At 53.7% G+C, this 283,775-nt stretch overlaps 2 long non-coding RNA genes across 3 annotated transcripts; both read left to right on the top strand.

Moving 5' to 3' along the window:
* Window positions 1–68,412: 68,412 nt before the first annotated feature.
* LOC116668624 lies at window positions 68,413–264,180 on the top strand. Its single transcript, XR_004325850.1, has 3 exons — window positions 68,413–68,568; window positions 200,251–200,371; window positions 263,939–264,180. It is a non-coding gene; the product is annotated as an uncharacterized LOC116668624 (long non-coding RNA).
* On the top strand, window positions 191,387–194,650 carry LOC116668623. 2 transcript variants are annotated; one of them, XR_004325849.1, is made up of 4 exons: window positions 191,387–191,845; window positions 191,954–192,109; window positions 192,457–192,652; window positions 193,435–194,650. It is a non-coding gene; the product is annotated as an uncharacterized LOC116668623 (long non-coding RNA). The 2 variants fall into 2 exon arrangements; XR_004325848.1 differs by having other exon boundaries at window positions 191,951–192,109.
* Window positions 264,181–283,775: the final 19,595 nt, after the last annotated feature.

The raw sequence follows: 283,775 nt of genomic DNA, 5'->3' as shown, positions 1-283,775 counted from the left end.
TGGCTGACACGCGGACTTTTGGGGCGTCTTTCCAGGGGCGGGTGGTCTGGCCCCTCCTGAGGCCCCGCGTGAGCAGGCACAGCCCGGGCCCCCTACACCGCAGACCCGATGCGTGTGGGTTCGCTGAGCGCAGGTTCCCTGGGCACTCCCGCCAGCTTGGCCATTATTGCTCAGATTTTAGTGAAAGGAGAGGCACTGTGCACGTGGAGAAAGATGGTTCAGCACCAACACCTGTGTCACTTAAACACAGACCCCAGACCTCTCTCGTGAGTGACTGAACCCTGGCAGACGTCACGCTTCCTCGGGGGACGGAAACTAACAAGAGGACAGACACACGCCCACGGGTGGCCCCGGGACGGACGTCCCCGCCAGGGGCGGGGGGGGCAGCTGTGGTCCGGCCTCGGGGACGCCAGGCCTGCTTGCAGCCGCGGGATTCTCCCACGTTACAGCGTGAAGATGGAAACATGTTCCAGGTGGGGAGCTTCCCCTCCACGGAGCCCGAGTCATGGCTCCCCACGCCAAGGGCACGCGTAGCCCCTTCACGGTCACGGGCGCCCAACCACCCTCAGCTCCGGCCCACGCGGCGACAACGCCCCGTGAACTTTGTCCCTGGATGTGTGTATTTGGAACGTGCTGGGGTGACATTCAGCCTCTGCATCCGTTTTTATGATAATTCCGAGTAAATTGTGGGGCAATAAACTCTTCAAGCCTGTCTCTCTTGTGAAAGCCGTGAATCAATCAGCTGTGGGCCTCTCCGGGGCTCTTCAGTGTCTGGTGATCACTCAGATTTGACGTGCATTGTGAGGCCTCGGCTCGCCTCCTCTCCCCGGTCTGTCATTAATTCCAGCCTTTGCTGCTCTGAAGTACAGTGAAGGATGACTGAGAAATCATTGCCCTCTGCAGCTCTGTTATTGCACAAAATAGCAGCGCAATAATTTTTTGTCAATGTTTTACTCTAAAAGCTTTCTACGTCAGTTTTGAAAAGGAAGCAATAAAGCCCATTCAATGGTATGAATAAAAATCCTTTGCGGGTTCGGAGCAGAGCCCTTTTTTCTTCAGCTGGTAATCAAATTGGAGCTAAAATGAAATTGAGTTTTCTTATGAAAATAGCCTTTGTTGCTGGGAAGGCTGGTAATTCATAAACAATAACCTGCTCCTTTGTGTGGATAATAATATATTCATGCTATTTCAATGGGGTAAAAGCCAGACCTAGTGCATTATGGTACAGTAGAAACGGCAGAAAGCGCTGGCTGGCGCGATCTCGGGGAAGAAATGGAACAGTCAGTGACTTCAGCTCTCAGCCTCCCCCAGCAACGGCGCTCGGCTTGCTCTGCGCGCTGCTTTCCTTGCTGGCCTGTCGCTGCCATATAATACCTGGCTAATTGTGGACGGTCTCAAGCTGTGCTCATCGCTGCTACGGAGCCCGCGGATGCCCAGCCTGCTGCCACAGGACGTGCATGGTCTCAGGAGCAGCCTCTCGGTGCCACGAGGACCGGGAGTCCCGGAGCCCCGGACGGGAGGTAGGCTGCTGGGTCCCCCTGCAGGAGGGGGTGTCCTGGGGCTGCTCGGGGAGATGGGGCACTGTGGGGGCATAACTTGCCGTGTCTTTTCTGCTGAGTGGGGGGTGCGGGGGGGGAGGGTCTGGGTGTCTGAACTGCAATGACTTCCTCTGCATCACAGGTGGGGCCACGGCAGCTCTGCTGTGGATGTGCCTGGCACCGTTTTGAGGGAGACTGGGGGTGTGTGCGCTGGCCGCTGGGGCAGCGCTCGGAGTCCTCCAGGTCGCTGTGTGACCCGAGGCAGAAGGACGGTTTCTTCCTGTGAATCTGTGTTTGCTGAACTCAGCTTGGAAGCCGCCTGGGCCGGAGTGACCTGCCGTGGGGTCAGGCGGGGCCGGGTGCCACCTACGGACTCATCGCCGTGTGGCTGCCGGGGCACCGGAGACGTGTTCTCACTCACGCTGGTGAAGTTACGTTCTGGGGATTGCCAAACTGTGTGGCAGCCCCACCTTTAAGTTTTTGCTGCGTTTGTGGAAGCAGCCACAGTATTTCTAGACCCAGACTGTGGGCCAGGGGAGTCCCGTAGAGGGACAGTCCCCGAGGTCACCTTCTGTTACTGGTTCCCAGCAACACATGAGCAATGTGTCCCTTTGGTGGGGCTCCTAAAGACGCCCTCACTGCGCTCTGGGGAATCAGCTTTGTTGCTCTTTAAGTTCTGATTTCTCGGCTCTGCATAGAGTTCAAAGGACAAACAGAAAAAGGAAGGAGGAAAGAAAAGCCCTTCTGAGGGCTGAGAAAGTACCGGGTGGCGTGGGCAGCGTCTGCGCCGGTCGGAACAGGGTCGCTCTCGCCAGGCTTTGACGGTTTGCAGGGCAGAGCCAGCTTCACTCTGGGTTGCCTTTTTTGTGAGGATCCTGCAAAGTAATGGGTCTTTTTTTTTTTGGCTTAGCCCAGGGCTCTGTGAACCCCATCCTAGGTTTGGAGAAATTGAAATGAAGACCGTGGGGTGTCACTTTGAACTACTGAACTTTGACAGTTTCAGGGAAGCTGAATCAATAAACGAACAGAAACGAACAGAAACCAGAAGATGAGGGGAGGGCGGAGTGTGCATTTGCGCTGAGCTCGGCAGGCAGGGTGTGTGCTAGGCTCAGTGCTGGCTAACAGGTATTTCTGTGTTGTTTTGGTATTTTAACAATGAAACTGTGTGCTTAACAAAGGGAACTTTCAGAGGCGCGGTGCAAGCTGACAGTTGTGATAATACGTGTCATTACCCAATTAGTTTACAGGAGCGTGTGTTTTTATTGCTTAACATACCTCCGCGTGTTTCCAGCTATAACAAATACAACATTCACTGGAGTCTTTCCGAATGAGGATTCTGATGGTGCGTATTTTACTCTGCAGAAATTACTCTTCTGTGCCTTTCAATATCATGAGCACCTTAATAAATTCTGATTTTTAAATCTCTTTCATGTTCATTTTGGGGACAAAAAAAGAGCCAGGATTCTTTTGGCTTTCATTGTATACTGTGTCAGGAAAACCCTGAGAGCGCCTTCTCACTCTCCCACTGAGAGAGCTGCCCTGACATTGCCAGGGGCTGTATTCTTATGCTAAAGGTAAATCGATGGGAAAGAAAAGATCGCTAATTGTCAAAGAATTGGCTTTCAACTTCCTGTAGAGGAAATGGTCAAGAAAAGTTCACAGAGTATTTTTACTGTGGAAGAAAGGATGAAAAGAGACTTTGTTCATGATGGAAACCACTGATCAGGTGTCACAGCACATTTTCAACCCAAACGTGATGATTTCCTGTGTTTTAAGTCTTTGGTGGCCTTGGGGAAAGTTCTCCCGCGTGGTTTCTGTCTGGACATGCGTGGTAAAGAGCGGGGAGGGCCGGGGGTTGCCGTGGGTGGTGCTGGGGGCCCGCCGTCCAGCCGGTGGGCACGTGTGTGGAAGGACTCTGGTCCTGGGACTGGTTTCTCTCTCCAGTTACTTGAAGAAGAGAAAAGCAAGTGGGCCGTCTTGTCCCCGACTTGGGCGCCAGGTGCATCCTCCTGTCCTGCTCCCAGCAGGGCTGCCCTGGCTCAGGGCATCACAGGCAACTTCCCGGCCTCTGCCGTCACAGCACAACCTGACCCTTGGCCCTGAGCACCAGACAGGTGTTTAGGAGCCCGGGGGGCATTGCACCCAAGTGGCCTTCAGATGGGAACAGAAGACTGGGTGTCGCAGGGAGCAATTCTCCCACCAGACAGGGTGGATGAGGTGTCCTCTGTGGAGTCACCAAGACAGAGCGGATGTGAAGACACCCTCCCCTCCCCTCCCCTCCTCTTCCCTCCCCTCCCCTCCCCTCCCCTCCCCTCCCCTCCGCTGGCACCTAGATCAGGAGGTCAGCCTGCTCCTGCCCCACTGCACCCACACCCCTGATCTTACTCTGGCCTCGACCTGACCTCGGGCAGAGAGGACAGACTCTCCTCCCCTCCTTAGCCCCTGGCCGCCTCGCACCCCAGGGACAAGCCTCCCTCTTTACATCCTGGGGACGTGAGTCTCTGGGGCAACTGGGAGTGGGGGCTCAGCGGTGCAGGAGGGCCAGAGGGCGGACATGCGGGCCAGGCAGGGTCTTCATCCAGAGCTCTCTCAGGTGAGGTGCCCAGCCCTGTCTCCGCAAGTCCTCCCGCGCTGGTTGGGTCCAGGCCCTGGTCCCTCCTGCTCCTTCGGAATCCCCGCTCCCCTCCCCACCACCAGCTCACGAACCATGACTGTGTCACCTTCATCCCACCTTGGGTGGCGACCCCATCTTCGGTCTCCAGCCTGGAGAACCACCAGGGCCGAGTGTCCACTCTGCCTCAGGGCTCCCGTCTCGTGCGCTGGGCTCCCCGGCTGCTGACCAGTGTGGGTGGCCGCAGCTCCCTCGGTTTCCATGGAGAGAGGGAGGCAGACCACCACCCCCTCCCCATGAGGAGCTTACCTGGAACACAGGTAGCAGCTCACCTTGGACTGTCCTGCATCACGCTGGGCAGTGACCTGGATCCTGGGGTGTGAGACCGCACCGTCCGGGTCTGGCTGGGGCAGGGGTCCCGACAGGTGTGAGACTGACTGACTTCGTTTCCTCTGATGACTGTTTTAAAACTGTAAGTTGACTCTCAAGGTAGAGGAGGGAGGAATAAAGAAAGAGGGTGACTATCCAAGGAGGAAAAAGCCTCACAGGTGACCGGCCCTTTAAGTTAGGAAGCAAATAACGTGCATTTGCGCCAAGATGCTGTCAGTGAAGGCGAAAGGCTTTTCATTACTTATTTTCACAGAAACTCCCTCCTGCCGTTAACGTCACTTAAGCCTTTTGATCCTTGGTTATCAAGTCATTTGTGGTCACCGTGGCCCGGCTGGGTTTTCTCCAAGGCAAGGATGTATCTACTCCGCATGTACAGGGACTTTGGATGTGCGTTTTTCACTTTTCAGAGAATCAAAATGTAGATTAAAACTAATGACTTTTGATCATTAGAAAAAGATAACATAAAAGTTTGAAAAAATAGGCAGATTTTTGGGTGCTGACAGCCAGTGTCAACATTTCAGAGGGAGTTATGCGGATAATGATCTGCCTAGAATTGCATCTCGCGTTTTTTGTTTTGCCTGTTTTAAGCCGTGCTGCTTGACCTCCCTCCGTCTGAAACTCTGGTGACTTGGGTTAAATGCGCTTCTACTGCTCTGTGCGAATCACATCCCCACAGTTCAATGATCTGGTACAGCGCCTGTCACGACTGACTTTATAAAGATCTCCTTTTTGTCTTGCTGTTGAAAACTAAGAGCTGGTTTGCAGAAGGTCGCGCCTCGTCCGTGGCCGACACGTGAGGTTCTCAGACCCTGCTTTATGCGGTGCTCTCCCCCAAGCGCACATTTCACAAACCCGACGGCTGAGTCTTCCTCCAGCTCTTTCTGGAAATTTCACGTCACTGAAAGACGAACCTGAAAACACGCAGCTTTGTGTTTTACCCTGGTTCTAGGTTTTCATGAGTGTGCACTGCTCAGAATGCCACCCAGCAGGCGTCTGGGACGTTTTACCTCGAAAGTGAGGAAGGGTCCTGGCATTCTTTGGAAAGTATTGGATAAAGTCTCAAAATACTTCTTTTTGAAAAGTTAAAAGACTGTTTTAGGATGTGATTGTTCCACCCAAACTCCTGGCCCTGGGAGAAAGCAGTCAGTTGGCAGGATTTTTATCTTTCTAGAAATACCCAGAGTGTGTTTCCAACACGGGGAACATTTATTTCCTGCCTCGTGTCTTTGATGTCCTTTGGAGCTGACATTTAAGGGCGAGTGTGCTTATTTCTGGAGACAATGGTTGGAGTTATTATTGGAGTTAATTTTCATTCTTTTCTCCATATTACTTTATAGTGCAGGAATCTTTCATTTTAAAGAAAGTCTATAGTAAAGGTGCATTTTATAACATGGATTACCTACCCAGCTGGTTTTACTTGTGGAGTTCTGCTAGAAAACATTTTTGCAGTGACCCTGGTTCACATTCATTCTTTAAAATGGTTGATCACCTTTGCGTGTAAATGTCTGATTTTTCCTTCTCTTGGGTTTATCGATTATTTGAACCCACCCGTGTTCTCCATTCCTGACACCGGCTGCTTCGCTGGGCTTCGTCCTTCAGCTGAGAATAAAGGAGTAACTTGTCCCTGAGGTCATTTAAATCCTTACAATCTTGTTTCCCACAAGCAAACGGCCAAGCCCCAGAGCAGGCGGAGTTGGAGTCCTGCCCCTGATATTTGTGGGGCCCAGAGCAGGACCACAGAGGGGGCCCACGTGCCACATGCCTTGGTATTTTGGTCACAAAGCAAGCTGGCAGACGCAGGCCCTGCCTCTGCTGGGCGAAGTGTCTTCACCGTAACCTGCAGGCCTGTTTGCATGTGGACTTCTCTCCCGTTCGGGAGCTTGGCCCAGGAACCCGGCAGGTTCAGGTAAACTGGCTGCGGAGCCACGGCCAGCTGCCCTGCTCCAGCCCCACGGGCCCACTGCATCTGCACCCACCAGCAGCTGTCACTTCCGTCCTTGGGGAGACGACTCAGGAAACGGCCCGCGGAGGCCCGGGAAGGGGGCTTACCTCCGTCCGCACTGGGGGTTCTGAGGCCCCGGCTCCCGGTGCGGTAAGTGGGTCCAGTCTGGGTGGGCACATCCCTTGGTCGCCGTCCACCAGGGTGGCTAGAGCAGGAGCCCGTGAGGGGTGAGGGCTCAGGCAGGCACCCTCCAGCCCTGGTCCAAGGACGGAGGAATCAGGGCCCCGGCCCGCTCTGCAGTTCTCCAGATTATGGGGCCAGGCTGTGGAACCCGAGGGCTGCGTCTCTGTGGGCCGTGGGGTCTTCACCTCAGGACGTGTCTGCTCAGTTCCGGGCAAGTCTGGCTCTCTTTAAAGGCTGTTTGTCTTGAAATGGTATTTCTTCAAGTTGGCCAACAGTTGGACTTTGTCGAACCTTAACTGGAACTGGAATTAGGCACGACCTGCGAGTAGAGAGTGGACGTCCCTTCAGCTGGAGGCAGGGCATCAGAGGTGAGACCCAGGGCCCCTGCCCTGGCACCGCCTGCGTCTCCCCCAGGCACCTCCCCTAGCCTGGCTTTCCCCACCCGGGAAATTGGGACAATAATAAGCCCTAATGCGCAGAGCGGAGCTGAGGATGCGGCCGGCGGTACAGCCGGGGTCCGGGCCACCTGAGCGCACGACCAGCCCTCGGGACGCACGCTGCCAGGGCTGCGGTTCAGTCTCCCGGGGACGCTCGCTTTTTAAAACAATTTACTTTATTTTACTTTTGTTTTGCAGGGGAGGTCATTGGGTCTATTTATTTATTTGCTATTAGGTTTTTTTTTCTAATGGAAGCGCTGGGGGCTGAGCCCAGGACCTCGTGCACGCTAAGCATGCGCCTACCGCCGAGCTATCTCCTTGCTCCTCTTTCACAGTTTAATTTCTTCGACATCAGAATGTCTGCACTGTCGCAGCTTGGACTTGGTGGGATGCGGTAGTTGATCTGGCGGCCCTCCCACGATTCACGACTTACCTGAGAATGCTGAGTTTCTGAGAGCAGAAGGGTATCCGGATTGGTTACTGACGGGAGTCTGTCTTCCAGAATCCACTTCCCTGAAACGCTCAGGGAAAGAGGAACCGTGACATCAGTGTTTGGACGTATGTTGGTCAAATCTTTGGCCCGAGATGTGGAGCAAACAGCATCTGGAAGCAACAAGCCCCGCAATCACCACCAGAACGTTTGATGTTCAGAAAGGCCCAAATTGCTCTACTTGGAAAGGGACAAGACATTCTGTCTCACATTCTGGGCACAGACAGACTTCTCAAGAGGAGGCAATTGACTTGAAACCTTTCACCTTCCCTTGGAGGCGGAGCAACTACACTCAGGGTCTAGCGTCAAATCTGCACCAAACGCTCTCACGGAACCAGCATCTTTCCTGTGACCTTTGTAAAAGGCCTGGCGTCTAACTTGCTCCCAGATGCGCTGACACCCCTGGCCAGGCCTCGGGCAGCCCCGCTTGTGCCCCCCCAGCTTCCCTCAGGATGCTATGTCTGCCCGGGCCTGGGCTTCCAAGCAGGGCTCTCGGACCTGCGGGGCCTTCATCTCCCTCTGGAAATGCAGCAAGGCTCGCCAGGTTTCTGCTCCCGCTGCCCTGGCACCATCAGGGAGCCTGGTTCCTTCCCTCCAGCGAGCCAGGTTCTGTTACCAGGAGGCCGCAAGGGAGGGTTTTCCCAGAAAACGAGGAAATAAGTGCATCTGAGAACCAGGATGGTGTCGCCTTGTTACTTTGGGGCAAGGGAGGCTGGCCGGCCTGCAGGGCTTGACCTCTCTGGGGCGGCGTTCGAGGAGGAGGCTGGAGGCTGGGGAGGCCCAGGCCTCGCCTGGCGGGTGGCCGTGGAGGCCGGCCCTCCTCCTGCAGCTCCTGCCTGCCGGGTAGGGGTAGTCGGCGGGGCCCCAGCGTGCATTCTTACCTTCCCTCCGGGTCACCTGGCCCGGAGAGGAGCCCTGGGAGGGGCCCTGATGTCCACCCTGACTGAGAAGGGGTGGTCGAGAGCCCTTGTGGAAGGAGACTCGGTGCCCGCCGGATTGACCCGTGTTTGTTCCTACAAGTAGCTCAGGTGTTGCTGTTCAACACACCGTGACACTCGCCGGCGGGGTTGTGGCTTGGAACTCATGGCACATTCAGAAAGGGCGGGTGAGGGGCTTCAGGTAAATAACCAATTCTCTATAAAGAGGTGGGCAGGGCTGAGGGCTGGGGGTGATGGGGCAGCCCGCCCCGCTCCCAGGGCTGACGCCCCCGGGGGCCTCTGCCCTGGAGGGACCACCGAGGACCGTGGACCCGAGGGAGGAGAGCGGCCGTGCCGCGGCCTGGACTAGTAAACGAACAGCCCCAACTCCTCTTTTCTGGAATTCTCCAGCTTCCTCAAATGTCTCTTGTTGGCAAGAATCGACCAGGAGCCGGAGAACCAGGTGATGGAGTTTACAGATGACACTTCCGAGGCCCAGAGGGAGGGAAGGGGATGGGGTGCCAGGGGGTAGGCTGAGAATACCCGGCTTGGGGGCCCATAAGAAGCGATACCTTCAGGACAAATAGTTTTTAAAAAGTGGAATAAAGTGACTCCCAATAGCACAGATCCGGGCCTGACAGCCGTGTCCGACGTCAGCCAGCGGCAGAGGGAGGGCCGGGCCCCGGGTTCCCTCGGCCCCCCGGGGCCCTGGGTGGGGGCTGTACCGGGGAGAGAGTCAGGGTGCCTGGGAAGGTTCCAGAAGCCTGCCCCCTCCCCAGGACCTGGCAGTTCTATCCAAGACCAAATGCAGAAATTCCCGGTCACCTGCTGGTCCCATCAGTTCTCAAATATGCCACCGATTGACTTGTGGCTGCAGTTCAGGGTCTCTGTCTCCAAGGACAATTCGTTCAAATAGGATTAGCAACATGACATGAGAGAACAGGGCGGGCTGGAACCTGAGTGACGGAAGTAAGATCAGCGCAGTTCTGTCGTCTGTCGCCTACGGTTCCTACAGGCTACATGCAGCTTCAAAACTGCAGTTAAAACTTCTCGTTAAAAATCTGCCCTCAAAAATCTACCCTGTTTGTAAAATCTACCCTGTAATCATGAAATCTCAAACGTTTGTTTGCCCTTATAAAAGTAATATAAGCTCATTATAGAAAATTTAAAAATACTCAAAAATAATCAAAATCACCCAAGGGCAACTGGACTGAATCTCTGCTGTGATTCTTGCAGTCTTTTTTCCCTCTGCCTATAGTCCACTCATATCAAGAGGAAATTTTTGACCTGAAATCCCTTTGCTTTCGTGCAAAAAAAATAAGAAAAATTCCGAACCCATCAGAAGTCAGTAAGCAGATACCGTTTGAATTGTCTTTGGCCTGGGGTTTGAACTGCTGGTCTGTGAGTCACAGCTCTGTCCTGCGTCTGCTGACTGTCCCTGGTGTGTCCTTTGAGCCAGAGAACACTTACCTGCGCGGCCAGGTTTAAGACTGGGAGAAGCCCTCCTGACCACAGCCGGAAGGAAAATGCCCCTCTCCCCTTTCGCTGAGGACAGAAATTCCACCCTTAGAGCTTTCTTCCTTTGACACAACACTAAGACGTGCATATCTGTGCAGTGAGCGCATCACACCTTTGCCAGAGGAGCTGCCTGTGCACTGGGGGATGCATCAACCACGCCCAGCCTCACCCCCAACCTCCCTGCCGCACGTCCAGCCCTCTCACTGGCTCTCTTCTGGCCCCAGTCTCAACCCTCCCGAGCCCTGGGGACCCAGAGAGCCTTGCACTGGGTCGGCGCTCCCCGCAGAGCACCTGTGCCCTTGGGGGGTGGTTCAGCCCCTCTGTTGTAGGTTCCTTATGTGACAAGTGCCCCCATAGATGCCCCAGGAGGCAGGTTTTGATTTCCTTAGGGTGCAGACGAAGAGGCTGGGGATGGGGGTGCTCACAAGCTCACTATGGTGATGCCACTGCAGGATGGGTGGACTAGACGTGGTCAGCCTGGACCGCTCACCCCAAACCGCACATCTCAAAGAGGTTTTTCCTCAGCCAGGTTTGCAACAACGACCTCTTGTTGAATGAAAATTATCAGAAGTCATAAGTAGTAATAAATTCTTAAAATGCCACTGTGAACAGCGGTCTCGAGCGAACATTTGGAAATCCCCTCAGATGCAGAAACCAGCACTTGGATGATGCCAGGCGCTGGGAACTGAGCCCCTGCTCCGAACACAGCACCCTCCTCACAGTCGGCGCTTGATGAATATTTCCTGGTTTGCATTCTTGCTTGTTGCAAGGAAAAACATAAACATTCAGGACACGTGGGACTAGCGATTTTCTACAGAAGAGATGAGCCAAGGGAGAGAAATGTGCTGCAGCTGTCGTAACTGGATGTTCGTTCTAGAAACAGCCATTTCGTGCTAGCAGGTGAGTGACTACAACTTTGAGGAGAATGTCATCTGTCAAAGACTATGTGCAGTCACAGAGTTTTCAAGAGTGTTCATACAACATTTCCGTCTGCAATGTATGCTTTTTGACAACGCCAGCAAGAGAATGTACAATTAAGGCACTGAGGAAGGTTCTAGATTCTCTGTGGATGAAGTAGCAATGAAGTTCTTGAGCAATGGAAACCAGCTGAAGGCAAGGTGAGTGAAGCGTCCCACAGAATCTCCGATTTTCTCCTAAAGAAATAGTATTTGGTTAAACGTACACGTGACTGAAAACCATGTCCCATGTGACGTGGCAATAAAAATTAACCAGTTACCATTCTGTCTTAAGAAAGAGCAGATGAGAGTGTTTGGGCTCAGGAGAGGGAAACGGGCAGTTCACACGCTCGAGCACCTCCGTCCCCTGCCTGCGCATCCAGCCCCGGCTGCGGAGCACGCTCTGCTGCAGGCTGGTTTGCCTGCGGAGGTCATCGGAAGGCTTGAGGAGGTAAGACAGAGAGAAACTGAGAGTTGTTACGAATCGGAGGACAAGGACAGCGCTCTGAGGACTTGCCACCACCCCACTTTCCCTGGCCGTGGGCGCAGTGTCAGTCGGACCCTGCCCCAAGGAGAATAGTTGTCAAGTGGGGGGGGGGGTGGCAGGGTTTGGGTGGCAGGTGCTCAGGTGGTGGAAGAGATTTTTGCATTCTGAGACACAGGGAAGTTATTCTGGCTTATGCACGGGTTCACTTGAATTTCATGTGCGCTAAAATAGCCGATTTGTGGCCTATCAAACATACATTGGACATCTCCTTTCATTATTAAAGAAAAGAGCACACTGACCAGAAGTAAAGAATGTCCGTCTGTGTGTTAGGTCAGCTTCAGTCAGGACCAGGGTACAGCCTGATGGCCCATGAGTTCCCTGTTAATGAAGTGTCCGAAGTGGTCAGGGGTCTCCCGAGAAACAAAACCAACAGGACAGAGACAGATAAATGATGATAGCAGATAGATAGACAGATAAATAGACAGCGATGTGGAGATATGGGTAGAGAGATACATTATAAGGAATTGGCTCACGTGGTTACAGAGGCTGCAAAGCCCTGAGACCTGCAGTTGGCAGGTTGGGACCAGGAGAGCGGGTTTTTAAGGTCCTGCTTGAAAACGGGAACAGACCAACGTCCAGGCTCAGCAGTCAGGGTTTCCCTCTCACTCTTTCTGCTCTGTTCATGCCTTCACCTGATGAGACACAGCCCACCCACGTGGGGGAGTGGGGTATCTGCTTTGTTTAGTTCACCCACTCAAATGCTCATCTCACCCAGAAACATCCGCCCAGAATAGCATTTGGCTAAATAGCTGGGCACCTGTGCCCCAGTCAGGTCAACACATAAAATTAACCATCGCAGTGTCCTCAAACAGAAACATGCATAAAACACGGTTGTGTATTGACCAATTGATGAAAACAATGTGATCAGAGGCTCACAGGAACCCAACCTGTGTTTCCCTAGAGGTAACGGCGTACGATTCACTAATTCCGTGTTCAAGGCAACTTTATGGAGCACAAGTCCCACAGGCAATGAGAATCGCCATTCATGAAAGCACCCGGCCACGCCAGGCCCTCAGAAGGTTCCTTTATATTCCATTATCTTTCTGGACCTACAGCAATAAACTGCGTAAAATCTAATTATGTTCTGAGTGGGAAGAATTGGGAGAGGAAGAAGGAAGAAGAGAAAAATCTAAACCAACTGTACAGCCGGCCATGTCTTCTTATTCCACCTGTCCCCCTGCCCGACACCCCCGCGGGGCCCCATCTCACGCGTTGTTTGTGTAATTTTATGGATCCATGATAGTGCTCTGCAATGACTTTCCGTGATGGTGGGGATGTTCTGACCCAAGCTGCCCATGACAGTGGCCTCAGCTACACGTGGTTACTGAGCATTCAAAACCTGGCTGGTAAATCTCCTGGAGTAATGGAAACAAAAACAAAAATACCCAAATGGGACCTGATTAAATTTGAAAGCTTTTGCACAGCAAAGGAAGCCATAGACAAAACGAAAAGATAGCCTACGAAATGGGAGAAAATATTTGCAAATGATGAGACCCACAAGGGAAAACAGTTCATACAGCTTAACATAAAAAGCCCAAAGAACCCAATCAAAAAATGGACAGGAGACTTAAATAGACATTTCTCCAGTGAAGGCATCCAGATGGTCAACAGGCACAGGAAAAGATGCTCAACATTACTAATCATTATAGAAACACAGATCAAAACCACAATGAGGTACCACCTCACACCAGTCAGCATGGCCATCATCAAAAAGTTCACAAACAATAAATTCTGGAGAGGGTGTGGAGGAAAAGGAACCCACTTACACTGTTGGTGGGAATGTAAATCCGTGAAGTCACTATAGAAACAGTATGGCGGTTCCTTAAAAAACTAAAAATAGACTTACCACATGATCCAGCAATCCCACTCCTGGGCATGTATCCAGAGGAAATTCTAATTTGAAAAGATACATGCACCCCAATGTTCACAGCAGCACTATTTACAATAACCCAGACATGGAAACAACCTAAATGTCCACTGACAGATGACTGGATGAAGAAGATATGTGTGTGTGTGTGTGTGTGTGTGTGTGTGTGTGTGTGTGTGTGTGTGTGTGTAATGGAATATTACTCAGCCATAAAAAAGAATAAAAATTGCCATTTGCAGCAAAATGGATAGACTTAGAGATGATCATACTAAGTGAAGTAAGACAGAGAAAGACAAATATCATATGATATCACTTATATGTGGAATCTAAAAAAACAATACAACTGAATTTATTTACAAACCAGAAATAGACTCACAAGCAGAAAACAAACTTACAGTTACCAAAGGGGAAAGGGGTGGGGGCAAGGGATAAATTAGGAGTTTGGGATTAGCAGACACACACCACTATATATAAAATAGACAAACAACAAGGTCCTGCTGCACAGCACAGGGAACCATATTCAACATCTTGTCATAACCTGTAACGGAAAAGGTTCTGGGGGGAATGTATATGTATATGTTTAGGTATAATCGAGTCACTTTGCTGTGCCTGACGAACCTGTGACCTGAAAACTAACAGCACTGTGGAGCAACTGCACTTCAATGAACAAAACAAAACAAAACCCCACAAAAACAAACAAACAAACAAAAAGCATGGTTGGTGGGACCGAGGAATTATAAGTTTTAAATTACAATTCATTCAGATGGAATTTGCCATGTGTGGCTGGTGACTGCTGCACAGGAGAGTGCAGATTTGCAGGTCTGGTCCTTGGCAAATGTCCTGGGGTGCGCATGTCGTAGAACCTGCTAACTCACCCCAAACCTCCCAAGGTGGAGCGAGTTAGGTGAGGAGCGGGTCACAGGCTGGGAACAAGCTGGGAACAGGAGGGGCTGTCCGTCCAGGAGGGGCTGCCCGTCCAGGAGGCTGCCCACCCTCCTCTCTCCCCTCCCCTCAGACCCCCAGCCACTCCTCCCGGACGTCCCAGGGACCCCAGGCAGTGCTGCGGCCCCAGGGCCAGCACCAGGGGCATTTTCAGGGTGCCCTCCCGCAGCCCGGCAGGGCCTACTCTCTGGCTCCCCCTCCTGGCGCTCCATGCGGCCCCGCTCTCCGCCGGCCCCACCTCGCCTGGAGCTGCCGCCCTCAGCGGGCTGTCAGGGCATTTGTGTCCATCAGGGGTTACGGCCTCAGAGTTTTCGACCAAGGGAAGCAGAGCCTCGTCAGAGGTGCTTGTTCTGGGGCAGAGGGGCCCTCTGGTTGCCTGGGTGCTTCGCTTGCTGCAGAGAGAGATGTGGCTGAAGTCAGCGAGGACCGGAAAGACACGCGGTCAGTGTCGCCAGCTAAACGATAGGTGGCTGACGCTTCCTGAGTGTTCACTGTGCACCAGGCATCCGGCTGAATGCTGTCCTTTCATCCCACAGCCAGTGGTGAGGCAGGTGCTCTGTCGCCTGCATTTCACGGATGAGGGGGTGGAGACCCTGAACTTGCCCGCAGTCACATCTGTGAGTGCCAGGACCAGGCGTCACACCAGGTCCTAGGATCCCACAGGGTTTTCCAGTGGAAGTGACTGGGCGGTGTCTCAGCCAACCGCCCCCTTCCACGCCCTGAAATCACGTTCTCCTAAAACCAATACCCACAGCCATTACAGGACAGAGGAGTTTTGGGGGAAAAAAGGTTTATTTAGCCTCAGACTTTATCAATCTAACAATGTGGAGGTAAGTGTCGGTGAGGCAAAACATGTAACCTGTGGTGGCGACCGTGAACAGGGCTGACCAGCACTTGAAAGGTATTTTTAAATTGTCAAAGTGCAGAGTTGCTGGTGATTTGAGGCCTTGAAACAGCCCTCACGCTTCCCCAAGTACAACAGGAAGCTGCCTGGAGCCCCGACTCGCCCCTCCTGGAAGGTGAGCGGCCCCGGGAGGGGACCATGTGCGTCTTCCAGGCGGGGCTTCGCCGCAGCCTTTCACGTCCGCCCAGCATTCACACGGGACTTGACGGCCGCTGCGCCTGCTGCAAACCTCCCCGCGTTTCACAGTGTAGCTGCGCGGCCCGCCCGGCGCCTCCGTGATGTCAGCAGCAGGGAGGAGGTGCGGGAGTTTCCCCGCCGCAGGGGGTGGGGGCCAGGAAGTTTGTTCACACAGAAGTCGCAGGAGTCGTCTGCTTTGTTGCCGGCAAAACAACAGGGCCGGTAATTAACAGCATTAGGTGATGATCTGGGGACGGTGTCGAGTGGAAACTGACTCCAGGCTAAGAACTCGCACCCCCACCGTCCACTCCGTGGTTGGAAAGCCGCGGCTCTCCGGGCACAAAGCGGCCTCTCAACACAGAGACGGAGCCCCTCGGAGCCCCCTCTGTGCAGGCCCCGCTGACCCTTCAGGAGAGCAGCCACTGTGTGTGCGATTCTTTAGAAGGTTATAGACGTGCTTTGTGTTGGCGAGGGCTTTGTAACACTACGTCGGGTGCGGAAGGAAATGTCGCTACTGGGGACGCGGAAGCGGAGCCTCTTAGGGGCCGAATTCCCTCTTTCCCAAAGGATGACGGGCCAGCCCCGTCTGCGAATCCGCCTGGAGACAGGTGAGTGCGGGCACGCAGGTGGCAGTCCCTTCTCTGATCATTCTAGGAATGACCGGGATAACCTGGGAGGACACTGGACAGTGTCACCATTTGGACCCTGTGACCTGTGAACTCCACTCGGTCAGTGGACTTCCCGCCCTGGGTGTCCTGTGCTTGTAACTCACTGCAACATTCTCAGCTGTCTGGACTTTTGTGCACAGAAAGTCTTTGCTTTTGCCCTTGCCGTCAGCTGTGCCCGACCTGCTGGGGTGATGTTCTAAACATTTAGCACCAGCAGGACCTGGGCACCCACAGCCAGAAAGGGTGATCTTGGAGAACACGGCCACACCACCAGTCACTGCCAGTCCTTCCGCCCAGGTCTCAGTGGATCGAGGTAGCAGCACAAGGGAAGATTGCTTTTACTAAGATTCCACAGTATTTTTCTGTAGTGCAGTAATTCTCCCACACTTCTCTCCAGTCATTCAGCAAAAGGTGTGCACACAGCCAATTCTGCTGACAGATTGAGGGGTTCAGAGACTCACTGACGTTCTCATGCACCACGGAGCGTTTTCTCTGCAGGGGCGAAAGGTGCAAAAATCCTGCTGCTTCCCTTGCAGGCGCTGCGATCCGTGTTAGCGGAGCCAGAGAGCAGCCAGCTTCCCCCGCTGGTAGAAACTGCAGAAGGGATGACATTCCATTTTAAAATATTCTGGGCAAATTTTTATTTTGATATAAGTTCAATCTTAAAAGCTGCAAGAATAGTCCAGTAAACTTCTACAAACCCTCTAGCTAGTTTTGTCAATTATTTACTGTTTGCACGTTTGTTTATAGTTTTCTCTCTCCCCCTACACACACACACACACACACACACACACATTTTCAAACCATTTAAGTCAAGCCCCTTCACCCCAGTGTGTATTTACTAAGAACAAGACATCCTTTCACAGACATACGGTTTAATTATCAAAACTGGGGAATTTAGCGCTGATCCCGGTGTCGTATTAACCTGGGGTTTCTCTCAGCGCCGTCCCGGGACGGCAGCGGCAGTGTCTCCTGGGAGCTTGTGGAAGCGCCCCTTCTCAGCCCCACCCCAGACCCTCTGCCAGGCAGCCTGAGGAAGCGCAGAAGCTCCGTCAAGCCCCCGGGGCGGGGTGCGGTCGGACACAGCGGGGGCCCTAAAGCTGCTGGTCTGATTCTCAGGCAAACTTCAGATGGTACCGGTTGGCTCGGTAAGTCGCGTTGGGTGTTCCTTTCCTGTCGGTCTGGCCCACGAACATCAGGTCCTCTTCGTCGTCCTCTGTCTGGAACAGCTCCCCTGCCCTTCCAGGTCAGCCTTGGCGCTTTTGAAGAGGACGGGCCTTTTTCGGACCGACCCGGCGCTTCCGCGTGCATGGTTGGACTCAAGCCCTGCACGGGGGCAGGGCTGTCACCAAGCCTGCTGTGTCCACGGAGGAGGCACTGGTGCCAGTGCTCTGATCTTGGTGACGCCGGCTCTGTCACTGCGAGTGTGGTTAGGGTGGTGTCTGTCAGGCTTCTCCACTGGAAAGTGACATTTTACCCTAATTAATTAGTAATTTGTGGGGACATACACTGAGTCTGCAGAAATTCTGTGTTCCTCATTCAACTCTGTCTGCTAATTTTAGCATCAATTTTAGCTTTTCTAACCCCATCATTTCTTCTATGTCTGTTACGTAGATATCACATATTATTGATAAAGTCGGATAGAACACAGCAGAACAAAATATAATGCAATGGAGCACCGTATCATGTAGAGACAGACAAGGGCGTTCTGCCATAAGGAGCAGCTTTCTTCTTTCCAGCCCCGTCTCTGAGCTCTTCCACTGGGAAGCGCGTCTGCCTTGCGGTGCCTGTGACTCCCCAGGGTAACAGCACACCCTTCCTCTGCCTTCTTCCTCTTCTCAAGGTGCTGTCCATGGCCACCGCTCCGGTCTGCCTGCAAATACCTAGTGACCAACATGGCCACTTCTGGGCCAAGCCAAACATTTCCGTGAACCAGTTGCTGGTTGCCTCATGCCTCTGCCCTCCCCGTAAGGATTTGATCACTTTTTCCCCCCCCACATAATGCATTGAGCAGAATCGAACCCAGGCCCACCGCTTGGAAGTCAGCTATGCTCACCACTGCACCACCCACGACCCCTGACGCTTGCAGACGCCAGCCTCTGTGAGGTCAGGCACCTCGCCAGACTGTCCTCCCTGCCCCGTGGGGTCTTCCCAAGTAGACTGTTAGCAACTCCAGAGACTGAGTTTCTTTTTTCCAACTGAAGTATTGGCAGTCGCAATGTGTCCATTTCTGGTGTCCAGCGCAGCGTCCCAGTCATGCATGTACATACCATATTCGCTTTCAGAGAGATTGATTTTTAATCATGTTTCACTCTGTCCCACCTGCATTGGTGCCTGGTACACAGCAGATGCTCAACAAAGCCTTGCCGGATGAACACTTAATGGCCCCCTGGCATGACTGAAAAAAGTTAGGTAACAGGACTGAGTGCAGGAAGTGTCAGCGGAATGACAGCTGTTACTAGAAACTCAACCACATCAAACAGACCCTCCTGCCTTTGCGGAGAAGCCCGTAGCAGCGCCGCCTTCCGAGGCTGTGGCCAGGGCCCCGCAGGCTGGAGCTCTCCCTTCTCGTCAGTCAGTGCTCTGGTGGCGTGCCATCTCATTCCCCGCACTCGGGCTCTTGCCCGCTCCCAGTGCGTCAACCACTGTGCCCCCGGGACGGGGACGGGGACGGGGACAACGCGGGCTGGTGTCGCTCGCGCTGGGGGTCGGGGCCGGGGACAGGGCAGGCCGGGCTGGCGGCCTCTCTCTGCGCCTCTCCCCCTGTTGGCCTGGAAGGTCTTTGTTTTGTCTCTTGGGGCCTTGAGGTGGGTATTATAACCATTACAGTCCATTACTACGATCCCAGGTTTTAGGTTATAATAATCCTTGGTCCTGTTACTCTTCTTTCCAAAATCTGGGATTTGAGCAGGAGAAAGATCACTTATATATTATTGCCAATGCGAGGATCCACAGTATTAACGAGGCACAAGGCAGAGGGTGGGTGGGTTACGTGAGTCAGTTGAGTCGGGTGAGCCAGTTGATTTAGGTGAGCCAGTTGAGTCGGGTGAGCTAGTTGAGTCGGGTGAGCCAGTTGAGTCAGATGAGCCAGTTGAGTCGGGTGAGTTAGTTGCCCGCTAAGGTTGGTTCATGGCAAACCATCTCCTCTCTCAGGTTTCCTTATTTTGCTTTGTTTTCCTGAGCTTCAACTACAGTCTGCTCCTAAGTTCAGCCCAATTCCTTGGCCACAGATTCACCTTTTTGCTGAGCTCAAAGCTCAACCCCACTGCCCCCTGGACGTGTTCAGGGGACGATTCTGAGACTGGGGGTCCAGACAACACCCAGTTCATCCCAAGCCTGTTCTCGGGACATGGACAGGAGGTGCCACAGTGTTCCTGCCGGAGCCCGTTGGCCATCTCCATCCCTCCCTCCCTCCCGCATCCCCATTCCCCAAGCCTGTGCCTCCTGTTTTCCACAGAGGGAAGATCTGTCACCACTGCTGTGTCACCGAGTCTCTGGGACAGGATGCTCTGTGGCACATGAAGCCCCACACCCCTCCAGTCCCCCGACTTAGGGGGCAGCTCCTGGTCGACAGGACTGTAGACAGGTGGCAGGTGCACGGTTGTGCTCTCTGGCAGGGAGGCTTAGGGCCAAGGGGCACCGACCTGCCCTGAGACGCTGGCTGGGCCTCCGCTTTTGTGGTAATAACTGTCGCCCAGGTTCCACGGGGCCGGGTGGGGGGTGGCGAGGTGGGCACGCAAGGGGAGTAGAGTGTTGACAACACGCTTGGATGGGCCTGAGTGAGTCCCTATATTGGGGCATCCTGGAGGACCTGCAGGTCTCAGTCAACTGAACCAATGACGTTGATGAGTTGATGAACAGCTCACCCACGGGCCAGGTGCCTCTGGGCTTATGACCTGGCGGGGGGTCCTGGGGGGCCCTGTTCATGCATGGTGTCACGGTGTCATGGCATGGGGCTCCGGGGGGAGTCTCACCCTTTACCTGAGGTGAGTGTCCGCTCCAGGAGGACCCGGTCCTCAGCCCTGGCTGGAGTCACAGATGGCGCTCCCGCCCCGCTCCGTCCTCCAGCCATGATGCGGACCCCACGGTGGGATCTGTGCAGCGTGTGTGTGCCCCCAGCGTGTGCCCGGTCCTGTGGGGGAGGACCTGGCGGCCTCAGATGAACACCGCTGGAGTCATTAAGGGCGACCTTGCCCCCCGACTCAGTATTAGCACAATGGTCTATTCATCACCAACTGTAAACAGACTCTCCATTTGTTCCCACTTCTCCAAACTGCACTCCCCCTGCTCATGGTAAACTGCCCTTGAGAAGAGTGTTCTCTGCACAGAAGTTTGTCTTCCTCTTTCTTCAGTCTTCAGTCTACTTCTTACCTGGGGACGGGCACTTTGCTGGATTCTGGTTCTTTCCCTGTGCTTAGAGGTCATGCAGTTCTGTTGCTGAATTTTGACATTTAGCAAAAGGTCACTGGAGAGACTCGGCCTCAGCTCAGCCGGCGGTGAAAAGGCCCTGGGGCTCCCTGCGTGTCGGGGCTGGATTTGTGCGGAAGGGGCTTCTGAGACCCGTCCCCTCCCACGTCTGCCCTGTTTCCCTGGGGCAGAGGCCAGGCCGCGCCCCCTCCCCGTGGCTTAGCGCCCATGCGGTGAGCACCTTGGAAGGAAGTGCTTATGAATGTGTTCCATCCACTGAACAACCTGCTTGTGTTGGTCCCTGTAGGAGGGACCCTTAGGTGTGCAAAGCCGGGTCCCCAGGGAATGGCCTCCGGGGCGGCACCTTTTGTTGGGGAGGGGCCGCGGACTGGGGGCTGTTTGTGCCTCCTCTCCTCCCCGGGACCACGGCGCCAGGCTGCCGGGCCCCACCCTGCACCTGCCCAAAGCCCCTGTCCCCTCTTTGCCGAGTAACCAGCCTGCTCGCTGGCTGCACTGCTGTCCTCCTTTCCTCCTCCTCCTCGAGTCTCTTCTTTCCCCCAAGGCCAGAGATTTTAAAATGTCCCTCCGACATTGGCCCGTCTCTGCTTAAAACTCACTGATGCCTCCCCACCGTTTCACCCAGAGCAGAAACCAAAGCCCTTAAGTCATGACTCAGCCACTTGGGCTGCTGTCCACACAGTGCTCACGTCTCACAGGCTGGAGGCTGGAGTCGGAGATCAAGGTGCCGGCCGGTTGGTCCCTTCTGAGGCTGCAAGGGAGACTCTGTCCTGTCGCCTCCCTGAACCTTCCGGTGTGGCTGATAATCTCGGGTTTGTAAAAGCAGCGCCCATCCCTGTCTCTACCTTCACACAGGGTTCTCGGTGTCAATCTGGGTCTCACAGGTCGTGGTTCCGGTGCAGTCGTCAGAATCAGCACAGTCACCTTTGATCAGATGCCACCCGTCCCACGGCACATGTCCGCGTTCTGTCATTCGTCTCCATCATGGCCTCTGTCGATGCTTTTTCCTCGTCTGGGGTCACCTCTGCAGATCTGTAACAGTGCTCACACTTTGTCTTTCTCGATATTTGTGAAGAGGGCAGGCGAGTTGTTTTGTAGACTGTCCCTGAGTTTGGGTCTGTCTGCTGTGATTGGATCCCAGTCACGCACTCTGGCGGGAAAACCACAGCAAGATGCAGTGTCCTTCTCGGTTCACGCAGCAGGAGGCCCAGGAGGAGGAGACAAGGGAGGAGCCGCAGCGGCGAGAGAGCCCTGCAGACTCACTGGGCGAGGTCCTGCCTTCCCTCGTCTTGGCCTCATCCCTTCTCTTCACTGAATTTAGAAAAAAGCGAAGCCATGTCTTCTGCGTAGTGGACCGAGCGCTGCCCACTGGACTTCCCGCCCCACCTTCTCCCCGAGCTGGGGAGGACGCGGCCCCGGCCGCTGCCAGGACAGTCCTGTAGTCAGCACTAATGGCAGATACGAAAGCCAGTCTTAAACCAAACCCGGTGAGGATGGCAGGGAGCACCTTCTAAAAGGAGCAAAGGATAGCATGTCTCCAGCTGGCTAAAAGGGGCATAAGACTTAGAGAAAACAATACATACGTGAAAGGAACTAAATAAAAATGAGTGAAAACAGACTGTCAGATGGGTGAGGACGAAAATAAAGGGCTGGAGGAACATTACTGCTGATCAGCGTCACAAAGACACCGAACTAGAGCTCACTGAGGCAGCCACGCGCGTGTTAGTCCGAGAATGCAGAACAGGTGCGGGCAGAGCTGATTCTGGGAGGGGGGACGTTGCCCCTGCCTGCAGCCAGCGCGACAGCCCGCGAGCCCAGATGCAGAGTCGCAGGGCTGGTGTGGGTCGCTAGGACTTAGCGACCTGTGCAGGTGCGTCAGTTTGTAAGGTGCCCCTTCCCACAAACACACTTTCTGCCAGTAATTACTGATGAGGGTGAGAAGCCTGGGCTGAAGGCCCAGCTCACCACAAAGACAGACATGTACTTGTATACATACCTGGGGGAGGAACACACCTGGGGAGGAACACACCTGGGGGAGGAACACACCTGGGGAGAGGGACACACCTGGGACAGGAACACACCTGGGACAGGAACACACCTGGGGAGGAACACACCTGGAGGAGGAACACACCTGGGAAGAGGGATACACCTGGGACAGGAACACACCTGGGACAGGTACACACCTGGGGAGGAATACACCTGGGGAGAGGGACACACCTGGGACAGGAATACATCTGGGGGAGGAACACACCTGGGGGAGGAACACACCTGGGGAGAGGGACACACCTGGGACAGGAACACACCTGGGGGAGGAACGTGTGGTGAGGGCACAGACTTTGTATCCAGAGGAACATGGGCTGAAAATCCAGGTTTTCCATTCACTGTAAATACAACTTGGTGTGAAACATTTAGCTTTGCTGAGTTTCAGTACTCGAATCCGCAAGCCGAAGACAAGGCTCCATGGAATGTTATTGGGATCACGTGTGATAAATAATGCATTGGATTTATCACATGTGCTCCTGGGGCACAGCGGGCACTTCAGAACTGGCGGTGGTGGTGGTGCTGGTGGTGCCGGTGCTGGTGGTGGTTGTCACGATCGTAATACTGTGCAGCTGATCGAGAACTGAAAAGAGGTAGGAAGTTGAAAGAGTTACCTGGGATTATTTTTACCTTTCACTTTTCTAAAATGTAAACCTGTGCTTTCTCTGACTAAAAGAATACAACGGTGTGTCTTGGGTTCACCTCTGTCAGACGCCCCCTCCCTCGCGGTGACTCGGGGTGCATCGTCTGTGATTTGGGGCTGAAGTGACTGTTGTCAGTCCGCAGCCCTGTGAGGACAGGGCCCTGCGGCCCAGCCCCGGGCCCGCGGGCACAGGGAGGCGCCCCGCCAGCAGGAGAGCGCGCTGCTCCCGCTTGCCCTCAGCTACCGAGCCGCGGGTACCTGGGTCTCCAAATCCCCCTTTCCTCACCCATCTGCTCGCCTCTCTCCAGCAGCTTCTCCAGTATCTTTGTAAAGTTATTTTAAATTTTATTTTTTTTTATTCCTAACCTTTTGTCCTTATATTTCTCCTTTTGATTTGGTTTTACAAATACCAACCACCCACCAAAACCAAAGCCGGGCTGACAACGCAGGACCACTTTGGGAGGGAGCGGGGGGAAAACCAGAACTAAAGGGCGCGACGAGGCTTTGTACCTTGGTTCGTGCCCTTGTGTTTTCTGGGGCGTATTCCTAGTTCGCTTGCCTCTTGACGAGAGTGCCACCTTCCAGCCTGCCACCTGGTTGTCGCCAAGCCGGACATCCAAGCCTGGCCTGGAAGTACACTGCAGCCGATGACGCTGGCCCCGCTGGCCTCCGGAATCCAGTGGTTATAAAGTGACTGGCGCAGGAAGGAGCAGTGGGGAGCAGTGGGGGGTTGTTTACTTTGCTTTTTTCTGGAAGTTTTAGACGGTTCCCTTTGTCTCCGATACTCCTGACATCTCTCTCTCATTCTCTCACTGGAGGAGGAGTTTCTTTCCAAAACATTCTGAGACGCTTTCTTGCATTATGGCTCGGATGCTTTCCTTCAGTCTCTCTTTCTAGACCTGCTTGTCTGGTGCGAGTCACTCCTAGTCTTCCCCTTAGCTTTCTGCTCACATGTCTTTCTTCTGTGTCCTATTGTTCTCCTTTCTAGAAAATTCCAAAACTTCATCTCCTTCACTTTCCATTTTAGGCTTTCGCCTTTGTTTTTAGTTTTAAAGTCTGTCTCCTACTATTCAGTACTCCCCTTATAACATCCATTGTTCCCCCTGTGGGTCCAGCAGGTCAAACCAGAAGGAGGGAACTCGGACGCCCCCTCCTCACTGCTAGCAGAGCAGGGTGCTGAGCGCATGGGGAGGAGTGATGGTTTCCCGGGACAGCACTGGGCTCCGTGTCCTGAGAGTGATGACCTCAGGGGCTTGACCCTGGAAAGCATCTTCTGAGAGTCCTCCGCTTTGATTTTCCCTTTTTTGTCTATAAAGCACCTTCATGGAAATCTCTTTTCTCCATGTGTTGGGTGCTCCAGAGGGGTCACAGGATCCCCTCCCATGAAGCTTGGAGGACATCACCCCCTGCTCTCCTCTGACTTTTGGACAACCACTGGGGAAGGGTGGGGACAACAAGGTGCCCAGCTTCCCTCCTCCCTCCTGTCCGGGAGTGTGGGATTCTTTTCCTCAGCCTGGTTTTCTCTTCCTTATCTCCTCCCACCCATCACAGCGGTAGCTCTAGAGCAGTGATCCTTAAGGGGGGTGACTCTGCCCCAGGGGACACTTAGCACTAGCTAGGGCATTTTTGATTGTCCTACCAGGTGCTACTGGCATTCAGCAGACAGAGGCCAGGGATGCTTCTGAACACCTACGATGCACAGGACAGCCCCAACCAAGGATCATCTGGTCCCAGATGTCCATAGCGCAGACCCCAGGAAACCCTGGTCTGGAGGCCCAGGGTGTGTCTGCGTTGGCGCAGGGGCGTCTGCATTGCAGAGCTCCGCTCACTGCCTTCTGCTGTGTTAATCTGGAAACTGAGGCTGAAAGAGGGGAGTCGGCTCGCTACGGCCCAGAAGAACTAATTTAATTTCTCTCCACAGCTACTTAGCGGGCGCGAGTAATACCCGAGTCATTTGTCTCGAGGTGACAGAGGACTTCTTTTGTGCCTTTTGCTTCCAGCCCAGACATCACTAACCCACGTGCAAACAGAAAGGACTCTCCCTGTTGTTGTGTCAGAAACAACAAAGGTTTCTGCCAGCAGACACCCAGCAATAGACGCAGAGGCTGCCTGGATTCTGCATTTTCTCGCGTAAAACCCAACAGCACACGCTCAGGCTTTGCTCTCTCTGGGTGCCGGTTCCAGAATGTTCACGTCTCAGCAGTGGTCATGCACTCAACAGCCGGGGAGCCACTTGCCAATCTCTCACTCCCTGTCTGAGTTTTAAAACATGCAGTAGTCTCTCCAAAGGCCAGCACCTGTCACCGGCTGCCTCGTGCGGTAGCCGTGAGCTGCAGGACTCTGACCGCGAAGGGCCGGGAGGGGAAGTTCCCAGGGACGCGCTCTAGGCCGGGCCCTGAGGAAGCGCGCCTCCCTTCCGGCCGTGGTCCTCCCCCAGACAGCGCTGCCTGCCGGGCTCCACCGAGCGAATCTTCCTTGAGATGCCGTGCGCGGGGAGCGACACCGGGCTTGGGAGCTAAGAGCCTGCAGGACACCGGTGGGCAAGACCTGTGGTTTGGAGCGAGCGCTGTCCTGCCTCACAGCTGCCCCCCTCTTCTCCTCTCTTTCGGGGGCGATGCTCTTGGTCCCGAGGTCTAACCGGCTTCTGCACAGCTGTCAGGGTGTCTTTCTCAGCATGAAGACGGTGGTAAGATTTGACAAGCTGCCTCTTCCTGGTCCGCTGCTGACCCCTGGAGGTGTTTTAGCAGAGGCCGGACAGTCAGCTCCTTCAGGAAGTCTTCCCAGGTCTGGCACGGACACTGTGCTGTGTCCTCCGGCCCACTGGGACGGAGAAGCAGGCTGCCGTCGGGAAGCGCCCGGCAACGCGCCCGGGGCCGCAGCCGCGCTCAGCACAGCGGCCCGCCTTCACCCCAGTTACGTCACAAAATGCTCCAGAGATCTCTTGCGAACATTCACGCCCTCTGTCTTCCCTTCTGTTGTCACAGAGGCCTTTCTCTGATTCTCAGCCTCCAGGTTATAAATCCGAGAGGAAAGGGACCTGGTCTTACCTGTGTCCCCCGCAGCGCGCTGGGCAACGCTGGGACTCAGTTCCTGATGGGACGACACTCTTGCACACACACCTGACGCAGTTTCTGAAGAACTGCTTTGTGCCACACACTGTCTCAGGCCCCTGAATCCAGAGGAAAATCAGAACATTATCACACTAAGTGAAGTAAGTCAGACAGAGAAAGACAAATTCCACGTGACATCATTTATGAGTGGAATCTAAAAAAATGATACAAGTGAACTTATTTGCAAAACAGAAATAGATTCACAGATGTAGAAGGTAAACTTATGGTTATGAGGAGGGGAAAGGGGAGGGGGAGAGGGATAAATTAGGAGTTTGGGATTAACAGATATACACCACTATATTTAAAACAGATAAATAACAAGGACCTACTGTACAGCACAGGGAACTATATTCAATATCCTGTAATAAACCATAATGGAAAATAATATAAAAAAGAATCACTGTGCTGTGCACCAGAAACTAACACAACATTGTAAATCAACTGTACTTCAATAAAAAATTAAAATTAAAAAATGGTGCCAGAAAAATGAAATATCCACACGTAAAAAGGGAACTCAGTTCATACCTCATATCACAAAGATAAATGCAAAATACACATCTACATGTAAAATATAAACTTACAAAACTTCAAGAAAAAGACATGGGATAAAACTTCATGACCTTGAATGAGGCAAGGATTTCTTTACATACATCATCAAAAGCACAAATGCAAAGAAAAGAGTCGATAAAAAATTAAGAATTTCTGTTGTTCAAAAATGCCTTTCAGGAAATGAAAAGCCAAGCCACAGCCTTGAAGAACACAAATCTGATCAAGACCTTGTCTCCAGAACACAGAAAGGACTCCAGAGACATGCAGATGGAATCTGGTATTTTTTCAAAGGGTTAAATGTCCCCCTACCATGCGGTCGAGCCAGCCCCCTTGTAGTATTTACTCCAAATTAAAAAAAATCATATATCCAAAGACTTGGTCATGAACATTCAGAGCATGCATAACCCCCAAGTGGAAGCAACACGAACGTCCCTCAGCAGGCGATTGGCTGATCATGTCGTGTCCCGGGCAGGCGAGGGAAGCCCCTTGGGAATGGACGGGAAGAAGCTGCCACACGCACGACGGGGGTGAATCCCCAGGCTGCGGGGGGAGAGCCAGGCGGAAGGGCGCCTCCTGTGTGATTTCATTCAGATCCGGTTCTGACAAGTGTGAGCTTGTCCACAGTGATGGCAGAGGTGGAACCGTGCTGTCTCCGGCCAGGGACGGGGGCGGGCGGGAGGATCGCCAAGGAGCACGGGGAACTTCAGGGTGATGGGTGCGTGTGTTCTCTGTGTGCACTGCGGTGATGGCTTCATGGCGTGCATTTACGATAGAACTCATCATATTGTCACGTCACACAGGCCCAGTTCATCGAATGTCAGATACACTTCAGTAAAAAACCCCACCGTTCTCCTCCCCAAGCCCTCCAGCCACCTGCGGAGAAACGCCTTCAGGCAGAGCCTCAGGGAGGCTGTATGTTTCGCGGCCGGCCTGACGGAACCCACACTCCATAATGTGACTTTCCCCTCACTCCTCTTCTCCACCGTCAGAAAGACTCAGATTCCGGACAACTAGCTACGAGAGGCTGACGGTGGAGCAGATACGTGGAGAAAGACGCTTGGGTCTGTATTGGGCATGAGGCATGGTTAGCAGAGAGACAGGCAGTCAAACACTGAAGTTCCTGTCTTCTTGGAACGCACCCAGGGCTTGAGAGGCGTCGCTGGTTACGTTCGTGGGACGCCGACTGCAACCATGAGGTGTTATGGACACGTACCTCGGGCTGCCCGTGATGCGCGGAGTGAAAATCCACTACGGCCGGGCCGCTCTGCCTCTGTTGTCGGCGGTGACCCTGCTCCGTGTCTGCCTTCCCAGAGACCCCGGACTCACTGCCGTGCGAGGCGCACTCGTTTATGTCCACTCTTTCACTCCCGTCGCTGGCACCTTGCCTGCCATCTCCAGCCCGGTCACCTTTGAAGGATAGGCTCATTTTCCTCCATTTCCACAGTCCCTTCTTCTGCAGTCAGTGCTAGGACGCACTGAGAGCCTGCCTCGTGAGCTGTACTGAGGGGGGTTCTGGAAGAAAAGGTACCGTCCTTGAACCCATGAGCAAGAAGAACTTACAAGCAAGAAACAGTGCAGCCGTTTAACTTCCTCTTAACAGGGGGAGACAGGGCGCGAATGTGCAGGAGTTCACGGCCTGTCTGGAGAGACTTGTGCTTGGAGGTCTCCCGGTTGTGACCATGATTCGGGCAAGGCCACCTGTGGACATCGCCAGCGTTTGCAGGAGCCGCCGCGGGGTGGGGGGTCCCGGGCTGTTCTCCACTGGAAGCCCGTGGCACCAGGGGCAGCAACCGAAGGCGAGGGCCACTTTGGGTGTGTCCCCGAGTCTGCTCGCCTGTGCCGTCATCTTCTCTTGGCCCGTCAGCACAGGCTGAGGGGCAGTGGGACGGCTGCGTGGGACTCACGTTGTAACCGAAATTGCCCCCAGCCCGGGAATGAGCCTTCAGTGAATTAAACCTCAGCTGACGCCCCGTTTGCTGTCGACCCCCACGAACCTGGTTTCACCCTAATATTAGTGGAGTCTGAGGTTAACTGCGCTCTTATCTCCTGGGTTAACGACTCCTAAACAGCGCCTCATCACCAGGCCTCCTTGACCACATGGAAGTCCAGTAACTGCTAGCTGGATGGAGCTCTTCTAGGGCATTCCTTGGGCTCTCTAGTGACTGCCATTTAACAAACTGAAGAACAGCTGATTTGCAGTGTTTTAAGCGTACAGCAGAGTGATTCAGTTATACATATGTATATAAACATGTGTTCTTTTCCAGGTTCATTTCCATGGCAGGTTTGACAAGGTATTGAATGCAGGTGGCTGTGCTCTGCATACACCATGGGTCCTTGTTTTACGTTCAATAGTGTGTATCTCTTAATCCCAAATTCCAAATTTATCCCTCCCCTCCTCTTTCCCCTTTGGTAACCACAAGTTTTTTTTCTATGTCTGTGAGTCTATTTCTGTTTTGTAAATAAGTTCATTTATATCAGTGTCAGCACGCTCGGTTGGACACAGGATGGGACGTTTGGTCTCAGTGGATGCAGGGGACAGACCAGCCTTGACAGTAAACTCCAGCCCCTTTCATAGTCTCCCACGTAAAGCCCCCAGCAGTCAGCAAATAGCAGGAGGGTTCTGGGGGGTGGAGGGTGCGACTGGGGAAGATGCGACCACCTACGGCCTCTGAAGACGACCCCCTGCCCACACACGGTCAACAGGCCAGACCACGCGGACTCCCGAAGGCGCTAACCGAGGCGACACATGCAGTGTTTTCTAGGGTGGGCATGATTCACAGAACATCCTAAATTACCAGCTGAAAAATTCGCCTGCACTCCGTAGTCCAGATTACTAGTCACGTCCACAGACGTGGCACAAACAACTAAGGTTTTCAAATGTTGAGAATTCTATTGGGAAAAAGTGCTGACATTCAAATAAGAAGCAGTGGGCAAAAAGCAACAGGGAATAATGAAAATAAAAGCACCCCGTGTTCTCTGTTTCCTCCTCATGTTCCTTGGTGAAGTAACTCACAAATGCTTTAGAGAAAACGGAGGAGACAGGCTGTGTGCGTGAGAGAGAGAGAGAGAGAGAGAGCGCAGAAATATTGACGCCTGATGGGGGTTAACCTCTGAAGCTGGTCTGCACCACATGAAAACTGTTCCCTGCGTCTTGGCGGCTCCGTTGTCAGATCAGTCTCCGGATGCCCGGCCCAAGCTGCGCGGGGTGAGGCTGGAGGTGGGTGGTCTCTGCAATAGCAGGCTTGGTGCTCGGCTGGAAGAGGGTTTGCACTAACCCACTTCCTCTGGGCGGCAGACGGCGCAGGCCTCTCTAGTCTGGGGGCAGACTGACACCTGCTCTGCTCTGCTGCCTCGTGAAGGTGCTCACACAGCCAGACAGGGGTCTAGCACCCCTGGGTCCCTTCTCCCTGAGAAAACTGCTGGAAACTGGGCCGCTGGGCGGGCAGGGCGCCGGCCGACGGGGAGGGATTCGTGAGGGTGGCCGCCCTCTAGCGGCGGGACGCAGGGAGACGCCTGAGCCTGGTGCAGACACCGCGGCCGAAACGAACAGGATTTTCGCTCAGTGTGTGTGCTTCTGAGTCACACAGGTACGTTCAAAGAATTTTTTCTTGCTTTTTCGGAAAAGAATGTGCGAACCCCTTTGCACGCAAAGAAGATAAGTGTATGGACGCATCTGAGGATTGATGAGCACGGGGTTATCAGAGTCACTGCCATGCCGCAGGCGTCCCATCGTGGCATCCCGCCCTGGAGCACTGATTTTGTCCCCTTTGCGTGGCTTCCTTGTGTGTCTGTGGATGCCTGATGTGTGGTGCTTTCCATCTTTTGTTACCAAAACTAAAATGAAGTTGATGAATATTTAAAGCCAGGGGAGGCAGATGTATACACGGGCACGGAGACACATGTGTATCCTCTCATACTGGCTGCATTTTGTGCATACCCTCCACGCCTAAGAGCTTCGCAGAAGTTACCGGAAACGGGATTTCTTCGTGGTCTGCTCCTACTTGTTCTCTCCTGCAGGGGAGAAAACGGGGAGGCTTTTTTCCTTGCTGCCCTCAGATTTCTGGAATATTCCCTCCTGCGGTTTCACTTCTGTCTGCCTGTCATTGGCTTTCTCCTTATATTTCTATTCTGTGTCTAGATGTGCCACCAAATATTTATTCATTTGCTAACTTAGAGTACTATGGTTTAAATTACTTATGATGCTACATTTATTTATGGATGTACTTATAAATATAGTTGTATAAATTTATAAGTTATCCTGTAGGAGTTTCTAGGGACAGAGCAAGGCTCATCAGGGTACTCACCTCCTCTCAAAGCTGCCCCGTTTCTGGGGCAGGGAGGGACCCCAGGGAAGCGATGTCAGCGTGGTGCGGGATCACGCAGCATCTTCCCTCTGGCCTGCGCGGCCCGGGGTCTCTTTAGGGAGAAAGGTGGAAACGGGTCCTAAGAAGAGTCCGTGTTCAGATGTCACGTTTAATAAAATGGTCTTACTTGTGTCATATTTGAAATCATAGTCACGGCATTTCAGGAGTTATAGTCCTTATTTTTAATTCTCACAGTTTTTGGTCTATTACAACTATAACTTTGTAGAGGTTTTACCAGTAAAGTGTCATGAAAGATTAGATTTTGAATAGATTCCAGGAAGGAGGGAACCGGAAAGTGGTTCTCAGTGGGTTCTCCTTTTCTGGGACATTTCAGCGTCTTTCTCTGCAGCGCCGGTGCAGAAGCACTCGGCAGCTCACGTGTGGGAGGCCACGTGTTAAACTGCTCATTCAACTTGGAAACACGGGTTTAATTATGTTTAGTGAACTCATTGACTATCTTGTCTCTGCCACGTCCAGGCCTCTTCTGTTGATTAAGGCCCAATAATGACATGTGTGTGCATGTGTGCTTTATGACCACCTGGGCTTTATTAAGAATATGTAGGCTTAAATGAGATTTTTTAATCTAGTTTTTCTGTTCCTTTAAAAATCACGTTTTAAAAAATCAAATCAAATCAAATCATATCTTAAAAACACAGAATAGTTGCATGTGATCAAACATGAGAACTCAGTCTCCCCCCCAGTTCAGCCCCTCAGACGTGCTCGCCTCCCTGGAGCTAATGGCTTCTTTTACATCCTCCCAAACTTCTGGATGAAAATGTGAGCGCAGCACAGAGGTGAGGATGCAGGTACCTGACACACAGACGCGTGCGTGGCTTTCTTGTTTTGCACAACTAGAGCTGTGCTGCAGAGCATGTGTGTGTGGTGTGTGCACACGGGACGCGCGTGTGGGTGTGTGCACGTGTGTTGTGCACACGCGTGTCATGTGCGCACACGCGCTTGTATGCAGAAGTCAAGAATGCTTCCAGTCTCTGGAGGCGGGGCGTGGGCTCAGCTGAGGCTCACTGGGCAGCATCCCTGACCCGAGGGGGACCGCGGTGGGAAGAGCGCGAGGGGAGCGCGGGATCCGGATTCCGGCTCCTTCCCTCCGGGGCCGGTCCGGGCTGAGCCGCGGGTCCCCGCGCAGGAGCAGCCTCTGGCGCCACCTGCTGGCCAGGGTCCCCCCCCCCCCCCCCCCCCCCGCTCCCAGAGCCGGCGAGGGGGCGGGTGGGCTCAGCGCCCGGACCGCACCGCCTCGGCCCTGTGTGCTGTCCCCGTCTGGCGTGTTCCCGGCCTGGCTCCGGTGGCGTCTCTGCTCCGCAGATGCGCCGCGTCGTTTAAGCAAGCAGCGCGACGCGGCGGTGGGCGCCCGCCCTGCGCCGGCGGAGCCGCCCCGCCGCCCGGACGCGCGTCCCGCCCAGCGGGCCCTCTGCAGCGCCTCCTACCGTCCCACTCGCGCATTTCCCAACGAGGGAATTCTCCGTTTCCTCTTCTGGAAATTAAACTGCGTTCCTGTGCTCTTGGAGCTCACGTCTTTCGGGAGGAGCTTCTAACGGGGAGAGGAGAGAGGTGAAGTCTTCACCCTCCCCTAATTTAGTCCGAGCTCACCCCCTCCCCTTTGCTGGGACCCCGGGAAAAAGGCAGCAAGCCTCCTGATCACGGTTCGGGTGGTCGGAGGGCAGGCGACACCAGCCGGGCGGCTGCGCGCTGGGGGCCCCAGGGCTTTGTCAAAGCGGGGCTCCCGACATTTTGAGTTTATTTCGTGTTGCCAGACACCTCATCTTCCCTGAGACCAGTCTGCGTTCAAAAGCCATCCCTTCCACCTTTTGCTGGTGTGACCCTCCTGCTTTAATGTCTGAAGGAAATATGGAATGTTTATGGTTAGTTTAGAGGCAGGAGAATAGGAAAGAGCCAGAGTTTTGGTCCTAAAGGACCCTGACACCACCTGCTCCAAAGCTGATATTTTATAGTTAAGGAAACGGAAGTTCAGAGAGGGAAAGCTACTCTCCCAGAGTCACACAGCTCATCGGAGGCAGAACTGGGTTTCTGACTCGATTCTTGAAGGGACGTGTCCTTCCATGTCCTGATGCCACACCTGGTGGGACACGTGTGCCCGACCTGACCTGGCTTCTCATCCTCACCCCAGTCTTGCCCTTTTGATCAGGTGCCTTAGCCTCTGAGCCACAGCTTCCCTCTCACAGCAGAGGCCTTGGCTGGAAGTAGCAAGAGTGGCAGCAGGAGAGGGGCTGGAGCGGCCCGAGGCCCTGACGCCCCTGCGGCTCTGCGTGGAGAAGGTTAGGCCAGAGCTTAGGTGTGGGGGGTCTAGGAGCCCCCGGGGGGTGGGAGTGAGGGCTAGTGTGAGCTGAGCTGCAGGCTGTGTGGGCTGGTGTCCAGGGAAGGAAGTGGGAGGAGGCCAACCTCCCGAGCGGACACTGGCTCAGCCCCGAGGAGGCTGCGAAGGGGTGGCGGCGGGAGGACCGAGGGCATCTGCCGACCTGGCCTTGATCCTGGATCCCTGCAGGGCTCGTGCCTCGCAGGCCGCGGACCCAGAGGATCCTAAGCCAGGCTGGGAAGGACAAGGAACCTTTCACTGACTGTGGGCAGGGAGGGCACCATGGCTGGGGAGCCACCGGGGACGAGGTGAAGTTTGCCTGGAAGAGGCCAGTAGGGACCCGGGCCAGCCCAGGACCGGCTTCGGACGCCATGGAAGGAGCAGGTGACCTCCTGGAGAAGTGACTGCCAATCTGGGGAGGGCCTCAGGATCTTTAATTGGCAGAATGAAGTTTTCTGCTCTTGGAGCAAGTGTGGCCAGTGTGACGCTGCCCTTCAGCCTGGGCTGGGGGGGTGGGGGCGCGGGGGGGCGGCGCTTGTCTGCGCTCCCCTGAGGCCATGGTGTGATATTTATTCTACCTGCTATGATTGCAAGGAGTGTGAGCGACTGGCTGTTCCATCCATCCCGTGCCTGCCTCCTTTTCGGAAACGGAAGGGGCCCATCACAGGGGGGTCAGGCGTGTGGGTTCCCGCTTTCACACTCACACGTGGTCCAAGTGGACCTAAGATGCAGAGCCCCGGTCCGCAGGGTCCCCAGGGGTCCTGGGGCCACAGATTTACTTTTCCCACAGAGAGCGCCCCCCTCAAAGTCAGCCCAGGGCCTCCTGGTGGAGACAGTGGTGTGGGGCGGGCAGGGGGATGGAGGAAGGCCCAGGGTGAGGGGCGAGGCCCAGTCAGTAGGGGCAGGACACCTGGCTGGCCCGGGCCTCGTGTGAGGGTGAACCGGGGGCAGGAGGATGGGGGCAGTGGAAGGGGAGAGAGGCGCAGTCCCCGAGGGGCCGTTGGGCCTGCAGACCCTTCACACCCCTAAAGTCACGGATTCCCCCTTGGCCGGCGCCTGGTGTCTGCTGTGCTCGTCCGTGGATGCTGTTGTTCAAAAGCACTTTCCCAGCATCTGCTCTGGTGTGGTGATCGGGGCAGTGCTGGTGGCACTGAGCGCGAGCAGGGCAGACGCGGACAGCCAGCAGCCTGCCAGGGCCGCGCTGGGGCCGAGGACCTGGGCTCTGCCTGGAGCAGGGGCTTTCAAGTTACTTTATCTATTTGGGCGAACAAAGGAAAGTCCTCGGGTGGAGTCTTCTCCATTCAGGCAGGAAGGGATGTGATAAGGCGTGCCTTTCACTCAGCTTGTTGCGAGAACAGGGCGCCGGTTGCAGGAGTGGGGCCCCGGGGGTGGGGGCTGTCCTCCAGGGGTGGGGCCTGTCCCGCGACCCGAGGACGTGTGGGAACCTGCTGTCTACACAGGCTTTATTTTCTGTTTTTGTTCTGATGAAAAATTATGTTTCACCATTGCAGACAACTTGGAAAAAGTATGAATGTAGAAAGGTGAGGGTTACCGCCTCTGACGACACCTGAGAATAGGAAGCAACTGGCGCGCCCTCCTTGTGGGTCTGGGGCGGAGAAGGGGATGGGGAGAGGCGCCTGTCTCGGGGTCTCCGGGGGCCCCGTTCACGTGGTTCTGGCTCACCCCTGCGTTGTGGGGTCCCCTGTGCTTATCCCCGTGATTTTGTGCTGTAGGTGGGGGAGACATAGCCTGTGCGGGACGCCAGCCACCCCAGAACAGCTGGGAGAACTTCTTGGCTGGAGGAGGAGTGAGAAGGCCCAGTGGGCTCAGGAAAACCGCTCTGGGGTCTCTGGCCCAAGTCGGGGGTCTTGCAAAGGCCTTTGCTGTAATGCTGCAAACAGTCCCATTTTTGGATTGTTGGTCCTTCCTGAGTGTGTTCAAATCCATGCCCCGGCTCCGGATTTGTCATCTTGACCCTGGAACGCGGTGCCCAGAGAGTCAGGATGGGTTTTGTCTCCCTCCCAGGTCCTCAGCTCCCTTTGGGAACACGGAGCCTGGCTGCTCCTGGAACTCAAAGTCCGGACAGGAGCGGCAGGGCTGAGGAGGCGGCACCTTGTCCCTCTACATCCCTTTCTTCTTTTATTGTAAACACCTTCGTTGTGGTGTGGTTCCCAGACAGTGAACCACTCGTATTTCAGGGGCACAGTTCAGAGAATTTTGATAGGTGCACACACTCATGAAATCAGCACCACAATTACTTCCCTTTATTCTAGGGTCACAGTCCCTAATGGAGGGATTCAATCTCTGTACTCGATTTTTCTAAAAGTGAGTTTTCTCAAATTGCCACCAGATGTCAGTAAAATCCCTCTTAAAGTAAATGTGCGGCTGGGCAGGTGGATTCCTGAGAAGGCAGGGGCCTCGGGGTGTTGGTACCCGGGTGAGGCACGGGGTGGGTGGGAGGGGGGGGGCTGGTTCTGCGCTCACATGTTGCAGAGCTGATCCCGCCCTGGGCAGCTTCCCTGACAGGTGGCCGTGAGGCCTGGGCTGGTGGCCTGTTTGTGCAGAAGCCATGCAGTAGGGGGTCAAGGGGAAGGGTCCTGGGAGGGAGCCCTGGTGACGGCCCTTCTACCTGCGTCCAGACTCTTCGTTTCTGGGGGGACTGGGTCCTTTAACCTGGGGCTTAGCCCTGGCAGGTGACAGGCAGTGGCTCTGCCTTAGTGTGGTGACACTTATTCATGTGACTGTGGAAACCCCGTGGGGACCCTCCCGGACCAGGACCGCTCTGCATGCGGTGGAGATGACACCCTGGCGGGAGGTGGAGGAGGGACTGAGGAAGGGATGATGCTGGGGGAGGAGGCACAAGGACCCATACTCAGCGTCCGTTTTCTCTTTGCCTTTGAAGCGGTGAGCGACTCCGCCTGTTCTCCAGGGCTTTCCAGGCATTTCCACACGCCACCTCCACGTGCCCCACCAGCAGCGTGGGGCAGCCCTGATGCACTGACGTTTGGTTGTGACCTTACTTATGGGGTTGACGCTGATTCTAGAATCTCCAAACCAGCAGGGGGGTCGGCCGGGCCGGGTGGGCCTGGGGTGGGGGCAGGGTGGTGACCCTGGGCTTCGGAGGGTCACAGAGCTGGATTCAGATCCCAGCTGCTCAAGTTTACTTGGTCACCCAGGGGAGTTTCTTAATTATCCACCCAGCTTCCGCCTTCTGCAGCGACCACAGGGACACCTCTGTCACAGTTTGAGGAAACATCTGTGGTGAGTGCACGCAGAAGGGCCTGGGGAGGACGAGACCCCAGCCGGGGGAGCCCGAGGAGGGCGGCCCAGGTGGACAGAGAGAGCACTTTGCAGTTGAATTTTCTCGTCCTGTCTTACGTGGTGAATTTTATCTCATCGATGGCAAGACCCCGTGAAAACAGGGAGCTTTGAAGAAGAACCAAGCTGAACTCCTAGACACGAGGAGCCAGTCTTTAAAATGAAAACGTAAATGAATGGTTTCAAGAGTTCATTGAATCCAGCCAGGAGGGAGGATCTGCTAACGTTCGGAGCAACCACTGGCAGTGAGGTGAGATGGTGGCAGAGGCGAGACCGGTTCACAGCTGGAGACGAGGATGAGCCGTTCTGGTGCGACTTCCCTGACCTGCAGGTGAGGCAGGGAGGCTCGGGGACACGCGGGGTGAGCTCGAGCGTCACACCACCTGCCTGGTTCCGCGTCCCCGAGGTGCGCGGTGTGGACGCCAGGGCACCTGACACCACAGAGGGCGACGTCAGGGGCACGGTGGGGGCACCCCTAAAAGGGCCCCGGGAGCGGAGGGGTCGACATTGTGAAGGGGCTCAGAAACCTCCAAAGGCCCCTCGCGGGGTGACTCGTCCCCACCACCGCACACCCGCCGCCACCCACGCCGCCCACACTGAGAGGCGGGAGCGGAGTGTGCCTCTACCGAGACGCTCCACTCCCCGGGAGGGGACGCCGTCAGCAAACGAGGGCTTACTTACGTTTTGGAAAAGATGGATTTTTTTGGACCATCACTCTCCAGTATTTGAGCAAAACAATACCGTAACGTGTGAGCAGAGGCGATCTGTGCTTCATATCAAAGTGAAGCACGTCCCAGGGGCACGTTTCCTTCCATCCGTCTGCCGCCTCCCGGCCTCCCCACAGCCCATTCCCCTAGTCCTGTGGGTGCGTTACTGGTGCTCAACGTGCACTTTCTCCGGCTCACCACTCCCTGTCCTGCGCTTTCACAGCTTTATTCTGGGGAGTCAGCCGTGAGGGAGGAGCCGTCTCTGAAAACCTTTGGATCAGAGTGGGACAGACCAGGGGATAAGCCAGCAGAACGGTGACCGTGGGGACGGCTCCGGGGACCGCGCCTGGGGGGGGGGGGGGTATGTGACTCCACACTGGGAGCAAGGGGCCGACATCACATGGGGCCACCACGCGTCACAGCGAGGAGCTGCGGGGGCCCAGGTGACGGGCACCTGTGAACACAGCCACAGAGAAGACTGGCCGCGCCCAGTGGAACAGATCGGGGCCCTTGGCAGCTGAGCAGATACACCCTGGGGACATCGCTGTCACTGAAAGCCCCAGAGGAGCCAGGTAAGTACAGTGGGCGGCCAGCTGCGGAGACGCCGAGTCGCGGCTCATCTAGGAGCCCTGGGGGCACCTGGGAGTAGACGAGGTGGCTGCCGCTGGCAGTGCTCTCCGGTGGCTTTCACACCTGTGTCAGGTAGGGTTTCTGGCACAGACCCGGGACCTGGTTGGGATGCTAGTAGGGGGAACAGGAAGCAGTGAATTCTATGTTATCAACACTGTCCGTCTGGGCAGCCGATTTACTTCAGCAGAGGCTTCCTCAGCCGGGGAGGTCTGCTTCCTTGTGTCACAGTGATGTCTCTCCCTGCTTCAAACCTCGGCTTCCTGTGCCCACACTGTTCTGATCTGAATGCTCACATGCAGAAGAATTCCACATCTTTGCGGGTGGGAGTCCAGCCCATGCAAGGGGTGGCTGCAGAGGGAGCGGGTGGCAGCCCGGGCGGGGCTCCTGGAGCAGCAGTCAAGGTGGTGGGACTGCAGGAGCCCTGGGTGATGACGTGGGGGTACCATCAGCTTTGCCATCATCGGACTGGCCGACGTGTCAGCACGCGGGCCTTTCTCTGCGGCAGGGGGGAAGTGCTGGCCACAACCTGGGGGGGGCCATGCCCGCCCACCGTCGGGGGCTCAGGGAGGGGCGGATGTGCAGGCCTTGTGGAGGGGAGCTGGCCCAGCGAGCGTGAGCACGCGGCTCCTGAAGGGCCCGGCTCAGCCCGTGCACACCCGCACGCAGCCCTGGCTGGAGATTGGGCGGGTGCGCACCTGCTTAGGGACTGGGCAGATGGCCCCTCCTTCAGAGGAAGGGCCAGGAGGAAACCCAGATGGGAGGGAAAGGCGTCAAAGAGGGGGGCTGCCAGGTGGCTGAGAGGACGCTGGGCTTTGTTGTTGGGGGTGTCAGGGGTTGAGTGGTATCCCTCAAAGCCCCAGTCCCTGGAACTTGTGAGCGTGACCTGACTTGGAGGTAGGGTCACATGAGGGCATCGGGGTGTCCCTGATCCAGCGTGACCATGTCCTCACGGGGGGGGCAGTGTGGACACAGACACACACAGAGGACAAGGGACACTGAGGCCACCAGCGCTGAGGGAGGCGGACCCAGTCGTCCCTCAGGCCCCAGAGGGACCAGCCCCCCTTGACCGCAGCCTGGAGGACACACGGGCCACGGTGGCACCAGTTACAGCCAGTCACTTTACTATCGTACCGTTTCAGAGTCTCTTGACGTGTTTTTGAGGACCTGCCGTGTGCTGGGGTATTACCTGCCACGCGGTTGTGTTAAACTTTACTTCCTCTTGCGAATCACGTTGTAATTTAAATTAATTTCAAGAATTTATCATTTACAAAAGGAACCCTTCGTAATTGTTCTGTGTAAGGAATACTCAGCTCCTAATAATCCGATTTCAAAGTTTAACATTTTCAGCAGGTGGGGCGTTCATTTCATACCCACGCCTCCCCAGGCCCCCTGGACGTTCTACAAAAGGCGTGATTTTCAGACCCTAAACACAAATACCTAATGAGGTGGCGACTTGACGCCTCAGTGAACAATGGAGGCAGAGAGACAAGGGCTCCTTCTCACGGCTCGCGGTGTTTCTTATTACAAGTTAAACTATTTAAAATGATGGCTTAATAGGCGCTGCCGGGAATGTGGGGGAGATAATGAGCATGAAATGCGTAACTTCTGCATTTCCTGGCTTCTTTGTGTTGAAATTAGCAAGTGCACTATCACAGGAAAATGGCTTTTTGGATTTAATTTTCATTCTTTCTACGCCCTCTTCCCGAGAGAGAAACGAGAGAGAGAAACGGGGAGGAGCTGGGTTTGAAAGCAGACCCAGTGGGCTTTCAGAGGCCCTGCTGCCCTGAGCGGGGGGCTGGGGCCAGAGGACGGATGGGTGTGGAGACAGAAATCAGGCTCGAGATGAAGGCTCACCTGTCTGTCCGCACACCCCTGGGGGGAGGGTGACACGGACTGGGGCGTATTTCCTCTTCCTTCCTGGAGTTTATAATCCACCAGAGAGTGGACACTGGGGGCAGGAGGTCCAGATCACTGTGGTCACGTGGGGGTCCCAGGAAGGGCGGGAAGGGGGCATCACCCCATCTCCTCTGGGGCGGCCTCTCCAAGGCCAGGCCACGTGGACACTCGAGGCTGTGTTAGGATGATCGGTGTTCCCAGGACGGCAGGGTTCCGTCAGCACAGGCGAGCACAGGCGCTGAGCTGCCCACTGATTCTGTTTGCTCTGCCACCAAGTTTTCTTGATTCGAAGAACAGGTGTCGCAGGTTTGACATTCCTCGTCCAGGACTTGACGGCTCACGTGACTTTCCGGGTCTGCCGGCTTCTGTGCGGGCACGGGGAGTGTTGCCCCTCTGGTGCCTCCTCGCTCGGGCCCCAGCCGGCCATGGGTCTCTTCTCCGGGGACCTGTCCAAACCCGTGGCCAGCAGAGTGGCCGGTGGGCAGCGCCAGTTCCCGAAGGGGCCTCTCTGCCCCCGGGCCATGTGCGCATTCAGGTCGTGGCCTGGTTTCCTCACTGGCCACCTTCTCCGCTTCCCTCCACCCCCCAGCCGGGCTCCACCCGTCAAAAGCTCAAGGCCCAGCTCTGCTCGGAAGCCTCCCAGTTTCCCCCAACGACGGCGCGGGGCCAGAGCTGGGGTGCGGGCCGTCTCAGTGGTTCCCTGTGGCAGGCCCTCGGACCCTCCGCTTGGACGCCCTGCCCTCCCCCAGGAGACAGGGCGCGGTGGCGGCAGGGACTCTCGCGAGAGTCAGAGACATAACTTGTGCAGCCGTTCAAACCTGCGGAGCAGCTCGCAGCGCCCGGCGCACTCCTGGTGAGCAGAGGACGCAGCCGTGGGATGGAGACGGGGCTCCCCCGGGAAGACCGGGGGTGTGGCCTTCTCCTCAGTGGTAACCTGGCTGCTTCCCAGCCCACTGGGCCTGCCCGGGGCTCAGAAGGGCGGCCGGACCGGCTGGGGACATAGAGAGCGCTTGCATTTACGGATGGCGGTTTCATAGCGAGGGCAGCACCCTGAGGAGGTCCCACAGCTGGTCCTGCTCTGACGGCCTGGGTCTAACTGGAGGCGTTCATCCCAGAGCAGGGCCGCGGGAGGGTGACGGCAGAGAGTCGTTCAGCGACCCCAAGACCCAGGCATCAGCTGACCCAGCTCTTGGATGTGGTGTGGTGCCTCGTAAAAGGGTCGTTCTGGGTGTGATCGTATCGGTGGGGCCGGGGTGTGGTGGCAGACACAGCGTTCTCACGTGGACAGGGTGAAAATGACACAGGACGTCAGGGACAGCACGTTCCTACTGCATATTTGCCTATTTAAATGCTGTAGCATCGCTTGGGTTTATGTTTTTTGTATAATAATAAATTTAACAGAAATGTCATATATATATAATTTCCTTCCTTCCTTCCTTCCATCTTTCCTTCCTTCCTTCTGTCTTTCTTTCATCTTGCTATGGGAGAAAATATAACTTCGGGGGAATTTCTTGGATTCCATGTGCTTAACTCTTCAAACTTTGCATTAATATACATTTTTCTTTATGTTTAATTTCTGTGACAGCCAAATTGCATGCCTTTAATTGAATTAACACAAATCAGACCTGAAAGGAATTGAGGAAAGAGAATCTGGGCTGTTTCTTGAAAGCTTTCTCATTGCTTGAGGCACTCTGAAAAAATCTCTCTTCCTGAGGAACGACACCAATTAAAGGCATAGGAGGGTGATACCGGCAGTGTCTTTCCACAGCGGGCATGATTCATCACTGCTTCTGATCTTATTATTTCAGGACTCAAATGTCAAGCACTCAAAAGCAGGACTGGTGTCAGGGAGGAGCCTGGGTCTGGGAGGACCGCGCACACTCGGGAAGGGCGGATCCTGGGGAGCTGAGAGTTGACCTGGCTGGAGGGTGACCCAGAGATTCGCCAGTCAGCGTGCACCGGGAGAGGGTGTGGGAACTGTAACCTCAGGGACTCTCTTCCAGGACGTCGGGCTCAGTCGTCCCCTTCCCCTCCCAGCCCCCGCTCGAACCCCTCACCTCTTTGCAGGTGACCGCTGGACACCCTCAGCGGGCTGTGCTTACCCGCCGAGAGCCCAGGCCGCCTGCCGGCCGCTGAGTCTCTGAGTAAGTGACCGCTTGGGTGAAGCGGGGCTCAGTCGCCCGTGTCCCTGGCCCTCGGTCCTGGCCGCACTGGGAAGGCATCGCCACGTTTCCACGCTTGCAGGAGTGGCCCTCTCCGTCTCATCAGCTGCCACCCTGTGCCACGGATTTCTGTTCCTTCACCGGCCCGTCCCTTCTTTCCAACCACGAGGCTCAGATGGCTTCTTGAAGGTGTTGGTCTCCAAGTGGGGTCCGCAGGCCAGCAGCGCCAGCAGAACCTGGGAGCTTCTTAGAAATGCAAACTGTCCAGGCCCCTCAGACCCGCTGAGTCAGAAACGAGGGCGAGGGCTGGGCTGAAGGCTCTGCGTTTTAGCAAGCTTTCCAGATGGTTCCTGCGCTTCTGGAAGCTAAGGATCACTGATCCGGTTTCCTAACTGGTCTGATGCCAATGCGTCACAAGGGTTCAGGAGTCCTGCTCCCTCGGGGTGCAGGGTGGGGCTCAGGAGGGCCCCGGGGAGACCCTGGGCGTCCTCGGTGTGGCGGAGGGGGAGGGCATTTCTAATATTAATCTCAGGAAAAATGCTTTGGGAGACTTGCTTCCCACTACAGAGGACCCCCCAGGCAGCCATGGTGCCTTCCTTTGGGAGGTTGGAAAACTTGACTTTCCATTCCTTTGGAGGGGCAAAGACTGGATGGACCCCGTGGCTGGGCGGCCTAAGCCAGACTTCTGCGTTGTCTGGGTCCCGGGGACGAAGGCTTGGAAGTCTGGGGCTTGGGGGAGGAGGTGGAGACCTATTTTGTCCCGAGCAGAGCGGGCCAGATACTGGTGTGCAGCTCTTAACCGGCGCGACCAGCAAGCTGCACCTGAGGCAGATCAGAGCCGTGTGTCTCCTTGCAGGTGTGACGGGGTGGGGGCACCCCGGAGTCCCCACGTGGAAGTGTGACAGGTAATTCCCATAAAATGACAGACCTGTAACAAAGGAGAAAGGACAGCCTCCCTTTCTTCCTGTTGTTCTCTAGGGAGTGCATCGGGCAAATGGCCTCTACACACCGGAAGGGCCTTAAGCAGGCAGATGGGCTTTCCCTCTTAGCTGCCTCCCAGGCACCTGTCCGTCGGCTGGATAATCTAACCCATGTGCTCAGTAAGAAAACTGTAACCGCTGACTTTCTGGACTTGTAGACACACTGCCAGAACGTCGTCTTGAAGATGTTTAGTGCATTCTAATCTGCAGAAGCACATTGGCTACACCGTGAGGACAGCCCACCCGCGGAGCTGGTCTCGGTGGTGTTGGGATGTGGTCCTCGGGATCTGGGACCTGACCTCCCACCTGCCCCACTGGGCAGTGCTTCAAGGCCACTGGGCCTTTCCCTCACTTTCTGCCTGGGGAAGCCGACCACGTCTCAGGTGTGTCCCTGGTTCTCTGAGGAAGGCTCCTTTCTGTTTGCTCCCTTCCCTCCCTGCCAGGCTGCATGCATCTGCCTTCTCACTGTCCCTTGGGAATTTCCTGGAAGGTGGTCACACAGGCGATGCTACCCGCTCTATCTCCCCGGGCACCATCAGTGCCTCGAAGGGTGGGCAGCCGGAGACCCGGGCTACACCCAGCGCCTGGCGTGTAGCCAACGCCCCTGGAAGGCGTGGAACAAGGCTGCGTGGGCCTCACTTCAGCCCTGCCGGGAGAGCCAGGCCTGGGGACATCTGACTCTGTTGCTCGTTTGTTCCTTTTCCACTTGGCAACGGAAGGACGCCTTTTGCCAGAGTCTCTGTGCTGCATAAAATACAGCGTGGCGTGACTATGGCTCCCTCCCTCTGCGCTTTCCCCAGCGGAGGGCTGTGGTCACTCTGGGCTGCAGCTCCGAGTGCTGGAACAGAAGCACCGAGAATAAACCGGAGCCTCCGCCGGCCGGCTGTGCTGGGTGATTTTTCATTCGTCGAGGGGACTGTCAAAACTCACCATGCTGGGAAGTGTCTTTCTCCCTGTCACGAGTGAGATAAACTCCCCCAGACGCTACCCTGGCCGAGCGCCCAAGTCCACATTTGCATTTAGTGGTTTAGTTACAAATTAAATGTGTTGCCAGAACACTTTTGTTTGGTTTGGGAAGGTAAATTGTAGTAATTATATTGGGACACAGAAATGCGTACTCAATTTGAAGAAAAACATATTGCCAAGACTTGAATCTGTCATTCAGAGATGATTTTGCCCATTGCACGGCGGGAAGTGTATGTGCAAACTGTGGTCCAGTCTTTCCTAAGACGAACTTGCCAAAATTAACCAGCCGACTGTTGGTGGGAGCCTCTGAAGGACGGTGGGGAGGCTAACACGCCGGAAAGTGCTGGAAGCCGCAGGAGGCCCTCCGGGTCTCGCTGGGAACGCTGCCTACCAGCGAGGTCAAGCCTGCCCCAGAGGAAGCACGGTCTGCGTGAGGGCCCCGCGTCCACCCTGACGGTCGATACCCGGACAAAGAGGCCTCAAGCTGGGCTTTGTCTAGTTCTGTTCAATAAAAGTGCTTTGCTCGGAGAAGAAAGTGCAGCTCCCAGTTTTGAGGGCTTGATATATATGGATATTAAACTCCTCATCAGAACAGAGTGCCCACTGCGTCTGTTTCCTTTAAGAGGCGGGCGAGGTAATTGGAAAGCCCTGGCCGGGGCCGTTGTGCTGAAGCGGCATAAATCTCCGGGGTGACGGGCGGACAATGGCCGCCCCCCTCCGCGAGCCGGGTGGCCTGGGCCTGAACTATTTATTAGCTGGGATGTGAATGGGACGGCGAAGGGCCCATTTATATGCTGCACAGGGAGATGTACTGCGGCCGCCTTAAACATCGATTTCCTTCCTCGTTTGCGCTTGGTTGGGATACAGACGCAGAGTTCTGCAATAATGTGGGGGTGTCCTTATCAGATCTTGCATATTTCTCCAGACTGTCTGCAGCCATTAACCTTGCGTATTATCTGACTTTAGTGATTAGTACAAGGCACATAAACTCGCATTGATGGCCAGTCTGGGTGGAGAATGGTGAGCTGAGTTATTGGGGGCTGGATTCTGCTGACTCTGTGATACAAATGATAGTATTATGCTGGTGCCGCGAAACGGCTAATTTGTCATTTCTTTCATGGTGTCGTCCTCGGTGCGGTACCTAAGTGTGGGGTGTGGCCGTGCTGGGGCTGTGTCAAGTGAAGCGTGTCACGATGCACTGTTACCAACTCACAGCCCTTTCCAGAGCTGTGCTGGGACGGTCTCGGGAGCACCATGCTACCACGTTCTAAGTTTCTACTCCTAACTCCGTTCACCCTGCGTTATTGTCCATCCCCACGGGCAGGCACGTGTGGTTACACCTTGATCACCTGTACTCAGATTCAGAGACCTCCTGCCCTGGGAAAGACACTCTGAGGGGCGGCTTCCTGTGTGACCTCTCTTAGCCTCCAGCAACACAGGTCTCCGGACCCCGTGAATGGGGGCACCCTAAGCTTGCTCTTGAAAGGGAGCCCCAAACAATGGTTCATCGACTGAGAGAAACAGTCCCACCCTCCTCGTAGTGTGGGGTGGATGCCGACCTGATCACGATGGTCAGGACCAAACTCCCAACCTGCACACGGCATCAGTAAAGCCTGGGGCAAACTTAGAGTTCTAGCTCCTTAAAGGCTGGAAAAGGCTGGAATGACTACCTTGCCCAGAAAAGCCTGAAGTCAGCCGGTGGCTAGTGGACCAACCAGTCTGTTCCAGGTCTCCACCTTCCAGCCCAGAGCCTTCCCCAACCCTGGGTCATCGCAGATGCCCAAGGCAGCAGGTTGACTGCCTACGAGCTTTGTTCAAAGACTGGGTTTGCTCAGACATTGCTGGAGGTGGCCAGCTCCTCCTTGTTACGTGTCTGTGAGTGGGTGAGTGCCACCAGTGGACGGTGGGGCGTGGAATTGTGGCCGGTGGACGGCTAACCTCCACAGGCAGTGAGGGAGAGAAAGCCTCCAACAGGGGATTTTCCTCTAAAAAATTTTCAGTTAGACTAGGTGTTACCTGTGCTTTGCAAGGCATTAACAAACTCCGAAGTATGAATGACAGCAACACGTAAATTGGATACAACCATCTAGGTGCAGTGCAAGGCTTCTGGAAGAATACACATTAACAATAGTTTAATACTTTAAGTCTGGGCTTGGGCACCTATGTTGGGTCTTTTCTTGAAGTCAGAAGCCTCCTAAGGACCTGTGTGCAGCCTCTGGGCTTTCCCTACACCGCTTGCTTCCCCCAGCCTCTTGTGCAGGAGATTCTGAGCGTGACCTCACGCATTCATTCATTCATCAGTGCTCACCGAGCACCTACCTTGGACCAAGTCCTGAAGGTGGAGTGGGAAGCAGAGTGGACAGGGGTCTCCCACCTTCAGGAGCTTCCTTCCAGCTCCGAGCTGCAGGTAGACAGCGGGCACTCACCGGAAGGCAGGCATGTGTGACCTGAGCTGGGGTCATGAAGAACCTCCAGGTTGTTCCCCTCAGGACGCCTGGCCTGAGCGTCTCCTGGCCTCCCCTTCCGAGTCTTTCCCCGGGCTGTCTTGTACAGAAGCGAAAGAACACAATATCGGGTCCCCACTTTAATTCCGCTTGGCCACGACCTGAAGGGTGTGGGCCCCGTCTGCTGGTGCACGTAGCTGCCTCTCTCCTGGGAAGTCCCGCAGCGGGTTGTAGAAATCCTTCCTGAGTGGCTGACGGAGGCGTCAGTAAGCCAAGCATTCCCGTCTGCCCAGCACCCACTCTCAGCAAGGCGTACACCACGCTGGGCACCAAGGCGTGGCGGCTTTCAGAGAGGATTTTCCAGGACAGTTCTTACTGTTAAAAGCTCTCCTAACTAAAAAAAATAGTCTTACAGAAAATTTCAAATACATAGAAAAGATCACAATATAGTGAAGCCGTGCATGTGACTCACCCAGACGCGGTCATGGCCGCTTATGGCTGCCCTTTGTTTTCTCCGTGCCACTTCCCACTTATCCCAGCTCATATTTTTTAAACTAATCCAAGATGGTATCTTATTTGTAAGCTTTTCAGTGTATATTTCTAAAATAGAGGACAAACTTTAATATAATAACATCATCACGCCTGAAAGGCTACCGAGGTTCCCTTAGTGTCACAGATAACCAGTGCTCAGATTTTCAGTAGTTTCGGACTGTCTTTTTTTGTCTTGTTTTTATTATTTGATTCTTTTTTTTTATTGAAGGGTAGTCGATTTGCAATGTTAGCTTCAGGTTTACAACAAAGCGATTCGGCCGTACATACACACACATACATACGTGCATGTATGTGTCTCTTCAGACTCTTTCCCATTACAGCTCATTGCAAGAAATTGACTGCAGTTCCCTGTGCTGTGCAGTCGGGCCTCGTTGATGATCTGTTTTATGTACAGTTGTGTGTATCTGCTAATCCCGAACTCCTCATCTCTCCCTCCCTAGTAACCAGTTTACTTTCTATGTCCATGAGTCTAGTTCTGGTTTGAATCAAAATCCAAGTAAGATCAATACATTGAAATTAAGCCTCTTTTAATTCATAGGTTTCCTCCACCATCATGTTTTCTTCCCTTGAAATTCACCTGTTGAGGAAATCGAGTTGTTTTGTTTGTTCTATAGAGTTTCCCACAGTTTGGGGTTTGTTGATTGCACCTCCACGGTGTGTTTAGCCTGTTCTTCTGTCCCCTGCATTTCTTCCACACTGGTGGTGGGCTGTGGAGGTTCTCAGTGGGGAATGTCACTGCTGCACGGGGCCACATGGCCATGGCTGGAGACATTTTGGTTGTCACGGCTGTGGGAGGGGGGCGTGCTACTGACATCCAGTGGAAGAGGCAAGGATGCTGTTTAACATCCTAAAATGCACAGGACGCCCCCGCCACCCACAACATCAGTGGTGCTGAGGTTGAGAAACCCTGAAAGCTTGAACAGCTAGGTTGAAACTCTTGGCAAGACCACTTCACAAGCTGTGATGAATTCTCCCACTGGTGGGAGGTACCATCTGGCTGTCTCCGTGGTTGTGAGTTGCAGTCATTCTTCCCAAGGACGTTAGGGGTCACAGCGTGGTGATGTTCCAAGTCTGTCAGTCTTGTCTCATTTACTGGCTGGAATACTTCCCAAAGAGAAACCTCCTGAACTTTTGAAATGTTCTCTTAGCTACAGATTTTACCATTCAGGCTGTGTCTCCCGGGCTGGCTCTGATGCCCAGAGGTGGGCTAAGAGTCCTTTGCTGGCGTATCTGTTCCCAATATTGGTCTAGAACTAGAGCAATCGCAACTGCGGGAACACGGGGTGCTCTCTTTCCCTGCCTCCAAGGTAATTTCTGACAAAAATAAGGCGATGAGGTCTCCGTGGTCAGTTAGGCAGCACAAAGTGTGGAACAACGTAAGACGGTAAGACAGACCTCAGCAATGGCTCAGTTAAATTGCAGTGTGGTTGTGCCATCACGGATGCGGGTGTTTAAAAGAGAAGCGTCACTCTGGTCTGGGGAGATGAAGCTGGGGGTGGGGTGTCCGGCCTGGGGAGATGAAGCTGGGGGCGGGGTGTCTGGCTGGTGACAGGAAACAGCACAGATTCGGGAATGGATTCTCTGGGTTAGACTCTTGTCTCTTTGAGGCCCTGGACGTGTGGCCTTCGCTGAGTCACCTTCCTTAACCTCTCTGAGCCTTATTTCCTCATTGGTAAGTGGGGGTGACACTAGGACATGGATCTCTAGGGGTTTTGTTGGTTCCACGAGGTATCCTCTGCAAAGCACGTTGCACAGCACCCGCGCGTAGTGCACAATTCAGCTTGCATGACTCGTGACATGGGAGAGGTGAGTGGATCTGATCTCCTTCCTCGCTCCAGCATTCTGTGACTGCGACCAGAGAAAGCTCCCTGGGAGACGTGGGATCTGAGCTGGGCCCCCAGGGTGGGTTCGGGAAGCTGGCAGGTATAGGAAGGTCCCCAGTGGCTGGACGGCCAGGTGGGGCAGGACCGCTCCAGGTGTCGCCCAAGACGGCGGCCTTCGGACGGAAGAGACGCAGGTGGTGGTGGGAAAACACAAAGAGGCTCCCCCAGTGGTTCCTGCAAAAGGTGGAGGTGGCACCAGACAGACCCCAGGGTCTGGGGGCTTCAGTTTGGGCTCTAAGGGGCCATCTTCTCTCCCTGCCTGGCCCAGGCCTCTCCTTCTAGCCCCAGAGGACAGCTCAGACTCGACTTCTGATCACCAGTGACAGAGGAGGGAATGTCCTGTTTGCTGGCCATCCCTGGACACCAGGCGTGGGCTGGAGAGCTTCCCAGGGGTCATGGGCCAGCCCAGCCAGGGACGCAGGCACAGGCAGGACCTGTCTCACCACCAGGGTCTGAGCGTGTCATTCAGGGGCGAACAGTGCTGAGGTTCTGTTTTAGCGAAGACTTGATTTGAATGACTGCCTGACTCTCCATGAGCCAGGAGCCAGCCTCACTCAGCTGGGGAGCACGAGGCCCGAGGGGACCCTGCGCTGCCTTGGCTGAGAAGCTGGTCAGTGTCAGGGCCCTTACTTTTGTCCTGCAATTCTGAGATGGCAACATCACAGTCAGTCCAGAAAACTCTATTTTTCCAGCTTACTTCCTTTCCGGCCACTCTTTGTGGCCAAGGAAGTACCTGTGTGTCCCTTTCCTAAGAAGGTCCCTCTGTCTTGCAGGCACGTGGTCTCCGGCTGCCGCTCCGGCTGCACGGGTGGGGCACTTAGCAACGGGCTCCTATTTTAGTCAGAGCCGGCACAGAGGCAAATGAGTCGTTTCCAAGCTCCCCCCCTCCCCGCATTTGTCACTTGCCTCCCTGCGCCTGCTCAGCCCACACCCCCACTTGCCCAAAGTCATTCAGAGTCACATGCGCTTTCTTTTATTTTCACTTCCATCAGTCCCCAGAGTTCAGGGTTTTGGAAGTGCTGGAGGTGTAGCGCGCTTTCCAGAAAATGCTGGAAGTTGAAAATACTCATCATTCATTAATTTGCTGTTTAACAGTGCGGTACCTGCACCAGAATGCTCAGCGCGGCGTGTGGTGCAGGGAGGGCGAAGCAGGACACAGCGTCTGCCCCAGTGCTCGGGGCATGGGCCCTTGAGCCGCGGGCCTCTCACCTCCTGTCCTGAACCGCGCGCCTGCGGAGAGCCCGGTTTACCCGGGGAGCCCCAGGTGCAGCGTGAGGCTGGGTGAGCCCGCGCAGGCCGGTTCACACCTCTGAAAACTGCTCCTGGTTTATTTTCTGGAATTATCTTCAGTTTGGATTTACAAGCTCCAGAGAACTTAACTTCTTCATTGTGTAAGACCCCAGACGGCAGGGTTGGGCTTCCTTCCCTCCCTCATCCTGTCTTGACTCTGAATGAAAATGCTTCAAAATGCCTGTTTTATGTTGGAACTTAAGAGGGTTTAAAACTATTTGGTGGGAAGGGCCGAATTTAAATGATAGCGTTACGTTCAGTTAATTTACTAGGACACATTAGGCACAGGTATGAGGTTGAGGAGGTGGCGATACTTGACCACCTTTGACCTAGAAAAACAGCAACTTGATCAGTCTGACCCCTGTGACTGCGCGGTCCCTGTGGACTTCCTCTCTCCAGTTCGCGTGGAGTTCTGTTTCCCATGACCCTGCTCCCCTCACCAGGACACGGGGAAAGCACGAGCTGGGACTAGCTGGTGATGTCTGTCCGGGATGGACCAGCTCCTGTCTCTTTCCTGGGCCCCTGATGGGGTCCTGGTTTCTTCGCTGGTCCACGTCTCAGGCTGCGCCCTCTTCCCCCACCACCCAGTCACGCCCTTGTTTCACGGCTGATGTACTGACCGGGAAGAGCCCCCAGGCAGCCAACCTGGCTAACGCTGGCCCCACCTCCTACCAGCCGAGGGGTGGTGGGCCAGTCCTAATGTCCCTATGGCTCCGTGTCCTCCCAGATTAAAGGGTTGTCGAGTGCTTCCTGCCTCCGGGACGGCTGCGGGAGCAGAAAGCGAGCTTAACGTGAGTGTGTCTTCGGTGCCCGCCACCTGGTAGGGACCCGGCCCACGTAGGCTGAGGGCATTTTTACTGTCAGTGTGGCCAGTACTTAAAAGTGAAAGCAGGCAGGTTTTACTACCCTCGAGCGGAGGAGAAGAGAGCTTCCATCACGACCGCCTACTGTGTGTCCGCCTCCTGCCAGGTGTTTCCAGGCTCGTGAGTTCATCTGGATGCTCTACTGAAGATACCGGGGCTCAGAGAGGTCGACCGTAAATGCCAGGAGTGCTAAAGCAGCCGAGCCGTGTGTCACTCTCCCTGGGGCCGGGCGCCGACCTAAACTCATTCCTCCCACAATCCTGAGTGGCCACCGCCATTTCCCCGACTCATCAGGCTTGGAAAGTGGAGCACAGAGAGATGACAGGGGTTGTCCAAGGTCACCCCAAAGCTAGACGGAGGTCCGCACCCAGAGTGGCCTGACTCCAAGCCAGCGCCGTGGCTCACTTGCCCACAGCCACACGCTCTCCTCTCAGGCGGCGCTCGCTCCGCTCGGCAGCCCTCACGTCTGGGACACGTCAGTGGTGAGCACTTTCTCCTTTGATGGCGCACCTGGCGAGGTCCCCGTAGAAGCGTCCTGACACCTCTGGGCTTGGGGCGGCCACTGGGGCTGTGGCCACGGCTCCCCTCCGCTTTTGCCGAGGAAACGGTGATTGGAGGCTGTGCTGGCCCTGACAGCCGCGCCCTCCTACCCACGACGCGGAACTTCTCCCTGGGTGTGTTCCCTCCCTGTGGACTGTCAGGGTTTAAACACTCAGACGTCTCCCTGTCCTGGGTGCTTGCTTTACATGAACGCCTGCCGGGATGGCTGAAGAAAAGGCTCCCTGTAGAAGCGGTGCCAGCCTAGAGTCATTCAATTGCAAAGGTGTGCAAGGTATTGCAGAGGTCAGGCAAATCAAGTCATGCCAACAACAAAGGCTGCCTCTGTGGCCTCCGATCTCAGGGCAGGCACAGAGACGTGGGCTGGAAGGCTGCTCCTCTCCTGCCTGTGTGTTGCGGGCTGGAAATCTGCACAGTGTCCATTTCCTGGAGGTGGACAGAGCCGCTGGCCCCGCCCCTTGGAGCATGCGCAGCCGTGAGTGCAACGGTCCTCCCTGGTCTCTGTGTCCGTGGGGGTGACCATGTCCCACACTGTCTGCGGGGGCACCCAGAGCCTGGCACGCAGGACGCCCTTGGCACGTATGTCATATTTGTGTTGGGACCTGCACTGACTCCCTCCACCCCTGCTGCTCCTTGAGGACCCGCTGGGGTGGCTCAAGTTCAGGGGTCACCCCTCCACTGCCCAGAGCCGCCCAGCCCCCTTCAATCTGTCCTCCGTCCTTAGAAGTCAGAACGTTCTCAGCTCAGGCTCCACTCAGCCTCCTGCACCCGAGACCCGCAGGTTCTTTTGTCTTAATTATGGTAAAAAACACATAACAAACTTAACCATCTTAACCGTTTTTAAGCATACACTGCAGTGCGTGAACTACGTTCACACTGTTGTGCCGCCGTGGCCAGGACTTTCCCCAGCCTCCCAAACTGAAGCTCTGCCTCTGTTAGACCCCAGCCCCTGTGGCCACCGACTACGCTCTGTCTCTGTGGACTTGACGACGCCAGGTCCCTCATCTGAGTGGAGTCACACAGGGCCAGTCCTTCTGTGACTGGCTTCTTTCACTCAACATGTTGCCTTCAAGGTCCATTGTGGTGTAGACGGGTCAGAAGTCCTTCCTTCTTAAGGCTGAATAACACCCCTCGTATGGATGGACCACACTGTTTATCCACCCTGTGTTGGGGGACACTTGGGGTGTCCCCACTTTGGGCTGGTGTGGATGATGTCACCATGAGCCTGGGTGCATAAGTGTCTGTTTGAGTCCCTGCCTGTGGGCTCTCGAAGCCCCTGCCCCACCCCTCTCTCCTCCAGGCTTTCTCAGGTGCTGTCCCACATGGGCGCTGCTCCACCCCCAGGCTAACTGCCACTTGCCCTTTCAAGGCTCTGTCTACAGGGACCTCCTGGACAGCCCAGTGGGTGCACCCTCCTCTGGGTTACTGTCACACCCTTTCACCCCCGCCCCCGTCCCACCACCCGACCCTTCTTGCCTGCTTAGTCCCGCAGCTCAACTGCAAGTCACTGGAAGACTTGATTAGGTGTGAACCTTTTGTGACCCCAACAGACAGACACGCATGGACTGGATTAACGAGGAGAGAACCACATGTGGACCACTCAGTGATGGCTGATCTTCCAGTTCACTTTGAACTTCACTTTCACCCCATCCCTCCTCAGTGTCTGCCCCTCTTTCGTCTTCCGCCCCAACACCCACTGCACCTTCGTTCACGAGGCGCTGTTGGGGCGCTCCGTCTCCCCGACCTCGCACCCGCACCCTGCAGACGCTGAAAGCATCACTCGGTGTCCCACGGTTGGGTGGGCGAGCCGAGGGTGCGGGGCATATAGAATGTGAACCCCATTCACGTGGGGAGACATTATGGCAAAATAAATAACGGAAAGCACTTTCCATTGACTTCTCAGGTCATCTGACCTGACCCCGCGTCCCGGTGGCCAGCCCTTTGGCTGACTGCTGATGCTGCGCTGAGATTAGTTTCGCAGTTTCGCGCTGATATCCTTGTTTGTCAATTTCTCAGTTTTATGTTCTCGAGTTTGACCCACAACAAAAGCCAGTCCACCAGGGCGACAGCACCTATTTGTCACTGGCCAAGCCGCATACCGGGAGGGGAGTGGTCACAGATCAGCGTCTTCTGAGACAACAGCCCCCATCCGGCAGTCCTGCCCAGAAGCAGTGTCCGTGGCACCAGAGTTGGAAGGATTTGCCCAAGGTCACGGGAAGCCCTACTCTGGTGGTTAACAACCGTCACGCCCGTTGCCACCTCCGTCCTCCCACCGCCAACTCTCTGGCCCTATTTTTATACCGATTTTTAAAGCAAGCGGAGTGAAGCTGCCTCTCCCGCAGTGCGTCTGTGGGTGCTGCCGAGGTTACGTGTTAAATGGCCTCCCCCAGAGCAGGTTTGCGATGAACCTCTCAGCAACCAGCAAGTCTGTGTGTTTGTCCTGGGTAGTTATTTGTTTCGCAGAGATTAAGGAACTCTGAACTTTCAGCGTGTGCTTTTTATTGTATCGAGCTGTGTTTAAAGGAGAGCTACTGCTTTTCCACTGACGGGGGCCTCCAGCTCCCAGCACTTTGAAGACGTGGAAAATGCTCGGTTATCACCCAACGTGAGGGGATCGATGGTAGTTTAGTGGCGCCTGGTAATTGGAGGGGCTGTTAGACACAAGAGCTTCTGCCTTCTTGAGTGACTCTCATCAGTCTGTGGTCCGTCATCATCTGATAATCAGACTGAAAATATGGTGGGGAATTTTCCTTTTTTTAAATCAAGCTGGTGAAAAACATTTGAAATAATGATGGAAAAAAAAACCTCCCCTCATTGTTCAACTCAGCAGGGAGGAAAATCCAGGAGCGGGTGGCTTTCTGCTAGACAGATGGAAACCAGTAGGTGTGTGCCCCATCCAGAGGTGCAGTAGGCATCTGAGAAATTCGGGGGTCAGAGCCTGGAGTGGCCCCCGGTCTCCGCCTTCCTGCCCCGTTCCCTCCTCTGCAACCCCGGGCAGGCGTCACGGCATGAGGAGCTGCAGTCAGAGGCCTGGCAGGCATCACTCCGGTGTTCTGACCGTGCCCTGGGGTTCCCATGAACCCTCTGCCTGGGTCTAGGAAGGCCTTCAAGAGGGGAGTTCTATGACCTCGCCAGGAGGCATTCCAGTTCCACCCAAAAGCACGCCCCAGCCTACTCTGCGGTTGATAGAAGTCTCTGCAAACTTCCAAGGTCTGCTTTTGGTTAATCCTCCACCCAGTCAAGAGCTCCTCAAGCCCTGCCTGCCCTCGGGAGACTGCTTCGTGGGGAGGTCGCAGCTGTGACCTGCCACCGTCTGGGGCCCTCATACCTGGCCACGCACACCTTTCACTCTAGAAAAGTAAGGAGGAAGCAGTAAACGGTGCAGGGCTGCTCTCCAGGCCTCCGGAACCGAAGCCACGTCTGTGCTCTCGAGACCTGGGGTCCTGTGGGGGCTCTAGGGGCCTGTCCGTCCTGGTCGATGGACCTTGTCCGGTTCCCACCTGCCCGGCCATGTGACTCGCTGCATCTCCCGGGATACCAGGCCGAGGGTGCTGGACCCAGATGGCTTTGGCCAATGGGAGGTCTACAGCTTGATGTGTATGGATGACTTAAACGTGCTTGTGTGGACGGCCTTGACCGCGGCAGCCCTCACCCCCTCCGCCTGGAGGAGAGCACGCCTGGGCGGCTGCCTGGCCAACATCTCCTGCGCTTCCCGAAACTGCCCGCCGGCAAGATGGTGGGGGTCTGTGCTGCCCCTAGGGAGGACCCCACCCCTGCCCCATCATACAGGTTGTCCCCACCTGGACCTGGGGAAGGTCGGCCACTTCTGCAGGTGGTCACAGGACCACCATCTGGCTGGAATGAGACAATGGCGTGTGCTCGCGCGCACTTCGGCAGGGCTGACCTCTGTGCTTGCACGGGCTCCTCTCCCGAGTCCTGCCCCTCAGCCTCGCCTCATGTGCCCTCGTCTCAGCCTGACCTGGTGGGAGGAGTGGGCCGGTCCCTCCATGCACCCTGTCCCCAGGCGTGTGTGTGCAAACTCACCCAGAGCCCACACTCACCATGTACATACACACTCACTCATGTGCGCACATACTCACCCAGAGCACACACCCACGTGCACACGACTCACTCATATGCATACCACTCACCATGTATACACACTCATGTACACACACACTCACCATGTGCACCCACACTCAGCTATGTCAACAGGGGAGGGGGTGCAAGTACGGGACCCCCTTGATGATACTCATGGCAGAGCCTAACTCTCCTGTGACCCTCGCTGCTCACCCACCTCTGACTCAGGCTCCCCTGGACACCCACATGTGGCCTCGTGCCCTCTCAGCATGGCCAGACGGCTGATGTACCTGAACCATGGTCACCAGGCCCCGTGGGCCACGGGCACCACTCTGTCCCCTTCTGTGGAATCATCTCAGACTTTGGCCTCCAGCCATGAGCGGGCACATTTCCAGCACCAGTTTGTGACAGTTTGTTACAGCAGCCCCAAGAAGCTAACACAGGGGCTCTCCTTCCATTTCTCAGACCTCCCTTTCCCCTCTTACCCCTTCCCCCCGACCTCCGATCTTCCAGCCCATCCCAGCCCCAACCCACCACTGGGCGTGACCAGGCCATCACTTTGTGCCTTTACTGTGCCCAGTTCCTCCCCTTCAGCTCACGTCACAGCTGTGATTCTGCATTTGTCCGTGTGAATATGGTTATTTTCTGGTCCTCCCACTGGATAGGAATCTCCATGAAGACATGGGTTCTGCCTACCTGGTTGGTTTATATTCCAGCACCGAGCACAGAGCCTGCCACTAGGGAGCTACCCAGTAAATGTTGGATGGATGGGTGGCTGAGTGGATGGATGGATAGAGGGGTGGATGGATGGATGATGAGTGGGTGCGTAGATGGATGGATGGATGTTAAGGGTGGATGGGCAGATGACATGGGGGTGGTGACATGGGTGGATGGATGGACAGATGGACAGATAGATGATGGATGGATGATGAGTGGGTGGGTAGATGGATGGATGGATGTTAAGGGTGGATGGGCAGATGACATGGGGGTGGTGACATGGGTGGATGGATGGACAGATGGACAGATAGATGATGGATGGATGATGAGTGGGTGGGTAGATGGATGGATGGATGGATGTTAAGGGTGGATGTGCAGATGACATGGGGGTGGTGACATGGGTGGATGGATGGACAGATGGACAGATAGATGATGGATGGATGATGAGTGGGTGGGTAGATGGATGGATGGATGGATGTTAAGGATGGATGGGCAGATGACATGGGGGTGGTGAGTGGATGGATGGGTGGGTGGATTGATGAATGAATGGGTAGATGGATGGCTGAAAATGAATGAAAAACAGACAGTATTCTATGACAGTCTTCTGAGTGTATCACTAAACGTAGTCCTCTCTTCCTCCGTGCTGTGCAAGCGTACCAGGTTCTCATAGGCTTTCTTGGAAACCTTGAACAAGATTCTATCCAATGTTTGCAGACAGTTCCTTGAAGAACCCTGTAAACTTTGTACTCTCTGTATTTTACAAATGAGGACACCTAGACTGAGCAGGACCTGCCCACAGTCATGTCGGGGCTTCTGTCTACACCCATCACACACACAGCCACACCTGCTCCCCAGCGCCCGCCGTGGGGATGTGTCAGTGCTGAGACAGAAGTTGTGGGCTGGTCTGGGCAGTGTCTGGAGTCCTGAGTGCCTGTGTGCTGCCTGGTGCTGAGGGCCTGTGGGAGGGCTTGGCTGTCTCACTGGGATGTCCTCCCGGCCTCTCTGCAGCAGGTCCACAGAGAATGAGCTTAGAGAGACCGCCTCCCTGACTATCCTAGAATCCTCCCCGGGGTCTAGCTGAGAAGCTATGTGCCTGACTTCATCCGTCGGTAGCTAGTAATAAACAGTGACTTTATTTCTGGGGCCTGTCATGACCCACTTACGGTTTGCAAAACGCTTTGGGAACTGATCTTGATCCCCAGACCCCTGTACGTACTTCTGCATCCTCTGGTGGCATTTTCCCAGGAGTGAGCAGAAATTTATGACAGTGTCTGCATAAAACAGAGCTTCTAGAGGACGGGAGCCAAATTAAGCAGCCACAGTGTACACGCACGGTCTTGGCAGTGGGGTTATGGACAGAAACCAACCGAAACTGATGTAATTGTGGGTTCACGGGCAGGGCTGCCACCTTCCTCCCAGAGAGTGTCCTGGCTGCACGGCCCCGAGGAAGGCAGGCATTTCCTGGGCCCCGAGATAATAATACACCTCCTCTTTGTTTGAAATGAACAAGGCACAAGAAGTGAGATTAATGATATGTCCAGTCCCAGGGTAATCACTAAAATTAGCAGAAGCAAGTTGCGTAATGCAAGTGGTAGAAGCCTTTCTGCTGGTGCTTCTGAGCTGAACTGAATGGTCGGGTAATGAATAATGCTAGGCCTGTTAATGAGAACAAGGATGCTTAAATGGGGAGGCTGCAAGCTTCTCTGCTGATTATTATCCACCGCTTATGGATGAATGGTGTTTGGGGTGAAATCTAAGAAACTGCTCTCTGCCTCCCTGTTTCTCCATCTCCCTCCTCTCTCTGCTTCTTCACTGGTCATTTTATTAAGAGTGGTCGGGGTCAGGGAGGCTTAAAAAGACACCCTCAACAGAAAATGAGAATTGGCAATGTCCCCTGGAAGAACGCCTCTGTGGCCATGCCTGGAAGGGGCGGTGACCTTGGCCTTCTCCCCCGCGGCCGTGGACACCTGGCCCAGGCACAGAATCCACCCGGCAGGCCTGCGCTGGCTGGGCAGTGCAGTCCCCTGGGCTTGGCGCCCCGGTCGGCTGCATGTTGGATCATCAGCATCAGTTCCTTGTTGCAGCGGCCAAGCAGGTCGGCCAGCGAACGAGAGAGCCCCAGGCGCGGCAAGGCAGTCGTTGCCGAACAGGTACAATTTTGCAGGAATTTAACCACCACAAAAATAACAAACTGAACTCCTAACCAAGAACCCAGTTTTCCTGTAGCCTTGGCGAACACTCCTGACTCATCAGCCTCCTGGTGCTTCATAACACAGCCCAGGGTCGCCTTCAGGGGAGATGACTGTCGTCCCAAAGCAGCGTCTGAGACCACACTGGCAGGGCAGGTGCCTTCCCTGGGGTTTCACGGAAGGTTCCCCGTCCCCCCTTGTTGTCCTTCCCCCTGAACAGCCATGCCAGAGTCGCACCTGTGGAGTGGCCTCGTCCACCTTTCCTCCCCGTATCCCTGCTCTCCCGCCACAGGTGACGTAAGCAGGGCAGGTGGTGGGGGCCCAGTGTCCGCAGTCCGTGGCCTACCTGTCCTCTCACAGCTGTGACCCTGGTGCCCGCTGTCCTCCTGGCCTGTGTCTAGGGCCAGTGTGACCAGAGGTGCAAAGCTGAGGATGCACTTTGAAGTTTGCTTTATGGGACGGGAGATTTTCAAAAACTAAATTTTATTTTTGGTAATTATCTTCCAAATCTAAAGTCAATCGACAGGTTTAAATTTTCCTTTGAATGCTCTCCAGTCTTAATAACCTCCCTGACTGGGGCCGTGCCTTCTCTCTCCTGCTTCATTTATTCCAGCGTAGTTGTTCTTCACACGGAACGGTTCAAACTTCAGATGCGTCCCCCCGTCCTTGGCACCTTCTAATTACAACCAGCTGCACATTTCTTCCTAGCGGTGCACAAGATTTCTGTGCATCTTATAACTGATGGAATCCTGCCTTTAATTTAAAATGTTGTTGCGTGTGTCCTGTCCCTGGAAACGAAGCTGGTGCCTGCTGCCCTGCCCTGCCCTGCCCTGGGGCGTTGGCGTCACCTTCCCCGGCGGCCCGGCCGGGGACAGAGCAGCAGCGCAGAGCGGCAGCGCTGTGACCGCTGACGCCTACCGTCAGGACAGGTAAAGCACCGCCCTTCCTGATATGGCAGGATTCAGTATTCTGCAGTGTGTGTGTGTTGTTTTGGGGTCGCTGGTGAGTGAGTAGGGTGCTTTACAGATTCCAAATCCTTTTTGGAAGATGAACAGGTTTCTTTTTTTATTTTATACTCGGTTTGCTACTTTGAACGGAGCCCGGCAGTCTCTGGCTTTGCTGTACTAGACGCCCACCGCCTTCCTTCCTTCATCTCTTTCCTTCCCTCCCTCCTCTCTCCTCCCGGCTCCTCGCCTGCACTGACTGCGCTGAGGCTTCTCCAGCTCCTTGCCCATGGCAGCTCTCTCCTGCCCCTGTTTGGCCAAAATGAAACATTCCTTTTCCTGAGGTTTAATTTGGAAATCTGTTGGAGCCTGCGCTGCTTCTGCTCGAAGCCAGCACTGCCTCCACTGATGGCCTGTTGTCTGAGGCGGTCTGGCCGGCGTCCTGACCTCTCGTCTCAGCCAATTGCCACACAAGGTTCCTGTGCTCCTGGGGCACAGGGCTCTTCCTTACAGAAGTAACTTCAGTCCCAGTTCTTCTGGGAGGTCCCTGGGAGGCCATCGTTGCCAGTATTTCTCTCAGGGAAAAATGACCACGACCCAGACCACCGGAAGGCCCCCACTCCCCGCTTTGTCCTGTCGCTAAATCGCCTTCCTTACCGGGGAGAAGTGGAGGCAGGAGGAGCTAAAGCAGGAGGGTCAGCCAGACCACTGAAAGGCTTCCCGTGAGTTTGCAGCCAAGACAGCGCTCCTGATTGAGCTGCGGATGGACCACACGCCCTCTTGAGGCCCGTTTTGGCCCTGTGGACGTCAGGATGGCACAGACCACCCTCACCCAGGGACTGGCATCGTTGCTTTTGGTCTGTCTTCAGGTTGCCTGGCTTCTCTCACAAGAGAAAAGGCACCCCCCCCCCGCCCCCGACATCGTTGAGGAAGGCACTCCATTGAAGGAGGGGCAGGGCTCCTGGGACTGCGGTGTGGGTGTGGGAGGGTGGGGCGGGGGTTGGCAGGAGTCCCTCGGGTCCTTTGGTTTTCTGAAGCCATAGGTGAGTTTCCCCAGAGGGACGGCTGACAGGCGGGCGCGCTGGTGTGGTCACCCCGCAGGCCCCCAGGGGTGCCGGCTGGCAGGGATGCTCGCACAGGCCTGCAGGGGAAGTCGGAAATCTTCCGGATTCCCGCTCAGAACCACCCCCAGCGATTACAGGTCAGCCTGAAGTTGGGGCCTGCTTTCACCCGCCGGGTCGGAGGCAGTAGGGTCGGCCGCTGTGCAGCCCCATTTCACTGGGCAGCTTTCGGGTGTGAGCCCGCGGGGAGAGCCGCTGGCCTTGCCTCTCGCGTGCCTTCCAGTGGAAATTGCCTGTGCTTGATCCCGACGGGGAAAACCACTTTTAGGGACGCTGGGGCCACCCTGCCTCTGGGCTTAATTTCATGCAGGTGGAATATTAGAGCTTGGGATTCACCGGCGGGAGGGATGCTGTATTTTGAGACAGGAGGAAAAGTGTTCAGTTAGACAACAAGGAGACCTGGAAGAATTCCGGCTCCTTGCAGGGCCCTCTGCTTTTCACCCCAGGAGCAAGAGGCTCCCTTTCTCGTCAGAATATTCAAAATCAGAAAGCAGCAGAGTGTTGCACTTCTGAACACCACTTCCCTTGCCGGCGTTTTCCCCTCCAGAAACGGGTTAAGGATTTCTACTGTTAGCGTTTTGTTATAGGTTTAATTTCTACTGTGTCACTCAAAAAACTACTAAATATATATATTAAAAAATCTAAAGGTAGAATACATTCATTCTTAGGCAATGTTTTGTATGGCACAATTTTTTTTGGAACTGGATACTGCTGTTTTTGCTGAAAAATGCACTGTAACAGTTTTAAATAGAGCTGGCGCTAGACTTAGTAAAATATCGTACAGCGTGAACATGACAGGAATCTGTTTTCATTTATGTGTTTTAGTGCTGGAGTTTCTCCTCCCCTGCTGGGCTCACCGACTCCTGGGTCTATTGCTGGCCACGTTAGGAGCTCCAGGGCTGGAACTGGGGGCGGAGGGAGTTTCCACTCTGAGTTCAGCTGCATTTCTAGCTTTTGCAAATAGATGGCACTTGTGACTCACCCAAGAACAGCCCATGAGCGCTCAGCACAGGAAACACAATGGTCTCTGTGTAAGTCAGAAATGGCATTTGTTACTATTCACATGGAGGTTGGAGAAGTTAAAATTCAGCCTCTCCGAAGACAGCAGTATTGCATCTCTCTAAACTGCTAAAACCTTTAACACACAACTGCCCCAGGTATGGAAATAAGCGCATTTTATGATCTGTTTCTATGATTTTTATTATGCATTGGTGTGTGGCGATCTTTGATCAGGAAAAGCCAAGAAAAGCGGTGTAATGAAAGTTTGATTGGAAGCAGCATTGTGTGGGGGCGGAGGATGTTTTTCGTGACTGATTTGTTGCTAGAAGCCCTTGTGAATATCTGGGTTCCCCCTTTCGCTCCCATCTGCACACACGTGTGTGCAGGCGCGCGCACACGCATACACAGGAGGCTTACAGCCCCTCACGCACACAGAGGGGAAAAAAACCCGGCTGTTGTCTTGCAAGTGTTACTTATCATATTAATTAAAATCTGGTGACATGATAACACCGCCAGCTGTGTGGGAAAGCGAGGGAAATTAACAAACGTTTGATTTGTTGTCTTGCTAATGTGACACTTATTATACAGGTCAGAGTAAAACAATACCTCAGCCAAAATATGCTAATGTGTGGGGAACTGTTGCAGTTGTAAAAACATTGGTGTTTATTATAATGAGGCAAAACAGCACGTTACCTTTAAGAGAACGGAGTGATCTTTGAATCTATGGGCATAACTACATTTTAAAAAATTAAGTTGTTGGAAATGAAAAAATGCATTAAAAACTTTCCCTATGTAAGTTTTGAAGAAACAATATGAGAACTTGTTTAAAGTGATTTTGGTTCAAATAAAACACGTTTTAGTGCTTAGTGTTTAAAGTGGCTTTACTAGGATGAGAACTAGTGAGTCCCACAGAACACGGGCGAACAGCCACTGTCATTATCATGAGTCAAACGTATAAAGACGGGGGTGGCTTAACATCAGGTGTAAATTCACTTGTTCATCTTGGAGGCTATACACGCTTCTACTAAGAGTAATCGTTGAAATTCTTTTAAAAAATAGGCTAAAACAAAAGCGTGTTAATTTAAAAGGAATCTGTTACTACAAGCCCTCTTCCTCCTTGCCTGGCTCCCCGCTCCCCCTCCTGCAGTTAAGAAACAAAAGCAGGAGGCAAACTGCCCCCCTTTTCCGCTGAGTCAGCAGTGAGGACGCTGGTGTGGGGTGTGTCTGTGTCCGGGGGAGGGCGGGCTGCAGAGCACTTGAGTCCAACATGACTCGTACCATCCACTTCTTGGAGACCTATTCAGCACTGTGCAAGTCCCTCCTTACCAGGGCGCCCGATTTCCACCCTGCCAAGGGTGCTCCACATCAGCGCTCTCATCCCAGCACAGCCTTCTCCTTCCTCCCTGCTGGTGCTTCAACATGGAAGTGTGAAGTCAAACATCTGTCTGACAGTCTTGGGCAGCAGAGTATGTAGGTTTTCCCCTAGAGAACACCAGTCGTTCAGAATTGAGTTTTGAGTGAGCCATTGAGATCAAAGATCAGATGGCGGGCTCAGAGGGGGCTGGGACCCAGTTCCCAGGTGGGAGCACGAGGCTGGGAGCCTGGGAAAGGGGAGACGCCTTCACAGCCACCTGAACAGCCGAGCCACGTGCAGGTTCAGCAGCTCCTGCTTCCCCGGGTCCTGTTCTACAAAGTGTGAATACTCTGTAAACCGGGTATAGAAGCCACGTGGTGTGTGGGTGCGCACATCTGCCTGCTGGATCCACCACTCTGGATCCCCGCCGCGACGAAGGCAGTTTCTAACCCGCGTCACTGTAGGTTCCTCTGGCAGAGGAAAAATTGTTTTGTATCTGTTTATCACAATATCCTGGATAATTTCATTCCAGAAGCAGAGGCTAGATAATTAAGTCAAAATGGTAATTTCCGAGCGCCGAGGGATTTGGTAGTTTGGGCTTCGAGCTGTAACTTGAGAAATGCTGCAATAACAGTTGGCTTTTCAAGCCATGTATGTGAGCTCTATTGAGAGGGACCCTTGTCACTGATCAAATCTATATAAATAAACACGGCTGCTTCTGTGTGAGAGCAATGTGATTAGGTTCAAAATATGATACTGTGTACACACATTCCCAGCCATTAGGAGGTAATTTTCGGCTCTGTTCAAATTGACAGAGCATGGAGAGGTTAGCTCGCCAACAAAACTTCCTTTTCTCTAAATCCAGTAGCTTTAATTAAGCCTGCATGACAGAACTGGCATTTCAAAATACAAAGACATTTAACTCAGACAAAAAAAATAGTTTATTTAGCTTTGAATGGATTTTTTTGTGCTTTGAAGAGCTTTTGTTTTTTCTAAACATTAAATTATTAATGAAAGAGCAAAAGCAATAAATCGGGGACAATAATAACTGTTAGCATCGTGGCTGCCAGATACACACTGGAGGCAGAAGAGAGTTCCAGCGCTCTTAGGGGTTCCCCTCGCGCCCTGGGAGGTACGGGGATTCAGTGAGCAAGCTTTTGTGTAGGCTTCCCACCGCAGGAAGACCTGGAGCAGACCCAGCCTGTGTTCAGTGCCATGAGGGAGGACCAAATCAATAGCAGAGATACCCGGAGTACGAAGTGAATCTATTAAATAAATGTCATCCAAACACCATTATATATATTAAAAAAAACACTTAACATTGATGAAAAATCAAGGTATGTTATTCTATTAGGGTAAGATGATTGGACTGGAAAACACACCATTCAGGCAGCCGTATTAAATAGTTTCCGAGTCTGATCCCTCAGCAGGCCCCTCTCAAGCCGAAGAAAAGAAAATCCTATTTGCAGTGGCCATTAGTGTAAGGTGAGTCCTCATCGCGCCCTGAGACAGGCCGATTTGCCCAGGCTGTTAAAATTCATTACTGTGTAGAGAAGCCAATGGCTGGTTCATACAGTCTGCTTAAAAAATAAATTACAAATCACGCGAAGGCAGGCAGTGAGGCCGTGGAGGGCCGTCTGCTGTCCTCACACGGGTGCTGTCCTCAGAGGCCCAGCCCTGCCCCGCCAGGCAGGAGGCGAGAGTCGCCTTAGAAAGAGGAGCCGGCAGGCTTGGACTGAGTCCCGTGACAGGAACACCGTGGTGGCTGAGCGCGCGGGGCCGTCCCCAGCGCGTCTGTGCCGTTCGCTTCCTGCTGTCCCTCCGTGTCAGGGAGGGAGACGGCCCGCCTCGGCCGAGGTATGCTCAGGTCTGAAAGAAGCCTGTCAGCCCGGGAGCCCTTGCTGTTGTGTCTCTCCCGTTCGGCTCCCCACCCTCCCCCGGCTCCCCGAGCCCCCTCCTCTCCGGCTCTCCGACTCAGACTCAGCTCAACTGACTGCCGGGGAGCCCACGGCCTCCCGGAGGGTGTTGCCCTCCACGCCGCCCTGCTTCCCAGGAGGTGGTCAGGGCCGTCTCTGCTCTCCGGCTGCTGCCCCTCCTTCCGGCGACATAATCTGTGTAACGTGCTCATGTTAGCTTTCACTGCTCTTCGCGTGACAACTAGGGCAGTGCATTCTCGCAACGCGGCAGACTGTTGTGGTTTCCAATTTGCCTAAAGAATTCGGAAGACCATGGTGTGAAAAGAGACAGCATCACACGTGTCCCTGCGTGGTGGTCCTTCACATGAGCTGTTACAGGCTGCGCTTCTTGAAGTTATGGTTTGCAGTTTTGTCCCGATCCCCTTCAAAACTATATTTCACATAAGACCAGGTGACACAAACCTGTTTTTGCATACAGAAAATGTAACTCTTGCATAACTAATGGAGAAAGGTGTTATTCAGTTGTTCCCTTACCCAAAAGCGAGGTAAGGAAACATCTGACTTTCTGAACGTTAAATGTTGTTACCCCATCTGCCGCCATAACTCCCCAGCCCTCAACTCACCTTCTTGCGTTTCAGCGGTAGTTAAAATGAGCATTATCCTGGTCTCCCTGCTCCTGGGCTGTGGCAATGTGGCATTAATATACTATTTATTTCTTCTAATTCTCCACAAATACTGGGGAGGGTGCGGGTTAGAAAAAAAGAAATTCAGAATATACCATTTGGATTTTAAAGAGTTTTTTGAAAAAGAGCAATTTCTATATATGCACGCTTTTTGGTGTGATCCAGGAAACATTTTGATATGGTTTAGCAAAGATAGCTTTTGCATCAGGAACATTATAGTTACCTCATCTGCATATGCAAAGAATGCAAAATGGAATCACATTAGGTATAAATTCAATGCAAAAAAATAGACGGCTGTCATTAATGCAACATTATAGTAGAAAATTCAAATGCCCCAAAGTCATAAAAGCCAGCTTTCCGGTTCTCACAGCAATCACAGCTGAGTCGCTTTGCATGGCTGGCACTGTGTGTGCAGTGAGGTTTCCACCTGAAGTGGGGGCTTGGGCTGTGCTTAGCTCAGCAATCCTAAGAGGGGAGGACCAGGATGATGAATAAATTGCAAAATGTGATTTTTTTTTCCCGTTGAATGACAGTTTGTATGTCCAAATGGAAACTGAGGATAGATGGGTCTTTTCTTCTCAGAACACTGCGTGGAATATAAGCCACAGGAGACGCAGCTGAGGCCCTCCGTGTCCGTGAGAACACGAACAATGTGGCCAGGGTGTGATGACCAGCCTTGATACTCCTTGCAACCAAGTGAATGTTGTGATTCTCTGGTGAGATCCCTGGGGAAGGCTGCTGCTTCGTTAATAAATGGTTTGGAAGCAGGTTCAGGAGGCCCACAGCTCAGTCCCGTTGGGTGCTGGCCTCCGCCTAGAACTGAACGTGCTCAGGTGGGCACTGCAGAGGACTGCTGCAGCAGCACTGCCATCTCGTGCGGTCTTATTCCTACTCGCGTGTTTCCTCTTCAAGTCCGAGGAAACAGACTTGGGGGCTGTGCGACTTTTCAGGGACAGTATCCAACTGGCCAGGATTTGAACTCAGGGTTCTCACTGCTCCTTTGTGCTGCAAGATTCTCCCTCCTTTTCCTCCCTGCCAGCTGCTGCTGCTGCTGCTGCTCCGCCCCCATCAGTGCTTCCCCCTCCCCCATCATCCTCATCCTCATCTTTCCAGATGGTGTTTTTTGAAAACATCACTGGATCTCTGCTCCAACTCTGTGGTTACTAGAAGGTGTTCTTACTGTGACTTTTGCATATATCCAAGGTCAAGGCTGAACCAGCCTTGAATCTCAGAGTTCTGACTCTAAATTCCTCTTGCTTTTACTTGCAGCCTTCAGCCTCCTGCCTGCAGGTGACAGGTAGTAGGTGTACCTTTGTTCTGCAGAGCTGGAATCTGGAAGGCTCACAGTGGATTTGGGTAGGGGGTAGTCCATGTGTCACATGTGGACTTGCGCCCAGCTGCTCAGGAGGGACCACTTGACCGCTTTGAAGATTTCCATCTTCCTTTAACTTCTCTGAGATGCTGAGAGGATGCATCTCCCAGGCCTGCACCCCCACACCAGGGTCATGGCCTCTACAGTTACACCAGTGGCAACCAACCCTCCCGGTTTTCCCGGGAGTTGGGACTGTCAGCGCTAAACCGAGAAAGTCCCAGGAAAACCAAGACAGGGGTCACCTGACCACATCGCCCCCGACCCTGGAAACCACTGGTCTCCTTTCCATCACTGGTAGGTTTTGGAGGTGAAGCTGGCTGGTCCAGTAACCCCTGGGGCTGCATCTTACAGTGTGGAGCCTCTGAGCTGTCCTGTCCCTTGGCGCGTGGCTCTCTGACTGGGAACAGTTATTCCCTGGTGTGGATGCACCTACTCACCTGCTGAAGGACATCCGTGTCATCTCCAGCGTTTGGTTTCACAGATACAGCTGCTGGGAACACAGGTGCAGGTTTTCGAGTGGACCTGAGCTTTCATGCTCGGGAGTCCTGTGGGAAGTGTGTCAGTTTCCTGAGATGGGCTGGGTTTGCCGGAGTGTCCGGTGGCCCCAGGGCCGGCTCAGCGCCCCTTCTTCGGAGGCGCTCGGCATGCGGCCCCAGCCGGGCGGCCTCTCCACGAGGACACAGGAAGCCCCGCTGGGCCGCCCCGGGGGAGGCACTCCTCCACCTGCGGGCGCCGCAGCCCACCGACGGCCGCTGGAAAACATGGGAGAGAGAAACTCCAGAACATCCCGAAAACGAAACCCTGGGTTTGCCACACGCCGTGTTACGGCCCTTCCGAGGGGTCCCCAACAAGGGTCCTCCTGCCAGGGGCGCTGGAGCCGGCGGAACGCGACCGAGTCGGGCTCAGAAGCAAAGGCAGGCTTCCTGGTTCCGAGGGGGAGGCGGCGATGGCGCTCCAGAGCACAGCCGTCCCCCGGGCCGGCGGGGCTGCTTCGTAGGGTCCAGTGGCGGGGCAGGGGCGGCTTCTCTCCCAGGCTCAGTACTGGGCCTCCGCACACGCCTGCGGCCCCCGCCTTAAATCTCAGGGTCGCGCTCCGGCACTCTGCACACGCCCACAGCCATGCGGGACTGAGGGTCGGGGGCGGGGCTTCTGCACACGCCCCCAGTCACCTTGTTGGACTGAGGTTTCTGGGCGGGGCTTCTGCACACGCCACCTCCCCCCCAACTGCCATGTTGGGTGGGGCGGGCAGTCCGCTTGGCGTCTCCACACGCTCCGAGCTGAGGTATTGGCAGCGCCATTCTGCACCGGGAGCCGCGTCTGAAGTGCCGGTGGGAGGCCTCTGCCCGCCGTCCCCTGTGAGCCAGTGAAGCTGGACTAAGCACAGAGGAGGAAAAGAGGTGAGGCCTTATCCTGTTACCCAGACTCTGTTTTTATTTCCCTGGGAACTGTTGACGGGCTTCGCCGTGAGGACTGGACGAGCACTTCTGCAGGGTTTAGCCTGTCACGGCTGTCACGGCGCGCTGCCGCTGCGCTGGTCTCGTGAGCAGCGTGGGGATGGCCCGAGGCCTGTGGGGACGAGGGCGGGTTGTATGCAGACACCGCGCTTTACGCGAGGCACTGAGTGCCCGCGGTCCCGGAGCAGCGAGCGCCCAGGATGCCGCGCCGGCTGTGCGCGCGGTGCTGCTCTGAGGGCTGCGGGAGACGGGGAGACGTGTGCACAAAGGGAGATGCGTGCCCTGGGAGACGCGTGCATGGGGAGACGTGGGTGTGGGGAGACGCGTGCACGGGGAGATGTGTGCACAAAGGGAGACTCGTGCACAGGGAGATGTGGGTGTGGGGAGACGCGTGCACAAAGGGGGACGCGTGCACGGGGAGACGTGGGCACAGGCCCGGTGGAAGCGGCCTCCCCGTCCCTGCCGACGCTGCACCGAGGCTCCTGGGCGCTCTCCCGCAGGCCGCTTGGCCCACCTGGGGTCCCAACGCCGAGGGCCGTCTTTGCTGTCTCGTGGTCCCTGAGGCGCCCACATGCTGCCAGCTTCCTGCAGTTCCCGCGCCCGAGTCGCTCAGACCTCGTGTTAGGTCCCACCCCCCCCCCCCCCGCCCTCCACCCCACCTCCGGCTGGGGGGAGCCTCGGCGCAGCTCCTGAAGTCGTCTTCCTCGCCAGGCCCCCAGGCCGGTGCCCAGCGCTGGGAAAGCCCCTTCCCTCCCGGTAGCCCCGAGCCGCGCTCTCCCAGCCCTGCACCGGGACACCGGCCCGCCCAGGGCAGCCTCAGTGTCAGGAAGCAGCGCTCTTTGTCAGGTGACAGCGCAGTGACTGTCCTCGTTTTATCTATTCACCACTTGTAATCTTTAAAATAAATCCTGACAGGAGCGGAGAGGGGTGGATGTGAGGCTGGGAGTCAGATTTCGCCTCTGAAGGACTGTGAGCTGGGTGGGGAGGGGCTTCGTGGGGGAAGGGGGGGCCCAGGGGTGGGGATGCGGGGGAGGGGCGAGCCCTAGGCCTGAATCCTTTTCTTGGTAGTTATTGAAAAAGAAGAAAATACGGTAATAAAGTAATAGAAGCAGACACTTGCCTAGACTGAGCAGCGCCGTGGAGCCTGTAGGCATAATTTAAATTTGTTTACACAGCGGAAAAAAAAGTGACAATGAATATATATATGTTCATGTATAACTGAAAAATTGTGCTCTACACTGGAATTTGACACAACATTGTTAAAAAAAAAGAAACAAATGTAGAAATCTAGATTATGTGGAAGAGCAATTTGGAGAGGAAACATTAAATTGTTCTAAAATCTTTTAAAAATTTGTTTAATTATAATTTTTAAACAAAAATTAATTTAAATTTTAATCTAATTAAAGTGGAAGAGATTGTACGAGACAGATATTTTGGCTGATCAGTCCCTGCATAGGCCCAGGCTGGTTGGTGGTCCCAGGAGATGATTGAGGATGGGGGTGGGTGTGTTTGTATTAATATGTGGAATCTGCTGAGTTTCTCAGACCCTCTTCACTCTCCAGAATGTAGATCCCACTGATGTGGAAAATGGCCCAGTGCCTTCTTAATTGTTGTGGAAAACGTAATTCTCTCACTAGTCAAGAATTAACAAAGGTAGCATGAAAAAAGATGGGCTATCTTGATGTTCTTCCCTGCAGTGAAATTGTTTCCCTGTGTTTCTAGGCGGTGGAAAGAAACGCAAGTCTGTTTATCTTTTAGAGCCTGAGCAGTGGTAAAGTAATTCGCTTAAGGATTATTAAACCCAAGGAGTGCACAAAAGCTACAGGTATTTAATAAACACAGGCAAGAGCTGACTCCATCGGAAAGGAAGAAGAAATATTCAGAGGAGATAAACGGGTCAGAAAGTCCCTCAAAGCCCCCTCTGGTTCTGCTGAAATATGTTCACCTGAATGTCTGGTAGCATTAGTTCTGGCGTGTCAGTTTCTGGAACAGATGACCCCCGCCTCCTGAACAACACACGTGTTTTTGTAAGCAGTTAACTGGGAAAACATAATCACCTTTCCGTACCTGAGGCTTTAGGTACCGAATCCCATCATTTTTCTTCCCCTTGAAAGATGTTAATTTTTAAATAACAGCATATTTATTCATTTGACTCTAGGTTTCTAATGATAACCAGAGCGACATCCAATTTAGAAGACCGTATTAAGTGATCCAAATACCTAAGTGCCCTTGTAATTAAGTTTACTTTTATCAAGCGCGGCTTAATTGACCACTGACTCTAAGCTGTCCCCAGGCGCGGGCAGCTTCCTGCTGGCTGTGGAGTCCCTTAGCAAAGATGGCAGCAGAGTCTCCCCTTGCCTGCTGTGCACGGGCCACCTGCTGTGGTCGGGGCATTTTTGGTGTCACAGTGGGTGGGGTGCCCTGTGCCCGGCAGTGGTGGGCTGGGTGTGTGGCCCGTCCCCATGGTCCTGATGAGGCTGCTCTTGGGGCAGGGGTGGAGCTGGGTGGTGGCATGTGGAGCAGGATAGGAGGAGGCCCTGAGCCTTGGTGAGAAAGTTTATTTTGTCTGAGAGCAGCACTGGCCACTGACACATCGGGGGTTGGGAGAGCCGTGGGAGGGGGTGGGGCACACTTCCCTTCTCTTTTCTTGAGGGATCACTTTGACCATGTTTGTGGAAGTTGAATTGGAGGATGCCAAATGTGGAGGCTTTTTCTGGCTCCTTCTTTGGATTCCTCAGGCCATCCCACTGTCCACTGGCTGAGCAGCATGCTGTCCTCTGGCCATGATCTTTGACATGTGGCTCAAAGAAAACTCAAAATCCCTGCATGAGCTGAAGGAGTCCTTCGAACAGCAGGTCTGCAGCTCAGATTCAGTGCCCGTCAGGCACCTTGGGTGCAGGTGGGCCTGGGACAAGCGCTGGGGGTCTGTACGGCCAGTGGGTGGCCCTTGCTGTGGGGGCCTAGGCCAGGGTCTTGTCCTCCTTCTCAGCAGGGTGCCCTGGAGCCTCACCTTAGACTGGATGGGGAACCTAGGGAAACAAGTCACCAGAAACCAAACCACTGTGAGGCCCCCTTGTGCAACCTCAGACGATAGTCCCCACACGCTGGAAAGACCTGTGGTGAGCCTGTGGTGTGCTGCTGGGAAGCCCTCAGGAGGTCAGGCCTCTTCCCCAGCTCTTGGCTGGCTAAGGGTTCTTGGATCAACAGAAATCATTAACCCCGGAATCCGCACAGGATTAAATGAAATGTCAGACACAGTCGGGAGAAGCAAGTATTCAGTGTTCAATACAAACTAATCTTATTATGTTCCCAATCCCCGAATAATCACTTGAGATAAAGATTTGGTTTCAGAGGGGAATGTGTGGGTCTGTACATGCTTGTGTGTAAACGTGTGCATGTGCACAAATATGCACGCATGTGTGCATACATTTGTGTGCACATGTGTACACGTGTGTACGCATGTGAGTGTTTATACATGTAAACAGGTATATGCACACACGTGTATATGTGCTGTGTAGCGTATATGTACACATGATTCGTTCATGTGTACACATGTGGGTGTGAGCACGTGCATTGTATACACACGTGAGACTGTAGAAGAAATCACAGGAGGGACCCATGCCAGGGCTGTGGTTTTGGTTGTGATAGTTACTTTCAAGGAACCCCGGTGCTTTGTCAACGTTTCAGACCCGAGCGTAGCTGCCAATGGATAGTTTACTGTCAAGTGTCCTCGTGGTCATCTTGGCAGTTGGTGAAGTCAGGAGCTGGGCAGGTTAAGTGGCCTGACAAGGGTGAGACTGTGTCAGCCCGGGATGCCCCCTGCTCCGGCCCTCTGCAGAGTCCCCGGGCCACCAGCATGTGACCGCTGCTCCAGACCTTGCTGTCTGGAAGGGCGGCGTTTACATACTTGCTCGTCAAAACGCCCAGGGCTAGTGGCCACCCACTCAGCAGTTAGCCTCCTGCGACCCGATTTCTGCCAGGACCACGCTCTCAGTCAGGGAGATAGACAGGTCAGAGCGGGCAGCGGCAGCAGAACCTCTGGACGTGGGGAAGGTCTCTCAAAGTGATGTTAGGTGGGCGAGGGCTTCAGTCAGAAAAGCAAGCTGAGCTTGTGAAGTGGAAAGTGGTAGATTCATGACAAATAATTGCTCTTTAATCTCTGGAATGTGAATTAGAATTAGGTCTTCTCTTGTAAATGACACAGCATTGTAGGATGAAATCTTTGGGGCAGACACACAAAAAGAAGACAAGTGTCGTGTGCCCGTCACCGACCGCAACAAGTAAGCCATGGTGGACGTAAGTCTCCACTCTCCTTCCCCAGAGGTGACCACTATCCTGAATTGGATATTTTTAAGACCAAAATGCAACGTTAATGTGCAGTTGGAAGTGTTACATGAGCAGCTGCCTGGTGGAAGTCATTTGCGTGCTGCTTGCTGCTGCTCAACGTTGCGCTTTAGAGACTTGCTTCTGGGAGCCGACAGGTTTAGCTCACCCATCTCACTGTTGACTACGTCTCCATTGTATGAGTGGCCCTGGTTTCTCAGTCATCTAATTGACAGGTGTATAGGCAGTTCCAGCGTTTTGTGGTATCAGTGCAGTGGTGAGCAGCTGTGTGTGCACAAGTGTGTTTTACTGGGTGTAACACCATGGAGGGATTGCTGGGTTGTAGGGACGCGCGTCTGCACCCTTTCTAAGTATTGCCTTCGTTTTCGACACCCTTGGGTGAGCTTCAGTGCTGTCCGTCTTACCCTGTCAGATGACTAATAATCTCTCACCAGCTGCGGGCAACAAGCACCCTGTTCCCAGTCAATGCTGAAGGCTGGTGCCTCGTGAACCCCCAGCTCATCAACAAACAGAACACAAGACTCAGCTTTCACAGCAGTGAAGGCTCCTGGGCCACGTCACTGCTCTCTCTTCCAAAATGGCTCATGTGGGCAGGAGAGAATTTCAGTAAGAAATGGAAATTAGGACTAAAACCCCCTCAGAATTCAGTCATCTATTAGAAACATCCTAGTAAAAAGCCGTCTCCGTTGTGAATATTCTTAATCACAGTCATATTTTCTATGGGGGTGTTAGCAGTTAACTAGGTGGAAGGGGGCTCCGTAGATGCATCAGCCCCTCGGTAACAACAACGTTGTTCTATGAATAAAAAAAAATACCGCTCCTGGGCGTATATCCAGAAAAGACAAAAACTAATTCAAAAAGACACCTGCACCCCAATATGCACAGCAGAACTGTTTACAATAGCGAAGACTTGGAGACAACCTAAATGTCTACTGACAGATGACTGGATGAAGAAGATGTGGTCTATATGTACAATGGAATACTACTCGGCCATAAAAAATGAAATAAGACCATTTGCAGCAACATGGGTGGACCTGGAGATTGTCATACTAAGTGTAGTAAGTGAGAAAGAAGGAAAAATACCATATATCACTTATATGTGGAATCTAAAAAAAAATACAAATTTTATTTACAAACAAATAGATTCAGATATTGAAAACAAACTGTGGTTGTGGGGCAGGGATGAGCGATAAATTAGGAGTTTGGGATTAGCAGATACACACTACTATATGTAAAATAGGTAAACAAGGACCTACTGTACAGCTCAGGGAACTATATTCAATATCTTATAATAAATGGAAAAGAATCTGAAGATGTACATATATATATGTATATTTATAACTGAGTCATTTTGATGTGCACCAGAAATTAGTATAACATTGTAAATCAACTATACTTCAATTTACAAAACCAAAAAGCGAAACCCCTGGTGGTCTGATGAAGTGTGGTAAGAGCGGCATCCTAGTCACGTGGAAGTACCTCCCCAGTAAGGTCGCTCCAGGATGCAACCTTGGGAACAGCTTCACCGGCCGCGTGGCCTGGAGGCCATGCAAACAGGCAAGTTTAGGAAGAGCCTGTGGAAGGAGGGCGGCTGGTCCGCGAGCTCTGATGTCCACTTTGCTCCTTCAGCCCTGCGGTCGCCAGCCCTTCTCATTTCCTGTCCCCCAAATTAACAAAATCCTTTCCTACACGGCTTTCCTGTGTGGAACCCAAGTGAATCCACTTGGCAATGAGTGGGCCCTTCCTGTACCGCTGGCTTCAGAGTGTGCAGAGCTGCAGTGAATGTTGGGCACTGGCTCTGACCGGGGAAAGGGGACACCTGGAGGATGCTGGCCTGTGGCGTCCACGCGCGGGTGCTGTGGGGCCAGGAAGTGGGGAGCAGGCTGCTGGCTGAGCTGGCTTGTGGACGGGAAGGGGAGGGGCAGAGACAGCCATGACGGTGGGGTGAACAAGAAAGGGAGGGGGCGCGGCTGGGGGCCAGCTTGCCTGGAGCGGAGGGCCTGCTCTGGAGGCCACACGCACAAGGGCGGGCGGCTTTGGACGAGGAGGGGCGGTGCCTTTGGCCTCTGGGTTCCACGTGTACATCTTGGATGAAGAAGCTAAGGTTTACTTTCTTGGACGCCACTCTCAGATCCAGAGTGGGATGGTCTGTGTCCCTTCCTCTTGCGACTGTCAGTCAGCAGAATAGGGCGCAGTGATGCCCTGGACTTCCAGGAGCGCATCACAGGGATGACGAGCACCTCTGCGTCCTCTTTGGGGATGCTGCTTCTGACACCTGGTCACCGTGCTGTGAGGAAGCCCATGCGGAGTGTGGGCAGGGCTGCGTGGGGAGGACAGAAGTCCTGCCCATGGCCCAGCTGAGCCCCTGGCCTGCAGCGGAACCACCTGCCGGTCATGCAGCCGCATCACTACCAGAGTGAACCATCCAGTCGTGGTTGGGCTCTCCAGCTGAGGCCATACCAGGCAAGTCATCCCTCCCCAAGCGCTACCAAATGACAGGTTAATCAGCAAGTAAGTTACTGCTGTCTTACTGAATTTGGGGGTGCGTTATTACACAGCAATAGATAACTGATAAAACACCCTTAAAAAGTTCACATTGCCACTTCATCCACCTCTGCTGACCTGTCCAGAGGTGGGGAGGGAGTGTGGCCCTGGAGCTTTGTCGTGGTGGCTGCTGTCCTGTCTGCGTGTCTATAGGAACCTCTTGGAACCTCTAAGGGTGGGGGCCCAACTACTGGCCAGGTGGTAGTGACCCAGGGACACAGCTCAGCACAGGTGTCACTCTCTTCTAAGTCCTGGAACCCAGGGTTCACCAGCAGCAGTTTTTCTAAACCCCAACATATTTCAGAGCAAAATTTGTGCTTGTGTCAGTAACAAATGGCCAGAACTAGAATCTCGGGGCTCTGATGGTCCCTTCTGGGCAGGAACACAAGGGGGATTCTTCCCCTGTCACTGCCTCTGTGATAGCAGAGCCACCCCCTCCCCAGGAGCCAGGAGTGTCCTTAGACCCAGGGCAAGGCCACAAGGTGCTTTCCTGGGTGCAGGGTGGAGAGGCGACTGGCACGCAGACCTGGGCTCGCTCCGTCCTGAGCAGAAGTCCAGGCTCATTGTGCTGAGGCAGTTTGTGGAGCTGGGGGCTTCGTGTCCCAGTGGCTGAGGACACTGCGCTGTAGAGCCTGTCCTCACATGAATCTGGCAGCAGCAGCCACCTGGGAGCCGCCTGAGATGCAGAACGTCAGGGTCCTGCCCTGCCGAAGTCCTGGTCAGTTGTGGAGTCGGGAAGCCCGGAGGACCCCAGCCTGGGGCGGTGACTCCCCAGTGTCCATGTGCAGTGGGGCCACCTGAGCTACTGAGCTGGAAGGTGTGCGTTTCTGACAGGATCTTGACTGATGCTGATGCAGCCGGTCACACCCGGAGAGCCTCTGTGTTGTAGAGAGAGGCTTTTCAGTCTCAGCTCACCTGCTGACCCCCTGGTCACCTGCTAACCACCAGGGGCTTATATGGCACCAGCTGGGTCCCACCCCGAGATATTCAGAGCTAGTTGGCTGGGCTGCGGCCTGGGTGAGTCGAAGGCCCAGCCCACGCTGAGAACATCTTCACTGTGATGGTTCTGTGTGTGGCCCCAGGCCCGTCGTTTCTAATGCTGCCGATCACCACGAACACAGCACTTACCTAAAGCGTGTTCCGTGTCTCCCAGGTTCTGTGGGTCAGAAGTCCAGGCAGCTGGACCCCCCTGCTTGCCTGGGAGTCTTTCTCACGGGGCTAAAATCCCAATGTGGGCCGAGTGTATCCCACCTGGAGCTCTCTCCCCAATTGTCTGGTTGTTGAGACAGTTCAGCTCCTTGAGGCCATGGGCTGAGGCTCCTTTTCCGGCTAGTCATCTGCCCTTTGCGGGCAGCAGTGAAACCCCTCTTGCTCTGAATCCCCCTCCTCACCCAAGGCCTAGAACCTTAAGGGGCTCATCTGACAAGGTCAGGCCCACCCAGGATAAACTCCTTGATCAGTCAGAGCCAGTTGATTAGGGGCCTTGATTCCATCTGCACAATGCCTCACCTTTCCCCAACAAGGTGACCTGCTCATGGGCTAGAAATCCCGTGTCTGTGAGCCCCGCCTACACTCCCCATTATAGGCTCCTTCACCAGGGGTAGGGGGTCCTGGGGGCTATTCAGCCAACTGCACCAGAACTGCAGCCTGCGCGTCACCTGGGAACCTCGTTGCAGATGCCAGCTCTTGGTCCCACCCCAGACCTGCAGCATCAGAAGCCCTGGGGAGGTGTTCTGTGATTTGTTTCCACGACCGTCCAGGTGGTTCTCGTGGTATCCCAGCACCATCAGGCAGAGTCTACACAGATGCTGGCAAGCGGGGCTGAGAGCCAAGGGTCTGTGCCAACATCCCTACACCTGTCGTCTGGGAGCAGGCTTTGGAGGAGGGTAACTTTATTATCAACATTTCATAACTGATGAGACAGGCGAAGACAAGTCGTGTCACAAGCTGACATCCGACAGAGCTGGGTTTCCTCCGCCTGTCTGACTCCGGAGCGTGAGCTCCTGGTGCCTCACCTGCTTCCGCGAACGGGGGCTCACCCCGGCTGAGTGTGTCTGCAGGGATCCGTCCTGGGCGGCCGCAGGTGTCGTCACCAGCAGGACCTGAGCTTATAAATCGCTGCTCATAATGTCACATGTGAACCACACTGATACAAGCACAGGCTGCTTCCCGGGGGAGGGGGGTGGCTTCTCCAGCCTGTGAGGTGTAGGAGGAGGGCTGGGAAAGGTCTGGATCACAGAGGACAGGCAGGTGTGGACTTGGACCCGGAGAGTGTGCGCCTTTGTCTGGCTGTGGCAGCAGCCCTGGGAGGCTGTTAGAAACACAGTGCCAGGCTCTGTCCCAGGCCCCCAGCATCAGAAGCTGGATTTGCACAAGGTGCCTGGGAAGTTCGTGTGCGCACTAAAGCTCAGGAGTGTCTGCTGCCACTGTATGCGGTGCTCCCTCTCGCTCCCAGCTGGGCCTGTAGGAGCGCTTTGCAGGGTTCCGATGCAGACTCTTTCTCCAAGGTTACTGGGGGTGCGTCTGTGGTCTCCCCGCCCGGCTAACGTTTTGCCTAAGGCACCACAGGTTCTTCCTCACCTGCTGGTTCATTAGAAGCAGCACCTTTTCATAAGCAGACCAAGGGCTTAGTTCGCATGGAAAACAGTGTGAAAACCAGACAAAACAAAATGGCCTCTTCTTCCTTCATCTTAGCACGGGAGCTCTCCTGAGGGCAGCCCCATCGGTGTGTCTGTTGGGGAGGTCTCAGCCCGGCCCACGAAGCCAGTGGGCCGGGGTCTGTGACTGCAGTCGTTGCAGGCTAGCCTGCGCGGGGCTGACATGCACCCGGCCACCTTGCTTAGGCGGAATTAAAGGCAGAAGCGATTCAGTTAGGGCTCAGCTGAGCCGTGCTGTGTGGCACTGAGACCAGGCCCTGCCTCTGACTCATAGGCAGTGGTGACAAATGCTCACACCGGAGCGGGGGTGGGCCCGAGTGGCCTCCCCCGCCCCTGCCTGCCGCCCGTCGCCTGTGACTTCAGAACAGGAGGGAGGAGCGCAGGCTCATCACAACATGCAGACATGATTATAGTGACGCTTCGTTTTTACCGTATTCCCCCTTACCCCTCTGTTGGCAGGGTGTGCCCGCGGAGCCTTCCAACTGCCCCCTTCCACCTGGCGCCCCGACCTCTTCCTTGCACCAGGCCTGCAGCCTATGTTTCCCAGCCCCCTCCCCGTGGACCAAGTTCTACACTTGTTTCGGTGCCCCCAGCGCCTGGCCCTGCGCCTCCACACCCCGGACCCTCAGCAGATGCTCTGAGCGAATGTGGGATGAGTGACCGTGTGGGCCTAAGCCTCAGGGGCGCTGGTCTCTGTGTCGCTAGAGGTGGCGTGTTTTCTGTTGCTTCGGCGTCACTTGCCCATCACCCTGGGCCCTCTTCTCTCCATTCCCCATCTCCTTTTTCAGAACAACACTCATGACTCCTGAGTGATCTTAATGAGTTGCTTGGCGCTGGCCGGGACTCCAGATCATGTAGGAGCAGGCCAGTGGTCCAGGGTGTGGCCCCTCTGTCTGCCCAGGTACCGGGGAGCGGCAAGCCTCTCCCAGCCCTGGAACGAGGCCTCGAGTAGTAAGACGTTATTGACTTTTGCTGAGAACACATATCAGATGTATTGATCTGAAAACTAAATGTTGACCAGTGACAGGCTGTGGTCAATATTTCACCTTGAAGGACAGCACGCTTGGATGGTTTGCAGAAATATGTATTCTTCCATACATTTTGAAGGTATTTATTTTTTTATTGAAGTGTAGTTGATTTACAATGTTGTGTTAGTTTCTGGTGTACAGCACAGTGATTCAGTTACACATATGTATATGTATTCTTTTTCATATTATTTTTCATTCTAGGCTATTACAAGATATTGAATATAGTTCCCTGTGCTATACAGTAAGACCTTGTTGGTTATCTGTTTTATATTTGGTGTGTATCTGCTAATCCCCAACTCCCAATTTATCCCTCCCCTTCCCTTTCCCCTTTGGTAGCCGTTTGTTTTTTATGTCTGTGAGTCTATTTCTATTTTGTAAATAAGGTCATTTGTATCATTTTTTTTAGATTCCACATGTGAATATCATATGGTATTTTGTCTTTGTCTCTCTGACTTATTTCATTTAGTACGATCATCTCTAGGTCCATCCCTATTGCTGCAAATGGCATTATTTTATTCTTTTTTGTGGCTGAGTAGTATTCCATCACATATATACACACCACACCTTCTTTATCCAGTCATCTGTCGATGGATATTTAGGTTGCTTCCATGTCTTGGCCATGTAAATAGTGCTGCTGTGAACACTTGAATGTGTTTATTAGTGATCCCTAAGAAATAGTTTGTGTGCTTGGGATCCCACAGTGAGAGTTGTCACTTTTGCGCTTAAATCCTCTGAGAAGGGAAGTTGGAAGACTCTTACGGTGATGACCCACTGGGGCCAGGGGACACACTGTCCAGCTTTGTTGTATTGGTCACCTTGGGGAGAGGCTTGGTGCTCTCTGTTTGAAGGACACAGAGCCAGGTTCTAAGGGAACCAGGATGGGGCCAGCTGACCCAGAGCCTCTAGGATGAATATTCAGATGGGTCATTTCAAGTTCAAGTTGACACTACATTTAAACTATGTACGTATAAGTATCATTCAGGTGAAGGTTCAGTATTGTGTGACCCTGCCCCTGCACACAGGAAGCCGGATGGGCCACGTGGCCCCAGAGGACAAAGCTGGGCCTGAGGAGGACCCTTGGTGGGCTCTGCAGAGTCTCCCTGGGGCAGCCTGTGCCTCTTGCAGTTTCTCAGATGCCCGGGAAGCTGGGCCTGTGGTGATGTGTTGCAGACTCAGCTGAGAGTCTGTCCTGGCAGTGACATGACCGAGTGGGGTAGAGCTGGCCTCTCTGTTTCTCAAGGGGGCCCAGAAACCCCCAGCCCTGGCCCACGGGAAGGGCTCGCACACATCTCTACTCACCCCCTGTCCTGAATTCATCTGTCTGCTTTGCCCTTTTCAACTCCAGCTTCCCCAGCAGAACCAGAGTTCAGATCAGGCAATGCTCTGCTTCAGCAGAGGTGCCACCTCCGGGGAGCGTTTCAGTCCCTACGAGGGAGGAACTGGACCTTCCTCGGTGCCTGAGACAGCCCCACCCACTGGACACAGCCGGGTCCCCGTCACACACACAGCCTTCCTGTTCCTTCCTGAAGGTGGAAAACCTGCTTCTGAGTATCTGAGCCTCAGACCAGCTGCTTTTTCCAAAGCATTTTCACATAGTTCTAATGCATGCTAAAATCTCCAGAAACGCTCGTGTACTTAAAAGGAGGGAAGGTCATCCTTTGTGTTATTTGGAGCTTTACCAAGAGCTGGTCACAGTTTCAGAAGGCCACCTCTGAGTCACCACGGGCCCCCCGTCCCTGTGGCCATCACGTTCTCAGCAACTCGAATGTCAGTGCAAACTCGGGGTGACTTCATTGTGCCTTTGGGCAGGTCATGCCTGGGAACTGGTGTGAGTCGTGTTACTTCCATCTTGAGTGTCTTCCTTTTCATTCTTTTAGGGCATTATGTTGATTTTTGAAACTATGACTAATCAGGGTAGATTTTACTATTTGGAGTTTCTTTTTAAGGTAGCATAGGAGATGGTGAAACTTTCCTTGAACCCGGCCTGGGATCTGATGGGGCTGAGACCCGCTGTGTCGGCCCACCCTCTCACGTGCTTCCCAACGTCCTGCCCTCGGCCCGCCTCCTCTTGGAACTTAGACTCTGTCGAGGGCGTGAGTCGGGCTGGACACTCCTCCTGGGATTTGATGCATTTCAGGTCCTTCTCCTAACTCTGCTCTGCCCTTAGCTAAGCCTCTTTCTCTTTGTCACGTTTCCACCTTCTCTCTCACTCAAATACAGGGTGAGAGATTATCTCCTGTTGCGCTGTGCATCATGACGCGATGTGAGAACTGCACCCCCTCCTTTAGGTCTCCGTGTGGTCAGGTACCTTATTACTTAATACGCACAGGTGTTTTCCACTTGTGTTGTCTGTAGTTTCAGGCTTTTTTTCCTCTGTTCTCATTGACCTTATCATTCAGATTATGTCCATTCTAAGAAACATATAAGTGTTTAGTTTATGACCTAAATCAGAATTTTAAATCGTACTTCATGATATAGTGGCAAAAATGTAAGCTGGCTGATTCATTATAAAATTGCCTTTGATTTTACTCTTGTATGTAGCAGTGGATATTTTTAACTTAAAAGGCTTCTTTTGATTCATTTTTTTCTCTCAAAGCATATAAGGTCTTATAACGGATCTCCTGTAATTATCCAGACAGCAGGCTGTTTTGGTTCTGTGAATTCCAGTTGTCGGTAAGTAGTACCCTCTTCAGCCTCCAGCGCCTGCGTCCCCGTGTGTGGTGACGGGGAGAAAACCGCAGTGTAAATAAGACAGCAAACGGAGTGGGGAAAGCACGACGGAGGCATTTTTGCCAAGAGGGGGTCTCCTTGACGTGGCCCGGCCTGTTTGCTAATTCAGTTCCTGCCACTCCGTCCTCCGTCATCAGTCATCAGAAGCGAGCCCCTCTGTCTCACTCCCTCCACTTTTCCCGGGCTGGGGTCCTCTCAGCTGAGGGCAGATGGCCTCCTGTGGTGTCGGAAGCCACGGGGGACTGTGGCCGCCTGGCCCGGGGTGTGCGCGGCCGGGGAGCAGGACGGAGTCCGAGGATTCTCCACAGGTCCCCGGCCACACTGCGCGGTGACTGAGAGTGGCAGTGGAGTCTCAGAAGGGGGCTCAGGGGCCCAGGAGAGAGGCCCGGCACTGGCGAATCCGGAGGTGCACCGTGTGTGCGGCACCTGGACCCTTGAACTGCTTTTTAAGGAAAAGCAAGAGTTTTCAGGCGGGGGCGGGGGGAGCGGGGAGCAGTGGGGAGGCGTGCAGGTGGCGGGAACAGCATGTGTGAAGGCTCAGAGTCCCGAGGGGGCCGGCACCTTGGTGACCGCAGGAGGATGGCGGTGTGGGGTGGGGAGTGGTGCTGGAGGTGCTGGGGCTGGGACCAGGCTGGAAGGAGTCTGCTGTGTCAGGAGGAGAGTTCAGATGGCCTGGGGGACCTTGTGCAGGACCACGTCCTGACGGGTCTGTGTTCTGTAGATGGTGGTGCTGACCACCATGCGTGGGGAGAGCCTGCTGAGGTGCCGGAGGCTGCACGGACAGCCGAAACCAGGCTGTGGAGGGGGCTGGGTTGGAGATACTTGTCACACGGGCTCCACAGGTAGAACGGGTGCGGGGGGAGCAGGGGGGAAGGGACACGGAGAAGGGGAACATGAACGTTTTCAGATTTCTGGGTTGGCCAGCTGAGGAGGGAACTCGATACAACAGATTTCACTTCGTCTTTTCACTGTTTCCAGTTCTGGTTGATCCTGTGGTTTCTAAAAAGTCAGTAGCAAGTGGATCATGGATGCACGGTGGTCCCATTGCTGAGGTCAGAGGAGGGACGTGTTTTCTGTGTGGGCTCTGCTGGTGTGGGGCCAGAACTCTGCAGAGGGGACATCCAGGGACAGATGTCGGCAAATCCATTCTTTGCAAGTCACACATCCCACAGGCCTTAAAAGACTAGATTGTAACAGTGTACTGTGACTGACATGGAGGCTGGTGGTAGATGTGTTAGGGATGGTGGGCATCCTGGGACCTCTCTACCCATTTCGTAGATGAGAATATGGGACCCCAAGAGGTTCCAGGAGGGTCATGCAGCTGGTTAAGGATTAGGAACGAGATTGGAGCCCATGTGGCCAGGCTCTAAGTTTACTCTGTTTTCAGTCATCCGTGCTGCTGCGTCTTGGTTCCTCAGGACTGCAGTGTGTAACGGCCATATAGATGCTTAGGGTGAGGCCTTGACCATGAACGTGGTGGCTGTGTCAGAGGGAGGAGACAGACATTCAAGAATTGTGAGGCAAAAGGGCGTGAAGTATGCCACCTGCACTCAGTGGCCCAGGGGAAATATGTGCTTACCGCATGTCTGTGTACAGACATGTGCAGATACACGTGTGTATGTGCACAGATCTCCATCAGTGAGTCATCTACCTACCTGTCTACCAACCTGTCTACCTACGTGTCGAGAGAGAGGAGGCTCAGAGCGTGTAGACGTGAAACCTGGTGGTCTGGGCTGGAGCCCGCACTCTCCACCTCCTGTTACATCGTTCCTTCATGTGGGTATGTGCTACTGTTCGTGGCCCGGAGGCAGCCCATGGTGGTCACCTGCCCAGTCCTCATGGTGGGTCAGTGATGGTGGCACAGTGGTCACTTGCCTACCATAGTGTTAGCACGTTTCAGGTTGCTCTGACAGACGTGACCTTGTCTGTTCTCACCGAAACCTCTCAAGCGGGTGGGACAGGATTACTACCTCTGTTTCCTATGTGAGGAAACTGGAGACGCTGGTTGAGACTGTGCCGAGACTCACAGAGCTAGTGGGAGACAGACTAGCCTTAAAGAAGGGCCCTGGGGGTTTGTTCCTCTGTCACCCGCATGCTCTCCACAGACGCCTGGTCTGTGTTCTTTCAGAGGGAGCCGGTCATGGGGTCTGTTTGGCTGTCCCTGTTTTAAGGTGCCCTGGGTGGGAACCTCAGCTGGTGGTGGCGGCGGCGCCCGCAGGGAGCAGTTCCAGCCCTGGGGAGTGTCGTGCCAGGAGGGAAGATGTTGCGTCTTCTGTGGGGGCGACGGCCCTGCAGAGTCGGGCTCAGCTCGCCCCCCCGCGTTTTCACTCGGTTCCCTCAGCAGCTTCTTCTGGAGGCCAGGCTTCCTGTGCTTCCTTCTTTCTCTTGAAAGCGACGCACCTTAGATGCCCTTGTCAACTGTGCGTCTCTAACTCCTGAGGAATCTGTTCTGTCTGAAATTCAAGAATGATTTGTTCAAAAGCGCTAGAAAAATCTGGAGGAATGGGGAGTGGAGGGTGTTTTTCTGCTTGGGTTTTGTTTGTGCACCTTGAAAAAACCTGGACGAGCAGGTGATTAGACTTGTCCCTGGTCATTCTTCTTCCTGGGGGACCTCATTCAAGTTCCGAGCTTTTTTCCTGCGGTTACTTGATACCAGCGTTTTCTAAACTGTGTTCTGAGAAACACTTCTCTGCAGTTAGTGTTAGATAAAAAGTTCCGAGGACAAAGAAATCAATAACTGGTCTGCCTTACTCGTGAAGAGTCACAGGCTCTCCAGCTCATCCAGGCCCAGGGAGGGCCTGCTGGACCTTGTTGAGCCTGGTGATTTCCAGGTTCATGGACCATAGACCCCTTTTCATGTAACATCACTGACACCTCCAGTGCCGTGTACTCCTCTACGCACTCTTAGGGTAACATTTGCAGAAACACCTAGTTTGGTCATTAGGAAAAGGAAGTCATGAGCTCTGCTTCGACTTGGGACATTCCTTCTGAGCTCCTCTCCGCGGAAAGATTCCGAGAGCACGTTTGGAGTTTGCTGATGTACATTTTAAGAAATACAGAGTGCTTTCAAAGTGTTGATTTTTTTGGAAGCCTGAGCTACATGGTGGGGAGCCTGAAGCTACATGTCCCCTTCAGGCTGGCCCCCTACACACCTGGAGGGTGAGGGGTCCCTGTCCCCCTGGCTGGCCGTGCCCTCTTTCCCATCCCCACGGGCCTGTCCCCCAACACACTTGTTTGCCTGCACGTGCTCTGCTCTCTGCCTGGTTTGTCACCTGGCTGTCTGTCTCCGTCCCCTTCTGTTGGCTTCTTCAAACCCACACCATCTTTCTGCGTTTGATCTCGCAAGTGCGTTCATTCCTCTGTCCGCCCGCCCACCGTGTGCATGAAGCTGTGAGCAGTCTTCAAGGACAGCAGCGCTGCGCTCAAGGACTGCGGAGTTGAGCTGAGAAACAGGCCTGTGGAAGGACTTACTCAGACCCCACGGCTCACCATCAAGGCCAGCTCCCGCCCAGTCTCCTCTAGGAACGAGACTCCTTCCCCTGTTTATGTTCCCCTGGTCTCCCTCCTGCTGGAATTATTTATGTCAGTACTGTCAGCTCTTGCTTGTTCCTTTACTGTTTCAATGGAACTCGCTTAGTTTCCTCACCTCCATGGTAGGTTGAGAACCAAGATCACACCTTGGTCCCCTCCCAGTGCTGGGCAGGTCTCATGGATGATTGTTCATTTTCCATGAAACTCACTGTGCATTGAGCACTGCTTGGAGATGCGGGCACAGGAAGGACTGAGAATGAGGTCCTTTCTCAGGCTTTCGTCACACACTGTGCGAGATGCTCATCATGGGCTGAAGACACCTCAGTTCCCTCTAGAGCAGTGGATTCACAGCGTTGTGGCCAAACCCAGTACAGAGTGGATTTTAAGTCGGTGCTCGGCGTGCATACATGCACCCACACACGACAGAAACAAAAGCTTCACAAAGCTTTGCAGATGTTGGGCGTTGGGATTAGCGGATAGAAACGGCTGTATACAAAACAGATAAACCACAAGGCCTACTGTAGAGCACAGGGAGCTACATTCAGTATCCTGCAATAACCTATAATGACAGAGCATATACATGTACCTGTACAACGGAGTCACTTTGCTGTACCCTAGAAACGAATACAACATTGTAAACTGACTATACGTCAATAAAAAACCGAAAAATAGAAAAAACAAACTATAAAAACCCTTTGCAGATGTAATCAGATTAAGGGTTGCACTGGAGTGGAGTGGGTCCTGATGCCATCTGACCGATGTCCTCACAGGCAGAGGGAGATGTGGATACAGACACATGGGGGAAGGTCTATCATGGCCCTCATCTCAGAGGCCAGTGTAAGGATGAAGTGGGTCAGTACACATGGAGGACACAGAAGAATGCTAGGCTCGGGAAGGCACAGGTGGGGTCCCTCCTCATGACCCTGGGCTGGGCACAGACTGGACACTGCATTCCCAGCTGTGACTAACACACACCCGGATGTCTCCTGTGCTCCGCGCTCTGCGCTCTGCACCTCCCACTGGGTGCTTGCTCTGGGCACACTCAGATTCTTCGAGTTGTCAGTGGACTCACATCTCTCTCTCCTCCAGGCTTCGGCAAACCACTGCCCTGTCTGGACCTCTCTTACTCCCTCTTCCTCTGACCAGCCCTTACTGATGCTTCAGCTTTGAGTTCAGCTGTCACCTCCCCTGGGAACCTTCCCTGACACTCTTGCCCCCACATCTTGGCACGGTTCCCCACACCCACTGTAATCTCCCTTTGCTGCAGACATGTCCCCCACCAGGGCCCCCATCTACTGTAGGTCACTGATTGCTCAATGAACCACCTGTCCTGCTTGGCAGTGAGCACAGTGGGGACAGATTCTGTGGCTGTTCTGTGCCTCCCTGGGTCTCCAGCATTGGTGATCTGTCTGGCACACAGTAGATCGGCTTTCCCCCAGTCTTCTTAATGAGTGTTAGTGGTGGCGTCTCACTTGCTCTGAAGAAGTGCATCGTCCATGAACAGCAGATTTGGCAGAAAAGCTGGGTAGGGGCCCATGATCATATAGAGACTAGTGTTCATTTCACATCAAATGTCAAGTTGGTCTTTAAATAGCAGTCTCAGAAGCACAAGCCATTTTATTACCCGTTAAGTCACTTAGCATCCACCATACAATTTTTCAAAGTTATTTTCCCCAGAGGGGTTGCTGGTATACAGTATTCTTGCAAAAAGGGTGGCGGGAGGAGAAGGGAGAAATTGTTGAAAAGAGAGTATTCTGCAAGCAGTCTCTTACTGCGTTTGCTTTATCATTTAGGGGAAGTGCAGACATCGAATCTGAGACAGGAAGTTAAAAGGAAAACCTCAGACACTGCTGTAAACTCAGGGCTGTGTGTGGTGCCGTCCAGCGAGTCTTCTGTTTTGCTGTCTTTGTTGCTTCTCCCTGTAGCCCTGCCGCCATAGGTCCACTGCTCTGTCCCCATTCTGAGCAGGACCCTGTATGAGGCCAGACGCTGGTCAGAAAGAAGCTGGGCCCTGCGCCCCGGCCACAGCCCTGTCTGGCTGAGGGGGCGGGGCCACACACAGAGCAGCCCGCAGCCCTGCAGGCCGTGCGGAGGCGGCCCCTCCGGCCGGCGCCGCCTGGACCTGGGGACCTTGCCTGGGTGACCTTGAAGTGCCGCAGCAGCAGGGCCCCTTCAGCAGCACGGGCTTCAGGGGTCTTCAGACACCCAGAAAGCCGCATGCCGAGTGCCCGGTGTGTGTCTTTGCAGACTTCTTGTTTCCTGGGGCAAGGATCCAGGATTTATGAGACTCTCAAGAAGGTTAGTTCTCCCCACCAGAAATGAGAAGAACATGGTGCCAGAGCGTTAGACTCCCCCAGAAGGACAAGTGAAGTTGAAGTGAAAAGCTGCAGGTCAGCCCGGGGACCCCTGATCAAGTTGCTGCCCCGTGAGGGGTTCATAGGCAGCCCTGATGGGTGGGCCTGGGCTAACCCCGCGTTGAGGGGGGTTGCTTCCTCTGGCAGACACCCTCTCAGCTCCCGATCTTAAGTTGAGCCTCAGCAAGTTTGAAATGTGCATGTGTCGCAGACTTTGGACCACCTGTGGACCAACTGGACCAGGGTCCCCGACACAGAGGAGGCCCGTCCGTGTGTGTCCCAGGACGTCCAGGGGTCGTGCGGCGCTCAGGTTGGATGGGGCTGCAGAGAAGGCTCCCTCCACCTGGGTCCCTGTCTCAGGGCCCCTTACTTTTCTAGGCTTTGGATCATTGGGGATTGCGTGAGATTTGGAAAGAAATTTCCTTTTTTTGGGAGTCCATCACCAAGGTGAATCCTTGAGGTCAACCAGAACCTGTGCAGGTTTCTTCAGTTGTGCCCTCCCCACCCATGGGGCCTTAGGGTAGCTCAGGGCGTCAGGCTGTCCCATCTGTGCCCATTGCTGTCCTAGCCTTGCACGCGGGCAACCAGGGTTCTGACTTCCTAACGTGTCTGGAGTTGTTCATGCCCTTTGTTCCAGCCCGGTATCTGCTGATGCCCGTTAGTGGGGTCCTAGTGTCTCCCACGGCCAGGCTGGGCACGTTCACAGGTGCTGGGTCACTGAGGTCCTACTTGGCTCTAAAAGTTTGCATTGGTTTTGGGGGCACCTCCTTGGACCACTCAAGCCTGGGACTCCTCCAGGGTGCTGTGGTCACCCTGTTGTAACAGAATACCCAGACTGGGGCTCACAGACCACAGAGACTGACTTCTCAGAGCCCGGAGCCTGGAAGTCCAAGGTCGGGGCTCCAGCTGGTGCGCTGCCTGGTGAGGCTCCTCCTCCTCGTTGTGGGTGGCCGCGATCGCACCGGGTCCTCCCTTGGTGGAGAGAGAGAGAGATGGTCTCTCTCCAGGTTTCTTCTTATAAGGACACTGATTCCATCATGAGGGCTCCACCCACGTGACCTAATGACTACCCTCACGTTGGCCGTTAGACTTCACCACATGAAATTTGGGGAACACAAGCACGTATTCCACACACGGGGGTGGAATTAGAAATACTTAATAGCTGCTGTGCTGTGGAGACAGTGAGACAGAGTAGGCTTCGGCCGCGACATGAGGGCACGTCTGGAGCTCCTGCTGGCCAGAGGCCACCTTCTGTGGGGTTTGTGGGCACCCAGGGGCCGAGGCTGAAGCTGTTTACCAGGCAGCGTGGGAGCATTTCAGTTCTGCATCTGGTGCAGCTGGATCACAGCTTAATGAGCTGAGAGGTTTGAGTCTGTCTTGCTGACCTCCCCCTGCCCCTGGCTTCTCTGAAGTTCTACAATTCCGTGATCATCCTATTTGAGTCTGGGACTGAGTGCAGGTATGTACCTAGAATACCTTACTTCCAGTTTCCAGAAAGACAGTGTCTAAACTGTCATCTGTTCCCTTTTACTTCCCTCTTCTCTGCAAACTTCCAAACCTCATGTCACTTTCCTGATAAATATCACACTTTTCATCCCTCTAAATCCTGAAATTTAACAGCTCTCCTTAAAAACTCAAAGAGATGGTGGCTGTCAAGCCATTGGGTTCCCACCAGGCAAGCAACCAGGTACGGGAGCCTGGAAAAGTCACAGTGTGCTTTGTCCCCAGGAGGGAGTGGGCATTCTCTAGAAGTGGGGCCCCAAAGGTGGTCAGCGGGAGGAGGCAGCCTCTGCGGGCTGGTCCTGCCCAGGAGGTGCGGTCACCTGTCCAAATGTGTGCCCATTTTGTGTCTTTGCTCGGCCGTTTCCCTGTGTGGGATGTTCTCAGCCTACCTGCAAGTGTCTACGTATGCTTACTGTTGAAGGCTAAGTTTGAACGTCTCCGCTTGCTCACCTCCACCTGCTCTGAATTCTCTGCCATCCCCTCTCCTGGATGCATCACTTCCCACCTGCGATTCCAGTTACTCCTCCGCACCTTCTGTCCCCTACTGTGCTGTGAGTTCTCTGAGCCTAAGGCTCTTGCACAGATCCTAATGTTCCCTGAGAGCCTCTGAGACTGTGTCATAAGGCAGGAAACCAAGGGAAGGACAAGCCGATGTGAGTTCCCGACGTTTGTAGGCGGTGCAGGATTGACTGACACTTCGTGTGTGTGTGTGTGTGTTCACTTGATTCTCACAGCCACCTGTGAGCCGGGTTGATGGTGGGCTTTTTGTACTGGATAATCTGAGCAGGTTGTAGGAATTAGTTTCAGAATGAAATGGAAGCAGCCACTCTCAATGGCTGAATGAATCCTTGATAAATCTGAAGATGCATGTCAACTGTGATCCTGGGATTAATTTGACAGATTATGAAGCAAAATCATCTTTCAGCATTTTTCCTGTGAATCGCTCTGGGTCAACTGGGCTTGTCCCGTACGGCCGTGCGTCAGGGACTCAGCTGCAGGGATAGAGCATTGCCTCAGGTCCCCGAGGAGCTCTCAGCTTACTGTGGGGACAGGGGAGTGGAGGTTGGAGTTACGGAGTGTTTTGTTGTCTTGCTGTGTAACCCACCCCAACAGCAGCATCCCCTGTGGTCCTGCAGGTGGACTGGGCTCAGCTGGGTGGTCCTTCTGAGCGTCTCACTCAGAGTCACTGGTTAGGTGGCACTTGGGGCTGCAGCAGTTGTCTGATGGTGGAGGCTGGAGTGACAGGCCTCCTCTTATGTGTCCCTCCCGCCCTGCCATGGTCTCTCTAGTCTTTCCAGTAGGAGATCCCACTTTTCACACAGGGGTTCGGAGCTTCCCCAACCATGTTCCAGGAAGAGGGCACGGAGGGTGCGGTCCTCTTAGCAGCTGGGCCCCTGTCATTTCAGCACCTTCTGCAAGTTTATGGGACTCGGGTCCAGCCAGAGTCCACACGGGGGACATGCCAGGGGGTGTGGCTTTGGGCCACATTTGGAGAAGACCTACCCCACGAGACGAGTGGGTTTTAGGGCACACAGGCCGTGCTGCGGGTGCAGAGAAGCCTTCTGGGAGATAATGCGCCCAGAGCTGTGTGTTTTCCAGTAGATAAGATTTAGCCAAAGGAGGGAAGAGGAATGTTTGGTGGCTGAGTGAGTTAATAAGTGAAGGACTCGAGTTAGAAAGGGAGTACTGGGAATTACTACAAGAACTTCTGGTGAGGGGCATGGAGGTGACATGCAGAGCAGTTTGGGCTCAAACCTTGGCTCGCTTCTGTAGGCTTGCTGACCTCAAGTCGGTTACTCCGTTCTGCTGAGTTTGTGAGTAGACTCATGAGAGGGTGACCATAAAGGTTTGTCATGAAGAGAAAACTAAAACACCCGCCCTCCCACCTGATGAAGTGCGCTCTGCGCAGCCGTCTGTTTCATTTCCAGGAGAGACGAGACACGTCTTCGTGCACCTGCAATAGAAGAGTCGCTGTCGGAGTGCAAACGTTCCCTTTCCTCCAGGCCCCGCCAGCACCACCTGTTGCTGAGAGCACAGGGGCGCCCCCTCCCTGTGCAGCTGTCCACGAGCACCACGCGTGTTCGACCCTGCTCCACAGGTGCCGGCCAGTGGGCCAGGGTGGGAAGAGGGAAGGAGAAAGCATTTTAGAGCAGAGAAGATGATAGCATTGTTTTCAGAGTAAGATTTCCGATCTCGAAAACTCAAGAGAATCAACTGAAAAACTGAAGAACTATTAGGATAATACCAAGGACAGTAGGTGGCTAGTCACAAACTGAATCTTCAAAGACGGGTAGCTTTCTCACATACCAGCGATAGCCGGAAATACAATTAAGGAAGCATGCTCCTCATTTGGCAGCAGCTGCAAAAGTTTACCTGAGAATTAACTTGAGAAAAGCTGTTTAGGACCCAACTAAAGAAAATTATAAAACTGTACCATGAGACAAAAGAAAAACAGAAGATTTGCATGATTGGGGAGGCACACCCTGTGCCCAGCTGGAAAACCTAATACTGCAGAGAGGTGCTTTTACAGTTCCTGTACAATTCCTGTAAAAACTTCAATGAGACTTTTCTTGGAACATGAGAAAAGAATTCTAAATTTTATATGTAATAAACTGGTAGTAAAAACTTACAAAAACACATTAAATATTTCATCAGATATTCAAACAAATTATAAAGTTATAATAACGAAGATGGTGTTTTGCTGCTCTAAGAGCACTTGGACATACTAATAGACCAAAAAAGAAAACCCCCAAACGGACTCAAATGTATATTTAATACATGAAAAGTGTAATACTTCAGTCAGCGAGGAAAGATTATTTTATCTTGAAAGCTGAAATAATTGGTTAACTGTTTGCAAGAAAAAAGTTAATTACCTAACTCCATATATCATATATAAACAACAATGGATTAAAAGATTAGATGTGAAAAATGAAATCAAACAGTAGGAAGAAAACACAAATGGATATTTATATGATCTTGGGGGTGTGGAGACTAAAAGGCACACAAAGTAAATTTGAGAGCTTTGGCAACAACAACAAATTTTTTTTTGTTCAAAATATATATTAACATAAAATGACCAACTAGGTGAAACATTTGCAACAGAGACATCAGCCATGACACATCTGACCCTCTGCGTAGAGGGGGTTAGAAGGCGAGGAAGTGAAGATGAACAGCCTGGTGGGAAACTCAAAGGCAATGTAGAAAAGCAGAAGTACAAATGGCTGGTAACCCCTGTATAAAACTCATCATCTCCAGCAGATCGTGGAACGCTGGTTAAAACGAGATGTCATTTTCATCTGTTAAACTGGCGAAGGAAAATTGTGAGCGTCCCCAGTGCTGGGAGGGCAGAGAAACGGACACAGTCCTGCATTAATGACGCAAGTAAAGGCTGCTACAAATATTTTGGGGTGTAATTTGACCTCAGGAGTTTTATAAAGTATAAATGTTACCTTTCAGCCTGGCAGTTTCTTGTCTCAGAAATTACTGCAAGACAAAAATCAAGAATATGCACAAGATTTTTATGGTAACATATTCACAGTGTTATATATAATTGCTAAAAAGGTAAAGATGGCCTACATGTTTACTTAAAACATGTAAAGTGTGACAAACCCATAAAGTGCCATACTGTTCAGCTATTAGAAATTAATGTTTAGGCTCTAAGAAGATGTGAAGAACCGTGTACTGCAGATGTCAAGCAGAAACAGGCCCCGTCCCGGCCATCTTGCTCTGTCTCCCTCTCTGGAGAAGGAGAAAAAGTTACATGCAGATGACGGAAGTTTGAATAATTTTATTTTCTTCTTTGGGCTTTTTAGAGCTTACCCAGTTTTCTACGATGAAACTGTCATTTTTCTTTTTAATCCAAGTGGAAGATGTTGCTTGAAAATGAAATCGGCGAATGTCAGTAGTTTGCTGAGCTCCCTGAGCCGCTCGGACGTGACTTTCATACCCGACGCGGTGTGTCCGCACTGACAGCGCCTGCGTCCCTCCCGGAGACCCCGGCACAGCAGAGGCGCTGGGACACAATGCGCTTTGCTTGGCATCGTGGGCCTTCCAGGGCTGCTTTACACACAGCGGCGGCTTAAGCAGCTGACGGTGATTCCTCACGGTTCCAGAGGCAAGAGTTTCTGGAGATGAGGCGCCGGCCCCGTGAGATTCTGGGACGTTTTCTTCCTGGCTTGCAGACGACGACTTCTCGTGTCCTCACGTGGAGGAGGGGGCGAGGACTCTGTCAGCAAAATAATAAACAACCAATAATAAGAATAGAAGAGAGTTTTATTTGAGCCCAACTGGGGACTAGCGCAGAAGCCTGCTTCCCAGATGACTCTGAGGCACTGCTTCAGAGAAGCAGGGTTTTTAGCAGTTTTATGTCTTGTCAGAACAAAGAACACTACGCAAGTCAGGATTACGTTTCTTCAAGGTTTCAAAAAAAGCAACAGACCAGCACTGCGCAGCGAGTCAGCGTGGCCTCGGCACCTGGGAAGGGAGTCTCACCATCAAAGGAGGACCGGCACTGGTGTCCCAGGAAGAGGGGCATTTCACCTTTGTTTTTAATATGGACCTTCTTTACTTCTGGTCAATGTGCCCTTTTCTTTAGTAATTGTAACAGTTGTACTGTGTATGTTTGATGGGCCACAAACAGCTATTTTGGTGAGCATGAAGTGCAAGTTAGCTCCCGTAAGCCAGAACGGCTTCCCTGTATCTCACCACGTCAGAACTTTTATCAGACCTCTCTGGGGCCTCTTTTATACGCGCACTAATCCCATCTCGGGGCTCTGCCCTGACGACCTGCAACCCTCCCCCACCTCCTCATGCCATCACTGTGGGGCTAGGGTTTCAACATACGAAAGTTGGGGAGACACGAGCATTCAGACCACAGCAGCTGACTTTAATGCTACAGAGTATTTGGGGAAGGGGTTGGAGAAAGTCAGACTCATGATGACCAGATAGAGGGCGTCTCAGCATAGCTGTTTCTCGGGGCGCTTCACCACTAAAAGCCCGAGGCGCTGTGCCTGGTGCTCCCTGTCAGCACCTCCGGCTTGTTCTGGGAGGGGCCCTGCTGGGGGGGCCCCTGTGAGCTCGGGGGGCTTCTTCCCGGGGCCCTTCTTTCTGAAAAGGGGCTTCTCCCAAAGGGCAGTTTCCACTGTTGGAAAGTCATCCCGGGAGGAACCCCGAGCTCTCGATCTCAGTCACACTGTCTCTGCTTAGAGCCGCTGGGGGTGACACTGAGTGTGGCCCACACAGCCTTTTCCTCCCCGTTCCCTTCCTTGTGCAGCTCAGAGGGGGCACATCTCGGCTCCAGGTGCCTGTGGAAGGGCCACGCATACGTCTGCACCGAGTGCTCTGTGTGCACAGCAGCAGCTGATGGTATGTTATTCACCCACGTGCTGAACGCAGAGGAGGAGAGGCTCAGCGCTCTGTAGGTTAATTTGGAATGTTTTTTGTTAACAAACACATCTTTTTAAAGTACCAAAAAAAAAAAAAAAAAAAAGAAGAAAGGCAAAATGAAATCTCTGACAGCCCTAGTTGTCCTGGCTGTGTCTTTGCAGTGGAGTTGCCCGTCTCCTGCTCAAGAATTCAAATGAATTTTGAGAATCTCCTTAGAAGTGACAGCCCGAAGTGTAGGAATGATAAACGGCTTTGGCCTGGATAATTTTTATTAAGCACTAAATGTCACATTTAACCTGCATTACCGAAAGCAATTACCCGTGTATCAACAGTCAAGCCTCGCGGAGCAATGCCTGGAGCAGCACATTTGCCTCCATCTGGGAATAAGGATTTTCAATTAGGAGGCAAATGTCTGCGGAGGGGCTGGGGTCCTCCACGGCTCCCAGAGGAGGCCCGCCGAGCCGAGGCTTCGCACCGACATCCCGCCAGTGTCAACAGATCAGCCCCAGCCATCTGCTGCCAGAGCCGTGCTCACTTTATCAAATCTCAATATTTACAGACGCTGATCAGCTCGTGGGACCAGGATGGCTCCCTGCCAGGGACTTCTGGGAAATTTATTTTGAGGTGTGTTTCAGGAGGCTAATTAATTTACAAGCACCTGTTTCATCGCTGGGAGCCGTTAGCGCAGCAGATGAGCCTCAGCCCGGGAGGGAGACTTTATCCCGGCTAAATTGATTTCAATTGATTTTAATTTGCCGATGGCACAGTTGTAGGTTTAACGTGAGCATAGCCTGGAGCCCCGTTTTCTTCCCTTTCTGGAGGGAGCCTGTGGTTGGCTTATTTCTTGGCCCTATCACTGTGGGGAAGTGGCCTCAGCAGGAGGTTTGCCTCACAGACACGGGCTGCCATGGGCTCCTGAAAGCGGTATTTACTGTGTCTAATCAGACAGGGTCATGTTGCCAGTTAGCACCCAGTAAGAGTGGATTTCAGATAAACCAGGAAGAATTAGATTTGGATTTCAGATAAACCTTGGATTATTTTTTAGTGCATATGTGTGCTATGGGTATATAGTTCTTTGTTTGTCTGAAATTCACATTTAACTGGGTGTCTTGGATTTTGCCTGTTAACCCTGGCCATCCCAGCTAGGGGCCACTTTGTCCGGGAGCAGGTTTTGCCTCTATCTGGGTAGTTCCCCTGCTGCAGAGAAGTTCTTGTCCTGGAAAATCGGAGTTCGGATCAGAATTTCTACCCCCAGGCCAGGTGTTGGTTGTAATCTGCACACACATACTGTCTGAGAGTGAGAGCCACGTTTCTCAGTCAGCCGCTTGCCCTGGAGGAGCGAGTCTGTTATGTGCTGAGCGCTTTGTGTCCCCCCCAGACTCCTATGGTGAAGCCATAGGAGTGAGGAGATGGGGCCTTTGGGAGGTGATCAGGTCATGAGAGTGGAGCCTTGTGGTGGGGCCTGTGCCCTTAGAAGGGAAGACAGGAGACGTGTCCTCTCTCCCTGCCTCCTCCCACGTGAGGACACAAAGAAGGTAGCTGTCTACAAACCAGGAAGAGGGCCCTTGCCGAAACCCGACCGTGCCGGCACCCGACCGTGCTGCGCCCTGATCTCCGACCTCGGCCTCGGGAACTGTGAGAGGTAAATGTTTATTGTTTATAGGCCGTCCGTCGGTGGCGCTTTGCTGTCACAGCCCAGCTAAGACAGAGTGACGGGCTGGCTCTTGTTGTGCCGCACAGCTAATTAGGGTCAGGACCAGGGCCTTGGCTGGCATTATCTTCTGGTGACAAGCAAGGCTCTTCCTCGTGTCATTGTCGTGGCCCAGATGGAACCCACGTGCACAGGGACTCAGCTTCCCTGTTCCGGCGTCCCTGCGGGCACCCCCTGCGCTGCCTTCCCCCCGGGCCCCTCCCTCATGGACACAGAGGTTGTGATCCTCCCGCCTCACCTTGTTCCGTGTCTTCACTACGTCACAGGACCACTGTCAACCTGGTCCATGTCGTTTTGTTCATTCTGCATTGGTATCATCCAGATCTTAAGTTCTCTATTTTTTAAAAAATATGTTTTTATCATTTACTCAAGGCATTTTTATTGCATACCTACTTACATAAAATGCTGAGCTACTTCTGAGGGAGTCAAACTAAACGTGGGGTCTAGGCCCCTGTAACAAACCCCTGGCCTGTGACGCCCAGTCATTTCATCCTGGTATTGAGACCTAAGAGTTTCCTCTTGGAAGGAGGGCTGCCTGGGTTGCTGAATGCCGCCCTGATGGTAGCCAGGAGGACAGCTTTCCAGAGCTGTTTCTTACGGTGCCTTTTGGACGGGCCACTGGTAAACCCAGGTCCAGTGCAGTAAGAGTCCTAGAAAGGGGCCCCAGAATAACTCTGGACATGCTCGTGGGCTGGCTGGCGCTGAGCAGAGCGCTGGATGCCCACATCCTCACCAGCCTTCCTAGTGGTGATTTCTCTCGGGAACTGTGACAGGCACCCAGCAGCCCTGGCTGTCAGTCAGCCACGTAAGTTTTCACTGCCTGAACAGAGCCTGCCATGCAGCTACTTAATTGGGCTTGAAGTTGAAGGCCAGAATCAGCTGTCCCCCAGACGTCTTCATTCCTATCCACCTTCCTGGGGTTTTTGCCATCCAAGGGCCACTAGCATATAATGAGCATTTTCTTTAACTTAATTTCTGCTTTAAGACTTAAAGTGTGTTTTAGCTTATAAGTGAGCAGTACCATGAAGTCAGCTCTCTCCCACCAGGGCAGCTCCTGACAAGGGCTGACAGCTGAGGGCGGCCCACCAGCCGCACGTCCTGTGTCTGGAGAGCAGGACCTTCGCCTGGAGGTGGGGCTGGAGAGGACCTGCTGCCCAGGGAGGAGGCAGCGTGGTGATGGCTGGTGCTTACTCGCCACATGCCACAGCCCTTTAGACCTTGTGTTACAGGCCCTCCTGAAAGACGGATGAGAAAGGCATTTTGTCACTGCCATCTGTATATGACAAAGCTCTCATGTAGAGATGGCAGAGAACCTGGCCCAAGGCTCCACACGTTGGGGAGTGGACGAGCCACAGTGTGAAGCCAGAAGGGCTGCCTCCAGGGCCCACCGCACTCTGAGGAGTTGATTTCTGTGTCTGCACACGCACACACGTATGTATCTCCTTTATACACTTGTGCAGTTACACATCTGCACGTGCATGTGTATATGGTGTGGGTACAGGTGTGGATATATTTGTAAATATGTCCCACCCTCACCTGGTATGCTAGTTCAGATGCTATCAGAGGTGATAGTACATGAAAACATCCCTTGGTTGGTGGATGAGATAGAAATATTACTTCCTATTGTGAGTTGAAGACCATTCAAAAAGGAGGGAGGCCCAGACTCCGGAGAATGAGGATGAGTCAGCTCGTGAGGGCGAGGAGGCAGGGCTCCAACACTGGGAGTCCAAGTTTCTGGCCACCATGACCCCATCACAGCCACAACCACGGGGGCGAGTGAAGCAGCACTCGAACGGGAATCCCCCCAGGAAGGGAGGCGCGGCACAGCGTCCACCCCAGTTCAAGGAGGAAGAACCTCACAGTCCACCTGGTGAAGGAGCCGGACTCTCCAGGGAGTGGGGCTGGCACAAGGCCCCTTCCCCTCCAGATGCAGCCACTGCTGCTCCCCATCTGGCCTCCGGCGCAGAGGGTGGTCTGGGAAGCAGAGCGGTAGAAGCTGCCAGAAGAACCTGTGAGGCGTGTGTCTCTGCAGTGTCCTGTGGATGACTTGCTGTGGATTAAGGCCTTGAAATTTGGATGCAGGTCAGCATGGCTACAGCTCTTTTATCCTGGAAGAAAACCCCAAACAACTTTTATAACAGGTGCTCATCTCGACCTTTCGGAAAAAATGTAAGTAAATCACCTGTGTAGCAGTGTAGAAAAATGCCATACTGTGAGCCTCCAAGATAAACAGGTGGCTGATTCCCTCAGGGATAACAGAAGGCGTTAACTTGCTGCTTGAGATGGTTAATTGTAACCTAGCTGAGTAGTGGTGCCTGGATATCCATACTGTGGAGCTGAATTCCGGAGTGTATCAGGTCCTTGTTAGTGACGCTAGAACCGGGCCATCTGCAGTGGGAAGTACTCGCGCTTTAATTTTCCAGGGGGCAGAGTGGGGAAGCGAGCGTTCGGGCAACTCATCCAAAAATATACGAGGTTAAAAATACTCTCTTGTTTACCATGTGAGAAATTATCATGTGATTTATCAAAAGGATTTTGCTACCCGTGTTGACACTTGATGTAGCATTAAGGGGCAGATTTTGAATGTGTTAATCACTCGCGTTTCTAAATTGGGCACATATAATTTAGCCCGGTTGGATTACTCTCACATATGCAAAGGTTGAGGATAAATCAATAAAAGCTGTAAATATGTTTGCTTTATGCCAGCTTGAGTTCTGCAAGATGATGAGGAAAACAGCACCGTCTGCAGACGGCATCTGGTGTGCTCTTCATGTACGTTGCTGTCCTGGGAAGCGGGACTTTCCTTAGAAAAGTAAACAGGTGACCACAGAAATAGTGTGATTAGTGTCATGGAAGGTCCTCATCTGAAGACGGGTGTGTGATTTCCATTTTAAGACCGGCCCGGATCCCTCCAGACAGGGCTCGTTTATTTAAGACAGTTGAACTCACAAGCATCAGAGTTCATAATTCAATTATGGAGGCAGATAATCTTCCTGGGGTGGTTTATTTAACTTCTGATTTTTAATTAATTCTGCTCCGTGAGGGAATCCTGCGGAGAGCAGCCTGGGCCCGCAGTCCCAGGGCTGCTGGTCTCGTTTTCGGCAGCTGCGCCCGGGCACGTGCACGGCGTAAAATGCTCCGCTGGCCTCCGCCTCCTGGGGCCAGCTTCCTGTTGTAACACCTCGATCACCGTGTCACCCCAGTCTGGGGGACAGTTGTGTTTCTCCTCAGGGGCACTTGATCCATGGTGGGCGATCAGTGTGTTAATTGATCAGGTGGAACTTTCTAGAAACCATTGGGCTGCGTCTTAACCCTGCAGAACCTGCTAATGGCCCCCACCCCACTCCCCTCCACCAGTGTGGACACTAAAACTAAGTAATAATAGCAGATTCAGCTCCAGGGAAGACTGTTTAGTTAGAGCCCCGTGCTCTGCGCCTGTCCTTTGGGGGCCCAGCATGTGACCCTAATTTTACCTCCTATGTGGATCCTCACTCCTGCCCCCTTCTCCTCAGGGCTAAACTGTGACTGACTTGAGTGCCCTTGGGTTCTGACTTCTCCCTTCCCAGACCTTTGACAGAGGTGAGGGTGTCGGGTGGCCCTCACCCGTGGAGGCTGACCCCCGGGGCTGGGAGAGGGACAGTAGCTGGACCCCGAGGAGGACAAAGGCTTTGAAGTGTTGATGATGGATGCCACGTGCCGTCCAGGACAGTGATGAGTTGCTGTCAGGTATGTTTGGGGGCGCTGACTGCAGACTTTGTTTTATTATAATTTGCTCACATAGGTGTGTGTACCTCACTCAGTCATCTGGCCAGTCTTGGGGTGACTGCGCAGGACTGGGCGCTGGGCGTCCGAGGTGGGCCAGCTGGGAGAAGCTAACTTGTTTGGAGGGAACAGACAGACCCCAGATCTCAGAGACCGCAAACAGGAAAGGCTTATTTCTCATTCACACGATGTAGGCCTGAGGCCCCGTCGGCCCTTCCCTGGGTCCTCTTCCCTCCAGGACCCCTCTCTGGAATTGCCAGCTGCCCTAGAAGTGGGGCTGGGGTCCCAGAAGGCCTTTGTCCAGCAATTCAGTGCTGTGGGTCATTATTTTCTTAGCTCCCTTGAGTATGAAGCAGTTTTACAAAATTTACTTTGTTTTGTGGAATACACCCTATTCCAAAGTTTTCTCTTGTCTCTTTTACACATATGTTCTCCAGTTCTTTTGTTGCAGTAAAATTTTTGCAAAAATTTCAGTTTTTTTTTCTTTTCCGTTCTTCCTTTTAGATTGGAGGGGAGAAATTCTGTCCAAGACTGAAAGAAAAAAGAGAAAGAAAACAATTTTTTTTGATACAAAGTGCCTTAGCCAACATCAATAAATAGTAAGTTAGCATTTATATTCCATGAAATTAGAAAGTTAAGTTAGAAATGTAAGGAGGAGTCTTGATGCCAAAAATTTGGGGATCCAACCAGATCTAATCCAAGACAAGAGCCCGCAGTGATTCTGTCTTCACGAACCCGAGGGACAAAAGCAGGGCAAGAGCAAATGCTTGTTTCTTAATAATTTAATTAATGAGTGAAAGTTAAGTTTCCAAATTGTACCTAAGCTCTGTCACTTAAAAATTTTACTCTGTAGGTGTGTTCCTTTTAAGATTGAGCCTATTCGTAAAGTGTGAAGCATACATTTAACACGGAATTCTGCTTAGACAACAACCAAAATACAGGGAGGGGACAAAGGCAGAGAAGTTCCCAGGCCAGAAGCCCGGGGGCTCAGGTGCAGAGCCACTTTCGACCCGACTGCCCCTGCACCCCCAGCTCGGCAAAGTTCTCAAAATAGAGGCCTTTTGAGGACTGAGCTTTGCAAACCCAAGCCTTTGAAGTGATAGAAAAATCACAGCAGCTTGGAAGATCAGCGTCCATGCATCTCTGTAGTCCCGTTTAGAACTCCCCGTGGTTTCTCACAGTGAGTGATGGGAGCTGGTGGACCACGCTGCGGGCGTCCTCCCCTGAGGGCCTGCTGTCTTTACCTGTGGCTTGTGGGGGAGACAGGTACGGAGACCGCAGCCTCTGATACCGTGCGCTCCGCCTCCGTGCCCCACCCCAGGTACGTGGCGGGTGGGCTGGCAGTGCCTCCCGTGCGCCTGTGGTTGTGTTGCCTACAGGGGTTTGCTTTCCCAGGTGTGCCGACTGGAGCTGCGGTGTGTTGTAACAGAAAGCCGTTGTTAGACAGTGTTAGCCTCTCAGCAAATCGCAGAGCCTTGATGACTGCTTTGGAGACTTCATACACACACTTTTGGGAGCTAATAATTTAGTTCCATATGCAGAGCTGGAGGAGTTATTTAAATAGGTACCATTTGAAGGAATCAAGCAATCAGAGGCTTTCTGGGGGATAATGAAGATTACTCTGAGCTTTTAAACTGGACACACAGCACTTAGACAAGCCGTGTCCCTCAGGCATCTCCTGGCTTCCCTCTTCAGCTGGTTTGTTTATACCAGCAGGACGTTTTTACAGTTTTATCTGGAAACCATGAAGATTTCTGGTTAATAATATTAACTTGAGAAATAATATTCCTTTAAATGTAGGGAATGAAAAATAATTCTAGTGGAGCCTAGGGCAGGGCTGGGGAGCTTTTCAGGAGGTAACTTCAGTGCTAACTCTTCAGTGGTTTCCGGCTTCTTTTTTTACTTTCTGGTTTTGTCCAGATTCCAGCTCTCTGTGTATCAGGTCCGTGGCTGGAGTAAGGGATGACGCGCTGTTGTCGCCCCCGCCCTCCGCCATGTGGGACGTGGAGATGCCTTGCACTTTCACTTTCGAGGCCCTTTAAAGCAGGGAAGCACAGTGCGGTTGGTGGTCCGACCACAGCCCCACCAGGCCATTCCCTCTGAGTCGGTCACTCCCCACGGGGGCTGCAGGACCTGAAGCACAGGGCGTGGAGGCAGGCGTGTCTCGAGCCTCCATGCTCCTGCCTGCAGGTACCGTGCTGCTACTTCAGAACGTCGGCTGCAGTTACCAGTGTCACCTGTGGCCTCGTGTCCCCTTTGTTGTCAGTGAGCGGCAGCTGTGATGCGACGTGAGACACACGCATACAGACACTGCTTCCAACGACTTCACTGTCCGTGTAATCTCCAGCCATGTGTGTATGTGCCCGTGTACACTTGCGTGCGCCCACGTGCAGGGATGAGGGTAGAACTGAACTCTGAAGCTGCCATTTAGAAACCTCGGGTGTACTCCAGGTCCGTCCACATTGCTGCAAATAGCATCATTTTATTCTTTTTTTTTAATGGCTGAGAAGTTTCTACTGCACAGGGAACTTATATTCAGTACCTTGTAATAACCTACAATGAAAAGAATACGAAAATGAATATATGTATGTATATGTATGACTGAAACATTATGCTGTCCACCAGAAATGGACACGGTGTTGTAACTGACTTCACTCCGATTTAAAAAAACCCTCAGATGTGAAGATCAGTTCCCGGGAAGTCTATGATGTTCGCTGGGAGGCATCGAGGACCTCCGGTGCCTCTGCAGGGCTCACCACAGCGGGTCTTGGTTCTGCTCTTACCAGAGATGGCTCAGGCTAGAATCAGGACCTATGAAGTTGCTTCCTGGTTCCACGCCTCCTGCCACAGTTGTCTGTGGGTTTGCAGGATCTGGAACACCTTTCTCATACCGCTCAGCCTGCCTCCATCCCTGGGATCAGAGTTAATTCCTCCTTTCTGACCTTTTGTTCCTCCATCAAACACCTAATCCTGCCTAGTCCTGGTTGGGCGCATATTTGCTCCTCCACTCTGTTGCCAGTCCCTGCGAGTCAGAAGTTCTCAAATTCACTTTGAATCTCTCACCTGCCCGCCAAGGCCCCGTGCACAATAGAGGCTCTCAAATACATGTTACATTAACTCAGAGAGTGAATCACCTTCCTCCGGTAACCGCCTGAGGTTGTACCCTCTCTCCTCTCCTCTCTTTGAGCCTCCACTGACAGCACGTGTCACCCGCATGTGGACAGGAGGCTTGAGCGAGTGGTGGCTGGACCCACACTTGGCCTTACTCAGCACCTGGGCTGCACCAGCCGCTGAGCTCTGCTGTTCTGATCTCAGCACCTCAAGCCAGTTCCATTCAAAATTTCAGAGAAATAAAATCTGGGTTTCTCACGAATGTTTCTGGGACGAAAGATGTTCCCCGCCTTCCCGGACACAAGACGAAGCCGCGGTTCTCTTTCCCTGCGTGAGAAGTGTCTTTGTGGGAGCGCGCCTTTGTTTGGAACGGAAGAGAATGAGCTGTACCGCGAGGTGCCCCGCCGCCGCCGCAGCTCCGGGAACACGTGTACCGCGGCGTCTCGTGTCACGGTGCGCTGTGGGGAATAGCAGTGAATAGTTTGGACCACAATAATATGCATTGTTGATGTTTGTTAAAATAAAGATATTCAATTCATAATAAAAGGGATTAAAAGCTCAATTCATGCCTATGTTAATATCTGCCTGCGAATACACAGATAAATGGTGCCGCGCCTTATCACGTTGAGCACCTGCGCGCACGAGTTCCTCCGCCGAGATCTCCGTGGGCTTGTGTGTTTCACAGAGCTTAAACTTCCATTTCCCAAAATAATGATATCATGCATTTACAGATATAGATAGGCTCTCCTCACTCCAACTCCATCCTGAAACGAGCATTGTGACTTCAGCTACAAAAACACGGGATTAATTGCAGCCGTGATACGAGCGATCTTCCCGCTCCGAGAACAGATGGCTGCGCACGCAGCAGCCGGCAGCATCTGCACCTCCACTTCGGCGGGGCTGCGGGCTGCACGCGGACCAGCAGAGGGGTTCGGGCACACCTGGCTTTGCGGGAGGTGGCTGTCACAGATGCTTGTAAATCAAATCATGTTTTAAATGTTCTAGGGGAGTTTGCCCTTTGAAAGAGGTGATAAATTCTTTGGATAACGTGCCCTGATGGAAAATTCACAAATGTTTGTGAGCAAGTCTGACGTGATGATCCCTGGGCTAATTACCTAGAAGATGCAAAGATAAGCTTAGGACCAGCTTTCATCTGCCTTCAGAAAAAACTACCATGAGTCAACTACCAGAGGTGCTGAGCTACACATTTTATTCCTCAGGGTGTACGTTGCGTAGATGGCAGATTGTTAATATATTTGAAGCTCTTAGCTGTGTGTTCTCTTCCCGGGGCTGCCGTTATCAGTAACGAAGGACCACAGACCAGGTGCCGAAAGATCAGAACTTCACTCTCTCACACCCTGGAGGCAGCAGTCGGGGAGGGAGGTGTGGGCAGGGCTGCTTCCTCTGCAGGTGCAGGGGAGGGTCTGTCCTGGCCTCTCCAGGGCGTATGGTGGTTCCTGGCAGCATGACTCCAGTCTTCCCATGGCGTCTCCTGGCGTCTCTTCTGTGTCCAGACTTCCGTTTCATAAGGACTCCAGTCGCTGGATTAGGGCCTCGCTCCCCCAGTGTGGCCTCAACTAATTGCATTTGCAGTGACCCTGTTTCCAAGGTCGCCTTCTGAAATACAGGGGGTTGGGGCTTCAAGATGTGAGTTATCCAGGACACGATTCGACCCATAACCCTGGTGTTGGCAGTTACAGTTTTGGGTCAGGCGGGTGACGGAGACCAGCACGAGGCTGGTGGGCAGAGCAGATGCTGCCACACCCAGCAAGGTTCCTGGAGGAGCAGGGCCCTGGGCCAGGCTGAAGCTGCTATCACCAGGGCGGCTTCATCTCTCAGACTTCCAGGAGCCAATGAGAAGAGGGGAACTGTGGACTGGCCCCTAGTCCCTGGGGAGTGAGCTGCTCCATGGCTGGGAGTAGAGGCAGGTGTGCTCCTAGCATCTTGGTGGACCAGGGAGGGGACCGGTCTTGGAGTGGTAACTGTGCAGCTTCTGGAGTCAGAGAAGGGCCTCCCAGCTATGGGTTTGACGTCTTCCCTGGTGCAGGTGGTACTCCTGCCCAAACTGGCAGCTGGTGGCCCCGGGTGTGTTTCCAGGCATCGTCTCACTCTGAGCAGGATGGGAATGAGCGAAGCCCTGAGCACTAATGGTTTCAGCCGCTCGATGAGAGGGAGCTTCCCTGTGCCCTCACGACCTGCCAGGCGCTGTGCTGAGCATGTGCGCTGTCGTGGGGTCTGGCCCTCTCCTGGAGGGAGCCCTGATCCCGCTGTCTGGATAAAAGTGGGTGTTGAGTAATCCTTTGGAGGGTCTTAGCTGTGTGCTGGGCTCTGCCGCATCATTCCGGGTCCAGAGGGCATGGTCTCAGCCATGTGCTATGCTCCCTTCGCCACAACTACGAAAAGATTCAGAAGGATGCCTTTGAGGAGGCCTTGCGGAGGAGGGGAAACGTGGCGGGGCTGGGCTGTAAGAGCTGGTCAAGCCTGGTGTCTGGGTTGGGTCTGAGCACCGCAGATGGTGGTGGGTGAGGTGTGCCTTCAGGAGGTGGGAGTCTGGCTCTTGTGGGCACAAAGCAGTGTGTGCAGTGGGTGGGAAGTAAGCTGGGGAGGAAAAGTGGGAGCGATCAGACTGTGGAAGGCTTTGACAGCAAGCAGCGGTGTTTAAAGTCGAGTCTGCTTGTGTGAGCAGGTGCTGTAAGTTCTTGAGAAGGGGGTTAACTTGACGAAGAGGAGTAAGAGGCAACTGACCGGAGAGTGACCGAAGGTGGAGCCCTGGGGGCCCGGCTCCCGATGGAGGACAGTGGCAGTAACCCAGGTGCAAAATGATGAGCTTTGCAGGATCGAAAAAGAGGTAGGAACATTTTCAACGGAAGGCACTAAATTAGGAACAGACTTGCTGTAAAGAACAGGCAGTTTACATCCCTGATTATTCACAGCTATCGTAATTTCATGTCATTTGATATTTACTGCAAAAAATCTATTGCATATGCACTTAAAGGTGATTTTAACGAATAAACACTGTGACTTTGCATACGAATAAATTCACACCTCTGAGAAGGGTTGTCAGATGGTGTGTCCTGTTATGAGTTTTGGCTTGTAGCTGAGAAAACACAAGTCTAGGAGCAGATGGATCGGGGGAGCTCTGAGCCAGCGTATCGTACCGTGGGTGGGCGACTGTGGGGACAGGCGGTCTTGGCTGGGAGCAGGCACCACTGCAGACACACACAGCTGGGGGTGACCTTGAGGGTCTGGGGACGCAGGCAGCACGTCTCCGGTGGGCGCAGAGCCCAGAGCCCGGGAAATTGGAGAGGCCAGAAACAGCAAGTGAGAGGCAGGTGAGTCCCCAGCTGGGGTCAGAAGTTGGGCTTGTTTCACTTTGTTTGGCTGGACATGGATGAGCCTGGACGCCCAGCTGCGGACTCTGCCATTAGGATGGGAGAAGGACGTCTACCGTAGGCTCTGAGCAGGGAGCACTGGCCGCTGGTGCGCAGGTGACCCAGACTCCCCAGTGGCTCGCCTGACTGCTTTCCTTTGCAGTCTCTCTTCTCTGGTTAAATCTGCTTTTTGGAACTCAGGGAAGGCCTAGGAGGCTAAAGCTTTTCTACAGACAAGAGGTGGGGGCCTGGGGATCTATCCCTGGGAAGGCCCTACGGGGCCCTGCTCAATTTTGGTGACTTCTTAAACCACCCTCTAGAGGTACGAAGTGTGTTCTTTGTTGCTCACCTCTGCTGCCAGCAGGAAGGATGCTGGGAGGGCCAGAGCGGTAGCAGCCATCAGGGGCCAGGAGGCCTCCCTCGGGAAGCAGCTGTGTCTCTGACCTTGGGGGCTTCCTGCTCAGGGCTTCTCACCTGAAGGGGAGATTACCTCTTAATTGGGTGGAGTCACTCTCCTCGCAGATTTTTGTTGCTGTTACTCTCAGCTAAACTTGACCCCAGCTCATACTCCGGGCAGGGGCTTTCCCACACCAACCAGAAGCAGTGCTCCATAAAGAAAGTGTTACCCGTACCCACCAGAGGGAGACCTGGGGCTTACTGTGCGGACAGGAGCCTTTGCCTCATCTCTGCTTCTAGGAAAAGCCAGTTTGAATATAAACTTCTCATTGAATCTGCCTCTATGTAAGGCGTCACAGTATTTCTCTTCGGGTTAAGCACTCTTTTTGACAGGAATTTGGTCCAGCTGATCTGCTAAGCAAATTACTTAATTTCCATGAACTTCAGTTTCCCTTCCTGTGGAATTGGGCACCATAGCATCGCTGTGAGAACGGGTGGTGAGATGTGCCTGGCAGAGTGCCGAGTGGTGGGATGGACTCAGTTCATGGCGTTGTCAGTGCAGCAGTGTCGTCATGGAACTTCAGGGACATCGTAGATTTAAATAGAATGAAGGATGGGATATTCCGCTTTCCTAACAAAGGTCTGATTCTGATTCCTGTTTTGCTTTTGACTTTATGTGGCTGCTCATTCCAGTAATTTACAATAGATTTAAATAATAGCAAAAATAATCTGCAGGTTTTGATAAGTGGGGCTAATCTCTAAATCCCTGGTATAAAGTAAATTCCCAAATGTGTCCAGTATTCTGTATCTGAATTACTGCACTTTTGAATTTTGGTTGGTAAACTATGGTAAGCTTGCCTTTGGTCTTCTGTAACATGGAGGGAAAATGTGTGTGTATGTGTGTGCGCGCGCGTGTGCGTGAGTGTGGTGGGGGCGCAGTATTAAGCAGTTTTAAATAGCTGGTCAGGCGCCATCCCAGTAAGAGAGTAAATGTGGGTTGACAGGCGCCTGTTTAAGAGCCTCTTTCTACAGGGCTTTTGCGACCCAGTCCAGACCTTTAGGCTGAACATTTAAAAGATAACCATGTTTTGTGGAAAGATGGGTTCCTCCCTCTTCCCTCACACTTTCATTTACACAGAATGACTTTTCTTTAAACGCTGGAACTTCTGTTATGCTAATCAGACAGGAGCCATTTCCAGTTCAGTTTCACCTGAGCCTGGTCAGCCAGTTCCTTTTGTGGCCTCTCTGGGGACCTTCCTCGTCTTCTAGGCTGTAGTGTGGTTGGAGCTGCTGTCAGGTTCCTGCACTCATTCCATTTGTGACGATATTGCAGACATGTCATCCTGCGATGCTGCTGGCCCGGAGAGCTGCGTGTCCCCAGGCTGGCGGCTTGCCGGCCTCAGTCTTCCTGGCCACACAGCCAGCACCTAGCCCAGACTGCCCGGCTCTCCAGCTGGTTTGCACTGACTCTGGGGCTGGAAGGTTGGCTCCGCGGAGGCTGACAAGAGACTCCGCTGCTCTGGAGTTAATTAGTGATTTCACCAAGGAGGCCGGGCTGGGGCCACCAGCCCCATTGCTCTCATGCTGACCCGTCTCGGGGGAAATGAGATTCTAAACCCACTACTTTTAAAGTCGGCACAAGAGACCCAGTCATTAAGAGTGTTCTGTGATTAGTTTTTATCACAATTACCAGCTGTCTCGGAAATCCACAAAAGGAACCTTCCTACTCCTGGTCCTGCCAGCCGGTCCCGCATCTGCGTCTGGTGCCCAGTGCTGGGAAAAAGGGAAGAACATGCCTGCCGGGTGGTGCCGGGGCTGAGCCGCCATGAACAAGCAGGGAGCCAGAGAGCAGACCGCCGGGCAGCTGGCCGTCCTGGGAGGTTTCTGTCCTGTTTGTGGGAAGACCCAGAGTTTCCGGATCAGACCCAAGCATGTCACATTGGTCTCCTAATCGTGGATGATTAGTCACAGTGGTCTTAAAAAATCTGTCTTCCTGGAACATGTGAAGGTGCTGTTAACAAAAAATAGGAGACAGAGACAGAGAGAGAAGGATATATATATGGGGGGGAGGGGGGCTGACCTGTGAACCTCTGGAGAGTTCCCTCCCTCTGCACTGTCCATCCCCAGAATCGGTGTTTCCGTGTGGCCCCCTGCAGCTGCAGTCCTGACATTGGGCCGGTGACTGCGAGTTCCCACATAGGGCTTTGGTGTCCTCACTGGTACAATGGGGATGAGGAGCTGCCTTCTGGGGGTGTGTTCCAGGAACACTGGCCCCTCAGCCTCCGGTCCTGGGAGCCGACCCGAGGTGGTCCAAGAGCAGGTGCTGGCCCGCTCCTGTGTGCTCCATTTCTGGGGCCCGTGTGGCCAGGCCTGGAGGCTGCCTGTGGCTCCATGTCCAGGAAGCCCATTGGCCCCCATAGTTTTGGGGGTGATTCTGGAGCTCTAAAGCCGAAACCTCCTGCCTGGCCTTTTGCTAAGTGAAAATTGTAGGGACAGCTCTGCCCAGGACAGCGTCACTCGAGGTCTTGGGAAAACTGAGGAGCCGAAGACAGACGACCACCAGGGGATGCACTGAAAAGCGGCTGTCCTGCAGTGACACTTAGTTCTCTGGAGACGCTTGGACAGTGGAGAGCCTTCCACCTGCAGGCAGAATGTGGCTCTGAGTGCCAGCCTTGCCAATTGGAAGCTGGGTGACCCTAGGAGGTTCCTTAACTTCTCTGGGCCTCCATTTCCTTACACGGGAACTGAGGGATGTACTGTCGAGTAAAACAGTAAATGGAGAAGAGCCTGCGGACAGCTTTAGGAGCATTCACGTGTCAACTATTTTTGTACTTAGAAAAGAAAGTGCCCAAATCATTTTATCACTTCAGACTAAGGGTATAGTCTATTAATTGGACCTAAATATTACCTACTTTTTAGGAAAGTGTGTCTGTGGCATGGTCAGAATTATGGCTGTGAGACCACTGGCCAAGTTAGAGGATAGTCAGACCCTCAGAGTTAATTTGTTTTTATCCGAGTCCTACCTCATGCTTGATTAAGTAGTTAAGGATACGGTAGGGAACTATGTTTTGTGGTTTTTTTTTTTGGTGGGGGAGCAGCATCGTGCTCTGGCAGTTGCCTTTGAACTGTCTTTGTTTCCTTGCAATCGGAAGGTTGTGGTCTGTAAGCACCTTTTAAAGTGTAATAAGCTAGAAGGTGAGAAGTGATCCTTCTTGCAGTCCATTCCCTGAAGAATGCTTTCTGTACCTGCATCCTTTGATGGGTCTCAGCCTTTACTTTGTCCTGCACGTTACTCATGGTAATAGAGCCCCTTCCGTGTCCTGGGCACTGAGTTTTCCACCAATGGGGTCAGCATCACACGACTCTTACACATCCGCGTCCGGGACATAGTCTGGTTTGTTGCCACTGCCAGAAAGGACGTGGTCGGCCTCAAGGAGCGCTGTGCTCACAGCAGAAGGTGGGGACTGGAGGAGGCGGAGGCGGGCTTGGCACTGCTGCTGGGCTGTGGAGGAGGCAGGCACGACTGTTCACCCTGCTGCAGGACGGGCTTCCCGGGGGAGGAGACCTCCATGGGGTTGGGCATGAGCCCCTGTGTCCAGGGGAGCCTTGAGCAATGGGCAGGTGAGTGATGGAGTTAGGGAAGCAGAGAAGGTGGGACCTGCGGTGAGGACCAGGCAGAGGACATCAGCCACTGTGAGAGGCAGTTCAGGCACCACGGTCGACTTTCTAACAGGGGACGGGCATAGAAATCCTATTGTAGTAACACTGCCCAGTGACTGGAGCTCATCACAGGGAAAGGGACTGGGACCAAGAGGAAGGCTGAGTGAGAAACACGGAGACGAGGAGCAGGACACGTGACTGGCTGGATCCAGGCGGCAGAGACAAGAAGAATAGAGGACGGAGAGGCCCCCACGACCCGTCGTTTCTCCTGCACTTGGTGCCTCTTGGCCTTGGGCGGCAGGTCGGTTGCTGCTGATCTTCTTGAAGTGGGAAGCATTGTGAGCCACCTGGAGAGAAGGCCAGGGAACCAGGAAGGACCACTACCTGTGCAGGAGGCAATGCTGGTAGAGGCCTGGGCTCCTGCAGCAGGACCTGGCGGACAGGGACACACCCATGATGCACACTCTGCTTGGGAGGAATTTGGTGCCTGAATTGAGCAGCGACCTCAGTGCTGGTCAGCAGGCCTGTGCAGGTAGGCCGTTCGCTGGTGCAGCTGGAGCCTGGGGGCCTCTAGAGTTGTGGCAGTGTGACCAGTGTGTCTGGGGATAACCTTAGTGATTCCTGGCCAGTGAAGAGTCAGTCATTCTGTTTCAAATTTGTATTAAGTTAAAAATCCCTTTTATTTGCGGATAGACTGTTACATGTGGCGACATCTTTCTTTAAGGAGTCCTTCCTGGGTTTCCACCTTCACCTCCTTGCCGGGGCTCTGCAGGAACCCTGACCCGTCAGCACAGGGAGTCTAGACGAGCAGGCAGTTGGAATTCCGCCTGTGACGCACGCCAGCGTGTCCCGGCCGCACACAGAGCAGCACCTCCCGCACCCACGGCACCGGGGCCCTGGGGACGAGATGCACCTCACCCTGCCCAGCGGACCAGCCTGCGACACCCGTCTTATGTCTGGAAACCTTTCCTTTTGCTCTGAAGTTGTAAACAGCGTCGTCTCAGTCACACACCTTTGGGGAAGGGAGTCTGGGAAGCACACTGAGCCTCGTCTTCCCGAGATGCTTGTTCTTGTACCACAGACAGGCTTTCCCTCCAGACACTGTGAAGGAGACTGGCCATGGGGGATGGCCTCCTAGTTCAAGTTTCAGCTGTCTCTCTGGGAAAGCCCCGTCCCCTTTCCTTGCAGACTCACACACAGATGTTTGCAACGGCTGTTTTAATTCAAACCTGGTTCAAATGTCGATCATTTCAATGAACTACAATTAGTACACTATTTAAAAAAGATTATTTCATCATTTTGAGTGTAGTTGAGTATTCAGTCCTTTTCAAAATTAAATCTACTTTGGGGGCTTGAGGAAATCAAATCAGACATCGTGGTGATGAAAAAGAAAGCAAAATGTTACAATGCTGACTGTTGGGTCAACAGACTCCTTTAGATCTACGCTCTCACTTTGACAGTCTCCTGGGGAGAATGGATTTCTGGCAACACTTGTCTCTGAGCAAAACCACATTGTATTAGGGTCAAATAAAATTAAACTGAAGTTGAAATGTGATTTAAAGGTCAATGGGTCTCAGTCACTAACTGCGGCACCCAGGAGAGTCCAGATAAGTGCTCTGCCCCATCAGACCTGTCCTTTTATGAGTCTCACCAACCACCAGTCGTCTGGGGACTTTGGTGACCCGTGGACACTCAGTTAGCTCTGCTAGCGCGGCAGCCACCAACAGCAGACCGAAGTCCCAGAGGTGCAGAAACCCGTCTCTGTGACCACTGCATCCTCCTGGACTAGGAGATGCAGCACCAGTCTCAGTAAAAAAAAAAAAGCTGGAATAAAGGTTTGCTCTTCTCTTGTCTGAGTAACAGCTCCATTTATTAATCGTGGATTAATTGATTTTCCTTCTCATTCTGAAAGAACTCTGAGGAAGCTGGGTCACCAGCCCGGGGAGCAATTCCCATCCTTTGCCGTTCGGGTTTTGCAGAAAGTGTGAAACCAGTCCTGTTGACCTTTCTCGGGAAGCGGACTCACTTTCTTGTCCAAGGCTCAGAAGGGAGCACCCAGCCTTAGAAGAATGTGTGCTCATGCCTGCCTCCCAAAGTCTCAGCTCGCTCCCTCCCCCCAAATCTTTCTCCTCGCCAGCAGTGTCGCAACCTGAAAAAGAAGGTTCTAGCCCCCGGACTCCTTTCCCTTCAAACCCAAGTCTTAGGCAGTGGTGTTTCTAGAACTGAGAAACGGAAACAAGACATGGTCTTTAAGTGCCCACTAGAGCAGTGACTGCTTTTGACTGCTTCCTCCAAAATACAGCTGCCATCTAGCACAGATGGAAACTGAGGCACGGGGTAAGTGACCTTGGTCAAGTTCACTTGGCAAGTGTGCATTGGAGCCCTGAGTATCTTGACCCGTGCAGAGCTCGGATCTGGATCTCCCCAAGCCCCCTGGTGTGCTAGCAGGGAGGTGGTAGAGACCCCCGGGAGGGGCAGGAAGGCCGGACACAGTCCTCTGACTGTGCATGCTGATGTCTGCGTTCATCCGTGATGGCACGCTGCAGCGACTGGTCCTCACAGTGGGGACACCGCGTGGAGCGGGAGACTGTCATGGGGCTGGGGCTCCCTGGGCGGCCACTGAGGGGTGTTTTCATTTTGCAGGCTCGTAAAAGCTTTGTTTCGGAAAGGTAGCTTCATTGAGATTTCTTTCCCAGTGGAAACATTCACCACACTGGAGGGAACACTTTGTATGCAAGGTTGTTAATTTATCACCTTCTGTGATTCTTTTGAAATAACACATGCTGGCCCCTAACCCTCTGGTCCATTTGGGAAGTCACCTGGTAGTGGCCATTTTTTTAGAATGAGAAAAAGCAAGGATGGTCTTTCTCTGACTATGGAGGAAGGAGATACGGCGGTCAGGAGGGTCTCGTGTAAGTGTGGGTGCCACCAGGGACAGACACTCGCCAGACCTTGAGGAGCTCCCCACATCTTCTGCATGCCTTGAAAATACCTCAAAGGATTCACAGTGCCTTGTATGTCACCAAAGAAATATATTCTTTTAATGAAGGTTCTTGAACTCTGTGAAAAGGTCCCAGAGAGGCAACAGCCCTCAACATTCAAGACCTTCAGGAGACAGGGCTGAGCGTGTCACTGGAGTGTGTCTGGGGACTTTTAGGTGAAAGTGTGACTATGCAGATGGTTGGTGACTTGCACATTGGATCAGCGGGACTGTTGTGTGTCTGTCTGCATGGCCCTGAACGCAGTGACCACTGCAGTGGTGAGCTCACCCTGGTCTGTTCGCCACAGGGTCTCAGCATCCAAAGGTCAGAGTGGGTGAAGACACCTTCATGGCGCCCACGACCTAGGGGCAGCCACTCTCCACTCTTCTGGTTGTTACTCTGGGATTTCGTGTGTATTTCTAAACACAGTGCTGTTTTTGGCTTTTCAGTGTCAGATATGATTTATTGACCCACTAAGGACAAGGAAGATTTCACCTCCTTGCATCTGCCTGGAAGCACACGTCCTCTCCCCTATCCTTTCTGTAAAGGGCTGTTTTATCTTTTGGTTGCACTGACATCCAGCACCCATGTTAACTTGCCGATCTACCTGCCACTCATGCTGAGTCTTGTGGTGAACAAAGGGTGAGCTTTTTTCTTATACTTTGTTTTTTCTGGAGTTTTGTTCCATTTGCATAATTTCCTACATCCTTCCCCTGTTTCCACCCCTAAGATTTAAATACAAGACAGTTGACTGACTCTGTCTCATCTGGGCCGCCTGCTGTCCGACCTGCCGTCTCGCTGATTCTCTGGGCTCATCTGCTCTGGATGTGCTGGGACGGCTTGACCCCCCGCCTGCTGGGTCTCACATCAGTCCCTCATGGTTTACCTTCCTTCTGGTGGGGTACATCTTCCACTCAGTTTCTAGAGAAGGTGTGTGGAAGATAAAGGTTGGGTCATGGTCTCACTCTCTGCACTTGCCCTTAGCTGGTGGCTTGGCTGGGGACAGACATCCAGATTTGGCATGGTTTTCCCTCAGGTTTGAGAGTTACTGCCCCGTTGTCTTCAAGCTTCTGGTGCCCAGAGTCTTGAGGCTGTTCTAATTCTCCATCCTTGTAACGGACTCCTTTTTATTTCCATCCCTAGAAGCGTTTGGAAGGGATCTTCTTTTGACCTGAGTATACTGAGCTCCGAGACTGTGGTCCTTTTTATTTATATTATTTATGTGTGGGTGTTGGTCTGTCCGTTCTGTAATGGGCAACCACAGCCCAGATACGCACGTTTTTCAGTGGGGGCGTTTCCCTTAGTTCTCTTATAATTTCTTCCTCTGCATTTTCTTTCTTTACTCTTTCTGGAACCATACTGATCACATATTCTGTCTCCTGTATGGCTCATTTAATTTTTCTTATTTTGGCTCTATTTTCCGTCTTGATGATTTTTCTGACTTCTGAGTAATTTCATACTCTTTTTCTATTAAATTTTTAATTTTAATCATATTTTTAATCAATCATTTCTTGAGTGTGGCTCATCTCCTTGTTACTAGGTTGCAATGTCTTCTCTTCTCTCTGTGGTACTGTTAGTGATTAGTTGTGCTTATTTTTAAATTTCCTTCTGATCCCTGTCGAGGTCCTCTTCGCTGTTTGTTCATTTGTTTGTTTCAGCCTCTGTCTTTCTCTCGTCTGGTGACTCCTGGCTCCGGGCATGTTTAAGGAGAGGCACTAAGTAAACAGCCATGCAGAGTTGGCTTGGAATGGCTTGGGAGAACCAGCCATTAAATTTTCAGGAATTTTGTGAGCCCATTGCTATATACTGCCGTTATTAAAAATTGAATTGTGTAAACTCACAATTATAAATTATGTGAAAAACCAAAGTAACAAATACTTCAAACATCACTCTATTTCTGTTTAGTGTATTTTACTGTTGTTTATGCTCTTGAGGTTACTTACGTCTACTGTATGCTGGTCGTAGCACATGGTAGCATGTACCACTTTCCTTCCCAACTCCGAGTCACCACTGCAGTGGCAGCTTGACACCAGCCCCGGTGGGGGTGTTCTCACCGTGGGAATTGGCTGGCACTACAGAGCAGGCCTTCCCGACTCCCGACTGTCCTGGAGAGCCTGCTGCTACGTACCAGCACTCCACTGCAAGAACCCTCATCTTATCCTGGAGCTGGCGCTCACCTGTCCAGAGGATGTCCACTTGGTTTCCCAGTGTCAGTGTGGACTTGCATTGACTGATGCCATGACCCCAGCCTCAGCCAGGGCTCCAGGACTCACACACTTCCCTCCCCAGAAGGCAGAAATTCTTTTTCTCCTCAGTCGAAACCCAGTTTCCTCCAATGTTAGGTCTAAACAAAGACCAGCATTTGACTAACAGTCTTTCTGAATTTCACAAAACCCTTTTATAAAAATGTTCACATTGCAGTTTTGAAATGACTGCTTTCCAAAGACCAAGGCCTGTTCCGGAGTAGCTTTTACTTCTCAGTGGGACTGTGGGTTTCAATTCTTTTGTATGTCTAAGAAACTGTAGTTTTTGTGGTATATGCATATTTTATTCTTCTATTGAAAAATATTTATAATAGTAATTAACAGCATATTCTGCAAAAAAGTGTTTAATATTTGCTGTGAAAGGAATTATGGCTGTGAATGCATATTGCATTGTGATATTTTAAAGCAAAATGGAGAGTCCTATAGTTAAGACACAAGATATCTTTGCATTATGGTTGATTTTCTTAAAGTGTTAAAATAAAAATTAAATCATACACATATATCATTTATAACAAAATTAATATTCTCTAAGCTCAATATTTTAGTCTGAAAATTATGACATCGTGAATGGGAAAAAATATAAACAGCCAGAATAAGACAATCATGAAGAAATGAGATAATAGTCTTCAGATGAAACAATTAAATATGAATTATGACATAATTACAGCCCCCCCGCTGGGTAAAGAAGAAAGCTCCTGATGATATAATAGTGTTTTCTGTAATGTCTGCTGCTGTTTAGGCTAGAAAGATATTTATTCCATTGAAAATTCTTCTATTATGTTGTCTTAAACTTTCTCAAATATTCCTTTAGACTGGGTTTTATGTGCTTCAATTGAATCAAAAGTAATAATATTGAAAAAGTTTAATGGAAGTCCCAGTGGATTTGTACATTAGAATGCTGTTCCCTTAACTGCTCCTGACAGGCATAGAAACACAAAATCCCCCCCTCCCCCCAGTAATTAGTTTGGTATCATTTCAAAATATCAACAGTATAAACTTGAAAGTCACCAGAACTTGTTTTCTAAATACTTAGGCTGAAAATTTACTTAGAAGTTGAAGGTATTTATGTGGATTGTATCAACTCACATAGGACTAATGTAATTACTCTGGTCTTAAGGTTTAAAAAGCTTTTTGACTTACACACTTTCATTCAGCACATACATTTCATTCAGATGATTGTCATCCAATCAGTCATCACTTTAGAGGGAAAGCTTGGTTTCTGGAGTTATGTAGCTGAGGGGAGACTCTGTAATGTGCATGTAAACAAACATACGCACATTCACATATATATGTGTATGATACTTGTATACCTACTCAAGAAGTGTATTCACATATATACATAATTATAAACATAAACAAATATTCATGTGCATACACATAGACATATAAACGTACACATCCATCAACATTTATATATGCATTCACATATACATACTCCAGTACATGTGTGATCATTCATATAGACACAGCCACACCGATACAGACCTGTCCATCAACACAGACATATTCATGAATATATGCGCATTCACAGACATAGCCACGTACACACAGAGATGGCTGGATGGAAAAGGTGGTGTGTCTCAGGACTTGTGCCACCAAACTCAGGTTATAGTGTGTTTGGAGGAATCAAATGCGATGCAGCAGCTATTCAGATTTGTCTTTTACTTACTTTTAAGTTAGTGTGAGATTAGTCGCGACTTGTTGACACACTTGGGCACCTGTCCCCAGTTTGATTTGTCAATGACCCTGTTAGTAAATTTACCCACAGCTGTGTTCTGCTCTCCATTGACTTCCAAAGATTAAGGTAAAAATGTACAACTCATTCGGGATCTTTCATTTGTAAATTTACAGCATCCTTTTAAAAATAAAACTTTTTTTCTTATATTTAATGTAATTCCTGGTTATTATAACAATGTGGAAAATATGGCAGAACCAGGATCAGCAGGAGCTGTTTGGCCCCGGTGGTGGTTCACGCAGCCGCAGCACTCAGCCGGAATACCCGTGCCTTCTCTTCCACGGAAGCAGTTTTACAGCGCTGAGGTCCTCCTGTAATAGGGTTTTCATTCTGCCTTTCTTCTAGCTGTGTTACAGCATTAGCATTTTCCCATGTCATTAAAATTCTTGGTCAGTTTTCAGTAACTGTAAAATTTCCCAGGTTTAGCTGCCATGAAACTCACCCTTCCATGGCTCTGCTAGCTGGCAGTTAGAGGCTTTCCCCACTCCGTAGTATTGCAGTTATCTCACAGTGAACACCCTTCAGTTAAGGAGCATTTTCTCAGACAGGATCTTCAAAAATGAAGTTACTGTGACAAGAGATATGAGCCCATCTCAGGTTCCTGATACATTGCCAAATTGCTTTCCCCTGAAAAAGGCCTGACCTTGGAACTTGCTGTTGGTGTGTGAGCCCAGGTTTCACACTCATGCTTCTGCTGAACTTGGTCAGTGTGGTGGTTTTTTCCATCATGCAGTTCTGTTCCATACTGACCCCAGTGTGAAACCCAAGCCTTTGGTTGTTGGCTTTCTCAAAGCAAGCACACCAAAGCCCTTTTGACTTCGTTGTTTCACAAATGAATACAAAGTATAAATAAAAGTTCTGAGCATGGGGATGGGGCCAGAGGACTGAAGCTGCTGAAGGAACACGTCCACCGGCGTCCACTGGCTTTCCTCCCCTTGGTCTGCAGTGAGGGTGACATCAAAGACCAGGAAAAGGTGGAGGGACAGTGTCCAAAACGAGGGATAAAGCAGGAGCAGGGAGGAGACCTTGTCGTCTCCCTGAGTTAGGAGTCAGGTATTCTTAGGAGCTGCCTCCGTTCTTGTGGGCTGTGATTAAAACGGAGGGAACTCTCAAAAATGCACTGTTTTAGGCCCTGGGGGCAGGCCCAGGAATCTGAACATTAACCAAGGCCCCAGGCGCTTCTGCGGACCCTCCAGTCAGCACCACGGACAGCAGCCTGCCGCTCCTGAAAGGTGGGGCTGCTGCATCCTGGCTGTGGCTGTGGCTCGAGGGGGTCCCCGTCCTGTGCCTTTCTGTGGTTTCTGTGACGTTATGTAAGATGTTCAGTGGGGTTGGGATGCTGGGGACAGTGCACTCCGCAGGTGCATCACTCAGAATGGTTTACGATGACAGAGCTGACACCTTTTTATGTAATTACAGTCCATACTTTTTCATTATTTTCTGCTTAGCTAGAGATCTATATACTTCCAGTCGATGGAGGACATAACATGGGAACAGTGAGTCTGTATAATGCATACGTGTGTATCCACCCACATTCAATACCTGTGCAGACAATACCTTATGATAATGTGGTACACCAGAGTTTTAATCAAAGCATCCTTTTGTCAGGGTGCAAAACTAATTGTGTTGTTGTGCCTTGGGGGGTCAAAGTTGTTACAATAAAACATCCATCTTGCAGCTTTTTAGAGGAATCTGTTTAAAAAGGTTAAAGTGGGTAATTATCACACCCTAATTTACAACTACTTGGCAATAAGAGTTGCTTTTCAATGAACCATTTATTCATGATCCGCTGCTCCACACTGCAGGATTCTTCTTGACTAGTTAGGAAGTGTAATTAATAAATGATAGGATTATTTATGGTTCACGGTGCCAGATTGGGAAACACAATGATACACAGAATGAGCTAAAAATGATTCTCCCTTGCAGCCAGCAGACTTTAATCCATGGATTGAATTGTCATATCACTTGATGTAATGAAGTGAATTCTGGGTGGAATTCGTAGGACGTTTCTGCATGTTGACCTTACTGTTTTGGGGGGCTGATGGAAAGCAGTCATGGTCGTTCCCAAACGGAGTTGCGGCACCGTGTGCCCTTCTTGGCCTGGGTGTGTCTAAGTAGTTCTCTTTGGTGGTGAGGGCGTGGAGGGTGGTGAAGGGATCGGCGTGCAATTACCTAGAGTAGGAGTTCTCTCTGTAGGATGACTTCCAAACATAAAGTAGGACCCAGACTGGACTCATAACAAGAAAAGAAATCTGACATTCTCAACAAGTGTGGCTCCAGATTATCAGATCAAAACATGTTCAGCCTGTGCTGTTTTCCCAAAAGTGATTTTTTTTTGCATAAAAACAAACATTTATGTTTGTTTTCCAGGACTCTCGTGACTGTGGCACATAGGGTGCACTTAGTAAGCACGTGTGTCCTTGAAAATGACTTGTTCGATGGGTGAGAGCCCAGAGCCCCCCCCCACGTCCCCCCCACACCCCCCCACGGATGGTCTGGGAGGGTGGACAGTAAGCCGCAGGGCTTGCACACTCAACATCAGCCCAGGGGCGATGTCAGTGCCCGCCCCGGGACAACCACGCCCGGGGCGGGGCTCGTCCCAGCAGCTGTTCCTTCAGGGGTGAGGAGTCTGGGCCCCAAACTAAGCGCTGTGTCCAGGGGGAGGCGCAGCCTGTGTGGACACAAATCAGGCTTTGTTCTTGAGCTGCCCGGGGCGCTAAGCACTTCCTCTAGGTGTTTTACCTTGTAACCTGCTAGCTACCCGTGAAGTAGGCCTGTTATTTATGTTTGTATTTAAATGTGGTCAGTAGGAGTAAAGGGGGGTGGGCGGGACTGTGAGAGAGAAGCAGCCGCAGCGCAGGTGGAGCCGCCTCATCCATGGTCCAGGAGGGCCCGACTGGAGGGCACTGCACCAGGGTTGGGAAGGGCTTCTTGCGGGCCAGCAGTTCTCAGCCCTTTCGGACAGCATTCCCCCTCTCCTTGTGGGATGTCCCTGCCCTGCCTGCTCTGGGCTAAGTAGTGCCCTCCCCCATTCACGTCCCTCAGGAGTTTGACTTTGCTTGGAAATTGGGTCTTTGCAGAGGTGGTTAGTTGAGGTGAGGCCATGCTGGAATGGGGTGACTCTGGCGTCCTTACAGAGGAAAGTAATTTCTGCAAACTTCCACTTACTGTTGGAAAGTCACAAGGGTGGGGCATGTCTTCCTTAGATGGGGCTCTGAGGACTTCTGGACCATCAGCATCCCTGGTCTCCACCGCCAAGCCCAGAGCAGGCTCCCTACCAGGAGGTCAGACCAGCCCACTGGTCTCCAAACGCCCTGGGCTTTCCCAGCTCCGCTGAGAACCACCATCGGTACTGTCGATGGTGCCAGGGTACACTCCTCGTCCCGTGTGGGGCCATCTGTGGGATGCTGTGGGACTGGAAATCGTGGGTCCATTGGGGCAGAACCCGCGAGGCGGGACGTGTGACTTCCTTTTGTTCAGGCGCAACTTTCTATTCCTTTGGGTGGGGCTGTGTTCGGGTAGAGGTGGTGGTAGGAGACTGTACAGCCCTGGGAGCATTTTCCTGGCTCTGAAAAAGGAAGGTTCAGGCCAGGCAGAGGGACTCCCTGAGCTCCAGGCAGGACCTCTCCAGAGGCGGGCTCCCAAGATGCAATCATGGGACTTGGGGGTCTGCAGGTTTTGGGTTAGATTGCTGCCTGGGTTTTAAATGGATGCTTGTAAAATCCCCTTTTGGGAGGAGAGTCATAGACAGCTATACATTCTTCTCCACTTAGTTTTTGGGTAGGCGGCCGGGGGGTGGCTGCGTTGAACGGAGCAGTCAGCTTCTCAGTGGCACCAGCTGCCACATGCCGAGTCTCCCCTGTGGCACGCACGTTTATCGTCGGTTTTCTGATCTTTCCAATAAACTGGAGTATGACTATCGTTTCCTTTTTCCAGTTGAAACTGAGACCCAGAAGTTAAATATTTACCAATTCAAGGCTAAAAATTTCCAAGTATCTGAGAGAATACCTCTGCCCCACTACCATGCTGTTTCTGCAGTGCTGCAGAATTTTCTGGCTCTTTTCTTGAATAAAAATATTCTCCTCTGACAGAGCTAAGAAGCACAAATGCTTTTATGTCAGAAAAAGTTGCACTTACTGTTGAGTTGGTCAGGTATAAAATGAATCAGACATAGCCTTCCATCCCTTCCTGACTTGTCAGTGTTTTCCCAAGTTTATTCATTGGCAACTCTACCCAAATAGGAACAGCAGCTGGAGAAATAAAATTAGAGTAGTTACTGACATTATATTGTAAAGTTCTCGTAAAATGGTTGATGGGTGATGAAGCATCCATTTGATAAAAACGTATGATTGGGAATTGATTTAGCCGTGCCCTTCCTGTTCTTAGAGAATGGATGGTTTAGGTGCCCTAAGTACTATTTTATGTAATGAGATAACTTGCAGCTTTTTTGACAGACAGAGCAATATTTCTTTACCCCAAAGTCTATCATTGTGGCTTTTGAGCTTCACTTAATATTTTGAATAATGAAATAGAAGGATCTTTGTTTGGCAGCTTGAGAGTAGCATGTCACTGAGAGATGAAGGTGCTGGAGCTAATCAGGCTGAACAGCACTGACATTTGCAAGAGGAGATTGCCAGTGAATTAGGATGGGGAAGATGTTCTTAAAGTTGAACAGATTCTTCTGTGAATTTAAAGGGAGAAAAAAAAAAACACTTAAAAGCACAATTAAGTTTTCCTGGAAGTATTTTCCTCCATGGAATAGAATTTTAGCGTCTGATTCCAAAATTAGTAGTTACAACACCGCTGTTCACTAAACACCTGAGATGGGAGTGAACAGAAAGGAACAATTTGAAAGTCTTCCGCTGTATATATTTTTTTACTGAATTTTTTTAAGGTGGGGAAGGGTTATTCGAGTTTCATTTTTTGATTTATCCAGCTTCCAGTTGTTACTTGGGTTTAAAAACCATCTAGTAGAGAGACATCTGTCTGGTCACCGCCCAAGAGCTTCAGTGCCGGGGCGGGAGCCTCCGGTTCCTCCTCCGACATTGGCCAGTGCTTCGGTGGGGCCTCTGTTTTGATTTGGATGCTTGTTTTCGGGTAGGAGATTCGATTCTGCCAATTAAGGTAGAACACCTGCTTTTTCTCTGATTTTTCAGTAGATTTACATTTTGAAAAGCAAAGCAGGTGCTTGAATTCTGTGGCATTATAATGAAATGAAAATTGTCCATGTCACCAAAGTGATGGAAAAATTTCCAAAAGGGAAGTTGAATTCATGAAATGTTATGAGGCTGTGAGACCAAAATTCCAGCGTGGCTTTTAAGGAGAGATTCAGCTGGGGAGCTTGGTGGGAGAATCTGGAGAGACTGATTCTTTATGCACTGATACCCTAGGACTCGATGGATTCCCAGAAAGAGTTTGGGGGGAAAAAAAGGAGTGTCGGGATGCAATTTTATGTAGTATATTTAATACAGCATTTTAAACGTACCGTGAATAGCAAATTGTCAGAAACTCTTAGCAGCGCTATTATATCTGTGATTCTGGAGCCAGGAAGAGAGATCCATGGGAAATTGCGGCAATTACAGTTCCATCTCATTGATTAACGCCGATTGCAAAATAGTCACGAAAATATTGGCATTGCAGCTTCAGTCTGTTTTACCTAATAATGTTCATGCCAATCAAACCAGACTTTTCAAAGGAAAGCATTAAAACGGCAGTGGCAGCCCATGTGCCCTCTCAGTGTGGCAGCTTAATGCACGTAAGGCGAGCACAAGCACACTTCTCCTGAACGCATCTCTTTCCAGCGCGGATGCTGAATTCTCAGTCACCATTTCTTGCTTAATCACGAGACACAGAGGAAGTTACCTTTAAAATGCTGCGTGTTTTGATACGTAAAAAGGCCGTCAAATGGGACGGTCCTGTTACCTGTTACACAGCGAGTCACTGCAGAGACAGAAACCTGGAACCGGATCATTTCTTCCCTGGAAAAGATAATTAGTCCAGGAATTATGTTTATATTTATATGTCTTTTCACCAAAAAATGAGAGGTTGTAGTTTGATGAAGTTTCCGAGCGTCTGAAAGTTGTTTACATTTCCTAGTGTTGTGTTGTGTTGTTTCACAAGTGATCTTGTTGCCTTTGTTATGCAGGAAACTCTGGTTCCATCTTACCACGTTCTGCACCTTGTCCTGTATCTTGTTCTGTAACTTGTCCATGTCTTTATGCAGGGACACCTTTGGTCAAAGCAAAAACTGTAGATACAAAATTCAGCTGCATTCTGCAAAGCTTTCCTTGCTTATGTTAGTGTTCTGCCCAGCCCTTGCCCCTGTGTTTATGGTGAACCAAGAGTGACAGGGGTTGGGAAGATAGGAGACCCTTTCTTCCAGACCTCTAGACGGTGATTGCAGGGCACCATCAGCTCTCTGGAAAGACACCTCCTGAAGTTGCACATCCCCTAGATATGTTTGGTTGGGATGCAGGGAGAATGAGAGAAAGTTCTTGAAGACATTGTGGTAGCCACACTAGAGAAATCTCATTAAAACCCTCCAGTTTAGTTTGTTGCTGATTGAAAGCTAAGAAAAGAGCAATTGTGAACAAGAATTAAGCCAGTCTTACAACTATAAATTCATAAATTGCCAGTCCCCACTAAGAGGTTCGTGTGTACATGGAATCAGCAGTGACAGCATGAGGTATCCATCTAAAAAGCCTTGGAGCCGGGGAGGCGAGCAGAAGTGCAGACAGTGGGTGGCTGAGTGCCCTCCATCCTTCAGCCTGCCCCTGCTCCTCTCCAGCTCGGTTACGTGGGCCCTGCAGCACTGCTCAGGCTCTTTGCACAGACTGACTCTGGTGTTGACTCCCTCTGAGGAAGGGGGCTGATGCTACCTTAGGGACACTAGCCTCAGAGAGGGGTGGTAACTTGCTAAGACCACGTGGCCAGTAAGAGGCAGGTCTGGGATTCATGGCAAGGCTGTGTGGATCCATCTTCCATGACCCACAAGTGACTGCTGACTGAGCGCCTTCCACCTTAAGGTGTCCAGGGTGTACTGTAATGGTCAGCCGTACACCATTTCTTTAGCATTCAGGGCAAAGTGTTTCATCAGAGATTAAGTCAAGCAAGTTGAGCTATTCTGAAAGATTTTGCTGGATTACAATACAGTTCGTTTTCAGAGTGAGTCTGGTCCAGAGAGTGAAATAAATATGTTAGCTGTTCTCAGATGTTTTGGTTCCAGAATCCCGTTACACTCCTAAAAATTATTGAGGACCCCCAAAAGCTTTTGTTTCTGTGGGTTCTATTCACTGATACTGACCATATGAGAAGTTAAAACAGAAACATCAAAAATTTTTATTTATTAACTTATTTAAAAATTATAATGATAAACCCATTCTATCAAACAAAAAACACTAGTGAGAAGAGTAGCACTGTTTTACATTTTTCAGATTCCTTTGATGTCAGGCAGTAGTGAAGGCGGCTGTGTTTCCATACGTGTTCTGCCTCCAGTCTGTTACAATATGTTGTTTTGGTTGAAATAGATGAAAAAAATCCAGCCACACACAGCTATGTAGTTGGAAAAAGAAGTATTTTAACAGCCTTTTCAGAGATTTTCAGATGTTCTTCTTTGGTGCGACACCAGAGCTCGACAAGCCGGAACACCTGCAAGGCTTTCTGCGGTGCGGCACCCGGGCGCGCACCCTCGGGCTTCCACGCTCTGCTGCGCCAAGCCCACTGCTCTGTGAGCGGGCCTGCTTTACCCAAACGTGATTTGTAGCACTGTGCATTCGTTGGTCATTTGAAAAAAATGCTTCCCTCAGTTGTGTAGATCTTCCAGATGCTCCCAGATTCCATCATCCAATACTGAAAGATCATATTCATTAAAAATGCCATCACGCATGTCGTCAGAGGCGTCCCTCAGTACTGCCAGGGTGGCAGGCTCACCGAGGCCAAAACTAATTCTGCAGCGTTGGACGTTTCCTTTGAAAGCTCACACATTTGCTTGGCAGCAGATACCCTCATTGTTTTCCTTGAAGTCACCGGGTCTCTTCTGTGTGAGTTTTTGAGAAAACGTCTGCTGAATACCCAGGTCCAAAGAGACACTGGTCTTGGTTGGTCTTGGACACTGGTGTTCTAGGGTAAAGGGTGGCCGGCGAGCTCAGACACTCGTCACATCTCGGACGTGGCCGAGAGCCCAGGAGGACCTGAGCTTTCGTTACAGTCCTTCTCTTCACTGCTTCAGCGGCAGGATGTTCCTCCTCTTGAGTTTTTAGCTCAGAGCACGTGGTGGTTAACAGTCCAGTGCCGACCAGTGGAATCTGGTGTCAGCCTTGACTGGCACCAGGAGCCAGGGCTTTGCCTGCCTGGTGGGAAGAGAAGCTGCTTTCCTGAGCTGCCATGTGGGCTGAATTGTGTCCCCAGTAAGACATGTTCCAGCCTGACTTTATCTGGAAACAGGGTCATTGCTTATGTAATCAGTTGAGGTCACACTGGGGGAGGGAGGCCCTAATGCAGTGACTGGTGTCCTTGTGAAAGGGAAGTCTGGATATAGAAGAGACCCCAGGAGACGCTGTGGGAAGACTGGAGTCATGCTGCCTGGAACCACCAGACGCCCTGGAGAGGCTGGGGCAGACCCCCCCCTGCACCTGCAGAGGGAGCGGCCCTGCCCACACCTCCCTCCCCGACTGCTGAGCCCGACCTGTGGTCCTTTGTTACTGCAGCCGCAGGACATTCCTGCACGTGGTCTACGGAGGAGGGTTCTAGGGCACGTGGTGGGCTTGTTCACATAGTGATGCATAACGTTTGACGGTCCTCCAGCTGTGGTCAGCAGATCTAACGATTGTTTTGCTTTTATGCATTTTCACTTCTTTCACAAACTTAACTGAATGTGCTTATTGGCCTAAGACATAAGTGCTTACTGCATTCACCAGTGATTCTCAGCTTTTTCATCTTTGCTTCCTGTTTATTATTATTAAGAAATTTGTTAAAACTTAAAAAATAAACTTTATCCAGCTTTTCTATCTTGCTCTGGAGAGAATAAACCCATCCCCGATTCCTGAGGTGACTGCCTGCAGGACACATCATATGACGTTTTGGGTGGTTTACGGTCTTTATTGTAACCACCTTCAGTGCTTTCCAGCTCCTGCTCAGGCTCCATCGTGGCTCCGACAGTTCAGGTGTGAAGGAAAAGCCGGGCTGGGCTAACAAGATAACTCACAAATTTAAGTATCGGAATACTGATCTGAGTTCTGCTGGACTAACTTGTAAATCTAAGTTAATTAGTGTTGGTTTGCTGCCTCCCTGCCTCCACTTTTGTGATAATGATGCTGCTAAAGTTGTTCCATGCCTATTGGCCGAATACCCCAAGCTTGTACTTTACCCTATAAAACCTCACGCGCACGTCCTGGAGGTGCTCAGAGCTTCGGAGCAGAAGCGCCTCTGAGCCCGCCGGCGTAATACATCTGAGTACTCCAACCCTCCGCGTGGTGCTTGTTTCTTGGCTGGCCTGTCGTTTCCGTAACACAGGCACACAGAGGGGTCAGACACAGAGCAGGCCTGTGCTCTCGGCTCTCCCGCCGGCCCTGTACAGAGGGAGGGGAGGGCTGGGGGTTCCAGGCTGGTTCCTTTGGAAGCTGCGGGTGTCCCAGGTGCAGAAACAGAATCGCGCTTGCCCTGCTGATAATGTCCCCCCGCAAACCCAGGGAAGCCGGAGGGCCAGGGTCACTTCGCCTCAGCACGTGGCCCGGAGGTTTTGGCATTTTCCCCCAGACTTTGCTGCCTGATACTCTACACCGTCTCTTAGAAGGATGGTCCTGGAAGCCCCGCCTCCCCCGCCAGCGCCTGCCTGCAGCGTGCAGTTCTGGCTCTTCTTTCCTTTTGAGCTGGCGTGGCCGCCCTGTTGCCATTTGGTGGAAGGCCCGTTTGGAGGGATTATCAAGTGACTTGGTGCTGCTTTACCTTCTGAGCTGCCAGGGAAGCCTCTCTGCAGAGGAACTGGAGTGGTTAATTAAAATGTTAATAGGATTTGTAGGAGGATTAAAGAGGAAATGCATGCAGGAATTTGGAGTGAAGGAGAATAAGGAGCCTGGAGTTCAGGAAGAGGCCTCAGTGAGGAGGGGGCTCAGCCCTCCGCTGCCTCCCCGCCACCCACCCCCGGGCTGCGCTGCCCTCCCTCCTGTCTCTCCAGCCCGGCCAGGGGCTCAGTTTGGCTCACTGAGAAGCAGCTGTGGGACCACCACCCCACAGCCTTTCCACTGGCCCATCCAGCACCTGTGCTCATGTCGGGTCCAGCCACTAAGTTCCCAACACGTCTTGCCTCCCTTTCAACCTGAGCTTGGAATTTAGAACACGTGACCTCCACGCTCTTATGTTCACACGTTGTGCGATGTGCTTTCACAGAAAGTGAATACGACGTTCAGCAAACCGGCAGACAGACCCTTGGCTGCGGCGGGCACTCACGATGCCGCAGGAGGTACACAGATTTCCTTTTTTTCTGGGAAACATATGGTGCTCCTTTGACTTCAGGCATAATCGAGATAATATCTTGATGTGCATCAACTCCGAGGCCGTCCTGTGTTCTGTAGGTGAAAGTGTCACTTGGGTCTAATTAAACTGATTGGAAACAGTGCTCAGAAAGCAGGTTCAAAGACGCTGTGATCCTGAAGGTGCGCGGAGCCTGCCCCTGTCCTGCGTGCGAAGCCGAGACTGTCTCCACTGCGCCTCCCCACTGCCCCGGGCTCCGGCGCGGCTGACCACCGGGGTTCCGACCTGTAGGAGCTTGTCCCGCTTCCTTGGGGAGCATTGCTCTGACTGCTGAGGGCCCAGGAGCAGGTGCAACAGAATGTGCTCTTCGGCTGTGAAACAGCTCTTGGTGTTACGTTTGTTGGTGAAATGAGTCGACGCTCCAAAAGGCTGCGACATTGACTGACTCTGATGGGCCAGCTCTAGGGGCAGCCGGGAGAGGCTTTATATCAGGATCGCCAGCTCGCTCCCCTCTGGGGTCAGAAGAAAGCGTAGCATGGCCGCGAGGGGGGCGTCTGTCCTGTGCTGCCACATTGCAGCCACGAGCTCAGGGAGGTCTTTTCCAGCCCAGCTTCCTTGTTTTTCACATGGGGGTGACATGTCCCACCTCCTTCACGAGGTGGTCGTGAGGAGCAGTGGAGGATGGCTAGAAAGAGGCTGTGTGTGTCATGTAGTCGGCGGGGTTCAGGGAGGTCTACCCTTGGTCTCACCCAGCAGATGCCCCACATTCCTGCCTCTCCACGAAACTCTCTCTGCCTGGGTCCCCTGACAGCCAAGACAGGAGGCCAGTTTTACTCAAGTGGCCCGTGGCTGTGGAGTTTCAGTAAGTGTTCCTGAGAACCACCACTCTTCTTGGCAGACCTGCATGTGTAGTTGTCCCCAACCTGACAGCCGTTTTCTGGCTGGAGAGTCGGATGAGTTTATTATGCTGAAAACTCTGTCTTTGTGTTGCTGAAAACGCATCCGCGCAGTCAGTGTGAACCTCTTCCCGCGGTCCCGTGGAGGGAGCCCCTCCCCACCCCTTCCCTGCTCCCCTCTGCCTGCCTCCCCCTGCTGCTCTCAAGTCTTCAGACCGGCTTTGATTTGGAGCCTCCTTTCTGCCCTGATGCCCTGGCCCCATGAAGCTCACAGCTCACACGAGTTTATCAAAGAAATGCCACTGACCCAGGAGTTCACTTTGGGAGCCGTAAAATTGACCCCAGAGCACGGAGAGAGGCCGTGCAGAAGTCAGCTTCTAATAGTAAAGAGCCCTGGGGAACCGACCACAGTGCGCGTCTCCATCGCAGAGACGAGCAGTGCAGGGAGAAGTGAGTGATGGAGGGCGATACGGATTCCCTTTGAAAAGGAGTTCAGTGTTCAGACATTTTTGTTAATGGTGTATAAAAACAGCTTTCATGTTAAATGCTGCCGTTTTCTTAGCAGTGTTTCCTGCTGGTGCAGGACAAGCAGTAGGTCGACTGCCTGCTAGACACACAGGTGGGAGTACCTTGGGTACAGCGTGGGACCATGCCTGCCCCCAGGACACGGGCCATCTCGTCAGCCCGCTGCCTGGAACAGGAGGCAGAAGGACACGGGCCTCCCGACTGGGCCATTTGGCTGTCGTGACCTGGACCCGCAGCCTGCCTTCCAGCTCCCATTTTTGCACGCCAGCCCAGCGGACCCTGGTGAGGTGAACGGAGACAGCAGGTTCCCAGCGTGGAGCCCCGTCTCCCTCCCAGGCCCCTGCAGGCAGTGTCCACCTCTCTTTCCCTGGCATTCCCAATAAAGCCCTTCCCTCGTCACCGCTTCCCTTGGACCTGAGGCAGCTCCTGTATGTTTAGATGTAAGGTTATTAAATTCAGATCCAGCCACCCTTAGAAAACTGATGCTTTAGAGGACACAGAATTCCTGAAATTATATGCGGGTTTGGTATATATATGCATTTTCTGAGAAGAAAATACAGAACTACCTTCAAATTCTCCAGACTGTTCAGAACATGTTTCCCTGGTGCAGGTTCTCTCTGGAAGGAATGTACAGCAGATCGACATGGGATGTGTTCTGTGAATATGTGTTGCTCCAAGGTTCAGGGTCAGTGTTTCCGGATCTAGGGGAGGCTGGTAGGCAGGGAGGAGCTGTCGGATGTGGTCTGTGATGGTTGATTCTGTGTGTCACCTTGGCCAGGCTACGGTTCCCAGAAATTTGATCAAACACCAGTACAGACACTGTGGAAGTACTTGCTGATTGTGATGAGCATTTACATCAGCAGACTCTTGAGTAAAGCAGGTTACTCTCCCGGATGTGGGTGCGGCCTCATCTCATCACTGGAAGGTTTTAAGAGAGAAAGACCGAGTCCCTCTTGGAAGAGGGACTCCTGCGTCCCGCTCTTCCCCAGGCCTCCAGCCCCTGGCCTGCCCGCAGGCTTCAGACTTGCCAGTCTTCGCAATCACAGGAGCCAGCTCCTTAGCTAAATCCATCTCTCTCTCCGTACGTACACACAGACACATACACCCTATTGGTTCTCTGGCCAGTAAGTGGGAACCCTGACGAGTAAGTAGTCCTATTTTTCCATTTAACCCCGATTAGTAGTTTCTCAGAGCTAAGTACTTCATATACACTATTTAATTCTCAAAATAACCCCATGAGGTGATGATGGCCCAGTTCTGGGGCCAGGAAGAGAGCTGGGGTCAGGCTGCCCTGCTCCTTCCCTCAACTCCACCAACCCTGCCGCTTTCCCATAGTTCCTGGGCGGGTAGGGGGTGGGCTGCAGCCTTAGCTTCTGTGCGGTGCTGTTCCCTTCCTTAGGGTGGAACGTGTGTTACCCGAAGCTCTTCAGGGTCAGCCGGTGCCCAGCTCCTACTTGTGTTGGTCTGAGGCTGTCTCCTCTGCAGCTTGGCCTCTGCCCCGCCTGCACAGCTCCCTTCCTCTCCCCGCTCCATCCTGGCCGGTGAGCACTTCCCAGGGGAGCCTCGGGATCGCGCTGGGCTCCTTGGACATGGACCCCGGCCTGCCTGACTCGTGAGAGGCACAGACGGACTTGGCGCCAGCACAGCTGTGCAATCACTCCTGCTGGGACACAGCTCTCTTTCCTGGCCAAGGGACTTGGCAGTGCCTAGACCCCGTGGGGAGGTGAGGGTGCCTCATCGCCTCTTCTGTGGAGCAGGCATCTCCAGCACCACTCACCACGTTGACCACACACTTGAACATGACACCCCTCATCATCTAGTTATTCCCAGGATGAGGAGAGAAAGGACGCAGCCAGGCAAAGACGGAGGAACCCAGGCCTTCAGCCCTGCAGAGCAGCCCCTCTCCTGTCTGTTCTTGGGCTGTCACCTGTCAGAAATACTGGGCCTGCGAGCAGCATTTGGCAGCGCTCTGGGCTCCAGGCTTCTTCTAAACTCTTGGTTTGGCGGTCCTGGGGGCCCTGGAGGGCGGCATGACCCCCTTGCCCCGCACGCCAGTCCAAGGAAGGACAGCGGTGGGACACTACCTCTGGGCTTGAGCCTTCAAGAATAAGCAGGGCATGCTCAAGTTGTCACTGACAGCCCAGACCCATAGGAAGTGGCTGCTTGGCTCCTTCAAGGGAGAGGCAAGGGGTGGAGAAGGAGGGACCAAGGTCAGTGACTGGGGTGATGAGGTCCAGGGGCCTGAATGTGGGGGAGGGTTGTCAGGTGCTGCCTGTGGGCCGGGGTCTCTGACCCCGTGTGTCACCTCTTACTCCCTGTCAGCACCATCTTCTGACATACCTTGTGCTCTTAAGTTTCTTCGGCCTCAAAGGAAAGGTCACCTGGGAGATGGAGGCTTTGCCTTTTGCGTCCTGCAGCCGCCTTTTGCACACTCCTGTCTCTCTGGCTTCCTGAGGACCCTTTGCTGCAGACAAATGAGTTGGCTCCCCCAAGCGGGGCTTGGGTATTTGTTCCACAAGGGGAGCCCTCGCACCCCGTGCCCTCCCGCTTCACTGTCCCCTACACCTGCGCTTCAGATCTGGTCACGGCCTGACCCTCCCTTAAGCCTCCTCCGGCCGTGTTAGGAGGACCGTCTCACCCGTGTCAGTCCCCTGTGGGCCTGATGCAGCAGTGGTCCCTGCCTGCATGGCAGACGGTCTCCATTGGACCCACCTCTGCTTGCATGCTCTTGGAGGCCCATGACCATGGCATGTGCTTCTTTGCAGGCCTGGCACAAGCGGGTGCCTGGTGAACAGTGACACAGACATGACGTGGGTGATCTGGCCCTGATAGATGTCCTCCCTGGCCAGGACAGAGTTGTCGCCGGCATCTTCAGTGACTTGGTGGCTTTCTGAGCCCAAGGCAGAGAGGAGACTGAGACTTAGATTATCATGTGTGTGGAGATGGAGGGTGGAGACAGAGGAGGGAATCTGGTGGAAGGGGAAGGAAGACAGCAAGGTGATCTGTGATGTGTCCAGTTTGGGATGGAACATTCAGGAGGGGAAGACCAGTTAGCGATATGCCTAGAGATCAGGGGCGGGTTCCTGGGCAACTGGGCATCTGGCTAGAGGGTGGCCGACCGTGAGAACATGGACGAGATTCTGCAGGAGGAGGACAGAGCTCGGGAGACCGTGGACACTCCCGTGGATGGAGGAGAAAGAATTAGAGTGAGTCAAGGTCAGAGCGAGTTACCAGGAGGAATAAGCGGTCGGTAGACTGACCGTGGCTGCCAGGAGGTCAGGCAGCCGCCTTCCACTGGCCCTCGGCCTCCTCTGCTGTCCTCGCCACACTCTCCCATCATGCATGGGCGCCTTAGTGAATGTGGTTGCAAGCATTTCTCAACTCTGGCTGTAACCAATTTAGGAAACATTTAGAAGCAGTTGCCTTTGATGGAAGTCATGGAAACTTCTACAATTTTTGTAAACATTAAATATTAATTTTGGAGAAAAGCAAAATTCTCCCCCCTCCCCTAGTGCTTCAGAACAGGTCTGAGAAGCTCTGTTCACTGTTTGGAACACGGCTGTCACCCGCTGCACCCCCGCCACCCCGCCACCTTTGCTGCAGGAGGGCGCTCACGTCCCCGTGTTTCACAGGCCGCCTCCCCCGAGGAGGTTGTACGGTCTGTGCCACAGACGGGAGGGCTGACAGGGAGACAGATCACGGCACGTTCAGGTTGTTCTTGCCAGTGCTCCAGGTTCCACAGCGGGGAAATCTAGAAAACGGTCCCTGATCTGGCTCCCCGTCTCGGAAGAAGCACATAACTAACGTGGTGAACCGTCTCCTCTGTCCTTCCTCCCTTCTTTTTCTGTGCTCCATGAAAGGACAGCGATCATGGCCATCGCGTCCCTCGGCAGCTCTGTGCCTCCTCACTGGCTGTTCAGCCAGGAATCTTCGATTGTGCCCACGTTATTTGGACGGGGGGGCTTCTGCGTGTTGTGAGTGAGCATAAAAGCCCCACGGTGCATTCGGCCATCTTGGCAGTGTCGTTCGAGACTTTTTAAAATTAAAAGTCTACCTCAGAGTATGTCAAGTACTCCTGTGTTTTTGCCATTCTTCTTATTTCTATGGCAACGAAAATATCTCAACATTTACATGGACATCATATTCTTTGCTAATGTACCATCTGAACTGTGTGTATGCCGGGAAGGGAGCCGGCAGAGGCTGCCTTTGCTGTCTGGGAAGCTGGAGTTGCCAAGACAACCAGGGGGCCCAAAGATGTCCTCACTGGGAGCATTAAATGGAAGCTTTAAATTAATTCACCCTCGTGTGTTTTGTAGCTTATGCTGTTAATTGAAATAATAGGAATGACCTTCCCGTACGTTCAAAGCACCTGTCCTATTAAAATCATCTGTGCTGTTTTCTTAAGTACACTCATCTCTCAGGTAAAGCTAGCGTGAAATGGGAGAATGGAAGACACTTAAAAGGCTGCTGCGTATTGACTTGCAGGGACGAGGGAAGCGGCTTTCCTTTTGTCAGGCTTGAAATACTGGCAGTAAACATTTTTATTTTAAAACTTCATTTACTTCTGTTCTCTTCCTTGCTGGCTCCGAATCTGAGAACTCAGTGGGCTGTCAGATGCTGGCGCTTGGTTAGAGAGAGCCTTACAGAGAGCCGCGTTTGCTGTCCCACCAGTGCGTTTAGGGAGACGGAGACACTGACGCGCCTGCTCCACCTGCCTCGCTCCACGAGCAGGAACGATTCCATCAGCCTGGCTCCTAACGACCTGGGTGCCCAGCGCCACCTCTGCCAGGCTGGGTGACCCGCTTCTCAGGATCTTCTACCTGATAAAGTGGTAACTTGGGGATCCTAACTGACTTTCCCTCCACCATGAAAGTCACGGGGCATAAGTGCAGAACACCCTAGAAGGAAGAGTTTTCTCATCCGTGTAAATGGGGAAACCGTGGCTTAGGGCTGCTTGAGACACCTTGCCCACAAAGAATGTTCTGTTTGCAACTGTGGATTTAGAAGCTAAGCATATAAATTCGGGAGATGAGGGGGAGGAATTAAAGCACACACTTAGATGCTCCACATTTTGGATTCACTACCAGCTGTAGAAACAAGGTTAATGGGCTGGTACCGACCAGAAGTGAACAGCCACACCAAGGGTCACCAGTAAGAGCTCGTCCTCCCTCACCTTCCACGAATTCCCTTTTCATTTAATTCTGGTCATTCGGGGATGGTGACTCCATCCACCATCGTTGCCTGGTAACAGCTTTCACGTGTCTGATTGCTGGAGCAGGAGGCCAGTCCCGAGGCTCCGAGGTGATGAAGCCCAGGGCAGGTGCACACCCGCGAAGGGGAGGGTCCGAGGCCCTGGCCAGACGTCTGGCCCGGTCGAGCCTGTGTGGAAGCCTCAGGCTTTGGGAGGAGGGGGAGAGGGGAGGAGGGGGAGAGGGAAGGCGAGAAGTTTCTAAAGGCGAAGTTCATACATTGCTGCTTCCTATCTTTGTATAAGACCAGCTCACTCGTGTGTGAGCAAAAGTTATCTTTTCCTCTCTTCAGTCCCTTGCACATAGTGCAATTAAGAATTGGGAGTTTGACCCTGTAATCAACGTTTATAGCTATAGAACAAAACAAAAACAAGAAACAGAACGGCGGATCGCGAGCAAGCAGGTGTGCAGAACCCTCTACTGCATTTGGAGGGAAATTCTGTTTGTTCTGGATGTATTAATACTACTGTTTTAGAATGTAGAGCCGTGTCCTGGGGGAGGGTCTCAGTAGTTACTGTTCGTTGTCACCATAGAGTGAGAGCCCGCTGGGGAGGAGGGGGCAGTTAGGCCTTGGGGCAGAAAGGCCAGACTCCAAAGTCGGCAGCTTCCAGACAGCACCCCGGCCCCCCACCCCCGAGCTTGGCTCCTACTCTGAGTCAGTTAGAGGACCACCCACTCTCTGGGTGCTGGGCCCCTGTGAGGTTTCACCCCACCCCACCCCGCAGACAAGCTCCAGTCCACCCCCCCCCCCCGTGTCGGCTGGTCACCCCCATCCCTGGGCCCGGGCTGCTGGTGGGTGGAGCCGGGCCGAGGGTGGCGGCGGTTAGGCCCCAGGCGGTGACATGCAGGCTTCGGGGTGGCGCTCACCCTAACGGTCGTCTGGCTGCCGATTTGGAGGACATTACTAGGAGGGCTTTTAAGTGACGACGTTTGCTTCAAGGCTGCAACGGCTCTGCCTTTTCACGTGTGTGACTGAACCGAGAGCCGCCCAGGCTGGGTTCAGGCAGACTCACCGGTGAGGAGGCGTGAGCGCTGCTTCTTAACTGGGGGACGTTTTATTTTACGGGGGTCTAGCTTTTCTTCATCATTCAGAAAATAATGGTAAATGTTGCTTTGAAGACGTAAGATTTCTCCTCCCGATTTAAACCTTTCTCCCTCCTTTTAGGAGAACTAACAAGTCATTGTGGCTGTATTTCAAGTAATTTAATTGACTTACTTAATTCAAATGACTTCAGTGAAATGGCAATTGAAGGCAGATTTGCTGCCAGAAATAATTAAATAGTAAAAGAAAAAAACAGCTTATAGATAACATATCTGAGCAAGTCATTCACACTCACAGCGTTGTTGTTGCCACTTCAGGATAAACTCTCCAGTTTTCCTCCAAAAAAAAAAAAAATTAAAGTTTGAATGTCAACATGTGGCTGGTTTTAAAACAAGAATGTGTGCTAAGTGTACCTTTGACCACATACACGCCTGATCACTCCTTGTTACACTGGTGTGTGCAATATCAAAAAGAGAAAGTCTGGTGGAGATGGGGTAGAGCTTCTTAGGAGAACTAATTTGGGGGAACATATTAAAGTGAATAACTGGGCACTTGGATAATCAGAGAGGACGCCTCCCAGAGAGGCGCACCATTCCTTCTCCCGAAACTTGGCTCCTTCCTGACCTGGGACGCGGCCCTCGTCTGGGCGGCTCCCTCGATGCCCGCATGTGATCAGCAGGGGTCTGTGCACACACAGGTGCAGGGGGCTGCCAGCCACATCTGGGTGAAAAGTGATGAATCATGAGAAACTGAGAAGGGAGCGAAGGCTTCACGTAAGTCATCTTTCATTTTCTTCCTTGGACTTGCTGAGTTCATTATTTCCTCGTGGTGATTTTCCCATACCTTTGTATATTTAATTTCCTTTTTAATGGAAAAACTGTCATGGGAGGTTACACAAGCATTATTATTCCGAGGAATGTTTATATCACCCAGATAAATATCATGGAGAATTATGGATCAGGGGTATATTTATTACATATACAACCGAGAAAAATGACTGTGTATTATCAAGTAAATACATGCTATATTTAAATAACGTGATAACAATCACCAATCACTGAGCTTTTCCTTGGTGTTCTGGAATTAGAATATACAGAAAAGCAAATTAATATTTAAACTCTGCGTATAACTTCGAGAATCCGTAAGATGCATAACAAAGATGACTCTGGGCCACGCTGGGGTGAGATGATATCACACGTGGATTTACTGCGGGAGGCCGGTGAGAAGTGCGTGTCGGCACCGGGGCCTCAGGGACTGGAGGAGATGCCTCCACACTGAACATAATTCCATTATTATTAAGAGCTTTTGTCTCCCGTGGCTGCTGGTGAGCACCATATAAAGTACTTGAAACAAAACAACTTACGATCTTTTAGAGCTTAGAAATCAAGGCTGCAGATAGGAAGCAGGAGCTGAGGTTAACTGGCTAATTATCAGACATGCATAAGCATGTACGTTGCTTTTTGAAGCCAAAGATGGTAGCTGAAGCACAGAGTGAGCCAGGGGATGAGCAGTTTAGCCAAGGTGGGGCGTCGGCCAGCAGGCGTGCGATCCCAGCTCAGCGACTCGGGAGGCCTTGGAAGTGGCTTCATATGTAGGATGGTCCCGTCGGAACGAGGTTCCAGCGTCTGCACTTCTGGGCTCTTCTTCACTTGGGTTTCCACCCTCAGTCTTATCCAGCACGATTTCCTGTCCACCTTGGAGGAGTTCAAGGTGCAGCTCTAAGTTCAGCTCTGCCCACCAGGTCCTGTGAGCTGTGGTGATGCTAGCCCAGGATTGCCTGTGCTGAAGGACGCAGAGATGGAGCGAGCGACATGATGCCCTGCGCCACCCAGATATGTTTGTCCTTCTCCCTTCCTTCCTTAGCAAGGAAACAGGAATCAAGAAGCAGTTGTTGGGGCTGGGGGTGGGACATTTTAGTGGTAGACGCACGCTAGGCGTGCACGAGGTCCTGGGTTCAACCCCCAGTGCCTCCATTGAGGGAAAAAAACAAAAAATTTTTTAAAAAAGGCAGTTGTTACCAGCATACACGTCACAAGAGACCACGTAGTTGGGACTACCTAGTTTACATACGTTTAGGGAAAGGACAAAGTTGGGGCTCCTGTGTCCAGCAAGACAGCATCTCTGCATTCCCTGTGCATGTCTAAGAGCAGAGACTCCAGACCAGCCACGGCGGTTCATTCCTGGGCTTGCCCCATCCTGGCAGTCACAGGTCTTCTCTCTTCAGGCTAACCAGAATCCCATTCAGGCCACTGGAATGGCAGGACTGGCCAAAGCTTCAGAGACTACAGGCACACCCAGTTATTTCCTTAGTAACCGGAGCCCCAAAAGCTGATGCTCCCTGCGCAGGGTTCCCCGAGAGATCACGGCGGAACAGGGTCCCCTCTAATGTGGTCTACAGGGACAGACAAAACCTCCCAGAAGCCGCTCACACCACCACACCAGTCTTCCCTGGACTAGCGGCCCTGGTTCCCTGAGAATGTCCCACTGTCGTCTTTTCCCTCTCTCTAATTTTTAATCAGTGACAGATTGAACAGAATACATGTAATATGTAAATATATAATACAACATGGTAATGGTACATAAAGACACAATCTTTAATAACCACCTGGTAGGTCCCAGCAACTTTGGAAGATTCTTTGAGACAGTATCTTCTATAATCCTCAGAAAAATCCTCGCAGGTAGATAGTATTCATATTGTAAAAGGCAAGGAAAGCGAGCCTCACAAAGGTTGAGCATTGGGCCCTGATGGAGTTAAGAAGTCGTAACAGCAGTGTGACTTCTGTCAACGTCTGATCCCGGGCTGCTGGTGTCGGACATGCCCATCTTCCCGACCCCGTCCTTCTCTAGTCTCGTGCTGAGACTTAGGCACCCCAGTAGGGATGTGAATGAGGAGGTCCCGGCGATAGCACTCCTTCCTTGCTCAGTGTTCACCTCTTAGGGCCCGCTGCGTGAGCCCGCGTCACTGACCACCCCTCTCCTAGCCCTAATCCCCGTGCTGATCCCAGTGAATGCTTCCGGATCGAGGCTCGGTGAAACCATGGAGCAGGCAAAGAGCACCAGGGTTTGCACTGCGATCTAATAAAGCTTACCAGCACGTGGGGACGCCTCACACAGCAGTCATTTTTTGTATGGGAGTTAGCATGAACGGCGAGCAGTCCCATAAATGACAGTAATGAGTTTACTGCCATGGAGCCAAACCACTTCTCCCATTTTCCTTTATTTTATTCATATCTATAAGCAGCATCGATGCAGTGGGTTCCCTAACTTTCCTACAACCTCATCCTCTCTGCCTCGGAGCCCCCGCCCTTCCCCACGCCCTTCTTCCCTCTGTCTGTCTCCCTCTCACACTCCCGCACACTGAAGGTCAAACAGCAGGCACCTGTCTGCCCCACCCGCAGCAGGGACCCTCCCTTTTCCTCGCAGTGGTCTCCTGGTGTCCCGGTGAGGCCCTGATGCTCTGGAGCAGGAGGGCGAGAACACAGGCCAGCAGAGGGGCCAGGTTCTGGGTCTGTTCCTGCGGCCACCCATGTCTCTCCTCCCCCGGGAGCCCTGGTTCGGGGTGGGGGTGTGGAGAGCATGAGGACCCACGACTCTGCAAGTCCAGACAGAGCGGTCGCATCAGTGCGCCGTACTAAGTGGTGAGACAGCGCTGATTCCCCTTCAAGGAAGTAGCGTCCCCTGACTGTGTTTACTCTGTCACCACAATCACTGAGTATCGAGTGACAGCCGTGTCTGTGCTTCTGAGAAGAAAATTCTCAAGTGACTCTTCAAAGAGCTAAAAGAGGGCGAAGTCATTTATTCGGCCTCAAAATATTCGTTGCTGTGGCTTGGACTCGACAGGAAATGGAAATTGAGTGAAAGGACCCCAGCCGGTCGGGAGGCACAGAGCAAGAGAGAGTCTCCAGCCAGTGTGTTTCAGGTTTGCGCTGAGCTGGCACTAGCAGAAGGTGACGGTGGTTAGGGGTTTGTCTACCTTGACGGGCCGGGCCAGGCCAGGGATCCTGAGTGCCGGCTGGGGTCTGGTCCTGCAGCGCACCGAGGGGCCCCGATCTTTCGTGCTCTGCTTGTGTGGTTAGCACGAGCTGGTTGCCTTGTGGTCTCTGGACAGCAGATCCACTGTCAGCGCCGACTGCATTTCAGGCAGGAATGGGGTGTGCCAACCAGGGTGCCCCCGAAAGCTTCCCTGGAGGTGCCCCTTCCCCTCAGCAGCTTCTCTACAGCCCACTGTCCGGGCCCTGATCGCACGACATCCCTGGGGAGACTGCGAGTGGAGCTCTCCCTGGGCACACGGTCACTGCAAGGGCCAGTCTTGCCAGTAAGGAAGAAGGGAGACTGTCCATCCCATAGGTGGCTGTGCGTGGGGTGAGGGAAGGTCTTTGGAGGTTGACTCGGGAGGAAGGGAGATGGCGGAAGACTGGGCTGGCCCAGCCAGGATGGGCCCTGCAGGGGTGACCGTTGTGGACATGGTGGCAAGCCTGCTGCAGGCAGGGCGGCCCGTGTGGGCTGGGTGCGGGATGTGGGCTTGCTTACCAAGGGCCTGTTATGTTCTAGAAGCTGCATTTTATTATGTGCACTAATTATATCCATTTAATCACTGTAACTGGGAGGCAGTCTGTATAGTGGTTATGGGTGTGGATGCTAGTTAGAAAGCCCCGGATTAAGTCCCAGTTCTGAGTCCCTCTGTGTTGGAGTGGAGGTTATGCATAAGCAGGAGTGGCGCTGGCTGGGCTAGAGTTGGAGACCTGGGTGTAAACCTGTCTTTCACTTAAGCGGACACAGGTGATGCGCACAGAAATGCTGGTGGTGTGCTATGCAGGCGAGCACACACGCGTTTCTCTTCTGTGTCAGCTCAGAGGGCTTGGGAGCAGTGCAATCTTGGTAACACCACGCACACTAGCACCTAGATCTTGGTCTCTAATAACCACTGTCCAGTGAAGGGAGCTGGGTCTCCCAAGACAAACAGCTGATTCCAAGGCGGGGAACTTGCATAGGGAACATACAAGATGAGCCTGGGGCGTTGTGTTGGGCCAGCAGGTGAGGACGGCTGAGAAAACCCCTCATGATGACAAGGGGTGTCACAGGGACACAGGGACACCGAAGACCTTCCCGAGGTCAAAGCTGGAGCAGTTTGAGAAACATCCTAAATAAAGTAGCATTGGATTACAACATATAAAATTAACGTGCGGGAATCTATATGGATGTGGTCAGTGACTGACTGAGTAAACCAGTGGTGAGAAGGCAGCTCCCCTAGCAGACGAATCTGAGATGATTTACGTAGGTGCCCCCAAGGAGGGGGAGCCTAGCCCCCCTTCCTCAAGTGTGGTGGGAGAAAGGACTGTGCCGGGGCCGTCTGACAAACACACCTCCGCCAGGTGACCGAGGCCAAGATCCATGGTCACGGCGGACGGCGTGCTCCCGAGATACCACACGGTGAGCAAGGCACCCCCATCTAGTGGCGACGGAAACGGCAGATGAGCTCCTGGCGAGCCGCACCCTGCGGAACACCTGACCATTACCCGTCCCGGTCACTGAAACGGGGAGCCTGAGAGGCCGTTACAGCCAAGAGGACCCTGAGGAGACACGACAGCTAAATGTCACGTGGTGTCAGGATGGGACCTTCTCACAGAATAAGGACGTCAGGTGAAAACTAAGGAATCTGAATAAAGTACGGACTGTAGTTAATAGTAACGCATTGATCCTGGTTCATTAGCTGTAACAAATGTCCCATCCCGTGCAAGATGCTAAGAACAGGAGAACCTGGGTGCAGGGTATGTGTTATGTCTGTGCTGTTTTCACATTTTTTCTTGTAAATCTAAGACCCATTGCTGCCCCTTCCCCTGTCGTCTTGGCACGGGGCTTCCTCGTGTGTAAGACGGCCTCATCGCAGCGCCCGGAGACGTGGGCCGTCTGCTTGGTGCCTGGTGGGCGGCAGTCACCGCTCCGAGCGGGCAGAGTTGGAAGCACCGCAGCGGGTCTGCAGCTCGGGCACCGGCTGTGTCCATCTCCGCCCGGGGGCGACCATGTCACATGGGCAGGCATGGCCTGGAAGGGGCCCTTCACCTCCCTTTTTGCTGTGGACTTAAGGCGTCGAGTCAGAAGACAAAGAAAAGGAGGAGGGGTTTCAGGGACCTGCCATCTCCCGTTTTCTCACGTGAGCGGCCACCCCACCTCGAAAGGAGGAGTCAGCCCAGGCCCTTCGGACACTGACCCCCCAGCCCTGCCACCCCCCCACCCCCGGCCCAGCGCTCTGGACACTTCCCGGCTTCCGCCCGCCAGTGCCTCCCTTCCTTGTCCTGTAAACTCACGTGGCCCCTTGTCACTTGAGCCAGCCCAGGTTCGCAGTGCTCACGTGGGCCTCGCCCCTTGCGAAGAGGAAGCGGGGGCCTGAGCGGCCGAGTCGCCCACTGAGGCTCACTCGGACAGCCAGTGACAGCTGGGACCCTAGCGCATCGCTCTTGTCTTTGGAATACTTGTCTGCCTTCTGGTGCCACTGCTTCCTCTGACACACACCACTGCTCTCCAGTTGGAAGGAAGGAAAGTAGAAACCGAAGGCGATCTCAGGAAGGTTTCATGGAGCTGACGCTGGAAGAGGCTGGGTTTGGGAGGGACCAGAAAACCCTGCCCCGGAGGAGGTTCCAGATCGAAGGTGGAGTCGTGTGGATGGCGTGCGTCCCTGTGAGTGGGCTTGGAGGAGCTGCCTGGAGGAAGGACGGGGCGGGAGTGTACGGAGGGCCTCAGCTGGGCCCACTGTCGCCAGGCGTGGTGTCTGGGGGGTGAGTGGCAGAACCCACTTGCGGAGGGCGTGAAGGATGTGGCATGCTGGCAGCCCGCACGCTCCTGCAGAGACGCTGCCAGTGATAGAATGACCGTTCTCTTCTGGAGCACGGTGTGTCCACTTGTTACTTCACAGTAGGACTTTGTCAGTGTGGGGCTTCAGCTGCAGAGAACCTGGGACAGCATCATGAGACACAGGACGGGCCCAATGACCACGAGCACTCCTGCCACAGCTGCTGTCCCCACGGGCGTCACCGCCGTGCCATTGCATCAGTCCTCCTGAGAAGGAAGGCTCCTCGGGGCTGGCTGGGACAGCCTTAGAGGGCCACAGCCCTGAGACATCAGGGGTCCTGGTGGAAACACCTCCTAGTGACGGCTCCTCCCCTCTTCTTTCTGTTCTCCAGATCTGCGACCCCCTCCTTTGAGGATGCAGAGTCACTGCAGATGGGAGAAGGGCCCCTGAAAGATCCAAGGAGGTGCAGCTTTGGCTGTTGTGTGGTTACCACTAGATGGATGGGTGGTGGGGTGGGGGGGTGATAGATGGATAGGCAGGCAGATAGGCATGGGTCGTTTCCTCCTGTGGGCACCTGATTGAAAGCCGTGTGGTTCTGTTGCCAGGCCCCCTGCTGTGCTGCTGTGTGTTTAATCTCAGAACGTCAGTTCTGAGGGCCGTGTTTCCTCCGGCTTCTGCACCAGAGTTCCCGTTTGCAGCAGAGGCCACAGGATCCTGCAGGAGCCGGGAGCAGGGGGCACGGCACACACACTTGCTCATGCTCACACGTGCGCCTCAGCCTCTGAGAGCCCTGGAGGGAGGTTGGAGACCTGTGCTCCTGGGGCTTGGTGGGACGAGGCTGAGGTGAGTCACCTTCTCGGGGGGAGTCAAGTAGTGAGAAGCTGCTCTCTGGGACGAGTGAAGTCTCGACATCCTTCCGGCAAGGACGAGGGTCCCTGCCGGTTGGAAGGTCACTAACAGCCTGAGCGTCTTCTCAGGAAGGCACGGGATCAGGTAGGCCAGGCCTCTTTGCCCGTTAACCACCGAGGGGGACCGGGCCTGAGGTGTGCAGGCAGAGGCGGAGTCGGGGTGCCTGTGAGATGGGCATTAGTTCGAAGAGCTAACAGCAAGACCGTTGGCATCTCCCCACTGATGTGGCATAACATGCTGCGCGGCCAGCGGGAGTCGCCGCCCGTTCGCTGCCGTGCCTTTTTGTGTGTCCGTGTCATTCCAGGGTAGGGGGTGTCTGTCAGTGTCAACACGTCTGGGCCAGTTCCCTCCGCTCACGGCTTCCTCCCAGCGACGGGGAGTCTCCGGGCCACCCAAGGCCCGTGCTGTTAAGTACCCTTCAGACCATTGCAAGCAGCATACTCGGGACGTGAAGGAAAGTGACATCTAGTGTCTCACAGCCACAAAGTGACAGGCAATGGTGCTTACGAGGGAAAGAGGGTTTTATAGGAGGGTTTTTTCCATTGAAGTACGGTGGCCTCCCTCTCCAGGAGAAGACACTCTGCTCTGCAGGCAGCGCTGGGGGTTCTGGGAACTGGCACAGATGTTAACAGGGCTAGATGGGAGGGTTTTAAGACAAGTGAGTGGATCTCTGGGCACAGATGGGCCTAAGAGAAGCAGCCCAGGAGGGAGCCAGGACAGGAGGGTTTTAACAGGAGGATTCACATATAGAATCACATGTATTTTAAGACTTGGGTGAGTGTTGATACATTGTAGGGGTTATGTAGGAAGGATCACGTTATGTATTAGATGTGGCATTTATTTTGTAAAAGATCTGATAAAAATAAAGGCTAATCATGCAGTAAGTTTTCAGTTGTCTCTTTAAAGTTTCATGACTAGACAGACGAAATCGTATACGTAAACGGGTTGTATTTGGAAGAACGGACATCAGCCTGCGTGGCAGAGAGGTGCCGTCAAGATGAAGAGGCTGCAAGGCCCCCCGTGGGCGGGGCGGTGAAGCCGGAACGGCCGGGACGGCTCGGCAGGGACTCGGCACGGAAGCTGCAGGAGTCACGCCGGCTCCACACCCCTCCTGCCAGCGGGAGTGCGGGGAGCAGGGATGACTGTCCCAGCTGCTGGCCCTGTGGGAGGGTTTGGGGACGATGCTCTGGGTGGAGGCCGTGGACAGAGGGAGCTGATGAAGACTGAGTCATAAAGGAGAGGCATCTCTGGACTTGCCCGGCATCTCTGTCTGCAATGCGGTTGGTGCCCAGCCCCACCGGTGATGTGGCTCAGAGCACAGGGACCATTGGCTGCTCACACATCTATGAGGATGTTCACAAATCCGCGAAGAGTTCTGAAAATAAAAAAGTAATGAATTGGATCAGCAAACCCCAAAACTGAAATTTAAACTTTTTAATTAAATATTTTAGGAACATAACATGTCAGGTTCTTTAATGGTTAAATTTAGTTTTCATCCACATTGTATTACATTTGGAAATAATTTAGAAGCTAGCTTTTCTTACACAAGAATCCCTTAGTGGGCATAATAATTGCCAAGACAGCACAGCCAATTGCTGATCAAATGAGTTATTTGTTTGCCCAAAGACCCAACATAAAAGAACACTTGCATGGGGTTCATTTTGTGCCAGACACGTTTCTGCTCCTACCGCACGCTGGCTAACCTGCGCGCCATCATGACCATGACAACAGCACTGTTGTTATTTCTGTTTTATACAGGAGGCAGAGAGATGTTAAGGAACTTCCTCCAGTTCACACAGATGTAGGGTTTAGCACGGCCCTTAGCCACTGTCCCACGCTGTCTCTTAGAGGAGCAATTACAAAATACTTCCAAAACTTCAAAGCAAAACTTAGGTTAAATGTGGGATGTTTGGGCATGTGCGTCTGAGCTGGCTTGGGGGAGGGACTTCACAAGGGAGGGTGTGGGGCCTGCAGATACTTCCTCTAGCTTTGAAGGGGGTCGGGTCTGAACGCGCCTTGTTCCCTGGGCCCGAGGCTTCGCTGCCCAGGAGACCTGACCCGGGAGTGGCAGGCACATCCCACCACTGGACCGGCACACGGGGGTCCCCTCGGGCAGGGCAGCCTTCCTCAGCTCTTCGTGGGGCTAGAATGGCATCCTCTCTGAATGTGCGATCTTTGCACGAAGGGGGGCTGTTCTGACGGTTTCCCCAAGCACGGCGGCAGTTATGGAGGCTGGGACGAAATGGCAGAATTGTCAGTGTTCAGTTGAACACAGTTTATTTTAGCACTGTGATTCTCTGATCATATCTCCAAGTGCAGCTAGCATTACAGAAGTAATTTTTATAATTGTCAAGCCCCTCACTCTCAGATGATTCGGAATGACTTTAGAGACCAAGTTACCAAATTTTCAGCTTAAAATTGACTTTATCTTATCATGTATGTAACTGCAGCAACATGAACAAAACTGGAGTTCCCTGTGCCCGTGGCCAGAAGAGCTAAAGTCCTCTGCGCTGTGAGAGAGTTGTCACGTGGCCTCTCCCTGTTAAAGGTGTTTGCCAGTATTTTTCTCCCTCCTGTCTTGGGCACCAGGGATCTACCCCCGTCTCACTCTGTCCTTCTCCCTGGGACATCTCCGCCAGAGTTCAGACAGGGCGTGCGGAGGTGACCGGTGTGTGGCGTGGCAGGTCCCCAGGATGGGCCTCGTGCTGGGTGGACGGCCTCCGCCTCAGCCAAGGGTGAGCACCTGTTCTCACGAGTGGACCAGCTGGAAGTGCGGGCTCGTGGTGTGCTGGTTCACTCGCAGTGACCGTTGGTGAGCAACGCTTGTTACAAACAGCACCCACGGCCCTTCTCTGTAACGACGGCCCCTCCAGGAGAACGAGCAGCAGTGTTTGCAGGGGGAGGGGAGAGCTGCCGGGACCCGTGTCCCACTCCTGCTACCTGGCCCCTCTGCTTTAAAGGTCGTGCACAGTGTGAAAAGCCACTGGTAGGCGTGCCTGGCTCCTGGCTTTCAGGGCAGCTTCTTGAGGACATTCTGGAGATTAAAAAAGGTTTCAAAAAACGTCCAGAGGTTGCCAGCGTGCTTCATCTTACTGCTTCTCCCGTGTTCTGTGTCCTGCTCCCCGCCTAGGAGAGCAGCTGAGTCCTGAGTCACAGCCACCACGTGGTCAGCTGCCCAGTGGTGTCACCAGGGGTTGTCACGGCACTGCAGACGACAGCTGGCAGGGTGCCTGGGATCGTGACCGTGTGAGAAACCACAGGTGTCCTGTTCTGAGTGTTCGAGTACAGCTCGGAGATGGCAGGTGACCTAAGGAGGAAAGTGAACGTCTGTTTGCGATTTTACTCTATAAAATAGTGTCACTAGACAACCCTTAAGGTCCTCGGCCAGACCCGGGTTCCTCCAGGCCAGCCCTTCCCTGCCTGGGGTTGAGAGGTTGGAGGACGTCATGGGCCTTGCCTGAGACCCAGGAGCTTGTCCCCGACACAAGCTGCCTGGCCAGTCCTGCAGTGCAGGAGGGACACGGACGTGGACACAGACCGTGACCTGTCACTTTCACTCGTTCTTACTACGGTCATTTCTTAAGTTGTCACATGCCCAGTGTGGGCCCAGACGCTGTCACTCAGAGACACAGTCTATGCCCTCATTTGAATCGACTGCTTCTTTTCAGCTAAAAGCAAAACGTTTAAACCAAACGGCGATTTGTCTTCTAATCCGGATGGGCTGTTCCTGGCCAGGTCCGTGCTTGCCATGTCTGCCCCTGGTTTTCCAAATCTGCACAGCGGGGGTGTGTTCAGCGTGACGGTGAGGGACGCTGACTCAAGAGACGGGAAAGCAACACACCTGCCGTGCTGGTCTCCGAGCTCAGAGTGACCAGTGACCAGCCTGTGACGTGACAGCAACTGGAAACCACATGGCCGTTCCGGCATTTCCTGCCGGCAGAGGAGCGTCACGACTGCCAGTTCTTGAGGCTGTGTTTTTTTGTGAGCTCCTTATGATTTCAGCATGTGGACATATTTCCATAATTTCATAAATCAAATGTAATGATGCCTTTGAACCAGCCCCTCAAGTGCCAGAGTGGTCTCTGTGAGACGCCATGTGCCATAAAGGAAGTCAGCTGGAGAAAACTTCCTGTGCATCCGTTGGAAACAGCTTATTGTCAGCCCTGCCTTAGTTTGGAGCACGCTGGAGAGCTGCTTCGCTTTGCTGCCAGTTTACCTTCGGGTCTTAGAGATGAGATGCTCAGGTTCTGTCCCACACCTGATGTTAGTGTCGCAGACGAGCAGTGACGGCAGTGGCCCTGACAGCGGCGGCCGTCTGTGGTCGCTGGTGTGGAGGGGGAACTGATGCTGATGGCATTTTATAAGCAGCCACTGAGCACCTTCAACAGGGGAAGCTAAAGCAAGAGGCGGTGCCAGGCCCCACAGCTGTGGCAGAGGAGCCGGCACCCCGAACATGAGGACCATCCCTCCATTTGCAGAGGCCCCATTCCCTCCACTCCAGAACGAAAAGTACGTGCAAGCTAGTTTCCGTCTCCAGGGCCGGCTCTGCGTGGGCAGGAGCGACCTGCGCGACAGGGTCCCAGAGCGCAGAGGAGGCTCGTGAGAAAGCAACCGAGGACAGCGCACAGCGTCCTTACAGCAAGGCCGTGAAACTAGGACTTGGCGTTGGTATATTGTTTTATTATTATAAAATGCTTGATTACAATGATTCAAAACAAAACGCTTATGTATATTGAAGTATTAAAATGTATGGGAACAAAGTAAAATAATTTTAACGATAAATGAAGTAAAATACTCGTGTACTTTCCCTGAATGGGGCGTGGGGCTGAGTGTCAGGTTTTGTCAGAGTTTTACTGTTCTTCTTCAATGAAATACAACTAAAGCAAAAGGTGGCTTCCCTCAGATTTATAAAAAAGGAAGCTCAAGCCTGCCTCAAAGACATGAATGCCTCCTTGGTGCTTCTTAGCAGCAGCATATTATGAGGAAAAAGCACGGTACTGGTTAAACGGTCACCCCTCCCCCGCACATGGCGCCACGTGACATTTTTGCAGCCCCAGAGCCGTGGAGGTGGCAGCATCGCTGCATTCCTCCCTCTGGGTGTCCAGCAGCGACTGATGTAAATATTTTATTAGGCAAACCTACAGGTTTCTGAAGATTGTATGTCTTATCAAGTTGACCCCTTATAATTATGTTGTCTTCTGCAGCTATGGGATCTCTCTTAATTTCGCAGCTCTTTGGTAAATACTGAACCATGAGAAAGATACACGACAGTAGGCGGCGACGACTGAGGACGCGTGGCGTCCAGGTAAGGGAGCCTCTTCCTCCACTGCGGGAGCCGTCACATGAGGGGGGCCCACTTAGCAAGAAAATCATCTCCCTCCTTTCTGCCCTTTGCGTGGTCCTCTGTGGTGCTGCTAGGGTTTGGACCCACTTCCCTCCTCCACTGCGCAAGGGAACTTCCTGCTGAAGTCACATCCCCCAAGGAGGGGCTGGGGTGCTGGGGCAGGAGAGGCTCCTTTGCGCCCGCTCCCCCGGCCTGGGGCAGTGGTTTCTTCCTGTCACCGTTTTGTGTTTTGGTTCCATGGCCCCATGGGCACGGCCATCAAAGCGCCAGATGCCTGACCCTTTGGTGCAGACGCTTGGCTGTCCTGCATGGGATAGGGAGTGTGCGCGGGGAGGGGCGGGCGCAGGTCATCCCACTTCCTTGATGTGCTGCCCTCCCCTCCCTGGCCTGGCTCTCATCTCCGCCCGTGCCCTCGGAGCCCGGCCGCTCACGGTGCCTTTGAAGCTGATGGAGGCTGTGCCTGCGATGTGCCTGGCAGGGACCCTTCCCTTGCTGCTGTGGTCACGTCTGTGTCGCTTTCTCCCGTCCTGCCTTCCTCATCCTGCTCACTGGCGCTCAGGGATAATCACATCTCTCACACCCCACGCAGACGTGGCCCCAAGGGGTCCTTGGAGAAATGCTTATGAGCTGAAGACAATGGCAGGCAGTGAGCTAGAGGCCCCCCCCACCCCCCGCCGTGTTGGATTCTGAGTCATAGGGGACGTAAAACGACCTTTCCACGGAAGGGATGCTCTCTCGTGCCCCCTTTAATGAGGTTACTTTCTGCCAGCTCTGTCTCGTGAGTCTGTCTTGTGAATGGTGTTGATGGGGCTTCTAGCCCTGGGGTCCCCTGGCGGGCCACCTGTGTTCAGTCTTGGGATGAGACCCACCAGGCGCGAGGGGGACTGGCTGTCAGTCCAGCTGGAGTCCGTCAGCTCTGGACACTCACCACCATCCTGACCAAGGGCTCACCCCGAGGGAGGCACAGTCAAGGGCCGCAGTGGGTCAAGGCCAAGGCCTCCAGCAGAAGCAGGGAACTTCTGAGCAACCACGGTGACTGCCAGATGGACTTGGTCGTACTTCCACGCACTTGGCACTGAGGAGGCAGATAAATACGGTGAGCCGAGGACACAGGAAGCGCCGTCTGTCCTCTGGACGGCGTGCTGTCGGGGTTTGGAGGCTTCTCTCCCTGTGGAGTGTTTTCTGGGAGAGGGGGCCTGGGCTGTGGGCAGAGCATGGGCTGGACCTGTGCACATCCCAGTGGAGACGCGGCAGGAGGTGCCGGCGGGCTGGGTGGCAGCCGCTCTGTGGCTGTGTTGGGCACGGTCAGCAGCACCCTTGCGGCACTAGCCCCCAGGTGGACCCCAGGCTCGGTGGCTTCTTGGGGTGTCAGGTCCGCCTGTTAGGATTGGTGTTGGCAGAAGTGGGTAAAGTGGCTGCTGTGAAAAGAGCTAAAGAAGACAAACCTGGTGACCGCCTGGACAGTGAGGAAAAAGCCATGGACACCTGGAGCAGCACCTCCCTAGGGATCCCCCCTACATTGAACTTACAGATTCGGGGAGAACTGACATTGGGACCAAGTTGCGTTTCCTAATCCACGAACACGGTGTGTCTCCCCAGTTATGCAGGGCTTTTTTTTGTTTCCTTCATCATCATTTTGTGATTTTCAGCACACGAGTACCTGTTTGTTTCTTTGGAGCAATTGAAAATGGTATTACATTTCTGATTTTGGTTTCCCCTTGTATATTGTTAGGTTCTAGAAATATAGTTGATTTTTATAGGTTTATCTTATTCCTGTGATCTTGCTAAACTCACTTATTGACTCTGGAAGTTTCTGCAGATTTTTTAGGATTTCCACATGGACAGCCATATTATCTGTGGTTATAGGTCATCTTCTCTCTCTTTCTTTCTAATATGTATTCCTTTTGTTTCTCTTTCTTGCTTTATTGCACTGGCTGGCACTTCTAGTGAGAGCAGACATACCTGCCTCTCCCCAGACTTGGGGAGAGGGTGTCCACTCTCTCACCGTTGTGTGACGTGAGGTGCCGGGTTTCTGTGGCTGCTCTTTGCTAGGTTTAGAAAGTTCCCCTATATTCCTGGTTTGCGCAGAATCATTATCGTTAATAGCTACTGGATCTTTGTCAAGTGCTTTTTCTGCACCGGTTAGTGTAAGCGTATGGTTTTTCTTTGTTAGTCTGTCAACATGGTGGATCACGTTGATTTATCTTTGAATAGTGAGTCATTTTCGCATACTTGGGGTAAGTCCCATTTGGTCATTGTGTATTATTCTTTCTGTGCACTGCTAAATTCAGTTTGCTAGTATTTTTTCAGTATTTTACACTTAAGTTCATGGAAAATATTGGTCTGTGGGTTTTTTTTTTTTTGTCTTTGACTAGTTTGAGTATCAGCATAATATCGGCTTCATAAAATGAGTTGGAAAGTATTTTCTCTGCTATTTTCTGGAGGAGATTTTGTAAAATCAGTGTTTTATTCTTTAAATGTTTGTAAACTCTCCCGTGAAACCATCTGGGCATGGAGCTTTCTTCTTCTGGAGATTTTAAATTATGAGTTCAATTTTTTATAGGTTGTAAGACTACATATTTTTCATTTTTGAAAAGCAGGGGCAGGTGCTACGAGAGCTTCTTGGGTAAGAAGCCCAGGGCTTGTGGGGGAGGAGTGAGAAGTGGAGGTAATTCAGGTCCATGCCATCGTGATCCTGAGATGTCTCGCTTACAAAATGGTCCATTCGTTGTCTCCCGCACGGGATGCAAAAGATCATCTTTAGTTTTATACATTATATTCCTAAGACATTTCTGGCATGATTTTGTTGAACTTCAACATTTCTTGTTTCTCTTTCTCTTTTTAAAATTTAGGACTTCTGCGTGTAGAAACCCTTCTGGTCTTAACCTCATTTCCCCACTCTTTCTTTCTGTTATATTCAGTATGTGTTTCGAGTCAATTTATTTTCTTGAGTTTGTTACAAAAGAAGCAAGCATCTGCCCAGATAACTGATGGAAGCCGAAAATCCATTCCCAGGGTAGTCCTTACTCGTGCGAAGTAGAGTTTTGCAGAGATTTCATGTTCTCTGGCAGGTAACCCAGGTCCACCGCCAGTGTCTGCGGGGACCGCACTGGTTAGAAAGCCAATGCTCTGAGAGTGTAGCGTCCCTTTCCGTGGCTGTTGCACACACGTCTGTGCACAGATACACTCTCCCCGTCTGCTGTGCTGGCTAATGCAATGCGGCCTTTGGCAAATTTGTTTCCCTCTGGGACTTAGAACCATTACCAGGTAATGTTTATGGAGGGCTTTCAAATGCATTACTTCAAAAATACATTTTTTTCATTAAGCTGGGAAGGCAATGTAAATTATGTCAGGAAGGCCCTCGAAACAATAATTTGTCTTTATGGAATGTATCTTGCAAATGTTCCAACTGTATTTTTTTTTTAATGAAAAACACATACCGCACAGAACGTGTGTGTGATTGCCCAGAGTGATGAAACGGGGGGTGGTTTCTTCTCAGAGCGTGTGATGCACACACAGGATGGCAGCGAGGCCGCTGCTGGCTTGGCTGTTGTGTCTGCAGGGACAGGAGAGTGGTCCACATGCTGCCTGGTCACTCACCCCAGGCTGGGGCCGCTGGTCCCACCGTCGCCCCCCGCAGCCCCTGGTCATTTAGACGCGCACTGTTGTCAGTAGAGAAGCGCTGTGATCTCAGGGTTTGTGGCTGAAGCGAGCGGGCTGCTGCACGGTCGCTCGCATCCCGGAGCACATCTGTGTCCCTGGGAACAGGCACCGTACGAACAGCAGGTTCCCACTCTGTCAGGGACGTGTTTTTGGACGGCTGCTTATTTTACCTTCAGAACGCGTGAAGCTGCTGATCGTTTTTTCTTCGAGGATGAACAGTTGCAGCACAGACGTTTAAATAATGCTTAATTTTTAAAGCAAGAGAATGAGACAAATGGATGTGTTCCGCCCAGACTGCACATCAGGTTTCTGTTTTCTGAGCTTAGTGTGTGATATTAGCCTATTAAATGGCGCGCTTTTATTTGATATGTTCTCCATCCCTGTTAGACGTCACTTCCACTGATGTTTCGTATTGTGTGCACGTTAGCACGTCTCTTATTAAAATACGGGGGCTGAAGGGGGAAAATAATTAGATTTATGGCTTTGTACTTGGAGTTTCTGATTTTAAGGTCTACTGAAAACTAACTCACGCTATGGTAGGTCCAAGGCCACTATTCAAATTAGCTAATCAAAGTGAAGCATCTCCTTTCTCGCTTGCTCTGGAGAGGAATAAAGCAGAGGGCCAGCCTCCCCACTCAGGACAAAACAATTTGGGATTAACCGTCGCAGCAAAACCCTTCAGCACAGTGTCACCATTAACCAATTAATGACGGTAGTTTCTCCCTAACATAATACTCAAGCTTCTTTGGGACAGCTGGAGGATGGTGATTTCCTGAGTCTCCAGACAAGAGGGAGGGTTTTGGGGTGACCGGTCCTGTGGCTCTGGTGGGACCTGACCTTACAGCCGTCCACCCAGGAGGATGTGCAGGACCGGGGCTCAGGTCCTGGGACTGAAGTGCCAGGCCAGTCCTTGGGAGTTGTGCTGAGAATTCTAGGAGCTTTCTGCAACAAGCTGGCCAGCAGCTAGGGCCTAACTCCTGCCGGGCGCTTTCAGGAATGTGCTGTGGGATGCCATCCTTGCAGGCCTGGGAGGCACTACTGGGGTTACTGCCTTTCCCTAGACACCCAGGAAGGCGCGGCTCCCCCAGCCCTGCCACGTAAATGTCTCTTGATGAGTTTGTGGCCCCCCTAGACCCAGCCAGCGTTTTCCCTCGGGAACTTCTTCGAAGCCGAGTCTCCCCCTCCCTGGCCTGCGTCTGAAGTGTTCACTAGTGATAATTTTCTGGAAACCTTCGTCTCTGATGACGGGGCGGGACTCATCAGAGCCCTGTACATGTGTTCCCGGTGACCCAGGCCCTTTCTCATTAACTGCAGCTTCTTTGCGGCTGATCTTCTGTAGTGTAGGAAGTGGCTGGAGTCCAAGTAGGATCTATTAACAAGTTCAAAATAACTGGACGCCTCTTGCAAACTACAAATAATTTTTAAAATTAAAAAAAAAATGAGCGTTTTCAAGGAGGGCTGTCGCTTTCAACATACATGTCTCTCAGAGTTTGTCTGATGATACCGTTTAAGCTTGAGGCAGCATTATTCCACATGTGATGGGAGGAGAATGATATTTGCAAAAATGCCCTGTACTTTTCCCTGAAGCTGTTAATATCTTCAGAAGCCACATGTTCCCCGAGGGGAACGGTATCAAAGACGTCACGCAGGAGACAGCCTGGCTCTGCCGGCTTCTGGCTGTGTGACCCAGGACAGCGCACCCTGAGATCGCATCATTCAAAGCCTAATGCTCCATGTCTGTAAAATGGGGTAGTGCCACCTACACCTTGGGTTTCAAAGATTAAATAAAGAAACATACATAAATATACATAAATCGTGTGTCTCAAACCTTGATGCAGTGTGGGTGTCTGAGACCTCCTCCCTTCTGTTCCCATGATTATGGGGAAAAAGCAAAAAAGCATTTAGTAGTTTATTAAACGTTCTGTTAACACGCTTCTGACCTTGGGTTTTGCAGTCTTAAACACCTACCCTCCAAGGCACCTTTTATCTCCAGAATCCCTGCGAGTTACAAACCTAGTAAGTGAAGGTAACCCGCCGAGATTCACAGGGGCCACTAATCCACTCCTGGAGTGTGACCACCTCTGAGTAAAAAGATCAACGCACATTTATCAGCTGCATAACACCTCGACTAGAGTCAACGGGGTCCTTTTATAGAATTTCCTAAGGACGGAAATAAGAAGGCCTTCGTGACGGGGGCGTTACACCTGTGGGTGTTTATCCAGGTCTTTAAAAGATAAAAACTGTAATCAGGGAGTCGAATATTAGGCAGTTACACGACTTCAGAGACTGGATGATGAATTCATTCCCTTTCTCTCCAGTTGGGTGAGGGATTTAAGTCAGAGACAATCATCTTGCCCCCAAAGGGAGTGATACTCCCTCGTGGACCGTGAAAGTGGCGGCTGAGAATCCTCTGCCTTCTGTTTGTTTGTTTTTCTGAATAAGTGGGTGCGTCTTCGCCGGCAAACCTGGGTGTTGACTGGAAAACGGGCTGCTCACCAGCTCTGTCCTCGGCTTGCCCATCGCATCACCATTCTCCTGCGGGCGGGGAGGACGCGGCCGCGGGGAATGCTCAGTCCATTCTAGCCCCTCTCCCCAAGTGTCCTGTGGTCTGTCTGCCTGAGGTCATGAGCCACGTTTTCCTCTGAGAGGTCTGCAGGCCTCGGAGCACACACGGCTCCCCCGGGGTCGTCAGAGCTCCTAGAAGATCCGCTTTGCTGGATGTTTGTGGCCGGCCTTCACTTTGTCGTCGCTGAGCTGCCCGAGTTGGGACAGCCTTGGCTTCCAAGTATGTGACATAGGATTGACAGCTGGTGACCCCTGAGCCTCATGCACGTGAGAGACCTGGAGGCGCCCCGGGCATAGTGGCCAGGGGCCGGTTGCCGCAGAGCTGCTGGCTCCTTTGGAGGCTGGCCCCGAGGGCCCGGCCACTTCCCTCGGCCGCACTTGGAAGAGCGGGGCCCTGCTGTTTGGATGCGGAGCAGGCTTCAGGGGAAGGGCGATAGGAAGGAGAGCAGGCCTTCCAAAAAGAGGGTGAGACCTGCCACGCCCAGAGCCGTCCTCAAGATGGGTAGGTGACAGCTCAGGAAGAGGGGGGGCAGGAGGAGTCGGGAGGTGACAGGAAGGAGGAGGAAGACAGGCCCCGGGAGGCCGGGATGTGAGGAGCAGAGGCGTGCTCTCGGGAGTGACGGGCAGTACCAGCCAGAACAAAGCGGGTGTGACTGGAAGTGTGTGGTCCTCACAGCCTCCCTTTGCTGAACGTGTGGTGTGTCAGGCGCTCCCCTGAGCAGTCGGCGTGCACGTCTCGGGACCTTCCCAGGAAACCTGTGCAGCGGCATCCTGGTCCAAGTGTCACAGGTGAGGGAGCCCCGCCCCCGGGTGGCAGAGGCAGAAGTCGCAGCCAGGTAGGCCTGCCTGGCCTGCTCGCTGTTCAGCTGCTCTGGTTCTGTCTCCATCAGGGTGTCGGAGCTTTTCTAGAAGGGGCTGGATACTAAATGTTTTAAGCTTTATGAGTCCTACAACCTGTGTCACCACCACTCAGTTCTACGCTTGCAGCTCAAAAGCGGCCGCAGACCACCTGTAAACGACCCGCCATGGCGATGTACCAGTAAAACTTTATTTACTGAACTGGCAGTGGGCCAGACTTGGCTTAAGGGCCTAGTTTGCTGAGGCCCAGTTTCCATAAAAGGGGGTGGCGTCACAGGGGGTGGGGAAGGCCAGTAAGGCCCAGAGGGGCAGACAGAGGAAGTAGGAATTTCCGGAGAAGGGACACCAGGACCCAGTGCCGCCGCCTGGCCACAGCGGGTCACAGTGATGGTGGTTCTCACGGCAGTTTAATTTCATAACCTTTTCTACTGAAAAATTTTTCATATACTTAAGAAATATGAGTTAAAGGAGTCAGTGTCCTCAACTTGGTCGTTTTCTTTCCTGAGTGCCCGTGCCCCCACCTCTTCCTTCAGCGCTGTCCCCTCCCTAGAACAGGCCCAGGCTGGGTTCCGAGAGGCGCTTGGCCCTGTGTGAGAGGCCGTCTGAGTTCACAGAGCACGGCATTCTTCATCTCAGTCCTCTCATCAGCTCCAGCCTCTTTGTGAGGGGAGTCAAGAGAATTGCCCAATGTCTTTTTGTGTTTCCTACAAAAAATACCAAATGCAGGACGGTCCGGCTGGTGAGAGGCACCTTACAGTCAGTTTAATAATCTGTACGTGTGTTTCCTGTTTGTTGGAAGAGCTCTGCTACAAGCAGACCGTTGTATTATCACTCATTTTTGTTGATGGTGACACACCTTCAAATAGAACACGGAGGTGGCGCATCAGAACAGGCTTGAAGCTGCAGTTTCAAAGCATCGCTCTGCGGCAGCGGTTCAAAGACAAATAGAGAAAACGCTGCCCGTCGTCCACAGGAAAACAGCTCAAGGACGCAGCTGTTGATGCTGCTGAGAGCGCGGTGGCTCATCTTGTTCTGTGCCCGGCGGAGGGTCCTCCGAGAGCACGACCGCGTTTGCTTTGTCTTTCCTTTTCTGCTGCGTCAGCAGCTTGGCCGCACCTGTCCGCCGGCCACGCCAAACAGATGCCTTCTCGTCCTAGTTAGTGTCTCTGTGAGCCTCACGCCAGTGGTCTCACCTCCGCCCGGCCGATGCACCCGGAAAACAACTTCTCGTTCACCACTTAAGTATTTCTCTAGGATCATAGGGTGTTAGAGTCATCAGAGACCTGTAGGGCTGCCTGGCTCATTTCTAAGCCGTATCATGCCCATAGAGAGCTTTGGTGAAGTCTGGGGGGCCCCCCAGGAACAGGTGTGCTTAAACCCCACATACCCAGGGGTCGGTCCTCGCGGCTCCTGGCATGCAGATACAGAAGCAGAGTGCTGTAATCACCAGAGAGACGCCTGGGTGTTTAGCCCAGAAATGAGGTCTTTTCAAAAGATTAGCAACCTTTTTATCCCCATTTCTGCTTTCATCGTTTGCCTGAGCTGCGTGAAATCGGCAGCGGTCTCTTTGAGTCCTAGAAAACAGGATTTTGGAACGCTCAACCAGGAAGCCAGACACCCTGGAAGCCCCGAGTTCCAGTTTTCATCAACTGTGGAAGTACTTTGGGTTGAGTGATTCTTTGGGGAGAAGAAAACCCACATCTGCTTTCCCCAAGGACAGGGCGTCAGTCAGGCCACCGGGTCTGGCATCCGTAAGTTGTAGCAGTGAAGCCACAGGGTTCAGGCCCTTCTCAGGCGCAGAGTAGGGCGCGGCCACCTACATCCTGGGGCCATATTTGGCCCACACCCACTCCTGTAGGGTTGGTGGTCTAAGGCTGGCGTTCACATTTCTAAAAGGATAGAAAACAAATTAGAAGAATGGTATTTCATGGCACATGGAAATTATATGAAGTTTCAGTGTCCTTAAATAAAGTTTGATTGGCACATAGCCACGCCCATCGTTTACATAAGGCTGCTTTGGGGCCATAAGGGCAGGATTGAGTGAGTGCAGCAGAGATGGTTTGGCCTGCAAGGCCCCAAATGTCTCCTGTCCGTCCCTTTAAGAGAAAAAGTTCGCGACGCCCGCAGTAGATGGAGGTCACGCCTGGTGCCCTGTGCTGTCTGTCATTCACACCATCTGCTCTGAGCACTTACCAGGTTCTGTTTAGGTACCTGGCACCGTGGTTCTGAAATCCCCCAGTCCCCTCTCAACCCACAGTGTCCGGAACTTCAAAATGCGACAAAGACAGGGACACTGATGGATAATTATAATACCCAGTAGCTGACCGTTTGACCTTAAAGACCCAGGCATGGCAGGCAAACCAAACCCATTTCAAATGATTCTCCCTAAACACAGGGCATTTTATCAAAGGCTGAGGAATCCCGCTTGTTTTCGGGCACAGCGGCCACAGGACCCAGGCTCAAGCTCTGGACGCGCTGAGTGTGTCTGCTTCCCTCCTCGGGCCTCTGGGGCAGGCCTCCTGGGGCCCACGGTTCCGGGGAGTACCCTCCTCCGTGCAGCCAGGCTTGCAGAGCTGACGGCCGGGACAGCAGGCGAGTGTGGGCAGGACCAGTGCTGGTCTGAAACCAAATGCACGTTTGTCTGCCTACTGTTTGGCCCAGAGTTTCTGGAATCTTTCAGTTATGCGTTATGTAATAAGAGCCAGTCAGCTCAGTGAAAACAAGCTTCTGAAAGACAGAAAGTGTAGTTTTAAAAAAAGGGGTGAACACACATCAGGTTGTAAAACCGAGGTCGTCTTCTGTTTGCCGCCGGTTGGCTGCCTGTCCAGTAATTGACTCTGAGAGCTGGGTCCCTGGTTCTCAGAATTGCCAGCGGGGGTTGTAATCCTCTCCGGGTCTCCTCAGCGCCTCAGGACTGGATTATTGACGTGTAATGAGATCAGGCTGTCACTACACCAGTGTGGGTGTGAGCGCCGCGGAGCAGACAGCTGCTCCTTGCAGGGCCTCCCCCGGGAGGCCAAGGGCTTTGTCAGCTGTCCTACGCCTGGGGCCGGCAGTCGTGGTGGGAATCTGGCATCTCGAGCTTTCCCTTCAACGTTCTGACTATTCTATTACTGTCAACATCGAAGGGCACCAGTGACGGTGAAAAAGAGGTACGGCGGGGACATGCAGTTTCGCCCTCCGCGGCGTTTCCTCCTGCTCCCTGTGTCACTTCCAGGGAGAAGCAGGTTAGCACAAAGCACCTGAAGTGCCCATTGGAGTTTCAGCTTTAAGCCCCTGACTTTTACATAATGAGAATTAACTTGAGGGAAAGGAACTCAGTCTCCTCTTCTGCGATGTTCAGGGATACCGGTGTCACCGGCCAGCGGTGGGCGGTCGGTAGTGGGAGCAGGTGGACTTGAGCAGAGGCAGAGGCTCACTTCGCGACGGACCCGCCTCTCCTGCCGAGGGCGGCATCCGTGCGCCACGGTGGCCGTGTGAGCGCGCGCGGAGCCCTGGACTCCGAGCTGGGCGTCCGCGTCCACCGCCTCACTTAGCCCCTAGCGCCTCTTTGAAGTAAGCACTTCAGTAACCCCCTGAGCCAGTGGAGAGGCGGAGGAATTCAGGTCCATGTGACTGTTGCCACCTGTGCTCTTAGCTGTCGAGTTAAGTGGCGACGGGGGACTTTGCGTCCTTCGTCATGATCTGTGCTGGGAACTCCAGCAGGGCAGCCGCGCAGGAGTTCTCCATCGATGGATAACAAATCCAGGCAGTTTCTAGGAGGTCCAGCAGGTGGCCCAGACTCAAAGCAGGAAAACTCAGCTCCCAGCTTGGTTCCCTCCAGGGGCTCAGTTTCCTGCAGGACGAAAGGCAGGGCCCTTGGCCGTGGGTTCCTGCTTGTTCTTGGAAGAGCCGGTCCCCAGGGGTGGGTTGGTGTGGAGGAGGCCAGTCTCCTCTGGCCTCTCCTCCAGCGAGGGCACCTGGTCTGTTCTGGACGCTGAGGGTTTGGGCACTGAGCGACCTGAAGCCTTCCTTGCCGAAGCCATCACGGAATGGCAGGGAAGAGCAGGTTAAAGAGGAGAGCCGCTCGGGGAAATTTCTGTATTTTTAATGGAGCAGAAGACAGCGTTTAGCTTCTAAAGGGAACTGCAGAAAGAGAGCTCTTCATAGGCTCAGCCTACTCTTTCTCCCTGTGGGCGCAGCTGGCCCTGATGGGACGGCGCATGTCATTGAGGGCAGGGTTTTCCCAGAAAAAATTAGGAGGCGCTGTGAAGGGACAAGCGGCGTGTGGTGAGCGTGAGGAGAGGACCGTGAGGTCAGCGGCCTTTCTTTTTTGGAGGAGAGACATCTGGTGACCGTGGCGAGCTCTGTCGATGTCCTGCCACACCAGAGGCACTGACCGTGTGGCCAGGGGAGGCTGAGGGCTTCCTGCCGTCTCTGACATGCCACCGTCCCCTGAACTTCAGTCTCATTGGCGGCGAGATGCCAAGGGCCCTTGCCTCGTGAATGCCCTACCCTGGGGTAACTGCTCACGGAAGGGTCCCGTTTTATTACCGAGAGGCCTTTGAAGGCGACAGAAATGCTTTAGAATGTCACATCCCTCAGTAACGCGTATGGCATCTGGTGGAGATAAATAGTGCATCTTACCTTCCCTGCAGTGGCTGTGCGTTATACTTTATTTCATTTCTGGTAGCCGCGCTTGTCTGGCATTTTACTGCTGCAACACAACGCTGCAGCAGACCCCTTGGCACCACGTACTCACTCCACCGTCCCGATTTGTTTCCGTCAGTGTTTGAAGACTAAGTCTCTGTGCCCCTAGACTCTGTAACGTGATGAGACTCTGAACGCAGGTGGGGACAGGCCAGGGGCCACCACTCTGGCTGGAGTCCTTGAGGGTTTCTGGCGCTGGAGTGGGTGTCTCAGATCCCACGCCCCGACCTCCCAGGGTCCAGGCTGCTGCCCCCATCCTGCCCTACTGGGCTCGGAGCATCTTCTGGAACAAGCTTGGGCAGCGGAGAACCACCGTTCTGAGAGTTGGGAGCTGAGGCTGTGACAGCTGACAGCTTTTCACCCCCTTTCCCCACGCCTTCCGGCTGTGCTGTGAGGTGGCCTCAGGGTCAGGATACCAATGAAGAGAAAGCTTCAACTGGACGTCGGCATTCTTACCCGAAGCCTCGGAGAAAGCGCAGGAAACAAGGTGAGGAAGCCGCCTCTCCGTGAGGAAGGCAGCCCGAAGAGGAAGAGCTGTGGTGGCGAGTGGAAGGCGTTGTGCTTGATGGCCCAGCAGGTGCCCGGGCTGGTTATCTGTGGTGGACGGTGACACTGTGTGACACGGCACGTGCTTAGGCTCAGATTTACCCTATGACCCGGCAGCCCCACTCCTCGGTGCCCACCCCAGATGACCGAGAGTAAGCGCTGGACGCGGGCGTACAGTTGGGGTCCACGCAGGCTCCCAGAGCGCCGTGCGGCAGGGCCCCAGACAGAAGACGGGCGAGCCCCGTGCGGTCCCTCCGCACGGGCTGTTCCTCAGCCTCAGAGAATGAAGCACCGCCACCGCCTGGACCAACCTTGAGGACATTCTGCTGCTCGAAAGAAGCCAGACATGGAAGTTCACAGGGTCTCTGATTCTGGTTCTCGGAAATGTCCAGAAATGGCAAATCAGTGGGGACAGGAAGTAGACAGACGGCTGCCAGGGGCCAGGGAGGGGAGGACTGCTTTGGGCGAGGGGTTTAGAATCGGGCGGATGCGGTGGTCGCACGACGTTGTGAATGTACTAAATGCCGCCAAGTGGTTCACTTTAAAATGGTTCACGTCACGTTATGGAGACTTCACTCTGGTAAAAAAAAAATTTTTTTTTTAAGAAACACTTCAAAGGCACAGTACAAGGAAAGAGAGCAGACTTTTTTTTCCTGTTTCCTATTCCGTTCGCAGGCAGAGACGTGCAAGTTCCATTTTGACAGTGGCTCTGATTGAGGGTCAGCTGGCTGTGCTCAGACTGCAGGCCGTGTGTTGACCCTGGCGTTGGCTCAGAGCCGCTTGGTGGGGATTTGTGCAGGTTTTCTCCTCACTTGCCATTTGGATCAGATGTTCCCGGGTGGGTGGGTGATGCTGGCTTGAGCAAGTGGCAGTATCGATCCTTTATTTTATGATAAAAAGGAAAACTCAGAAGTTTTCTGTAGGTTTAAAACTAGTTGGTCACCAGGTTCTTTTGGTACAACTCTGTCACAGGCCGATCCTGTCAGCTACCACCCTCCCCACGGGAAGCGGAGGTATTTCGTGAAGTGAGGTGTCTGCTGGGTGTCCACCTCAGAGGCTCAGGACATGTCACGGGTGTGGGTGATGGGTTTCTAAGTGCTTCCTGTTTCACAGAAGCTTCTCTTCCCTCCACTGGTCCTCCCTCCGGCCGCACCCTCACTGGACTGTCTGCAGTCCACGTCCATCACAGCGACTGCTGCGTCTGCCGCAGCCCCTGGCTAATCCAGGTGGGAGTTCACAACGGGTTTCCAAGAGGACCGGCTGCGTGCCTTCTCGGTGCAGGCCCTGAGGGGCGAGTGGGATGGACACAGTCCTTGCTCTCAGGAGCCCCCGGCCTTGGACGCAGCGGTCAGTGCTCAGACGGTAATTGGATGATGCTCTGAATGTGGAGCTCAGTGAAACTCACCCCTAGGGGGCACAGGGACCGCACAGCAGGCTGTAGGAACTGGGGATAGTTGTCACGAGAGGGATTAAAAGTTCAAGTGGATTTTGAAGATTGGGTAAAATTTGCTCTGTGTTTTAATTTAGTAACTGTTATTATTTTACGTAACAAAGCTAGACATAGCTGTTATCCCCAGATCAGACACTACAGACAGGAGGAAAAAGAATAGACTGAAAACAGTCGTATCTGACTAGTCAAGACAAGACCGGGGCACGGTGGCACGCCTCTTTCCAGAAGCCCTCCCCCTGCCGTAAGCGCTTGGTCACACGCGCTGTCTGTCCGCATGCTGCTCAGCACGTGCCGGGCACGGAGCTAAGGGGACACATACAGAGAGAGAGGAGTGGAACCAGGACATTCACGATGTTTTGTAATCTGCTTTTTCTTCTAGTAGCGTGTTGATTTTCCCCCATGTAAACACATTTCTTTCTTCAGCATCATTTTAAGTGACTGCGAACTGTTCCGTCACGAAGCTCTGACAGTCACTCACGTGAGCCCTTGCGGTGGGTTTTCCACTCTTGCTGGGATGTCAGGCTGTGATGAGCCCCTGGTCCAATCACTTGCACACTGTCCCTTAATTCCTTCAGGTCAGTTCTCAGAATCGTTGCATCAGGGGCATGGACGTGTTACAGGTCTTTCCTGGCGCTCCCCTGGACGGCCTCCTCAGCTGCACGCATTTCCACTCTGCTCAGCAGGAGTGTTGTGTCTGTTGCCCTGAGAGCGCACCGAGAACGCTTTGCCAGTTTGTTAGGTGAGATCCACCACCCGTTTGCGTTGATGTGATTACACTGAGCACTAGGTTTCACACGCTACCTCGCGATTTCCCTCCTTCCCCCCTCTCCTCCTCCCCCTCCTTCCCGCCGGCCTCCTCCTCTCTCCCTTCTTCCATTTCCTCTTCCTCTGCTTTGAATTGCCTGTCACACTGTTGGCCCGTTTCTCCTGGTGTTTTTATTACTGGTTTGTAGGAACTTCATTACATCTGAGGAGACGCCCTAGGAACGGGCAGGGGGCCCAGAGCACATGAGGGTGGAGAGGCCGAGGCCGGTGCACAGAGGCCTCAGAGGCCAGGCTCAGAGCTCTGAACAGACGCTCCGAAACACTCCTGAGCACGTCCACGGGGGCCCGTCTGGTTGACCGGAGGCCAGTGAGCTGTTATTTCAAGATGGTCCTGATCTCTTTCACCTGCAGGAGTGGAGGGGTTTCCAGGATGAGGATTTTCAGAAGTGCCGACGAGCTCAGGTAGCAGGTCTGCGGCTCCCTTGGCCGTGGGAGTGCGGGTTCCTGGAGACTGAGCCTGACTGCGAGTGACTGTCACCGGGTCAGGGAGTCCCTTGGTCAGGGAGGCGTCACTGTGCCTGGTGCTGCAGGAAAGCCCCAGGTCGGGAGATGTTTCTAACTTGTGGGCCGAGAGGCTGGGGGTGAATGAAGCCCACCCAAAGGTGACATCCCACAAGATAGGATGGTTCCAGGAAAAAGTCACATTTGATTGGAAGCAGAACAGACTAAAAGGGCTCGTTCAGTGGGTTGGCTGGCGCTGGGGCTAGTGGTCCCCTTGGACCTTTGTTTGCCAGGCCTGTTCTGGAGCGAGGTGCGTCTTCTGCACCCAGCTCACCTGTGTCTTGGGTGGTCGGGGGTGCCTGTGACGCAACCACAGCCGGGGAGGCCTGGGGGCTGCTGGCTTTTGTTTCACTGGGTGGCTTCCCGTGAGGGACAATTACTAAAGGGTTTCAGGAAGGATCAACTTTTTAGGTGAGCCCGGTCTGATACACAGGCCGACTCCAGCTGTGATGGGCTCCAGGAAATTGCACGTGTCCTTTGACCCCTCTGAGCTCTAATCACCTCACATGTCACATCATCCTAGTCGTGCTCTGTGGCACCCAAATTCCTACCTGGAAGCCCTGACGTCCAGAATGTGACTTTATTTGGAAATAGGGTGATTGCAGGCAGGATTAATTGAGGTCACACTGGGGGAGAGAGGCCCTAATCCAATGACTGGTGTCCTTATGAAAAGGAAGTCTGGACACAGAAGAGACCCCGGGAGACGCCGTGGGAAGACTGGAGTCGTGCTGCCAGGAACCACCGGACGCCCCGGAGAGGCCGGGATGGACCCTCCCCTGCACCTGCAGAGGGAGCGGCCCTGCCCACACCTTCCTCCCCGACTGCTGCCTCCAGGGTGTGTCTGTTGCGGTGTAGCTTTGCCACGGTCCCCCGGGTACTGATCCGCACACCTACCTGGGAAGATGTGGGAGTGCTGGGTGGGATCCATGTGTGGAAGGTCCTGGCTCCTGGCAGCAGGCCCACTGCGCCTCTCCCATCCCCAGAATGTGTCCTGGGGCCCCACAAAAGCACTGAAAAATAAGCCATTTCAGTTATTTTCCGCCTTTTTCGAAGTTAAAAGGCAAACAGGTCATTGTTCATTCTCGACGCTTCTTTCTGAACTTGTGTGATGCAAATCCCCAGAACTCAAGGAAGACCTCTGGAAGAACTCTGCGATGTGTGGCAGGGAAGGTCAGATTGTTTGGAAAGAACTAATGATTAGTTGACAGTGGCTGTACAACAGGTTCCGTAACAACGGAATTAATCTGTGGAGGGAAAATTAGGAGGTAGTTTGCCCCTGAGCGAGCTGTATGGGGTTTGCACGTTAGCGTGATGAGTGCTTGTCGGGACAGACAGCAGCACCCCGGGGTGCCTCATTTAATCAGCTGGGAATATCAAGTTGATTAATCCGACAGAGCTGCCACCACCCTGGGCCAGCTCCCATCCTGCAGGACGCGCCCGGCTCCACGAGGCAGCCCCGCAGAAGGGCCGATTCGCGGCGGGCACGTCCCTCGGCTGCTGTAACTGGGTCGTTGCAAATGCTCACCTGAAGGGCTGCCCACACGTGGGGAGGGGGCTTTTCTTCCCCTGCCCCAGGCTTGCAGAGGGGTCCTTGATGTCCGTGCCCAGGACTCTGGCCTCCAGGTGAGCAGCAGGTGGCCCTGATGGTGTCCTCGGACACTGCTGAGTTGGACGTCTCTCGGGGACCCACACCCACATCTGCAGACAGGGCCACCAGCATCTGACTGAGCTGAGGACTCTGCGCAGCCCAGCTGGGTGGCTCCACCCCGATGTCCCAACAGGACCACTCCTTTCCTGTTACGGGAGAATTACCGAGAAGTAAGAACTGTTTTCTGCAGGCACCTGGGAGACACTGCAGATCTGGTCCTGGCCGCCGCCATACAGTGGGCACCGGAGTAAGAGTCACAAGGCTTTTTGGGTTCCCAGTGCACGTAGGGTTACGTCTTCACTGCCCTGTGGTCTGTCACGTGTGCTATGGCATCAGGTCCATCAAAGCCAATGAACATAGCGTGTTTGAAGAATACATTATTGCTAAAAAGTGCTAACTTTCGCCTGAGCCTTCAGAAGTAAGATCACAGATGACCTTACAAATATAATAATAATGAAAAAGTCTGGAATATTGTGAGCATCACCAGAATGCGACACAGAGGCAGGAGGTGAGCAGATGGTGCTGGGAAAGCAGCTTAGACTTGCTCCATGCAGGGGTGTTCCAAGCCCTCGGTCTGTGAAAAACTCAGTAGCTGTAAACTGCAGTGAAACGAGGCCTGCCTGTGTTTCGGTAATAGGGTGAACGTGCTCCTTTTTCCGTTTTATGTGCGTCCAGGAGCACCAGCGTGTGGCAGTGGGGAGCCGGGGGTGTGAGGGGCCCCACTGCTGCAGCCCCCGACTGAGGTTCGGGCGAGCTGCAGGCCCGCACGGGGCCCGCGCTCCTGCTCAGTGTGACCTTGTGTTCGCACGGATGCTGGACTGACAGGGTCGGGGTGGAGGTCGGGGGAGCAAACTGGCCCCGAGGGGAAGGAAAAAGCGTGTGGATGAGTAACGTCCTTATTTTTAATCAGGACGCCCTGCGCGGTTGTGAAGCGCTGGTGGGACAACACGGTGCGGTGTCCTGAACTCGCTGCATTCAGCCCTGGACATTTGGATTGTAGCTCGCTTCTTGGTCTTCGGTCTCCGTTTGCACAGTCAAACAGTTCACTGTCTCCTAATTTTAGAATCTTGAAATAGTTCTCAAGTGGTAGCTTTGGCAACTTCAAAATCTTATTATAAAGGCAACAAAGAAAATTAGCATGTATATATTAGCATGATTTTTTATTAGCCTTGAGAAATAAAGCTTGCTATTTTAAAAACTGCTCAGCAGCAAACAAGGAGCACTTACCGGTATTGCTGACGAGCAGAGGAATTTTCTGGCGTTTTACCTTGTAGCACAATTAAAGAGTCTTGGTGAATATGTTATTATAGCTGTGTGGTAAAACTTACATTAAGACTTCTACTATTTATAAAATATATTGTCTTGTAAAATGTTTCTTGTTTGACTTTATGAAAACACGAAAACCTCTTACGGCAACAGCATTCTCTGAGCATCTCCGACAGCACATTAAGACCACACGTGCCGCCGCGCTGGCGGGAAGGGGCCCTCTGAGCTCCTGGATATTTGCATGTTAGTGATTGAAGGGTATTATTTTCTGTCAAGGGAACATCTCTTAGCAACACATCATCTTATGAGCAAGATTTGAAAAGATACGTATTTAAAATAAATCTTCATTTCACTTTTGAAAGAAAAGTGCAAACGTAACAACAGTTTAGAATCTGCCTGCCGGGAGCGTGGGGGGCGCCTCGGAGCCCCCCAGGTGCCCTGGGGCCTGGCCCAGCTTGGGCGCTTCCTTCCTTCTCAGGCCGGAAGCATTTCTCTTGTATTTTCCACCTCTGTGTTCACATTTGCTTTCATGTGATCTCACTCCTGTTTCTTAGTCTGATTAACTTCCCCTGGGAAAGAAAGCAGCGTGGCCCCAGCGTTGTTAACTGCCAAGTGGGCGGTGACCCTCCGTGCCTCAGGTGGGGGTGGTCTTCCCTCGGGTGACGTGCTGGGTTCTGTGGGTGGTGCCTGGGAGCTTCCTTACAGCAGTGAGCGCCACACGTTTTCCCAAATCCAGACGTGGGAGGGCCTTGCAGCATTGCCTTTTCCTGTGCCGGGATCTCTCTGCTGGCCACCGTGTTGCAAAGTGGACTTAGCTTGTTGGGAAAATGTGAAGAAAATAGGTCATGACAGGGTCCGCTGTAAACAAGAGAGAGGCCTCATCCGTGGTCCCACAGGCGGCCCCCGCCCTCCTCTTCCATCTCTGTGTCACTGTCACCGTCTCTGGACCAGCTCAGATGGCTGGTCCCACATCCAAAGTGTGCAGCTGAGCCAGCAGGGAAACTACCCATGTCTCAGAGCCCTGAGCTCGGGCCGTTTACCGAGCACCTGCTGTGTGCCGGGCCACGTGAGCACAAGTATGTGTGTGCGCCAGGCACCTGCGACCACCTGCCGGGCTCCGACGCCCTCACTTTGTAAGTGAAGACGTCCACACCACAGCCTGTGACCGGCAGGATTCCCACCCGGGTCTGCTTCACTGCAAACCGCATGCTGCAGCCTTGTGGTTATGGGGACATATTTGAGGGGATACATCCTTTGATCCAAAGGACGACCTGACCAGTGAGGGTTGTAATAGAGCCACCTGCCTCCAGCTGGAGACAGAGACAGAGCAGAATTTCCTCACAGCGAAGGCATGACTCCTTGGCAGGGCGCTCGAGAGAGGGCTGCGGGCTTCCGTGTGTAAGTAAGCAGCAGGCTTTTCCACCTGGGTAGGTTTTCGCGTGGACCAGCGAGTTGCTCGCCCCACTTTTAAACCTGTCTTTTCACAGTAAGTAATGAAAGCCGTGGAAGACCCGCTGGGAACCCGCCTTTAACAGACACCTGCGTTTCTACCTGCTGGTCCCGGAGCACGAGGCGGGGGCGGGCCTGGTCTCCCTCTCCTGGTTCACTGGCAAGTCGGGCATGACCGGCAAGAAAGAGCTGTCAGGTGACACAGAGTCACGGCTCACTGGACACCTCGGGTCTTTTCCCTCCGCTCAGATCCCTGCGAAACAGGGTTGCCACTCAGGCCCACGGGAAGGGCCGTGTTCGAGGGCGGGGGGTGAATCTTCGCAGACAGGCTTCCCACCAGGACTTGGATCTGGTATTGGTCCCCCAACCCTCATAATTTCTGACAGTGAAGATAATCGTGATTCCTGAGAACACTTGTATCTAACTTTGAAAGGGCTTCTGCATCCCACCTCACGTTGGACTTAATGCAGCGGACAGTTGGTCACTTTGTTGGTGAGGGGGCGGGGCTCTGGCAGCCGAGAGGGGCCTGAGGTCCTGCGACGGCGGCAGGCAGGGTGACCGCTGCGGTCGTGCCTGGATCGGGCTGAGAGAGGTCGGTCTCCGAGTGCTAGGCGTACACGCCTTACCCGGGCCTGACCCGGGGGCACAGTTTCATAACGGGGCAAAACGTGGGTTTGGGGTGGGGGGTTGGACATGCGGTGTCTGTCAGCTGTCCTTCATTCCTTCAGTCAGTGAGGTTGGTAAGACCCTTCCTCTATTTTAGACCCTGCCTTGTGGCTTCAGATGCCGCAGTGACCACAGAAAACAGCCACATATGGTTAACCGAGGAGACAGGAAACTGACTAAGAAAAATGTGTGTGGTGAGGAGAGACGTGCGGGGTATGAGGAGCGCACAGCTCCTCTCCAGGGAGGATGCGGGGAGCAGGGTCTGGCGGCAGGGATGGTGTGGCGCCCAGGCAGGGAGCAGCGGGTGTGAGCCTCCTCCTGACCGGCCCTGGAGTCCCAGCGGAAAGCTGCTTTGGGATGAAGGGGGGGGTAGCAGGTGACGTCATAATCAGACTTGCATTCTTGTACGTTTAGGGGCTGAGTGGGTCCCTGGGGCCCAGGCCAGGGGTTCAGTGGGCCAGATGTGAGTGGACCGTGGTGTCTCAACGAGGGAGCCATCAGGGAGAGAGACAGGTGGGAGGTGGGAGGTGGGGCTGACGGCACGGGGGCGGGAAGGCAGAGTCAAGGGTGAGGACTGCTCGCCTGGCTCCCGGGTGGGTGAGAGGCAGCAGCCTCTCCGCAGGCAGAGAGGACGAAGCAAGGACAGGCGGGGGCTCAGGGGGAGGCGAGTCTGTCCTGAGATGCGGGTAGAACAGTCTGTGGGTGTGTCCGGCGGGGGACTTGCAGGCAGGGTAGGAAGGGCGACCTGGGGCCGTGGCGAGCAGGCACCGTCTGCAGGCTGCTGAGAGACCAGCCAGACCTCGGGGCTTGCGTCCCACCTGTGTGCGTCTGACGGGCCTTCCCAGGCAGGCCCCTCTCGGGACATCCTTCCCTCTTGTGGGGTTGCCCTCTCTTCCAGACTCCTGGAGCCCTTCCAGCCAAAAAGCAGGTAGAATGGCTGTGTGCGCATGTTCCCGGGGATCTTGTGGGCCCACGGTCCCGCCTCCCAGCCCCGCTGTCTGTCTGGAGGGGGACGGGTTCAGTCAGTCTTTGCCACACCTGGGAATGGTCTGAACCCAAGAGGATTCTGGTTGTGAGGGAGGTCACGGGGGTGGGGAGGGGTCCATGGGAGGCTTCAGGATGGAGGGGCTGGCAGCATGGCTCTGAGGTCAAGGTCGCACCCACCAGCTTTCACCATGAGAAGCTTCCCGTGGTTTCTGACCTGGACAGTAGGCAAGGCCGCCCGTCTACGTGCTTTGTCTGTTCACCGAGCAGGGAGGGTAGGGATGCTCCTGTGCAGTCAGAGCTCTCGAGCTCTCAGCTGGCATGATTACAAGGGTCGGAAGCTGGAATTCCACCTGTGCTATGTCAGCTTAGAAGGAGGCAGGACTGGAAGTAACCAGGAGCGATGATTTGGACTTTGGTAAGTGAAATGGGGTAAATTGAGAGTTCTGAACGGGAAAAATGGCCATGTCTATTCCTGTAGACCTCAAATGTTACCCAGGGCAGAAGTCCCAGCAAATGGGACAAAAAAAAAAAAATGGGCTGTTCGTTAACGTCTATTTCAACACCTATGAGAGACGGTTAAAAATTGGCTTTGTTATATTGGCAGCTTGCTATAAATTGGTGCTGTTAATATTGCCCATTTCGAGCAAAGACCTGGGCTTACCATACATGAGCGTTTCTGATAAGGATGGGTGAGTAGGAGGGCACCTGAAGGGCTGGCCCAAGGCCCAGCTCCCTCGGCGCAAGGCTCCAGGCAGGCGGGACACGTTCAGTGAAGTCGACCAGCTCCCGGGGTGCTCCTGTGTGTTGCTGTCACGGCTCACGGCACATGTGTCCTGGCTCCTGGTCTGTTTCTCCCTGTCGCCCCACCATGCGGCATCCTCAGGGCTCAGCTCAGACACTGCCCCAGCAGGTACGCAGTGAGGGCGTGTTTGAGCTAGCTCAGCGCCTGCACGGTGAGGCAGGACAGATGGCACCCCTGTTTTCGCCCGAAGATGTCAGGAATGAGAGGAGACTTGTCCTGGTGGGAGGAACGGGAGCTGTGACATGAGCTGGGGTGTCCCTGACTGGGAGGCAAGGGGCCGTCCAGCTGCTCAGAAGCATGAAGCACAGTGGCGTTTTCAGACCCGCTTGTTCTGCCACGTTGTCGTCGTTCAGTTACCGTGTCTCAGTTTTAGGAACCTAGAAAGTAGCCATTTTCTAATGGGCCCGTGTAGCCGGGGCCGCTGTAACCCGATGCCAGCTGGGCGCTGTGAACCATAGAGCCTCCTCCTCCTGCCGTCTAGCGGTCCCGTCTCTGGCCGGGACCCCACGTCTGAGGTGCCGGCGGGGCCGTGCTCCCTCGGGCGGCCCCGGAGAGCACCCCTCCTCGTCTCTGCCCAGGTGGGGGCCCAGGTGCTCCTTGTCTTGTAGACCGTTCCCCCGTCTCTGCCTCCGTCCTCGCAAGGCCATCTGCTCTCCGTGGTCTCCTCTGTATCCACACTCCCTCTTTTATTAGGACACGGGTCACACAGGATTTGGGGACCATTCTGCTCCAGGGTGACCTCATCTTTGCTAATTGTATCTGCAGCAACCCCGTTTCTAATAGTGCCGTGTTCTGAGGTCCTAGGGTAGGGCTTCACCTATCTCTTGGGGACACAGTTCAACACATTAGAGCATCCACGGCAGAAAAGCATGGACTCAGAGAGTGATACTTGGAATATGTAATAATCACAAGGTACAGGTTCTGACTGATGAGAACAGACGCTTGGCCGAGAGACTGGACACGAGCCAAGAGGGGTGGACCATGGGCTCCCACCTGGGGCCCTCCGGTCAGGCCGCGCAGCGTCGCCAGTCCCTGGCCAGGCTGAACGTGCCTGAGGGTGACCCCGGCCGGCTCTTCTCAGCTCTGCCGGAGGCTGGACACTGTGTGGGCGTGCTGTCCTGTGACACAGGCAGCCTGTGTCAGTCACATGTGCCCTGTGTTGGCCTGACCAGAGAATGCGAGCCCCGGGACGGGGACGGGGACAGGAGGGCCCTGCCGCCCTGTCACAGCAGGCGAGGCCAGCCTGTGGCCTGAGGACGCCTGTCATCCCAGTGCTGACTCTGTGGGCATCGGGCTGGGACCAGCCGTCCTCCTCAGGGATGGAGTCTTCGGGGCGGCAGCCACGCCCACGTCCTGTCCCTGCGTCCTGGCCTCGGGGGGGGGCGGGTCACGCACCACAAGCTCAGCATCCTGCTTTGAGGAGGCAGAGCACCTGGTAAACGTAAACGCAGGCTCCCGAAGCTCCAGGGCTCCTAGCTGTAGCATCGCAGCCAGTGTTGTAGGTTCTTCACGATTATTCGGATCTCCCCCCGAGGTCCCCCAGGAGGGGGGAGGTGAAAGGTGCAGACCGTTCCCAGCTTCGTCCGTGCTGTGTGCTGACCCCCGTGTCCGGGGAGGCTGGCTCCCGGACTCTGCGCCCGTCGGCTTTCTCCTCGTCGCCTGAGGTGGGCCTGTTGGGCTGAGAGCCTCTCTTTCTCCTTGTAAAGAAGATTTCTTTTTCCTCCACGTCTTTAACTTAAAAACAAAAATCAAAGCGTTGCAGGATTCCCACTGGGATTCGTGGTGCAGGAGGAAATTATTCCCTTTAGAATCCAGCGAATTTCCCACATATCTAGAATTGCTCTTGTAATAAAAAATAAATGTTCTGTAAGTGACGGCGCCGGGGGACTATCACCAGTCCTGACGCGTCTCGTTGATTTCGGCTCAGAAGTCAGGTTTCTGACTCCTTTATTTTTCATCTTCCTGAGTCGCCACTATGTCATCTCACAGTGTCTGATATCTGATGGGTGTTCTTAAAAATAACACTTTATTTGTGCCTTAAATCCTCTTCACTTAGATTCCTGGCGGGTTCGGGGTCCTTGCAACGTGTTGCTTTGCAGGGCTCTGCCCTCCCTCAGGGACAGAGGAGGGTGGGGACACTCCCTGCGAGATGCTCGAGCAGGACGGTGCCCCTCGCTCTGCTGCGGGCAACCTGGAATCTGTCGACCGCAGGGTGACAGTTGAAAAACAATATTGGAAAAAATATCCCCGCACAAGGAGAGTGAGGCATGCTCGGTGTGAAGAGAAGGATTAACCATTCGAAGGAGGGCCACTGACAGGCGGTTAGGGAGGAGGGGACACCGGGCTCCCGGTGCTGGTGCTTGGGGCTGCTGTGCTTTAGGACTGCTGGGGCGATCCCCTGGAGGTGGACACTGTCAGTTAACACACCCAGCCCACACGGAGGCGGCCTGAAGGTCAGACTCTCTTAGTCGTGTACAGAATAAAATCCAAGTCCCCCCCCCCACCCACCGGTTGTGGCTCTCTCTTTTACACATACGCGTGCACCCTCACACACACACAGAAAACAATAGTGTATTTGTGAGTCTTTGCAAAGTTCACAGTGTTCAGGTGGGAAAACCGTTCATACACCCATTTGGAGTCTTTGTTCCTTCAGCTCCCTTTTGTATTGGGGGCAGGTGAGGATTCCAGGGGAGAAGGGCTCGGAGGCTGCTGGCTCCAGGAGCGGTCCGGCCTCTTGGAAATGAGGCTCTCTTTATGTTAATTAAAGAAAACAAAGTCTGGTCTCCGTTTTTTAATGGGATAAAGCAGTTTCTTCCGATTGCTTGAACTCTCTGCTAGATTTAATGGGGAGCACCGCTTACAGACGAGCCTCGTCTCCTGCTCGCTGCCGCGCGGCATCCAGAATTCCACAGGCAGACCCTCCAGGCCCGCGGGGACTTCCGCGTCTCCTCTCCGGTGCTGCGAGGGCTGGAGCAGACTTGGGCCCACATCGCCGTGTGCGGTGCTGACTAGGTGGCATATGGGTGGGGGACATTCCTGCCTGTCCACTGCAGCCGGGAGGGGGTGTTTCCATAGAGATAAGAAGCGAACGTGCGTGGTGCCACCTAATTGGTATGCGTCCGCAGTTCAGGCTCATTGTGCTTGTGCTAATGACAGGGCTGTCTCAGTAATAAGGATGGTGCACTGGAGAAATTTGCTGCCTTGGTATATTTTTCCCTGGCAGCAAACTACTTAGAGACTGTAGTCAGTAAGAAGAGTGAGTGGCAGGCTGAAGAGGCTGCCTCGCAGCATATGGGGGAGGCTGGTGCTCGGTGCCACACGCATATGCTGCTATTAAACCCCAGCTTTGCGCTTTGTGTGTTCCTGGGCCCGTGCCAGGGAGCCCACCTGCTGCAAGAATACTTGTAAAGCCCAACTCAAAAGTGATTGAAAAGCTGCTAGAATACACTGTAATAACACAGGGCTTCACAGATGGGGCGTAATTGCAAGCTAAAGTGTACAGCCTCTGCCGTAATGAAAACACGAGCCATTAAATTAAAATCATAAGGGAAAAAACGATGAAAGTCTGTTGATTTTTTTTTTTTTGGTTTTATTGCAAAAACTTCAATTTCCCTGCCCTCATTAATCAAATACCATAAAACTATACTGTGACTTTGTTCTGGTGGAGGTTCAGGCAATTAGAACGATGAATGTTGATGGAAATGATGTAACTTTTGTTATTTCCTTGCTCGGGCAACTTAAAGCCTCCGTCACTGGAGCCGCCCGATTCTGACACGCAGCCGTCAATTTACCGATGGGAAGAGACGTCGGGACTTGCCCTGAGAGCTTGCGAGTGGTTTGTCTCAGCGTGTCCAAGGCCAGGGCAGCGTGAAGGCGGAGCTTCGGGCTTTCCGCTGGATGCTGGTACACGTGCAAAGTGAATCCTTTCTCCCTAGCCAGCTCTCTCTTTTTTCTGAAATTTTAATTGTTTCCCTTTTTATTTTCTTTGTGATTTTTTTTTTTTTTGGACAATTAAAAAAGAGACACGCCAAACTGTAAACCTGGGCGCTGCCTGAGTGTTGTGGCCGCAGCTGGGGGTGGGGGAGCCGCAGGATGGAGTCGCCAGGCTGACATGTAATTAGCGGGTCGGGTGGGCTGTGTGGGAGGGAGGGTGGCCCGGGCTGAAGGGGCCGGGCCGGCTGGGAGGCCTCTCTGCGGCTGCCTGTGCCGGGGCCCAGCACGTTGTCCCGCTCCCTTCTGTGGGTGGCCCAGCAAAGAGAAAGGAGCATCTGTGTCATCACCCAAGTAAACAGCCTCCAAAGGCTTTCCTTTTTCATTGGTAATTATGCATTTTTTTGGCATTCCTCATGGCAAAGTGAATGAGTTCCCATCTATTAAAAAAACCCAGCAACAACAGGATAAATATGTTTTCAGTTTATAGGTGGAGACAGGTGTGCAGTCTGGTGGCATCCTCCTTATGCTGCTTCCCTGGCCCCGGGGCCCCTTCACTAGAGGTGCTGCTGTGTCCATCACCTGGGCCGGCGCAGCAACGTGCGCTCACGGCCGTTCGGGGGCGGGGGTGGAACTTCATCAACAGAAGCCAGTGGCATCGCGGGGTCCCTGCTGAGGACCAGCCGGTGGGCACAGGGGGAGGAACGGGTGGGCAGAACGCGACTGTTTTGCTGCTGGTTGCAGGTTGTTTCTGGGGGTGAGGGCGTTGCAGATGGGGGCCTGGGTGCAGGTCTGTTTCGGGGTGCGTGGTGCAGCTGCTGGACGGGACGGCTGGATGTCAGCCTCCATCTGCCCCACGACAGGCCCCTCCCTGAGGGACGCGTCCCCTGGAGCGAGTGCCCTGAGCTCGTGGGGTGGAGGCCTTTGTTGCCCCCGTCGCTCTTCACACCTGCTGGCCACGCCTGCCCGGCCAGGCCCTCCCAGAGCCTCCCTGCTGCGCTCGTACCCTGGCGGGGGCGCCAGAGCACTCAGGTGCCTCCCACGCTGCCCTCGGCTTCGGCCACGTTTCCCTGAGGGTGGCCTGTTCAAGAGCGAGGTGCCTCAGATGCTGCCGGGCCTGCTGTCCCTCTGGGTCTGGTGTCCCAGGGGGTGGGCCCGTCCGCTGCGAGAGGAGGAGGAGAGGCCTGGAGACGGCACAGTCGGGGGGACGTGGGGAAGGGCTCTTGTCTGACGTGACTCAGGCAGCGACGTCCGCTACCTGGGCTGCATTTCAGGGGAGCAAAGCTGCCGCGAGCCCCGCAGCCGTGATCAGGGGCGGGGTGGGAGGAGAGCGGCACATCCTTCCACCTCCCTCGTGGGGCCGGCTCGTGCCTCTGCCCTCTGCCCTCTGCCCTGACCCAGCTCCGGCCACATCCGGCCCTCTGGGTGCTGAAAGGGCCGTACGCTGTGTTAAGTCTGAAGGGAGATCGGTGTTCATACCGATGAGTTCTCCTCCTTCAGCTGAACAGCTGATTCATGGAAAAAGCATGGAAGTGTCTGCCCAGCTTTGAGGTCCATGGCCGGACCGCCTGCACTCCCCTGTGAAGCCCGGGAGAACCATCTGAAGGCCAGCATGGCATAATAGTAATAATTTACTGGCGGTCGTTTTCAGGGAGAGATGAGCAGCCCAGGGCAAACGAGCGGTGTCACCACTTGGAGCCGCCGGTGCCTGTGCCGGTGTTCTCCCCGCGCAGCCCAGCCCGCTGCGCCGGCCGAGGGCGCCCCAACCTGAGGCTCTGGCCAAGGGCCGGGCCGCAGGGCAGCTCCGCGGGACTGAGGAGGCCGCTGCGAGGGCAGCGCGGCCCGAGCGGCTGCTGGAGGGGCTGGCTGCTGCGCTACACCGCCCTGCTTCTTAAGAATCCCTTTTATGAGTGGTCTTATTAAAAAAGAAGTAGAGTTGAGTCTTAAACAACGTGGGTTTGAACCAATAAATATATTGGACAGTTTGGGGGAGATTTATGATCATTTGAAAAAACTCATAGATGAACTGTGTGGCCTAGAAATATCGAAAGAAAGAAGGTTTGGGTATGTCTTGAATGTACAGAATTTTATATCTACGTGGAACATACAAAAATATGTGTTAATTATTTGGCTGATCGTGTTATCGGTAAGGCCTCTGGTTAACAGGAGGCAGTTAGTGTTCAGCTTGGGTGAAAGTTCCAGGAGGGTTTCTGACCGCGTGGGGGGCCGGTGCCCCCGGCGCCTGAGCTGCCCGCGGCTCCGCTGTTTGTGGCCGGGGCTTGGAAGGGACCGGCGGCAGCCTGTGTGACCGCCTCTGCCCTGTGGGGTGCGGGTGGCGCGTCTGCTCCTGGCACCTAGTGAAAACAAAGACGCGGTCACCTTTGTGAACTTTCTGTGTTTTGGTGACAAACAGCTGGTTTCAGGGTTGGCTCCTCCATTTTCTGTAATCTCTCTAATTCCTAAGACCAGACCCATGAGGTGCAACGTGGGGGGCAGGCCGAAACAGAAGCACTCTGGTGGTGCCCCCCTGCCCCAGGCGCCGTCTTTGGGGACGGGTTTGGTCGGCTTTCACGTTGGATGAGTTGTCTCCTCTCCACCTGGATGTCACGTGTCAGAAGGGCACCGTCTCTTATAGTGGAATATTCCCGGGAAGAACTGGAGGGAATGAAACAAACAAAAAATGCTGCTTTAAGAAAGGAGTGAACGGCCACGGGTCTTTGTGAGGAGCCGCAGAGAGCCATGGGCTTGGGTTTTGCTGGGCCGTCTTCCTCGTTTCTGCCAGCTCACCGTCTCACGGCAGCAGAGGACCTGGCACGGAGGGTGCTGCGGCGTCTTAGAAGGCTGGAGCTGACGGGTGTGGCCGGCGCTCGGGTCTGCTGCCAACCCGGCACCTGACGTGTCCAGTCATCACAGGGTCACTCCCTGCCTCTCGGGCGCGGAGCTGCGGGAAATGATGGACAGAACACAGTTACCCCGCCGCGGACTTGCTGGGCCGCACTCCTCTAGCGGGGCTGTGCTTTAGACGCCAAGGACCTGCCTGTGCTCGGCTGCAAAAGTCAGCATCCGCCGCCCTGCGGCGCGTCCTCCGCATCCTGCTCTGTGCGCAGCCCCCCTGGCCTAGCTTCACCCGCCGATGCTGGAAACGTCCAACTCTCGGGTGAGAAAACTTTCTTTGCTCTTGTTGGTCCTCAGCGTCGCCTGACTGTGGGGCTGACTTTCCTGTCTGTGTTCAGTCACTGGAAGGTTCTGCATGAATCCACGTTGTACGAGGTGAGTTCGGAGACAGTTTGTAAGACCCTGATTGTACCCCTTGGAGGTGGATCTGTGGAAAACTCAGCTGAGAGCCCTGTTGGGGTCCCTGAGGTGTTTCCCCTTGGTCAGTGCCCGAGGCCGCCCTCTGATGGCTGGGAGCTTGTTTACGGACGCGGCCTTCTGCCTGGGAAATTGCCTCTGGATCTCAGCTCCAGGCAGGGTGTCTGCCTAAGACATGCTGGGCTACTGTGAGTCCAGCTAAATCACTGAATCTCCGCCCCGCCCCGTGTGACCTGCCTGGTGGCAGCGGTCAGTCGAGGTGGCGCAATGCCTGGGGACCCCACCATCAGGCCAGCGCCCGTCACCACCAGTGAGGGGAGGGCCGCCTCCACCGAGCCCTCAGGCTGCAGAGCACTGGCCCCGGCCCCGCTCCAGGTTCTAGCAGTTTACTCACAAAGTGCAGGGAGGGTGACGCTTCCAGGCCCAGGGCCCCCTGCTGCCAGCCTGGCGGTGAGTGGAGCAGAGGGAGCGGAGGGCTCCGCGTCTCGGAGGATTTCACTCAAGAAGCCAGCACCTGCCAGGGCTTCACCCCGTGATGGACCGGTCTGTGACCACAGCAGGTGTAGCGCCTGGCTCCCCCCAAGAAGTGCGCCTGTGTGCACGCCCACTCAGGCTTCTGGGATGTTACAGCAGAGCAGAGCAGCGTGGGCGGAACTGCTCATGAAGTGAAGGAAAGGTCGTCTCTGCAGCCCACCAGCCCGACACTGCTCTCTGGGAGGGCTGCACACAGGATTGGGGAGCTCTGGGTCGGGTGGCTCTTCAAGGGTTCCTTGAATTCAGGCCGGGGAAGGGCTAGGCAGCGCAGGCGTGTAGCCCGAGGCAGCTGGAACCGCGGACTGCAAACCAGCACAAGTGTACGTCTTACTGTTCTGGAGGCTGGAAGCCTGAGGGCAGGGTGCCAGCTGGGCTGAGGTCCCCGGAAGCCTGTAGGGGAGGGTCATTCCTGCCTCTTCCAGCTTCTGGTGCGCTCTGGCTCGCAGGAGCCTCCACTGCCACGCAGCTGTCCTCTCTGTGTGTGTCTCCGCTCCTCTTGTAAGGACACCAGTCATGCTGGAAAAAGCCCCCTACCCTGTAACCTCTCCTTAACTAACTGCATCTACAAAGGCCTCATTTGCAAACACGGTCCTCTTCTGAGGTTCCTGGTGCCGTAACCTTGGGCGGCACCACTCCTCCTGGTACAGAGGGGTGGCCTCCTCCGGCTGAGAAGGTGCCTGAGGGGTTCTCAGCTGTGAGCTGTCAGCACCCCCTGAGCTGGGGGATGAGGCTGTGGTCCTGAGGTCCTGGAGGGGAGACCGGCCCCCAGGCCGCCTCGCTCCCCCTCGCGTGTGCTCCCCGGGAGCTCTCAGCTGGGCTCGGCAGAAGGGGCGAGGTCAGGACGGAGTTCTTGCACTTGGGGGCAGTTATGTTGAGTTTCAGCTTCACACTTTGGTCCTGGAAGGGGGATCTGGACCCTTGTCTGCTGGCCTGCTGTCCTTACCTCCTCCACTGGCTGTTTCCTCGGCACCCACTGAACTGACCCCCATTCCCTCCTTTCTCCTCAGGTTGGGAGGAACGGGGCATGAAAGGGTCTCAGCTCTGGGCGAGCGAGGGTAACCCATCCGGGGACTGAACTGAAGCAGGAGAGCGGGGGGTGGGGCTGTGGTCCTGAGGTCACCCTCTGCCTTGGAGGGCCGGCTTCTGAAAGGCCCGTCCCCGCATATGTCACCTGGGACCACGGGCGAGGACTCCATGTGTCAACTCAGCGTGACCCTTGAAGGTTTGTACACTGAGGTGTGTGGGAGGCAATGTAGTCGATCACCTGGGGTCAAGCTCTTGTAAAACGAGGGAGCGGTGCAGTAGAGGTGAGGCCTGGCCAGGCTGCTGTCATTCTGCTGAACGCGGGTCTGCGTCTGGGACCCCGAGGTGCGTCCAGCACGCCCTGGGCAGTCCTCAGCCACTCACAAGACTAGAGGGTGCGTGACCTTCCCGGAACCTTGCTAGGAAACAGAGTCACTGCAGGTGCACTTCGTTAAGGTGAGAGGAAGTTGCACAGGAGGAGGGTGGACCCTTAATCCAGTAGGACCGAGGTCCTTACAGGATGAGGAGAGGAGACGCCATGTGGTGACGAGGCAGGGACCTGGAGCCGGGGAAGGAGCACCGTGGACTTGTGGGACAGTGGGACCTTGGGGAGGGAGCAGCCCCCGGCCTCTTGATCTTGGCCTTCAGGCTGCACGGCTGGGGAGCACGTTCCTGTTGCTCTAAGGCGCTGCAGGCCGCCGAACAGAGGGCTGAACCACCTCTGGGGGCACAGGAGGAGGAGTTCCCGGAGGGGTGCGTGGGGGTGGTGGCAGGGGCCGCGCGTGCCGGGCTGTGGGCCCAGGGCTCATGCTGGGAGGCTGCTGAGGGCTTGTGGCTGTCTGGGCAGGGGGACTGGCTGGGCAGGGAGGGGGCACCGTGACGGTTGCGCCATAGCCCTCCTGAGTCAGCAACGTTCCGGCACCTCCTCTCCCCTGCCCACCCTGCTGCTCCGACGTTCCACAGCGCCAACGGGAGAGCTGTAATTTATTTTTCCTTCTTGGCTACAATTAGGCTTCCAACCGGGGTGAGCTGTTCCTCCATCCCTACTGGAGACTGGAGAGAGGGTACGGAGTCAAAGTCACCCTCCGGCGGTGCTCCATTCAGGCGCTTGGGCCTGGGGCGCCGAGGCCCCACTTTCTCCAGCAAGACACATGCCTGAGTGTGAAATGTCATTAAAGCCTCATTCCTCTAGTGCTGCTTCTTTTTAGAATAACAAAAACACATCAGTGGTGAGTTTCAGTGTTATTTTTAATAAAAGAAAACCCTTTAATTTACATATGCTTAAGGCTGAGTAAATGAAAATGCATTATGTTGCCCCCGTTCCAGGGAATAATGAGCCCACAGGGGCAGGAAAACGTTGCCTTTCAGACCCGCACATCCAGCTCAGCCTGCCGCTGCGACGGGTGGGCGCGTGCGCTGCTGTCAGGGCCCTGCTCCAGCTTTACAGGGGGCTGGCAGTGCCCCCGGGGGAGGCTTGGGGACAAATGGATTCGTTGCCTCGAACATGGTCACAACAGCACTTGCCCTGCAAGGAGGCCCAGGGCGGCCCTGCGGCCCGCATAGCCCCTCTGACCCCCACACAGAGCGAGCCAGCAGAACAAAAGAAACCATACACGTGGGCAAACACACACGCACACATACTCACAAACACACACACAGAAGCACACGTGCACACACATAAACCGGGCATTTATGGGAACTCAGTCTCTGTTCTTAGGTCTTGCTTTCCAAGGGTGCAGGTGTGGGGTTCTGTTTCGTGTCCCTGGTTCTGTTTTGCATTCTCTACCCACAAGGGCGCATCTGGGTCTGGGGGCTCTCCGCGTTCTCTGGCCCTCATGCTCTGGCTGGATGCAAGGGGAGGGGTCCACCAGCCCCGAGGCCGCACCTGCTCCTCCGGCCCCGCCTCAGGACCTTCCCCTGACGAGGTCCAGACGTGCCCACTGTGGGGGAGGCAGCCGACCCACCTGTGAGGATGGTGACCTGGGGCCTCCTGGGTTGGCAGGGGCTTTGCAGAGGCGGTGGCTTTTGTGCCTGTCCCTGTGGCCAAGGACGGAGGGATGGAGCCAGCCACCTGCAGGCCAAGGAGCCTGGGAAGGCCCCCAGGAGACCGGCTTCCGTGACATTTACTGCCCTGGGCAAGGACACGCTCTTTTCTCTCTGTTTCTATTTTCTCCAGTTAATCAGGTGACCTGAAAAGAAGCCAGATAAGTGCATTGTTTGCCCTGACAACACCCTGATGACACCGTCTGGGGACACCGGCCGAGATGCTCCCCTTCTGAGCGATGGAGGCATTAGGGAGACCTCGCTCCCCACAGCGCACCCAGGTTAATTACCGCAGGAGACCTGGGAGTGGGCAGCTGTCATTTTTCTTCAGAAAGCACTGCTGTTTTCACTCTTGCAGCAAGAAAATGCCAGTGAAGGAGCTTCGAAGGACCGCATTTTTCGGTTCAGTGGTGTGATCATTTTCCTAGAATGGGTGTCTGCGCTCCTATTCGAAGGACATTGTCTTGTGCATGTGATTAAATTTGGGCTGCAAGTTATGAACTGGACTAATGAAATCCATTCCTGTCTCCCAGCGGCCCATTGGCCAGCAATGAATGTGCGAGTTTATCCACTGCAGTGTCTCTCCAGGCGTCAGAGCCGGGGCATCTGCACGTGCCCACCTCGGCACCAGCTCTGTTTGGAGACTCATAAGCAGGCGTGTACCAAACAGCACAAGGTGGCTTCCGGCTTTGCACTATCCTCGACATTATGGCAAGGAATGCCTTTCAGAGAATTGCACGGGTGGTTTTACTTCAGACCCTTATGAACCTGTGTGAACCTCGTGATGTTTTAAAAAGGGAACTAGGGAAACAGCCTGCACTGAGAGGCCAGAGAAGCGTGTTGCATTCCTGCTGAGGTTCCCCAGGAAGGACATACTGCTTTCAGGGTTGTGACGTCTCTCTTCCCTTGGTTTTTAAACTGGATAAAGCTGGAAGTGACTAATCAGAGAGCCTGGTTCCCAGAGCGGTTTCTCCTGCTGGACCAGACTGTCTTCAGGGGAATGTCGTGTCCTGAGCCCACATCCCCGGGCTCTTGGCTCTCAGGGACGCCTGCCCTTCAGTTTCGGTCACAGGTAGACTTTGGCACACTGCGCACAATCCTCTGACACTCAGAGGGGTTGGGGAGAGTTACGCTGAAATCCTCCTCCTGCCCCTGTTTGGATGCGGGCTGCCCAGACTGGCCTGAGTGGGTCCTTAACAAGCTGGAGAGGGTGTGGAGGCTCTCAGAGTAGCAACCAGAGTCTCAGGAGGGTGACGCTGAGCCAGAAGGACGTGCTTTCCTGTCCAGTCACAGGTCCTCCGTGCGGGAAGTGCCTTGAGCTTGCTGGTGAGGAAGGCCCAGGCCGCAGAGAAAGTGTCTGTCCTGGGCCTCCGGCCCGCCTCCCAAGCCTGTGGGGAAGCGGGGCAGGCATCTTGGCGGATGCAGACACCGCTTACTTCGGAAAGCCCGGCACCGATTCCATACCTTTGGCGCAGTGTCTGTGGTTGTGTAAGTGGCGCCTGCGCCTCCGCAGACGGCAGGTTCCGTGCAGGGGGGCCGCAGTTCCCTGGTCGGGGTGTCCCCAGGAGAACGCGGGGCCAGTGCCTGGCACCTGCCTGGGGAAGGATGCCTCAGGGTCGGCGTGGTTCGGCCCAGGTGCTGCGCAGCCACACTCCCCCAGGGCCGAGGCCGATGCTAGGACGTCCTGGGAGGGACCCGAATGTCTGCAGGTCGAAGCAGGTGACTCACCAGGATGCTTCTGTTTGCCTTTAAGGACATCATCTCAGCAGGCACTTGTGGGGCTGTTTCCCAAACTGAAGGCGAAGCGTGCTGCTAACCTTGCTCCTTAGCTTACAGAGAGCGGAGCATTTGGGAATGAGCTGGTGTGGGTTCGGAGCAGCCCCCCAGTTTCCCTTGGGGGGGGAGTCATCACTGTCAGAAGCATGATAGAACTGTCAAAAGTGCATGAAATCAGCTCTGCAAATGGTGAAACAGGAGTCACGTTCCCTTTGTTCTGTGACAGGGTGAAAATTTCAAATTTTTCATCAAAGAGGAAAGAGAATTCCAACACTTACACAGCTAAATAATGGGGCCCGTCCCCCTGCTCCCAGCTCGAAACCAGTGCTGAGTTGTGCAGAGCAGATTAATTCCTCTGACCCAGGGTGACGAACCGGCTGGCAGTGGCTGCATCCTCACCAAATATGTTTTGTCTGGAGTAAAACCTGAAGCTGTAAGATGGGGTGAACGTGCATGTTCAGAGGGGACCCCGAGTTCCCGAGCCTCTGCCTGGCTCCTGCACACAGCTGAGGCGTCTCCTTGCAGAGGAAGACCGCCTCCCTCGCTCTGTTGACACAACCTGCTCTGGGGGCTTCAGCTGCTGGGTTGGGGAAGCTGCGGGGGGCGGGGTCTGCCGGACCTGGGGGCTTCAGCTCCCGGGTCTCCCTGGCTCCCGTGTCCTCAGTGGCCCTGTCTGGGTACCTCCTGTGTCTCCAGGGAGCAGGGCCAAGCTGGTCCGCTGTTCCCCCACACTCCTGGGGAGACCACAGTGCTCGAATCAGACCTCCAGATGCTGTGGGTCCCTCAGAGACGCCCCCTTCTTCAGGGGCCAGCTGTGTCCAAGTGGGCCGAGCGGTTCCATTGTCCTGAAGCCAGCTCTGAAGATCCGGAGGGTGTGACCGGGGCTCCCACGCGGCCCGGCGCGGTGGGGGTTGGCTTCCCGCCGCTGCTCAGGCTGGATGCAGCGGTGAAGGGCCAGCTGGGCCAGCGTCCTGTGCAGGGTGAGGGTGCTGGTGCCTTCGCGGGCAGGGCTGGCCCTGCCGCCTGCTCTCCAGCAACTGCGGGCTGTCCTGGAGGGGGCAGGGTGGGGCGAAGGACTGGGACTGCTGGACCAGGGCAGGGCCCTCCAGACTGCTTCCATTTTACCAGTTTACATTCTCACCAGCAGTGCACGAGGGTTCCCATCTCTCCACATCCTCGTCAGCACTTGTTATTTCTTGTCTTTTCGGTGACGGCCATTCTGACAGGTGTGAGGTGATACCTCGGGTGGTCTGGATGTGCATTCCCTGGTGATGGGTGGTGTCGAGCATTGTCTCCTGCACCTGCTGGCCGCCTGTGTCTTCTTTGGAAAACCCCCCCAGTTAGGACCTCTGCTCGCTTTTTAATCAGATTGTTTTCATAATTTTGAGATATGAGTTCTTACACTAAGTGAAATAAGACGGATGGAGAAAGACAAATTCTGGGTGCCTTCACTTACATGTGGAATCTAAAGGACAAAAATGAGCAAATACAACAAAACAAATACTCACAGATACAGAGAACAACCTGGTGGTTGGCAGGGGTGGGGGGCTGGGGGGTGAGGGGATGAGTGAAGCAGGTGAAGGGGATGAATGGGTAGCAACTGCCAGTTATGAGGTAAGTCAGCCACAGGCTGTGACGCACAGCACAAGGGACACAGTCAGTAATGCTGTGACGACTTTCTGTGGTGCATAATTGGAAAAATAACGCATCAGTGTCGTAACCTGAAACTGTGTGATACTGTAAGCCAACTTCAGTTTTTAAAAAGACTATTTAAAAAGGCAGCTTTGAAATTCACATATCCAAGTTCAGATGTGGTTTTCCTCCAGCTGAGGGAGGTACGGAATCAGAGTCGCCGTGTCCCTTCCATTCACACGTGGAAGCAAGCTTGTCTGGTGTGCTCTGTAGCTGGTCACGGCTCGGGGTGGGAATAAACATGCCGTGAGGCCTCGTGTACATGCTCCAGGCGAGTATGGCGGAAGGACAGCTCCGCATCGCACCTGTGTGCTCGGCCGTGTGAGCAGAGCTGCCTTCCGCGTTTCTCTGGCTGGCACGCGCATCGGGCTTGATTCTGATTGCCGCTTCCTCCTGAGGCCTCTCCTCGGCCTGCACACACGTCTTCTCCCCTGGCCTCGCGTGGTCCCTCGTGCGTGTCTGCGTCCTGATCTCTTCTCATGAGGACGCTGGTCAGACTAGATCAGGGCCCACCGACGTGGCCGCACGTAACAACTACCTCTTCAAAAGCCCCTCCTGCGAACGCGGGGTCCAGATTCTGAGAACTGGAGGTCAGGGCTCAACATACGGATTTGGGCGGGGCACAGTTCAGCCTATGACGGCAGCCTTACCCATCCTTGCCCTGCACACCTGACTGTAGGAAGAGGAACGCTTGTGTCCCCAGATAGGAGGCTGGGTGTGTTTGCAGTGACGTCGAGGATCTAGATCACTTACTGAGGAGACGAGCTGAGTTCAGCCTCACGAGCCACGTTTTAGGAGGAACATCACTCACTTTTAAATATCTAAAAGTAACCTCTGTGTTACCATTTTCTTTTTAGGTTTTCTATACCTTTTTTTCATAATTTAAAACCGTGTTAAGAAACTAAAGTTATAGAATGTTTTAAAATTCAAAAACTTTTACTGAAAAATCATGGAGCTCTTGTTTACAATCAGCAGCCGCCTTCCCAAGAGTGTTTCCCGCGGGTGTGTGTGTGCCCCAGGCAGACTGCCGGCTCAGGGGCCCCCCTACTTCTGGGCGGTGGCACGGGGTCACAGCGGCCCTCCTCTGCTGCACACCTGTCATCAGCCTTCGGTGGATTTTGGGGACGGAAGCCTTTCCCACAATTAAGGAGCCCCGAGGGGATTAATCTGCTCCTTGTAGTCTTGTCAGGAACAGGATACTGTAATCCAGGTGTTGGATGGCGTCCAGCCCTGGCCAGCTCAGCTGGGCCTGCCGAGGGGCCACCCCGGCCCCCTGCCCCCCTGCGCCCTTTGTGTCCGCTGCAGGACGAGAGGTGATGGTGTCACTGACTTCCAAGCCACTTGCAGGGCCCTGGAATAGCTCTCGTTGTTGGCTGGCTGAGGGCGGCCTACGCTGGGGATGAAAAAAACAGTCAGGTTCCCTTCTCCCAAAACCTGTAGGACAGGCAGCTCCTGGTACCTGGGGAGCGGCCGCTGCCTGTCGCATTAGGCCGTCCCACCTCTGTCTCCGAACTAGTTCTGGAAGATGCCTAATATGCTTGATTCTGGGAAGAGCTTTGTGCTCGTTCCCTGTGGGAACTCAGGGCGCTGAGGACAATTTCCGAAGAGGAGTTTCTGTTGACCTCGATCCTTTTTGGTGGTGAAGTGCTAATAAAATGGGACCAAGCTGGCTTAGATGTCTCCCAGCTGGTGTTCCGAGCTCCCCGACAACTGGCGTGCATCAAACGTGAATCCCTCCCCTGTGTCCTTCCAGGCATCGTCACCCTGGCGTCATCACCCGAGCACCGCGCAGGATGGACTGGGCTGTGCCCAGGGTCTCCCTGTCCGCCTTCCTCACTGGGGACCTCACTCCTGCTTTACCACCGACCTCATCTCACAGATGATTCCATAGACTCAGAGTTTCAGCCAATGGACCCGCCCGACGTGGTCTCAGGGGCTGGAGAACCGCCACCCTTTTGTGGGCCCTCCCCCGGGAGCGGAGTGCAGATTGAGCTGGCAGGTGCAGGGCCTGGGCGGCTTTCCTGTGGCTCTCTCCTACACGACAGGCCACACGTCTCGGGTGGCCTCCTGTGCCAGGCAGTTGTCTAGAAGGGCTGTCTTTTTCTCTGAAGGATGGTATTTTAGAACTTGTTCTTTACTAAGAGAGTCGCCAGGGTTGGGCGCCTGGGAAGACACATTCCGAGCCCCGATTTTGTGTGGAGGAAGTTTCCTGGGAGGTCTCTTGAGAATACTCTGTGTGTGGGCAGAGGAGGGGCTGAGTGGCAGTGAGGCCTCGGTCATCCTTGGGGTGGGGGCTCTGTGGCAGGGGCGCCCCCTCCTCCCGGGTGCTGCGGTCACCCTTTCCATCTGCTCCACCAGCTGGTCATGAGGGACCTGCCCTGCGGGGTGGCTGGGGGGAGACGGGCCAGCAGGGGGAGAGGGCTGGGGGTCGGGCCCTTCCCTGGGAGTGTGCGGCCCCAGAGGTCCCCCGTGCCTGGCAGGATTGCTAGGGTCTGTGGGCGTGAGGACTTGGTGGGCCTGACAGTTCCCACTCACGACACAGTCCTGGTGACCTGGTTACTCGACGTCCACTCACAGAGCCAGAGGAGAGTCTCCATCAGCGTGCTGCCCAACGCTCAGCATGACATTTCCGTGCTGTGGACGCTTCCAGCATGCAGTACTAGGGCCTTCCAGGCCGCAGAGTCCCCGGGGAGGGCTGTCTGCGGCGCCGTCTAGGCCCACCACACGCCCCTTCCCTTCCCTGGGCCCCTGAGAGCTGGGACGTGTGCCCCAGCCTGCAGTGTGCTGCCTGCGGAGCCCAGAGAGGCCCTGGGTCCTGGCTTCTCCTGCGGGGTAGACGGTGTGAGTGCTGGCCATGTCCCCTTTACTCCAGAGGGCGGGTCTCAGCCCGAAACTGCTGGATCCTAGGGCTTGTCAGCTGCTCTCTGGAGCTCCCGTGTCTCAGTGTGGCCTTCAGCGTGGCTCCAGCGGTCCGATGGCATCGACACAGTGGGCTTGGGTGGGTTCTAAGGAGAACTGGGGCAGTCTACTTCCTGCAGGGCCCCCTTGGCAGAGCTCAGGGAGTTAACTCTGCATCCATCCACGTGAATGTGAGTGGCTTCTGGTCCGACTTCTTGTCGGGGACGGACAGAGCTCTTCCCGGACCAGTGCCTGCCTCCCGTGTTCCTGACACCTTAGGAGCCTTTCCTGGTGGGGGTGCTGCACTGGGCACACAGCTGCCTCACCGGGCCCTCAGCTGCTGCACCGGGCACTCGGCTGCTCAGCTGAGTCTACAGCTCTCGGGCTCCCTGGAGGTTTCGCAGGGGACGCGCGGGTGAGTTAGGTGGAGAGACGGCCACCCCCTCATCCTTCAGGTCCTTCTGGAGAACAGTGTGTCTCTGATTTGCTGATTTACCTGGGAGGGGCAGATTTTGAGGCTTCCTCGAACCCTCTCCACCCTGATAGCTCTCATCCCACAGTCCAGCAAACCACCTAGGTCCGTTCCAGCTTTAGGAAATAGACGCGTTCCCGGAACAGACGTGGGAGCCAGGAAGACGGCCGCCGTGTGGGTCTGTGGCGGGGGCCCTGCTGATGTTCCGTGTCTGGACGTCCGTGCTGCTTCAGGCCCCGGTTCCCCCGAAGGTCGGGCCGCTCTCCTTTCCCTCCGGTCCCACGGCCCCGGCAGTGGCTGTGGGTCCGTTTAGAAAAGGTCCGAGGAGCGAGTTACCATGTGCACTGGGTGTTATGAGAAAACTGAGTACCCCCCGTGGAAGCCGCAGAGGCCCGAGTCGGTGCAGCGCGAGCCGGGCTGCCACGCGCGCCGCGCGCTGCCAGTGCTTCGGAAGAGGTGCGGCGCCAGCCTCGCCGCTAGGCCTTTCACAGGGGCTTCCAGGAATGTTGAGTTGGTCTCTCTAAGTTTAACCTTTAACTGTGTGCGCCCCCAGCCCCTCCCCCACAGGCCAGTGGCACAGGGAGCTGGGGTGGCGTCTTGTAGCGCGGAGAGTCTTACAGGACCCAGCTCCCGCTCCCGGCCAGTGGCGACGCAGGGATCACCACCAGTGCCGGTCATGGGTTCCACGTCCAGTGGCTCAGAGCCTCGCGTCACGGGCCGGGAGGAGGCTGGGGCTGAGGCTGACCCTCGGGGGTGACTGCCGTCGCAGTGGAAGGTCGCAGTGCTTCCTCAGTGTGATAGCAACGCCTTCGGGCTGGTTTCTCCCTAAGCTTTCACCTGGGCGGGTTTCCCCGGAGCATCCCGACTGCTGCCCTCATTTCCGCCCTTACACCACGTAGACTTCCTTGCCCAGGTGTTAGCTAGTGTCTTACCGAGTCTTCGGTCCTGACGAGCATTTTTTCAAGCAGCTTGCTTCTTCTGCAATTGCTCTGTTCTTGTGAACCCATCCTAATAATTTCCCGTTGCCACTTGCTCTGTAGAAAGCAGAGCTCCTGATAAACAAGAAGATCGTTGGGAAAAGGGCCCTTGAACTGTGGGGATTCCCTAAGAGGATGAAGTGGGATGCGATTTTATACTTAACAAGATGCTCTCAAGGTAAAGCTGGGTGTATTTTTATTTGGAAGACTGTGCGTATAAGTATAATAATTTAGTAAAATTAGTTAGCTCATACCTAGAATTTTGTTTCAAAAATACAGCTGTTGAACCGAACAGGAGGGTCTCCTAGAGGGCGCAGACTGTGGACTGGCCTTCTGCGGGAGGCTGCGTGCCAGGTGGGGCAGCACGGCGTTCGGAGCAGGCGGGGCTGAGTGCAGCCGGCGGGGAGCAGGGCGGCCGGTCTGGGGATCCCTTGCTCACCAGCGGATTGACTTCTTCTCCCCTCGGCGCCCCTTGGCAGGGCTTTCCTGCCCCCCCCCCGCCAAGGCAGGGCTGAGCTAGTCCATTTCCTGTCTAGGCGTGTTTGCTTCGTGGCTTCTTTGGCGGATTTGTTTGGTGCTCCTCCAATGCCAGGACTGTGAGCGTAGGAGGTGGTGTGTGTAATTGCAGAGGCCCCTTTGGTCGTTTTAGACAACGAGATTTACGTAAGGAGAGTGGACCCGAGCGCAGCCGGCGGGGAGGGAGGCGAGGCCCGAGTCACTCCAGAGGCTCGTCACTCGGGGGGTCAGCACGTGAACAAGTGCAAACAACTCAGACGGGCGTGTCTCACACACACGCTCGCACACGGTTATCTCTTGCGGTCTGGAGTCGACACAAGCCCTCTGAAAACAGCTTGGCCCTGGTCGTGTTCTGATTCAGCCTAATCGTGTGCAAGTCGCTGCCTCTGGAGCTCGGACACGCGGGCAAGTTCCTGGGGACCCTGACATAGTGCAAATTCTCATCCTTTCGGTTTGAGAGGGGCCCAGGAGACACTGGTGCCGTGGGTTTGGGGACCACGCTCTGAGCATCACGGCTCTGGGCCCCTTAGGGGATGAAGTCTAAGGATGGGAGGTCCCCGAGCCCCTGCAGCTGCCAGATCAGAAATGCCACCACTGCGGGCAGGGAGGAGCCTGGCAGTGGGATGCGGCCACCACCCGGCCTGTCCTCACAGGGTGACCCCCTGCTCCTGCCTGGCTGCCACCCAGACCTTGGCCCGTGGCTGACCCTGGGGTGAGGGTGAAGGTGCAGGCCAGTCACTCAGGAGGACAGTGGGGGGTAGGCCCTGGGCCCTTTCCTCTCCTGAGGTCTTTGCAGAAGAAACGCACCAGCCTCCCAATGGTCCAAGTCAGAAAACACGCTTTTCTTTTACTGAACTTCTCCAGCCCGTCTCCACCCTGTCTCCTACGCAGCCCCCGGAGCCACTTCTCTGACCTTCAGCCTCTGCTGGGCACAGACCCCTCACCGCTAGCCGTGACTCCACCTGCAGGCTGCCCTGTCTCAGCGCCGTGGGTCCCTCCGGAAAATGCGAATTCACTGCTCTTCCTTGTGGAAGTGCCCAGTGGCTTCTCCTTGCCCTGGGGACAAACTTGACAGTCTTAAATTTGGCTGAGAAGGTTGTGTCATTGGATCCCTGCCCCTTCACGTCTCACCTCTCACCCTCTTTCCAGGAACCGTCACCTACTGTGGGGCCAAAACAGTGAAATCACAACAGTTAACAACTCACAGTATGATGGTAGGAGTGGCTGCCGCTCGCTGAGTTCTTCCTTAGGTAGCAGGCACGGACGCCACTCCGATACTGTTTTGTTTACGCTCATGATTGCTTAGTGTCACCAGTATAATTACCTTTGTCATACAGGTGAGGGAACTTCAACACGGGAAAAAATTTTGAATTGTGTAAGTTAGCCCAGCTAACAAATGGAAGAGGGACGCTGGCTTTCAGAGTGGTCTAGCGATGCAGGTCTCCTGGGCGATGTGATGGCGGTGTGTGTGTAAGGGGGTGTGTGTGTCTGGGTCTGGGTATCTGTGTGTGTGCGCGTTTGTGTGTAAGGGGGTGTGTGTCTCTGAGTGTCTCTGTGTGTGTGTCGGGGTGTGCGCTTTGGGTGTGTTGAGCTGAGGAGCGAGGAAGACCACTGCTTTCTTTCTCTGGGACTAAAGACACCCCCCCATAAGAGGCCCAACCTTGTCCTGCGTCTACGTGTCCAGACTCTGCTCCGTGCAGAAGACACAGGGATTCCCTCAGACTGTCTTTTCTGACCCACAGACTTCAGTCTTCCCGGAACTAGGTCACGTGACGGGCTGGGATTTACGTCGCACGTCGCCGCTCGCTTGCTGTAGAGCTGGTTGCTTGGTGTGCTGACCTGAAGAGTAAGAATCTCGTTTGCCTTTAAAAATGGTTAGACCCAAATGTTCAGTTCGATACTGAAGCCCTCAAGTTTGGAGCAGAATCTCCTTCAGCTTCTGCTCTCGCAGCAGAAAGAAGAGCCGTGTGGGGCTGACAGGTCTTCTGAGCTCCCCCGTCTTCCCTGAGCCGGCGAGTGGGCGTCACGACCGTGAGAGCCTGCCTGCTGCTGTCCGAGCTCCCCGGACCGACAGCATGCTTGTTCCGTGACATCGGGCTGTCTCGTCCAGGTCAGTGTTTTCAAAGGTGCTGGTTGGGCACGGCTCTGGTTTTCTAGGTCTCCTCGCCCTGGTTCAGTTGTTCGGCATTATTTGGTGAGGAACAGAGACACCACAGCACGCCAGCCCTCATTTTATTCAAAACAACAAGCAAACAGAACTTTCCTTCGGGTTTTAGCAAATCTTAGGAGACCTCCACCCACAAATTCACAGGGCCCCTCCTCGTGCGTTTTGGAGGAGAAAGTGAAGAGTGATTCAAATATATACTAGCTCAAAGTGAAGCCCAACCATGACATGCTGGGAGGAAGGCGGGTCACCCAGTAGGAAAAAGGTGAGAGATTGCCTTCTTTCACTTGCAGCCTTAATTGAAAAATGAAGGCGCTCTCTGCCTATGCTGCTGTCAGGAAGGAGGGCATGCGTCCGGGGGAAGGCGTGCAGACGGACGGAAGAGAAATGTGCAACGAAGGAGTTAGTACAGAGAAACCGTGTGAAAAAACATGACAGAATTTCCGGATGCCGTTTGTTCTCAGAAAAGTCTTAATAGCGACGCATCAGGTAGACCCTCCTGGGGACTGAGCGAGGACGTGCAAATCATGTCTATTTAGGGTTCACCCAGCTGGCCCCCTTCTCTCCCCCTCCAACCTCCCTCAGACGGTGGGTGACCCTCTGCTCCTCCCCTTCTCTCCCTGAGCACAGGTGTGCTGCAGGGCGAGCCGGCTTTTTTGTTTTTCCTGGAAAGGGGGAAGTATAGGCCGTGGAATGATGGCGAATTCCCCTCTTCTTCCTCTGGTCCCCGACTCTGCTGCAGTGAATACTGGGGACCCACGGTGGCCCTGATTCCCTCTGCCCCCGCCTTCCTCCTCTGAGCACCTGGTCTCTCTCGTGCCAGCAGTGGGCTCCGCACCTTGCGCACAGTGGGTGCGTGGTAGATGCGTGTGGAAGGAAGGGTTGAGTGAGTTAATAAACGCTTGTTGAGGGGACCTGTGGCCATGGGCCAGAGCTCAGGTGTCGGGGCGAAGCTTCGGGGAAGGGAGTCTGGTTGAGGGCATCCCCTGCCGGCCCGGCAGCAGCCCGCGGCCCGGCTCTCACACCAGGTTCAGACTCCTGGTAAAAGCAGTTTTCCTCAATACTGTTTATTCTTATCATTTTGTTTCGCTGGTTTAAAATCTGTTTTATGCTCCTAAATCTTAATCCATTGATCCTGAAGTTTTTGCTTTGCTTCCGGTGGGTTGCAGACTCTCACCGTCTCCCCTCTCCTCCATCTTTTGAGCTTCTTATCCCAATGGTTTGGGGATTCAGCTTTTATTTAAATCTCATCCACCATCTCTTATTTTCAGTATGACTTTCTTTCGGAGGCGCACACCCCAACTGGGGCTGCTGGCAAGGGCTCTGCAATCAGAAACTCAGACGCGAAGCTGCTCCACACGACATTCATGAAGACGTTTCTTTACACCTTCTGCTCAATGAGGGAAAATCCCTGCCCCGCGAAGGCTTCTGAGTAACTGTTGCTGTGCACGGCGTGAGGCAGGGAGCCTGCTTCTTGGCATCTTGGGGTCACCAGTGGTCCGTCCTTCCTTCCTCGTCCCCACGGCCGGCAGGGTCGGAAGCTGCGCTGCCCGGCGGCGACGGGGTCCGGTGTCCGCCTGCTGGGCGCCGCGCGTCCTGATTACCACGCCTGCACAGCAGGTCTCCACGTCTGCTCTGGGTCGTTCTAATTAAGCTGTTCCTATGATAATTGTAGAAATACGGGTTTTGACCGCTTTTAATGCAAAAGTAACCCTGAAGTCGTTCCACGTGGACCTGGATTAAATTTGCTAACGATGTGTTAGCACTTTTGCGTTTGTGTATCTGCGTGGTTTTGTCCGTGTGTGAGGTTGGCCTGGCACTTTGTTGTGTTCCCTGTGGGTTTGGTAACGAGCCCTGTAGCGTGAGCTGAAGGAATGCTTACTCTTCACACAGCCCCGGACGGGTGAGCAACGCAGTGGCGCAGCAGGTGCTGGAACTCACCTGTAAAACCATCTGCATTTCCTTCGTGCATAGATTTTAAAATATCGATTCAAGGCATTTCATGGTCACAGGATCATTCAGTCCTATTGGGGTCAGTTCGGATAACTTATTTTTAGGAAGGAGTTTGTTATTTTCACATTTTCCCCAAATTATTTGACCTAGATGTGTTCTAGTACTCTTTGATATTTAAACTTTCATTGTATATATGTAATTATTTTTTCTCTTATGCTATGCATATTTGATTTTCACTTTGTATTCTTCAGAGACTTGTTAATTTGATTAACCTTTTTCAAAAAACCAAATTCTGGCCTGGTTCACCCTTTCTCCCATTCTTCCACTGTTAACTGCGTTGCACTTCGTTCCTTGTTCTTTCTTCGTTTCGGTGGGTTTATTCTGCTCTTCATGCAGTTAATTAATCTCCAGCCTTTTTTTCTTTTCTAACATAACTTAAGGTGATAAATTTGCCCTGTACCATGCGGCCACATCTCAAAATCATTGATACCTAGTATTTTTATTAAGTATTTTCTAACTTCCATTATGATTATCATTTTGGTCCGTAAGGTTTTTCTTCTCCCACTGGTATTAAGATGTGACTGACACACAGCGCCATGTAAAGCTCAAGGTGTAGAGCTTGCTGATTTGACATCATGTAGTGATCATGCGGTTTCTGAAAGCATTTTTTTTTTTTACTTCGCAGATAGATGAATTTGTTTTAAAATCATTTTGTCACTGATTTTGAACTTACCATATTTATTGGATCTAAAATGCCGTACAAGAAGTATTCAGATTTCAGAAATGTTAACTTGTGGGAAAGTGGCAGCAGCGATCGTAAGTCCCTGATTGTAAGACTCCTCTCCATGTAGGGACACGAGAAACCTGTGTCTCAGAAGCCGTAAAAGTCTGTTGCAGTCAGAAACTACGTTAGGGCGCAATTTATTTTATTTCCTGGTATGTGGTCAGTATTTGTAAATGTTTCTCCTGTGTTTAAAAAACATTTAACTCTCTGCTTCTGTATCTTCCTGTTATGTCTGCCTCTTTCATAGTGTTACTCAGGTTTTCCGTACGCTTGCTGAATTTTGTCTACTTGATGTATTGCTTTTTCACATGCTTTTAAAAATCTACTTCTGTGATGCTAGATTTTCCCGTTTTTCCTGGTAGTTCTGTCTATTTTTGTTTTATATATTTTGAAACTGTTATTAGGAGCAAAAATGCTTAGGATTATTATGCTTTCCTGTCATACTGAGGCTTCATGCTCTTTATCGATATCTAGTAACCTTTTTTTAATGTCTCTGGTAATGCCTTTTGCTCTAAGTCCTTTTGTTTTCAACTTTTACCAATACATCAGGACCAACTTTCTTTGGTTATTTGTTTGGAACATTATTTTTCCTTAAAAATTTTTTTTTACCCGTCTTTGCTTTTATATTTTAGGTATATTGCTTACAAACAATGAATGTGTAGCTGGGATTTAAAAAATTTGGCATGATGATCTTAATCTTTTAATTAGGAAATTTTATTTGTTAATATTTATTGCAATTAGTGATATATTTGAATTCTTTTCTACTATTTTACTTTATGCTTTCTATTTGTCTTGCCTTTCTTAGGTTTCTTTTTTCTTTTTGTTCTTAACTCCTTTTAAATTAATTGAATCTTCTTCCTCACTTTATTTTCCAACTCAATTTGGAAGTAATATATTCTATTTCTATGAGATTGTTGATTGCCCTAAAATATCAATAATCCATAAGCCATTTGACTTGACAGAGTCTACAACTAATATTTACCCTCTTTACAAATGACACAAGAAACGTAGAGAGCTTTGATCATAAATTATATGTTGTAACTGTTCTGTTTCTGAGTTCTGGCTGGTTATTTTTGATTTATTTTTTATTGATTTATAATCATTTTGGCTGGTTATTTTTAACCGCACAAATTATATGTTATTATTTTCCACGGCTAATGTTTGTTTAGACTTATCCATATATTTACTATTTTCTTTGATAAACATTCCTTGTATTTCAGATCTGTTGTTTTTTATGACATCCTTCCTAGAGTTCTCCCTGTAAAAGTGCGTCTAATAATAGTCAATCAGGAAATTTTTGAAGTGTCTTTGTTCAATCATCATTTTAGAAAAATGCATTTAACTGACTTTATAATTTCAAGTCACATCTGTTTCCCCAGCATTTTAGATACGATGCCCTGCCTCCTGGTTTGCCCATCACTACTGAGAGACTGGCTGTGTTTCTGAATCTTGTTTCGTTTTACGGAACCTATTTTTCCCTCCCATTAAAAAGAGTCTCTTTCTGTCATCTGTTTTCATCCGTGTCACTGGGATGTGTTTAAGTGTGAATTATCTTTAATTACCCTTTTTGGGGTTTATGAACATCCTAAATATGAAGTCATATCTTTGAAAAATATTGGGAAAACTTCACCCATTAATTTTTCAAATAATGTCTTTCTTCCATTCTATTTTCCTTCTAGAATTCTGACCAGAGACATATTTTATTTTCTCACGTTATGCTGCACCTCTTAAATATTACTCTGTATTTCCCTTCTATTTCCTTTCTCTCTCTGCTCTGTTCTGGGTAAGTTTTTGACAGTGAGGTCTATCTTCCAGTCGTAGAATTCTCTCTTTAGCTGCATCTAGTCTGCTGTGTAAACTTTCTATTAGGGTTTCTAGCTTTAATTATTAGATTTTTCATTCTTTTAAGCTCAGATTCTCTGGCTGTCATTCTGCATATGGTCCGGGAGATTCTAGCTCTTATTAGTGCATTTCCCTTGTTGTTAAATTCACCGTCCCTGTGAGAACATACTAAGAAAAATAAAATGACTGTTTGATACCATTAACCTTTCCTTGAGCCTTGACCCTGTGGGCAGAAGTTGACCCGGGCACATGTCACATCAGTTCAGCAGAAATCCATAGACATCGATGTTTAAACCGAACTTGTGCACTGATGCTCCTTGGAGCCGTGGCCAGTTTGTCAGAGGAGGCAGGAATCTCAGTGGGGAAGGACGATGCTGTGTCGCAGATCCCTTCTCATTAGATTCCTGGCACTGACTGAATGGCTTGTAGGTGAGGCAGGGGACCACCTCCATACGCAGAACACAAATGTCCCCCTGTGCACTCTTGTACGGCAGTGTTCTGTGGCAGATCCTGACCTCCAGCTGAGGTGACACTGTTTATAATCTTCATACCGCTTGTTCCGAATGTTCTGCACGCTCCTGCAGAATACAAATGTTTGATTAGTCTGCTGCCTGAGATCCCCCAGCATGTTAAATAATGTGTGGCATTTGGTAGAGTTCCCTTTCTAAAATACAGAAAGTTAACGATTCTGAAAAACAACCAGCCATGGGGATTTTAGACAAGAGAGCGCAGCCCCATCATACTTGCGTCACTGGGTTCTGGTGAGAATTAAAGAACACAAAGTATAGCTTTTTACACGCTGCTGGGTTTGGCGTAAACCCTCAGTAAACCGGGACCACTGCGCCGGTGGTCGTGGGCGCGGGGCAGGGAGCGCCGCACCGGGCCCCTCCGTGTGTTCGCGGCGTCGGCCCCTCACACGGGTCGGCATGCGAGCTGCCTGAGCATTTAGAAACTCCGGCGGCGCAGGTGTACGGCGGGGCGGCGAGACTGAGAACTTAACGTCTGAACTACTAACCGGGGAGGGGGAGTAACGGAAGGCGGAACAGTGTACTTAAGAAGTCAGATTAATAAAGACGCTGAGGTCCTTCCCAGGTCCTTAGGGGGGCCAGCAAGACGGGACCCGGCGTCTCAGCTTCAGCGGCTTTGTGACTGACACAGCCCTCTGGTGTGAAGGCTGCCGTGAGCACCTGTGCAGACGGTCCGTTCTGCGCGTCCTCTCAGCCGTGCAGGGGCTTGGCTCTGGGGCGCTCGCTGCTGCTGCTGCTGCACCTGTGCTCTTGGTCCCCAGGGCATCACAGCGGAATTCAGCGGACGAGATCTGTGCAGCTCTGAGCCCGCAGCCTCCTTCACCTCCACTCAGTCTGGAAGAGACGGGGCTCTCTCCCAGGCAAGATGGAACGGCTTGTGGCTGAGCCCTCCAGGCAAGAGGTCAGCTCTGTGACACATGCTGCCCTCTGAGCCCAGCTGTGGGCCCACTTACCCTTGATAATTAGGAAGACTCTTGATAATGAAGAGAGATGCCCCACGAGTGAGAGAAGGGAGGCTTCGCTGATCCAGGAGCAGGTGTAGGCCTGGGAGGTGGAGGACCCAGGCTTGAGCCCCAGGGGGTCCAGTGTAAGCCGGAGTCCACAGGAGGGTGGGAGGGTCTCGCCGACCTGTTCATGGCAGATCCCCGCCCCTGCCCCACCTGTCTCTCAGTGGCAAATTCGTATGACTGAGCTCTGATGGGGGCAGGAAGCTGAGTAGGACGGTGATGGGCAGGGTTGAAGCCGGAGGGGCGGAGATTGGAGACAAAAAGGAGGTGAGTCCTTGCTCCGTCCCCCAAAGAAGATGAGTTCTGCCCCAAGCGTGTGGAGATTAGGTCCCAGCCTGCTCCTCGGGAGAAAGCGCTCCAGGTGGAAGGGGGTCTTGGGGGCACCCCCGTGGCGCCCGACAAGGCTGACAACTCGGTCCTCAAGCCTTCCCTGGTCACTTCCAAACCCTGCCTATGGCCCGTGCCGTGGTGAGCTGGCACTGGTGGGCCCGCACAGAGATTCCAGGAGCAGGGCCCAGGCAGTGTGGACCTGAGTGGGATGAACAGAAAATCAATGTGCAGGTACTTGTTTGGGGATAACAGCCTCCATCACCACATGTGACAGTTAAATGTCAAAAACCTTTCAAAAGTGTGTGACACACTTTGTACCCTTTTTTGAAGCCAGAGGAAACATTCCTTTGTGAAGTAGGCATGTGAAATCATAGAAACATAAAATGCAATCTGTTACTGAGCAACAAAACAAGAATATTAAAAATACCTCCATCGGTGGGAAGAGTATGATCTCTAAGAACTGAAACCCAGCGGGTGGCACCTCGTGTCCGTTGAACAAACGGCGGAGGAACTGAAATCACGTTTACACAAAATGTTTACACAGAAGTAAGAACGTTTTTGAGTGTGATGTAAAACTGCAAGAAAGGGATTACTTTCAGCTCATTAAACCAGCAAACACGGGGAATAAATACATAATCCAAGTCCGAGGGGCTGGATCAGACCAGCCCACAGAACCACTGCTGGCGGCAGAGAAGGTGAATGACACACACCCCGCTGGGAGCCGCGGACAGAGCTCAGGAGCCCCACTCTGGGCACGAGGTGAAAGGACACCACAGCTGCAGGGACCCACGCGGGACAAGAGCTGTGCGCCCTCCACCCTCGGTGTTCCTGGCTGAGAGAAGTTGGAGGAAGTCAGGCCAGCTCGGGCAGTGGCTCCAGAACAGGCCTGTGCTGCCCTCACCCGACTCCACGGTGCTCTCGCTCCCTCGTTCGCTTCCTCCACTGTGGCCCGAACCACGCTGTTCACACTCAGCGTGGTGCCCTCACTTTCTGGGCTGACACCCTTTGACCACCTGCTAAGGGCCACTTTGCTAAGCAGGATCACACACGGCTTTCTGGAGCAGGAGAGAACCTGGGAGACGTGGATGTTCTGTAGATGGAGATACTAGACAGGTGGAGCCCTGGGGGCCCACCCACCACCAAGCCCTGAAATCAAGCAGAGAGGAGAAAGGGCTGCCGATCTGATTCTCTGTGTTCTGATTCTTGACATAAGTAATGACGTGACAGGCTGGGTCCTGGACCCAAAACGCCCCATGTGGAGATGCTTCCTCATAGTTCGGTTTTTAAAAGAATTATATTGAACATAATCACTCTAATTGAAAAAATAAGTGCATGCTGATTATAGAAAAAGTAAATATTTTAAAGATCAGTAGAGACCATAACGTATGGGGAATTTTATATCATGCATTTTCACTTAGAATTACACCAGGAGAATTTTTCCGTATCATTAAATGCTTTTCTAAAATGATTTCTGAATATCATCCAGTGGTCTCTTATAAAATCATAGTTACTTTAAGTTGACTTATTTTAAAGTATTTTCCTCTTGATGAACATCTAGGTCTTTATTCTCCAAGTTTGATATAGAAATTACAATTTAAGTCCTTGGTCAAAAATCTTAGTGTTTATTTCTGATTATTTCCTTAGGGGACAAAATCATGAAACACGGTTGCTGGTTCGATAAGAGGAAAACATTTACAAGGCACCTGAGACGCTGAGAAACCTGCACTCCAGAAAGTTCACGCGAATGGACACACCCATCAGTAAGGTATGGGAGTGATTCCTGATTCCGTTACGCTCGACAATCTAAGTATTGTTATTTTTGACAAATCCTTGCCATTTTGACCATGAAGAACAGTATCTAGTTTGAAGCTGTGTTCTTTCGGTCATTAGTGAGGATGAAGAGTTTTCATTTGGCGACTCACTGTGTGTGTACTGGTCTGCTTTCTGAATTGGTTATTTGTGTCCATAATCTGTTCTTCTATGGAGGTACTTTTTCTTGATTTGCAAGTGCTTTTTATATATTGAGGTATTGAATAGCCTTCTGGGTACTGTACATGTTTGTAATATTTCCCCCAATTTGTCGTTTGCCCTTGTGTATTTTTTAACAGTAAAAGGGCCTGAAAATTTTAGGTTGTCAAATCCATCAGAATTTTCCTTAGAATTTCCATTTTAATGCTCTGTTGACAAAATCTGTCTTCACATCATATAGCTACGCATATAAAATTTTCTTTCTCTTGTTCTCTTCTGACTTTGTTGTTGCAGTAATCCTGTAGTTTATTTAGATGTGTGATGTAAGTGTTAACATTTATCTATCTATCACTAATAGATAAAATGATTATGTCAGATGAAGTTATTTAATATTTCTGTCTTTCTCCCCTGATGTGAAACGCATTTGTACATTACGCTAAAGACTAAAGCACAGTCTGGCTCTTCTTCTGCTGTTTCGTCTGTGCTGTTGGCCCGCTGAGCTCATCGCCGGAGCTGTGCGGTCCTTGAGCTGGTGTGGGCGTACGTGCTGTGTTCTACGTGCAGCGATGGTTCACCTCCGCATTATTTTTTCCTTTAAAGATCTGTCTGTTTTCCTTACTCACTTATGCTTTCTTATGTAGTTGAATATAACTTAGTTAAAATTTGCAAAACTATGCTGTTAGACTTTTTATTGGAATTTCTTCCAGGGGTGAACTGACATTTTAATGATACATGTTATGGCTTTCTTATCTAGGAAAAGTACATGCTTTTATGATGTTATTTATATCTGTTCCTTCAGTAAATCTTGGTTGATAGAGATATATTTTTCATTAGCGTTATTTTAATATCTTTTATGTTGCATGATTATTCTGAAGTTTTTCATTGTTGTCAATAATAGGAATTATGTTATTTTTTTGTATGTGTTTTTCTACTGGCTGTCTAAATAGATACTGAAGTTTACATTATTTTGCAATTTTTGAATTATTTTTTGAGAGAGAGCTGAGAAAGAAGTGATGGTAATTTCGCCTCTTTCTAATTCCTCCAATTTCTAGACATGATGAACAGTGGGAGTGAAAGGGTGTCCTAGCACTGGCCTGTGCAGAACATCCTCGCTGAAACAATACAGGCTATTGATTCTCCATTTTGGATTCACGTCCCTTGTGAAGTTTTAAAATAATACATGTGTTTGGTTCCCATTGACCATCATTTGATCTCATAATCAAGCATTTCTTATTCTTGGCCTTTCCTTTGACATTTCTCTATCTCCAAATAAATTATATATTTTTACCTTTACTGATTAGAAAACAGTCAATTTAGTTTTTTTTATTTCTTCAGTGGCTGCCATTCATGTTCTTAGATCTGGGTTCAATCTGTTATCCTCTGATTATCAGGGTCAAAAAGTGACTCTCAGCTGTGAAAGGTGAGGAAATTCTCTCTCCTTCCTTCCCCTGAAATACTTTCTAAACATTTAAAAATATAATCTGGGGTTTTTTAAAGCCAGATGGTAATGATAATGGTGATAATTTATAATACTTTGTTTTCCAAGAATATTTTGGTTTTTACTTCTAATTTCAGAATCGTATTTACGATTGTATAGATTTAATTCTACAGTTATATCAGGAGGTCCCCACACTGAGTTCTGGGCTCATGTCCCCGGGGGATTTCCTGTGTCTCATACACTTTGTTCAAAGAGGTTGAGAAGATGGTTTTCTTTTTGAATTCTTCGTATCTGAGAACGTGGTCTTGCTGCTTTTTGCATTTGAAATCAACTTGCATGGGGTTGGCGTTCCCAGGTCACCACTGTGCGCCTCGGAAGGCGGGGTCCCCGGCCCCCCTGCCACAGGGGCAGAGCGTGAGGGCCACTTCTGCTTGCTTATTCATCTGGAGTTTACCCTGAACACCAGGAAGTCTGTAGAATTATTTTCTCTGTGTTTGAAGTTTAATCCACAAGTGCATGTTCAGCAGTGTGTAGCTTTCCTTTTTTTTTCTTTTTCCCAAAAGCTAGTTCTTTGAAGGTATTCTCTCCATTTTTTTACTCTTCAAGTACATAATGTTTTTCTTTTTTAAAATCTGCCGGGTCTTTAACTTGCACTGAAGGTATCTTGAGCTGGAAGCTCTGTGTTGCCGATGGGGCTTATTCTTGCTTTAGTGAAGATTTCATTCTGCTGTTCTTTCTGCTTTCTCTGTGACCTTCCTTCCTCCCTCCCCTGTGCGTTCCTGCCTGATTCCTGCCTGGGTCCGTTGCTTGGGGCTGTTTCCCATCTCCTGGTGCCCACAGAGTGTGTGTGTCATGGATCGTGACTGGAAACACAAAGCCGTGGAGGCTGCCTGTTTACCTGCCTTTGCTCCGCCATGGACGGGTCTCCCCTTCCTGGGGCAGGACTGTGTCCTAGACTCAACACTACACACCCTTTTCTAATTGCTCGTCTTGGTCTAGAAGGGAGACCAGGGACTGGCTGTCCTCGCCGCCCCTCCCTGGCCCCTGGGACTGTCACAAAACTGTCCCGTCCTCCAGGGCCGGGTGGATAGCTAGCTGGGGCAGCCTGCTTTGGGCTGAGGAAGGCTGACCTGTTCCTCCTCTAAATACAGAGAGAAGCACGTGTTTGTGGATACTCTTAAGAGTAGTCCATTTTTCTTCCCTTTCCTAAAACTACGCAAAATTCGTCCCCTGAAATCCACGGCTCTTCCCCTCCCTCTTTCTACTACAGTTTTTTTCATTCCAAACTGTATTGCATTTTTGGTCACGACAGCCCCAAAATGGGTGCAGAGACCACACTAGACCCCGCTCCCAGATCCTGCCCCGTCAGCAGTGCAGGAGAAGGCAGCCTGTGTGTCGTTCTGACTCAGTAAAATGCTATTTTGACTCCTGGCAACATTTATGAGGTTTTATTTGTCTCCTTGGCAGGCTTGGTACCATCATAATTGTCATAATTAATTCAAAAGAAAAAAAGTCTTCTAGCAGGGTGTTTTGCAGTGTCAGCCGTGCAGAGGGTGTTCTGATTCTTGCTTTGTCCTGGGGCTCTTCATCTGTGAGTTACATTCATGTCTGTTCAGATGGTTATCCTTGTGTTCTTGGGTGGAATGAGGCCTTATCTTGAAAGGCGTGAGAAAGGGAGGGGAGCTGGAGAAGTATTCAAAATGGTGACTGGTTTTTCAGGGGTAGTCCTTCCCGCCCTGTCAGCTGAGACCCACGTGAAGCAAACGGTCCCTGCGCCATACGTGGCACAACCCTTTCTTAAAGCGAAGGTGAGGGGAGCAGCTCCGTGTCTAGTCTGGGAGCCACTGCTGCCCCCAGAGGACGTCTCACCTCTTGGTTTAGGGCTGGGAGGAGTCTGCCGGTTGAGAGCCCCGGCTCTGCAGGTTTCAGGAAGGAGGAGGTGAGCGTGACCTTGAGCCTGGGCCCCGAGTCCGTCGTTTTCCCTAAATTAGCACCTCTCCGTGGAGCACGTGGCACAGCGCTGGCCTGTGGCAGGTGCCCCAGAGCTGGTGGCTATGTGGGCAGTCACGTCTGGGGTTCACCAGGACTCGGCTCACCGCCGTGGGGCACAGGCGGGACTCCCAGGTATGGCCCACTTCTAGGTGGAGGCACCACACAGGCTGTGGCTTCTGGACCGCAGGCTTCCCTGTTGACCAGACCCCCCTGAGCTGTGCTCTCCATCTGCGTGGAAGGCGGCTGAGCTCAGAAGGCCGCGGCTCCACGCTTGGGGGGTTGGGGGGACACAGGGCCCATGTTGCTGTGCAGTGGACGCCCTGTGTGAGTGAGACCTGGGCTTCTGGGTCACCTGGCCAGGCCGTCCCTGCCCGCTCTGCCTGCCACACGGCATCATCAGTGTTTCTGCCAAGCCAGTGGCAGTACAGAGGGGGCCCCGTCCACCTCCTCGGAGGTGGCTCTCTGGTTCCTCGCCCACGAGCAGGTAAGTGGCACCACAGGAACCACGAGCTAAAAACAGAGTTACCTGTGTCTGTACTGGGGGGTCTGGTTCGAGCTGAAGGGTTCCAGTGTGAACCTTCCTTCTAGCTCTAGAGGAAACAAGACTCCCGGCGGGATTTCAGCAGAGGGGGGCCCCCAGCTGTGTCTGTGGTCTGGCACCAGGACACAAGCTTACAGGATTAGGGCCCTGGGCTCATTGGTGAGCGGGCACCCAAGGCCGAGGTGGGAGGAACTCCTCCAGGCTGGGGAGGTGCTTGACTTTGGAAAACCTCTCGCCCTCCCTCTGCTGGGGCTCTGGCTGTGCTGTGACGGTGGCCTTGCTGGACGTGGCGTGGTGGCCTCTTTCCCCGCCACGGTCAGTTGCCTCTCTCAGCCGGGAGCCTTGCCCAGTAGCAGGTGGGCCTGTCTGCTCTTGGCCTCTTCTGTCTGTGTCTTGGGGGCGAGGGGGCTGGTCCTCAGGGCGCCCTGCCTCCTTGGGTGCTGGCTGACCCCCCCAGGCTGTTGTCTGTCTCTGATCCCTTCCCGTAGCCGCTTCCTGGGGCTCCCGCGGCAGGAGGCTGTTCTCTCCCAGTCTGGAGCCTGGTGGTCGGCAGGGCCGTGCTCCTCCACACGTTCTAGGGCGCCCCTCCTCTCTCCGTCCAGAGTCTGGTGTTGCCGACGATCCCTGTGTCCTTGGCCCGATCTCTGCCTGTCTCCACGCAGCCTCTTCTCCCATGAGGACGCCAGTCCTAGTGGATCAGGGCCCACCCGCCTCCAGAGTGACCTCATCTTACCTAGTGTCTGCGATGACCCCAGGTCCGAATAAGGTCACACTCAGAGGTGCTGGGAAGGGACCCTGACCAGCCCAGGACACTTGTTACCTGCTCTGTTCAGGCTGTTGCTTTAGGCCAGGGAGCAGGAGGGCTCTCCCTGGGGACTGGCGGACTGCCATGGGGGTGGACTGCTGTGGGGGGTGGATGGCAGGTGGGGGTGTGTGAGCATGTGCCCTCCCGTCCCCCCCGTCCCCCCTACGCTTGCCCGCAGCGCCCTCCCCGCTGTGCTGGGCTCTCTTGGGATTGCTTCCTGCTGCCCCCTCACTGCACCGTGTGGACCAGCGAAAGCACTGATGGGAAGCAGCACGTTCTGACGGGCCAGTGTTCTGTGCTGAGGTGAGTCAGCTCCTTAGGGCAGGGAGGGGCTGGCAAACATCAGTGCCGAGGCCTGCAGCTCGCAAGGGCACAGCTGCCCCCGCTGTGCAGCAGCAGCAGCCCAGGCAGCTGAATCGCCTGCAGAGAAACCCCTATGTCAGGATGACACAGTAGCAGTTTGCTCCTGGCGGGGACGCTCCCCAGCTGGTGAGTCAGGGGCCTGGGCCCTTTCTGTCTTGGGCTCCATCACCCTTCACATGCTCTCTCTAAGGCCCTGGGACGTGGTCTCCATCCCAGCCAGGCAGAAAGGGGGCAGAGAGCTCAGGAGGCACAAGCCACCTTCTCTCACGTTCTGTTGCACCTGCTCCCTGCAAGTCCCGTAGGAGATGCCGCATTAGACAGGACAAGTGGGGCCCGCCCTCTGGAAGCGCACAGTCGTGCTGGGTCCTTGTCACCACCAACCCGGTCACCCAAGCCCGAACTCAGTGAATCAGCCCCCTTCTCTCTCAGTTTGGTTTCCGGCTAGGATTTTTATACCCAGCCAGACTCTCAATCAAGACGGACATTAAAATCAATGTATTTTCCCTCACTGTCTCCTGCGTCTGCCCTCCCTTTGCCTCCAGAGCTCCCAGCTGGGCCTGCCTCCGAGTGGTCTCTTCAGCATCCCGGCCGCGTTCCCTGCCCGCTCCCAGCAGACTGAGCCTGTCCTGCATGCCGCTTGCTGCTGTCTCCTGCTTTGCCCGCTCCAGAGGGTCCCGTGGTCTTCCGCTGGGGTGCAGGGGCCACCCCCAGCCCGCCTGTGTTGGCAGTGGGGGTCCAGGAATCTGACCACCACTAAATGAGACTTTTAATCAATTTCCTTATTTTTATCCCCATTTGATTCACGGCTTTTAGAGGTCCCTGTTTCTGGCAATTCCTGAGACTCTGGTAGGTTTTGTCCTGTGATGTCAGTTACTCCTCAACCCCGACTGCTGTCTGAAGTTCAGCGTTCCCAGTCTTTCAAGTCAGTCCCAATCACCCATCTACTGTCACGCTCCCAGAGCCATGTTACTGCCCTCACCTCTCCTTCCCTCCGTATCCTCGTGCTTTATAAGAAACGGTCCTTATGGGGAAGAGCACAGGCTCCCCTCCTCTTTGGTGCCCTCCCTGATCTCTGTCCAGCCGCCTGGCACAGTTGGCCACTCCCTCCTCTGTGTGGGTCACTCCTCAACCTTCATCGTACTGTCTGGGTTGTTTCCCCAACTGGACAAAATGTTCCTTGAAAGTAGGGACGGGTCTTGGATTTCTCATTTCCAGCCCCTACCGCAGCGACTGGTGCTCAGTCATTCAGTGACTTATCAAATATTGGTAGAAGGATGTTCCAGGCGTAAATACTGGGAACACAGAGCTGAACACGACGTGGCTCCGGCCTCAGTGTTGCAGGGTAGGGGTTTGGAACGACGTGACACATGCAGTTCACATAGCTTTATATGCATGTGACTGTTTTGCATGCATATATACACATAGACATATTAAAATGTATAATACCCAATAAAATTTGTATAACAAATGATACATTTTTCAAAATATTTCCCAAAGCACAAGGAGCTAATATGTGCAACCTTTGCTCCACTGTCAGATTTATTAATGTGACACCATCCTATTAAATGCAAAGGAAGTTTTCTGAGTCTGAAGTGTGTGTGTGTGTGTGTGTGTGTCTTCTGTGTGTGTGTGAGAAATATGTATTTGCTCATTAATTCATTGGCTGTATCTTGCAGGCAGACAGAAACAGTGGGGAGATAAATTTGTCCAGCCATGGTTATTTCTCTATTTATTAAATCGTGAGCTACATGTAGGAATCATGTCTGACTCACTCACTTCCCCCACAATGCCCAGGAAGTAGTTTTTTCAGAGTGCACAGTACCTGGAAAAGACTTAATAAACATGTAATAAACGGATAGGTGGATTGAGTGGATGGGTGGGTGGGTGAATGATGGATGAATGGATGACAGCCTTTGAATTTGGACTAATGATCTCAAAGTATGGGCAGCTTTAGGAAAATTAAGTGACGTGATGTTCTGGAAAACACTTGGAAAATTCTAAACACAGATGCATACGTTAAAGCATTGCTATCGGGCTTTGGGGCTGCGTTCCTTGTACTGTGTCTCTTCTCAGGAGCATCACAAAGTGCCCGTAAGATCCTCGCACCAGTGAACCTTGATTGTTGCCCACCTGGCACGCCAGAGGAGGCGCGTGGCCCAGAGACCCTTCTCCGCCCTTTGTGCTTTTCCGTTTCTTCTAGACCCGAGGACTTCTAAGGACTTGCCCCACTCATTCCCTTTTATGCCAAAGTGCTGAAGTTAACCAGGAGGAGAGTGCTTCGGAAAATCAGAATTGTGTTTATCAACCATTTGATTTCTATTATTGTATGTCTGATGTTTTCAGTTTCGTTTAGCTCCAGAATTCCTCTGCTGCTGCTTTTTTTTTTTTTTTTTAAAGAAATCATGAGAAACTCTAGGCAATTTTGAATGTTTAAACTATGAGCTCCAAGTAACCACATTTGTCCCTGGCTGGGGGAACGAGGGTGTTTCCTGTCCTGAAATCTGGACAGTGATTCTCAGTGGTGCTCAGCTTGGGGGCAGGGGATGCTCCCCTCGGGGGCAGTTTGGCAATATTTGGAGAAATTTTTGATTGTCACTAAGGAGGGGAGGGTGGCAGCCCTGGCATCTGGTGGGTAGAGACTAGGAAGGCTGCTGAGTGTGTCACAGCCCACAGGACAGCCCCGTAGGGCAAAGAGCGATCTGGGCCGAAGTACCAGCAGTGAGAAGCCAGCCCAGATGCAGGGCAAACAGCAGGGGCTTAAAGGGCCATGCGTCGCTGAAAATTTTGAAGAGGTGGCTGCACACAGAGCACCTCCCCCTTAAGGACACCCAAAGACCTACCCCCCTGCTTCCCCCAAACGAACGAAAGAACTGGTCCAGGACTGTCTGCTCATTTTCCTTAGTAACTAATTTATCCACTAAACATGGAGCCTAATGAGACAAAGCAGAAGTAGCCTTTTGCTGGATAAAAGAGTCCGTGAAGAGCTAACCTGGGAAAGAAGAAAGCAAGAGCAACGTTTCCCATAACCTCTTCTAAGGAGGAGGAGAGCAGGCTGTTTGGCTTCGGGTGTCACAGGTTTTTTAGTTTGGAATTTTCCTAAGTCCACCTGTCTCGCTCACTAAAGAGACCTGCCTTGATGTCTAGGAGATAACCTGCCTCAGAGTCACTGTGGTGCTTTGTGCAAGAATTTGAGTGAAATCTGGGACCTTTGTTTAGGAGGGGAAAAAACACCACATTTTACCCAAAAATCTGAAGGACTAAATAAAATGCTGAATCGTAGAGAAAAGGCCTCAAAGGAGCCATTGGATGGAGAAAAGAAAGAAATTTTTCTTTGATTGGCTTTTTAATGATTCTCTGTTTTTCTGTTCTGGCCTTTTTTTTCTTTTCTTTTCTTTTCTTTTTTTTGGAAGGGAAAAAAAAATCCCTTAAAACAGAAAGGTTAATCTAACTATACATTTTAAGCTTTTAAAGACTCCATTACAGGACTTATTATGCTAAAAGAAACATACCTGGCATGTTGCAGCTTCTAAATGTCTCAGCGATGCACGTAATGACTCACTTAGAACCCCGTGGTCAGAATTCTTTCGCGTTATTTCTATGTAAATTGGATGCTTCACAATTACTATAATATGTGTGAAATTCCACTTATTATTTCTTTTAACATAGAAACTTTTATCACTTAACTCACTGGACAGAATATTTGAGCCATTTGCAATCATTAGAGCATTTCTGTTTGGTCCAACCTTATGGAATTATACCTTGGAAAAGACAGTGAATTATATTCATTGCAAGAAAACAGCAATTTTAAATATATAAGGGGCACCGGGAAACTTTTCATTTTAGTGCAAATTCAATATTATATCTTACTTCTTTTTACAGCAGGGTAAGCTTTTATCTTTAAGCAATTTATAAAACCCAGCATGTAATAGGAGCGAGGCCTGCAGAGCGCAGATCAATCTGATGGATAAATAGACTTGGGTCAGGGTGGAGGCGGGACATCGCTGGGATTCAAGGTAATCGCTTTTTACTCCGGGAGCATTTCCTTGTGATCTTGGTGGAGGTCCAACAATGATCACTGCCTTCTCCCTGGTTCCAGCATGGATGGGGTCCCCCTTCCTCCTGCCGCAGCTGCCCTCAGCCCGCCCTCTTCCCGGTGAACTTTGTGGAGCAGCTGGTTGGGAATGGTCCTTCCCTTGGAAGAACGTTGAATTTTTTCAAACAGATTTGGGGAAGAAACACAAAATCAGAAAAAGAGTGGTGTTACTATCTATGGAGCTGATGTCTTTGGGGGGCTGAAGGGCTGTTTGGGCGCGTGACACTGCAGGCCATGTCCCCATCGTGGGGTGGCATGCTTGGAAGTACCCTTTGTGCCTTAATCATTGGGGATGCTTCTTCCTAGGGAGGAGAAACAGAGGCTGAGTGGAGATTTGCACGCACGTCCCCTGAGTTTTAAGACAAAGTATGTGTATGCGTGTTTTTAATACATGGTGGAGAAAATTAAAATCAGACCTTGATTAGTGCTAATTATGTAAATAAACATCTAAATTATTGGGCACTTTTTTTTCTCTTTTTTTAATTGTGCCATTTCAGAAAGAGGCAAATCTTAAGGGGCATGGCATAATATTTATTTCCCAAATTTTATTCTCTAAACTTTAACAAAGACAAGTTGACAACTTTCAATGGAAGCTCTTATATATGGAATAAAAATTAAGTGATTTTTCTTTGGACTTTTTTTCTTCAGCTACATCTCTTAAAAAGAAGGTATTCCTATTTCCCCAGAAAACTGAAAACAGTTGTTGTCATTTTTCTATTAATGTAATGTTACTTCACATTTTGATAGTAATCTTTTTAGGCATGCACAGGAAATTTGAAATATGCCATGGAACAGACAGACGATCATTAACTGCTTGTGTGTGGGTGTTTGTGTGTGTGTGTGCAAGAATGGTCGGTAAACTGTGCTTTGGTTTCACCTGGAAGTTATGTTGCGTAGACTTAATGTTGGAACTGTATTAACTATACTTGTTAGTATACTATATAACATTAATTATGTAATAGGTATGCTGTAATAGTACTTGAACATATAATGAACCTCATCATTAACTGTGCCCTATAGAAGACGATTTTGGTTTTTAAACAAAAGTTGGAGACTGAAATTTAAGTTCATTCAAGTTCATTCCAGGTTCAAATAAAGAACAATAAGAAAAAAGAAAGGAAAGAGCGCAGGGAGGCCACCCAGGCCGGCGGCACCTGTGTGTGCAGAAAGCAAGCAGCGTCAAACCGAGCGCTTCTCCAGGCCAGCGCGGCGCGCCCGGCCCCGTGCGGGGGCACCCTGAGCCTTGGGTCATGGGACTGCTGGACACGTGTGGCCTCAGGGCAGGGGCAGGCTCATCCTACAGCACAACCTGGGTGCATCTGAAAGAAGCGGCAGCTACCACGTACTGGCTAGAGGATCTTCACTCTGCAGTGAATTAAGTAAAATGCATGCCGATCGTTTAACCGTTCTTCCTCTGCTCTTCAGTGGAAATGCGTGCGTTCCAGACACTGAGACTGTGTGCAGACTTCTAAGTAGGTGTAGACGCCCTAAGAGAGTTAAGGACAGGAGGCTGGAAGAAGGGCACTACCCCCGTGGGGCTGAATCATTAGAACAGACTACTTTATAAATTTTAAACTGTTCCATTTTAAATTGCATTCATAGCGCAAGCAATAGAAAACCCAGTTCATTTTTTATTCCTTTTTTTCAGCCCGAATATTTTCAAAGACCTCCTATAGTTAACATTATAATATAGTTAGTTGCTACAAATAACCGGGGTGATTATAGGAAAACTGTCAGTGTCAGCTCAAGGCCTGAAAAGGCTGCAGCAAATGGCTTTTCTCTTTGCCATGGAGACTGGGCTCTGTTTTTCCGGTTACTCTGGAAACCGGAGCCTCCTTGTTGTTAGTCCTTTTCAGTTACTTGAGCTATTAAACCCTCCGGTTGAGACAAAAGGAGGGAGGTATGCAGACACTTTCTTGGGCAGGAAACCTCTGGGCCCAGGAGCAGAACTCAGGCTGGGGCAAGGCGGTGTCCGTTCTGCTCGGCAGGTTTTTGTCAGGGAGGCGGCCTGCCGCAGTCCCCTCCTCGTGGAAGCCGCCTCTGACCGTTAGACTCTGTCATCAGGTTGCTGCCGCGCGCCCTCCCCTCCCGCCTCCTTCCCCAGAAGATGAAGCCACCACCGTAGGTGCCTTAGGCTGGCCTCTCAGCTCCGGAGGGCCTCTGGGCGCAGACCCAGCCAGCACCTTGCCGTATAAACCGGGGAAAGTGGACTCAGAACGAGGCAGTTCAGAATCTCGGAGCACAATGGGCCGCTTTATAATGCAAAAGCACATCTAGAGACTGCGTGCGTTTTTGTTTGGGTTTAAGAACTCAGCTCCCAAATCACTAATACTGTCCGCCCTGTTAGCAGATCAAATAGCGACCTAAGAAGATGGCTCGCCCTGTGCTGTCAAGTATTCACGGAGCAGGGAAAAAGCGATTCAGAATCTGGAGTTAGAGAATCCTGGATTCCTTGCGAGCTAGATGGGCCCCTTCCTTTTTCCCTTTTTTCCCTTTCCCTCTAACTAGGAAGGCCTTCTCCTAGTAATAGTAGGTAATAGTTTATTATTACCTGCGTTTGCATTCATCTCGCTTTTTGGTTAAAGTGTCCTCAAGGAAAAGAAATTCTCCCCAGAAGGAACAGTAGCCTAAATAGACCACAAATAGCCTGCTTCTGCATGGAGCATCCTTTCTGGCCCGAACGTGGTCAGACTAAGTTAACACTGAACACCTCAGGCCCCCTGGGGGCACACTGCGTTCAGTGGGCAAAGTATTCAACTTTGAGCTTTCACTTGAGCTGTGAAACGTGTCACCCCAAACCCCCATTACTATTTTCTCTCCACCCTGCACGTTCCTAAGGGTTAAATCCTGGCAGCAGAGTTACACCAAAACACTTGCTTTTAAAAGAAGCAACCAAATTAATAACAATGGATATTTGTTAACAAGAAGCAATATTAAGAAGGAAAAAAAAAGAGAATGAAACGCTTTCTTTTTCGGTCACTCCCTTATTGCTGTCCAGTGGTTTTGGTTATTTTACATCAAAACGGTAAGCTGGCGGATTTTCCCTGCACCTGCCAGCCTGCATCTGCCTGTGTGATGTCTCTGGTCTCAGACCCACGCAGGTATCAGGACCTCACACGTGCACCCACAGGCACCAGGAGCCTCTCTGCCCTCTCAGTTCTGGCAAATTAAAAACAGCAGCAACATGCGGTTCACAGCTAAGAGACCATCGCGAAGCCCATCCCCTGGGTACCGGCCCAGGTCATCTTGACTCTGCCCCGACATTACTGGGATTCTCAAAGTCGTCTAAAACACAGGCTTCCGGACGTCACCAACACTCCACGGAAGGCAGTATCATTTTTACCGGTCCTGTCCTATTTTCAGTCTAAATCACGCTGATTTCCCTCCGAACAGAAATCACACAGCAAATGGATAGAGGCTTACTAGTTAAAATTCAACTCGGATTCAAAGAGAATTCAGAGCCCAAAGATATACCATTAATAATTCACTAACAAACAATCATGAAATTAGCTCTGGTTTTGGAAAAACACAAGTATAAGGATTCACAGCTCCCCGCCCCCGCAGTTTACGCGGTCATTTATCCTCTGCATGACGTCATTCATTCGTCACTCATTCAGTTTTCCCAGGGACATTTGCTTAGTGCCTACTGCGTGCTATGCCCAGCTTTGGTGCTCGGAAGGGTTTCCTGAGCAAAAGCAGGAACATCTTTGGGGATTGCCCTTTTCAGATGCTGCCTGGTGACTGAGCTGCCTTCTCCACGCACCGCAAAGGGAGAGGCAGGGGGAGGAAGAGGGTGCTCCCTCCCCGGTTAACACGCCCCCCACAACGATGGATGGCGATGGCGTGGAAGGAAGGTTGGGCTTGCCACACGTTCCTTGTCGGCTCCAGCTCTCCCCGGCCAGCCAGGATGGGGAAGCCCCGTCAGCTGTGAAGCTGGCTTTTTCTCAGTCGCTCGTTAAGTTGTAATGTTTGTGTAGCTGTTTCTTTTCATGACGTCCCTGCTTCATTTGGGACAGACCAGTGTGTGAAGTGTAACTCTGGGCTCATGGCTCACTCTACACAGCCCACCTTGGTATTTTACCAGACACCAGCCTTCTGGATATTCCTTTTGTTCTGGACTTGTTATTAAAATTGTAATTGACTTTTGGTCGACTATTAGTAAATTAGTATTTCCTGTAACTTTGTCAAAGTGCATTGTTTCCCTCAGTGAATTTGGTGGCTTCTTCAGAGATGCATGTAAATTCTTAATTTGAATTTTCTATTATTGTTTGAAAATGGTTATGCAGTATGTATGTCCTCTGTGTACCGTCAGACATAACTCTAGGGGTTTGTGTATTAGAGGTTGCTGTTTTTTATAAGTTGCTATTTAAAAGTGAATTATTGCTCCTTTGAAGCTGGAGTTTTCCAAACAGTAGCTTGTCATATATCAGCCTGAATGCCAGATTCATGCTACAATTTTCTATCAAGTTCTCCTTTCCTTTAAGAGCAACTGCATGGACTTGTACATGCTCAGGAACGCCTGCGACCGTCGCGGTTACCCTTGTGTGCCAAATTCTATTCAAATCTCAGATGCTCTGTAATTTTTCTCTTGATTACTCCAGCGAAACCTGATTCGTAACAGTCACAGCCTGTAAAGCTAATTTGACAGTTAAGACTACTGAGTCCCGTAATATTTGCGTTGTGGCTGTACTGTGATGTTCTCTAAATCTCGCTGTAATTCCGTTTTCTGCTAGTTTCTGTCTCATCTCTCCAAGTAGACCGTTAACTCCTTGAGGGCAAGGAGGGTGTTTTAAAGACCTGTGGGTCTCCATCCCCTCCTAGCCCTGCCCCCTGTCCCCAGTGTGTGCTGTGCTGCCCTGCTCGCAGTGGCTCCTTGATTCGCGAGTTGAACCGTCACCCCAGGCTGACGCGCGTTTCTGAACTGAGACCATCTCTGGGTTTAGAGGACAAGGGGCTGGGATTCTCGCCTACCCTTTCCCCGTGGAGGCGTCAGAGTGAGGCGCGTGGGCCGGCATTCTGTTCCTTGTGAGACTGGGATGGCACTACCCTTCTGTCCCTGTGAGCATGAAAGGGGACCAGTGAGCCTGGCAGGGAAGCAGGCTCGCTGGTGCCACGCTTGAGAAGAGACCCAGAAACACAGTGACCGAGTCCCTGCGATGTCGGGGGGAAGAGGGGAGGCCTGGGGGGCCAGGGTGTGGCCAGTGTGGGGCAGCCAGGGGCTGAGAGTCTGCCTGCCCTGCCTCTCCGCACACGCACCCCTCCTGGCTAACCCTGATGTCGAGGAGAACGTTCTACACGTCCGTCCAGCCTGCGCTTGCGCCGTGGAGATGTGCAGCACGGCGAAACCTGGCGCCTAGCATGAACCGGCTGGTTTGTAATGGGCAGAGGATGGCAGATCCTGAAGATCCTTGACTTCAGTTGCATATTAAGTAATATGCTCCCTGGGACAAGGGGGCTTTTCAGAAAATACGGGCCCATTTTGTGGAGGTTTTGTTCGTACTCATTATGTTTCTGATAGAATCCTGTGTTTTCTCCTGGCTTTATAACTTGTGCAGAATATATAAAAAAAAAATACACAGACATGAATGAACAAATGTGAAAGCCACAGATGTTCAGGACTGGTCTGTATATTTTTATGCAAAGGACATTTTTGGCCAGGACAGACAATAAACAGTCCTTTCCTTCCCCCAACACTGATATTTGAGTTGCTTCAGCACCAGAAGTTGTGAGTGTTGATAGGTTGGCGGACGCAGTGGTTTATTCGTTTGTCTGTCTGAGCCTCAGACAGTCGCTGGGGGAGGCTTTCGGCGGGGGTTGCTTTGCTGATTCTGTTTATGTAAGTTTTACTGATTTGCGGAAGGTACACAGTTTCCAAGGGCAGCTTTCAGGTCAGACATAGAAAACGTTGATGAGAAGCGTCAAGTTAAGGTTCAAAAGGCTGTGCCCCAGGGAGCCAGCACGCCACGCACGCTGAGGTGTGTGGAAAGGTAGGATGAACTGCCCCAAGATCTTATGGGGCCTGGGTGCCTGTAGAGAACTTTTGTTGCTACAGAAAATGTAGACTTTGACCCAAAAGCATTTCCTTGGGTCTGTTTGACTTTTCCCTTCCTCAAATGCCTCTGGACGCCTTTCTCCTGACTTTCCACATCACACGTCATCCACCACACTTGTGTGCACATGCACATGCCCACGGAAAGGGAAAAAAGAAGGAAGGAAAATGAGAAAGAAGAAAAGCAGCTCACGTTGAGCAGGAGCTTGCCAAGCGGTTGGCGAGTCTCTCAAGACAGCATTTGTGGTCCTGGAGTTTTAGAGGCAGGGCTGGTTTGCTCGGCTGCACACGAGTCCGCCGACCAAGGTGAGGACGGAGGCTGGCGTGGGCGCGGGAGGACACACCTGCTCTACCAGTCCGGGCGCTCGCCCCCACGGAGATCCGGCAGCTCCAGGGTTCCTCACCACGATTGAAAAATGAGGGGTGAGGAAGAGGCTAGGTGTGGTCTAAACAAAGCCCGGGTGATGGAGACGTCTCAGTCACAGCTGTTTTCTGTTGCGGCAGCCACAGCAGTCCACGCGACAGCTTTGAAAAGGACAAAGAGTCTCCTTGTGTTTACGCTGTTTATTGCTGTATAGGATTAGGTCTGTTGCACACACAGAAGAGGAAGGCATTTTATTTTACACAAATCAGCTACTTAAAGTAAATTGAGATATATAGAATTTACCAATGAAATGAGTGATTTGATGTGAATAAAAGAGGTGGTGTGTTGTAAATCGACACTGACAGCCAAACGGGGAAAATTGACAGAGCACTGTAATCACTCCCAACATCCCCTGAAGGTATTGATCCAGAACCTCTGTAATCCCCTTCACATAACACAAGCAATTTTATGTAATACCTGTAATAAGGGCGCATTCAGGCTCAAGTAGCCGTCTGAAGCATTGTATCTAATGGCGAAGGGGCCGCCGCTGAGCGTGGAGGGAAAAGCGAGGTGCCTCCCGCCCTCTGGAGGTAACAGCCTCCGATAAGAGCGAGTTTAGGAGATAAACAGCTCCTAATGCCAAAGAAAACGAGCTATTAATTGCCGGCTTGCTAACTACGCTGTGGGAGAGGGCGCGGCGGGCAGTGCGGGGCAGGGGCCGGGCCGGGGCTGACGGACTTCTCGGGCTCCCGCCGCCCGCTATCTGATGCTAATTACAACCGCGGGGAGACGCTGACAGGCGTTTAGCGGCCGGGCCATTACATCCTTCCCAGGTGCTTTCCCGTGAAATGTTCCTCCAGTTTTACAAGCTCCTTCTCGCCCTGATGGATTATTCCGCAGCCTTATCAAAGCTTTGCCAGCTCCTCATTAATATATAGAGCGAGCCGCACCGCCCTATATATCATTGTCTTCCTCGCGGGGAGGGCTAATCCGTCAGCTGCTATCAGCCCGTCGGCAGAAGGTGGGTAATCAGAACCGACGGCAGAGAATCATGGGAGATCAGGGAAGGTTAAATGAGGCTGACAGTTGTGATAATGATGATTATACTATAAATTAAGATATGATGATAAAGGAGAATAAAAGACACAATCTGAAGCAATATTTGGTTGAACATGTCTCTCTCTTTCGTTACTGTTAAACGGCCATAACATTTATCACACCGAACAAGAATGGACGTTTAACTACCATGATAAAATGGGACGGCGTCAGATTGAAAACCCAACAAGTCGTGATTACAGTGTCAGGCACTTTCCACTGGTTGAGAGAGAAAACGGGAGACAGAGCATGTGTTATAATCATTCACGCATTATTCTGCAGAATGAGAAGAAAATAGATCTATTTTAGAAATGTCTTTCAGCCTCCTCCGAGCAAAACCGGAGGAAACGGTTAACATACTCTGCTTCGCAGATCGTTTTTATCAATGAAACAATAGGACGTTAAGTGACGGTCCTCCCATCAGGTCTTCTCCCCCAAATGTGTGTTTATTAGAGGCTGATTCAGAGGCTGCGAGAGGGAGTTCTGGGAAAGGCTTGCTCCCTGCTGAATTCTGAAATAAAGTCAGCTGAAGTCAGTCCGGCAGCTCCCGGTGCGGCTTTTCACAGGCGGCGTTTCCAGGCTGCAGTAACACCAAAGCGAGGCACCGTGTGCTTTCATGAAGTTAAGGAGCAGAGCATCTGACGCAGCCAGGCCGGTTACTGAGTTGCCTTTCCTGATGTATTTCTTTGGGGACAGGCTGTGGCATTTGAAGTCTGAAAGAAATTTTGACAGCACCGTGGGAAAAAAATTTAAAGGAGGCTCCACGTCCCTCCACTCGCTCCCGTGTTGACCCTTAGAGTTTCTGACCCGGAAGCTTCCCACACACGTGGACGGCCGCCGCCGCCACAGCCACCCAGATGTCTGTGCCTCACGCCGCTGGCACCGCACGACGCCTTCTCCGTCTCTCCGTGTGGGCGGGCTGGCAGGTAACGTAAGTCATGAATTCCACAGTTAGACGTGCATCCGCAGAAGGAAAGTGTGTTTTCTGGTCTTGTTTTCACTTCTCAGTAGAATCAGGGACGGAGGGAAAGGAACCCCATAACCCCCGTCCGCCTCCTTCTCCGCAGTTCACCTTTCAGCTGCGGAAGAAACACACCCACAGTGGAAAACGCCCCGCTGTGCCCCGCCTCTGTGCGCGGCCCTCGGGAGCCGGGGCGTCGGGGGAGTGAGAGCGCAGTGCTCCAGCTGTGCCCGGTGTTGATGGCGTGCAAGGCTCCCGGACCGGGGTTATTATCATTGCTGTTACTTTGCAGCTAACACTTGTCCGTTTGCACCAGGGTTTCTTAGCCTCAGGCCCATCCGCATTTAACTCTTCGGTGAGGGCAGGGGCCGTCCTGTGCGACGTGGGACGCTTAGCAGCATCGAGGAGGTTGGCTTCTGCCCCCTGCTGGCAGCAACGCCCTCGCCCCGTGTGATGACCCACACTGCCTCTGGACATGGTCAGTGTCCTGGAGAGGGGCCTGGAGGTCGTCACCTCCAGTTGAGAACTATTGATTTAAGTACACTTAGCACATCGCTGACTGACGGTGTTGCTCTGTGAAGCCTTCCCAGTGATTCCTGCCGTCTCCCTTCCACAGTGGGTGACTCAGTGGACGTGAGTCGGGGGCCTCTTGTGGCAAATACACAGCATGTTGGAGCAACCCCTTCAGCATGTGGTTGTGAACTGGCCTGTGGTCAGTGAACTTTAACACAGCACACTTACTAATTGACTTCCAGCGTGTGTCAGCAGAGTGGACACTGCCCACGTCCTTCATCTGGGTGGAAGGAAGGACGAGGCCTGCCTTACAAAGCCGCCAGTCCATCCTGGGGACGCGTAGTAGGGTCCTCACTCTGGTATTGACATCCACCCTCCAAAAAGGACGTGACAAAGCGCGTGAAACCGGGACTGTTTACGGACATACACTGGCTGTGAGGTACAACCCAGGTTGAGCACACACCGCTCGGGGCGTGTGTTGATTCCAGTTTCATCGTGTGGTCACACACCTTACACATAAGCACACAGTCGCGGGCAAAGACTCTTGCCGTTTTGCTTGGAGAGCAGTTACTGCTTCAGAATCAGCTCTCACTGTCTCTAGGAAGATGGGACTTTATTGTTGGCCTTTATCCTCCTGTGATCAGGTTGCTTAGTCTCCGATGATCAGACCTGCATGGCCTTTTCATTGAACAGGCTGAGATGCCCAGCTTCCCGCCCCCCCAAGTCCTGTGAGCTCGCCCCGCAGGTTGAGTCCTCCGCCCTGCGATCGTTCAGACTTACCCTCTGCTCCAAATGCACCTTTCTTCCGAGATGCAGGGTGCATCTAGCAGGGCTGGGAGACAGAACCAGGAATGTGGGTTCTGCTCTCTTGGGGTCATTTCAGAGGGTGTTGGAGCCTGGCCCCAAGTCTGGCTGCAGCCCTCCCTCAGTCTTTGCCCTGACCTTGCAGCCCAGGCCCTGTGCACGCGGTGGCAGGCCATGATTGACTGAGCCCTTACGACACGGGGACCCACGTGACACAAAAGCCAAGCTTCTTTCTGGTAAAGGCGCCGCACATGGTCTCACTACTCAGCAGACACGTGGGGGCCCTCTGGCCGGCCCAATGTGCCCAGCTCCACGAACCCTCAAGCCTGCTCGCAGGGTGGACGTGGTGTCCATCATCTGGCTGTGGATTCTGACTTTGGCGCCTGAGCTGCAGCTGGAAAACAGCTCATTCCAAAATCCATTTTATTAACTTTGTTTTGTTGGCTGGAGCCGAGGGCCGTCTTAGGCCCCGAATAATCAGTGGCGCAGTGAGCTCCGGGGCGAGAATGAGGGGCTTTCTTCTTGGCCATGCTCCTGCAGGACTGATCTGTACCCCCGGGCCGATTGTCACTGGCAGAAAATGAGAACCAGGAGCATTCAATGCAAAGTAATGTGTTCTGTACAATTACTGGATTAATAATTTTATTCCATTACCGTGTGGGGAGAGAGGACATCGGCCGGCAGATCTGCAATTCTAGTCTATTTCTAAGCGTCCTGTTAAGAGAGTGAGCAAGGGTCAGGAAACTTAATTATGCTATAACTAGATAGAAATTGCCAAGTGATAAAAAGAAACATCCAGACAGATTCAGCAGGAAATTACAGCTTTAATAATATAGCATAATGCCTACTTCTATACAATTATTGGAGAGACTCTGAATGGTTCAGAATAGCAGGCTTGAGTTTCCAGTAACGACAAAAAAAAAAAAAAAAAAAAAAAAAAAAAAACTAACCACACACAGCAAATGACATTTTGCATCTTGCTGTAAATATTTTTTTTTCAGAAAAATGAATAGCATCATTATTCAATGATCAAAAATATTATTCTCTTTCCAGACCAGATGCTGTGGCCACAGTGACATTTCGAAATGACAAGAGGGTTGGATTATGAGGGAGAGTCATTTACATTTGCAAATTAAGTTTCTGGCGTTGTACTTTAAATTTAAAAAATTGTCTACCCCATTGGGCCTTTCAGAAAGAAAAAAACCCTGGTGGGTGGGGTGCTGGGTGGCGTGGGAGCTGGCACGTGTGTGGTCGACCGCACGCTCCCTGGGAGCTCCTGCGGGGCTGGCTTGGGGTAGCGCGCACCCTTTCACCAGAGCCACGGAGGCGAGATGAGGAAGATGGGTGTCAAGGTGAATAAGCGGGGACCGCTGGCCATCCTCCCCAGTCTTCACACGGGGGGGGGGGGGGCTTGCCAGAGATCATGCCGAGAGGGGCCTGAAATGAAGCAGTCAGGCTTTGCAACGCCATCCCCCAGTTTAAACGGCAGAGCCTCGCCCGCCGCGGTCCCGCTGCACGTGGCCCGAGACCCTCTGTTGTTTGCGTGGGTCCCCCCTCCTCGTGCGGAGGGAAAAGTCATTTCTCGTGCTCACCCAGGAGAGCCAGTGTTTCATTTTGTATTCTGAGGACGCAGATTAATCAGCCAGCTCCTACCCAGAGATGGCCATTCTGCACAGAAATCTGCACATCTGCATATTGTTGCTCTGCCCCGAGTTTAATTTCCTACAGGAGCTGATATTAATCACCCTGTTTAAACAGAGGGGATTTGGGGTCTGTACAAATACGACTTTTTTTTTCATGGAACTCATGGACTGTTTTTCTTCCTTTTCTTTTTTCTTTTTTCCAATTTAAAGGGACAATAGCCTTACTGGCTTAATCCTCAATAGTTGCGGCTGTGTTTTATTTTTGCTTGACTGTTGATGGCTGGGGTGGCAGCAGCGTACCTGGACTCGGCCTCTTGGACTTGAGAACTGTGTTCGGTAGATCTGGAAGCAGAGCGGCGTTTTGGCACCGGGGACCGGGTTTGCCCGTGACACATCCCTCTGCCTCTCAGGTGACAGCACGGAAGAACTCAGCGGGGGAACAGTGGCAAAATCTAAGTAGTCCTTGCTGCTCCCCAGCCGCTCGTGTGCAGGGAGCCGGGTTCACCAGTGGCTGGTGCCTCTGCCAGGAGCCTTTGGCATCTCTTACGGCAGCGCAGCGGTGGCCCGGGCGGGAACAGGAGACAGACCCTCCGCGCCCAGAGAGACGCGCCGGGCCAGCTGGAGGGGGAGACACGCGAAGGTTACGGACTAGATGCGCCACCGTCATTAAAACAGAAGCTGCCACCAGGCTTTTGTGTCGATCGCACTCTGGCCCCTCTTGGCCTCAGAGGCTAATGCAGATTGGCGCTTTTCCCGCAGGGCCTCGTTCAAAGGCCCCAAGGACGGTGTGAGCGGAAGGCAGCAGGAAGTGTTGGAAAAGCTGGGATCTGAGGCCAAAGACGCGCTGGAGAGCCTGGCTGCCCTCGCCTCCCTCACACAGGGATTTCCTGGAGCAGACCACCCCGAAGGGAACCGGAGGCCGGGTGTCCCGAGCTTCGGCCCTGTAGGGTCCGACCGCTCTGGGTTTCCTGACCCTCAGCATCTTTGCCGCTGCGATTAGCAGTGTGCGTGGGTGCGGCACCTCTTGGGCTGAGAGGAAGTTCCCCGGGAGGGGCATTCCTTTATTTCAGCCAGGTCCCACGGGGCACTTACAAAGCAGAGTTTGTGACTCTAAGCGAATACTCCCATGGGCGAGATTGCTCGCTAATTAAAGCAAAAACAAAGGACAGAATGTTCAGTTTTTTCTTGCTCAGCTGAAAAAAAAAATGAGGAACTGTCTTGCATTCCGTATTTTCTCCTTAGTTTGTTTCTGCCGCTGACTCGGCAATGGGAGGTGGCTCTGGTTGAGGGGAGTGAGGTGTTGCGAGGTGGACCTGTGTCTGGAGGAGAGGTTCCCAGCGTGCGCGTCACGCCTCCTGAGCGCTGACGCTGCTCTGTTTTCTCTGCCCGAGTAAACCGCGAGGGTGTCACCCCAGGCGAGCAGCGGCTTAGACTGTTTATCTGTCTGTGCTAATAGCATTTTATTTGAAGTCTTAGAAGTCCCAAGTGGCTTAAAAGGGCGCTATTACATGATTTCGCGTTTTATTGCGAAATGACTGGGTCCACCTTCATTTGCGTTGCTTTGAAGTCTTAATGCTCCTTGGCTGTCAGAGCCACGCGTCCTTTCCGATTTAAACCTGGAGCAGAATCCCCTCGAAACGAGTCCCTTTCTTCTGCAGGGAGTGAGGAGCCTTTAATAACTCGTAAGAATATAGTTTTCAAGGTCATCGTGTGGTTGTCACTGGTGCAGTACATCTTACCGGTTGGCTTATCGCCAGTGTGTCTGAAAAGAGAGTGAGAACTTAAATTACACTTTCTCATTCCCGGAGTGCGCCTGACTGAGGATGTTTACTTTCCGTTAAATTATCTGAAAGGAAGACAGATCTTCATTTCCCACCCCAGTCCTGACGTGTACACACACACGCACAGTAGAAATGCTGGAACGTTGCAGAAGCCTTGGAGTAATCAGCACGTTCTTTCTCAGGAAAAAGTGCGTTCGGATGAAAGCAGCCTTTCAGCCTGTGGGGATGTGTCTGCCCTCAGGACAGTCAGGAGAGGTCAGCGGGGAGGTAAGCGGTGATGCTGGCCTCACTGCGGCGCCAGCAGCCCCGAGACCCGGCCGTTACCGGCCATCAAGGGGGCTGTGGCCCCAGAGTGCGGGGAGCCTCTCCTGAACCCCCCAAAGGTGCTGAACCATCCCACAAGGTCACAGAAAACCCTTGGGACAACGGGGCAGAAATGATGCAGGGAGCTTACAGGGCACTAGTTCACAAAGGGTTATAAACCAAAAACTTCACTGGCTGGATGTTATATGTGTGCCTGTGTGTGGTGTGTGTACGCAGACATGTGTACGTGTGTGTGGTGTGCTCGTGTGTGCACGTGTGTCTCTTTAGGGTTAAAATGATGTATGCAATCTCCTGGGAGACACTTCTGGGGTCTTCAGCTGGGCCCTTGACAAGAACACCCACCAGGGAAAACATCTCCCTGTGCGTCTGTAACTGGGGCCTTTGGAGGGGCGCCTCTCGCTGTCCCCGCAGGACCTGCGCTCCCTGGAACCGTGGGACACGGCACCACAGCCGCGACGCCACGGGGAACGGACTCCGTGGGTGTTCTCAGCAGGGCTGGGGCTTTCCTGGAGCCCTGGCATCCTGGTGACAGAGCCCGGTGGGGGGACGCCCACACTCTCGGTCAGCTGCCCTCAGCCAACACGTTTGTAGGGTCCTCATTTGCCTGGCCCAGTGGGTACAGACAAGAGAGATGGTCCTGTCATGGAGCTGCCTGACTTCCACGGCATCATTCGTCCGGAGGTGCCAGGTTCAGAGGCGGCCTCCAGCCAGGTCAGAGCGGCACAGCATTCCGCCCACACCTCCAGCCCTCGCCGTGCCCGCTGTGGCGCTGAGGCTCAGGTGACCCACCTCATTCCATCTCAGACACTTGACTTCATGGGAAAAGGAGCTGCAGCTCAGGCAGAATAGACGGTTTCCTGAATTTGTCAGCAAGTGGCAGAGTGTAGATTCCCACCGGGCCTGTGACATCAGAGCCCTGCATCCTCCCACGACCATTTTCCCTCCGTTTTATTTTGCTGTTGAAAATCAAAGCAGATGCGGGACTACAGATCCCTGGGAGGAAGCTCGACGGAGGCTCTTTGCAAATTCTCACCAGACCCCCCTGCCTGGGAGGCCGTGGTAACCCTTCTGCACCCCGGCCTCTCCATTTGTGGAGCAGAAATAAAGATTGTCCCTCCCCGACAGCGAGGGGAAGGAAGGCGAAATCTTCTCAACAGTCTGGTGGCGTGGGCGAGCCGGTGTGAGAGGAGCCCTCCTGGTGGTGCGAGCGAGGGCACTTTGTCGGGAAGCGCAGTGGGGCGCCGGCGAGGTGGAGACCAGCGAGCTGTTTTTTGTTTTTATTTCCCTTTCCTGCCCTGCAGTTCTGTTGACTTTATCCAGAAGTCACGAGAGGGCCCAATGTACAGATGCTGGGGTAGGGGAGGCCATGTCAGGAGGAAGGTGACTGACGGTAAATGTCAAATACTAAATCCTATCTGGTTATTACCCAGCACATTAGCGATGTAAGTAGCTTAACAATTACGGCTGTGATTGACTAGGTGGGAATCAAATCCTAAACATCAACTGTCAGAAGGGGTAATTATAACCCGTGAGCACCTGCTTCCGTGAGACTGGCAGCTCCGCCTAACATCTGCCCGGTCTCGCTTTCACACTTCTCACGTGCCCTTCCCCTCTGAGTGGAGCCCCGTGAGATTCCTGCACGGAGAGCCGTGGCTCACCAACCGCGTCACGCATTCGCACTCCTAGGGCTGCTTGTTGTCCACGGTCACGGCTCCCTGCTGACAGGTTCACCACTGAACGGGGAGCTGAGAACCGGCGCGGTGCGTTTCCAGCAGACGTTCCTGCCGTGCGCAGTGTGTTGGTAAGGCGTAGTAGTGGGCTGGGTCTGTAAGGATGTCTACGTGCACTGAAGTCGGACTGGAACCTGGAACAGTGACTGCACGATCCCGCAGTGAAAGCGGGGCAGCGGGCTGGCGTCGCACGACGCGGTGTCTCACCTGGGGCCCTTGGGCTGAGCAAGACGTGTGCTGGGACCAAGGGCGCCAGGGTTCCTCACCACCCTTCCACGGGGAGTATTTGGGGAGCAGGTTGAAAAAGCCACCTGTCCTTCTCCGGCTTGGTTTGTCTACGTCTCTGGAACTGAAGGTCTCGTGTTCTTGCCTGTGTACTAGGAGGGGAGGGGCAGAAGTTCATGGGAACGACTCTCTAAGCCCCTGTTCCTCAGTGTTTGGTGGGCGTTACTTTGCTGTTGAACTGTTTTCTTAGGATAAGGGCTGGGGTGGATTTGTTCTGCCTGACAGTTCTGCAATCACGGTGAATGCTTTAGCTGGCCACATCCACGTGTAATTCAGCTGGGGGACAGCAGGCAGGTGGGAGGGAGATGGCAGAACTGAACCGAGAGGGCGGGAGTTTTCTCAGCGGCGTCTGCATCTGTTCACTGATTTCAGTCGTGTCCCCGTTCATACCTTCATCCCTGTCATGCAGAGATTCTTCCACTTTACAAGTATTTCTTGAGCACCTACTACGTGCAGGCCCTTTGCACAGCTAGACGGGCATTCCCATGGATGAGACAGCATCGGGCACCCCAGATTTTGGACTCTCTTGGCCTAAACACACTCCGACTGACTTAGCATGGTGCAGGCCCTGGGCGGGGGTCTTTGGGCGTCCGGCTGTGAAAAAGGTGGATGTGGTCCCTGCCTCTGTGGAGCTGACCATGTAAGGGGAAAGCTGATCATTGAACAGGTGAATGCGAGCGTGGCCAGCGAGCGTGGCCAGCGCCTCCCGGGGCCAGGGGCGGGGCTGCGGGCCTCGTGGCGCTCAGAGCCCCAGCCTGACCCGCACAGCCAGGAAGCTCTGCCTGGAAAAGGCGACAGTTTGATCGAATCCTGAAAGGTAAGTAAGAATTAGTCAGGAAGAATAGCCATTTCCTCATGAATTTAGCTTCCAAAGCCTGGGTTTTGTTTAAAAAAATCGTATTAATCAAACAAATAAATTTCATAGCAGTGGAGACGTTTGTATCATAATATCCAGGCCCTGTAATTGTGAATAAAATTCTGTAAGGAAAGAGACTGTCTCTACAGCGAGAAAGACGAGTCCGCGTGAAGAGAGAACCTCGCGCTGCGCTTCTTCCCTTCGCGGAGCGGCGCCCACGGCCTCGAAGAACAAGGCTGGCGAGTAACTGAAGGAAGGATTTAGGAAGTACCTCACGTAAGACGGCATGGGTACAGCGAGTTCCCGACCGCGTCAGGGCGGTTGTGCTGGCACGGGATCACGCGGGGCGGCTGTGGGCTCCCAGGTCAGTCCTGATGGAAAGTAAGACCACAGGCTTTGGCTTGGTGCCTCTCCAAGGACTGTGATGGGGGCCTTGCCCCCATGCCTGGGCCGTCCAGGATCACACCAGGCCAGGGCGTCCCTCCCAGAAAACCTCCCTTCTCCCCGGGGAGCGCTCTGCAGGGAAGGCGGGAGGCCAGCGGTGACGGGCAGCTCCGGGACCAGGGGGCTGAGTCTCCAGGGCCGGGACTGCACGCCTCTGCTTCTTCCCCTGGAAGTGCATCTGGGCGGGAAATGGGAGACGCTCGCCCCTAGCTCAGCCAAGCTAGCGATGCCGGAAGGGGGCGTAGGGCTGGGACGCGTCTCTGCTCATCTGGACGCACGACATCCCCAGAACCCCGAGCGGCTCGTGCAGGCTCACAGAAACGGAGGGCTAATCAGTTTCCCAGTTCCTTCTCATTTCCGGTTCCATCCTCCGCACTTTATTTCTGCTTCCCCAGTTACGTTCCCAGCAAGCAGTCTGTTTAACATTGCATGCACCTGCTCACCAGACCCCGGAGGACCCGAGAGGCAGATGCACGGAGAAGAAATCGTGGCTGTGAAAGCAAACCAGGTCTTCTAAACACGGGAGGGTCGTCAGGTGTTCAAGTAGGAAACTGGACTTAGATGGAGCGAGCTGTCCAGCTCCAGGCTGCGCAGGGAGCGAAGGCCTTAGCGAAGGCCCCGTGGAGCCGCGTCCCTGCTCGTTCTCCCTTCATATTTCAGGTTCTCTTTGACCATTGCTTCGGCATTTTGTGTGTGGCGTGGAGTTTCAGGTGTGCAGTGAGTTGAGACTCAGTGATCGGCAAAATGGCGACAATGATCGTAAATCGGAGAGTCAGACTGGTGTTAGCAAGACGAAGCAAGCGCCCGGACGTGGCAGACGGTGCTGGGACAGGCCGTGGTGGCGGGCGTGTGCGGGGACAAGGCCTTTCCCAGCAGCCTCTCCCTGGACACACGAACGTACTGGTGCTCTGGGGGTGACAGGTCTCACGGCAGGAACGGGGACGCAGGACAGCCAGGCCGCTCTGACCTTCCGCTGCTATTCCTGCCTGCGGCCTGCACGCGCTCCGGCTCGTGGCTCTGCCCAGAGCTTATTCCAGGGGAAGAAGGCCAGCTCCTGGTCCCTCCCCTGGGAGGAGTGGTGTCAAAGCCCCTCATGCAGATCTGCCCTCGGCAGAGGCCAAGGGCGGCCTGTGGACGTGTGCCCCCGGGGCCTGCAGCTCACACGCTCTGAAGCAGACGTGGCTGCTGGGGTTGAAGTCCACGGAGGGTGTCCCATTGGCGTGTGCTGCTGCCTTCAAGGATGACCGTTCCCATCGTGTTTCTTTCCAAGCTGTTTTAAGAAGTGTCTGGACGCATTCCCACCAGTAACAAATGAGAGTGTCTGCTTCTTTGCATCCTTGCCAACGTTTGGTGTTGTTACTTTGAAAATTTTTATTCGTTTATTTTTAATCTTAGCCATTCTAACTGATGTGCAGTGGTTGGTCTCTTGTGGTTTGGGTCTTCATTTACTTAATGACAAACGATGTTGAACACCTTTCCATAAGCCTGTCTGCCCTCGGCACGTCTTCTTTGTAAAGCGTCTGACCAGACACTGCCTTACTTTTTAACTGGGCTGTTTGTTTTTCTTATTGCTGAGTTTTAAGTGTTCTTTGTATATTCTGGATAGAAGTCCTGTGTCAGATATGGATTTACAGATATTTTCTGCCAGGTCTGTGGCTTGTACTTTCATTCTCCTAACAGTATTTTTCACAGAAGGTAAATTTTTACTACAATGAGGTACAATTTACCAGCTTTTTGAAGTGGGTCACGCTTTTGGTATCAAGTCTAGAATCACATCACCAAACCCAGGGTCCAACAAGCTTTTTCCTGAAAGTTTTATATTTCTACGTTTCACAGTTAGACGTAAGATCAGTTTTGAGTTAAAGTTTTGGATAAAGGGTGACGTGTGTGTCCCGGTCCGTTTATTTATTTATTTTCATAGGTATGTGCAACATTTCTCATCTTTCACAAATTCTTTCTCCGTTGATTGATGTTGCATTTTGCCCGAAATCAGTTGACTGCGTTTTTGTGGGTCCTTCTGTCCTGGTCTATTGACCTGTGTGTCTGTTCTTCTTGCCACTGTAATGATGATGGTTCCAGTAACTTTGAGTCATGTGGGGGCTTCTGTGTCAGAATCGTCTTGACCATTTCTAGTTCCTTGGCCTTTCCATGTACATTTGAGAATCAGCTTGTCAATATCTATAAAAAACCAAAACAAAACCTTGCTGAGATTCTGGTTGAGATGTTTACAGATCAAATTCTAGAGAATCAACATCTTAACAGCAACGAGTCTCCTGTTGCATGAACACAGTATGTCTCTCCAGTTACTTCTGTCTTCCTTGGTTTCCTGTGGCGTTTTGTTGTTTAGAGGATACAAACCCTGCACGTATTTTGTTAGATTTATGGTTAAATCTAATCCTGGTTTGGTGTTACTATAAATAGTATTTTTTCTTTTAATTTCAAACTCTCATTGTTTGTTCCTCAAGAGCTCAGCTGAGCTGAACACTGAGCTGCCAGGTGTCCGAACAGCTGGTTAAGAAAACACGCTGAGTGGCAGAGACGGAGTCACCTGCCGTCACCTGCCGTCACGTGACAGTGTTAGCAATAGGCTGAGCCGGAGGAAGAGCCGGTGCCCACTCTCCACTTTGCCCGGCTCCGGTGGACCAGGGCGGACCCGGGGGCATCTCACTGCCGAGGGAGCCCGGAACGAAAGTCCCCTGTGGTTTTATGGACCAGGGGCTCGGGGGAAGCAGGGGGCAGTGCTGGGAGGGGACAAGGGGTGACACTGCGTCAGAGCAGAGCAAGGTGTCCTGGAGATTCCCTTCCCCCCACAACAAGGAGATCCCGGCATCGGCACCTGAGGAGGCCCCAGATAAAGAGGGCTGCCCAGGCTGGGAATGCGGGCGTGCCTGGCAGCAGGGCTGGCCTGAGTGCTTGGAGCTTGCAGTGCCCCTGGGAGACCCTGATGTGCGGGCTGCACCCCACGTCTGGGCTGGGAGGGCACTTCCCCCGTGAGGCCTGTGGTGGAGCCCCCGTCATTGCCACGGCCGGGCTGGAAGGGTTACGCGTGGCTCTGGGGCCAGGAGCCGGGCTCCTCAGCTGCGTGTGGGAACACAGGGTGACTGTGTGTTGTAGCCTGTGGGCTTGCTCTCTGCTCACTTAGTAGTTCTAGGTGGTTTTGAGGATTTTTGTTTGATTTGTATTTTCTACCTGGACAGTCATGTCACCCGCAAATAGATCTGTTGGTCTTTTCTTTCTCTCTCTCCCCCCGTCGCACCGTGTCAAGCCTCCCGTGCGACGCTGAGTAGCAGCACTGAGTGTGGACGTAGGAGCTTGTTCCGAGTCTCGGGGAAGCGTTCAGCGCCTCGTCGCCCACCGTGATCGGGTGAGCGAAGGTGGCCTCTGTCAGGTGTAGGAAGTTCACTTCTGTTTCTTCTTTACTGAGAGTTCAGATTGTGAATGGACGTTGAATTTTGTTCAGTGTTTTTCTGCGTCTCTTGAGATGATCGTGTACTCTTTCATTTTTAGTCTCTAAATGTGGGGCAGTATATGGGTTGATTTTCAAATGTCGAGCGCTCCCTGAATCCCGCGAGTGAGCCCTAAGTGGCTGTGCTGTATTAGCACTTCGTGCATCACCGGGTTCTACTTGCTGCCTGCTTTCTGCTTTTTCCATCTGTATTTCTTTCTTTTTCCTTCTTTTACTGCATTCTCTTGGGTTAGTTGGGCATTTTTTATGAGTCCATTTAGTCTCCTTTCTTGACTAATAATTTATACCTTTTAGGAAATATTTCAGTAGTTGCCCTAGTGTTTAAAATATAAATAGCAAATACACATTTAAGGGTTTAGTCTCCCAGTAAGTGATTTTATACCCACTTCAGTGGCATGTGAGACCCTTGCCACAATAGATGACCAAGTCCTGTCTCCCTTCTTAAGGGCTGTCTCGCTTCACAGATCCTATAAACACACAGTATGTTGCTACTGTTTCTTTCTCTTTAAACCAGGGGTTAGCAAAGTTTTCATTAAAGGTCCAGACTGTGAACATTTAAGCTTCACGGGCTCCATCGCAGCTGCCTGCTCCCCCCGCAGAGCGCTGGGCCCGGGCCGCGCGGCAGGAGGGCCAGCCAGAGCGCGGGCAGGTCTGACCGACGGCACGGCTCTCTCGCCCCCACCTTTCAGACGAAGTAAAACCTGAAAAATGGATTTAAGTTTACCTTCATATGTGTTTCCAGAGCTTTGTGCAGAGCCAAGTTTTACTCTGACATGTATATATATATATATTTTTTTTTTTTTCTTTTGTCATTGGGTCCATCTGCTGACACTGAATTCTCTCAGTTTTGGTTCTTCCCTGAGAATGTCTTCTTTCTCCTGTATTTTTGAAATACATTTTCTCTGGGTGTAGAACTCAGGGTCAACAGTTTTTCCTCCTCCTGCAACGTGAGGGGGCGGTTCCCTGGGCTCCAGTGTCCCTGTGCATGTGCAGCGTCTCCTTCCTCTAGCTGCCTTCGGGACGCCTTCACTTCCTGTCTTCAGTGGTTTAACACGACGTCCTCAGTGGCTGGTTTGTTCTGTATTTTTCCTGTCTGGTGTCCTCTGTCTTACTGGATCTGTGGCTTGGTGTCTGTCGTTACTTCTGGGGATTCTTGACGAGTGTCGTTTCGGGCACCCCTCTGCCCACCCTCGCTCCTGTCTGCGGGTTTTGCGGTCGTGCCCACTCTGATGTTTGCTGTAGTCCCACGGCTCTTGGGGTCTGTTGTTTTTTATGTTTTGTCTTTCCCGTGCTTTTCCTCTTTGTACTTCGACTTGGGTAATTTCTGCTGACCCGCCTTCCTGTGCAGTGAGTCTTCAGAGCCTGGGAGGAGTCCACTGACGAGTCTTCGAGGCCGTCCTCCTCTCTCTACAGTGGGTTTTTCATTTCTAGCCTTTCCAGGTGGTTTTTTCTTAGTCTCTCTCCTGAAATTCCCATCTGGTCTTGTGTGTGACACACTTTTTCTATTAGAGCCTTTAACATACTAATTAGAGTTATTTTAAATGCCCTGACAGAGAGTTCGAGCAGCTGTTACCTATCTGAGTCTGATTCTGATGGTGGCTCTCTCTGGGCAGTGTGTGGGTTTCCCTGGCTTTCCTGGTAAGCCTCGGGGGTTTGTGTGTGAAAGCTGCTGTGCTGCACCAGCCAGCAGGGGGCGAGGTGTGGCTCTCGTGTCTGGACGAGGGTGTGCCGTTCTTTCTGCTGCACCTGCAGCGCGAGGTCTGCACCCGCTGGCTGGGAGTGGGGTGGGTCTGTGACCTGCCACTCCCATAGCCGCCCGCAGTGCACTGCCGGCTTCAGACTCCTGCAGGGACCTCTCGGATGGGGAGGGGAGGCTGGCTGCGCAGAGACCTCTCGGGGGTGGGGAGGGGAGGCTGGCCTGTTCAGTTCCTCAGCTTGGTCCTCCCTCGACACGGTGCCTGGGACGGGGCGTCTTGGCTGCTCCTGCTCTTCTCCTGTTCTTCTCCCAGCAGGGTTCGCAGAGTTCTGCTGTTACTTGTGGTTTGAAGCTCCTTGGCTTGTGGTGGTGGTGGGCGGGGGTGTGGTTCCTGTGGTTCTGATTGAGGCTCGTTTCTGGGCGTCACCGTCTCCCGGGCCTCAGGGTGTGGGTTTCTCAGTTCCCCTGCCCCTGCCCTGCTCCAGTCCCGCACTCAGAACTTAAATTTAAAACCCAGGAGTAGGGCCCCCACGCAGCCTCCGTCCAGCTGCGGGGTGGGACCGCCAGCGCGCCCCGACCCGCAGAGCTTTTGCCTGTAACGGACGGCGGGGAGGCTTGGGTGGGGACTCTGGCTGCTGTTCCTGCCCTGGATCTTCACCAGCGGGGCCACTTCTCGGGCTCTTTCTGGTTGTTTCCACGAGCACTTGGTGGGGCTAACAGGGAAAGGACCTGCCAGACTAGGTGGCCTCCCCGAGTCTCTGCAGCCGCAGGGCTCAGCCGTGCCTTGCACCCGGCCACCCCCGCGGACTCTCACCGGGACGTCTTGTCGTGTCTGCTGGAGGTGGCCGCACGTGTGCCTCTCCCTCTCCCGGCCAGGACTGTGTCTCCTGAAACCTTAGGCTATTGTTTGCTCTGTGACCTCAGCTCCCTGAAGGTTTGAGCAAAGCTGTGGGTTTGAAGCAAGGCTCTTTATCACTGTATGAGTGGGGACAGCGTTCCTTCCAACTCGACATGTCCTGGGGTGGGAGCCACAAGTCTCCAGAGTCCTCCTTTTAGCAGCATGTGCAGGCGGGCCCACAGGGCCCAGACCTGGGGCCCCGCGGTCCTGTGGCTCTCAGCCTCGGTGCCAGGTCAGCATTGGCGGAACGGACAGGGGTCAGGCCCAGGCTTCGGGGTTTTGTGAAGCGCCCCAGGTGGTGCCCATGTGCAGCCAGAGCCGGGAACCTGCGTCCAACCCTCCAAGAGCCTGTTGCTTGTCACCTGTGCTGGTCACACTGGGCCTCCCCGCCGAGAGAGCCCCTTCTGAACTGACGGTGGCCGCTCTGTGCTTATCCATGCAGAAGAGTGCGAACAGCACCGGCCTCCTTGTCACTCTTCCCAACAGTGTGCCTCAAAAATGACTCCAGTGAGATGGAAAACAGTCTTGATTTCTCTGTTTGGCTGGTGACGCTGACTTGGGCCTGCCAGCGGGACTGCTAATTGGTACCCGGTGTTATTGTGCTTTCTAGAAACAGAAATAAAATCAATCTCATATAATCATCACAATTTGGTGATATGTATATTTTTTCTTTACTTCCCAATTTCCCAATCCAACCTCCTGTTACAGTTTTTCTTCTTTTCATGCAATTGCTGTTTGGCATTGAACTCTGTCACTGTCAAAAAAGCATTGTGTTTTGGCATTTGGTTCCCTCATTCCTTTCTTAAGAGCCAACTGCTTTATTTCATTATTGCCCCAGAGTTAGGTTCATTGAAATGGCTTGAACTAACTCTTGTCTCAGAAAGAAATGTGTTCCACTAAATACTGTGTGTTTCAGACGGTGCCACTCAATATTCCCTGTCTTCCTGCTGCAGCCTCCACTCCGCCCTAAGCGTTTGGATGTTCCAAAGCCAGCCAGCGGCGGGTGGGGCCTCACCTGTCCTCCCCTCTGCACATTTGACGAGGGTGAGGCCATCTCGTGCTTCCTGTAGGCCGTCTCCGTGGTCTTGCACAGTCTGACGGAATATGTGGAACCTCGGGATGTTCCAGGACAGTGCTTCTCATGCGCATGTGTGCCTCTGATCCCCGGGCGTCTGTTCCATCGCGGGGGCAGGGGGTGGAGGTGGCTGGGGCCCACGTTGCTGGCCGGCTTCCGGCAGGTGCTGGCCCTGCTGGCCCCTGGGCCTCACAGGGAGCATCAGCCACAGGAACCAAATGGAATGGCCAGAACCACATTTCATCGGTTTCTAGGACCGTTTATCCTCTTGCTTTTCAAAAAACCCCAGCGCAGATTGTAAGGTTCACATTAGCATTGTGTGATTTTCTTCCCTGACTGTATCCTGGAGATTTTCCTGTGGTTCCGGGAGGACAGGCCCAGAGCAGACATGCAGCATCTATCAGTTGAGAGGTCAGCGGGCTCCCAGGAGGGGAAGAGGGTGAGATGAGCTGGGGGGCAGGCGGAGGTCAGCCATCAGCAGTAACCTCCCCCCGGCCTTTCTTAGTTTCTCTTGCAACAGAGACCTGTCCCTGGGCTGGCGTCTTCCACACACATGCGTGGAGAAACCAAGGATTCGTGTGACTCACTTTATTCTGATTCTTGATGTACTTCGTGGTGTAGAACTGAACCCACAACGTCTCCAAGGTGTGCCTGTCCCCGAAAGAGTGGAGTGAGGTTGCAAACAGGTGTCAGGACACCAGTGTCCTCGGAGCATTACTCACAGTGGCCAGAAGACAGAAACAAGCTGGGTGTCCATCAACAGATGAACAAAGGGTGGTGTGTCTGTATGTACAGTGGAACATCAATCCGCCTTAAAAGTGAATAAATTCCAACACATGCCGCAACATGGACGATCTTTGAAGATACGATGCTTGGTGAAATAAGCCAGACACAGAAGGACAAATTCTGTCTGACTGCACTGATAGGGAGTACCTGGCATAGTCAGACTCAGAGACAGAATGCAGAACCGAGGTGGTGACCACGGCGGGGGGAGGAGACGGGAGTGAGTGTTTGAGGGGGACATAGCCTGGGACGATGGAAAGTTCCGGGTGGACGGCAGGGGTGGCAGCACAGCGACGCGAACGTACCCGGTGCTCCTGAGCCGCACTCCTAGAAGGGGTTACAGTGGTGCCTTTTGTGTTACGTATGTTTCCTACGATAAAAATAACGAATCAGGAGAGCTGGTGGCTGTCAGGAGGACCATCTCCAGGTGGAATGCCCCTCTCCTACTGCACAGGCCTTTCCTGTGGGTGACTGTAATTCATCTATCTTTTTTTTTTTTTTAAGGAAAACGCAGGATAAAAAAGATTCTAAGGTTATTTTGCTCAGATTTTGTTCTCAGATACTCTAAGAGCTGTGTCAGACGTGGGTTATTGCTTTGCGCATGGAAAATACAGAGCTGTGATGGAATCTCGGGTTGGAAGGGACCGTAGGAGGTCACCATCTCCTGCCCGTGTGCAGATACCATCTCACTTAAATGATCCAAGGTGGACGGCAATCTGTTCTTCTTATGAAAAGGCTCTCTTCATATCCCATTTCAATTTTAAGCATTTCATGGACATGAGAATATTCTTTACAGATAACCTCAAACAGTCTGTCCAGAAGAACATGCACAGAGCGCCCACGTGACAGCACCCGTCTTGGGCACGGTGGGGCTCAGAGATGGGCAGTGAGCAGTGAGGGAAGTCATGGCTCAGTCTGGGGAGGGGCTGGCCTGGCCTCGGTTGCGTCTACGCCTCACCCTGACTCCTGAACTAGGGGGGCGCCTGGCAGCCATCTTCCAGTCCGGAGTATGGATAAAACATAGGGACCAAAGATGCCTCCTAGCATCTCCTCCCCAGGCAGTGCAGCCCCACTCCCTCTCTCGCCTCTGTCCGCGCATCATTTTCCCACTGCTGGATGTCCTCCTGACCCCTCCACCGCCAGCCCCAAGCACTTCCCCACGACCCTCCTGCTGTGCGCCTTGTAAATGAGCACTGTAGTCTGGAAAGGCTCCGTGGAGTTTAGAAGTCATGGAATAAATGCACTGTTTTCTTCCCACTGCCCCAGAACACGCCTAGAATTTACCGAATTGACCGATTTTGTCTTCCCTTCCAGAAAGCCCCCCGTCCGCAGGAAAGATCAGATCTCAGTGTCACGGTGGGAGCAGTCTCTAGCCGGGAAGCGTCTCCGCTGAGAGGCATTGCGAGCACACTTGCAGTTTATCAACCGTAGCACCTCAAGTTCCTGGCACGTTTCAGTTTGCCGTTTCCAAGGTTAACACCTGTCCGCATTGTATTATCTGGTCACTGATCGAAAGTATCTGGGACAAGAACTGATCCTTTGGGGAACACAGCAGTTTATCAAGTCAGTCTGTCCCCTTTATTCATGGCGCCGTTGGTGACTCTTCCCTCTGATCTGTGTATCAGTTTGCCTAGAAGGGGCCCCTTTGTGTCCTTCAGGGCAGACGCAGCAGGCGTTGCCCTGTAGCGAGGGAACTGGGGCTCAGGAAGATCTTTTTCCCCGATTAGCCAGACTCAAACCCACGTCTTTGGGCTCCAAACACATCACGTCATTGTAGACCCAATATGAGCAAGAACTCCAAGTTTAAAACAGGTCGGGGGTGCGGGGTGGCATCCTGTGGGCCGGCAGGGGAAGGAAACCTCGTGTTCTGCCCGGGACTCCTGAGTGTGGCGCCTGCCTCTCTCCACCTCCTGCCCCTGCTGCTCTGCTGGTGCTGACCAGCGGAGGGAAGTCCAGGGCGCTGGGTGCTGACGCAGAGGCCGAGTGGCTGCCGTGATAGCGTGCGCCTGTCGTTGACCCGTTTAATCTGTCGTTATCTGCCACGTTGCGGGATGGCTGAAAGCAACCGCATTACCGATCTATAAAGCTGGAGTTCCTCCCTGGGTGATAATTGACCAGACTGGTGTTTCTATTCACGGGTTTTTTAAAACCAAGGCAAAAATGGGTTGCGTCCAAGTACAGCATTTGATTGTGTTAATAAATGTGATCATCAGGTTTGAATGTACGACCACATGCCTCTCCCGAGTGGCCTGGGACTCCAGCCTGCCGGGTGCCTGTGACCGTAGGGAGCCCCAGGCCACGGTCCCCAGATTGCCGGGCTTGTTGTGCAGGATTGTTTCAACTCTGCCCCTGGAGTTATTTGTTCCAAAAGAAAGTTTTACATGAAGAGTCATGTAAGAAAGACACTCTGCTTCCTTACCCCACCTCCCCTTCGTAAGTCATGCTGGAACTTGAGCACGGGGGGGGCAGGAACTCCCTCCGGTCACAGAGAAGAGCCTTTCCAGGCTGGGTTGCTGGTTGACCAGTGTAAGCTTGTCCGGTTCTCAGTCACTGAAACAAGCTGGGGAGGGGAGACCCATCCTGGGGAGGAGGCCCAGGCCCTGCGCTGACCTGCTCCAGGGACACTTGCTCAGCTCGGGCACCTTGACCTCCTGCACGGGGCTCAACAGATCGCCCACTCGAGCAGAGGCCCCGGGACTTGGACTGGCACCAGAAGCAGCCAGACTTAGGCACGGCTCTGTCCCTGCCGTGTCAGAAAGCTGCTCTGGGACGAGTCCTCCTGCCTCTTTCTTCCTCGGGCCTCCTCGCCGCCCTGTGGGTTACCGTGAGGGCTCGAGACGGGCCCCCCGAAGCAGTGACCTCCCAGCACAGCCACACCAAGGCCAAGCGTGGTTATCCACGTGGTGACGTTTACTGTGATGTTCTTCCTCAGGCTTTGACTCTGGGAGGTCCCATTTAAAAGCAGAACACAGCGAAAGCATGTGATGGAACTGTGTGGGAGGAGCGGGGTCAGTTCTTTGCCCCGAGCTCGCAGGGTGGCTGAGTGACCCTGGGTGTGTAGACGTCCCCATCGGCTGAAGCCCAGCTTTGAGTGCTGGCGCGGCAGCCCACGCAGGGACGGTGTCCTGTCCCTGGTCCTGCGAGGGCTGGGCTCGGGGCCTCTGTCACAAAACAACATATTTGGAGACACCATGTCAGCCCGGTAGCGTCTTCGATGCCGCGGACGGGGTTCCTTCCTCTGTCTGGGGGCCTGCTGGCTGCTCTGCGCAGAGGCCCCCGAGGGAGGATCTGTGGTGCTTCTCAGGAGGTCGGGGAATAAATTCAAGGGCTTCCCTCTGCCCTCGGGCCTTAGAGCTGCTGTAACATCCACCTGACGCTCGGGTTGGCTTAAAATGCCACGGCCCCGTCTTCTCTGTTTGCAGGATCCCCTGACAGAGTAAACATGCGGAAAACGCTTTGCAGCTTCCAGCTCGAGGCCCTTGCTGTGACGCACGCCTTCTCGGCGGTTGCTCTCCCATCTCTATTTCTATGACTCCCATCACCATGGAGTCTCGGGTCCCGGCAGGAACAGACTAAAAACAGCAGCTGGGGGCGGGGGGTGTGCCCTTCCTGACTTCCGCCCCTGGGAGTTCTGTTCCTCAGGGAGCAAAGTGGGAGCAGGAGTGACTCCCTCCCTCCCGGGTGCCCGCAGGGGCACCGACCTTCAGACCTCGGCACCGGGCCGGTTCTGCGCCTCGTCTTACCTCCAAGAGGCGGTGCTGGTCCAGGCGTCTGCAGCCACAGCCCCACTCGGGCCTGGGCGCCTGTGGCTCCCCGCCTCCACGTGCGAGGGAGGCCAACCAGGAGGCCAGGTGCTGTGCCGGGCCTGGGGACACGGGGAGTCACGGGCGGCCCCGTCCTCAGGGAGCGGGCAGGTTGGTCGAGGCAGAGTTGCCAGAGACGAGGGCAGCGGCCGCCGCCAGAACGTGCTGGGGCACCTGGGGGTCCCCGAGGCCGTGCGGACGGAGCGACCCTTGGTACACACAGAAAGGCCTTTTCCACGGTGCGTGTGCGCGTTGGAATTCAGAGTTCAGCTCCCTCCTGTGGAAAGGGCTGTCTCTCAGCAGAACTGTGTCTCAGACGTGTCCTCGTTTGCGAGCACGTCCTGATCGCGGCTGGAGTTGATCCCATGGTGAGCGGCCGGGAGGGCGGGTGCTTCAGCTGCGGTCTGAGTGGCCGACCGGGAAGCCGCACCTGGGGCGTCTCTGGGATGAGCCTGCAGCTGGTGGACGAACGGAACGCCATCATTTCAGAGCTGAGTGAACCGAAGGGGTCAAGGCGGAGACGCCCCGGGTCCCAGCCGCCCCTCCCCTGCGCTGCGGGCTCTGCCCCGAGGTCACGCCTGCAGGACCACCTGTGCTGAGTGGCTGCCCCCTTACTCCTGCCACGCTCCCTGGGAGGGGTGTCCCCAAGTCCTCACCAGCCCTCAGAGGACGGCGTGCTGGGCTGTGTGACCATTTACACTTCATACTTTTAAACTTTAAGACATGAGAGTTTATGAACTGGAGGAACCCGGCACCTAGAGACGGCATTTCCTTCAAACCTCGAGGGCTGAGGTCGTAGCTTTATTTCCTATTGCTCGTCGCGTGGCCACCAGCCTCTCGCCCTCTCTGGAGAGTAGTTCTGGGTTAGGAGCACAGGGGAAGCCACAGCTTCCAGCCAGTGTTTCCTAGGAAGGGGTTTTGTTGAGTCCGGCCGTAGCCACCGTCTGAAGAGACTTCCGGGGTGAGACTTGACCAGCTGAGCCGCGTCTGGAGGTCTCCTTGACCGGGACGGCTGAATGGCGTCCCCCTAGTGACGCTGGAGCTCTAGCCCCCAGTGCCGTGAACAGGAGCTTATCTGGAAGTGGGTCTGTGAGGATGCGAGGAGGGAGGGAGAGGCGTTGGGGTGGCCCTGCTCCAGCATGACGGGTTTCTGTGCCAAGAGGGGGTGTCTGAACAGAGACACGTGGAGGGAGACGGTGTGAAGATGGGCAGAAGACGGCCACCTGCCAGCCCAGGAGGGTCGGGGCTGCCAGCCCTGGCGGGTCCTCCCTCGCGGCCTCAGGGCTCGCGCTGCTGACACCCCGGCCCCGGGCTCTGGACTCTGAGACGTACGTTCCTGTTACTGAAAGCTGCCTGCACTTCCAGTGCAGCCCGGGGGACGGATTCACCAGCCAGTAGGCTCTGTGGCTCCAGGATCCTGGGAAGCCCTCACGGACCCTCACCAGCCCGTCCCAGGAGTGTTTAGGGAAGAGTCTGGAGATGGAGGAGACCTCTGGCAGGAAGGACTGCGCTGCACTGAGCGCGTGCCGCTTGCCTCTGGGGGCAGCGGCCGTTACCTGCGTGAGGCCCCGGGGTGGCTTCGGGGGACTTGCCGGCGGTGAGGGCGCAGGCAGGCCCCGGGCCGTCCTGTCAGTGAAGACGGAGCCGGTGCCGGGCCTCCGTCTTGGCGCTTCTGGTCCTCCATCGGCTCGCACGCGTCCTGTGAAAGCCTGTCGTCAGATTTGGCTGCTTTCTTCCTTCCGTTCTGGCTGTGAAAGTGCTCGCTCGCCTGGACCGCTTTCAGTGTCTTCGCTTGGAAAACCCGGACGATTAGAGTTAAATCACACCACATGCCAATGCACGCGGATAGTAGCCGGACAGAGATTTCACAGGCAACCTAAGTGCTCTTCCCCTCGGCAGACGTGACCCCGGGCTGTGGGACAACAGGTTGTCTGCTCCCAGAGGTCCAGGAAGGGCGTGGAAGAGGAGCCACGGGCCTGGGGCCGAGCTGCGGAGCCCGAGGGCCGGGCTGCCGCTGCAGGGAGCGCGCAGCTGTCCTCCAGTCCTGGGAAGTGCCCCGGACCTGCCCCCTGCCGTGCGTGTGTGTGCGTGGCGCTGCCGAGTCTTCCATTCCCGCACGTGTGACCCTGGAGGACACACGTCCCGTGTCCTGGGGCGCCTTGGGGTCTCAGCACGGTCCTGCGCTCGAGGGCCACTCCCAGGCAACAGCAGGCACCAGACGTAGAAACACTGCCCCCTGGATTAGATGGGACCCCCTCCCACCCTGAGTGGAGGGATGTGTGGTGGGGGGACACGTGGACCACAGAGCGGAGTTTTCACCGGGAGTGGACATCAGCCCAGCTCCTTTAACAAGGATGGTCTGACTGTACCAAGTCTTGCACTGAGCAGACAGACAGTAACCAGGAGATGAACGTGTGCCCCGGGGGTGAGCCTCACGGCCCGGCGCTGCTCCGACACTCGGACGAGTGAGCGAGTGAGTGAAAGGGTGAGAGGAGAGAACTGTGTTCTGGACCCAGCGCCACGGCCTGTGTGGCCCGCCAGCTCAGGCCCTCCTTTCGTCTGCTGTGCAATGTTTTATCTCTTGATCAATTCGTATTCCCCAAGTCTCTATCTATCCTGTGATAAAACAGAAAAATGTTTCACGTTCAAGCATCGCTGCGATTGTTCTGAAATGCCATTCTGTCTCGGTTAAGATTTAATTATCTGTTGCAAATGCATCTGTGAGTTAGTGTTGCCCAACTCATCTTGGAATAGAAATGATCAAATATTTGGTCGCCAGAAGCCAAGTGGTGATGGCTACACCAAACACACAGCTTTCTGCTGTGGCTCGCGGCAAACAAAACGGACGGTGAATCAGAAGGGACGGGAGGGGACATGCCAGCTGAGACACACAGTGACAACTGCTGTGGGTGACTGCAAGCACTTGGTGTGCGTGTCAGCCGCTCCGCCTGGTGGAACGTGTACGCACACGTGTGTGCACACACACATGCACACACGGTCTGGCACCTGAAATCTGACTTCAGTGTCACTTTCCCCCGGAGCTGCGTTCCCGCACAGTCAGGCTTCCCAAACCCAACTGAACTTGTCTCCCTTTTGAGGAAATATTTGACTTTCTCCCCAGCCATTCAGCACATCTCTTTTGAAGTGATGTTATGAATACCGAGGCTCTGCTTAATCTGGAAGTTTCTCTGTTCATGCCAAGTTTGCTGCCTTTTCCAGAGTAACGTGGGTTTAGGGCGCCGTGCGGGCCCCTGCCTCCCTCCTCTCTGACTTCTTTGCGTCTCATTAGGGTAACGTTTCTCCCATTGCGGGGGTGACATCCTGCCAGAGTTGTTCCACCTCCAAACACGTTTTTTCCGTATCCGCATGTCAGTCAGCAGCTTGTCTGAAGCTAGAAAATGACAGTCAGGAGAATTGAATCGTTAACTGTTTCAACTCCAGACTTTTGTCCTAGGGTCAGGGTGACTGCGGAACAAGTGACAGCACTTTCGGAGCTGGGACACGTTGCAGCGGCTGGTCCCCGCGGCGTTCCCGTGCACTCCTCTTCAGGGCTCAGAACACAGGCGGACAAAGTCATTCTTCTTGAGTGAGTTGGAAGCCATGTTTTTGTGCCACAGGCCTTGCAAACCTCACCCTCAGCTTTACTTTTTTAAACTCTTGTTAACTGTCCTGCTGAACAGCCCCGTTTTTCTGGCCTGCGGCCCCGAGCGGACAGTCTGCATGTGTGGGAGCGAGACGTGGCCGGGGGTTGGGGGGGGCTGCTGGAGGGGGCGCTTCATCGGCTGGCGGGTTCGGCGGGCATCCATCAGCCGGTTCCTTTTAGTTTTTGGCGGCTCCAGGCTGCAAGAACTGTCACGTTAACCTGCTCATAGAAAGTTCCTGGAAGGCAGGGTTCCGACGCCTGGCTTGGCATCCTGGAGCATCTTAGGGTGATTGCAGCTAGGGGAACGCCCTTCACAAAGAGACAGGCGACAAGTGCAGTGGGCAGGCGGTGCTCCAGTCAGGGCTCCGCAGGGCATGGCGATGGAGGGCGTGAGGTCTGAGAGGCCAGCGTCCCACGTGAGCGGGGTCTCTCTGCGGGTCCGGGAGCAGGGATGACGACGGCCCAGCAGGACGGGGCCGCAGTGCTGGGCTTGCTGGGGGCCAGCTCTGTGTCAGGAAGTCGGGGGCTGTGGGTTCTACAGGCTGTGGGACAGACAGGAGCCGACACACAGATGTGGGGCCACACTGGGTGCAGGTGGTGGGTTTCGGGGGGAGGGAACGCGGCCTGCCCCAGGAAGAGTGCTGACCCGAGGGTCGCTGTGGACAGGAGGCCCCAGGAAGAGTGATGACCTGAGGGTCGCCGTGGACAGGAGGCTCCAGTGAGCCGGCTGGGTGTGGGTGTCGGGGGCGGTAAGGAGACGGAGGCCCCGGCCCAGCCAGTCCCGTGGCCGCACTGCCTGCTCCTCCCCATCCCAGAAATGGATTCAGGGAGCTGTCCCCTCCCGCCTTTCCCCAGCCCTGCTGCTCTGAGTGTGCAGACTGTCCACTCACAGGTGGGGGTCCAGGGTCCGGGGAGGGGGCCTGGAGGCTCTGCGGGCCTGAGGCCCCAAGCTCATAAACCCTCCAGCTCTTAGTTCCCGACCCCACCCGCGGTCCTCGCCCGCCTGTCGCAGCCTGAACTGGGACCCTGCTCCATGTCTCACTCCCAGAGGCTTGTGGGAGCCCACGGGGTGTGACTGAGCTTGACCCCTGGTGCTGGGGTTCTCCCCGGGCTGCACAGACCCCGAGTCCCGGCCCTCCTGAGGGCGGTCCTGACAGCCTCCCCTGTGGCTCTGTGACCAGGGACTCGGCCACCGCCTGCCTGGGCGTCTCTGCACCGGTCCCTCGACCCTGGGCTGGCCCCGCCTGGTGCTGCACCAGACGAGCTTGAACCTTGTGGCCCTGGCCTAGGACACATCCAGGCGTCAGGCTGTGGATGTCCAGAAATTCCCAGCACCGTCGCCAGACTGGCTCTTAGATTTGTCGCTGCCTGTTTCAGGCTTTTTCCCAGGTCAGGGCAGAGAGGGGCCGTGGGGAGGAAGGCACCCTTGGCCTCACCCCTGAAACGCCCCTTACACACCATTCGAAGCACAGGACTGAGTGTTTGGGTGAATAATTTTGCAAAAAAGAATTCTTTCCAGATGTCTTCTAGCGTCTCTTTCAGGGACGACCTGCACCAGGGAGGGGACTGCGGTGCGTTTCCACTTGTGAGATGCGTGAGTCTTCAAAGAAGGAAATAGACGTAGGAAGTAGGAAGGACGGAAGGCGGGACGGGAGCCCTGGAGGGCGGAAACCCGCGGTAACAACTGAGAGATGACAGCGCTGACAGAAACAAGATGACGTAGTGTCAGAAACAGACGGTGTCTCAGCTGTCGGCTGGCAGGACGGCCCCGGGCCTGGTGTGAATGCCCTGCAGATCCTTCCTGGGAGGAGGGAGCCGGTTCCCAGAAGCCATGTGCTTGGTGACGGGGCTTCGTGGATCACGGGTTTCTTTGGGGGACCGCTGAACGCTGGACAGCTTTGCTGTCCTGCCTGCAGATTTCTGCCACAGCAGAGTGTCGAGGACCCCAGGTGTCTGGCCGGCGGCCGGCTCTTTGATGAAGGAGGCCTTCAGAGGCCGTGAGGCCGGCAGGGACGCGGGGGCTCCCTGCTCTCCCCGTGGGCGTCGCGGGCGTGTGTGCACCTGCCTGCTCTCCTCCCGGGGAGCCTGGCCCCATGGCTGCCATCGAGACCCCGTGCCCATAAGTATCGACAACTTGGAAAGGGCACGATCTATGCAGATTCAGTACCGTCAAGCCCGTCACTTCCCAGCGAGGGTCCCTCAGTCGGCCCCTCCGAGGCCTGCCGTCTGAACGCCCTGTCTCCCCTCCTTCACTTCCTCCGAGGCCTGCCGTCTGAACGCCCTGTCTCCCTTCCTTCACTTCCATGGCGCGCCGTTCGGAGCAGAGTGACTCAGCCAAGCGTGCGGTCTCAGCCGTGGGCCTGCACACCACCCGGAAGGACGGCTGTGCCCATCCTCCAGGGGTGGAGTTGCTGGTCCCTGTGCCGCTGGGGCTGGTGTCTTTGAGCCTCTGGTAACAGTCCTGATCGTTCTCTCCGAACTCTGGGTCCCTTTCAAGGCCACCACATGCCCTGTCATTATTTTGGTCATGGTCACTTTCACATTTTTTACCCCTAATCTCATTATCTTTTTTTTTTCTCCTTAATTGCATCCCCACTTCCCAAGGGGGAGCTGTCCCCTCAGAGTGACACTGGCTTTTCACCTCCGCCTTATCTGCCCGCCTGTCCATCGAGCGTCATTCCAAGTGATTTCTCCGTCCTGGGCACCCTTTCCCTTCGCACTGGGCTGGTCACTGCGCCCCCAGCAGCCTCCAGTGTGTCGCCGGTGCCCGATTTCCTTTCTGGTTGGGCCCGTGTCTTCCCCGAGTCCCCCACCTCCAGTGCACAGCGAGTTACTTCCGGCTGAACGTTGTATGATGAGCAGGTGGGCCGCCCAAGTCTAGTCACTTCTGTCTCCTCTCTTCCACATCTTCAAGACAAACCAGCACAGACACACACTACTGTATAGAAAACAGACAGACAGCAAGGCCCGACTGCACAGCGCGGGGAACTATTCAGTTTCTCGTGATGAGCTGTAACGGAAAAGAGTCTATATGTATATGTATCTATTTGTATAACCGAATTGCTCTGCTGTACACCTGAAACTGACGTAAATCAACTACACTTCAGTAAAAAATAAAATTGAAAAAGAAAAACCAACAAAAATTGATTCAGCGGCATTCTGTGGATAAAGCACTAGAGGAGTGTTCTGGGAGCATTGCAGTTGCCTGTGGTTTCCTGTCAGCAGGTAAACAAGTCCAGTTTCCCTGAGACGACTTGTAGCTGTGGCAAGAAATACCGCTGAGCGGACGCTGCAGAAACGTGGCTCCAGCAGGTTGCCGTGTGTGTGCGTGCGTGCTTATGCACGCGTGTGTTTGTACTCCTGAGTGCCCACCTTGCAGGCGAGAGCACCAAAACAACGTCATTTCTGTCCACCAGGAAACCAGCAGACCCGTGTGCCTTATCTTTCTCGTGAAGCCCTGAATGTAAATACGTTTCCCGATCATTTCTGAAAGCACCGCCTTTCAGTTTCCGGGTCCTTCTCTGCAGGGTCTGCAGGTGGACGGGTGGTGCGTCGGCCCCTCAAAGACGCGCGTTTCCTGATCACCCGTGTTGACACGAGTCCGTTTCCCTCGCCTCCCCGCTCCTGCCTGGGGAAGCGTGCGTGTGAGACGCAGCTCTGCTCCAGCCCCTGCGTGAATGAGGAGGGACGGTACTCGCTGCCCTCTCAGGAACTACTGCGCACCGCTGTGCTCCAGCATCCCGGCTGCCTTGGGGCCGCCGCTCTCCAGTCGTGACAAGTTGCACAGTTGATCCTCACGCTTCCTGGAGCCTTCCTCTCGTTTCTGAGCATGGCTTTCTTGCCATTTTTGGGGGGGGGGGCTTTTTAAACTTCAGTGTGAGATAATTTTCTCCTTCTGCTCTGCCCTGGTGCTTTTTATCGTGCGGGGATTTCTTTTTTAGTGTTCATCGTTTTTACCCTTCCTTCTTGCGTGTAACAGTGACGCTTAGCATTTATAGAGTGCTTTTCATCTGCAAGTGCTCCCCAAACTTAATTGTCTTGCCCTCCAGGCTGGCTGGGCCAGCTACCCGCGGTGCCAGAGGCTGAGGCAGGGCGCCTGCGGGCCTGGCAGGCTTCTCTCTGACCCCCCAGCTCGTTCCACGTGCAGGGCCTTCTCCACGAGGGATGAGCGGACCCGTGTCCCGCACAGCGCGCTCACCCTGCTCACCCCGTTGAAGCTGTAATCGATTTCTTAACACCCATGGCTCAGGGCCACCGCTGGGAGATGCGTGCGTCTCCGTGGAGGAGTGGGAAGTGGGGCGCACACGTGGGTGTCCCCCGTGGCTGCTGCAGGACTCAGGCCCACGGGAAGCGAGCTGCCTGGGACTGCCCCGCCGTGGGGCCTGGGGCCGACGTGCGCAGTGACCGGGCCAGCAGGCAGGCTGTCAGCCCTCCCGGCGCGGGCGGTGGCCCGCAATCATCTCCTGAGATGGCTGAGAGTTGTTGCCACAGGACAGGGGGCCCTGAGGCCCTCAGTAGCTTGTCTGACAAAAATCAGCAAAGCAACATCAGAGTCAGAAATGAGGAATGAAGAGCCTTGTGATCTGGGGCCCCGTGTTGTGTCCTTTCTCCGGGGAAACTCCCCTTAAAGAATAGCATGTCGTCTTGAGGGAACTCCCGGCCTTCCACGCAGTGCCTGCCTCACCCGGCCCTCCAGGCCACTGTCCTCTGCACGCTTTGTCCTCGGCTCTACTTCGTTCCTTTCTAAGCCTTGAAAATAAGTGTGACTAGATAACCAAGCCGTGGAGTAAACGGTTCCTAGTGGCCACTCATGCTGACACTTCTTGAGCTACATTAAGGGGAAAAAAGTGGATTTAGTGATCCAGGAGGCGAAACGTCGGTTCACTGGCACTTCTGTTCCTCCGTAGAGGACAGTGATGCTGCCTTGCAGGCTGGTAACAGAGGCGGGCAGGTTCTGAAGAGCCTTCCGAATCATGAAGGAAATGTTAAATTAGACTTAGATTAATTTTATTGTGAACTGCATCTTTACCCTGACAACTTGGAAAACAGCGCCCCAGTCACAGCGCGTGTGTGGCAGGGTTGTTAGCCAGACGTCCTGCACGCCTGGCGTGGCGCGCGTGCTCCCGCACGTTAGAGCAGACGTGCGCGAGAGTCACGCTTCCCCAAGCTGAGTTTCTGTTTTTAAAGGCATGTGACTGTTCCAGGAAACCTGACAGAATGGTAATGAGAGCGACTTTTATCAGGATGGTCATGTCTGGATGTCAGAGTGGTTTTGTAACCCAGGACAGGCACATGGTCCGTGGGCTCCTCCCAGCAGATGAACCAGCACACGGGGCCTGTGATTAAATTGCTTATAGAGGCTATGAGTGCCCTGCAAAGTGTATTGATTTCCCAGAAAATAATGACGTCTTGACCTTGCCAGTGTTCAGATGGGATAAAGTCATTCTTCCCAGCCGGGGCCGTGGTAACGGTGAGCAGGGCTTCCTTCCTGCCGTGAACTTGCCAAAACTTGACTCCAAAAGGCTGATCGACCCCGCGACTTGTTGGACAAACAAGGAATGATGTTGATACGTTTTTCTTTTAATTACTCCTGACTGAAACAGGATTACCTTCTCCTGTGGGTTTAGCTCTAGGACTGGGAGCCCTTGTCACTGAGTGTCCTCAGATTCTGTCCTCATTCAGGGTCTCGGTTCCCAGTGCCCAAGCGCCAGGCACTGAGCTCATCAGGATGAGTGAGGCCTTGTGCTCTAGCGGGCGATGCTGTTCCCGGAGCGCGTGTGTGCGTTGGTGTGTGTTGGCGTGTGTGCATGTGTTAGTGTGTGCACGTGTGTGTGTGTGTGTGTTGATGTGTCGGGAACCACAGAAAGGCAGTGACAAAGCTTGCCTGTGGTTTGGGCCCAGCAGAGAAAGGAAGGGGTCATGTGACCTTTGCGGATCCAAGAGCCGCCAAGGCTGGGCTGAGGCCTGGCCCACAGCCCCAGACTCGTGTTGGCCAGGCCAGCTCTGGTGTCGTGGGGAGAACACTGGGCCTTTGCACCCAGACACCCCCCATGAGATGTTTGCAAGCAGCTCCTCTGTGAAGCGGAGCTTAGCCCGCTGGCTGGACCGTGGTCCCCTGCCTGCGGGGTCACAGGAGGAGTGGCTGCCGACTGGAGACAGAGTGCTTCCTGCTCAGCACCCAACACCCGCTTGGTGGTGTCCTTTGTCCCCTCCATCCATGTGGTCACCCTGCTGTCATGAGGGGCCTGTCGTCCTGGTGCGGGGGGCCGCCCATCCACAGCTGCCACGTCTGAAGCAGCGATGCCCCCAGAACTCAGACCCCCATCCTGAAGGTGCGGGTGGGGGGGGGTTCCAGAAAAGCCCACGGGGCCTGAGCAGGTGGCCTTCCCGTCACTACATGGCTTCATGGAGGCCCTAGGGGTTGGTGTTTCCCGGCCACCATACAAAGTCTCACAAACTGGGTGGCTTAGAACAGCAGAAATGTTCTCTCTCACGGTTCTGGAAGCAGGTGTCAGCAGGGTAGGTGCTGCCCGGGGCTCTGAGGGAGGACGTTCCAGGCCTCTCCCACGGCTTCGGGTGCTCCCCAGCTCGTGGAGCATCAGCCCGTCTGTCTGTCCACACAGGATCTTTGCTCCCTGTGTCTGCATCTTGTGTCTTCTGTTATGAGGACACCGGTCATGTTGGAGGAAGGGCCCCCCCTACCCCAGTGTGACCTCATCTTCACTCCTTGTGTCTGCCGAGACCCTCCTTCAAATAAGGTCATGTTCTGAGTTCCGGGGCCGGGACTCCACCTGTCTTTCAGGGACACAATTCAACCCACAGTGGGGGGCTCTCAGCTTCTCAGTTCCTGGAATTCGAGGACCCAGATCCCAGAACGAGGACACTGTACTGGGTGGCCCTCACCCAGTCATTCTGGTCCAACAGAAGAGAAGACGGCGTGTCCTTGAGTTATTTGAATTAAAGTTCAGACTTGGTTTCCTTCCTCCATAAACACTGAGACTCTGTCCTGGATGGCGGGACGCCTGCGTCTAAGTGCGGCTCTGCAGCTGCAGCCCCGAGACGCTTAGTGGGGCAGTATGATCACAGACCCCTGCAGGGCCGGCTTCCTCACCTGCGGCTCCCCGAGCCCCGAGGTCCGTGGGTGGCTGAGCTGCAGCCGCTCCCTGCCATGTGCCTGCCACCGTCGGGGTTGTAAGTACGCGTTTTAGATTTCAGAGTGATAATACGTCTGTATGCTGTACACACGTCGCAGTGTCTGGGCAGCACTTTGTAATCAAACACATCACTCTTCTGCAGTAAAATGTGTGAGTATTCGCACTTAGTGCGTAAAGACAGTAGATAGCCCCATGTCTCAGCTGAGGTCCTGCTGCCCGGGAGCTGGTGGCCTGTCACCTGCCGCCCAGCGACAGCAATGGCAGAGCCTCAGCATCCAGAACGTCCTGGATCCAGAGGTGCAGATACTGGGCTGGGGGGCTTTGTTCGTCTCTCAATGGACCGTGGTCTCCTCGGGGCAGGAGCTGGCTGCCTCCTGGCTCCGTCTGCCCTGCGCTAAGCAAAGGCTCTGAAGCGTAAACACCCAGTCCAGGTCTGCAGGGAAGGAGGTCAGCAAACAACGCGTGCGTGGCCTCGTCCCTTGAGGCCGCTTCCCTCTGTGTGGTTAATTCCTCCTGTTTGCTGCCAGTTCTTAGTAACTTCGTTTTCAGCAGAAGTTACTGCCCCACGTTCTGTTCCCTGTGGAGGGCTTGAACACCCCTCTGTACATTCCTGAAAATCTGCAGACCCCTAGGTAACAAACGTGCCCTGCGAGGTGTTGCATTTGGAAGGCCAGGCAGGCAAGCCGGGCATCCAAGGGGCTGGGGGACAGGAAGGGGGCCAGGGGGGGGAGGGGGGCGGCGGGGGGGGAGGGGGGCGGCGGGGGGCAGGCCCGGCTCCCCACGGTGTCGCCGGTTGGCTGCTGCGGTGCCTGCGCTGAACTTTCTTTCCCATCTCGGTTGTTCAGAGCGTTTCCCAGGGGTCCGCTGGGGGATGCCATTCGTGGTTCAGGGCTTCCCAGTCTGCGGGGCAGTGAAGACATGTCAGCGGAGACGATGCGCCCCCGACGCGCGCGTGGCTTGCGGCGTGAAGCAGTGGGGCGAGCTCTGCAGCAGAAGGAGCTGTCCCTGCTGCGCGGGGCTCTTGGGCCACTTCACCGAGGAAGCTGCCTTAGAGCTGGGTGTTCAGGCAGGGACGGCTTGGAAGGTCTTTCTAGGCAGAAGGAAAAGCGTGTGCCGTTCGGTGTGTTTGAAACACGGTGTGTCCATGGAGACGGGAGCTGGACAGGTTGTTCAATATTCAGGTTGCATCCAAAATCAGACACCAATGTAAAACCTACTTAAAGCTAAATAATTTTAAAGCAATGTGTTATAAATTCAGTGCAGCTGTGAAGTGACACTGATGACGTGGAAAGTGTAAGATGGAGGCTCTGCCCTGATGCAGTGATGAGCGCGACGTGCTGACCGCCGGGGACCCACCTTTGCTTGGCGTCCCTCGGCTCCCTGTATCCTCCTCACAGCTCTGGGAGTGGCGTCCTCCTCCTCCCCGACCCGCAGGTGAGGACGCGGAGGTTCCAGGAGGCTAAACGACCTTCCAGAGGTCACACAGAGGGCAGTGACAAAGTCAGAACAGGACCAGAGCCCTTTGGCTCTGGAACCGACACAGTCCTCCTGGGGTGTCAGTGTCTATGCCATTCGCTGTCCCCGCAGGAGGACGAGACACGTGCACGTCTTGGGTGCAAGCACAGAAAAACAGCGCTGTTTACCGCCAAATCTCACGGTGTGCTCTGAGGGCCAGGAGGGGGACGAGAACCACAGGAACCGTTCCAGAGTGTGTGCCGCCTTTTCCCAGGACGGTTATTTTGGAATCATTATCTGCTCTCTTGGTGCCGATGGGTTTCCCCAGAGCCGCAGCTGAGCACCGCACAGACGACTTTGTTAGAATGAGACCTGCCCTTACCTAGCGGCGCTGTGTGCGTGTGTGTGCCCGTGGGCGTGGCCCACATGTGGATTTGGGGGGTGCGTGCGTGTGCATGCTTGGTTGGAACGTCGCAGTAAAGTGATCACGGAAAGCAGCTCCCTTGGGGGCCGGGGTGAAAACAGCGCATGGAGATTTCTCAGGTTGTCTTCCCGTCGCTGAAAGTTGAGCCGCGGCTGGCGGACTGCCAACTGGCAGACAGAACCCACAGCCCTCCGCCCCTGCCTCCTGGCATGGCCACTGGGGCGGCTTCTGGAGCGGATTAATTAGTGAGCATCTGATAAAATGAGAGGCAACATATTTCTTGTTTCGGAGGTGTCACAACAATGTTAAGTTGTACTTTGCACCCCAGAACAGAGCGGCGTCAGGCGGGTTTACCCCCGAGAGACAGGGAAGTGGCCGTGAGCCCAGGCACCCGTCTCCGCGCCGGATGGGGTCTGTTCAAGGTGAAGACGACCAGCGGTGCTGGAGGGCGTCACCTAGGAGAGGGCTCGGCGCCCAGCACACGCGCACCCAGATCTGCGAGCCTGGCGCCCGGCCGAGGGGGCTTTTCCCCTCAGATCGCAGCCTCTGCCGTGATGTTGCCTCTTACAGGTCATGCAGAGACTCACCCTGGCCGCACCTGCCTGGTTAGGTTCCGGGGCCCACCTGGTCAGAGCAGGGATTGGGGCACGGGCACACACCATGCTTTCCACCCCTCGAAAGACGGCCTGTTTTTCCTTCTTCTTTCTGCTCAGCCCGAGTCCAGATAAGCCTGTCAACTGCCTCTGCTTTTCCTCACACACGCACCAATGCACGTGCCCACATGTGCGCCGGGCACAGTGCGCATCACACCAACCACGGCACACTGGCACCTGCACACGCGGGCGCTCACACAGCCCCTCCGCCAGGACTCGTGGGGATTATGGAAACGCTCTCCACACTGCTCAGGGTGTCGCCCACTGGCAACTGAGCACGCGGAGTGAGCTGGTAAAAATGAGGGACGGATTTTTAATCTAATTGAAATGTAATTAATTCCAAGTGAAGCTCGTGGCTTACGGCGGCCAACATCGGCGGCCTGGCTCTGAACAGGAGCCCCATGGGGATGAGGACTGTCTCTGTCACCTCTGCCTGTCCAGCTCGGGGCTGCGGGACGTGCTTGTCCACTGAGGAGGAGCCATCGGGGACACAGACTGGCAATCTGAGCCACGGTTGGAGCCCCCTCCCCACCGCCTCCACCCTAGGCGCCTCGTGGAGCCTGCCTCCAGTGCTAAGCGTCCAGGAAAGAGCCCTGCTCGACGGCACCGAGCGCTTTGGCTGCTGTGGTTTGGGTGACGGTTTAAGACTCCGTCGCTCACACGTTTCCCAGAGCCTTTCAGAATCAGTGGGTATTTCTCATCCTTCGGCTCCTTGGGGGAGGCGTTCCGTCAAGAGTGCACCCGGGAGGGAGCAGAACCCGGCGCTGCCTCGTCCTGTTTGTCGTCGGGCTGCCTCCTCCGCTGTCAGCGTCCGGCGTCCGGCCCCGGGCGGGCTCTGTGTGGCGTTCTGCTTTCGCCCCCTTCGTGTCTCCCTGGCCCTTTCTCACCGTTTGGTCCCTCCCGACATCCCCCTCCAGTCTCCCCAGACCTCCTCCCTCTCCCCAGGCCCTACTGATTTCAAGGTATCTCCTTGGGGCGGCTGCTCAGATGACGTGCGTCATTTCCAGCAGAAACTCCCGCGGCTGCTGTCAGCACTGTTGCTGGGGAGGCGAGCGTCCAGCTCTCCTCTGTGCTCAGACGTCTCGTGTGTTTGGGGGAGCTGCCCCCCGAGCGGCCCAGTAGGAGCACAGGATGCGGGGTGCACCCCACAGCGACAGGACGGGGCTGCTAAACTGGTGTGGAATGCCCCCCAGACAGGCACCAGCATGTCGTCGTCACAGAGATGGCCGCTACCATGTCCAGGGCCTGCCTGTTCCTTCCTAAGCAAAGGTGGGCAACCATGAGCCCTGCATGAAAACTGCCAGGGGAGCTGCCCACAGCACTCCTGCGATGCAGCAGAGAGCAGACAGCGCCCGTGTGTGAGGGCGCGGCCGGCCTCCTGGCAGCTGGCCTCAGCCTGGGGACAGCTGGCCACTCTGACAAGCATCAAACACACGCGGCCCCCGGTTAAATAGGCCTGTCCCTGCGCTGACTCTCCAAGGCACACCTGCCTGTGCGGGGCCGCCCTGTTTGCCGTGGCCCCGGGGGTGGTGAGGTGGGGGCACCTGTCCCAGAAGCTGCCCGGCCTCCAGGCGCCTCCCCTTCCCCCTCCGCCCTTGCCCGCTCTGCGTTGGGCCCCCCGCCTCCCCTCCTCCCTGAGCTCCAGGCACAGCCAAGCAGGAGTGACGGGGCCCCATCGGGGCTGCTCAGGCTGTCTGGGCTCACAATGGGCCCTCCTGCTGACTGGCAGTTACTTATACTCAGCCTCCCACTGAGCTACTGGTGAGCGTTCTCATTCCATGCAATTGTGAACCGCTCCCGCCTGAATGTTAATACGCAAGGTCCAGCATAGGGAGAAAAATAACGATATTTGAAACCCTTTAACATTGGATCTGCGTATAGCGAAATGATTCTGACGTCTCCGCAGAAAAGTCTTAATTGAGGGCTGGCCGAGGCGTGAGGTGGCGACAGCATTGTGGGTCACTCCTCGGTGCTCAGCTTGGCCGGGCCACTCAGGGGAGGAGACGCTGGAAGAGACCCGCTCACATCAGAGCAGACGTCGCCGCTGTCTCGTTTTTTCTCTTCGCACTCTGAGCACAGTCAGGCGATTGCATCAGACGGTTCTTAAAAACTTGTCACTGGAGGGGCAATTTGGAACCAGTTACACATAACAGATCACTCTGCTCCTGAGTGTGGAACAGCTCCTGCTTTTAGTATCGTCTTGGTGTATAGTTTTTTGAAGGTAAATTACCCAGTACGTAAGGAAACCTGTTTTTCCTCGTCTAAAGAGATTAAGTCTTATCTTTCTGCCTTTGTAATCAACAGGCTGCAACTTCCGAGTGACAGGTGTGGGGGTCAGGGCTGGACTCCTGCGCCCCCTCCACAAAGGCCCCCACAGGGCCCCAGAGGGGGCGCGGGCCTGGGGACACGCAGGGCCCGTCTTCCTAGCCTAGTCCTCGCCAAATTCTGCCTTTATTGTCTCCTTACAAAAGTGACTCCTCCAGACCCGTTTACCAAGTCTCTCTTTCTCACCCGTCGCATCACAGCGGAGTCTGTCACCCTGCACCAGCTCCGTGGGGCGTCGGCCCTCCGTCACCTGGCTGAGGTGTGAGGGTCGCGTTTTTCTACCATGAAGTGACCGTCTTGCCACATGTCCTCCTCGGAAGGGAGCCACACGCACAGCCACACTCCAGGGAGGGGAGGCACGCACTGCTCCCTGAGGGTGAAGCGGCTGCACAGATGACATGAATTCTCCCCCGCCCCTCTGCTGGGAGAGCTGTCTCGTGCCCCCGGTGTAACCACTCATCCGCTCGCTCACGTGTGTCCGTGTGGACTCGCGGGCGCGGGGGCCGTCTGCTCTGCTTTCGTCCTTTTGAGAACACCACTCAGGAACGGCGTTCATGAGGCGCGTACCGTGTGCCCGACTCACCTTCCACTCGCTCAGACGAGGCAGGCGGCTGGGGGCCGTGCCTACCCGCGAGCGCGTGAAGCGCCTTCTGGCAGGGAAGGGGGGCGCGCTGCCCCCCGCCCCGTCCGCGGCGTGGAGCTCACCCACGGGGTGTGCTCGTGGTGCTGAGCTTTTCCTCTGACACGGAGCTCAGTCACTCGCGTTGGGTCTTTACAGCTAAGTCAGTTGGAGATAAACCTGCGCCATGTTACACCATGTTGTTTAGCCGTCCGTGTATCCCAGCTGTTGTAATGAGGTTTTTTGCCGGGAAACTGAGGAGCGAACACAGCTGACAACAGGCGTCTCCCTGGAGGCCCTGTCACAGTGCAGGCGACCAGCCGTCCAGGCGCAGGCGGCTTCCCGAAACGCGCGCTGTCACGGGCGTATCAGAGTCACTTCACCCTTGCGTCCCAGCAGCGAGTATCGGTGTGTGATCTCCTCAGACGGCAGCTGTGTGAGCACACGCGAGGCGCGGGGAGGCGCAGGGCACCCGCGCTGTGGACGTTCCCGCTCGCGGGTGGTGAGCCGCTCCCTGGGGTTCCCTTGCGGCGTGACCTCGCCCTCCTCCTTCAGCTGCCCTGGGAGGGCGCCGACTGAGGACTCGGCCGTCGTCGTCGGCTTCTCCCCAGGGTGAGCTGCTTCGGGGTGAGAGGCGGCGAGGGCTGACTTGCGAGCGGCGCGAGCCTGAGGCGCCATCTGACTCGGGCGGCAGACGTCCCGGCGGCGGCGGCGGCGGCGGCGGCGAGGGCCGGCTTGCTGGCGCCCCGCCCAGAGGCCGGCTGTCCGTTCCGTGTGGAGCTCTGGTGCCCCACTCGCAGTGCCCTGTTCCAGGCTTCGGAGGCGGCTCTCTGCTTCACGGTTAAGTGCCGTCTTTGACTGAGGAGAGCCGTCCTGACGGGTGTGAAGAGGAGACTGGGGGTGCTGTCCGGCCAGGGTCACCCCAGGGGGAGGGAGGACGCCCCAGTTCTCGTCATACTTGAAGGAGAAGAACTCAGGTGGGAGACAGCGTTGTGTAGTGAACGATTTGGGAGGACTTCCTGGCAAAGGGACAACGTATCTCCTGAGAGCCTGGCGGGCTGATCCGAGGGCGGTGGCAGCGGTCTCTGTCCCTCCTCTTATGCCCTCGCTTAGAGGTGGCCTCTTGACTGACTGACGGCCCCTGTCCCTGGAACTCTCAGTCATGCCCACCCCCCTTTCTGCATGTCCTCACCCACGATGCCCACAGGAGACCCCTGGGGGGCCTACGCCGCAATGCTGACCACATTACAGTGAGCGCTGGGTCACGTCCGGTTAGGTCCTTGTTGCTCCCGCGCGGTTGTGGCTGTCGGGTTCTAACAGGTTTCTTACTGGCGCTCACTTAGAGGAACTAAAGTTGCTTTATGCTGGAGGCAGGCACACTGCCGTCTTCTGGGCCCTCCTCCCTCCCCTCCACCTTATCTGCCCGGTGCCCCCACCTGTCTAACCACCTAACACTAGGGATCACGTAGTTGGTCAGTCGGGGGATGAGCCAGGCTGTGGGTCATCTGAGTGAATGGTTTCCTCACAGAAGGGCAGGTCACCCTGGACTTGACGTGGTGCCTGCAACGCACTGACCGGCCCCAGCGCTGCCTGTTCACCAGCTGATGGGTGATGTGGGTGCAGGAGTGAAGGGCCCCTGGAATGCCCAATGACCATGGTCAGTGTGCAAACTGTGGAGGTCAGAATAAACAGAAACTTAGGAACCTGTCCCACTGCTTTGCTTTCCCACAGCCTGTGCGTCAGAACAATGTGACTCCACCATTTGGAACCTAAGTTAGGATCTGAGTTCAAGGTTACCCCCAGCCAGAGTGTGCGGTTGCCTCTCTCCTCACGTACTGTGAGCACAGTGTTGATGGTTGGCTTTCCCGGTCAGTGGCTTGGGTTCAGCATGTCCACTGTACTTAAAAAGTCTGTATTCCTTTACATTCGGGCCAATTACAGAGAGACCAGTTAGCCAGACCATGACGCTGGGCACATCTTGTCATGTGATTGAGGCAGACTTTTCCTGTGCACTTTCAAGTATAATCTGGTAACCTGGTAAATTCTCCCTCCAGTGAAAACCTGATTTCAGCGAATATAAAAGAAAGTGCAGCAGCAAGGGTGTGCTTAGAGGCCGTGCTAAGAAAGAACAGCGTCTGCCCAGACTGACACTTGGTCCTGCCCAGACTTGGTGTCCTGAGTTGTGGTGACATTAAAGATTTCAGCCTAGACGTCTTCCCGTTCAATGACTCGAAATAAGTGAAGATCATCCTGTCCTCACAGAGGCTTTTATTTGATGGGAGAAGGAACAGCCAGGAAGGGCTGGAAGGGCATTCCTTGGACTTCCTAGTGACTGCTGCTCGGATGAGGGTGTTTGATTTGCAGCAATTATGCCAAGGGCATTCTCAGCGGCCTTGGCGTAGAGTATGAGCAGAAATGGATGTTGAAATAGAACAGAGAGTTCCATTCTCTCTGAAATCGGAGGCTTTCAAACTGTCGAGAACAGCATGAGAAGGTGCCAGAAGGGGGCAAAGCACTGTGAGCAGGAAGGGGAGAAGGAAAAATTTAGGCAAAGGAGGAGCTGGGCCTCGCATTAGAGGAGGCTCCAATGAGAAAGTGAGGAGAGTTAATTACAGGAAAAACCAGACGTGGGACTAGTGTGCAGAGCTGCAGTGTGCTGCGTAGACAGAGGGTCAGTGGGACCTCTGTAGGGTGGACACGCGTGGCCGGAGGGCTGAGCAGCACCAAGGACAGCGGGGGAAGAGCCTCCCGAGGGGCTGGTGGCCCCCACGCAGCATGGCCAGCTCAGCCGACAAGTGGGCACCGGGCTGCAGGGAGGACCAGGGGTGACGGGAGAGGGGCAGCGGGAGCACCTGAGACACAGCAGGATAGGGGTGCTCTGTGGGGGCTGGGAGCTGGAAAGGAAGGAAGAAGCTGTTGGAAACATCGAGAGACATGTGTCTACAATTAAACTGGAGGACACGGCGGGGTAGGGTGTGTAGCTTGTGCTAGAGCGCGTGCCTAGCATGCACAGGGTCCTGGGTTCAATCCCCAGCACTGCCTCTAAAAATAAATAAATAAATAAACCAAATTACCACCCCCCCCAAAAAAAAACAAGCTGGAGGACACGGGCAGGCAGGCAGGGGTCGAACCCAAATCCAGGGCTCAAGGACGGACAGGTAGAAGGACTGCATTTCTCTGCCCAGGAGGCTTGGCTGGTGACTAGTTTCTGCTGAAGCTCACGGCAAACATCTGACTGAAGGGTGATGAGAAGCAGGGCTGTGCCTTGGGCTGGGCTCCCCACGGCCCGTGACATCCAGTGCCGACAGCCTCGGTCTCCGCACGTCCCCCTGCGGTGGGCGGGAGTGGGGGAGGATACTCTGAAGAGTATCCGGCCTGTGCTGCTCCGCATTCCGGAAGCTTCTACACTACGCCACCTCTCTGTCAGCCAGGACGCCCACCATCACGGGGCAGGGAGAGCCGGAGACGCTCACTGCTCTTCTGTGGGGTTGGGGAGGAGGACCTCCAGACATATGCTGGGGCTGGCTATGGGCCACCCTCCCTGGCACAGGGGCCCTGTCAGGGCATCTCTCCCAGGCCATCTCCTCAGAAGGACTTTTGGAGCTTCCAAGGGTCCCCCGGAGCAGGGAAGAACACGAGGCTGTGATTGTCCTACTCGGGTGCTCCAAGCAGGCTGGAAGGAAGATGGCTTCCCTCTTCCTCTGCCCTGTGCAGGCCCTCGGTGGCCCTCAGCCACCCAGGGGGTGGGTAGCCGCCGTCCCGCCAGACCCAGCGCCTTTGCTTGGGGCCTTCACCCATGGCTTTCCAGACGCCCTCCCCTGCCGGGTGTCCCCTGGGGTCCCACACAGTAGCCCCTAGAAAACCCTGGAGACCGTGGGGATGCAGAAGCCGGAGCAGGGAAACGTCTGTCCAGCCCGGCCCCACCCCATTTTGTTCTCTCCCCTTTGCTTCCCCACTCAGCCAAAGACCCTGCGGGGATGGGGACAGTAGCGACGGCCACTCCGAGCCCAGCCGGTGCCCCACGTGCCCCTGTGGACCCTTTGTTCCGGGTGCCATCAGCACTGCTGTGAAGCCAAGACTGCCTCCTGAAGGGCTTCCCCACATCTCGTCTCTGTCGAAACGTGACCCTCAAATGTGAGACAGAGCAGAGATCGCAGACCCTGTGAACCCTGTCAACCAGGTGTGACAGTGCCACCTCCTCAAATTGCCGCTAATCTACCAGGGGCCGTGCTGTCTGCAGCCTCCTTTGCGCTGTTTGCTCCCATTCGGTTACCGCTTTCAGTTCCCTTCTGAGGTGTCACTGTTTGCCATTTAGTCAGTAAGGAGAAGCGTGCTAGGGCTTCAGGCATGCGGATCTGGGAAGCTGGGAAGAGCCGACTAGCTGTTCAGGGAGGACGGTCTTGCTGAGGGTGGTGAGAGCTGGAGAGAGAGTGCCCTTCTGTCCTGGGAACAGCCTTCTAATTATGTCGTCAGGCTTGCTGGCGAGCTCTTTCCCTGTGCCGTTGAGAAACCGTGTTCTGTGTTAAGGAGATTACCAGATTGTGATGCTGTTTGTTGATTACTTTTTATTGTTTAAAGAATTTGGATGTATTAAACCAAACATTAAAAAATGATTCACATGGAGCATAATTACTGGAGATGAGGCTGGGGGACATGGGTGGGAGGGGAGGGAGGAGATGGCGTTTGGGGGCTCTCACGGGGCCAGTGGGGCACAGGCGGGGACCCCATGTCAGTGTGACAGACGCAGGTGCTGATGGATGCAGCTGGAAGGGTTGGGAGCCGGGTGGCAGAGAGGTGCAGCTGTAGGTTTCTGAGCGAAACAAACATTTCCAGGTGAGAGATGTTCCTTACTGAGCAGGAGAAATGAGCCATTTGAATTGTGCACAAACACGCCGTCCTGGTGCCCGCGCTTCCAGCTGGGAGAGAGAACCAGAGCAGCGAGGAGGGGAGCCTGCCCTGAACGGCCCCTCCCATGCGGGCTGCCGACCCCCCCAGGGCCCCCTCTGATCTCAGACCCACTTCTGGGGGGGACAGTCGGGGACCAGGGGAACAGGCTGCACACTCTCCCTGCCTGTCCGTCGCTTGTGGGCACCAGTCTTCATGCCACACCGTCTACTACCTGCTAATGTAAATAATAAACAGCCAGGAGCTTTGTTTCTAGCTCCACGTGAACACAAAGGGCACAAGAGTGGGTATCGAAGGATTTCATGGCAGGTCCCATCAAGGGAATGCACAGTGAACCACGGCTGTTTGCGCCGTTTGCGGCCCGGGAGCGGGCGGCAGTCCTGGGGCGTGTCCTGCCCGCCGGCCCATAGCCAGGCGCTCCTCAGGAGGAGCTGCAGTAGGATTTGGGTTGATTCTGACAGATCCTGCAATTGGCAAGTTTGAACTGACGCATAGGTGCTCCGGTGTCACCGCCCTGGTGTGTCAGTAAGAGCAGGAGGTGGGCCAAGGGCTTCTCCCACAGGCGACAAGCTGCAGGCTGCGAGGACGCTCGCCAGCTACTGAGCGCTCGTGGTCCGGAGGCTGCTGGGCATCAGGGAGGCGTGAATGTCGCTGCGCGCTGGAGGCGAGGCTGCCGAGGGCAGCGTCGGTGTGTGCAGAGCTCGGCTGGGAGGCCGGGTCGGCCCCTCCTCTCTGAACCTGGGCTCCCGGAACTGCAAATAGGAGCAACCGTTTACTTTGGAGTTGTTGTAAGGCTAAAAGAAGTTTTGTTTCTTTCTTTCCTTTTTTGTTTCTTGGTTTTTTTGAATGGACAAGACATGCACAGAATTCGAAAGATACCAAAAAAACCCATCTCCTGAAAACTGAGTTCTTTGATTTGTCAATTTGTGAGGCCCCGTCCCCGTTCACATTTTGGAATGGGACCCAGGAATGGGACTCACTCCACATGGAACCATAAACCCAGGGAAAAGGGGGACCTGCAACAGCACTCCCTTGTCTGGTTGTGGGGATGACCATATACCACTTAGCCTGCTGTTGGCGGGTAAGTGTAACATTTCACACAGTCTCGAATGCTGCGGTGGGTTCTCTGGACACAGATATTTTGCACACGAGTCAGTGTATATAAGAGAGCAATCCCCTGAAGTGCAATTTGTGGGTTAAAGAGTGTATGCATTTTTTGATCGGGAGATTGCCAAACTGCTCTCCACGGAATCTGCACTGACTCGCCCCCCCCTTTAGTCCCTGGATCCGCCATCAGCACCAGCCTAGGGTTTGTCACACGTTTGGCCTTTGCCAGCCTGAGAGGGGAATGGTGGTGTCTCACTACAGTTTTAATCTGCGTTTCTCTTTTCATGAGGAAGATGGGGAGTTTCACGTGCGGGAGGCATTTGTGTTTCGTTCCCTGAGAACCGTCTGCCCGCACCCTGCCGTCTGTTCTGCTGGGTTGGTCTTTGGCTTATTGATTTGGAGAAGTTCTTTATCTCCCAGACAAATTAGCACCTTATAAATGAGTTCCCCTGTTTTGATCCACTTAGTCATTTGTCTTTTCTCTTTGTTCCTATTCCTTTCTGTAATTCAAAAATCTAACTTTTTTGAGGTGAGGCAAAAATTTCTTAGGCATGACACCAGAAGCATGATCCAAGGAAGAAAAAATGACAAATTGAACATAAAAAAAGAAGAACTTATGCTCTTTTAAGGCCGCTGGTAAGACAATGGAAGGACAAGTCACCGACTGAGAAGAAATATTTGCAAGTCATATATCTGATGAAGGGTTTGCATCCAGAATACATAAGGCGCTTTTAGAACTTAGTAATAAAAAGACAGTGACCCAACTTTAAAAACGGGTTAAAGCTGCGAATAGACAGTTCACCAAAGAAGAGATCTAAGTGGCCAGCGAGCGTGTAACAGGCGCGCAGCTGCTCCTCGCCGGGCCGCGCGCCCACCCCGCAGAGAGGCCGCGCCCGCGCCCGCCAGGACGGCTGCCCGCGGGCGCGCGGCAGGACGGGTGTCGGTGAGGATGTGGGGAAACGGGAACCCTCACAAGTTGCGAGGAATGAGAGGTGGCGCAGCTGCCTTGGGGAACGTTTTGGCCGTTCCCCTAAAAAGTCCAGCCGCCCACCGTGTGAGCCAGCCGCCCACAATAGGTGTCCTCCGGGGCGGGGCGGGGGGGGGGGGAACCCGCGTGCCCGCCCAGACGCGCGTGCCCCGGGCCCTGCGGCAGCGTTGCGTCGTAGCCCCAGGTGGGAGGGGACCGAAGCGTCCACCGGCGGCGCGTGGGCGGACACATCCTGGGGCGCCGCGCTGTGCGGCGCCTGTTACTCAGGAGGACCGAGGGCCAAGCCTGTGATACACACGGCGACAGTTCCGTGAGTGAAAGCGACCGGTGGCTCCCGTTGCTCGGCCTTCTAGGAAAGGCGACCTGCCCCTCGGTGCCAGAGAGCAGGGCGGAGCTGCTGGGGGAGCCGAGGGGGGAGCCGGGAGCAGCCGGAGGGCGGGTGACCGACCCTGGGTAGAGCCCACGAGGGGACCCCGGGCGTGCCTGCGGCCCGCGGACGGGGACTGTCTCGACTGGTGACGCTGCCAGGCCGCACACTCCTGCACGTGGGCGTGCTGCACACAGCATGCTCCCCGACTGACTGCGCAGGAAGGGGGGTTGTACGTCGCGCCTGACTTTTCTTTATGGACTGCGGGTCTCGTGGCGTTTCTTTCCTCAGTCCCACTTTGAGGAACCATCTGTGATGTTTTTCTCCTCCTGGTTTTGTGGGACGAGGCAGCGAGCCCTTAGAAATGCCATCTTAGAGGGTTTCACTCCCCACGTGCGTGTAACTCCAGCCGGGATTTGGAATAGCGTGAAGCAGAAATCCAGCTTTTTCCTCCACTTAGGCCAGCGTTCTTCATTGTAGAAATCCGTCTTTCTGTCCTTACTTGAAATGCTGTCTTTGTCACCTAGTAAATCCTGTATAAATTTGATTGTTTCTGGATTTTCCCTTTTGATGCTTTTGTCCCTTTTTGTACCGATACTGCATTTTTTTAAATTGAAGTTTAGTTAGTTTACAGTGTTGTGTTGGTTCCTAGTGTACAGCATAGAGATCGAGTTTTATATATTTATATATATATATATATATATAATTTTTCACATTGTTTTTGTTTTAGGTTAGTACGAGTTCCTGAATTTAGCTCCCCTGCGACACAGTTGGAATGTCACATTGTTTGGATTACTGTAGCTTTCAAAATATATTTTAATGTTTAACATGGAGAGTCTAACAAGTTCCTTACTACTTTCAATTTTAAGAGTGATTTTCAAAGTAATTTAAAGTGAAGTTTAATTTTCAAAAACTCCTTGACTATTCTTGCTGATGACTTTTCCCTCTGAAATTTAGAATCCGTATTTTTGTTCAGCGAATCCTCCTTGGGCCTTTCTGGAGGTGGCAGAGTGTTAGCTGTGGGCTGTTGTTAATGGCACGGGTCGTCTCGCGGAGGACTGACCTCCTTGTGCTCTCGGGTCTTCCCAGCAGAGACTCTGCTTATCTCAGAACCCTTTCCGCTTACTTGTCTTTTTTCACATCTTCCAGTAGTGTTTTCATTTTCTTCATGTAAATCTTGTGCAGTTTCCTTTTTCAGTTAAACACGTATTTTAAGACCCAAGCTGCCTTGTGGAAATTTAAAATAAGATGGTTTCATCGGAGAAGTAGCAAAATAATCACATGTCAGCTTTTGTTTTATTACGGAAGTAGAGTTGATTTACCATCTTACATTAGTTTCAGGTGTAGAGCACAGTGGTTCAGTACTTCTACAAATTATACTCCATTGAAAGTCACTACAGGGTGACGGCTGTAGTTCCCTGCGCTGCACAGAGCGTCCTTGTTGCTCATCTGTTTTGTATACAGCAGTTACGTCTATTCATCCCCCACACCGTCTAGCCCCTCCCCACTCCCCTCCCCACTGGGAACCGCTGATTTGTATTCTGTGTCTGTGGGTTTGTTTTGCATGTACATTCATTTGTATTATTTTTAGGTTCTGCACGTAAATGATATCGTACAGTGTTTGTTGTTGTCTGACTTAACTCACTTAGTGTGATAATCTCTAGGTCCATCCATGTTGCTGCAGATATCAGTAGTTCATGCTTTTTACGGCTGAGTAGTATTCCACTGCATAAATATACCACATCTTTATCCAGTCATCTGTTGATGGACGTTTAGGTTGCTTCCATATCTTGGCTTTTATAAATAATGCTCTGAACATGGGGGTGCATTATCCTTTTGAATTAGTATCTTTGTTTTTTCCAGGTGTAGCCCTAGTAGTGGGATTGCTGGATCATATGGTAACTCCGTGTTTTTTTTTTCAGGACCCTCCATACTGTTCTCCAATGTGGCTGCACCAGCTTACACTCCCACCAGCAGAGCGGGAGGGCGCCCTTCTCCCCACACGCTCTCCAGCACGTGTTATCTGTAGGCTTCCCGACGGCGTCAACCTCACAGGCGTGAGGTGGTGGTTCAGTGTTGATTTGCTTTTCCCTGGTGGTCAGTGATGTTGAGCGTCTTTTCATGTGCCTGTTGGCCATCTTTGTGTCTTTGGAGAAATGCCTATTTAAGCCCTCTGCCCAGTTTTGATTGTTTTTTTTTTTGTTTAATCACAGGTCAGTCTTGGTTTCGACATCCAGTCTGTGGCTTACTAACCAGGTTTCAGCCCGTTACTTAACCTCTCTGAGTCTCAGCTACTGTGGGCCCCAGACCTCACACAGCTCTCTCCGGGCAAAGCCTGCAAGAGGCCTGGGCTGCAGGGGTAGCGATTAGCAGGTGCTCACAGACTCCCGCCAGGGTCCGGCTGAGACCGCCTGCCCTCCCCACACCGGGGCACCAGGACACAGGGCCTGCAGGAGGCCAGCAGCCTCCTCCACGACAGGGCCACACCTCCAGCCCTTCCCGACGTCGTGCTGTGTTCTGATCCTTCAGTTCCTGGAGGCTCTGTTGGGGCAGGACGCGGAATCAGGGAGAAGCTGCTTGCCCGAGCACTGCCGTGAGACCCTGGTGTGAGCGGAGGGGGACAGTTGCTGCCAGGTGGCCTGTCCCCACGTCCCCTGACCATCTGGGAGTAGGGCCCATCAGGAAGTGGGGAGGCCGGGCTGTGGACCGAAGGGTGCAGCCGCGCTCGGCGGGAGCCTCCTCCCGGACGAGCAGCGCGGCTTTAGCTGCTGCGTGTGGCGCGATAGTGGAGAGAGCGCCACCGCCAAGTCTCGGGGTGGGGCGGTATGGCCGCGAGGAGGCCGGTGAGGACCGGCGCACAGCTGGGTGGCATCACCGCAGATGCAGGGTGTGGCCCCACCAGCGGGTGCTGTGCGTGCAGACACGGACCCGGTGGCCTCGGTCATCCCCTCCCTTAAGCCCTAGTGCCCACTTGCCGGTGGGAGGGGTAGGTGACAACTCAGGAGAGCACCCTGCTCCCCGCCCGAGTGCTTCAGAACCCCTGCTCGTGCCTTGTGGCACAGTGGTTCTGGGGGGCCTGGCGTGAGCACAGGGTAGGGTGGGGGGACGTCCTGATGCCCAGAGGAGCCAAGGCCTGTCCCGAGCCCCCTCCGGCCAGGCCAGTGCCCTGGGCCCCGCCCCTCTGCTCTCGTGTCTGGGTTCAGGTGCTCCTTTGCGGGTAAGAGCACCTCCTGGGCTAGGACACGTGCTCCGTGAGGACGGGGAGCTCTGGGGGCACCCCTGGACTGGAGCAGAATCCCTGGGGCGTGCTGGGTGCTTAACAAAGAGCGAGGAATGAAAACCAGGGAGGGAGGGAGGGAGCACCCACCCGGGAGGGAGCACCCACCCTGGAGAAGACAGAGTCCGTCTCGCCAAGCCCTGTCTTGGTGGGTGATGAGCAGTCTGTCAACCAGACCAGGGTTCACATGCACCGACTGTGTCCTGGGACCCCAGCCTGCAGTTACAGGCAGAAGTGCTTTATCACTAAGGTACATAGTGATTCATGCTGAGAATGTAGTTAAAGTATCGTGGCAGTTTAAAAATGACACGCCATCAGGGTAACGCAGCGGAGCGGCTCGTTGAGACTGAGCGCTTCCTGCTCTCCTGCAGTGCGGTCAGCACGTGACAGTGAGTGCTCTCGCCTGACACGTGGCGGCACACGTGAATACACCACCTCGTGTGCCACGCCTTGGACTCTGGGCGGGTGACCCTTGAAGATTTCTGTGGGGCCCAGAGGTGTCTAAGGGCAGTGTCCTGAGTTCACCCTGGGTTTGAAGTCCCAGCACCTGGAGGAGGCCAGCCTCCTCTGAACATCAGCCCTGGTCCATCTGTGCGAAGACGTCCTGTACACCCGCTTGGCAACCTTTGCTTCTGTCCTTTTGCAAATTACACACGTTGGGATTCTGAGACCTGAACGAGGCTCTGAGCTCTGGGCTGATGGCTGGGAGGGATCTCAGGGACCCTCGAGTGCAGCTCAGGCACCTCACGGCCGCGGAGGTAGGGGCCCAGAGGAGGGGGAGGGTTAGCCCCAGGCTCCGCCCTCCTGGTCCCCGCAGGGCAGATGTGCTGGCCTGGAGTCAGGGCTCGGCCGCTTCTCCACTTCGTAGGGGTCTGGGAACAACAACGTACAGTCGGCACCACCCGGAGTTCCCGACACCGACTGAGAACTTACCCTAACCGTCCCACCGCCTTGGCTGCCTCAGACTTGTCTAGGGGCTGTGTCAGAACGCGGATGCTGGCCCCTGGGGCTCTGGTCACTGGGTCCAGCCCTCATGGGCTCTAGCGATGCCCCAGCTGCTGGTCTGGACGCCCTGGACACCCGCCGCCTCTGCAGGGTCGCACCAGCCCTCGTGCTGCCGACGCGCCCGAGCTCAGGCATCCGTCCCAGAGCCGTCACTGTTACCCCTTTGTGTTAACAAGAAATAAGACAGAAAAAGAGAACAAAGACAAACCAACAGAAAAGACCAAGAGGAGGGTGACAGTCTGCTCAGGCGCCCACGCCAGGCACTGACCTGTGGGCCTGGGTCCTCCCCTGGCGCACCGAGTGTGGGCACAGGGGTTGACACGGATCGAGACTGCTTCCTGTGCCTGAACCCCCACGGCAGTGCTTCCCGGGGCCGCGGTAGCTGCGGACACGAAGCACCACGGAGCGGGCGGCTTAAACACCACCAACTGTCCTGCAGAGTGGAAGCCGGAGCCCAGGCTGCTGCCCGGGCTGGGGGGCGGCAGTCCTCAGCTGGCAGACACGCACTCCGATCCCTGCCTCCGTGGTCACGTGCAGCTTTCTTTGGGAGGAGTGTCTCCTCAGGACACCCGTGGTCATACCCGTGGTCACACCCGTGGCTGGAACAGGGCCCAACTTGATGACCTCGTCTTAACTAACTTCATCTGCCAACACAGCCTGTCTCCACTAAGTTCCCGCTCTGAGGTTCTGGGGGCTCGGGGCTTCCACACATCCGTCTGGGAGACAGCTCAAGCCATAAGAGAGGGCATTTTGCATCACTAAGGCCCAGAACGTCCACTCTCAGCAGAGGCAGACCTCCTCATCCTGGGGCTCAGCCATGGCCCAGCTGCCTCCCGGTGGAAGTGCAGGCTGGCCTGGCACAGGAGGAAGCCCCCCAGCCTCTCCCCTTGCCCCAGCTCAGGCCTTTCCAGGGCTTCCTTCTCATCGGCCAAGCCTCCTGGAAGCCACAGCCAAGGGAGCCTGCGAGACGTAGTCCCCGGGTCCAGGCACAGCGGTGACAAGACCTGACCCTCCAGCAGAGGCTCAGACAGGTCCTTCCCACCTAAATTCCCCATCAGCCTCTGGGCTAATGCTGGCCAACACTTGCACGCCAAGCCTTCAGCTCCTGAATCCCACACAATTCCAGGTGGCACTGGAGGAGGCCCCTGACGGCCAGTCCCGGGAGCTGAGCCCAACCCAGAGCTGCCCCTGAATGCCTTCCTCAGCCAGCCACTCGGCCGGCCTGTGCGATGCCCTGCGTCCCACCTGGCTTCTTGATGGAATCTGCACCTGCTGGTGGTGGAGACCAAGTTCTGTTCAGAGGAAGGAAGCTCAACCGACTCTGGTGAACCTGCTGGGCGCACACCTGGGCAGAGGCGCCGATGCTCCCAGCGGCCGTCTGTAAACTCACGTCCTCCCCGAGGAGTCAGAGCGGGTCGGCCCCACCCTGTCCTGTCCGTGAAGGCTGGGTGTTCACAGTACTGAGGCACGACCTGGTGGTGGAATTGAAAATGATATATGTAACGTTTCACAGCCCAGATACCATGTCAAAAGGACGGCACACAGGTTGCAAAAATAGCCTTCAGACCAAACAGTGATTCTCTACACATGCCCCTCCGTGCCGGCCCCCACACTTGCTGCGCTCCCTCCACCCGGCCCAGCAGGCACCGTTCTCTGTGATTCTTCCCCCTGAGGGTCCAGTTTTGTCCCCACAGGCTCCCTCCCAAATGCGCTAGCCATGTTGCTGCTCAGCATCTCCAGATTCTCGGCCAGGAGACTCCGGAGTCGTGGCTGGGCTGGGCATCTTTGGGCAGAGCCCTGTTCTCAGGACGGCAGGCTATCACGTGCGGCTGTGCAGAGCACCGGCCCGCGCTGCCTGCGGGTTCGGCTCGGCGGCCGAAGCGGAGGGCGGGCCCTTGGAATCGCCGTCTGCGGATGGAAGGCTTATTACTCTGTTTCATTTTGCCTTGTTTGGGGAGCAGAATTTCTGGTCTCGTCTTGGGTTTGTTTTGAGGATGAACAGAGAAAGAAGGAAAAAGCAGGGGTCAGAGAAGATGGGGGCGAGTCAGCCATCCCACCAGGCGAGCGGCTGTGAGACTTATAAACATTGCACCTCGTTCTCTGTGAAGTGTGCTCTTCTGAAAACGCAAGGTGAACCCACAGGCAGCCTGCGCGCAGCTGGGAGTGTTGGTGCCGCCTGAGAAGTCAGGTCTTAAAGTGGGAACTGCGCATAGATTGGCTTTTCTCACACTTGTACGCCCATGTGGCATTAAAGAGAGTTTTCAGGGGTAACGACGGAGCCTTGGCCTGCCGTGCTTTACCTTGAAAGAAAGATGCCCTTCCACCGGATGCCAGGTTTTCCTGCCCGGCCAGCTGGGCTTTTCCCTCTGCTGAGGAAACGCCATTTGATGGTGGGGCAAAGATGTGGCCCCCGCTCCCCTGCCCTGTCCCACGGGGGCCCCCAGCCGGGAGCACAGAGGCCCCGCCTCCCCCTCCACCCCCGTCCTTATCCCTCTTTGCTGCTGCTCTGGGCCTTTGTTGAAGACAACGCGGAGGAAGAATCTACACTCTAATGTTATTCTGCTTCTCGCCCAAGGCTCGGTGCTGCCTGTTCGTCATTCAAACAGCAGGTGAGTTAGCAGGCTTACGTTTCTCTTAGACTGAGAAATATGACCCTTTGAAATATGACTCTGTTCTTTTTCTGTGGACTGTGGGGCCGTCCAGAACGAGGGTCAGCTGAGCGTCTGTGGACAGACACACCATCCTGCCCCGAGGGCGTGAGTCAACAAAATAATCCACTTGCTAATTGTTTATCTGGAAGGGCTGAGCTGCAGCTGGGAAAACACTGGCCCCTCAAGCCCCGCCGCACGGCGACTGCCTCCTGCACGGCAGCTCCCCTGCCAGCGCGCTGCCGCGGGCGGTCGGGTCCATCTCTGCCACCGTGCGTCCCAGGGGCCCTGCGCACCCGCCCACAGGTCTCTCTACCCCGACGCAGCAGACCCACCGCTGCTCCCATCTCCCAGATCAGGAAGGGGAGCCACTTCCCAGTTCCCCCCGCTGGGAACCGCTGCGTCTCGCGCAGCCCCTGCCCAGGCCCGCTGGGTGGAGTCCGACCCCGCAGCCCGGCCACGTCTCCGCCAGAAGTACTGGCGGGAGGGTGAAGACGGAATCACCCCGCCCACGAGCCACCGTGCCGCACGCACAAGGAGGGCCTGGTTAAGTGACTAGCTCCACTGGCCTGAGTGACCCGGCCGGCAGCCTCACACAGTGCCATGGCACAGACACGGCCAGGGCGTCTCCGAGATGCTGCGGCAACTTCCTCATGATGAAGGAAACCGTGAGGCCCTGTCTCCCCAGGGAGGGCCAGCGTTACCCCCAGTCTGTAAGTCCCGATAGAAAAGGACCCGGGTGCTAATCACCTTTATCTGAAATCACTCATTTATTCATGCTCGTCAGAAAATAATTTGCTGGTGCTTTCGGCTGGTTAGATGCCGAGAGACGAAGGCATGAGTCTGCGGTGGGCCCGCCCTCCGCGTCCGTGTGCCCTGGGGTGCCAGCAGAGGGTCCTCTCTGTAGGTGGTGCCCTTGTAACTTACTGTCAGTCCTTCCTGTTTGTTCTCACCCGGCACAGCCATCACACTCTTACCTTTTTTTTTCCCCTGTCACTTATCTCTACTCATTCCTTCATTTCCATCCTTCCTTGCATTACTTTAGGTGGGTTTCTTGTGCACAGGACACAGCCCCACCCGACTGTCCCTGTCTCACGAGTGATGTCCCCTCCCTGCTGCACAGAGTCAGTGGTGTAGTCAGTTCTTCACCTCTGTGACCACAGGGTGCCAGGTGTCTCCCGCTGACGCACCCTCCTGCCCTCCCTGGTGAGCCTCCATAGCTCACTTGTCTCGGTTCTGTGAGAACCCGGGAGGGCTTCCTGCCTGTCCTCCACGCCCCCTTCTTAACGCAGCCCCTCCAGAGGCAGGACGTCCACCCCGCCAAGCCCACCATTCCAACTCCTAGGTTTTCTAGATCTGGTACTTTTACTTCTGGGCCGTTCGGAGGCTTTGCCTACGGTACGTCTGTTCAGTTTCAAAAAGTACTTACTTAGCACCTGTATTTCTCTTTCCTGGATAAGTTATCATCTCTTACAGGGACCTGTGTGTGTCTATCTGCTTGTTTGCAAGCTCGCCTCAAGGTTCCTTCCTCAGATGTGTCCCAGGGAGGCTCCCTGGGTACTTGGCACCATCCTTCTGTCCCCTCGACAGACACCGGCACCGCGGGCTCCTGGGACTGCGCTCATCTTGCTTGTCCCCAGCTGTGCTCTGTGGTCGTCTGGCTTTCAGTGTCCGGGCGGGAAGCTGACGCCGGCCTGGTGCTTCTTCCATGTGATGGATTTGTTCTTCACTTCTGAAGGGTTTGAGATTTTTCTCTTTTTCGTGTCTTGCAGGATTTTTCTGACTTTCCCGGCTGGGTCCTCACTCCCAGGGGCTCCCTGCGTTTGTGGGCTGATCTCTCTGTTGCTCCCCGACTGATTTGGTCATTGTCCCCCTGCCACCTGTGTCCTCCTGTGTCCTCCTGCGAGTCTCATGTCTCAGCGGGCAGCTCCCTGGGTGTCCCCTCTGGCCCCCTACACTTGTGTCCCTGGCCGTCGGGGCGTCCTGTCCTCTCTTTCCCCCAGAGGCCCTTCTCTGCTCTGGTTTTCAGTTGAAATCGGGCATTTCCTACAAGAAATAACTGCTGTGTTGGATGAACCTCTGACAGCTGTGCCCTCAGAAGCGGTCCAAGCTCTGCCCCCCTCCCCGCCCAGCGCTCCCTCAGGAGTGTGACTTTCTTTCCTGCTCTCTGGGGCCGAGATCAAGCGGGAGATGACTTGTGTGGGGCCACCCCGGGGTCCCCTCTGGCCTTGGGAGGCCCTGCCCGGCCCCACGACCCCAGGCACTTTTCAGGGGAGAAAACGGGGGCATGCAGAGGTTAGACCACCCTGGACACTGAGGAGGTCAGTAGCAGGGTTGGCATTTGGACCCAGGCCCGACGCTTGTCACACTGACATCCACGACGCTGCCTGTCTGTGTCCGTCTGTCCGGGTCGAGCTTCCCCACTGCAGCCCGAACACCACCGTGGGCCGTGCACAGCGGGTCTGTGGGCACTGACCAGGCTCCGGTCTGTCGCTGGGGAAGCTTTCTTTTCATGGCATCTGCTTGGTTACTGCCTTGCTCATGGGCACAGGACAAGCTGGAAAGAGGTGTCGCGATAATTCTGGGTCAGGAGGAGGAAACGGGGCTGAGCTGAGCCAGAGAGGCGGGAGCTTGGAGAGCTGGCCCCACGGCCAAGGCCAGTCCTCACATGACAGGGCCAGAGCACAGCCCTAGGACACCAGAGGGGGACCCGCAGGACCCCAGGGGACAGGAAGGGATTGCATGTGGAGAGGAGGAGCCAGCGAGTAGGCTCAGGGCACAGGTCTCAAGCTGGGCCCGAGGACATGGGTCCAGGGTCTCGGGGGGAGCAAAGAGGCCCAGCCCTGAGTTAGGGAGCCAGCAGCCCTGGGGGAGCCTCTGTAAAGAGAGGCTGGGCCGAGTGAGAGGAATCTGAGAGCCAGTCATCCCTGTCCCCAGCTCTGCCCGCACCGGCTGCGGGCTGACACCTCACGCGGTGGGACTGAGTGCGCTGTGGCTGCCCACAGACCGGTCCTGGACGCCGGCCCCTCCAGCAGAGGGCCTGAGGGTCCCCGGCTCCCATGCCCCAGGCCTCCAGCTGCGCACACACGAAGGCCGGGATGAAGAACCACTGTTTTTCCAATTCTGCTTTCCTCCCCGAGGGAGGCAACTTTAGAAGGAGTAATGATTGTGATGACAAATATATTTTAAAATTGGGGCGACTTGTCTTTCCTCATCAGTTGCTATTCTTCGGGTCCTTAAACCTTGAAGTTTTAAACGGGGGAACACTCCCTCAGCAGAAGCCGGGCCCTGGGGACATGGCTGCTGGGAAACAACCCGAGTCCTCCCAGTGCAACCGGGACAACTGTGTGCCGTCGTCTTTGCACATCAGTTCACAGAGCATCTTTGTTAAAGGCGTGCATGGCTTTGGCGGGCCTGCCTGTCAGTTTCTCGCTCCGTCCTGGTCTCCAGGGGCCACCAGGGCTGGGAGAGCATGTGGTGCCTGCCGTGGGCGCCCAGAGGGCCAGCTCATCAGTCTGGAGAACCTCTCCCTGGTGCCGCACTGATGTCACCTCGGGTACCTGGAGTCAAGGCTGTCTGGGCGGGGCCTCCAACCAGCTCTTTATCTTTTTCCTGTCTGGGATGGGGAGGGGGCAGAAGAGCTGCTCTGTTTTATGGAATCACGTGCACATCTGAGATTCCTGACTCAACCAGGGGGCTTCACTCACCTATTTCTCGGTATCCACCAGTCTCTCCTCCAGCCGCCACAAAAATGACAGAAACAGCACGACAGGAAACATACAGAACAGGCTGCAGCCCCCGTCAGGGTGAACGGACCCCCTCTGGCTAGGGCACCTCCCCATCCCCTCGGGGGCCTGGCTTCCCCTCACCCACAGACCGAGTCCTCACACTGGCGCGCAGTCAGCATCCGCGCAGGGCAGGTCATGCCGAACCACCCCGGTCCTGGTTCTGTGGGTCTTAGGCGGGATCCAGAGAATGCACTTTGCTCACGGGTCCCCAGGTGCTTGGAGGCCCTGCCCAGGCTGCGATGGGGTGGGGGCACCAGGGCGAGAGGGCCCTGCTTGTCCTTACAAACCTCAAGTACAGCCTTGGTCTCCTCCCCCGTGGTAGACAGAGCTGAGCCTGTCCCCTCCCTGCCATCTACACGTCCAGAAAACGGACTCTTTACCCCGGATTGACCCTCTCGTCCGCCGTCCTCTCTGAATGGGTGGCCGCGGTGCTGTGGCATCTGGGGTCATCTGGACCTTTGTAAAGAATGCAGTTTTCAATTAGAGCTGGCAGCCTGTGCCCAGGACAGTCACACAGACAGCTGCACAAGAGGCCCCCCTCAGGGCTGCTGTGACGCGCCCTCGTCCAGATGTCGGCGTGGCCAGACTCTGCAGCGGCCGTGCCCGTAGGGAAGGACGTACGTCACTGTGGAGACAACTCTGAGCCTCTTTGCCAGCCAGAGCCTAAATAAGATGCCCAGTGGAGCCACAGGCCGCTCACTCCCGGTACTGACCACACATGGTCCAGCTATGCCCCTAAGCTCACGGCCAAGGTTAACATCAAACCCTAGGCTTCCCCACCGACTTGCTGTGTTTCCACCCCAGCCACTCCCTCCTGAGTCACAGCACCTCTCCTGCCCAGCCCTGGTGGGCATCAGGCAGGCAACAATCAAACAGGAAGGTGTTTCTCTGTCTTTGCAGCATTTACAGCCCAGTTGTTCACACGTTACAGACACTTGCACAGCCGATAACAGCCCTCACTGTGTGATCACAGCCGCCCCGGAGCCCATCCTGCCTCGGGTTGCAGGGGGCTTCCCCGAGGAGGCAGTTCAGCCACCACCTGAGGAGAGGTAGCCGCGAGGACGGGGGCAATCACCTGCGCCCACCTCGCTGGTCAGGGTCTCCCGAAGCAGAAGTGGCTGGGCCAGGAGGCAAGAGGGTGCAAGGGGGCATCTGCTGGGCTCTCAGGCCCCACAGAGGGCTTTGGGATCTTCCCAAGGGTGATCAGAAGCCTTGATACTTCTATTGAAGGGGAGAAAGATCATCCAGTTTGCACTTTCTCAAAGAGCCTTCTCCCTGCTGGCTGAAGAGGAGTTGGGGGTAGAGGCGGATGTGGGGCGCCAGTGAGACCAGCCGTCCTGCTGCGAATGAGGGGGTGGGAGGTGGGATCACAAACCCTTCACTGAGCAGAGCGGGCGGGGCGCCTACAGCCACTCTCAGGGCCCCCAGGAGCTGTCTGCCCCGCCATCCACACCTGGTTCGCCTCCGCCCTGAGCACTCAGCAACAGGGAGGCTGATCGGGGTCTCTGATCCCAGCCCCGTTCCAGCCAGCTCCCCAGCATCCAGGTAGGTCAGTGTGGGACCCCAGCTGCCTCGACGGCCCTTCCTGGCACCTGGACGAGCGGACGAGCTGGGGCTCTTCTTTTGGACTTTGAGGGTGGGTAACGAGGGTGGTCACCTATCTCCGTGGGGGTGACTCAGGGCCCCTGAGTCTGCAGTGTCCTATGAGCCGGGTGGTCTGGCCGCCACACCCTCCCCACACTCACGTCTCCACTGTTCCTCAATCCCAGAGCCAAGGTCCCAAGCCCCTTAACTCTCTGAGTCCGAGAGTTAAGGGGGCAGAACGCTCCTCGGCCAGCGCCGGGGACCCAGGAGAAAGCTGGCTCTCTCTTTGCTGAGAACCACGGCTCCCCGCCCAGGGCCGGCCTTTGTGGCGGGCGGGACAGTGAGGACCGGGCACCGTGAGCCGGCACTTGCGTGCCTGCTCTCTGCTTCATCTTCCTCGCTCATCACCCCATCACCCATGCACCCACTTAATGTGATTAGAAGGTAAAGCTGCCCTCATGGCAGCCGCCTTTCCCTGGACCCCTGTCAGGAGGTCCAGTGTGGCTGCATCGTGGGACCCCAGTGTGGGCTGCTCGGTGACCTGGGTGCCCAGTGAGGAGCTGCCCCTTCCCGCCCATGATGGACAGTGAGCTGTTGGGGTCAGAGCAGCAGGACGAGCCAGCCTAGAAGACAGTTGCGGGCGGCGGGAGCAGCTGCAAGTGTGACGGTTGGGCTGGTCTGTGGTGCCCTGAGATGACCCCATCCATTACTCCACACTGACTCTTCTCAAAGAGTGTGGTGGTGGTCAGGGCCAGACCCCAAGGGGCTTTTGTCAGCCGCTTAGAGCCACCCTCCCGGCATCTGTGTTTCTGGGGCCACAGCAGTGCCTGGCGTCTGGCACGCTCTCAGCAGATGCTGGCAACAGACATTGCACCCGGAGTGACCTGTTACCTGTGCCCAGGCTGCCCCTCCTTCCTCTTCCTGGAGACTCCAGAGGGCTGCTGAGAGCTGGGGGGCAGCTCCTGCCCGCCTGCCACCTGTGCGGCCATCCTCCTCCGGGGCGAGCGCCTCCTGTGCCCGGGGTACCGTGCTGGCCCAGGGGGCGGTGCCGTTTCCCAGCCCGGCCCCTTCCAAGACTGACTCTGGAGTCTGGTATCTATACAGGCTCCACCTTGCGTCTCCTCTCCAGGGTCCAGGGAAAGCGCTTGGCCCCTGGTCTCCATCTCTGCCGGGGTTGTAACCGACCAGGGCTGGCGCCTGCCCTCCAAGACTCAGGGGTCGCTGGGTTAGGCCCTCTGGCCGCTAATCTGAGCTCCTCACGGGGCAGGAGCTGTCTGGGTTTGCACACTGACCTGCCTCCCCCAGCACGTGGGAGGGTTCAATAGGCGTGTGTCAGCTGAATGACTGTATGAATGACTGTTAGGTGGTTTTCTGGACTCACCACTTTTGCTTGTAGGTGCGCAGAGTGGGCTTGGGTTTACTCGCTGTCCAACCCTCTCGCTAGAGGGTGGGGCATCCGTGCTGAAACTCAGCGCCTGCAGAAACGGCTCCGCACAGTAGGACCTCCAGAGATGCGTCAGAGAATGAATTTATCTTTATGCTCCCACACAGCATGGATGCCTTACAAGCAGCCTGTCTGACTCATGGCTTCAAGTCTCAGCCTGGAGCAGCTTGGCCTCACTCCGGGGAGCTGGCAGTGGTCGCTGATGTCACATTGGTTGCTTGAAATCAGCCATCCTGGGAATCTTTATACTGGAGGAGTGGGCGGACACTACAGGTCAGGGCCCCTTCCCTCCCCTGTTTTGCTTTTTCAGAGCCATCTGTTAAGCACGTACCAGCACACCCCTTCCCGCATCCCACCTAAACCACATTCACATCCCACTGCTGGCTTCTGCAAGGACTTGCTCAGTGGCATCCCTCTCTGACCACAACACACCAGTGACAGACAGAGAAACTGAGGCTCAGAGAGACGAGACAGGACTGACTCAACATAACACAACTTACAACAGCAAAACTAAGGAAGAACCAGGTCATTTTTCACCCCGCCAAATCTGCTGCCTTTCTGTGGCTGCACGTGGGACGCCCGTGAGAGTACAGAGGGCACAGCTTTGATGCCAGGGCACCTGATACTCGAGGTTTGAGATTTTAGAGTTAACGCACTTCACTGAAGTTACGCCTTCCCCGGAGCGTCACAAAAGAGTACGGTTGCAAAAATTATTAGCGTTCTGTTTATGGGATGTGGCGCCAGGTTGCGTGGCAGTGGTAGTTATCTTTTCTTACTAATGAAAACATTCTCCTAATTGTTCAGAACCGTCTCGGGACTGATAAGTATACAATATAAATATTTTATAGGTGTAATTCAATTAATCTCCCAAGAAAAATATCTGTTGGATGCGTGTAAACATACTGGTTAAATTGTACGTCTTCATTCCTTCCACTCCAGTGCCTGAGACCGTGGAGAACAGATGATAAAAACTGCACCAAAGAGCTTATTCTCTTTTTATCGCCTGTCAAATTATTGCTGCGACGCCCATAGTTGGTGGTGAAACATTGCAACCCGACGCTGCTAGCAGTGAAACGCCAAGTGTGAGTTGCGCATTGAGTTTAGGTAATGTACCAGAAAACGTTGCATGAAAACACTAATTTTCTCAATATATATTAGTAGGCACGGTGTTTACCAATGAGAAGTGAAGATGTTTTGAAACAGTTTGTTAACTTGAAGTCTTGGCCGGGCTGCACGTAAATGCTGTCTGGCTGGTGTTAAAATTGGGGGCAGGAGCATCCTCAGGGCTGCGAGGTCCTGGCGGCACGGTTCCCGCCCAGCTGGTCCCCGGGGCGTCCTCGGTCACCCGGGCTCCGGGCTCCCTCCGTGTTTACAGTTTCGGCATCACTGGTGTTTCCTGACATCCCTCCAAACAGGCGCAGCCCCTCTCTTCCCTCGGCTCCCCCGCTACTAGGCTTCCCATCTGCCGTGTGCCCCCCGCTCCTGGAGGAGGACCCCACGCCTGTGCACCTCGAGTGGGTCATTCCGTTGAAGGAGCAGAGCTATTTTTAACAATGCATCTCACGCTGTTGAGCAAAGAGCAGATTTACTTTAATTTGTCTGGCCTGCAAAAAATAAAATAAGCGAAGTAGGCAATATATTATTATCAGCCTTGGATGACACCGGCATTCAAACATTTTATTATCTTATTATTGAGCAGTGTTTCCAAGAAGAACCTCTTTGTCTGTTAGCCTTAAGAAACCTATTCTTCAGTTTCAAGGAATAATTGTTGTCTAAGAGCTCAAGGGGAAAATGAATCTCGGAATGTCCAAGCAGTTGGTCTGAGCAGCGGCTGAGAAAAGCTGCCTCCAGCTTTGCCCCGGGTACCGTGTCCTCGTTTCTGTGATGGGCTTAGTTCCCGGTGTTCAGTGGGCTTCATCTGTGTGCATTTTAAAGTAATCCTTATCCACCACCCGAAGTCTGAAGAAGGCAGATTCTGATCGTTGTAGACACGTGGCACGGGCGTGTGCCGTTGTCCCCGACGCCTGTGGCCCCGGTGATGCTGTCCTCACGCTAAAGGGAGGGGATGAGCCAGGCCATGTTGCGTCTGGCAAACTGCCACCAACGTCCAAATGACCGCAGAGCAACTTGGCGCTAAAGCTGGCCTCCTTCCGCACCCAGCACCAGGCAGAATCGGGCCCTAATTCCACAGTCACATTGAAACGCAGTGGTGCAGTGCAGCTGTGGGTGGTCGGACACGACGTCCACCATGGGGGGCCCTGCCGCCGACCAGAGGCCGAGTCTGTGGGAGAACCACCTCCAGCAAGACCCAGGGTCCGGGGAAAGATGCCGTTTCAGGTGGGCGGCCGGAGTTTGCCTCCATTTTCCATATTTATGTTTATAGCATGATTATTGTCACCTCAAGTGATGCTCTTATGATCTCAAGAACTTGGACTGACTGGGTTACACTTAAAGGATTTAGATCAGAAGGAGAAAAGAATTATTTTTCAATACATTTATTAAATAAATTAAATGCATATTATATACAATTTTATTTTAGTAAAATAAAACTTTGTGGAGTTTTTGATGGTACCCATTAGGAATATATGTAGAATCCCAAAGAAGAAAGTAAAGTCGTCTCTAACCTCATTCTCAGAGAGAGATCTCTGTTACTGGGGGTGTTCCCTCCGATCAGGCACGTCTACCGTACACATCACGTAGCTCCTGAAAACCCTCAGTTTTGCAAAATTTTAAAAACAAGCATGGGTTAGGGCAGACTCTCAAATCTCTGGCCCTCTGTAAAGACAGCCCTGACAGAATGATGTCACCTGAATGCCCCGCCAGGGAGCCCTTGGCAAGGGCAGGAAACGTGTTTGGATGTCACGACTGGGGATTCCCTGGCGTGGATCGGCGGGGGCCGGGTGCTGCCAACTCAGGGCGGCCCCGCAACAAAGCATCGTCCAGCCAAACCGTCTGCAGCGCGGACACCGGGAATCCCAGCCCTAACCTCTCACTCCCAGAGGCCCAGCCAAGCTTTGCCTTCTCTGTACCGCTCACTCCTTACCTCCCTCCTCATCCACCTGTTCTGGCTCGTTTGTTTAGTCACCCACAAACACGGGCCGTACGCGATTACAGACCGTGCGAGGAGGACACGGCCCCGCCCAGAGCTCTCACAGCCCAGGCAGGGAGGTGACGTCGGCAGCGTCAGCGTCAGCTTGCTTTGTATTTGTTAATTCATCTAATCCTGCAGTCACCCCAAGAGGAAGCCCTTCGATAATGGTCACTTCACAGACGCGGAAATCAGTACATCAACAAGCAGCCACGGGGGGTAAACGTGCCAGCGTCAGCGCGCAGGCAGCGCCACAGGATCTCAGCTGACGCTGGCTGAGTTCTCTCCGTGCCAAGGGCTGTGGAGCCAGCGGTGAATAAAAATCCTGATTTTTTGGTTAAATAAGCACAACTTATTATGACAATTGGTTGTTTTAATCATGTATGCAAAATTGCAAGTACATTTTTATTTTTTAAATGTTCATCTTTTTAAAATCTTTTTTTTTTCATAAACTTGACTTGTTCCTTCATTTTTAAAGGATGAAAGTATTGCCAATTGCCTTCATATTGATCTGTGGCTTCTGAAAAAATACGCGCGTGTAATTGTCCCACAGGACAGCCTTTTAAAGGAAACAACATCTAAATTAAACAATAGCTACGTTAGAAGCTCGCCCCAAGGACGTCCACAAAGTGACGGATCGATAGCTTTGTTTCTCTCCTCCCAGTTTTCTAGCGATAGTATTCACGCTTTATCAGTGAAAAAGGGGGAAAAGTACAGAATAGGAACTGAATTTTCAAATGATAAAAGTTGGCTGCTGCCCCGAGTGCTCCTGCTGCAGTCGCATGCCTCTTTATTTCTACGTGAGTGTTGTTCTGTGCTGTGTGTGTTTTACTGAGACAGGATCGACAGCTAACGCTGTGTGTGTTTCAGGGCTGCAGTGTGCAGATGTGATGCATTTGCGTGTCGCCGTGTGATACCACTGGCCTGTCAGCCGGCGCATCTGTCCCGTCACACAGTTACCCTTCCCTCTGTGGGGAGGACATTTACAACCCAGCCTGAGGAACGCTGAGGTTTACAACCGGGTTCCTTGACCGTAGTCACCCATTTTCCTTCTGGTCGCACCTTTGTGCTCTTTGCCCAGCCTCTCCCCAGTCCCCTCCCCCCGGCCCTTGGTGACCGCCATTCGGGTCTCTGCTTTTATGAGTTCAGCTTTTTAAAAATGTCACATGTCAGTGAGATCGTATGGAATCTGCCTTTCTCTGACTTTTCTCACTTGGAATAATGCCCCCACGGTCCATCCATGTTGTTGCAAAGGGCCCGACTTCCTTCTTTCTCTCGGCTGCATAATCTCCCCCCTGGGGATTTATCCAAAGGAAATGAAAACACGACATCGAAATGCTGCCTGCACCCCATGTTCAATGCAGCACTGTTCACATCGGCCAGGACATGGAGACAAGCCCAGTGTCTATCCATGGGTGTGTGTGTGTGTTAACAGGAAGGAAGACTCGTTTCAGCTCACGGTGGGCCAGCTCCCTAGGGACCCCTGGCCCGGTGTAACCCACAGGCCTCAGAGCCCTTGGTTGGCCCCCTAGACGGCCAGTGGTGGGTTATTCGTTAGCATCGGTGAGAAGGGCCCTTGTCTCCGTGGGGCCCAAACCACGGAGGGTGGAGGGTTTCCTTCCCTCCTGGGACTTCTGATTCTCAGCAGGCAGCTTCCTTCGGGCCATCGCCAGTCCTGGGTGGCGGGGAGCTTCAGGGTCGCCAAGTACCTCCCATCATGGGACAGTCAGGGGCAGCCAGCAGCCCGACCCTGCCTGCAGGAAGGCGCCCTTGGCGGAGGTGCCCCTGAGAGCGGGTGTGTGCCACGTGGGGGTGTGCCTGGTGCGGCCCCGCAGCTGTGGGTTGGTGCCATGTCGCTCTCGCTTTGTTCCTCACAACCTCTCTGCACTGAGCCCCAGATGCAAGTGAAATGGTCACAAGAGAAGTAACTGGGTTAAATGCGTGCTAAACAGGTTTAAAATTACTGCTCATTGTCTGGGAGCAGATGCGAGCCTCAAGCAAATGCAAAGCATCCAGGCAGATGCAAAGGGAGGGCAACTGGAGCTGGGTCCCCAGTGCTCACTTCCCAGCGCCGCCTGGCCGTCCTGCCACCAGGCGAGGTGGGCAGCGGCCCCAAGGACAGGGAGAGCCTGGCCCAAGTGCAGGAGGAGTGGGAAGGGTCTTTGGCTCCGTGCCTGTCTCTGCATCCTGAGACGGATTTTTGCATTGCTAGCATCTTGCCAAGGAAGGCCGATAAAAGCATGCCTGCCCCTGGCCCCTGCTGTCTGTGCTCCATGTGGTTGTCCAGGGGCCTTTTTCTGTCCGTGTACTACCAGAGCCCCCGTCCCGGTGCACAGCAACACTCTGCCGGGCAGCTGAGCCCACATTGGCGATTTGTGCTCTTCTCTGGGTGCTGAGAGCTCACGTGTACGTAACGTGGCCTCGTGTGCAGACCTGCCGAATACAGCTCATGGGTTCCTAGATGTTTAACTTGGTAATAGAGCCTGGATCTCTGGTCACCAAGTGTTCATGAAACATCCTCCATTCTGTTTCAGCTCTATCAGAGAAGGTTCTAAGACTTCTCATCTGAGCCGGGCATTTCAGAGAGCACCAACTCTGGCCTCCGTGGGGCAGGCTTACTTTGTACTCACTAGTGGGGATGCTGGCGTCCGAGGCAGGATGCAGCCCGCCCAGGGCGCCCGGGAGAGCAGAGCCGGCCCAGACCCACTCTGAGGTCTCTGTGGACAAGGCTCCGCCGACCACAGGGAGGGGGATCAGGGTCAGCAGCTCAGTGCTGTTTTTCCTCAGTGTTTTAGTGTCAAGATAGTATTTGGGGGAATAAAAGGTAATACTTTACTTTAAAAACCTAACTTTTGATCAACAGAAATAATTTATTTTAACTGCTCCATAAATGTTTTGCCAAAGTGGCTGAAAATGAGCTCTTAGACCAACCGCTTTAAACTTTGCTTGCCCTTTGCCGCTTACCACAGATTAATGTAAAGGGAAATTTAAAATCCCTCAATGCCGTGGGGAAATCAGGAGTCTCTCTGGAATCTGGAGTTCCGCTTTAGCTGTGTTAAACTGAAGGTGCCCACTGGAAATGCAAGTGGCTACATCAAGTGATCAGTTAGTTATGGTCCAGAGCTCAGGAGCAGCAGGCAGGGCTTGGATGTCCACCTGGGAGGCGTTGACACGAGTGCAGGTCACAGAACACTGAGACCCCGTCTTTTCCTCACTTTCAGACTCCCTCTGATGACACTGGGTGCCCTGCAGAGAGGCTGGGAGCTGAGAGCAGCTCTCAGTGCAACAGCCAATTGGCTGAGCCTGGAAGCCCATCCTTCTCCCATCCTGCTGTGAGTTGACCACAGCCTCAGCCAGTCCACCATGGCAGCCTGTGGGGGACCCTGAGCCAGATCACCCCTTGAGGCAGCACCTGAGCCACAGAACCACAGAACTGTTCCATAACACACATCATTTAAGCCACTGTGTTTGGGGTAATTTGTTACACAGCAATAGATAGCTGATACAATGCCCTGTGGGAAAGCCTGCCCAAGAAGAACAGGAATTTTGAGCATGTGCAATGCCGTAGCCCCTTCCACCAGCAACACAGGCAGCAGGCTTCTGCAGCCAGTGGGCTACAGTTTTTCCATCTTCTCAGACACTGGAGGAAGAACATCCTTCTCTGAAGCGCCTCCTGCCTGGGCTGAGGCTATGAAAGGCATCCAACGAGCTTGAACCACAGCCCCCCGAGGGCTCAGGAGGGTGCTTCCTGTTCCGCCTTTTGAAGCTCAAGAGGCCAAGTGAAACAGGGTCCCCTGAGTTAGCATCTCATCCTCACGGGAGCCACCTGCTCTCCAGGCCTTCTGGCATGTGGACCTGCACCCCAGCCATGTCCTTTCATGGGCTTTGTAAGACATGGAGTGACTGTGAACCACATTGACCTCAAAAGCTACAAAACTATTTTGGGGAAAAATGAGCTGTGACTTTTCCTTGTTGCAGTCCATGAAAACCCGCTGAAATTATTGAGCATTAGTCAAGAAAAAGGTTACTAAAAGAATGATGCATTTGAAGGCTAATTAGTTAAACTAGCAGGTTCAGAATAGATCACATGCACACCTATAAAACAGGAAGACTTGGCAGAGGACTTAATTAACTCTAAACACATTAATATGTGACAGAAGATCCCAGAAGGTGAGCTTAGCTTCTCCCTGGGTGAAGACAGGAGGGCACAACGGGAGCGCTGGCGGTGGTGCTGACGCTGGGTTCCGCCTGGGCTCCTTGGCCGCTCTCGTCTGCAGTTCTGAGCAACGTCACTGACCTCCCTCACGGTCCCCCTGATGATTGAAGTTTGCCCTAAAAAGTATTCACTTCAGCTCGAAGCATGCCAGAGTAAAGGTTCAGTGAGGTATAGACCTTTTCCATGTGTCGTGTGACGCTAGAGCCAGGGAAGGGGGACAGAGCTGGACCTTTAGGAAGCAAGCCTGGCTCTGCTGATCAGGACTCTCTTCGGAGATGCTTGGTACGCCTGAGGCTCGGAGAAGGCCAACCCACCAGTGCAAGGCTCATCTGCACCCATGTATTGCTGCCTCGGTGTTTCCTGCACCCATCAGCAATCTGCTTCTTCAGAGGGGATGATCTGTGTGTGGCTTCCAGGGTAGCCCTGTATAATCCAGTGTCCGGCTTACCTGAATGCCTCCTTTATCATCTTGCTCTAAACAGGATGGTTTGATGTTCCGTTGGCTTGGAAAGTTATTTCCTGGTTTAGAGCCAACATAAATACCTGCTCCTGTGCCAAGTCCAGACGCAAAGGAACCCACAGAACCGCCCTGGGGGCGTGGCTGCTGAGCCCTCACCTGACCGTCGGGCCCCCTCATCCTGTGCTCCTCAGAGGGACACCTGGGAAGGATCGTGAGTCCTGAGCTGCGGCTCACAGACAAGCCGGCGGT

This window comes from Camelus ferus, chromosome 14, assembly GCF_009834535.1.
Source record: "Camelus ferus isolate YT-003-E chromosome 14, BCGSAC_Cfer_1.0, whole genome shotgun sequence".
NCBI classification, from domain to species: domain Eukaryota; kingdom Metazoa; phylum Chordata; class Mammalia; order Artiodactyla; family Camelidae; genus Camelus; species Camelus ferus.
This window is presented reverse-complemented; position numbering and strand designations above follow the sequence as displayed.